This window comes from Culex pipiens, chromosome 2 (genome assembly GCF_016801865.2).
Source record: "Culex pipiens pallens isolate TS chromosome 2, TS_CPP_V2, whole genome shotgun sequence".
In the NCBI taxonomy this organism is placed as follows: domain Eukaryota; kingdom Metazoa; phylum Arthropoda; class Insecta; order Diptera; family Culicidae; genus Culex; species Culex pipiens.
The window spans coordinates 47922052-48163674 of NC_068938.1; the positions used below are offsets into that span (position 1 = coordinate 47922052).

The following is a 241623-nucleotide window of genomic DNA, read 5'->3' on the forward strand; positions in this document are numbered from 1 at the left end:
TACCCTCTAAACAACAAAATAAAAGTTACACCGAATGGCAAAGAGCGAGGACAGAACAATAGCAAAATATCGTCGTTTCAGCAACTGCCATAAAGCGCGAACATAAAAAAAAACAAAAACAAGTAAGCACTAGTAGTGGATTGTGAAAAACCTGAAAAATGATACCAAAAACAGTATAAAAAAAAACTCCGTGTAAAAATCTACAAAAAATACTCATTGTTAAGTTATTTTTTAAGCATTCAGCTGTGTAAGAATACAGAGAGAAACTAAAAAAAAGATAAAACAATTATATTTTCTTATTTATTATTTAGAACAAGCTGTAAATATCTGAACCAACTTATTTTATGCCTTTCCAATGCTTCCCTTTTCCCCCTTCAGCAAAATAAAAAAAACAGTGGCAACCTTTTATTTCCATTACTGACACACACACCAGCAAATGCAACCACGCGCTAATCAGAAAGCACAAGTTTAATCTTATATATCTGTGAGAAAACGGAAAAAAGTTGAGAAAAAAATTATAAAAAATATTTCGAAAACGTACCTAAAAAATTTAATTATTACGAAACGAAACTGAACAAAGGGCGAAACCCCCTTTCATAAGTGGTAAACCATCCCGTCGTGTTAAGAAACTGAAAACAGGAAGCAAAGCAAGAGTAATGGAAACAATGTGTGTTTGAATGTGCACTAATGGTATCGAAAGAATAAAATAAACGCAAAAAAAAACAATACAAAAAAAAGAAATTATTTATCAACACACACACACAACCACAACTGAGAGAGACAAAAAACAAAAGAAGGTCATCACATCAATAAGTAGCAAAAATTCTTTTAACCCAAAATAGTAGCGAGACAAAAACGCAAGCAGGCGAAGACGTGAAAAAAAACATAAAATAAAATAAAAAAAAATAGGTCCAATCATTGTTCTTCTTCTGCCATACGCAAATATATTTCTGCTAAAAACAACAAAACAAATCGAACACAGACTCGCGCGCATAATCACACAAATGAACGAGAACAACACAATTTTAGCAAACGGAAAGTAAAACGCGATAAAGGAAATCTCTTGAAGAACATAAAAATCTGTGACAAATGTGAAAAGCGAGGGCGACAAGCGACAAGCAAGCAGCAACATCGTGAAGAAGAAAAATAAAGAAAACGTTTCAACTTGTAGTAGAGATAAATAAAGGAAAAAAGCAAAACAAAACAAAAAAAACTATGTATTTTTCAGAGTTGTTTCCAATGAGAAAAAAATATTGATTAAAAAAGAAAACAAGGTAAAACAGTAAAATAAAATTCGTATACCTGATGACCAGCAAAAAACGTAATGAATTGTGTTTTTAATGTTTCATGGAATTCTTCGAAATTCTCAATGTTTTTATCATCAATTGGGTCCTAAAGCCCTATGTCAACGTTTATGTACATCGGTAAAAATCACGATTAAAAACCATTTATGATCACTTTTTTTCATTTTAATGCAAAAAAAAATTTACAAGATAATATTTTTTCGCTGGATTAAACCCTTTGGAACGAGCAGTCATGTAGGACCTTTTCTGACAAGAAGGGCCGTGAAGTTATTTTTTTTAAATTCAATTAAAAATACATTTTAAATCCTTTGCGGCCGTTGTACTTAGAAAAATAAGCTTTATTGTTGTGAAAAATAATATCACAAATTTAAGCTTAATTTAAGGACCCAATTGCAGAAAAAAGGGTTGTTACCAGCCCGGGAACATGTTGACAGCTGCCATACAAACTGAGTGTACCCCTTTTTGTGGGCCCAGTGGGCCTAAGATGGCGGCCTTATATATTATCTAGCCAAACTTTTGGCAATGGCGAATAGTTTAAATAAAAATAGTTTTGGCCTTGTTTCGGTTAAAAACGACAAAATAAGCAGACTGGAATCATTTTCTTAAAAATCTTGTTTAGAGATACGCCACGTTCAAATATTAGTCTAGAACAGTTGAAATGAGCGTGCCGCGAAAGCCGTCACGAAATAAAAGTTTCCCATGCAAATTTTGAGTTGCGTATTTAATGGGCGGACTCCGACGAGGCTCATCGGCCATCTGGCGGTGAATACGCGCAACTCACGAAAACTGTTATCTTAGGACCCGGCTGGTTGTTACGGAAAAGTCGAAAAAAATCCGCGTCAAATCCGCGCCGACTTAAAACCTAATCGCGAAAATCGCGACTGACATACAAAATAGTTTAAAAGCACAATTTTTGCATAGTGAAAATATCAATACAGAAGTAATTGACTAAAAAAATTAAATCGTTTATGTTTAATGGCTCCGTCGAAAGGAACGCAAACACCCCTATTGAAAAAAAACGCTCAAAGAAAAACAAAATCTCAATTTAAAACGTGTTCAACATGTTCAAATCATAAGATTAAAAAAATCGAATACCTATATAAAAAATCATAAATCTGGGGATTTTAATACAATTCGTTTTTTTATAATCCTCACCAAAGTAACTGGGTGCTGAATAGTGGTTCGCAAAACGGCCTCAATTTTGAACTGTCGAAGTGGAACCAATTTACTATTCGCCAAAAGTAGAGAGTATTGTGATCGATCATTAAAAATTGTTTATTTTTTTTATTTTTTTGCAAGAATGAAAAATTTGTGGCTTTTGAAAATCTGGGGTTGAAGTCAAGAAACCTTAAGAAAGTTGAAGGTGAGATCGTATTCTTTTATCTTTATGAATGGAAGTTGTTTATAGAGTCGATGCGGTTGTATCCAGCTGTCTCTATTGTTTGATTCCGTTTGAAAACCTGGTTAAGTGAAAATCCTTTTTGTTTGTTGGATCAGCTTCGCTAGAATTAGCGATGTTTTTTCGCTGGATCAGGAAGAGCTGCAGGATTCCAAAATCAGCCAGGGAATTTATCTGCGACATCGCAGAATTACACTCTCGCCGCAGTTCTTCGTCACCCGTAGAAAAGAAAAATCTCTTCTAACCTATCGAAACGCGACAATTTTCCAGCAAAAAATGTCAAAATTTAGACAAAATAAAACTTCAGGGTGGCCACTCAAGTCGGGAAATCGGGAAAGTCGGGAAAAAGTCGGGAATTTGCCAAAATCCGCCAAAAATCGGGAAAAAGTCGGGAATTTAAGAATTTTTTTTTCTAAAATTGGGAATTCTGAGCATATTTGCTTGAAAATTATTTTTAACTCTTGAATAATTTTGTGATATTTTGTACAATTTTCAAATTGAATTCACTCATTTCTGCTTTAGTAACTTACTTTAAATTTAAGGTTCTATTCACTATTTTAATATATTTGAGTATAGAAAAGCTGTTAAAGGCATTCAAAATCTTAATGAATATTGGAGTCTTTGACATAGATTTTCATAACATTTTTTATGAATCAAATGATCGCTATTATTTTTTGTTCATCAAACAAGAGGTAAAGTTAATGAAAAACTAATATAAAAATAGAGCCTAATGGCCAGCTTAGAATTATGATTCAATTTAATTTTGTCACATAAATGAATATTTGAAAACAGATTCCAAAGGTTTTTTGTGAATATTTTTAATTGTTTAACTTAATTCTTTTAGTAATTTAAAATATGTTTTTTTCCCAAATGTTGCCCTTGAACTTTTTTTTTGTGAGTATGGGTAAATTACCAACCATAGATTAAGCTTGATTTTCAGTTTTCGGAAAAAAATAAATATCGAATAAAATCCAAAATTGAAAAACTTTTTTACGTTTTAAAAACATAAAGAAAATATTTAAATTGCAAAAAATAATCCAAGAAATTTTGAGTTATTGCAAAATCGTTTAAAAAAAATTGTCTCTTCAAACATTTTGCTTAAAATAAGTGGGACAACATAAAATCATATCAAACTGAATTTTCATTGAAAAAAAAAACAGTTAAATAGTGACCACTAGATAATTTAACATTGATTTGAAAATTCAATATCAAAAATTACAAAATTAAAAAGAGAACTTGGCAAAAACATTTTTTTTTATACATTCCTTGACATTTTTCTAAATCCTTTGAATGAATAATAACAGAAATTGTGTTTTAATCATTCAATTCAATTCAATTCGGTTTTATTGGTGAATTATCATTAAACAATAAGTTCTTTTGGAATACATAACAGTGTTTTGGAGTTCCTTTCAGCTGTGTGTTACATCATAATCCATTTTGGAACAATTGTTGCTTGTAGCTAAGGGGTTACCGAAAGTAAGCAAAATTTAAGAAAAAAATCTTACTATGTTTTAATCATTCTTTGATTTAAAATGATGATGAAGTTTTAAAAAAAAGTTCATTTATCTTTAACTTTTTGTCATTTCCAGTTGAAACGAAGTATCACAAACTATACGTTTGCCAATTTAAAAAATGACATGGAAGTTATAAGTATTGTTGAACTTTTGATTATTTTTTCTAAGACTTATTGTTTGTGTTTCTACTCTGAATCATAATAATGAAATTCCATTTTTGAAGTTTTTTTTTAATTTGTTGTTTAATTTCTGTATTTACAAAACATGCCTAAATTTGGATTTTTTTTTAAATTCATTGAGTTTTTTTTTTCGGTGGTGGTTATTGACTGTCTTATAGAAAGTTTTATGTTTGAAATCTTTCTTTAGATAAGAAATGCCTATTATTTGAGCATTCTGGAAAAGTCTGGAAAAAAGTCGGGAAAAAGTCGGGAATTTGAAAATAGAATTTGAGTGGTCACCCTGAATAAAACACATACTATTGATTATAAAACAGCTCATATACCAGTAAGAAAAAAGTCATGCTTGTGCTTGAACAGTCTCCTACTTTGTGGATGTAAACAAATTGGGATCATTCGAAAATCACGTTACGCATTCTCTCTATTCATCACCCAGCAAAGTAACACTCTGGAAAATCGAAACACGAAATTTATATCACTTTCTTCTAAAAATGTCTTTTACCGAAAACAATAATATTTAAGAATTTAAATAATTAAATATTTAAAAATTTAGGAATTTAAATATTTAAAAATCTAAAAATTAAAGAGTTTATGAATTAATGAATTAAAGAATTGAGGAATTAAATAATTAAAGAATTTATGAATTTAAGAAAACAAAAATAATTAAGAATTTAAATAATTAAAAATTTAAGAATTTATAAATTTTAGAACTTAAGAATTAAGAATTTAAGAATTTAAAATTTAATAATTTAAGAATTTAAGAATTTAAGAATTTAAAATTAAAGAATTTAAGAACTTAAGAATTTAAGAACTTAAGAATTTAAGGATTTAAGAATTTAAGAATTTAAGAATGTAAGAATTTAAGAATTTAAGAGTTTAAGAATTTAAGAATGTAAGAATTTAAGAATTCTAGATTAAATTTTCAAAACAACCTATCCCTCATGGGTTTCCTATGCAGATAGGACCTTTTGAAAATTTAATCGAGAATTTAAGAATTTAAGGATTTAAGAATTTAAGAAATTAAGAATTTAAGAATTTAAGAATTTAAGAATTTAAGAATTTAAGAATTTAAGAATTTAAGAATTTAAGAATTTAGGAATTTAAGAATTTAAGAATTTAAGAGTTTAAGAATTTAAGAATGTAAGAATTTAAGAAAAGTTTATGAATTTTTAAAATTCCAGGACTCATAAAAAACAAACTAAATATTATAGGCATCGATTTTCATATTTTTTATTTTTTTTATTTTTCAATTCATAAAAAATTAAAAACTTTAAAATGTAAAAAGCTTCACAAACAATAAAAGATGTGAAGCTCTAAATGTTTGAAATTTCTTAAATTTTATGAATTTTTCTGACATCCATTTTTTTTTAATTTCTAATGTGTTAATCTTAAAAAAAATTCCTCCAAGAACCTCAAGTGTACCCGATAACACGCGATCAAACCGCAATAGAGTTATCTACGTGCACATGTATTGCGTGTACGTACACGAAAAAGATTGAGGTTAAATTTTGTACCCGCCAGCAAAACAAATGGTGTGCTAGTGTGCGTGAGAGCAGGCTTAGATAGCACTATTCAACTTTTCTTGAGAGTTTTCGCCTGCCGTGATGAGTCTCCTTTTTCGCGTTGTGAATTTTCGCCTTTCGAGATCTAACCTATTGAGTTATCGCCTTTTGTGGCTATGGCTATCCCAAATTTGTATGACCCAATATCACCCCTTCAATTCAATTTTAGCTTGGATTTTGTTTTGTTTTTCACATAGTGTGATCATGGACGGGGAATCTAAAACTTATGAAAGAAGAATATTTTGTTGAACTAAATAAAAATTTTCAAGGATATGTGATACACCACCGGAATTGAGACACAAAAGGTTGACACAACTCTCCATTCTAAATTAATAATATTGTTTATTAGAAACATGCACAGGTGCGTCATCGTTAAATCCGGACTCACATTCGTTCGGGATCTTTCCTTTCTTTGCTAATTTTTCCCTATAATTCGCACCTTGTTCACTTTCGGTTAGTCCTAGGCGATATTTGCGATTTAAGAGATTCCAGTCCGAGAGAAAAACACATCATTTGTGCTTGGTTAGTTTATTCGAGAGTTCCCCTGCTACCTTCAAGGTAGAGAGAGCAAGACAGGCTGATTTTTAAGCGTATAACTGGGGTTTGTGACGGGTGGCGACGACATTTTTGTGCGCAACAATTGAACATAGGAAAACATGCTGTAACATCATCTGGCACAACGATTCACAAATGGGGGAAGACTCTCTCGGGCGCTTACTCACCGGTCGCTTTTTTAGCGTGCCAGCTGAGATAGTTGGCCTGGGTGGCCGCTTCGTACTCCTGCACGAGCGCGTCCACGACGTCGCGGCTTTCGTCAAACTCGCTCAGATCGTCCTTGAATTTGTCCTCGCGCTTGAACTGATCGAGGAAGGCACCTCGTTTGCACAGTTTGTCGTACTGGTTGAGGGCGCGCTCGAAGAGAGAGCAGATGCTGGTGTGGTTCGCGAGCATGAGGCCGGACACGCGGTGGGTGCTTTGGACGTACGGGCTGCTCCGAGACAGGGCGACCTGGATGCTGGCCGGTCCCCAGTTGATGAACTGAGCGAGTTTGCGCTCGCGGATGCGCTGGATCGATTTGTGCACCTGGGTCGGGTTGACCTCGCCCTGGATGATGTTCAGGATGGAGATGTAGCGGTGGTGGTTGGTCTTGTCCGGGCCGGTGGAGACCATCATGTTCTTTGGCTGCAGCAGACGCCGCATCACGTCCAGCACGGTGGTCTTTTGTACGCTGACGGTGTCCGTATCGGTTGAGAGTGGAGTGTAACCGGTCATGAGGAAATGCAGCTGGGAAGTTGGAATTAGCGGGGCGATGAGTTCGATCAGGTTGTTGTTCATGTACGAAGGATATCGCAGGGTTGTTGTGCTGACGGACATGATCGTCGACACGAGCGTGTTGATCTGGGTGAAGCTGGGATTCTCCAGGTGTAACCTGTCCGTTGCGATCCGGTTCAGCGCGGTGTTGTCCAGCACGACCACGCAATCGGCGCAGCTCGTCAACCGCTTCAGCGTCAACAGACTGTTGTACGGCTGCACGACGACGTCGCTGATTTCGTCCTGATTCGGAAACACACTGTACGTCTGGACAAGCTTCTTCGGGAAGTGATCCGACAGGCGCTCCATGATGTACGATCCCATTCCGGACCCAGTTCCTCCAGCTATCGAGTGACACAGCACGAACCCCTCCAAACTGTCGCTGCCGTCCGCCTCGCGATCTATGATATCAAACACCTCCTCGTGCAGCTTCTCCCCCTGACTGAACCCAGAAGCCCAGTTGTTTCCCGCTCCACCACCGTCCTTCGAGAGATACACATTCTCCGGATTGTACAACTGCAAGAAGAGCAAATTCCAAATTAATCCAAAACCCCAATCAAACAACCAACCACCCTACCTTCGCATACGGCGAGGTCATGATCGTGTGGATCACCCGCGGCTCCAGATCCAGCAGCACCGCCCGCGGAATGTAGTGATCGTCGTCCGCCTGGTAGAAGAACACATCCTTCCGGTCGATCCCGTCCGTGGCAAAGTCCTGCAGCACGCCGGACGGCGAAATGCCGTGCTCCAAACAAAGCCGCTTCCAAAACTCAAACCCAACTGCAAAACAAAGAAAAAGTACATTAAGATTCCGTCCAAAACTCACAAAAACAAGAACCTCACTCTGGTTGCCGCACTGGCCCAGCTGGAGGGTGATGATTTCGCTCGGCATGCTGGCGGTCCTACTTCGCAGGAGGAAAAGGTCACTTTACACAACTAGGCGCGGCCACGAAAGCGGCGATTTTGCGTGCGGAATTTTGCGACGAATCTGCGGAAAACATAAAATTCACGATTTGCAGAAAAAGTTGCGCGGAAAATGCTTGACTTTTTGCGTTTGAATAAGTCGTTACGAATGGGTGGCCCTGTGTTGACGTTACGCGCGATTCGGCGGTGACAGCTCGCGGGCAAGAGGGGTTGGGATGTTTACTGGGCCTTTTCAAAAATTGGTAACGCCTTGTACGATAATTAAAAATAAATGAAAATTAGGTTAAATGATTTTTTATTTGTATGTACATATCAAATTTCAACAAAATAAATACACCCTTACCTAAAATCATGATTTTTTGAGTTCCAAATCCCACTTTTCATACGAATTTTTCAGTTCAACCCATATAACCATTTTTATGGTTGTAGTACCTGAACTCGAAAAATCGTATGAAAAGTGGGATTTGGAACTCAAAAAATCATGATTTTTGGTAAGGGTGTAAATACTAAAAAAATTAGAAAACACAACAAAAAAAAATGTTCCTTTTGAATAATAGTGTTAAATTTAAGATGTAACGATAGAAGTGTGACAGAGAACCATTAAAATAGTGACAATAAATCACATATTTTTAAGCAACAAACTATGCAAAAAATAAAAAAAAATAAAAAAAGAAATATGCAAACAAAACGAAAAAAAAAAACAACAAAACATTATTAAATACAAAAATGTATTTAATATTAAAGCTAAAATAAAAAAACGACTTGTACCTAAAAAAAATCGATTTACAAAAAAAAAAACAAAAAATTAATTATTAAAAAATGAAAATAAAAAAATCTTAAAATACAAAAAAAAATACAAAAATACAAAAAGACAAAAATACAAAAATACAAAAATACAAAAATACAAAAATACAAAAATACAAAGATACAAAGATACAAAAATACAAAAATACAAAAATACAAAAATACAAAAATACAAAAATACAAAAATACAAAAATACAAAAATACAAAAATACAAAAATACAAAAATACAAAAATACAAAAATACAAAAATACAAAAATACAAAAATACAAAAATACAAAAATACAAAAATACAAAAATACAAAAATACAAAAATACAAAAATACAAAAATACAAAAATACAAAAATACAAAAATACAAAAATACAAAAATACAAAAATACAAAAATAAAAAAATACAAAAATACAAAAATACAAAAATACAAAAATACAAAAATACAAAAATACAAAAATACAAAAATACAAAAATACAAAAATACAAAAATACAAAAATACAAAAATACAAAAATACAAAAATACAAAAATACAAAAATACAAAAATACAAAAATACAAAAATACAAAAATACAAAAATACAAAAATACAAAAATACAAAAATACAAAAATACAAAAATACAAAAATACAAAAATACAAAAATACAAAAATACAAAAATACAAAGATACAAAGATACAAAAATACAAAAATACAAAAATACAAAAATACAAAAATACAAAAATACAAAAATACAAAAATACAAAAATACAAAAATACAAAAATACAAAAATACAAAAATACAAAAATACAAAAATACAAAAATACAAAAATACAAAAATACAAAAATACAAAAATACAAAAATACAAAAATACAAAAATACAAAAATACAGAAATACAAAAATACTAAAATACTGGGGGTGACATTGGATCATACAAAAATGCTGAAATTTGTCCTACAAAAATGCAGAAGTTTTTATGACCCAATAAGGCTTTCTCGTCAGAAATTTACCAACATCAACACAAAGTATGTTTACATGACAGCTGGACGTTTGTTTGCATCAGATTTCCTATCTCGTTCTAGCAATTATTTTTTGTCAGACGAATTCTAGCTGGTTTTCTTGACTGAACGCGCGATATGTCTGCCAACCAACCGGACCCTAAGATGACAGTTTTCGTGAGTTGCGCGTAATCACCGACAGATGGCAAGTGGGCCTCGTCGGAGTCCGCCCATCAAATACGCAACTCAAAATTTGCATAGGAAACTTTTTTTTCGTGGCGGCTTTTGCGGCACGCTCACTTCAACTGTTCTAGACTAATATTTGAACGTGGCGTATCTCTAAACAATTTTTTAAAGAAAATGATTCCAGAATACTTATTTTGTCGTTTTAAACCAAAACAAGGCAAAAACTATATTTATTTAAACTATTCGCCATTTTCAAAAGTTTTGCTAGATAATATCGAAGGCCGCCATTTTAGGCCCACTGGGCCCACAAAACGGGGTACGCTCAGTTTGTATGGGAGCTGTCAACTTGCTCCCGGGCTGCCAACAGCTCGAGCTTTCGAGATCGTTTGCATCAGGACACTGTGACGAGAAATTCGTAATTTTTGGGTTAAATTATATTTTTTTCACTGGGCCTAGAAAGCCTTATTTTAAATAGGACGTAGGCTATATAGGGCCTATAGGGCCTTCTGTAAGGTAACCTTAGAAATTTTAAAAGAACAAACATATAAATATACAGAATAATAGAGGTTTTGCAGCAAAGCAAAGCAAAAAGACACATGTCGCCACCTATGAACAAGTAGCGTAAATTGTTTTTACCTTCAAAATTTACATTTTCATGATACATTACCATATTTCCAACATTTTGGTGTACAAATTTCCAATATTTGTTTTACTCTTATATGAAAAAACTGTAGAATTAGACAAAAAAGATAGGAATTTGAACTATTTTTTACAAGAAACTATTCCATAAATCAATTGAAATTGTCGAAAATACTTAAATAATTTCGAAACGCGGACACATAATCCTGTTTTATCAATTATTTGGATATAAGTTCGTATAATAATTGTGAAAACTGTGTTGTTTGATGTTTGATGAACTTTAATTTCAAATTTATCTGAACGCTGTAGTTATTGCCAAAACAATAAAATAAAATAAATATTTGAGTTACCAAAAATCTAAAATATTCACTGAAACATTTTATGGGCTTCTTAATTTTTAAGTATTTCAAATCATGTTTTTGCGCACCCAAAATTTACTCTTCAGTGTTTAAGGCCAATATGCTCTTCGGAAGGAACCGGTCAAGAAAAATTTCAAATGGGCAACAGCGGCAGAGTAAGCAAGCCAGAGAGGGTGAAGAAAAGCCCCAAGAAATCGCTCCCTCTCCTTTGTTCTGCTGTTCGTAAAGCTGTTTCTTGACCCCTTTCCTTCCGATCAGCGTACTAGCCTTTAGCAGCAAAACAATAATTTGTGTTCTTGCCATAATTTTTTGTTTCTAAATTAAAAGAAAAAAAACTTTTACAGATAAAACGATTTGCTTCCTTAAATACATGGTAGTATCAAAAACTTTTCTACTTTTATATAGAAAATTTTGAGCTTTCTACGAATATTCACTATCGCGAACTTTTAATCCAACGAACATTTTTTTTTAACAAAACAGTTTTTTTTTTCGTTGTGTTGGCGTGAGATCGGGCCTTTATAACACTTCTGTGGTTTTTTTAAATCTAGAGTTTTTTTTATTAGGTCCTATAAACATATGAAAGACAATGGTTTATTGGTCCTTTTCAAAAAAAACTCTGGAAATGACCTTTAAGCTATTGTCTTTCATATGTTTATATGACTTTTTCAAAAAAAAAAAAAACACTAGACCATAGACTAATAAAAGACTACACAGTGGGCTCTGAACCATGACTCAACCTTTTTATGACCCCTCGGCACGACCGGTTCACTGTCAAAAATGATAGATCGAAATGTCATCAACTGGCAGCTCTGACTTTGACATGACATTTCGCGCAATGTAATTGTTTATGTTATTGTTTTGATTCAAACGGAACAAGTTCCGGATGAGGACGGTGATTACTAGAGTGAACCATCGTCCGGGGGAATCTTGAGGGTGGTCGAATTTCTAGCGATTCACATTCCGCGTGTCTGCTGAGAGATGGACGCGCCTACGCTAGAAGGTCATTCCGCGATTCGAATGGCAACTGGGCCTCACCATCGAGGGCAACAAGCAGCTTTCGATCGATTTCAGACTTTTAATCGTCATCCTCCCAGAAAACGATCATGTGAACACCGTCGGGTTTGCCAAGCACAGCCGGCGTATCTAGACGCGGGCCGCCTCCGGTTAGTACCGCTAGGGCAAAACCGACTTCCTCCAACCCGTAATCTTCACCCTGAGAGGCTAGAAAGTCATTAGAGACGCTATCTAGACCACGACGTACTGCACCTACTTTAAAAACCTCAACACGGCCAAGATCTTTGCCAATAACTGCCAACTTGGCATTCCCAACCCCAGAGTTAACGTCGTCAAACAAAAATTCGTCCTCGAACCAGCTTCACCGACAAAGAGTACGACCTCCCCGGGCACCGATATGGGCGAGCTGTACGCGGGGGCAACAACTGGAACTGGCAACCAGGAAGTGAAACAACCCTCCGCTCAGATTGTCAGCAAGCAGGGGCAGGGCATTCCATCCTTGAAGTTACCAGCGGAGTTCAGCACAGTTTGTTCCAAAGGAAGTCCGGAACCGAAACCCGAAACAAAAACGCGGTTACTTTATATCATATAGGTACTTGAGGGTTTATTTATGAAAGCTGTTTAAAAAAAAATCACAGTTCTTCTTGACAACTCCTCGTTCCTCTGGATGGTTTTCCTCAGCTCCAGAATGGCCTTCTTCAGCAGCTCCTTCTCGTAGGCGTTCACCTTGAGCTGACCAATTTTCTTCTCGAGATTGTGTTACCCAGGAGCAGCGGCGTGGAGAAGTAAGTGGCCGTTCATGGCACGGTACAGGGCGAGGGCAAAACTGGTCCGGAGTAGGCCATCGAGAGCGTGGCGGAACTGGCATCGGCCTCCTGAATATGTTCCGTCAGGGCGGCAATCTTATCCTGGGGAAGCTCTGGGATTCACTGAGATGATATTCTCGCCGGAGTGACCTCTAGTAAATCCCGCTCTTTCACCAAACAAATATTACTGCACAGCTGATTGACTTTTTCGCAGCCTGCTGCCTTGATTGCAAAGCAAAACAAAAACAAACAAGATGCACGCGTAAATCAGCACAAAACGAAATCGAAAAAGTCAGCGCTGCCAGGTCGATCTGTCATACGAGGGGCTAGCCGATGCGGTTCACCGTGGTACCCGCGGTTCACATCTTATGAGTCATACCTTAGATTATTAATTACCTAGATGTCTCACTTCGGGATTTTTCCATACATCCAGTTGGCGACACCCCTTTAGCGCTCCGAGCGCCACCACAGTCAAGTTACAGGTACTAAATTGGTAAACAAGATCGTAGTACTCATGACACTTTCCTGTTTCAAATTGGTTTTTCTTCTTGACAACAAAGTGTCACCAAATGTTTAGTTCCGAATTTCTTCAATTGTTACATTTTTGAATGTGGAATGGAAATTCGTACAGTGCCACAAAAAGGACCGACCTACCTTACGGCGGATCGAATTGGACGGGATTGACGTCACGTCCTCGATTCGGCCAATTTTCATCGACGAACAGGCCATGGCACGGAGTGCCATTTCCTCCTTAGGCAAATTAATGCGCAGCGCGGTGATCCCCAGCAAATAAAACTTCTCGGCGGCATCCTAAGCACCGTAGGGCTGCTCGTCGTGATTGACCTTGACTTAAATGCCGCCGTAGATCGGTTTTCTTGCCAGACAGATCTGTGACGTTGACAAAGGTGTCGTTGAAGCTGGCGTAGATGTGGGCCAGTCCGGAAACGATCCAGCCCTCGCGATCCTTCTGTCCGAGTGACACCTGGACCTCCTCCTTGAAGGTTTTTTTTTTCTTGTGGGGAGCCATGCGCGTGTTTATTGGGCTAGCACGGCCGCCCGGGTGGTCATCCGAAGCCTCAAAGTGACCTGGAGTTCAAAAATAACCCCGAGCCGTGAGAGGAGGAGATGAGCAAACAGCATAAGCATAAGTCAATGAATTTGTCAATGTATTGTGAAAATTAAGGATTATTTAGCCTGCAAACAATCTTCTAGCTTTGCCTTCGAGTTTAACCATTTATTTGAAATTGTTTACAAAAAATGTCTTCCTATTGCACTATTTCTTGCCATCTCAGCGACAGTTGGTTGGCACTGCCGTTTGAGAAGCGAGTTGTGGATGGCTTCGTGGGTCGCTGCGACATGTGCTGCGATTCTTGGGCCAGTTCATTTTGCAGGCTTCGCCACAGTTGATTCCACCAGAAGTGGTTCTCTCGGAGCTTTTGCTGTTGGAATTCTGCAGCACCCAGGTCAGTCATGGCCACTGGATCGTCTTAAGTTGCGATGGTCGAAGTTGAACTGGAGAATTCGGCTTCTTGTACGCGATCGAACATCAAGTTGGACGGAACACAACCCGCGGGGTCTGTGAAAGTTGGACCTTTGTGATGACAATTTGTATAAAACTTGTAAATTACCTCACCTGCATTTGCTGACAAAATTTAACTACAAACATCAAGATTTAATTTTCGTCCATTTCGTTTGCTTCATTTCCATCCAATACTCCATCGATTCTGCTTTCATCGCCGACCGCTTCACTGAGGTTGTTTGGAGTATCGATGCTACTGCTGATGGCGAGATCGACAGATCCAAATTTTGGTTAACTTCCGGACATAAGATTTGCTCAATCGACAATCCACGGAGTTGGCGATTCTACGACAGGTGAAAAAGGCACGAGAATTGACAGATACAATGTCAACAAAGTTAGTGGTTCTTAGGTTGCTATGATATCGAACTAAACCCACACAACACTGAACTAAAATTCGAGGGAGCAACTTTTTCAAAAATTCCCGAAGGGGAAATTAGTACCTGTGAATTGCCACCAGGTGTAAACGTGGCGTGGCGGTAGTGTCGCCAGCCCCAACAGGGGAGTGGCATATCTATATATTATTAGTCTATGGTCATACTTTTTGGAAAATTTTGTTCGGAGTGTTTAGTCTTTAATTAGTCTATGACTAGACTTTTATCTTTACCCAATTGAGTAAGCTAAAATCAAAAAGTTCTCCCCAAATGACCCAGTTAACACCAACTCCACCCGCTTTGTTTACATTACCATTTTTCGTCCGCCATGTTGAAAACGACGCACCCCTGTAAAAAGTTTGACAGTTCTCAATCTGAGCAATCAGCCAACGAAATCGGGTGTCTTCTAAAACGACCGACCAGTAAACCTACTAAGTTGGCATGCGTCGATGCCAACGTTTCAGTCGATCTATTAATCGGCAAATTAGATTGGCTTTAGTCGGGCATGCACGGAAACACACTAAGTTGGTCGAAGAATCGATCAATGAAATACGTTTTAGTGTTGTTTACTAAATGGACTTAGGTAAATTATTTCCGCGTTAATTTGAACCGAAATTCTTGCAATTTTCAATGTTGTAGCAGAAAGTAGCTTATACAAAGTTTGGTAAGTATTTTCTAAGTGTTTCAGTAATCATTTTTAAGAAAAATAGGCAAGTTTATTGTTTCAAGTGTTTGTTTGTTTTTAATTTTTTTCAAGGTGATGAACCAAAACATAGTTTTGAGGTAGCGGTTCCAGCAGAAGGCCCGGCGCTTCAATTGACCATCGGTGTATTTACTTAAATCTTTTGGGGTAAGTTTTTATTATGAAATATCTAATAAATTTTAATCACAGAACATTTGGAACTTTGTCCGGAAGTTCTAAAAAAAAAGACAATGATTTCTAATTCGTAAATTTATTTTTAGGTGATTGAACTAGCAGCCGAAACGTTGTAGGTATGTAATCTATTACTTTTTGGCAACTTATTCATCCGCCGGCTCCATTAAGTCACAGTTTCCCGGATTTCTCCGGGGACAGTGATTTTAATCAACCCACTAATCGGCCAACTTCGTATGGTCGAGTTGGCTGATTGCGAATAACGGTTAGTCGGCTTACGTCTGGGTTAAATTTCCATAAGCGTATGTTGCAACATTGACCGATTAGTCGGCTATTTCGTCAGTCGATTCATCCGACTAAACCCGATTATATTTTAGGAACAGTAGGGTGTTTTTTCTACAGGGACCCCTGTAGAAAAATCACCCTACTGTTTCTAAAATATAATCGGGTTTAGTCGGATGAATCGACTGACGAAATAGCCGACTAATCGGTCAATGTTGCAACATACGCTTATGGAAATTTAACCCAGACGTAAGCCGACTAATCGGTATTCGCAATCAGCCTACTCGACCATACGAAGTTGGCCGATTAGTAGGTTGATTAAAATTACTGTCCCCGGAGAAATCCGGGAAACTGTGACTTAATGGAGCCGGCGGATGAATAAGTTGCCAAAAAGTAATAGATTACATACCTACAACGTTTCGGCTGCTAGTTCAATCACCTAAAAATAAATTTACGAATTAGAAATCATTGTCTTTTTTTTTAGAACTTCCGGACAAAGTTCCAAATGTTCTGTGATTAAAATTTATTAGATATTTCATAATAAAAACTTACCCCAAAAGATTTAAGTAAATACACCGATGGTCAATTGAAGCGCCGGGCCTTCTCCTGGGACCGCTACCTCAAAACTATGTTTTGGTTCATCACCTTGAAAAAAATTAAAAACAAACAAACACTTGAAACAATAAACTTGCCTATTTTTCTTAAAAATGATTACTGAAACACTTAGAAAATACTTACCAAACTTTGTATAAGCTACTTTCTGCTACAACATTGAAAATTGCAAGAATTTCGGTTCAAATTAACGCGGAAATAATTTACCTAAGTCCATTTAGTAAACAACACTAAAACGTATTTCATTGATCGATTCTTCGACCAACTTAGTGTGTTTCCGTGCATGCCCGACTAAAGCCAATCTAATTTGCCGATTAATAGATCGACTGAAACGTTGGCATCGACGCATGCCAACTTAGTAGGTTTACTGGTCGGTCGTTTTAGAAGACACCCGATTTCGTTGGCTGATTGCTCAGATTGAGAACTGTCAAACTTTTTACAGGGACTGTCAGTTCTGACAGTCCCCCTTTTCTCGTCGCAGTGTGCGTGCCATCCAAGGCCAGCCATCAGCAGCAGAAAATCATTTTTCTAATCGTGTGTTTGTTGCAGGAAGAAACTTCCGAAGATTTTCGATTCCGCAATTTGGGCCCGATTCTGGCCGCTTCCGGACCGGTAGTGCACGGGACGTTTTCGGCGGAGTGCTTTTACGGTTGTGGTCGGTGGAATTTCGCGATTTGCGTGAAGGGGGGAAAGTGTAGAAATTTTCATCATCCTTCCGAGTTTTGTTTGCCGCAGCGGCTGTCATGAGCTCACTGCAGAAAAGCACGTCGCCCTTTTCTGCTTGGATCTAAGCAGGCAGGCGACGACGGATTTGTTTTGGTTTTGCAAGGGTTGATTTGGGGAGAGTGCGATGTTTTCCCCGGTGCAAGGGTCGATTTGGGACCGCATTAAGATTAAGAACTCACAGTTGAACAATTCGAGGGCGCAGAGCTCGATGACGGTTCCCGGGACGGTGTCGGAGTGGGATTTGAGTCAGGTGGATTTGCGTGGTGGGGAGGAAGAGGATGGGTCGCGGAAGCCGATTCCGACGATTGAATTGGAGGACGATGATGATGAAGATGATTTGGAGAGTGCCAGTGTGAGGGGGGAGGAACCGTTGCGGGGGTTCCCGTCTGCCCATCGGATTCATGTGGTGCCGGTTCAGATGGAGGCATCGAGTCCGGTGATGGTCGGAGATGCCCACAGTCGGAGTCTGGTGCGGCGGTCGATTCATGAGTACCGTCCGCTGGATGAGTCGCTGCCGGGGGAGAGTTTCCAGATGCACAGCAGTTCGGCGACGGCTGGGATAATCGTGAACCGATCGTACAATAAGAAGCCGGGCAATCCGTTGAGGGACAACTACTTCAGCAGCAGTGTGCTGGACACGCCACCCTCGCCGGGAATGCTGCCCGTGGCGAGTATCTTTGGCGAGAGTCGGCCGACCAGTACGGAACCGAGGATTGGTGAGTTTGACTTGGCGTAATTGTATTTCATCAGATATTGACGCTCTCTTTCCTTCCAGTGATGACCGCCAACCACTACGAAAAGCGCATCATTCGTCGTTCCGTGGAGAAACCTTCGTCCACGACGACGGCAACGACGGCCAGTAGCGGCAGCTCGAGTCGGGAGCGTCGCCGGGAAAAGAACAACGCCCCGTACAAGCTGCTCGGCGTGATCGATCTGGAGCCGGATTCGGAAACGGAATCTGCGGACACGTACCCTGACGGACCGAGCTGTCTGGACAATACCACAACGACCACGGTCATGGAGAGCTTCGTGAGTCGGAAGGTGTTGAACTCGCCGGAGGTGGCCGCAACTCCGCGCGTTACCAGCAGCAGTGACTTAGTTCCGGCGACGACAACGAATGGTGAGGGCAAAGTGCTGACGATTGAAATCGACGAGGATGAAGAGGCGTTCGATGAGGAAGATACGCGGATGGAGCTGTCCGAGGCGGAGGACGAACCGGCGTTGATTCCGGAAGGTTGTGAAGCAGATAAGGAGGTCGAAGTCGATGAGCAGTGTACACTGAGCGATTCGGACAGCTCGACGGCGCAGGTCAATCCTTCGTCACTGGCCAACTCGTTTTGGGACGTTTCAAGCTCGGGCTGCAACAAGCAACCCGGTTGCGAACGAAGTGGATCTTCGAGGGCGAACAAAGAGACGGAGTTTGACCTGCTGCTGGACCGGATCAACCAGCAAGTCCCCGCCATGTCCCAGCACGATCGCATCGAGCACTGGCGGGTAACGAAGGAAGATCTGCTGTACTCGATACCAACGGTGGCGGAAATTGACTCCGGCAAACCGGCCAAACGACCCATGGACGGTCCAATCCACATCTCCAGCAGCGAAAGCAGCACCGACTCGGAAACGAGCGCCAGCCCAAGTTTGCTTGCGGCCAAGCAGCAACGTGCCAGCATCAAGAAACGACGCACCGGCGAAGAACTGGCCACCGGAGAACGTTCCTCACCCTCGCTGCACCTGAGCGAAGAGTTGGATTTTCGGAGGAGCCAAATTAATCCCGAAATTGACAAAATAAGCATGATCCAGTGCCGCAAGAACTACCACAAATTCCCCACTCGATTCCATCGTGCAACCAACGAAAACGAAGAAGCGAACCGCCCCCAAGACCCGTACGTAGAACTCATGAGCCGGAAGGACTCGGAAAGTGACAAATTCGCCACGTACCTGCGCCGCAACAACCCAGCCTACCGGCCGGATCTCAAAGCTCTGCAGCAACGCGGTCTCACCGACAACAAAGTAGCCGTCGTCGTGCTGTCACCGCTCAGTTTGCAAACAGCCGAAACGTCACCACAACCTCAACCCGAACGACGCCGCTCGGACGATCGCGTCTCGCAGCGGTACGGCAAAGAGCGCAAACTTCGCTACAAAGTGCGCAAACCGCGCAACAAAAAGAAGATCGTCGTCGTGGCGTCCAACCTGCGCAGCAGCTACCGCCGGCTCATCATGAAGCAAAGCTCGCTCCGCAACGGTAAGATCCGCAAGAAGGCGTCCTTCGTCAGTCTGCTTAGCGCGAAAAAGAAGAAATCGCGAACGCCGGAACTGAAGCCGGAGCTGGTAGTCGCCCGGACGCGGGCCCGCGTCTCCGTGGACAGTGCCGTGAGTAGCAGCACCTCGGCGGAGCACAAGAAGCGCGTCGAGACGGCGGTCGTGCCGAACGAGTTGCGGACGATGAAGAATCCGCTGGTTCGGGCGAACGGGGAAGTGCTGGCGGTGTACTACTTTGTGGACAAGCTGGTCGTGGTGCAGCAGGAGCTGGTCAGTTTTTGGGGCTGCTCGAAGCTGGCCGCGTTGCTCGGGTTGAGCCAGGAGTTGCGGCTGCTGGGGCAGTGCAAGAGGGCGCAAACGGGTGAGTGACCTTGGGATCGGGGAAGAACAATAGGCGGTTGGAGGTTTCTTTGTTTGATAGCCGGATACGGATAACAATAAGGACTTGATCTGAAACATGGCTTTTTTGGTTAGATTTTTTCGAGCTCGGTTTAGCAACGCGTGAAACCGAAACATAACCTTTATCAAATTCATCTAGGGCAGATGTCCTTATTTTAGGCCTACTAGACAGAACGCACTTTTAATTTGAGGTATTCTGAAAGGTAGCTATTTTAATGGGAATGCAATACTCCAATTTTTCATATTTTTGTTTAGCTATTTTCAAAGTAAACTTTTTTCGTCAATTCTTAATGTCCAAATAAGCCATTTTTCATAAATTGGTTTTCCACACAAATTGTTGGGAAAATCTATACAAAGATGCTTTGAAAATATTTGCAAAGGAGTATTAAATACATTAAACAAATTTTGTTTTGATAAGAGATCTTCTGATCGATTTAGTGTATTTGGTAAAGTTGTAGGTAATGATTAGGGCTTCTAGGTAAAAGGGCTCATCTACAAAAAATAATTTCCTGTGTTTGTTTTTCACTTTAACAATTTTTTTTTTCATTTTTGATGCGTTCCATAAACAGTGATTCTTCATTTAAAAAAAAAAACATATATTTTTAAAATTTCAAAATCACGACCGGTATTTTAAAATGGCATAGCGCTTATGAATTAAATCTTTTAAATATTTCCAGGAGATGAGACAATTTTCCAATCTTTCATTTTTGACAGTTAAAATCGCATCTTTAGATTTCAAGTGTCGCCAATTGAAAAATGGCTAATTGCATATCAATTAGAATCAAGGTTTTTTTTTCGCTTCTCTTACTTTTAAAAGCTATACTTAGAGAATTTTCTCAGCTGTTTTTTTTTTCAAGAGATGGACGAGGAATGACACTCTTTTTGCAATTTGACAAGTAATTTTTTTTTCGAAAAATTTCAATAAAAATTGTTTCAACTCGAAAACTATGCATTTCATTAAAATTTTACTCAACTATTTCATTCAGATTGCAAAATAATTTAACATCTGACCGATTCTTCGGCTTCTTTTCAACCTTAATCAGTCAACATTTTTGGCGTTTGAGTTAAGAAAACGCATTTAAAGAACATTATACTTTTTAAATTATAATAAAAATGAAATTTTTCATTTAAAAAACCTAGAAAAAAACACATATTGAAAATTGTAAAACGTGACTTTTTGGTGTAGCTTCGCTAAAAATCGGTCGTCTGATTTTTGTTTACGGTCGATTTTGTACATTTTTATTTCTTTTATTTTTCCATCCATATGGCCAAAAAAGCCATTTTTCGTCATTGGTTCACCCATACAAGTATCCATACAATTTTGGTAGCTACAAAAATGATACGCAAATATTCAATAGTCTGTAAATTTTTTGATCTGTTTGGTGTCTTCGGCAGATAAAAAAAACACGGAAAATTATTTTTGCCGATTTTTTTAAATATTTTTTTAACAAAAATTAAATTTTTCGAAATCCTTATTTTTTATTTTTTTATTTTTTCTATGTGTTTTAAAATTTTGTTTTGAAAAAAATATATCCTACCCAATTTTTTAATTACTACAGTTATTAATGTAAAATCGATTTTTAATCGAAAAGTATTGACATTTTGATAATGTTCACCGTTTTAAAGTTATGGCCACTTAAAGTTTTACTTAACTAAAAAAAAAATGAAATAACAAGCCATAATCTCAACATTTGAATGAAAAAAGTGTTTTAAAATGCATTTTACACTAGTTCAGTTGTTTTGCAATCATTAGTTTTCAAAAAATTAAGATATGAGGAAAACAAAAATTATAACGAAAAAAAAACTTTTTGCTGTACTGTACAATGTACATCGAAAAATCCAACAGATTTTTGAATGAACCCAAACATGTTGAAAATTATTCTAAACGCAGGGGAATGCATTTTAAATTGATTTCAGCTGATTGCACTTGTTTTCCATTGAAATTTCGTAGTTAAAAAAATAAAGTTCAGAAGTCAATGACAAAAATAGTTTTTTTTTAATTTTTGTAGTTTTCGATTTTTTTAAGTTGTGGAATCAAGACTATCATTGCAAAAGATTTGGGGATTTGGTTACCCAAAAAAAGTAAATTTATATTTTTTATTTTTATATCGCGGCGAAATTTTTGCCAGTACTTCTCTATATTGGACTTTTAGAGCAAAGGCAAATCACGTCCGGCTCGGGAGAGAGAATGCACACGAAAAAATAGCGCGCGGTACTGTCAACAACATAGCAGGGTTGCCAGTTTAATCCTCTATGCCTCAAAAATGTGGGGCTTCCTTAAAAAAAAAAAAACAAAAAAAGCAGATTTTGGGAAATTGATTTTAGTGAAAAATGCTAATTAAAAAAACTGAATAGTGCTCATCAATACAACATACAACATTGCCGAAGACACCAAATCGATCATTAAATTCCAGTCTTCCCGAAACGCGCGCACGCCGTACATGCCGTACAAGTTTTCAGTGCAGATGAACCTCAAACACACCAGGCTACCATGTTCGAGTTCTCCCTGCACGGCGCACTCAAGTTTACACGCGGTGTAAACACGGGGTGCACACCTCGGGTACAACGCCGTGCGGCCGAAGAGCGTATAAAGAGACGAAAAAAATGACTGCTTCTCACTCTCTCTGTGGCAAACACTGTAGTGTGACTGCAGCGGAGAATGAAACACCACTTTACAGCAGAGGGAGCGTAAGGGAAATATTTTTGTCTCTTTTCTGCGTCGTCGGCCTGCACGGGGTTTGTACCCGAGGTGCAAGGTTCGGTTTAAACTTGAGGTTCGTGTACGGGTACAGCCTGTACACGGCAGAGTTTAAGTTTGCTTGTACGCGTGCACACGCGGTGCTGGTGTTTGATCGAGTACAGAAAACAGAGAACGCGGTTGAACGCGGTGCACGGGGATCACTGTTAAATTCCTTCGAGAGATACAGATTTTTGAAAATTTACGTAACATTTTTGTGGTGAAACGCAAGATGGCTTCTTTGGCCATACGAAAGGTCATTTCATTTCCGAAATTCGAAGAAAATTGTTCGTCTAATAATTATTTAACTTTCGAAAATATTTTTTTTAGAAGAATATAACTTGGTTTGCGTATCATAAACAAAAAAAAAACGAAAAAGGTAAAGTCTGTCAAAAATTAATTGGTGTGATAAAAAATGCGGGACTTTTTTCTTTGTGCTTATTTTTAACTTAGGCCGTTGCAAATATTTTTTGAAGTTTATGTCCCTCGGCTCTGACCAAAGCCGACATAAACTTTGAAAAATATTTGCAACGGCCTTAGGCTGATTTTTTTTGATCTTTGAAAAGCATTAGGTTTTACAGCGTGACGTCACGAGCGCACACGCACACACATTTTTACTGAGACACAGGTGCAAAAAATGTAAACAGTGCAGCCAAGCTGTCAAATTTCTAACCTAAAAACCGAGTCGGCGTAAAACCTAATTGGAAGGACGAACTTTTAAAATGTTAGAAAATTTATGGGTTGGAAGTTTGACTAGTTTTATGTGACATTGCCAATGTTTTTTTTAAAAAAGGATTTTTTTAGCGGTCAACTTTGCCTGTGTTTTTTTACTAACATTTCCTATATTTTAAGTAAAAAGAAGTATGCAGTAATTTTTCTAGTGTCCCAGACTATGCCTCTACGCATTTTTTTACAATTAAAATGATAATGGTGCATTTTATAGCAGAAAATGTGAAAAACAAGCAAAAAATTTAAAAAGTTACTGTACAATCATGAAAAAATTATATAGGCAAAATGTAATTATATTAGGTGGTAGAATAGTCCGAATACTACCAAAACCAAATATAAACTAAACAAGATAAATGCAAATTAAAACACTAAAAATGAAAATAAACAAAAAAAAAAGCATAAAACAAGAGAAGTAATGTTTTTCGTAGAACAAAAGTTGCTCAAAATGACCTCCTGAACACGGGAAATTCTCGAAGAAAAAAATTGAAAAAAAAACTACAATAAAAAGTCGATTTAAGTAAACGTTGAGAGTTGTTCTGAATTAAATTTGATTTTTTTTTTATTAAATTATAAGTGCAGTGAAATGAAAACAATTTATAATACTTATATTTTTACTGTATTGTTTTTAATTTTAAAGCATTTTGGGCTAGTTCATTTACTTAAATAAAATTATTAGTTTATGCAACAAGTTGCAAAAAGAGGATTTTTTCAGCACGAGTCGTACATTTATCCAACGAGGTTCACCAAGTTGGATAAATACGACGAGTGCTGAAAAAATCAAGTTTTGCAACGAGTTCCATACAACATTATTTGCAATTCCGAAAAACACCCATTGAGTGAAATTTTAAGTCAAATTTTCATATATTTGTCAATAAATCGTTTAAATCAAAACAATGTTGAAAAGTGTTACTTTTCGAAACAAGTGCTGAAAAGTTCAACTTTTCAGCACCCATTTCAGTGCTGAAAAGTAGAACTTTTCAGCATTTATTTTGAAAAGTGTTGCTATTCGATTCTGTTATTTTTGGTACAGAAAAGTAGGCTATTTCGTCGTTCAAGAATGACAGGAAAAGTAAGTAGTTTCACGACGGAATTGCAAAAAAAATGTTTCATGTCTATCCTTGAAAATATCTGTTTCGAAAAAAATCACTACGTATTTTTGACATCAAACTTACATACTAAGAGGCAGTATTTGTAGATTCTGCTCGGTTTGTTCTAGAGGTCGTATCGAGGTGCTCCGATTTGGATGAAACTTTCAGCGTTTGTTTGTCTATACATGAGAGATGAACTCATGCCAAATATGAGCCCTCTACGACAAAGGGAAGTGGGGTAAAACGGGCATTGAAGTTTGAGGTCCAAAAAACATGAAAAATCTTAAAATTGCTCGTATTTCCGTAAAACTTCATCAATTCCAACTCTCTGAGATGCATTCGAATGGTCTTTTGAAGCCCTTCAAAATGTGCTATAGACATCCAGGATTGGTTTGACTTTTTCTCATAGCTTTTGCAAATTACTGTTAAAAATGGATATTTTTAAAACCTTAATAACTTTTGGCAACAGCCTCCAACACCCAGACTCCCATAGGTCAAAAGTTAGGGAATTTCATGGACTATAAGCCTACGGTATTAACTTTTTGGCCAATCGCAGTTTTTCTCATAGTTTTACGATTTTTCTAGAACAAACATTTCACAACGTTAGTTTTTGCCCTGTAGGCCAAGAAGACGGCACTTTTTGGTCTCAATTTTGTCATATTCGGAATCCTCGGGCAGTTTCATGTAAGTTAGAAGTATTGGAGTTGTTATTTTGATTTAAAAAATAATTAAATAAAACATTTTTGAAAAAAGAAATAGATCTTATTTACCCTATGATCAATACGTCAAAAGCTGTATCAAGTAGGCGAAAACTTGTTTTACCCCTAAGGGGCCATCCACAAACCACGTGGACACCTTAGGGGGGGGGGGGGGGTTTGGCGATTGTCCATGCTCCATACAAAAAAGATTTTATTTGTATGGAAATTGTCCACGATAGGGGGGGGGTTGAGATTTCCAGAAAAGTGTCCACGTGGTTTGTGGATGGTCCCTAATCCGACAAAATGCTAAATAATATTTTAATTAATTCTAAATGGCATTTTTTCCAATCAAATTCCAAATTTCAACACCTCAATCTAATGTAAAATTTTCTGAGGATTCCGAATATGTCAAAATTGAGACCAAAAAGTGCCGCTATGGAGGCCTACAGGGCAAAAACTAACGTTGTGAAATGTTTGTTCTAGAAAAATCGTAAAACTATGAGAAAAACTGCGATTGGCCAAAAAGTTAATACCGTAGGCTTATAGTCCATGAAATTCCCTAACTTTTGACCTATGGGAGTATGAGTGTTGGAGGCTGTTGCCAAAAGTTATTAAGGTTTAAAAAAAATCAATTTTTAACAGTAATTTGCAAAAGCTATGGGAAAAAATCAAACCAATCCTGAATGTCTATAGCACATTTTGAAGGGCTTCAAAATACCTTTCGAATGCATCTCAGAGAGTTGGAATTGATGAAGTTTTACGGAAATGCGAACAATTTTAAGATTTTTCATGTGTTTTGGACCTCAAAAATCAATGCCCGTTTTAACCCACTTCCCTTTGTCGTAGAGGGCTCATATTTGACATGAGTTCATCTCATGTATAGACAAACAAACCCTGAAAGTTTCATCGGAGCACCTCAATACGACCTGTTTCACATCGGTGAAAAACTCACTCCTAAGCTTGTGCACCAAATCAAATATCTCACCATTTTCAGATTCCGACGTCGATCCGACCAACTCCCAGCGGCTGGGCTTCAACGAGAACGAACCGTTCTATCTGGAACCACGCGCTCGCAACCTGGACGAGGACGACGCGCGAACCTGTCCCCTAGCTTCGATGTACGTCAACTGCTACTATCTTGCCGACGATGATGAGGGCGAGGACGGCGACAAGGCCGACGAGGAAGACGGTTCCGGGTTGGTGCTGCGGATGAAGTCCCTCCAGCTGGACAGCGTGCGGAGGTGGGTTTGACAGGTTGTGTCTTGTGATTGAGTGGTGTTGATTTTGGATTTTTGTTGTTGCAGTGAAATTTCGGACATTCTGTTTATGCCGCTGCCCCGCTCGCGCTACTTTATGCTGTGTTGGCACGAGCAACTGTCGGAGAGTGACTACCGGACGGGACTGTGCAAGTACAGTCTGACGCCGGACCTGGAAACGCTGGCCAGCATCCGGGAGTTTCCGAGCGTGACGCAGAAGGTGACGGGGTTGCGGTGCACCGACGACAAGCTGATCGGGCTGGGCGCGACCACGATCGCCATCTGGAACACGGTGAACGGCTGTTTGGTCTTTACGGTGGACCTGAAGATGGACATTCAGGTGCCGCTGGCCACGTACGTGCATACGGAGAATGTGAGTTGCTGGGATTATGGGTGTTGAAGTGGAAGGGTGATTTGTAATGAGATTTGCTTTGCATTTTAGGACGAGAGTGCCCTCTTCGTGGTACATTTGTGTCCCTCGCCCAGCGGAAACAGCCATCGTAAACTGGTCAAAGTACTCGGTATTAACATGGGCAAACGTTCCTGGCATCTGGTCCACAGCTACGAGGTTGCACTGGAGTCACAAAGGTGAGAAATCGCACAATTTTTAAAAGAAAAAATCTCCCATTCTAACCCTTTTTCCAGCATCCTGTGCGAATCGTCAACGCTGAACGCGGCCAGCCTGCACTGCGCCACCTTTGCCAGCGGCGAACTGCTGGCGCTCAGCCTGGATGATCTCACGACGTGCGTCACGAACCACCAGCGGCTGCAGGGTCCGGACGGGCGGCGCGTGACGCGGGACTGCGTGGCCGCGCGGGAGAAGATCTTCCTGCACCCGGCGGAACCGCGCCAGCTCGTGCTCGTCAGCGAAAAGTTCATCAAGCTCAAAACCGTCGACGAGTACCTGCTCGCATGTAGATAGAGGAGCCGAATCACACGTTTCGAGTCAAATTACGTTAGTTTTATAATTTTGCGAGTTTCAGTTCAGTTCCTCAGCGGCGGTGGTTTGCGTCCTAGGCAATAATAACGTTAGAGGCCGTATTACCTATTGTTAGTGAGTGTTTTAGCTCCTACAACACACCATTTTCCTCGACGACAAAGGACACGTTTTCAATTATTGTGTAGTTTTTCGTGCCCCTCCCTTATTTTATATTTCTCACAATTTGTTACAATGTATTCACACACTCACTCCTACAAAGTTTACATTGTGATTGTGGCGCGCGCTTGGTTTGGATTTGGACGGAATCACCCCTACGTAGTCGTTAGAATCTTTTTTTTTGTTTATAATTTGTGATAGGGCAGGACGAGAAATAATGAAGAGGACATCTAAAAAATACAGAGATATATTATATTGTAAAAAAAAAGAACAATTAAATTTGCCGCAAAATATGTGTGTCGAGTTTCAGGCGCAATGAAACGCTTATTGTTCACAGTGTATAGATTTGAAAACCGTGCGGTTGGTTTAATAAAATAAAAAAAACTTTACTGTTTGTATCGAGATGTGAGAAGATGAGAAATAAACATGCAATGATTTATTTTCAAAAGCTAAACAATGTCTCTTTTTTTGTTTTGGTTCAAGCAAGTCCACAAAAAGAGCATATCAAGCTTGCGTCGTCAGTAGAAGGTTGGGTAAAACGACTGCTTGAAGCAGGCGCTTGTCGTACAATGCGGAAGACTCCAGAACTTTAACTTTCATCCAGGTTTGATTAAAGTCAAAGTGCACCGTTTCGGAAGCCTGCTTCTCATATCGCACCAAGCTGGTTCCAACTGGTTTACAAAATTTAGAAACGTGATACCTCAAAATGTGGAACTTGGAGCTATTGGGGCGAGCATTGCCTTTAGGCAGCTATCCGAAAATACCTCAACGACCTGACAAACCTTCCGTTACGTGTGCAAAGTTATCGAGGACCTGAAATAACATTAGAAGTTTGATGTTTTTGCGGTAAGTCTATATCATTGTTTTTTTAAGTGCGGTATAATCCAGCAGTCAGTCTTCAAAAGGAATCTCTTCTCCAGCAACTGTGACAATTTCTTGCAGCGAACCCGTATTTACTGTGCCGCTGGCAGGAACTGATCAGCAGTTTCAACAGCCTTGTAAACAGTGTTCACAAGTCCGCGAAAATGTTATTCCAAACAGCAGGTTTACAACTTTCAGGTCACCTGCTACACACTGAGGAATAAGTTCGTCCAACTGTAGAAGCGCGGATGAGCAGGATGTTCCGGAAAGTATATATTGAATTTTGAATTTATTTACTTTTTTTAAGGCAGGAAAAGCCACCAAAGCAGTGGCACCAAAAACCTATTTCTTTTTGTAAACACATAATACAAAACATAAATACATGAGTAACAAAATACAAATAACACGGCTGGACCCAGAGCTCCATCTTGTATGTATGTATTTGTTATGTTGTATGTATTTTTCTGGGATACCTGGTGCAGCTGCCAACAAGAACAGTTTCTTCACACCGGTTCAATTCGCGACCTTCGACTTTGTTGCTGATCAATCCTCTAATATTATAGCAGTCAACTGTCGGCGTTGTGAACGGGACACATCATTTATTTTAAACGATTTCTAGACCAAGTTTCGGATATAAATAAAAGACGTCTTTTCGTGCCGAAACAAACTTCAAGACTGACTTATTTTTCTCTCCTACCACGAGTATCAACTCTCTCCCTCTCTCACTACACGCTATCCGTATTTTAGCACAAATCGTCGCTAACATTTCAATAAGCGCTATGTCTCACGCAAAGCCTATGTTTATGACGCTTTTTGAAATGTTACCCTTTTTAACATTTAGGCCTCTACTGTTACCAGCTCTCAGTGTTGGTATTCTCGTGCTCTCGCGAGAAACATTCCTCTTTTTCGAGCTCGTTCCGCGAGTCCCGAGCTGCTGGGAGTAACTCGCCGATTGCACATGCTCTACCCCGCTCGCGAACGGGCAGCTAGTCTTGATTAAAAAAAAATTAAATTATTGTTTTCGATAAGATCGGAAAATTTCACGAATGTTTATTTTTTTAACATTGAAAATCGGACCATTAGTTGCTGAGATATCGACATTAGCAAATAGAGGGTTTTTTGGGTAAGACATATAGGCAACTAAAATTTTCCTGTTTCTTATTCTTTAATCATCTGTATCTCAGCAACCAAAGGTCCAATCTTCAATGTCTCTTAGACAATGTTATAGCAAATTTTCTGAAACTTGAAAAAAAATCGGAGATGGTCACTCATGGCCGCTATTTTCAAAAATCGAAAAACTGCAAATATTTCGTAAAAATCAAACTTTCGGTGGCAATATCTTGAAAACGGGGCACTTTACCCAAAAATCTGTAAAGGACTTTTCGATTGCAAATTCAATTTTACATAAAAAATACGGTCAATGTAGCATAATTTTTTTTGCAAAAATCATAACTAGGCGGCAGAATTTTTTACCATACTTCTCTATAGCTCAAAAGTTGCGGGTTTTAGTCCCCAAAAACATGTAAAAAATCTCAAAAATCGAAAAATACGGATTTGGGAAATTGAGTGTATAGTCCTTAACAATGCCTACAACTTTGCCGAAGACAGATAAGTCATTCAAAAGATATAGATTTTTGGGGTCTCCTACGAATGGCCGAATCTTAAAAGGCCGAATCCCGAAAGGCCGAAATTCAAAAGGCCGAATTAATCGTAAAGCAGAATTCGAAGTTTGGAATGCGTTTTCTGCCTTTTCGGGCGCGTTTTTCTTTTATTATTTTTATAAGCCATAGTTATGTAGTAATAGTAATTTTATTTGGCAACGATATCCTGTTAGTTAGACTTTTTATCAGGGCAAGGATGGAAATATAACAAAAATAGCTTTCGAAATAAAAGGACATAACTTTTTAGCATTGCTGCTAACTATATCTTTAAAGTTTTATTTTATTTGCCACAAAAAAACAATTGTAATTATTTGAATTCATTTAAATACTTGGTGACGAATGATAAAATTTCGATTATCGTCACCATAAATCAATAAACAAGACTGAAACACTTTTGAAATGCTTTAATTCAATTTACTCTACTGCTCTACTCTACTACTCATCCACAAACCACGTGGACACTTTTTTTAAATCTCAATCCCCCCCTCTCGTGGACAATTTCCATACAAATAAATTCTTTTTTGTATGGAGCGTGGCCAATCCCCAACCCCAAATTTCAATATTTTAATGGAAATTTAAGTGTAATCAGCTTAAATCAAAATGCATTTCTCTGCGTTTATAATAATTTTAAGCAGGTTTGGTTTTATTCAAAAATCTTAAGAATTTTTGAAAATTGTCGATGTACAGTAGGGGAACTATACCCTTTTTCATCCTATTTCTATTATCGGCCTATCAGCACTTTGATCATGAATACCAGCTCTCATAAAGTGTTTTTGACTGTTCCAAAGTAATAAATAGCGCAAATAAAAGTGAGCAAGCAACTCTCCATTGTTGATACATCTGAAATTGTTGATTTAATAGCGGAAACTGCAAAAGTGATGAGAATTGGTCGAACGGCTTAGAGTGATTAAAATGAGTATATTTCCCCTACCTCATTTTTTTTTTCAATGAGATTTATGTTTCCGTCAAATCTTACATTTTGTGAAAACTAATGATTGCAGAAAAACTGAATTAGTGTATTTTTTTTTTCATTCATTTGTTTAGAATATTAATTGTTATTAAAATTTTTCTATTTTTTAACATTTTTTTAATTATTTAAAAAATGATCAAATTAAACCAGAACAAAGTTTTTTTGATGTCTCAAACGTGTTTTTGCTCGGAAATCACGTTCTGCTCGATCACGCTGTATCTTTTGATATGAGCAATATTGCACAATACTTTCTTCGGGAAATTAAAAAAAAACTCAATTTTAACGCTTTTGTGTTGGTTTGAAAAGTTTTGTGGAAAACGAACATGAAAAATATCAAAATGTAGAATAGAAGGTTTTTCCATACTAATATCCATTCAAAATTTAAATGCAATGCGCAAATTGTGGACGCAAACAAAAAAAAATCACGGACGCAAACAATCGATCCCAAATTTCGAGGACCTTACTCATACTGTAGTAAAAATTACTACAGTATGAGCAAGGTAGATTCTATTTAAAAAAAAAATACAGATATGACAAGTTTTACATACAAATTTTCATCATACCTTTTCTCTTTTTTTTCTTCAAATAAAACTCCAACTGCTTTTGTGTTTTTATCTTTATTTGAAATCAATTTGTATTTTTGATATTCCACTTGTTATTTCATTTTACTTTACACTAAGTTGTTGCTGTTTTCGATTTTAATTTTTAAATGTTTCACCTCTTTGTATTGTTTTCTTTTTCTGCAATTCATTTTCATTTTATTCATTTAGTTTTCAGCTATCATTTTTCTCATTTGCTTTTTGCTTGCTTGATTTTTTTAATCATTAACGCAGGTGCGATGTTTTTTTTCCATTGTTCAATCTTGCTTTAGTTGTTGTTGTTATGATTTGTGTTTCACCTAAGTGATCGACGCCGCCTAGGTTGCTTTGTTGTTCTTTTTTTCTTTTGCTAGTTTTTGTGATGTTGGTTTCGCGCGTCGATTTTACGCATAATTTTGATCTTGCTTGCTTGCTCGCATGTTTTTTGTTGTTTTGTTTTGCTTGATTGTTTTAAAAATATGAATGAAACCCATCACAGAAGCTTGCTTGTGCTATATATTGTAGTATATATTTTTTAATCATGATAGTTGTATATTCGCTTTTTTTTTGTTTTTTTCAATAGATAAGTTTTGATACACTTTTGTTTTTACTTGTTTGTTTGTATTTAAAGAGATTCTTTTTGCATGTTTTTTTTCCTTTCTTTTTGTTACTATCAAGTGGATATATAGAGCGTTCGGAATCGATCGTCCTCTCCGCAGGAGGATCGCAGGATCAATTCTTACGCCGTGTTTTTTTGTTAGTTTAATTAATGTTCCGACAAGAAGCGTCCAACTAAAGAGTAAAGCGATACGAAAATAAATTGTCCTTTAAGCACTCTTTTAATTTGTCCTTATTTTTTTCCATTTACTTTTTTTGTTTCTGTAAACCAGTCTCCAGTTCCGTTCCGATTTTTTTTTCTCTCTTGTTCAAGTCAATTTGCGCGGGCGCGCTCGCGTGCACATTGATCGCTACACCACTTTGTTACCTTTGAGCTAATGTATTAAATACCTTCTTATTTTTGTTGGTTGATTTTGTTTTGCAATTTTAATCTCTCAAGCACAACGCAAAACGTTCCGTTCATGGGATCGCTTCCTGCTTTTCTTTTCTTTCGGTTGATTTCAAATAAAGCATATTATTGTCCGGAGTGGGACTAACTACTGGTACGGTTCTGCGCTCACAAAAGTGTGTGTTATTTATTTATTCCAACTTTTTAATTCTTCTCTGGCAAACTCGGCGAAGCGCGACGCAAACCAACGTTACAAAACATATTTGGGAAAGATAAAATAGAAAGGCAAAAACAAAAATATTTTTTCAAGTTGTGAAATACTGACAAAGCGATAATGGCGATTTTTGTTCGATTAATTTATTATATATGTTACACAAGGCGGGCGGTTTGCTCACAAAATTTAGCACTTATTTTAATTCCTAGCCTCACTTTTCCGCTTTTCACTTCCCGCTTCATTCCTATATTCACACATGGTTACGATCGCAAATTTATGGCGCGCGCACATTCATCAATTCGCTCGCTGCTGGCAAACAGACATTTCGTATCAATTTTTGTTCCGTTTTCTCGACTCGACTCAAGCACAACTTATATGCGGCATAATTAAGGGGGGTTTGCGTGCTGCTCTGTAAAACTCTCGCGGGGGGGTTGGGACTGAAAACAGAAATTGGGCGACCACGATCGTGGGCAATAATGTGTTCTTACCAGGTATAAATATAATTATCGTTAATTGATATTAGAATTAAAGAATGCATAAAAGGCGGCACAGAGGCGATGTAATATGAATGTAAGTATATAATAATATTTTGTTTGTTTGTCTTGTGTGTGTGTTTTCTTTTTAATGGTGTTTTATCGGTAAGTTTTTTTTTGTTTGCATTTTCCCATTTTTTGTTGCTGTGTTATTTTGTTTAATAATAATCAATAGTGTGTGTGTTAGCTTACAATTAAGAGTTAGGTTTTAAAATTAATTTCAACACAAACTCGCTTCCTCACTTTATGGCTTCGGCTCCTTCTTTCCACGCTGGCAATCTCCTAATCTTTCACAGTTCAATCGATCAATTCATTCGGCAATTTACTTTCCTTCCAAGATAGACCAAGTTATTTTTGAAACAAACAGCCAGACTCAAAAGATGGCACTAGAAATCAAACCAAATCATCGATATACTCAAATTTGCAGTTTAATTTTAATGATTTTTACTGGTTGCTAGAATTTTTTACTTTTTATTTCTCTCTTTCTATGGACTGTATTTTATTTCAATCTTTTTGTTGGAGGTTCTTTTTTCTATTCTGGTTGGGCAGTTTTCAAGTTTGTTCTCCCCTTCTTTTGGTGCGTCATTTAAGTGTGAAAAATAAAAGCATAACTAAACAGTTCAAAACCACTCAGAATCGCTTCATTTTACAAACGATCAGGCTATTGGAGTTACAAAGGTTTTAACATTTATTTAAGTTTTTTTTATTACCACTTTTAAGTTCGGGGCTTCCTCCCCTAAACAGAAAACTAAACTTGTTCTTTATGCCATCTTGCTTTTATTAGTATGCCGTGATAGTGGAAAAAAACTGTGTTGTTTAGTGTGTTTGTGTGTGTGTCTATGTGTTTGTGTAACTGTGTAAATGTATTCATAATTTTTTAGTAACTTCTTTCAATGTCCTTCGCGTAGCCTAGATTTTCGTGTTTTGTGTGTGTTCTGTTTAGCTTGTTTAAAAAAGTAGCAATATTTCACGTTTGGTTTGTTCATTTAGTATTTAGCAACCCTTTCTTTGCAAGAAACGTTGTTGGTTTGGTTCTATCTACCTATTGTTGTGTGATTTATTTTCTCTCTCTGTGCAAGTTCAAGTTTTCAACTCCTTTTTTAAAACTGCTGCGCGCGCTGCTGGTGTCAATGCCTTCTTCTTTTGCTGTTCTGCGATTTTGGTTATATTGTTTCTTTAATTTGTATATTTGTTAATTTAAATTCTCTCTGCGTTATTGAACTTCCGCTTTCGCCCTAGCATGTTTGTTTCAACTTCCGTTTTACATTAGTTTTCCGGACTCACTTCCGTTTGCTGCGATATCTATCAGGTGAGTGACAAAGGGGTGTATGAGAGAAAGAGAGATAGAGAGAGCAGGAGGAGCAGAATTGCATTTTTGTGTGCGGATTTTTCCTTTTCTTCTTCTTCTTCTTCTTCTCCAGTGGTGAACGAACAGGTAATGTGAAAGGTTACATCAGTTGTTGAGATTTTGGTGTGTCTTGATCGATTGGAGAAAAAACAGTACGTGTGTATGGGTGTGTGGGTGTTGCTAATAAAGAGAAGGAAGCTCGTTCGATGGTACCCGGGTGCGAATCTAACCGGATGATGCGGTGACGTTGACGTTGTCCTCGTCCTTTTGGGAGGCGAGGGCGGCCTTGTTCTGGCGCACAATCTCCGCGCGTCGTTCCTGTAAAGTGAAAAAATAACAATCATTGTAGGAGGATAGGATCTTTCTGGGATAACACATCAAAACGAGCACACAAACATTATGATGCGTGGTATTTTTTAGCAATAATTTAGTAGCACAACACACAATCCAACAAACCTTGCTTAAAAATAAACATTACTTTTCTATTGCGGATTTTATATAATGGTTTATGCAAGAAGTTGCAAAAGGATTTTTTTTTCTGCACTGGTTGTACATTTATGCAACGAGGTTTAACGAGTTGGATAAATACAAAGCGTGTCTAGAATAAATTTTTGCAGAGAGATTTTTTTTTGCAAATTCCAAAAATCCTTTATTCATAAATTGAATATTATTTGCCGTCAAGATTGTGTAAAAAATTATAATGTATCAAAAGTTTAAATTTTCTATACAGGTACTGTAATGTATACCTTCCACACTCAAATGTAAGCTGTAAAAATTCTTCCGAAAAAAAATAATTTTTCATGAAAAAACACACACAAAATTTGTTTTCAAACCTATTTTAAGTTACTCAACTTAAAAAAAAGAGACTCGTTGTTTTATGAGAAATTGAATGTTCTTCGAATCTTCAAGTGCTAGGCTTTCATTCAGAACAAAAATTTTCCTTATACATTTTTATAACTTTTTATGGTTATTTTTCAAATTGTATCATAATGATATACAGTCGACTCTCTGGCTGTCGATCTTCTCGATATCAATATTGCTCCATATTTCGATGAATTCTTCAGTCCCTTCAATCTGCATACTTCAATTCTCTTCATTCCTCGATATTTTCTCTTGCTTGAAGGATCTTTTCCTCGACGGTCCCTTGGATTCTTTTTGCTTTAAAAATCTCTTCCAGTTGTCAATAATTTCACTTTCTCATGGCTTGCATAGACATTTTTCTTTGCGAAACAAAGCTTTGAAGGGTGTTTGACATTAGTTTGTTTTTGTTTGTTGGACATTGCCATGATTCTCTCCCATAGCTGGGTATCAAGAAAACAATATTTTCAATCGAGTCTTCATTTTGCATCGTTCTGTAAACTGATGATTCTCTTCCTCGACGGTCCCTTGGATATTGACAACCAGAGAGTCGACTGTACATAGTTGTAGAGCGATTATTAACCCTCACGTTAATTGTTGTCAATCAAGGCATGGCTGTTCAAGGTCACCTAAGCAATTCTTCGCCAAAACCGAAATAGTAGTTTATGCAACAAGTTGCGAAAACAAGATTTTTTTCAGCACGAGTCGTACATTTATCTAACGAGGTTTACAGAATTAGATAAATACGACGAGTGCTGAAAAAATCAAGCTTTGCAACTTGTTGCTTACAACATTTTTTGCAATTCCGAACAATGCTTTTTTAATGGAATTTTATGTCAAACATTCATGTGTTAAGTAAATTCACCGTTCAAAACAAAACAATATTGAAAAATGTTGCTTTTCGATACATGTCTTGAAAAGTTAAACTTTTTGGCACTGGTATTAATTCAAAACTTACCATAAATTTCACATTAACAGGTCTCATTTTATTTGTTGTCGCTTCTTTTTTTCAGAAATTTTCAAAGAAATTTTTGAAGGTTTTTTAGTCATGTCATTAAACAAACAAAAAATATATTTTTAAAAGATTTATTTCATTTTAATCACTTTGGAATTAGAAATTGTCGTACATTTAAAATCCAAAGCACAACAAAGAATAAAAACACCGTGTTTAATTTCTTCTAAGCAATTTTAAAACTGTCTTTCTTGTTCAGATTGATGTGTAGATTATCAGAAATGAATATTATTGGGCTAATTCTATGATGTTAAGCTTGAAAACATCAAATATAATGAAAACATTTATTTTATTACTGTCTCAAAAATTTTCCGGGATCCCGGGAATTTCCGGGATTTAAAAAATATTTTTCCCGTTTCCCGGGAAAAACAAAACCCGGGAAAATTGGACGCCCTATTAAAAACGGTGCACTTTACCAAAAAAAAAATTTAAAGTACTTTTCGATTGCAAATATGATTTTACAATAATTCAATTCAATTCAATTCAATTCGGTTTTATTTGTGAATAATCAAGATACAATGAGTTATTTTGAAGTGCATAACAGAGTTTTGGAGTTCCTTACAGCTGTGTGTTGCATCATAATCCATTTAGGAACAATTATTTCTTTAACTAAGGCACTAGCAAGAGTAAGAAAAAACTATTAAAAAACTTACAGAAATGATTTTACAATAAAAAACTGAATTTCATAGAATTTTTTCGAGTTAAATTTCAATTTTTCAAAAAATATCGCTATTTGGTGGTACATTTTTTGTCCATGCTATTCTGTGGCTCAAAAGTTGTGGCTGTATATGATTGCATATAAAAAATCAAAAATAATTAAAACATGGATTTTGGGAAATAGTTTTTTTTTTGTGAAAAAAATATTTTTTCAAAATCGGCATTTTTCCGTGTACCAATTTTGCCGAAGACACCAAACCGATCAGAAAATCCCATATCAAAGCTGCCAAAACTGTATGGAGCCTTGATTGGGTAAACAAAGACACAAAATGGCTTCTTTGGTCATACGGAAAGCCGAAAAGTTTGAGCCAATTCAAAAAATATTAACAACTGACAACTTTTTCTGTCCTTCTGGAGAAACGAAACAGCCTACTTATAACTACCAAAAATAACAGATTTGAAAATCAAATCAAATAAAATGATACCTGTTAATGTGAAATTTATGGTAAGATTTGAATTCCGACCATGTTTTATATAAATCATATTTTACAATTTATCTTTAAGTTACGCAACTGGGGAGAATCAGGACTACAGTCTGAATAGATACAAGAAATTTTGGAGTTATACATTTGGAAATCGGTATACTAATTGTTTTGTTCTGCTCCTGTTTTAACCGAAGTCATTAAAAAATATAAGTGACGAATGACCTCTCTAGGTTAAAGTCACTTAAATGAAATAAACAACAACAACATTAAGAAATATGCATTTTTTTTTGCTTAAATAGCTGTCCTAATTCGTTACATTTATCCTGATTTGCCCCAGTTGCCGATGTTTAATTAAAAATAATTTAATATGATATTTTTTTTCCAAATTTTAAATCATAAATATACGTAAATGTAGTATCCAGTCTTATAAAAATATATAAAATAAAATTGAAAATATTTAAAGCGCTAGGTATTTTGCGCATCTGTTCCCTAAAATTTTAACAATTTTCCTCTATGCGTCAAATTAAAGCCAAATGTGCCGAATACAATTTTTTTATTCTTGAAAATTCTTATTGATTTCTAAGTTTTCAAATGTTCATCTATTTCCACAACTAAATCTTAATTTCCAGACCAGAGTTTGTTTTTTTTTTATTTCGGGAATTCCCGGGACAAATTATGAAAAATCCCGGGATTCGGGAATTCCCGGTTTTTGGAAAATCCCGGGAATTTTGTCCCGGGAATTCCCGGGATGGACGGCACTAGTTTTTATGATAGAACTGCTTAAAGTTTGAATTTTACTGAAAAATTTCAGTTTGTCGATTTTTTTTAATACCTAGTATCTTAAAATATATTTTTTTTCCGAAAAGTTGTAAAATTTACAATAAAATTGCCTAAGAGACATTGAAGATTGGTCGTCTGGTTGATAAGGCTGGTACACATATTTTTAAATGTATTTGCCCCCCCCCCTCCCCCCCCCCTTCAAAATTGCCCCGAAAAATCAGGGGGCAAAAAAAATATTTTTACAATAAACTTCAAAATTTCAATGAAAATTCAAGTGCAACCAGCTGAAATCAAATTAAAATACATTCTCCTGTGTTTAAAATCATTTTTAGCATGTTTGGGTTTATTAAAAAATCTTAAGATTTTTTGAAAATTTTCGATGCAAAATCTTAGATTTTTTGAAAACTAATGATTGCAAAACAACTGAACTAGTGTAAAATGCATTTTAAAACACATTTTTTCATTTAAATGTGAAGACTATGGCTTGTTATTTAAATTTTTATATTTTTTATTTTTTTGCCCCCCCCCCCCCCCCCTTGACCTCGGCCAGGGCCGAGGGACAAAAACTTTTTTAAATATTTACATCGGCCTAAGTAAGTACAATGAATAAAAGAAAAAAAACAAGAAAATTGAAGTATAAGACACTTTTTGACAGTTTGCCTACTTTGTTTGTTTGACTGCAGTTGTTTGCAGAAACGACAGACTACATACATTTTGCTTTATTTGCGAGTTTGCCACAAACAGGTTTGCGAGTTTAACAAAGTGTCAAACAAAATTTTGGAATGAAGACTAATATTTCAAAAAGGTCAAGTGTTCAATATTATATTTTTTTCGAAGAGATCAAAAATGCAGTTTTATTGTAAGTTTTCTCAACCATTCGAAATTATTATTTTTGCAATTCCATCGTGAAACTACTCACTTTTCCTGTCATTCTTGAACGACGAAATAGCCTACTTTTCTGTACCAAAAATAACAGAATCGAATAGCAACACTTTTCAAAATAAATGCTGAAAAGTTCTACTTTTCAGCACTCAAATGGGTGCTGAAAAGTTGAACTTTTCAGCACTTGTTTCGAAAAGTAACACTTTTCAAAAAAAATTGATTTAAACGATTTATTGACAAAATACATGAAAATTTGACTTAAAATTTCACTCAGTGTGTGTTTTTTGGAATTGCAAAATAGTAGTTTATGCAACAAGTTGCAAAAAGAGGATTTTTTCAGCACGAGTCGTACATTTATCCAACGAGGTTCACCGAGTTGGATAAATACGAAGAGTGCTGAAAAAATTCTCTTTTTGCAACGAGTTCCATACAACATTTTTTGCAATTCCAAAAAACACCCAATGAGTGAAATTTAAAGTCAAATTTTCATGTATTTTGTCAATAAATCGTTTAAATCAAAAAAATGTTGAAAAGTGTTACTTTTCGAAACAAGTGCTGAAAAGTTGAACTTTTCAGCACCCATTTGAGTGCTGAAAAGTAGAACTTTTCAGCATTTATTTTGAAAAGTGTTGCTATTCGATTCTGTTATTTTTGGTACAGAAAAGTAGGCTATTTCGTCGTTCAAGAATGACAGGAAAAGTAAATAGTTTCACGACGGAATTGCAAAAAAATGTTGTATGGAACTCATTGCAAAACTTGATTTTTCAGCACTCTTCGTATTTATCCAACTCGGTGAACCTCGTTGGATAAATGTACGACTCGTGCTGAAAAAATCCTCTTTTTGCAACTTGTTGCATAAACTACTATTTTCGGGAATGGACTTTTCGATTGCAAATTTGATTTTACATTATTTTAAAATTTTCAAGTCGAATTTCTATGATTGAAAAAAAAAACCTTTATTCAAAACATCATAACTTGGCGGCAAAATTATTGTTTATACTTTGCGGTTTTATTGTCCCCAAAAGTTTATGAAAAAGAAATCCGTGTACAATTTTTTCCAAACAGGTAGTCCCTAAAAGTAAAACAATAAAATACAGGCCACGGTTTCCCAATTTAAATGAAAAAAGTGTTTTAAAATGCATTGTCCAGTCTAGTTGTATTGCAACCATAAGTTTCCAAAATTTCTAAGCATTGACGAAAATTTCATTTTTTGCTAGAAACAAAAGTGATTGCGTAATCCCAACATTCAAAAACTGTTAAAAGATTATTTGATTACAAATGCATTAAAAAGTGTAAGGCAATTTTTTTTTAATAGTTTACAATCAATTTAAAAAGTTTTTTTTTATTCATAACTTCATCGCTTCCGTAAACGTAAGAATGAATCGCACTGGAATAAATGATGATTGAAATTTAGGCGCATGGATCTTTTCTTTCCACAGCCGACTGTCTAAGATTGGATCTCAAACAAATGTTCGCGTCGGGATTAAAATATAAAATACACTGAAATAATAATAACACTTTCTCAGCAGCAGCATCCAACTGCTTGCTTTGAGAATAAATTTTCAATCCTGTTAAAATAATAAACTTTATTTAATCTAAACGGGAATGGTCTCAACAGCAGCATCCGATTGCTTGCCTTGAGAATAAAAATCTAACAGTTAACTTCATTTATGCCAATGGTCGTATCGCTTGCTTAGTGCGAATCCCAGACCTTTACCCATCACAACTACCAACTCCACGCGACATTTACGCATCCTTGTTGTTTAAATTCAATTAAATTTGATCAAATGGTCAGTTTGATCGAGTTCCACAATAAGGTTGGGAAAAAGAGCCTGCGGTTTCGCTACCTTTTTCTAAGTAAATTCAGCATCAACACTTCCCGTGCTCCTAATCCTTATTCCTCTCCCGGTGAATGGTGGAGATGGGAGCGGCCGGCAATGGATGGCTCTCATGGTGCTACCTGTCCTGTTCTGGTAGAATTGGTTTTAATTCCCTCTAATCAATTTCTAAGCAACCTGAGCTGGACGATTATCACACATACATGACGAAATCCAGTCTGCAACCCGCTAAGATCACCATCTCCATGCGAATGCGAATGCGAATGCGAATTTAAAAAGTTTTATTTTATATATTCATTCATTTTTTTCAAAATAGCGTAAAAAAAATAGAACATATTCGGTTTTTGCAGTATCTGTCATTTTTAGATCGGGTATCGTCAATTTACTAATACATAGTGAATTTGGTACTACTCAAAAAACAAAAGTCGTTTAGTATTAAAACAACAAAAAATACTAGAAATAAGTGACCCTAATGGACCAGTGATGTAGGGGTAAGCATAGTTGCCATCTCCCTGGGTCCAGCCTCGGTGGAGTCGCTGGTACGCAGTTGGACTAACAATCCCAAGGTCGTCAGTTCGAATCCCAGAGTGGATGGAAGCTTAGGTGTAAAAAAAGGTTTGCAATTGCCTCAATAATCAAGCCTTCGGACACCTAGTTTCGAGTAGGAATCTCGCAATCGAGAACGCCAAGGCAATGCTGTAGAGCGAACAATTTGTTTATTTATTAGGTTGTGATTGCTGATAGGACCTTCATTAAGCTTTTTCCATTAATATTGAGAATTGAAAAAAAAACATCGATTTTTGTGTGTTACTTTGAATAATGTTTTTAGCATAAAAGTGCGTCAAATAAATTTCAAACACACAACGAAAAGCTCAAACTCAGAAAAAAACACACGCAACAGAAATGTATTTGGTGGCGTCACACACAATGAAAAAGCCTGCAGTTTTGAGGGAGCTGGTCTCAACATAAATTAAACGAGAAACAAATAAAATAAACCGGAAAAAACCCTACGTGTTTGCGGAGCGTTTCCAGCTTCTTCTGGAGCTCCTTCTCGCGGTTCTGCTCGGCGGTGGACAGTTTGTTCTCGATAATGCGGGTCTTCTCCTCGGACTTTTGCGACTCGAGCAGATCGACGGTGGCTCGCACCTCGTTCAGCTTGTCCGTGTTCTGGATGGGATGATGATGGTGATGTGCACAGATGAGGATGGGCATGAGATTTTCGGTTTTTGGTCAACGGCAGCGGCAAAAGGCCAAACCCAATGCAATCGATATCCCGACCGACCGCAGCATTATTGGGTGGCATTGGCGTCAATTAGTGTAATGGACGCAGCCAGTTTGCCAATTCGATATGATACAGGCCAGTGAGTACGTGTGTTTGTGTGTTTTATGTGATCAGCAGTGGATGATGATGGCGGTTGTTGATGACGATGATTATGGTCCAAATCCCACCAGGACACGATGGTAGGCACGACGGAGTGACAATGTGATGATGGATGTTGTGGCGATACAGAATTAATGCACGTGTCGTGTAGGATGTCATTTTCGTGGTGGTGTTGATGATGGAACGAGGTGTGATTTTTCGTGACGAAGGAACAAACATGGAAAGAAAAAAGAAAAACGGAAATCGATAAGAAAACGAAGGTGCACGGTAAAATTAACCAAATAAACACAGACGACGACAACGACGACGCACAACTAATAAACCGAAATAATCCTACACTAAACGAACGAACCAAGTAGCAGCATTTATATGGCGCAACATCAAAATGTGCTTTCCTAAGCTTTGACTTTGGCATGTGGGGAGGCGGCGAGCGTGAGTGCCGTCACGAAACGAGCCCCAAAATGAGCAAACAATCGCTTCCTAATGTACTCCCCCCGTAATACATAGGAGCAGGTTAGATGGCAGAATAATAATAATGACACACGTTTCCCGGTGAAGGAATGACCATTTCGTGATGACTAAACCGCGCTGTTTTGCTCTCCCCTGCCGGTGGTGGAGGTACTCAGAGTGAAAGAAAGAAAATTCGAATTTTTTTTTTTTGCTTGCGAAGGTCTCTCTTTAGTCGTAACTTACATGCTCCTTTAATCGGTCCAGAATCTTCTTGATCTTGTCGTCCCGCAACGTGGCCGCGGTTCGCAGCTTCTCCTCCAGCTGCTTCTGCAGTTCCTCCGACTTGGTGTGCTCGAGGCTGTGCCGCGTCTTTTCGATTTCGGCCGCGTGCATCTGGAAAGAGGGTGAGGGGAGGTGAGCCAGTTAGTGTCATGATGAAATTGATAATGTTGAAAATTTGAAAGTGAAAAATTAAATTACAGGAAAAGTAGTTCTTTTAAAATAATTAATTATGATAGATTTTTTATTTTCGAGTAAAACTACAAGAACTTGAACATGATGTAGGAATTTCTCTAATATCTATTTCTTTTATAAATATTTCAATCAGGTTATATTCAATATACAGGATGACCACTCAAATCCCATTTTCAAAATCCCGACTTTTCTCGACTTTTGTAAATTCCTAAATATTAGATATTTCTTATCTAATGAATAATAACAATATTCGAACCAAAAACTCTTTATAAAAATCAAATGAAAAATCAAACAACAAGATTAAACATTTTAGTAAAAATAGAAACATTTTGGGTGACTCACCACACGTAACCTTCGGACGCCTAGATATGAGCAGAAACTTACAACAGAGCCCACAAAAGACCCGGGGGTCGTTAAAGTGGATTGCTTTGCTAGAAACTTAACAATAAATTCCTTAAACAAATACTTCTAAAATTGAAGCACATATTATTTTGATAGAGAGTAAAAACAAAAATAATCGGTCTGAAAAATAACCTTTGCAATGTTTATTTTTAAAATTGCCAAATTGCCAAGATTTTGATACCTGATTTTAACTGGAAATGAAAAAAAAAGGATGGCAAAAATGTAAGGAAAATTGAATTTCAAAATTTATATTTAATTTAATATGTTTTCATCAAAGTGCTTTTCGAAGACGATTACAGTTGTTTTTTTTTTTTCAAAAATAAAATATCTAGGAATTCTTTTGTAAAAATGGTTTGACAAGTTTGTAAATTTTTATATTTAATATTTCAAATACAGCCCAGACTCGATTATCCGAAGACCTTGGCAAAATTTCACTTCGGATAATCGAATCACAAAACAAAGATTTGTTTCGTTGTCTTAGTTTTGATTGTCGAGCTTAATTATGACCCCTAAGCTACTCTAAAGTGATTTTGAATTTTTAAATCCAAAATGGTGGCCAAAATGGCGGTGACGAAATAAAAAAATGCACTTTTTAATTTAATAGGCAATCCACCATCCAAATTTTATTAAAAAAAAAAAAAAAAAAAAAAAAAACAGGAAATAAATGTTTTGTTCATGGTTCGATTATCCGAGTCCCATACAAACCTTCGGATTATCGAAACATCGGATAATCATAGCTTCGGATAATCGAGTCTGGATTGTATTGATTTATCGAGTTGTCAGTATTTAAATGTTTAATTTTTTTTGAAGGAAAAAATACTTTGATTATTTTTTTTGCAATTCCAATATTTTTCGTATTATCGATATGCTTTTTTTATTAAGAACTTTTTTTTTTAATTTTAATCGATATTTAAGTTTTCATCTGGGGTGAATCGGGACTACAGTCTGAGTAGGGACAGCAGTAATTAGATCACTTAAAGGTTTTAAATTTGGATATGGATGTAAACATTTTGTTGGACTGAGTCTGTTCTATCCGAAACCAGCAAGAAAAATCAAAATAGAGCACAATCTAACATGGTTAAAATTGTTGTCCCAATTCGCCCCAGTTGACGGTAGTAATTTACCCATACTCCAAAAATGTTTAATGGAATCAAATGTTTGGAAAAATTACTCAATAAATTTAGCTCAATGTTTAAATAACACAAAAAATATTTCCAAATATTGCTTTCAAAATATTTATGCAATGTGATAAAATCAAACACAATCATTAGCACCTTTGAAAATAAGCTTTATTTTCGTTTATATTTTTCATTAGCTTTGTTTTTGGATAAAGTAAGATGGTACCATTTGTTTGATAAATAAAATCTTTTGATACATAAAAAATACTTTGAAAATGCCATCATAATCATCTAATATTTATTAGAAATTATTCAAAAGTTGGAAAATATTTTTTAAATAAGTATGCTTTTTAATTCCCGACAGTTTCCGACATTTTGACAAAAAAATCACAAATTCTTGACTTTTTCCCGATATTTCGCGGATTTTGGCAAATTCCCGACTTTTTCCCGACCATTCCGATTTCCGACTTGAGTGGCCACTCTGAATTATGTAATTTTATTTGAACACAGCTCTTATTTAGAAAACGATGATGTTTGGGTATCAAAAGTTGCGTCTTTCAATTACGAAAATTTTGATTAATTTTGAAGTTATCACGATTTTAGTGAAAGAAGTTGACTTTTTCTCATTTTCGTAATTTTCCTGTTTTTGCGCGTGGCGCGTTGAAAAACTCAGTTTTCATTTTCGAAAAAATCATATCTCGGAAATCTACGGGTCGACATCGCCAATTTTTTGATATGTTACGTAGAATCCGATAAACATATTTTCACACGTAGGCTTTTTGGTCCCGACCCGGTCAAAACGTCATTTTAAATTTTGCTTTGCTCGAATTTTCGTCGAACTTCATCAATTCCAACTCTCTTAGATGCATTCGAAAGGTCTTCTGAAGAACTTCAAAATATTCCATAGACATCCAAGATTGGTTTGACTTTTTCTCATAGCTTTTGCAAATTACTGTTAAAAATGGATTTTTTATAACCTTAATATCTTTTTGAAACAGCCTCCAACATCCATACTCCTATAGGTTAAAAGCTAGGAAATTTCATGGACAAAAAGCCTACGGTATTAACTTTTAGGCCAAGTTTTCTCATAGTTTTTGATATTTCTATAACAAACTTTTTACAACATTAGTTTTTGCCCTGTAGGCCGCCATAGCGGCACTTTTTGGTCTCAATTTTGTAGGATTCGGAATCCTCCGAAAATTTCACGTAAGTTAGAAATATTATAGTTGGCTATATATATCGTAAAATTATTTTTTTATAGTATCACTTATGTCCCAAATAATGTAGAATATCCATATTGCTTAAAAATATTCCATCCAATTTAAATTTATGTTTTATAATATTTTTTTATTCAATCGCTATCTGTATAGCTGCATAACACATGACAAATCCACCATTTTTAAAGTCATAAAAAATAAAAAGTCAACATTAAACATAAGCCTTCAGGAATTCTTACATATTTTGATTTTTTTTTGTTTGAAAAAATGTGACAAAAAATACTTTATTTGGAATAAAATCTGGGAAACTGAGAACAAATGTCACAATATTTTATCAAAGCTGAACAAAATAAGTAAAAAATATCCCAAACTGTTGGTAAAAATACAAACTTTTACCGTAACCAGAAAAAAATTGCCCAGACAATTTCAAAAGTCTCCCACCAACCTTACCTTTAGCTTCTCCTTGATCTCGCTAATTTGCGCTTCCCGCTTCTCCTCGTACTGTTCCATCTTCTGCTCGAGCACCACCTTCGAGTGCGTCTTGAACTCCTTGTCCAGCTCGTCCTTCTTGCGCGTGGCTTCCTCGATCTTGGCCATCTTGGCGGACCAGTCGGCCATCTTTTTGGCCTCGAGCGAGAGGCGCCGCTCCTCGGCCGCCTTCAGCTTCTCCTCGATCTCCTCGGCGGACATCGGCTTGCCGGGCGTCGGCGGCAGCTTCGGCAGCGTCACGTTGATGGTCGGCTCGGCCAGGATCACCTCGTAGCAGAGGCCACCCTTGGACTTTTCCTGGCACCGGATTTCGGTCGCTAAAGAGGGGAGAGAGATGGAAGCAAAGAAAGGGTATATTAGAGGGGTTGACCTTGGGAGGGGTAATGCTTCGATTTGCGTTATTCACGAACTGGTGGGGTCTTGTTCATGCGACTTGACAAATATTTGAACCGAACCCCAAGCCAAGCGAAAAAGGGACGAAATTTGATACGCATAGAAAGTGTACCCCCGTGTACACGAAAAGAACCAATTTAGTTTGCTAAAAATAAACGTTATGATATGATGGCCTATCCGTAGTTCGAAAAAGTTTGCCGATTGAGTGAGCTAATCTGTTATTTATGTTTGCGTAAACGGACGATAATCTGCAAACAATTTTCCTTCGGTTGTTTTTATTGAGGTTCTAAAAATAATACCGAGCCCTTTTTTAGTAATTAGTCTTGAAGAAGACAAGGTTGGTATGCCCATAAAATACTTCTAAATGACAATTGTCATAATTCATTAATCCGTATATTTTTTTGAGATTGACAAAAAAGAATAAAATCGATGCCCCTGTGCTCTCCTGAAATATTTGTTATGTTAATATAAATTCAGTTGAGACATTCTTTTGTGAACTTTTCTTTCCATTATTTTTTTAAATGAAAGTAACATTCTCAAAGAAGTCAAAATTATTTTACTTGTTTTCCTGAACTATAGCAAAAAGTTAAAAAATAATGTAAACGAAACTTATCATAGGTGAACTTCCAACAAATCTGAGCAGCTAACACAACAATGTATCTTCCCTACAGTTGAAAAAAGCAAAGCAAAAGCTGAAGATTGAACTTTTACGTATAGTTTCCTAAATCATCATTTGTATGCAAAAACCCCAAGTCCGACCCAAGAGCTTTAGTTCAGCAGTCCTGAGCTCTCGTGCCAGATCAGACTTTAATTTAGCGCCATGAATAATTTCGGCTCGGTACACTATACATAGGGCTAGTGATTTTTCACGGCTCAAAAATTGAAATTTCGCGGCATGCCAATTACAAAACATTGGAATTTCACGGCAATTTCACGGTACTCGAAAATCTGCTTGAAATAAATGCAAAAATATGTTATTATTGTGTAGAGGAAAAATACTTTGAGAATTAACAATATTTAAAAAAAGATCTAAATATTAATCCCTGACACAAAATATTCCTGGCAATTTTGTTTTATGAGTTGTCCAGTTTTTCATCTGAAAGATTATAAAATTTTATCATCAAAATAATTAGCTAAAGTGTCTCCAAACAAAAACCATTCTTAATTCACCAAAGTAGAATTATAATATTTGATTATTTCGAATAAGTTTAGGCAAAGCTCCATTTATAACAGTTTTGCAGCATTTGTTAATAACAAAAAAAATATAAATTTAAATTTAAAAACTTTAAAAATGCAATTTTTATCAACGTGTATTATATTTTAAAATTTTATTAAAAACTTTATTTCTACCTAAAATATTGAAAACATTTGGAATTCTTACTTACGTTATACAATGAAACTTATTTATCATTATTTTACTAAATTTAACAGAGATTTAAAAATAAAATAGCTTAAACTATTTAGTGGTAATTTTCATGAGAAAATCAGCATTTCGATAGAGATATTTGATCAATGATCAATATCTTCAAAAAAATGAGATCTAAATTGAACATGCAATATTTTTTTATTTATCTTAACAACTGCTGCCAAAATGCTCTACTTGTGGTTTGTTTCAATTTAAAAATCAAATTTTTAAACACTGAGGAGCAATTTTTCAAGAGATTTTACCAATTTTGTGGCATTTCACGGTGTTGATCAGATTTCACGGCCAAGGGCAAATTTCACGGATTACGCGGCTTCCGTGAAATCGCGAAAAATCACTAGCCCTAACTATACAACGTCGTGCCTTGGCTGTCTGGCTCCGCTCCTTTGGAATAAATCACACAAAAGAAGATGCTCCGTCCCTTAATGAAGTCCAAACGAAGAGAATCGCACCGAGAAAGAAATAAGCCCACCTTCTTACCGTTTTGGGGCCAGCCGTGTCCCGGGGACCGTTGCCAAAGGAACTGTAGTCCGTGTTATGGCATTACGGCGAGCTCGGCGGACGCATACGGATGCTGTCAAATAATTTTTACGACCGGATTTTGTCTGGTCCCCACCCAAGCCCGGGTTCGGAGGCCGTAAAATTTTCGCTTAGCTCACCTGGAACCGTCCCAAAAAATAAAAACCCCCAACTTTCCACGTTCCGGCCACTTGGGAGCTACTCCCCGCCCCTCCCCCTCTATTAAAGGTTGCGTTTATCGGATCAAGGATAAATTACATTTTATAAAATATTAAGCCACAAACGTGCGGAAAACGGACGTCGGGTACAAATCGGTAAATTGCTTTATGGCCATCCTTGCCGGCCGATTGTTGTGTATGTCCTGTGGCCACTATTTAAAGTGATAGGATAAAACGCCCGTCCGGAGGATTGTGGTCGTTTATTGCCTTAGTCTTACTGGCTGATGGCGAAAGTGTTACTCGGACTCGGAGGAAACTAACCCAACTATATGTGGAACAAAAGTGGACTACCAGAGCCATCAGTGACAATACAAGCTCTATCCGGTTCATACGGTGGTAAATTGTTATAAACGTCCCCGCGGGAGCAATAATGGACTTCTGGCACATACTGGCAGGTCAAGAGTCGTTGTGTGCTAGAAGCTGAGAAAATGGTACAGGCAAGTTTGATTTGGACCATAAGCAAGGATGAGGTTGCTGGAATTTCATCGCAACAAACTGAATGATCTTGTGGTTATGCATGTTTTTACTCCCCAATATTTCTCGAATATTTAAATTAATATATTCTAATCCAACACTTACGCAGCAAGTCCCATGTACTTTTCTTGTCAATATTAATGATTGTATGTAGTACTCAAGCAGGGCTGACGAGACTGAAAACAAGTCACGGAAAAGTGCGTGAATTGTGGTGGAAGCCACAATGCGAATTTGCGAAGCTGTGCCATTCTGAAGTAATATTTTGGGTAGGAAAAAAAAGCATTATAGATTTTCGTAAGTTTTTTTTCGAGATTTTTAATTTTGTATTTTTGATATGGATGAAACTTGTTCCATGCATTCCCTATTTCAAAATCAGTCATGCGATCATTAGTTTTCCATACGAGGATCATATAAATATTCCAAAGAGCAAATTACTTCTGCCATCGCACCACATATCTAGAGTTTTTTTTTAGAATAGGTCCTTTAAATTATTGTCTTTCATATGTTTATAAGAGCTATTAAAAAAACTGTAGATATGAAGCCAGTATTGGAGTTCATTAGGTATCTAGCCACCAGCCATACTACTTGAATTTTATGCACATATCTAGAGTATTTTTTATAGGAAAGGTACAATCATATTTTTTTATGCATTTTGCGTGTTTTTGAAAACCTCCGACTCAAAACGGATTTTATTCCCGATTAACATTTTGGATTGAATTCCCGGAATACGTATTTTTTATTTTCGTTTTTTTTGCCGTATTTTAGGGAACTGTGAAAGGCATTTTTGGAGTTTAGGATGGTGAAAAATCTGGTGCCAAAGAACAGATTATTTTTTAAAAGAAATTTATTGTAAAAATCAAAGATATTGTGAAACAAAATTTCAAAAATCATTTTCAAATGCAAAATAAAATTTGCAATCAAAAGTAGTTTTAAACATGTTGAATTTCTAGCATTTATGAAATACCAACTCAAGCAGGAAAAGCATCCCTGTTTAAAATATTGTTGAAAAGGTGAGAAAATTTCCAAAACGGCCATCATGGTTCGGTGACTAAGTGGCGGTCATTTGTCCATATAAGCCACTCAATAGGATGAACTGTTCCAATGAACGAATGAACACGCTAGAGGACTATACTCTCGCAAAATAGCACTTTCCTCACGTTTCTTTTCGTGAGGATTATCCCCTCGTTCTTTACATGTACATCTTATTATTTTGTTGATCGAACTGCTGGTTGCTGAGGTACAGTTCTCTAAACTATTGGATCGATCTCTAATGTAAAAAAAATGGTGAAGGTTTCTTTCCAATACAAAAGATTTGAAATTTTAAAAATTACAGCATTTTGAAAAGTCCAAAGATTTTTTTGAGTTCTTTAAAAAATAATGCTGATTTTATAATTACGAAATTTTATTAATTGATAAGAGTAGAAAATTTCACAAAAGTTAATTTTTTAACATTGAAAATCGAATCAATCGCGAGTTAATAGGGCTTACTTCGTCAACCTGACTTTGATAACGTCATGATTCAAATTCCCGGACGCTTCGAAACCCGGACACTTCATCTTGTTTTATCAATTATTTGGATATAAGTTCGCATTATGAATGTTAAAACTGTGTTATTTGATGAATTCCAACATCAACTTTCATTTTAAGTTTGATTGAACGCTGTAGTTAATGCCAAAACAATCAAATACAGTAAAATTATAAGTTGCGAAATGCGAAACTAGAGGGTGACGAGCGGGAATTCCCGGGAAATCGACCATTTTTGGACCTCTCGATTCCCGGGAAATTTGGTCGAGACTCCCGGGAAATTTTAAGCTTATGAATATCGAAGCAAAATTATATAAACTAATAAGCTAATCAACTAATTCGAAATTGTTTTTGTCATTGGATGTTAAATTTAATATTCGGTGTTCAAGTTTGAATAAACCAATGCATCTCTAATCTTCTTATTCAGAAAGTTTAAATTTTAACTTAAGCATACCCAAGTAACCACAAGCACTAGATCAAAACTCTAAATTCACTCTAAATAAACATGTTCGATGCTATGTCACTTTATATAGTCTTTGAAAATGTTTCGAAACATTTATAGCATGAAGCATTATTGCTAACTGTATAATTACATTTAGAACTTCCTATTAGAGCTTCAAAACATTAAGCACAATAATGCTTCAAAGCATTAATGGTATGATTTAATGTCTCTATAGAGTAAGCCTTTAATGTGCCATAACACTAAATCAACTTCTGAAAATGCTTTGAAACTTTGACATTTCTTTTAATGTTTCAAACCACTAAATCCACTTTAGTAGTAGCAATTAATGTCGTAAAGCATTCGATCATAAAATGTAAACATTACGGAAAATTGTTCCGTGCGGCTTTTCGGTAGGTAAATTTGGATTATTTGGGACTATTTCGAAAGTTATCAGTTATGTTTATCATTCTGCAGGATCTGGGTGTTCATTTGAAGGAATTTAAATGGAAGATTGCGTTCGCGAGCACCAACCGTACCGGAAGAATCGGTTCAAACTGTGGCGGCTGTGGACCCGGAACAACCATCGTTGCTGACCAGTGCCGCAAATAGTACACTAAACTCACCCGTCGTAGGCCGGAGCAAGAGTTTGTTTTCCTCCGGGACGGGTAATTTGCTTGCGCGGCAGCTCAGTCAGCGGAAGAACCTCGCCGGCAGCGGAGGACACTTTAAAGACTTGAAGGAAAAGTTAGTGGCCAGCAAAAAGGGCATCTAAATTTTGCAGTTCATATAATCGTGAGTGAGGAAAAATAAACGAAGATTTTGTTGTTAACTATTTAGTGTTTTATATATCGCGAAAAAGATAAAGATGCACAGAAAGCCACACATTGTGCATGATGGTATCAGAAGATCAGCTAAACAAGACTACACAAAAACTACAAATTGAACTACTTTTGTTGTACGTGAGAAACATATCGATTAAAATCTTCTCCTGAAGCATACTCCTCGACAGGAGAGATGATCGGCGCGTGAAATCAGCAGGGAACATTCAACAATAACATCTAGGTTCGATTCTTTAAAGTGGGGCATTGCATCAAAAAATTATCCAAACAAGCTGAGAAAGCTCCTTCAAGTAAAAGAGAAAGAGAATAAAAAAAAAGAGAGCGACGTTGAAAAGCTTTTTGATTCCACGGCCAAAGTGTCGGTAAAGTAGTATTTGTTGTTTTTCTTTAGTGTAGTGTTACTCTATATCAACATTTTCCAGGGTTACTGTATATCACCTCTGAAAGTCGCCACTTTTAGCTTTTATCCCACTTTAAAAGGGAATATAGAGTTATGTTACCGTAAATGGCTTATTTTATATACCGATATAGAGTTGATATAATGTTACTTTTTAGTGTCCCGTGGTTACTTGGGTACTTAGCAGTTATTGTTTCTAATTATTATTTCAAAGAGGAAAAGCCTTTTCAAGATAAGTATAATTTACATATCCTCTCTCGAGCATAGCAATCCTCTTAATCTAGTTTTTTTTTGGTAATGCTAAGGTTTTTTTTTCTTTTTCGATGTCAATAAGTTGTTTTGTGTTTCGCATCAACCTCATTTTTAATTAAACAAAAAAACTCTGGCAATCTTTATAAAGATTTGAACATATGGATTTTCCTAATAACTATTTCGTCAATTAATATTTACAGTTGGCATTAAAAAGGAAAAAAAAAAAATTTTAAATTGTTGTTTTGAGTCGTTATTTATCATATTGCAAAAATCCCGATACTGGGAAATTATATATTAGCTTTTTTTTACATCACAAAAATCTATAAACAAGTTTGTGCAACTTTTGAAAAATCACTTAGTACGAATTAAGATTCGTAAACATTTTAAACTACAATTATGAGTCCAAAAAAAAATCAAGAAGCGATCTTGTATTTGCAGATTCAGAAAAAAATTAAAGGTAGACAGTTCCCGATAATAACGAGGCTAGTAATTAACGTTTTATTGAAAAAGTATAAATTAATTGTATCTAAATTCATTGAAAAGAAACACATTAATTACTTTTCTTTATAAATGATTGGCACTATTGGCATAGTTTAAAAAAAACTCCCGGGTCCCGGGAATTCCCGGGAAATTACAAAATTCAACTCTCGATTCCCGGGAAATTGAAAATCTCGAGAATCGTCACCCTCTATGCGAAACATTTCACTTGAAATATTTCATAGGCGTTCGAAGCACCGGCAAGACAAAGCAGAGATTTATGGTTTCGATTTTCTTAAATTCTAGCAAATTTTTATATAAACTATCGATTGTTTTGATGTTAACAGCTTATTTCAGACCTAAAGAATGCCTTTCACTAACATTTCAGTCCAAATTTGTGCGATTCATAAGCAAAATCGAGTGTCCGGAATTCGAATCAGCTTTTATCAGTGTCCGGGATTTGAAGCACAACAAGTCATTTTAATTTTAAAATTCTGATGAAAAATTGTTAGTAAAGACATATTTTGCATGCATTTTCTTTAAACTGACTGTTTATACTACACAGAAAAAAAAATCATGGTAATATTACATCTGGGAAGGGGTACACAGCAAAAAATCCGATGGTAAAATCGCATGCAAAAGCATGCACATCACCTTTGTGAGCAAAAGCATGTAATATTGTATGCGAAAACGTGTACATAATAAGCATGTACAAAAGAAAAATAAATTAATGTTGCACACCCCAAAAATAACATCAATCTGTTGAGAGTCATATCCCGATTACCAAGTCCGCGCCCCAACCGTCTCGGCTATCTCACCGTCTTGTAAATGATGTGTCCAATGCCGATGTAGCAGTAGGTTTTCCGTACGTCGTATACTGAATTAGCTGCATACGATGTATGGGGAACATACAGCTACATCGGTGTTGATCCAGCTAACTTCACAGCGGCGAGATAGCCGAGATGGTTGGGGCGCGGACTTGGTAATCTGGATATAACTCTCAACAGATTGATGTTATTTTTGTGGGGTACAAAATTTATTTATTTTTCTTTTGTACATGCTTTTTATGTACACTTTTTCGCATACAATATTACATGCTTTTGCTCACAAAGGTGATGTGCATGCTTTTGCATGCGATTTTACACAGATTTTTTTTACTGTGTACATCTTTTATGTTAGAAAAAGTTGTAATTTTACCTCTGGAAATGTGTAATTTTACCACTTTTCTGGTGTAATGTCACATTTTCAGTCTAAATTGAGGTAAAATTACATCATAAAATAGGTAATATTCAACCTTCCAAAATTACAGCTTCCAAATTTACATTATTTTTTTTCTGTGTACATCCTGATGAAATTTCTACATTTCCAACTTATTACATGATTTTTTGCCAGCTATAACAAAAATGTTATGCTACTAAGTGTCCGGATTTCAAATCATGACGTTATTCTGCTTTAGTTTCATAAGTGCGACGCGAAGTCAAGCTCATTTTACTTTCGCCAGCTCTCCTATACGCGCAGAGCTCGTTCGCTTGAGTTCTATCGAAATTCTGTACACCTTCCCCATGACTGCATTCAAATGATTGCTGTCACCAGGCAGCACCGTACAGGCAAGAACAGAAGAAATAAGAAAGAAAAAGAAAAAGAATGCGGCAAGGTATGTGCCTTCGTGTTGCGCGGCTGCTTGAGTGTCGGGGTCGGCTTTCGTTCGTTTTAACTTCGTGTGCGTTCACCGACGGCCTCTTCGTCATGAAGGTCATGACAGAAGGCGCTTAGTCAGCATTCAACGATCGAGGTAACTGACTAGCTTTGACTTTTTTTTGGCTTTTCTTTGAACTGTTCTCTTTGAGTTACTCTTTGCTTGAACCCTTCAGGCTGTTTATAAACTTGTGTGTATTTTGCACAAAATTCGGCCATTATCCTATTTTTGCCTGTACAACCTCTACATTTTCTGGTCGATTCATTTTATGTTTTATGCAAAAGAAAATATGGCCTACTATTCTTTAATCAATCATAGCATAGTGTCAACCCCCACATTTACCCATGTGAAATAGCACACCAGTTTCAAAACATACAGTACAAGTTACCCTCCCAGAACATTTCGCAACATTCAGCGTGTGACAAACATGACGTCTGTTTCCAAAGTTCGAAACGGGAACACACCAAACAGGCTTCATTGCAAATGGGGGAAAACTTGAAACAAGGAGGCAGGTCGAAAACATGCGTTCTACATGCACTTCCCCTTTCGCAAAATCCACCATATCATAATCAACCCAACTTTCCCTCCCCCTTGTATTTTCAATTCAATCAGCCCCCAGACACACGATTGAGAATCAGTGAATTTACGGAGCCAGGCCGCCCCGCCAGTTTACGGTATCGGGAAGTGTACTTTTTCTAAGGGTAAAGTGATGATTTTTGGCATTCCTTGGAAGAACCTCAACAACTGACGCACAACCCCAAATATTCGCCCCACCGATAAAAGAAGAAGTTTTGAAAGTGTTTTCGGTTGTCGCCGTTGAAGGCTGGCAAATTTCTTTTTTTTTTTTTTTTTTGAATTAAATATACTTTATTGAATCTTTCTTATAATAATTACATTTGGTTTACATAATAAGTGGTCAGCTGTGGCTCTTCAGCTTTAGTTTGCTTTTCGTGATTTAAACACTGTTCATATTCATAACTTTAAAAGTATATGATTTATCATTTTTGTAACACTAGGTACAATGAAGAAAAAAAAAATTAAGAAAACATAACCTAACCTAAAACTAACTTAATCTTACCATAAACTAAACCAATCCTTGAATCAAGGGGTATTCAGATATAGCACATTTTTCCCTGAATTTCAAACATTTTTCTTGAATCTTCTGATCCAACATTTTTACTTCTGCTAATTCATGAACCTCACTTGATCTAGTCCAGCCAGGAACATTCAAAACCATTTTGAGTACCTTGTTTTGGACACGCTGGAGCTTCAATTTATGAGTTCTAGCGCAACACTCCCAAACAGGTACTGCATACTCAATAACGGGGTAAATTATTTGTTTGTAAACTGCTAGCTTATTTTTCAAAGATAACTTTGATTTTCTGTTAATTAAAGGATACAAACACCTGATGAGAATGCTGCACTTGTTCAATATTTTATCTACATGCTGTCGAAACAATAGTTTCGAGTCAAGTATGAGACCTAAATATACAACTTCCTTTGACCAGGGTATTGAAACATCATTCATTTTAATCAAAACATCATCCTTTGGGACAAATCGGGCCGATTTGGAAAGTGGAAAAATGATGGTTTGAGTTTTGGCTGCATTTATGCGAATTTTCCAGTCGCCAAAGTATTCGGAAAGAACGTCAAGACCCTTCTGAAGACGGCCGACTAAATATCTGGTTATTTTACCCTTATAAATAACGGCAGTGTCATCAGCAAAAAGTGACAACACACCATTACCAGGAAGAGTAGGCAAATCAGATGTAAAAATATTGTACAGAAGTGGGCCAAGAATACTTCCTTGGGGAACCCCAGCATCAATGTTGAATAATCCAGAAGCAATCCCATTCAGAAAAACCCTGAACGATCTCTCCGAAAGATAGTGCTGGATAATTTTGATAAGATACATTGGAAAACCGTATAAATACAGTTTATGTATCAAACCATCATGCCAAACATTGTCAAAAGCCTTCTCAACATCCAACAAAGCCATAGCAGTTGATTTAGACTCAAGCTTGTTCTGCTTGATGATTTTAGTTACTCTCGTAAGCTGATGAGCAGTATTATGCCCCTTTCGGAAGCCAAACTGCTCATTCAAAATTATATTATTATCGTTGGTAAAATCCAAAAGCCTTGAATAGATGACCTTCTCAAAGAGTTTGGACAGACTACTCAAAAGACTAATGGGACGATAACTTGTTGGCGATGTTGGATCTTTTTGAGGCTTCAAAATTGGTATGACTTTGCCCAGCTTCCAATTGGTGGGGAAGTAACCAAGTTGCAAACATTTATTGAAAATATTGGCTAGATGTTGAAAGAACTGATCACTCTGTTTTTTTAACACTAGATTAAAAATGTTATCAAAGCCAGGAGCTTTCATATTTTTCATTTGTTTAACTGCAACTTTGACTTCCTCACCAGAAACATGGGAATCTGCAGGAAATTCAAAGGTAGAGTCATTGATTGTTGAAATACTATTGGCAACTGATGTTTCTTTACGGCTGGTCATGGAAGCGCCAAGATTATGTGAACTAACAAAATGAAGCCCAAGTGCATTTGCCTTTTCCTCGGATGTAATCAAAGGAGAATCCTCAACAATAAGAGGAGGAATAGGCTTTGGTTTGTTTTTAAGAACTTTTGAAAGTTTCCAAAATGGTTTTGAATAATTCCCAAGCTGGCTTACATGTTTTGAAAATTCTTGATTTCTAATATTGTCAAGTCGGTCTTGTATGATTTTGTTCAAATTGTTAACTGAAATCTTTTTGTCATAGTCCCCAGTCCGTTGATATTGTCTCCTATAAACATTCCTAAGTCTAATCAAGTGTTTAGTATCTACGTCAATATCAGTTACCTTAAAATTAACAGGAACCTCCCGAACGTTGGCAGCCTCTGCTTGGTTGATAGCCTGCTGGATCACCTCCAGCGAACGATCAATATCAGCAGAAGTTTCCGGCTGTTGATCATAGTCGATGTTGCTGTCGACCACTTGCTGAAACTGCTGCCAGTCAACGTTGTGGTAATCTTTCCGGGTTGGTTGCCGCTGCGGAGTAACGGAAGCTCCAACCTCCACAACCACCGGATAGTGATCAGAACTCAACTCTTCAAACACCTCAGGATGAGCCACGTTCTCAGCCATATTGGTAATGAAGAAGTCGATGATTGAGTGATTCCCAGACCGAGCCACCCTCGTTGGACGATCCGGACTCACAACGTTGTAGTATCCGTTTTGCAGATCGTTGTGCAGAATCACTCCGTTCCGATTCCTCCTGCTGTTGCCCCAAACTTCATGCTTCGCGTTGAGGTCACCAGCGATGATGTACTTTGCGCTCCGCCGTGTCAGCTTCTGGATATCGCCCTTCAGTTTTGCTGCTGAACCATCTCTGGCATTCACCTGACGTGGGCAGTATGCAGCAATGAAGAGTACTGGGCCAACCGAAGTGGGAATTTCCACTCCAACGGCCTCGATGATGTCCAGCTTAAAGTGTGGCAGCCGGCGTGGCTTGAGATCACGATGAACAGCGACAAGCACACCTCCTCCTCCAGACGTGGTCCTGTCGAGCTGCGTCGCAATCTTGTAGTTTTGCAGATAAACTTTTTCACCGGGCTTCAGATGAGTTTCCGTGATGGCAGCTACGTCGATCTCCTTCTCGCGAAGAAAATCCACCAGCTCTAAGTTCTTCCTCCTAATGGAGCAAGCGTTCCAATTCAGCAGCTTGAGGGACCTACGATCCATACTGGATGACGAACGAGGTCAGCACTTCAATCTGCTGGGTCTTGGTTTTGCATCCACGCAGTGCAGCGGACATCTGTTTGAAAATATTGAGGAGTTCGGTTGAGGTGTAAAGATCATTACCATTTTCCTCAACTGCTGGTTCTTGTGTTGGTCTTGGCTCCTGGCTGAAGCCCGGTGGTGGCGGTCTCGGCTCCTGGCTGGAACCCGGCCGTGGATGATTCATCTCAGCTCTCTTCCTGGGATCCAACGGTAACGGTGCCAAGTTCGGGACCTGGCGTCGCGGTTGAAGAGGTGGAAAATTTTGCTCCACCAGGGCTGGAGGAGTTCTACGACGCTGAGGCTGATTCTTCGTCGATGCTTGCTGCCGAATTTTCACGAACTCAGCTCTCTTGGGGCACTTTCGGTCGGTTGACGAATGCTCACCGTTGCAGTTGAGGCACTTCACCAGCGAATCTTGGATGCACTGGGACGTGATGTGCGCATCAGTACCACATTTGGCGCAACGACGCTTCAGGTGGCAGTTCTTACCTCCGTGCCCGAAGCCCAGGCAGTTGAAGCATTGTGTGACGTCACGATGCACTGGTCGGTATCGCTCCCACGACACGATAATGTTGAAAACCGCTCGGATTGCCTTCAGCTCAGGAAGCGTCGTCGATCCCTTAGCCAAATGCAGCAGGTAGAGCTGGTCACGGTACTTGATGTCTTTGTTGCGTCGGCTCATTTTGTGCACGGCCAACACATCCAGTTTCAAAACTTTTAGCTCGGCAGCTAATTCCTCCACTGGCATGTCGTACAGACCTCTGACGACGATTTTGTACGGCTTATCCATGACGACATCATGGGTAAAGTACTCCGCCTCGTTTTCGGTCAAGTAATCCTTGACCAGTTGATAGTGCTGCCTGGATTGCACCAGCACCTTAAATCCGTCCTGACACAGACGAATGTTGCCTTGGACTTTCCCAGACTTGATGAGTTCAACAAGCCCCGCACGAAAGTCGATCGTTGCTGCTGATTGCCTCACATAAAAAGGAGGCAGTTTCTCCTTTCGCTGTTTCACTTCATTCTCCTTTGCTTCCGCTACCTGGTCCTCGTCAGGCAGTCCAGCGAACTTGTTGTTCTTCAAAAGCTGCTCCTCGTGCGATGAAGAGTTCTCCTCCTCCTCATCCATCGGTACAGTACCGTCGCTCTTTTTCGTCTTTTTGCTGTTCGATGTCACTTCCAAAAGCACCTTCCTTTTGGAAATTCCCGGTTTTTGGCCATCAGTTGAGGCCTCAACCTTCCTTTTGGAAATTCCCACTTTTTTGCCTGCTTGAGCCGCAGGTAGGGCAATATTGCCGGCGTTTTGCGCCGGGACGCGACGAGTCATGTTGATTCAGACAACCTTCACCAACGAATGCTCGGATAACAATGGCAAATTTCTTAGAAAATCAACGCAAAAGAAAGGAGTAGGCTGGCACGCGCTCTAGGTTTGTAATATCGGATGACACGTGGCAGACAGCTGTCACTGGCGCGCGCTTTAACCTCAAATTGCCGGTGAACCATTATTATTGCTGCCGGAGTTGCGGTTGGGGTTTTCGGTTTTGCGGTTTTGGGAGCCAGCCCCATAGAACTTTCAAAGTGTTTTTGGTCGTCTGGTGCGATAGTCATGAAAATTCGATGAACTGAAGCGTGGTATTGGTTTGTGTTTTGGAGGTTAGGTATTAGACATAACTGCATTTTGGCTAAGCAGGACATCTAAATGCATTGGAATTTTAGTACTGTGTGTCTAGTATTGAACGAATGCTTCACAAAACAACTAAGTGACTACAAAATTAATAGAGTGCTCGGACAATGTAGCCAATTTGTAGAACCAAAAACAATCTTGTTAACCCGACGTTAAATCGATCGATGCTTACACAAACGTAGAGAATTATTTCTTGGCACGGCTCCAAAACATTACCAGCAAGTGTTTTGTACTGCACTAAGCAACCAACGTGCCTTCAAACCAGACCCAGAATTCTACAGCAAACGACCATCCTTGGGCTGGGCATTGCGGAGTGCATTTTGGCGAATGTAAATAATTGTTTGCGTTGATTTTGGCAGTGAACTCGCACACACCCCTATCATATTCTCCTCCAGAATGTTTTTTTTTCGCCGCTGCACTATGCTGGAATTCGACCAGCAAGGATCGGATGTCCTTAGCCCCGCAAAAAATGGTGGTAAAAACCCACCCCAAAAACGTCACGCGCGCGTGTAGAGGTCGTTATTGCAAGGTTCATTTCCGGGCTTTCCATGTTCTCGGGCAAATTGCCGTTGACAGTTATATGGCAATTTATTTGCTCCTGGTAATTGTTTTATTAACGACTCTCCACAACCTCCGGACCGGCCAAACAATGTACCGTATCTGGACGAGTCGTACCGGTTGACCCAAATTGTCGAGGAGGGCAGGCCGCGCGGGAAGTAAAAGGCTTGAACACCCTGGAGATGACGCCCCACCACTCTAATAAGCTGAGGGGATTGCGTTTGCCACGGCTTGGGCGAGTTTGTCCTGGGCAGACGCTCATTGGATTGCCCTACTAATTAGGATTGGGATAATTTTTGTTAATTATAGCAATAACGTTCAATTGCTTATCGGTTGAGGGCAGAAATGTGGGATGGTTTCAAGAGGGTTGATACCAATTGAAATGTCTATAACATGGTTTAGACTATCCTTAAATCATGATAGTATTTTTCATGTTGGTGAATATTGATAGTTTGATACATTTACAGTAGCTTGCCCTATTTTGAGGTCATGTCGAGGAAATCTAGGAACTCAATTCTTGATTGATAGATTTAATGAATGAACAAATCTTGAAAAATGATTAATGAATGAACAAATCTTGAAAAAGAATAAAAAAAATCAAAGTGCAATCTCCTAAATTATCTGAAGAGTCACTTTTTTAACAAATTTTCAAAAGTTGCTTGAAATCAATTCATATTTTTTAAAATATTTTTTAGTTCTTTTTTTAATGATAGGTTACTGTCCAGGATCAAGATGCACTATCAATATTTTGACCAACATTTAAGGTTCTCCCAGGTGGATTTTGTTTATTTATGATTTATGCTTTTTTCTTAATTGCTCATTTAATTATAAGTAGACGATTTCTTCAAGTATCTACTATAACCAAATTTCATCACGAACATTTTTCTTCAGGGGATAATGCAATTTAACCCTCCGTTGCCATTTTTTTTTCGTTTTTTATTTTTCCCGTGATTAGGAGGTAATTTTGAGCAGCTTTTGTTCTACAAAAAACTTTACTTCTCTTGTTTTATGTTTTTCTTGTTTCAGTATTATATTTATCATGTTTAGTTTATGTTTGTGTTTGGTAAGATTTGGTCTATTCTACCACCTCCTATCATTACATTTTGCCTTTCTATTTTTTTTTACATGTTTTTACAGTCACTTTAACAATTTTTTGCTTGTGTTTCACATTTTTTTACTATAGAATGGCAACATCATCATTTAAATGGTAAAAAATGCTTAGAGGGGGACTGGGACACTACAAAAATTACTGCAAACTAATTTTTACTTAAACTATAGGAAATGCTTGTAAAAAACACAGCCAAAAAACACTAAAAAAAAATCATTTTTAAAACATTGGCAAAGTCAAATAAAACAAGTCAAACTTCCAAACGTTAAATTTACTATGATTTTAAGAGTTCTTCTTTCCAACGCTTTTTAAAGACCAAAAAATTGTTGAAAATTGATTTTTGACGATTTTTTAGATCGAAGCCCGTCTAAAGGCTGGGTTGGATTGTGGAAGGTTAACACTTCAGAGCCGGAATTTTTTTTATGATTTTGGTCAGAAAAATGTGCCAATTTCTGATCTTCTAATTACATGATGTGGCAAGCCAAACTTTTAGAGGCCACATTATATGGTTAAAAACGTTTTCCTTAAATATTAGACAACAAACGAAAAAATTGCTTAGCTTTGCATTTATCTTGCTTAATAATAAAACATTTAGGCCAATTCTACAACCTCCAATCATTATTTTTTGCCTTTTTGCTGAGTTTAATTATTTTCCAGTCACTTTTTTTATTGTTTCGAGTATTTTTTACACTTTTCTATTAGCTTTAAGTCGCAAAACATCAAAGTTTGTCAAACAAAATCTGGTACAAGACAAAATATACTGCATACTTGTTTTGACATAAAAAGTGAGGTATATTAGTCAGAAACACGGCCAAAATGGACTCCAGAATAATACTATTTTTAGAAATATTTGTTGAGCCACTTGAAAAAGGTAAGCTATAGATTTTCCAAAAAAATAGAGGGCTGCTTTCCAAAGCTTTTTGAAGATCAAAAAGAATTTTATTAAAAAAATATTCCTGATATATGTTTAGATCGAAGGTTTTAGACTCGTAGAGGGTTAAATAAGACATTGGCTCTGATATCATAATCTATTATTAAGAAATGAGCATTTTTAGCAATTTCAATATTCATTATTTTTGATAACCAAAGATTCACATTGTTATTCTTCTATTATTCTCGACCTGCTGTTTTGAGACATTTATGCACCTGCACATTTATGCAAACTTGAGTAGTTCGAAATTCTCTTAGAAGGCTTTATAATTATTTTAGTTAAAATTGTACACTATTTTATTAGTTTTGCCACATTGTTTGATTGATTGCTGGATACGTTAACGTTTTCAGATATTGTAATTGGAATTTGTGATGTATTGAAAACAGAAGCACTTTTGTTCGATGTGATCAACCTATATTTATACCTAAGGCTATCAACTCTTGCTGAGCAAAAATCCGTACACTTTGCCGATATGACACCATGGTATAACAAAAACTGTCAATGAATTATTTAGATAAATTAAATTTAATAAATTTGAGAATTAAAAATGTATAACTGTGTCGTTTTTACAGCTAACAAATTTAACAAAATGCTATCAGAGTGCTTATGACTTGCACGTTTAAAAGTATTCATAAAATTAACCGTGATTTGAATCAAATCAGTATGTTCTTCAATTTTTTTTTTTTGTTAAACGTTTAAAAGTTTACGAAATGTCAAGTTTGCTTTTACGAATAATATCGTTCTTAGTGTTATCACGAACACTTTTCCAGAGTTTTTTTTATCGAAAAGGTCCTATACCATGTGAAACACAACAGTTTATAGGACCTTTAAAACATTTGTTAATTCAAATGTTCAAATGTTTTCACAAGTTTTAGAAAGCCTTTGGAAAGGGATAAATATATTTAGTAAGGAATTTCTAAATGAACAATTCTAGAGTTTTTTTTTAAGTCCTTTCAACATATGAAAGACAATAGTTCAAAAACTCTAGAATTATTGATAATCAAGTTTGAATTGAGGAAACCCCGGAAAACTCACCCTTTTTAAATCAAACTCACAGAAAAATAAAAATTTCTAGTTAACAAAAGCTTCAATCAAATCAAAAAAGTAATTCAATGATTAAAAAGTTGTTAAAATTCCGTACAAATCCGTATTATGCGTAAAATTCCCTACAAAAATTCCGGCCTGTTAAAAATCCGCGAAGAGGTTCGAAAATCAGTATGGTAAGGAAAAAATCCGTACAGTTGGTAGCCTTAATTATACCAAACAGAAAATAAATCGCCACACGCAAACTCTGAAGAAAAGTTTGTTAGGCAATTTTTCATGATATCTCTAATATCAAGTTAAACTGTAACCAAAACGCACGACCGTCTCCAGCCGAAGCGACAAAAAGAAGACAAAATTATATTACCATATTTCAACCGGCTTTTCTAAACGAAGACATGTTTGGAATAATTTTGGGCTCGTTCTGCGAAGCTGTCATCGCGCGCGCTTGTCACCCACGGGTTCAGGCTCAAAGATTAGAAAAGTTCACACTTCCATTAGCCTCTGAGGCCGTCGCCGAATCAGCGGCGTTGAACTTTGTCTGTGAGAGGGATCCCCACACCCTTTTCACGACCCACTTAACCTCTAATGTCCCCCAATCAAGGAGGGGAGGCGGATGGGGTCAACTTCCGAAAACCAATTGTCTGTGCGTCGCGCGGGTTCGAACCGGGTGTGTCATTTCTTTAAGCTGTCGAATTCCCACGCGCCGAAAGTTTTCCTAGATATGATTTCGGCACATGTTGGGGGGAGGGGGTTTTCGTCCTTTTTCGCCGAACCTTGGGCTTCTTCTTTGTGCCATCGATATAGTCAATATAAATGAGGGAAATATATATTTCACACGCCACCATGTTTTTTGCCTTTTTTTTTCCTCAGAAGTCTTCTTAAACTGTTTGGCTCCCCGGCATACCAAATAGGCCGTAAAACGTGGGAGGATCGATATTTTTTTCCTCGAGTGGTCTGGAATGTGCGAGCTTTTTTTTTCTTACTCTCCCAAGACCAGTAACGTTCGGTGGGGAAACTCTTCTAGGAAAAGCCCAGGTTGATTATAAGTGCCACCACCCACCACCGTGGGGTTTCGCCCCGAAGAGTCTGTGCTAGACAGGTTAAAGTGTGATGGGGGTTGACTGCGTTGTAATTTTGTGATCTTCGAACCCGAGAGTGTGATGTTATCTTTTAATGGGCCTACAAGGTGTCAATCAGAAGGGTTCTGGTTATTTCCTCCCATCCTGTTTGCAGAGTAGATTACACTGGTTTAGTATGTTTTGTTGTGAATCGAGAGTGGTCCACTCGAAACTTAATCAAAAATTTATTCTTGACAATGTATGAGGGGAAAATTGGCTGTCAGAGGTTCTTGTCTTGAGTAACATAGTTCTAGCTTATCTTACAAGTACAAATGGCAGCAAATATCTGAAGTGGATTCAGTTTGAATAGTTTTTGAAGGTAAATTACTACGATTTTATTTTTATTTTTTTATGTCCCAAGCAATGTATAAACGCATTTTTCAAAACGCAAGCTAATGATACAATTTATAAATGTTATATAGCAAAAAAAAAAATGTAAAAAAACTCAAACAATCGGAAAAATTACTGGAAAATTATGAAAAAACAACAAATAAGCTCAAAACAACACAACTCGTCATTTTCAAAGTTGATGTGGGTAAACGCTTTAGTTTCGTCAAGGTATGATAGATTTGGGCTCTCTGAACACGCTCTAATTGCCCCTTATTTCACTTTAAGGGGTTACATACATGTAAATCGGCCAAAATGTCAGAGGTTAGTTTGAGCACAAACTTAAACTTTTTTTAAAATCTGTTTTCAGGACATTAAAATGTACATTTTCAACTATTAACAAAATAAATTTGAAGACATGTGGTTGTATCATTGCCAAGATACAGCAATATGAAGTCAGCATTTTCAAAAAATGGGTGCCACGATATCTCAACACTGCCTTGACCAAATCGGCTCAAAATTTTGGTGGAGACTCATTAAACCGAGCCCGTAGGCATGACGAAGGCCGATTTTGAAAAAGCTTATTTTCAAAAAAAGATCAAAATATGTTTATGTTTTTCATATAAAAAAATCGAAAGTTTTTGATTTTTGTTTTTTTTTAAATGCAAAATTTTAATATCGGGCTTCGTCATGCACACGGGATACGTCTTGCGAGTCTTCACCCCAGCTCAGCTAATTTTGTCTATCCCATTTCGAGATATCGTGGCACCCGTAAATCAACTCGGTGTTCAGGGAAAAACGCTCGCAAAGTTTGACAGTTCGCTTTGCGCACGGCAACATTTTCAGCTTAAATCGTCTGTAACTTACTTTAATCATGAAATATCTTCATGAAACTTTCAGGAGTAATTGAAAATCATCTTTTAAGTTGATTTAATAAATTTTCTGTAATATGAAATTGTGTGATTTTCTACATGTATGTAACCCTTTAAATCATACTTAGGAGTCCAATAATGTTCAGAATTCATATTGATCCAGGAAGTCGTTTTTTTTCATTGACAGCATGTTAAAGTTGGAAAAATGAATTTTCTTGCTATTTTTTTTCGAATTTCTTTTCGAAATCCATCTAAAACAAAATTGGTGCCAAAGCCAACAATTTTCTGAAAAATTTTGGGTTTTAACAATTAGTTTTTCTCACTTCAATGCCAAGATACGGCCTTTTTAGTAAAATACAAAAAGCGAATTTAAGGAACTAAAAAAATCAAACCCAGTGTTTGCTTCTTCGTTTCGTATCGGTAGCCAAAACTAATGATATTTTTGGTAAGATTCTTGGTTCAGAAGATACATTGGATCTTAATTGGAATGATAATCTTGATATTGATATCATATAAATTTCAGCATTTTTGTATGACCCAATGTCACACCCAGACCCAATGTCACCCCTGATGACGGTACGAACAGTTATGCACGCAGGTCAAAAAGCATCGACAAAGAACAAAGCCATTTGTACATGGTTCTTTGCAGGTTTAAAGTTAAAGTCAATCAAAATTTTATACAAAAGAAAATAATGAAGTTATGATTCCTTTCATGCTTCGTCCCGAACTATCCTTATCAAATGTGAAAAACTCCACACACACACACTTTGTTTGCACATTTAAAATTCATAACGTTTGACGGACAAAAAGTGACCCAAACACATACTTTAGCGCACTCCACCATACATCGGTCCTTCGTCCCTTTGCCAGCGGCGCCAATGTCCTGCATGCTGGGTCCGCTCCGCGCTGCGGTTCACAGAGTGCAATGCGGCGTCAATAAAGCTCCAAAGGGACACATTGGTGAGTCCGTTACGCTTTGTACAGTCCTCATCAGGCGAAAGCAACAACGCTTCCATGGTCGTAAATTCTTTGTTTTCCGCCCGGAAAATCTAGGACCAAACCGCACCCCCTTAATAAGCATGTGGAGCCCCGGCGCCAGAACCGCTTGCGGACCTGGAGAAATAGGGTATTTTAACCATTAGTGGACCCCCTAGTAGAGCCGAAACACATTTTTTACAATTTTTTAATATTTTAAGCACTTTTTCATAACCCTCTGTACAAAACAATGAAATCTGAAGTCTTTTGAACAATTTTGACTATTTGTTTCATCAGTTATTCGTTTTTGAGCAGAAAAATAGCCATTTGAAAAAAAAAGTTTTTTTTTCCTGTTATGGACCCCCTTTTCCTATAGTGGACCCGGGTCCATAATCCGATTGTGGACCCGGGTCAACTATAGGCAAACCGTTATTTTTATACCAAATTTAAACGATTTTGGATGTTTTGATGCATGGTGTAGGTCTAATGATAGATATAACGAATAAAAGATGGATTTTGCTCACTTTTCATCATAAGAAAATATGTTTTGTTGACAAATTTGGCTTTAAACAACGGAAAAATCTAACAGACATTTAAACACATTTATTTCCGTAAAAGATCAGAGAAAACTTTTCAAAAACTACTGTAAAAATGAAAATAAATTTAAAAATGTTTTTTTGATTCAAATTTTTCCATATTTATTACATAAATAGTGGACCGAAACTAAACAATACAGTTGCTCTACACTTGCTGATAAAACCACGCACGTTTATTTAAAAAAAATGTTTTGTTATTGATTTATTATTATAAAATATCATTTCAAACTACATTTATGATGCTTCAGTTAAGTACAATTAACTATAGTTTCGATAAATTTTAAATTCTTACGGCTTCAGAATTGTTGGTACATTTAACATGAAAACAGCTATATTTATACTCATAATTGAAAAAATATTCGTTTAGGTTGATTACAACAAGCATATTTATTGTATGTTTAAGACAAACTTTTGTTTAAATACAACGTTTTCTTCATTTTTGAAGGTTAAATTTACAGGGGTCCACTTTTGGAAAAGTTTGGATTTTCGTTGTCCTATATTGGACCCCCTAATTTTTGCTCGAAAATGAGCAGTTCTTCGCTTTATTTTAGTAAAGTTCCTTAAACTTACATTATTTCGACTTACTAAAGTTAAATGATCAGTCAAAAATGATTGGATAGTTAATTCAATAATAAAATATAAATGCTGTTTTGTTGTGAAAATGCTAGTGGCCATGGCTGATTTCAGATGTCGAACTCAAAACACTTATTTTGGTGAAAAGGATGATTCAATGTCAGTCAACATTGTTTTAAATGATGCTGAACATGCCAAATAAAAGATTTGTAGACAACAACACGCTTGAAATTGTGATTTTATTGAATTTTTCATCAAAAACGCTTCAGAGGGTCCACTATAGGAAAGGGGTCCACTAATGGTTAACGTACCCTATGGTTCATGATTAAAATATAAAATAATTTTACGACTATCATGGTGGCCCGTAACCGCTTTTCACTTTTGTTCACGGTTGCTAACTCTTTGGTGTTTGGACTAGAAGGGGAAGAAGTCCTGGCTGGCAACTCGGCCGGAAGAACCTTTTTCCGTTTATTTTTCGCTCTGCAGATTAAGTGCAAACAACAAAGTTGTTGAGCGCCAATAATTTGCCAGGGGTTGGGGTTCTTGGGGCGAGAACTTTAAAACATTTTTTCCAGACCACTTTGGTGTAGCAAAAGAGGAGAAAAGAATGTCATTTCTCGCTGCTGGGATTCATCCGGCTGTAAATGCGGAAACCCCCGGAGCCCCCCCTCCGGCCAGTGGAAATGTACTTTTTCCACAGAGTTTCTTGCCCGAAAGTTCACACAAATAGCATTATTTGCAACATCAGTGCTAGGCCCAAACAGGGGAGGTTTTAAAAAAATAGAACAAATTGCAAGGATACAGCCAGCATTTGCGAGTCTGGAGCGGTTTATGTGCGTTTTTTGCTTGCAACAGTTACATAGAACAAAAATGTTGATGCCAGCAGTGCCATCACACAGCACATTTACCTCCCTCCGGTTCCACCTCTCTCTTGTGAAACCCGGATGGGAGAAGTCATCAACAGACAAGAAAAAGCGCTTCCAGCGGATTCAGTTTTATGGCCGGAGCGCACTCTTGTTATACGACAGCTTTGTTTTAATTTTGCAACCCTCCCGAAAAATGGTGGGATTTGGTTGGTTGATGAGGAAAAACTGAGCAGACAGGATTCAGTCGATACAATTTTGTGGACAGACGACGGATGTAAGGAATTCACAAATGTGTTGCAATAACTTCAAATGGGAAATTTGCAGTATACTTAATTTTCAAGGAATTATAGTTCAAAATTTAAAAAAAATGTTTCGATTTTTGTCCGTTTTTAGGCGATCCTTTTGAGTAAGTTTTGTTCTTGGAAAACTTTGAATTCTCTTTAATTTTAATAAATTTAATTAATTTTACAATATGGATTGGCGTTATTTTCCAATTCGATTTTGACCCAAATTTTCATACAATCAAACAAATTACATTACACCCCACGGCTGCTGCTGACCCCCAGGCCCTAAATCCCAAACTTTGTTGTAAAACATAATTACATTTTCCAGCCGCCGACATTCGCCCCTCCCCCTCCACCCCTTGGCAATAACATTAGCGCCGCTGCTTACACCCGTTTACGGTCTGCGAAATGTTTCAAAACGATCAGCATTTTCACTCCCAAATTGTCCGGCGGCAGCGGCGGTGGTTTGAAACTGCCAGAGTTTTAAAAACTGCCCATCCATGGCTTCGGGAAGGAAAGCATGAATATCAATTAGGCTGACATTAATTCCCGCTTTCGAATCGGGCGGCGCCCGGCATCAAACGATCCGCAAAAGTTAGAAAATGTGGCCAAAACGAGAGGTCGGGGAAATGTTTTTTTTTGCACATTGGATTGCAATCTGCGAGCTTAAAATGTGTTTGAATTGGAATTTAAACCCTTAGCTTCCTTTTTCTAAAATGTCCATTTCAAACAAAAAATTGAAGAATAGTTTTAGGTGTTTTTCAAAAACATTTCTTATGCAAATATTTCGTTATGTCTATTGTTTTTCAGTTATTTCAAAAGTGGCCAAGGGTTAGAACGCAATCGGTCCCCCGGCAAAAGGGGGAAAACGCACCCATCGAACACTGTAATTAGAGTGGAATTAAAACACAAATATTGTGGCCATGGCGGAGGCGTCATTCTGGTTTGATATTGTGCGCTGCCCTCCTCCCAACCACCCCTGTAGGGCTGAACACTGAACATCGAATTGCCAGGAAATAACAGGCCGGAGAGCTCGTGAAACATGAGTTTCAACTTTTATGTCGAGACGCTGCCGCCAAGTGTTTTCCGCATTTTCCTTTCCCGATTTTTTATGTGCTGTCGGCGAAAGCCCACCCCCCTGCTCCTTCTTACTAAACTTGTTTGCGAAAAACTTGACGGGCCGGGCGCGGATCAGCAAACTGTCCAAATTTGACGCGAGTGGAGTTTTCGTTTTGTCAAGACTGCCATAATTTTTTTTTTGTAGATGGAGGATTAATTTAAATATTGTTCAGAATTGTCTTGTTGTATTCTAATTCGTTACAAAAATCGATTTTATGCGGGTTGAACACTATTAACATGCAATTTCAATGTTCAGTGGAAGATTAATTATCTTCATTCTAGTTGCCTGTGATTTATAATTTATAAAATAAAAGAAAAACTCGGGTTTCAGTAATACTCACGAACTCCGGTAAGATTGAATGACTACCCTTAATCATTGCATAAAAATAACAAAAATTAACAAATAGTTTATTCATAAAGCTCATTGATGTGAATTTATTAATTTTCAATAAAAAGTAATAATAATTTCACTACCATTTTAAATCAAATTGGAATTCCAGAAGACAATCAAAGATTAAAACTTGATTTATTCAAGATAAAACGAATTGGGTTTTACATAAAAGTTTATGTAACAAGTTGTGAAAAGAAGATTTTTTCAGCACGAATCCTACATTTTTTCAACAACACATTTCGAAAAAACTCTTGAATGAAATTTTACAATATTAAAACGTTACTTAATCCACCTGGTTGGTGTCTTCCTCACATTCATAAGGTGAATACACGGCCTCAAAAAAAAGGAAAATCGAATTTTTGGTCATATTTTGGGTTTTTTTTGTAAAATTATCATAAAAGCTTAAATTATGACTAAAAATTTGATTTTTCGACACTTTGGCTCCGTTCTGAGGGCAAATTCAGATTCAGCGGAAAAAATTATATGGAAAAATATATATTTAAACAATTTTCGAATTTCGTTAGGGTGGTGCCATACGGTTTTCCTTTGGGTCATTCCAGCTGAAGCGGAACAGCATTTGAAAATTACCCTCTCCGATCCTGCTCAAATTTGGCAGGGCTGTTGATACTATCGAAACATGCAAGAATCCCGAATTTCATCCAAATCGGACCACCCCCTTTATTTTTGTACCTCCCCAAAAAATCGACTTTTTGGCGATTTTTGTGTGAAACCCCTATTTTCAAACGGCGATAGCTCAGGAACCACAAATCTTAGAAGGTCGGTCTTAGACTCAATTTTGAAGGAAATTGGACGTAGAATCCATTTCCGAGATCAAAATTTGGATTAATTTATTTTTTCTACCTGTATTGCGCAATTGAAAACTTTAAACGGCCGTATCTCAAAACACCCCATCTTATTTTTTTGATTTGACCTCACCATCGTGTTCCCCGGCCAATTTTACATAAGAATCACTTATCGACAGAAAGGAATATGTTTCGTTCCAGAGATATCGAATTTTAAAGTTTTGAGTATTTGAGATTACCTACATTAGCTTCATTCGCCGCATCTGCTAGAAGCACTCATAAGCGCTGTTCAATAACTGCTACCTGGTCATTTATTGGAATAAGATTTCATATTAAATAATCTTTAGCAAATTGGGCAAAATAACTGTATAACACTGTAGGCATCTGGCGTTAACGTGAAGACTTCCATCTTTGCCATGATTTTTCGTTCTGGATATAAATTGTGCGTCGCTATTAATATTTTGACAACATTTCTTTTAAAATTTGTTTAGAATAGTGCCCTAAACAAGCTGATTCCTTTTGGTAACGATTATCCCAATAATTGCAAAGTTATGGAAATCGCCATTGATCAATGATTGCCAACTAGGATGTCAATGATTGTACCTCAAAATTATGTAACTTTTGAAACACATTTGATTTAGACCAACAATTCTTTCAGTGGCTTTAAGAAGGCAACAACCGGCACATGCTGATTACATTTGGTGCAGAAATTCGTTAAATTGAATTCAGTACAGAACAATTTAGAGTGATGATCAATTTTCTTCGAAAATGATCAAAGGCTTCACCTTAAATCGCAAATGTTTTTCCGCTTAAAAAAATGAGATGAATTTCTGTGCTAACCCACAGGATAGAGCAATAACGACACACAGTACAGGGCAGAATTGGATTCCGATGCAGCGAGCAGAAAAATGCAATTGATCTTGTTACTTGCAAGATTTACTGAACAATAAGTGCACGATACATTATTGAGTAAAAAATATGAATTAAAATGAATAAAATTTGTTGATACGTTGTACTCTAGTGAAGGACGATCACAAGGAGTAGGAAAAGGATTTCTGGAAAGTATAAAACTGAAAAATGTAAGAAAATCACAAAGTTCAGCTAGTTCCCAAAATTTAGTAGCGATGATTTAGACACCGTCCGAACAATAATGTTTTTTTTCTTCTATCATTTCGGATTCTTGGAACACAATACGGCTACTAAGTGTACTTTGACCAAAACCATCCATTAATTAAATGGAGCTGGCTCACAATATAAAAATCGATTTAATATAATCCATCTTTTGAACCATAAAGCAGATTTTGGAGTTTTTGCTGAATGGCACTATTATGCTACCGCTCATGACAAAGGCCCTAGTCATGGCCTCGGGGTACTCTAAAACGGTTAGCAACTCGTAAAAAAACGGTACATTCAAAATAACCCAATAAATATTCCTTGAAAAAAAAATGATTAAGGTATTAGCTATTTGAAAATGGCGTGAAATTATAAAAATAAAAAATAAATTAATAATTTTTCACAACATCAGGTAGTAATTATTAAAAAGTGCTCCTGAGTGCTTCTAGTATATGCGGCGAATGAAGCTAATGTAGGTAATCTCAAATACTCAAAACTTTAAAATTCGATATCTCTGGAACGAAACATATTCCTTTCTGTCGATAAGTGATTCTTATGTAAAATTGGCCGGGGAACACGATGGTGAGGTCAAATCAAAAAAATAAGATGTTTTGGGGTGTTTTGAGATACGGCCGTTTAAAGTTTTCAATTGCGCAATGCAGGTAGGAAAAATAAATTAATCCAAATTTTGATCTCGGAAATGGTTTTTACGTCCAATTTCCTTCAAAATTGAGTCTAAGACCGACCTTCTAAGATTTGTGGTTCCTGAGCTATCACCGTTTGAAAATAGGGGTTTCGCACAAAAATTGCCAAAAAGTCGATTTTTGGGGGGGGGTACAAAAATGGAGGGGGTGGTCCGATTTGGATGAAATTTGGGATTCTTGCATGTTTTGATAGTATCAACAACCCTGCCAAATTTGAGCAGGATCGGAGAGGGTAATTTTCAAATTTGCACTTTTTCGTGCACAGTTGAGATGGAATGACCCCTTTGTAAATTAGACTTTTTCAAAGAAGATATCTCGAGTTCAAAGAAAAACACCCCTGAGATTTTTTCAGCGTTTGTAGTGCTAGATCTCCTCTTTCAAATGCAACCTGGTGCTTAAAATTTGGCTTGCGCCTTTTCGAGATATTTAAGTTTTAAATTTGCATCTTTTGTACCTTAACATGGCTGTAACTTTTGACCTTTGAGTCCAAATTGACATATCAAAAACTAAAAATGTTCGTTTTTTATAGCTCTAAAAGTGCTCTGAATATCACTTTTCTCTAAAGCTTAACCCTGAAATGCCACGTTCAAAAAAGTGATTTTTGAAGGTTTGCTCAGATGCTTTCTATAAATTTGGTCATAGAAGACGTAAATTACGAGATAAAATTTTGGCGTCTTCGACAAAGTAGCTTGGATTGGCAAGTCCAACAACTTTTTAGAAGACAACAAAATTCCCAAAAATATTCCTGTAAAGTTAGATTTTCAAAATCACCCTTATCGTGAACCACCCTAATTTTAATTCAAACCAAAAGTTGCCCCTTTCCATTTGCAACAACTCTTCTCAAGACACCAGAGCTCCAAAACGTCACCATTTTTCGGAATATCCATTTTCGACTTAATTTTGTGATCTGGACCACTGTGCATTGTATCCAAAAGTATTACTTTTCAATTCGGTTATTATTGGTAGAGTTTTTATCTGTCTTAGTCGTTTGAGAATTACAGGAAAAGTAAGTAGTTACAAGACGGAATTGCATAAAATGTTTTTTTTTTCAATCTAAAAAATCAGCTGGAATTTTGAAGATTTTTCTGAGTCCCGTAAAATTTAATGATTTCCGTAAAGTCATACTTTTTGATTCTATTTTAAAGTCTGACACTTATTTAGACGGAAAATACCACACAAGCAGGGATCGACTGTAGATTTTTCAGCAATCGCCGTTATTATTCAACTATTCTAATAAATGCCCCAATGGGCAATATCCAGTACTAGAAAACTGGTGGAAATCCAATTTTTATCAAGAAAACTTAACACACAGTCTTATGTGTGAGACAAACATGCCTTGCGTTTTTCTCAGCTTGCTGTTTTTGCATATGGGACATTCATGCGAACATGGGCAGTTATGTTTTCGCGAAAATAAAATAATTAAAAGGAGAACTTGAATTTTTAGAAAGTATCAATGAATTTACATTTTTTCCCTAGCTTTTTACGTTTTAATCCAAGTCTTTATTTAATTTAAAATGCATAAATAAGCACACAATGTACAATGTTTTCGAAATACAGTCAGTGGACTCTCTCTCTCTGTCGATATTGAAGGGACCGTCGAGAGAGGGAGGTATCCAATTATAGAACAAAAAATGTAAGCATGCTTTGAAGGGACTGAAAAATGTATTGACAAATGGAGCAATATTGATATCGAGAAGATAGAAAGCCAGAGAATCCACTGTAATTTACAATCAATTTTTCAATTTCTTAAAATAAAAAAAATAAATTTTAATGGCCTAAGAAATATAAAAAAAAACAAATTCAGTTAATTATAGTACGAATCTGGAACTTTTGTTAAAACCTTCCAAAAAAAAAAACAAAGACCATTGTGCTTCCACTTTCCAAAGCCTCCCACTTTCACGTACAACTCCCAAATTCCGTTCTATCTGGCTGAGCTCACCCGCTTTCCCTGCACGAGGCCGATCAAAAAGTGCACAAATAAATCTCCATTCAAATTGAAGCCCGTCTTACGCCTCCAGCTTACTAAACATGGTGCCAAAGAACATAAATTATCCAGCCCCCGCGTACACGAGGTACGCGTGCCAACGACGAGCTGCTTCCGAAGCCCGGAGGACGACATCAAGTTTTAATGCCTTCTCGAATTATTGTCTCCAGATATTCCAAGTTTCGAGACGGTGTCGCCGACGACGGCGCTCTTTACGCTCTATTAATTTCCGGCTTTATTTCCCGGGAGACACAAAGAGACACGGGTTGGTTTGCGGGGGGACGGGCTTTGGAGTTGCCTCTGACCAGGTCAACTGGAGTGGAGCCCAACCCAACGGAGCAGAAGAAGTTGCTTTTAGGGTGTGGAGTAGCGTAATTCACGGTAGGGCTTGGGAGTGTTTGCTTTAGGCTGAAGAAGTTATTGTTTGAGCAAGTTTGGGTACTACATGAGTCTTAAAACTATACCTGGGACCATGCATCATGCTCCATTGAACATCAATTTATTTTAAAACTTTCTCCACCAGTCCGATCACCACGAGTAGCCACCCACATTTTCGTGTTGTCATACCTTACGTGGAGTTCATGGGGATCTCGATGGTCAAGCTGATCCACAAGTACCAAGACGTAGCCCGCGTTACCTGAAGTTCCAAATAAGGAGCGCATCGTTTGCAAATATATCACTGCTTCAACTTTGCAAAACTGGCGAAAGGGAGGTTTACTTCCTGATGTATTGCGGGATTCCTCCCTTCAAGTGTGGGACACATATGTTTGCACAGGGAATTGAACTCTTTGCGTGAATATATGCAAGAAGACCCAACGAAGCTCTGTAACTTTTCCCCATCAGGCGTTATAGGGATACACAGACCATTACGGGCTGTGGAACAAATGTACATCATGATTGGCAGAAAACGAAGGAGGGAGGTTGGGATCCGAGGTGAAGAGCCGCAATTTGAAATCACGAGTCTCTTCTGCACGAACTACTGTGTGCACGCTGGCGCTGAGACACAGCTTCCAAGTAGTGCTTCATTCGATTGTCTGCCGTCTACGCGTCCCTCCGTATTTGGAGCAGCAGCCTGGTATGACTTGTTTCACAGCGCTCCACTCTGCACGGGTGGTACTCCTTGGGGGTGTACTACTTCAACCTCCGCCTCCTCCTCCTCCCGCTACAAGATCCAGACGGGCAATCTCTTAGCGAACTTCAAGGGGTAAGCTACCAGAAGCTGCGTGTGCTTGTGGAGACCCTTGCCCTGGAATTGAGATTATACCGGCCGGGGGAAAGCTCAGATGTAATTTAATTTAATATCCGTACATCTCACTTCACCTTTGTTTTGTTTGAGGCATGCTGGAGGAGGAAAGCCGGGACCTGCCAGACTCCTTCGTACATACATAGACATAGAGGTAGACACACGCGCGTGCAAACCCGCCGTGAGCCCGAAATTGAATGAAACACTGCACTTCCCTTTCGCTAACAACGCACACACCATCCTAAGGGGGGTGGTCCCACGATACACATTCCTAATGCGAGGAGGCGTACTTACAGACACGTGAAAGCGCTCGACATGGAGTCCCCCAGCTGCCGGGGAAAAACTCACAGCCAACAAGTCATTAAACTTTAACACACAATCTTCTTACGCGGTTTCGCGCGGTAATTCGATGCTTGCGTAACACACAATACTGAAGAATTGGTGCTGCTAAGAGTGGATGCGGTGCAGCGAAAGGTGTCAAAAGTTAAACGAGTCAACGCGTGGATTTTAAATGGTTTACACTCATGCGAACGGTAAGGTTTATTCAACTTTAATTAATCGATAGAAAATAATGTTGGAAGAAATCAGTTTAAGAAAATAGAAAAAAAAATCCTGCATTTTTAGGAATTAAATAGACGATCAAGATTGTGTAAAACATGGTAACACTATACAAGGGGGGAGGGAGGTTCCAACACGTTTCATACAAAAGAAGTTTTTTTTTCAGATTTCCAATAAAGTGCCCCCTTGGTTTAGGGATGGTCTCTAGAGCATTAATGTCTGTTTTAATTTTGGAAGACAAGCGTAACACGGCAACACTCTTTAACTTGAATTAGAGAGTTTTACGCTTCACAATTTTTTTTTTTCATTGATTTTTTATTATTTAATTATTATTTTATACAGCATTTTTCCATCCATTTCGTATATCCAACGAAACCATTTTGTCTCATTTGGCTCTTCCATTTATGTTTTCCGAACAATGAAGGAGCTTTTCAAAAACTCAGCTCGAAATTTTTGAAGTTGATGCCAGTGAACGCTTCAGTTTTGTTACGGTGCGATAGCTTTGGACTCCTTGAACACGCTCCAGACGACAAAATTGATTTTTAGTGAATGTTCTGCTAAGGCCGATGCAAATATTTAAAAAAGTTTTTGTCCCTCGGCCCTGGCCGAGGTCAATGGGGAGGGGGGGGGGGCAAAAAAATTAAAAAAATATAAAAATTTAAATAACAAGCCATAATCTTCACATTTAAATGAAAAAAGTGTTTTAAAATGCATTTTACACTAGTTCAGTTGTTTTGCAATCATTAGTTTTCAAAAAATCTAAGATCTGACAAAAACAAAAATTGTATCGAAAAAAAAGATTTTGCATCGAAAATTTTCAAAAAATCTTAAGATTTTTTAATAAATCCAAACATGCTAAAAATGATTTTAAACGCAGGAGAATGTATTTTAATTTGATTTCAGCTGGTTGCTGGGGAGGGGGGTGACAAAAACTTTTAAAAATATTTGTACCAGCCTAATGAATAGAAACAAAAATCAATGGTGGCGCTTGGTTTCTTTGAATGATTTCATAGAATTCGACCGAAATTTACAACTTTATTATTTCGCACTAAAATTGAACTCTGTTGTTTGGAGCGTGTTAGGCAGTCAAAATCTATCATACCTTAACGAAACTAAAGCGTTTACTGACATCAACTTCAGAAGTATCAAGTTTTGTAATCGAATTCCAAACTGTTTATTTTTTTATCCTAATAAAAGTAAGGATAGACTCGATTATCCGAAAGCCTCCGAAAAAAATCACTTTGGATAATCGAGATACGAAAATAGTAGTTTATGCAACAAGTTGCAAAAAGAGGATTTTTTCAGCACGAGTCGTACATTTATGTCAAATTTTCATGTATTTTGTCAATAAATCGTTTAAATCAAAAAAATGTTGAAAAGTGTTACTTTTCGAAACAAGTGCTGAAAAATTCAACTTTTCAGCACCCATTTGAGTGCTGAAAAGTAGTACTTTTCAGCATTTATTTTGAAAAGTGTTGCTATTCAATTCTGTTATTTTTGGTACAAAAAAGTAGGCTATTTCGTCGTTCAAGAATGACAGGAAAAGTACAAAGTTTCACGACGGAATTGCAAAAAAATATTTTCGATGTCCTATTTCGACGGTCAAGCTTAAATATGACCCATAAACTACTCTAAAATGATTAAGAATATTTCAATCCAAAATGGCGGCTAAAATGACGGTGATAAAATATTGAAAAACTGCATTTTTTTAATTTAAAAGGCAATCAAATATTCAAATTTGGCTAAAATTGAGTCGCAGAACTCGAATTTGGTGTCGAAAATAAAAAATAAAATAAAAAAATAAACGAATTTTTTTTTTGATCGTGGTTCGATTATTCAAAGTCCCATACAAACTTAAAATTTCACTCAATGGGTGTTTTTCGAAATTGCAAAAAATGTTGTATGGAACTCGTTGCAAAACTTGATTTTTTCAGCATTCTTCGTATTTATCCAACCTCGTTGGATAAATGTACGACTCGTGCTGAAAAAATCCTCTTTTTGCAACTTGTTGCATAAACTACTATTTTTCTACCTCTATTAGGAAAAATGTGATTGTCAAAGATGGATAGAAACTTTTTTTGCTTAATAAATATTGAAACATTAACATTCATGAATGATTTTTTGAAAATCATCGAATCCATATTTTAAAATCACTTTTTAATTTTATAAAAATTCTAGCTTTGTTTAAACGTGTCATCAAAATGAGTGATAAAAAAACGAAAGGGATAAATATGGTTCAAATTGATTCTTTAAGATTAAAAGAAATTAGAAAAAATAATGAGATCGAGAATACATTCGCTTAACAACTTCCATAAAAGCTGTGATTTTTCGATAGACGACATAAATTTTGGCTCTTTTAAAATATTTTCACAAAACTCCTTCTACAAGTTGCTTAAAATAGTACCCTACACGTGTTGATACATTTTGGTAACGATTTTCCTTGCAAAGATATGAAAATCATCACTCATCAATGATTGACAACCATTAAGTAAATGATTGCTTCACAAAATTATAAAACTTCTAAGACACTCACTTGAATCTAGGGGATCCATACATATAGTCATGGCAGGTTGAAAAGATTTTGAAATGCAAATAATTCAAGAGGTTCGAGAAATAAATTGTATAAACTATTCATCTGGATTGAGAACAATGTCTTTATTACATTAATTTATTTTCATACCCCTCCGAGCCTTCCGATCTCATTTCAACACATTCATGGATTGAACAATAGCTTGTTTTCAACATTTTGTATCGCAACCATTAAATAACCCGTTATCCCTCCCTCCCCCGACGCATCTCCAACGGATCAATTTTAATAAATTTCTCTGCTCCCCGACCCCAATTCATGCAAACCCGTTTCAATCTGTGAACTCCGTCCAATTTCCGAAGCCAACGGACTAAAAGTAGACCAAAACTGTTTCCTTTTTCCCCATTTTCACTCTCCTCAACGCCAGGATATCACTGACTGCCTCGACTGGTCGCTTTAAAAATGAAAGCAAAATCTTGCAAACCGGAGGGGGGTGGGAAAAGCTGGGTTGGGGAAAAACAAACAATCTCAACCACGTACCGAGTTGATCACCTTTTGCCGGTCGAAGGTTCTGGCTTCTTTTTTTTCGCTTTGTCCACAGGGGGACTTCCTGGGAGCTCACGACTGTGTCGTACGTTACAGTGCCTTTCCGGGGGGAGAGAGAGATATCCAGGATGCTCGTCCGCAGTCTGATTGCGGATTTTCCCCGTTTTTTTTTTGCTAGAAGCCTTCGCCTTTCAAGTTGTTGATTGTTTCTGGAAGTGATGCCAGTTAGGCTTTTAGAAAAATTGTTGGTGATTTCCGAGGAGGCAAAGATAAGTTCAATCGATTTGTCAAGATTGATTGTTTCAAGAACATATGGTTTCACTGTAAAAGAAAATTCCACGGACACTTAAGGGTTACCAACTTCCTGCCTTTTGTGCTGATAACACTGCAGATCACATCTCGATAAGCTGAACTCTTTCAAACGACCACACAGCAAGACAGCAACCGAATCACTTTTCCATTACGCAGATTCGAGTCGCAAGACCATCAGCATCGTGTATCTGATGGCTTTTCCGACGGATTTTTTTTCTTCTTGCATGTGTGCAGATTTTCCTTCCTTATCCAGATGGCTTTTCCAACCCAAACCACACCGATTTCGGTGCTTCGATTTGTGATTTCACGTTTATGGCTCCGTGCGCCACAATGTAGCATGGTAGAACATGGAGTCCGGGGGATCATCGAGGAGAGGCAGCAGCATGAAAAGGTCGCCTCATAAAAAACGTATTCCAGACAGCTGGACCCGCAAGGATTATGAATTTGTGATTTTGTGGTTTGTCGGAGAGCAAGCTACTCACGGCCAATCTCGTTCGCCGCGTTCGTTTTGGGTTGGAAAGTATATGTTCTGTGATTAGCATACTTTTTTGCGTAATATTGTAATTAATATTTATGAGTTGTACGCGCCAGGTCGTTTCTTTTTTGTCTCCACTTTCAAGAAGAGATCCTTGAGATAACAACCTTTTGCGGTATTTGGCATGAATTTTAAGTTTCCTGGTGGGATTACTTTTAAGAAATTCTCTTTCACCATAAAATTCAACAAACAAGGTGTCAAAAGCCAGTTTAAAATTAACTCAATTAAAATGTTCCGTAGACCTGCAAAGCGAAATGATGATCCTTAACCCACATACCTTCACACACACACTCGCTAATCCAACACAGAAAGCATTACTCAACGACCTGAGCCCGCCTAATAATCATTATTTTGAAATTTTACGCTTTTTTACGACTGGTGTGTGACACATAAAAGGACTAAAATTTATTAATTTCACCCCCTCGAAAAGTCAACCGAGACAAGGCCGGCCCGTTTTCGGCACGTCGTCTCCTCCACCTTCCCCACCTACTCCCAGCAGCTAATCGCAAAGGACGTGCCGAAGAACATCGCATAATCTTACTGTCGCAACCTTAATGAAGAAATTGAAATTTCTCCCCCGACCCACGTGGCTGCGCCATCGGGGGATATCTTCAAACAAACCGTTGATCCCACCCCACCCGCCAGTGGCCTTCGATGTGACACGGCGGGAAAACTGCCATTAAAAGTGACTATATTGGGGAGGACGAGCATGGAAAGGTCGCCTTATGGCGCGCCGAGGGGATGAGTGCAAATTAAAACATGCCACTTTAGAGTTGGGTGAGAGTGAAAAAGTTGCGGGTACGACAATGTAAATAACGTCTACCTTAACGGTACCCCGACTCCGACGGGGGTGGTTCCGGAATGTCGGAGCAAACACTTCCTGGGGTAGAACGTCTTCTTTCGGTTGAGCGGTGGGATCCTTTCGGGATCGGAGAGAAAGTCTCCGGTGAATTTCGCCGGAATTGTGTTGTGGTGTGGATCGTGCAATAATGGCGTTCTGATTTAATTCTCGGAATGGATAGTGTTATGTTTACTTTGAATTGCTGCTAGTCTAAATTTCCCAAGACAGCACGTCGACGTCGTCTGAACGGAAACGTGACTCTCGATTGAGCTAATTTATCCCGGAAGAAGGTTCATCTTCCGCATCCTTGGCAGGAGAAACAATACATTGTGTTTGCTTAGGATCCGAGTCAGGTTCCAGGGAGTAGAAATGGAAACATTGTAGAGTACAGATACAATCTCGGTGAATCTGTTCTCTGAAGTGAACACTACGTAGTAGGGTGGCCCAACATGGTAAAATTCTCAGACCAAGGTTTCTGCTATAGTATGTTGGCGTCTGATGATGTGTTTAAATGTGTGCTCACCGTCATCTGGGGTGAATCGGAACTACATCCTGAATGGAGACAGCAGTTTTTAGGGAGCAGTTCTCTCAGATTTCGGTCATTCGTTTTTTTTTGTATTTTTTAATCCGATTGAAACTTTTTTGGTGCCTTCGGTATGCCCAAAGAAGCCATTTTGTATCATTAGTTTGTCCATATAATTTTCCATACAAATTTGGCAGCTGTCCATACAAAAACGATGTAAGAATAATCAAAAATCTGTATCATTTGAAGGGTTTTTTTGATCGATTTGGTGTCTTCGAAAAAGTTGTAGGTATGGATATGGACTACACTGAAAAAAATGATACACTGTAAAAAAAAGGTGATTTTCTATTTTACTTTTTGTCACTAAAACTTGATTTGCAAAAAAACACTATTTTTTATTTTTTGATATGTTTTAGAGGACATAAAATTCCAACTTTTCAGAAATTTCCAGGTTGTGCAAAAAATCTTTGACCGAGTTATGAATTTTTTAATCAATACTGATTTTTTCAAAAAATCGAAATATTAGTCGCAAAAATTTTTCAACTTCATTTTTCGATGTAAAATCGAATTTGCAATCAAAAAGTACTGTAGTGACATTTTGATTAAGTGCACCATTTTCAAGTTAATGCCATTTTTAAGTAACTTTATTGAAAATAGTCAGTTTTATTTTATTTTTATTTTTTAAATTAGTGCACATGTTTGCCCACTTTTGAAAGAAATATTTTTGAAAAGCTGACAATTCTCTATATTTTGCTTTTCTGAACTTTGTTGATACGACCCTTAGTTGCTGACATATTGCCATGCAAGTGTTTAAAAAGCAGTAAAATTGATGTTTTCTAAGTCTCATCCAAACAACCCACCGTTTTCTAATGTCGATATCTCAGCAACTAATGGTCCGATTTACAATGTTAAAATCTGGAGTTTTTTTTGAAAAGGACCAATAAACCAAATTTTCAGTTTTTGCTTTTTGGGTGGTTTTCAATACCCCTGACTCAAGGCAGTTCTAAAAACATCCAAAAAGCAAAAACTGGAAATTTGGTTTATTGGACCTTTTCAAAAAAAACTCCAGAAATATGAAACATTGGTGAAATTTTTCGATCTTTTCGAAAAAAATATTTTCAAAAATTTTAAACCAAGACTAACATTTTAAAAGGGCGTAATATTGAATATTTGGCACTTTTGAAATGTTAATCTTGATTTAAAAGTTTTGAAAATATTGTTTTCCAAGAGGTCGAAAAATTTCACGAATGTTTCATATTTTAACATTGAAAATCGGACCATTAGATGCTGAGATATCGATGTTAGAAAAGGGTGGGTTGTTTGGGTGAGACTTAGAAAACATCAATTTTACTGCTTTTAAAACCTTTGCATTGCAATATCTCAGCAAATAAGGGTCGTATCAACAATGTTAAAAAAAGCAAAATATAGAAAATTTTCAGCTTTTCAAAAATATTTTTTTTTAAATTGGGCAAACATGTGCACTAATTTAAAAAAATGAAAAACTGCGACTATTTTCAAAAAAGTTATCAAAAACTGGCCATAACTTGAAAACGGTGCACTTAATCAAAATTTCACTGTATTACTTTTTGATTGCATCGAAAAATGAAGTTGAAAAATTTTTGCGACTAATATTTCGATTTTTTGAAAAAATCAGTATAGATTGAAAAATTCATAACTCGGTCAAAGATGTTTTGCACAACCTGGAAATTTCTGAAAAGTTGGCATTTGATGTCCTCTAAAATATATCAAAAAATGAAAATAAAAAAATAGTTTTTTTGCAAATCAAGTTTTAGTGACAAAAAGTTAAATAAAAAATCACCAATTTTTTTTTACCGTGTATCATTTTTTTTTCAGTGTAGTCTATATCCATATCTATAACTTTGCCGATGACACCAAATCGATAAAAAAAATCTTCAAAAGATACAGATTTTTGAATTTGCATACATCGTTTTTGTATGGACAGCTGCCAAATTTGTATGGAAAATTATATGGACAAACTAATGATGCAAAATGGCTGCTTTGGGCATATCGAAGGCAACAAAAAAGTTTCATTCGGATTAAAAAATACAAAAATTAAAATTCTAAAAAAAATACCGATTTCGTAGAGAATTGCTCTAGAGCAATTAAATTCTTCTTCTTTTTGCAACTTGTTGCATAAACTACTAATTTACAATTCTGTAGTGAAACTACTCACTTTCCCTGTCGATGCCGTTGCTTCGTATTGAAAAGTGGTCCAAGACAAACTTGTAGGAAATTTGACGGGCTTTCCGAAAAAAATATACACTGAAAAAAAACACGCCACCTTTTTGAGATTTTCTGATTACAAAATATTTAAAACACTTCGCCATTCTCAAATGTCATTATCCAGTGAAAATGGCTCCATATACACAAAAATGGCTTACATAAGCGTAGGATAACATGTCTACAAAGTTTCATTGAAATCGGAGAGGGTCCAGAAAAAAATACCAAGAAAATTCCTGTTTTGTGCTGGAATTGCTCGTGTCTCATTTTGATTACTACAACGGTAAATCTGATGACTTTGGAAATATTCTAGTAAAAAGCTTAAAGGTCATAATCAAGTTGAAACGAAATGATGGCAATCTGACATTCAATGTATATTTTTGTTTTTGATACCATTTATCAGATTTGGGCTAAAAATAGGCGATTTCCGAGATCAATCGTTCCCGATAGCGAACGTCCCATAACATTGTGAAAATCACCGCCAATTCAAGCTGGCACCTCATGATAGCCTGGTTACGCGATTAGCCCCTTTAATGTCGTCATCCTCGGGGTGCTACTAATGTTTTTTTCCGGACTCCTAAGTGGACCACACGACCCTTCATTCTTCACCCTCAGAGCTGTTTCCGAAGAAAACCCCCTCTCCGATCAATCCAGCAAAAAAAAGAAACAAAAACCGAAAAACCCATTTTCCTTCCTTATTGATGTTTCCGTGGATGTCACTTCTTTGTTTCAAACTAATTTAGCCTAATCAGATGGCGCCCCTGCTGTTGGGGCCACTGACGACAATACAGACACACACACACACACTTCAATATCTGACGAGGGCAGGGTGGAAAAGTGGTCGAAAGAAAAGCAAGACACAGCCGTTTCGGGTTTCTTTCTGTCCCCGTCTGTGTGCGGTATGATCGAGCTTTGACAAGAGTGCGACGGCGGCAGACGATGGCAAAAGTTCAAATTACATTTTTCTTCCCCGAAACCCATCAGGCCACTTGCCCCCAGCCCCTTCGTCTTCGTCACCACCAGAAATCAACCTTGTTGCCAAATTGTTGCTGCGTGTGTATACCAAAGGATGTGGTCGTTGTCGGTTCGGTGCCGTATTCTTATCTTGTTTTCTATAGAGAGGCTTTGATACAGGGCCTCGAAAACAACCGCATCTTTTCCGAACAATTTTCTCGTTGGCTGGAACTCGTGCCAGGAAAAGAGGAGAGTGCTTTTTGGGCTTTTTTTTTCTTCACTCTGCTGGAACTCGAAAGAACTGCTGCTGTGTGTACATTTCCAGAGATCGTTTATTGATGTGTACAAAGTGTAATTGAGTTTGTGTGTTTTGACATTATAGCTCTATATTCTACAACAAACTATACTATTGGATCACTCAATGTTGAGGAGAAAAAAAGAGAAATAACGTATTTTTTTCCGAAATATGGAGAATTTTTATGTTTCTAAGCAAATTTAGAAAATGTTTGATACATGCTCCAAAATTAGTTTTTGTCGTTTGAAAAATGTTATTGTCATAATTAATTTCTAATGAATTTAGATCAATCATGCAAATTTTATACAAATAATCTAAAATTTATATATATTTTTTTAATGTTAAAAAAACTTAGCTAAACAAACTCTTAATCGTTACTTTAAAAGTAACGTTACTCATGGTCAATTTAATATAATAAAATCAGTTTGCGCAACTCTGGGCTATAATTTGTAAGAAAAAAGTGACAAAGTCAAAGTCAACTCAGTTTTTTTTAAAATAACGCAGTTGTGGGCATATATATTAGGATGTAACAAAAATGACTTTTTGGCGGGCATTCAGGGGTTTGTTCCGGTGGGCATACTGAGCCTAAATCCCAAATATGAACTTGATTGGGCGTAACAGAAGCTGGCGCTCCGCCCTTCAATTTTAAATGGGATTTAACCCGTAAAAAAAGATTTTTTCAAAAATGTCACTTTTTGAGGCGTTTTGGCCACCGATGCGTTTACCAAAAACATCACTGACGTGTAGGCCAGATCCTTGCGCATCTTTTGGTATATATAACATTGAAGTTTGGAGCATCCTGGAGCTCGGTACAGACCTTCAAAGTTTGGCATTTTTTCGAAAAATCGGCCCGAAAGTTTGATTTTAGCGAAATATTTGCAGTTTTTCAATTTTTAAAAATAGTGGGCACTCATTTCTAAAAATATTTTTTTGAGAAGTTCAGAAAATTTGCTATAAAATTGTCTAAGAAACATTGAAGATTGGACCTCGGGTTGCTGAGATAGAGCCGCTTTAAGAAAAAGAAACACGAAAATTGAAGTTTTCTTAATGTCACCAAAATAACCCAACATTTTCTAATGACGATATCTCAGCAACTAATGGTCCGATTATCAATGTCAATACATGAAACATTCGTGAAATTTTCCGATCTTTTCGAAAAAAATATTTTTAAATCAAGACTAACATTTTATATGGGCCAAACATTGAATAATACGCCCATTTAAAATGCTAGCAATTTTTTTTCCGTGTACCTTTTTTTACCTACTTTGCCGAAGACACCAAATTGATCAGAAAATTCACTCAAAAGTTACAGCTGTTTGAATATTTACATACCATTTTTGTATGGACAGCAGCTAAAATTGTATGGAGACTTGTATGGATGAACCAATCAAACAAAATAGTTTATTTGGTCATAGGGAAGGCCCCCACAAAATTTGAGCCAAATCAAAAAATACAAATAAAATCCATTTCCGGTTTTGGTAGAGAATTGCTCTTGTTCTATTACAATGCCTGCCTATGAATCTGATTCGAGCTCACTTTTGTTGAGAAAACAATGACATTTTGAGAGTGTTCAAATAATCCTAGTTACTGATGTTTTATAATTACAGTTAATTTATTATTAACACTTTTCAAAATTTGTTGAAACCAACTTCTGAGCTACTATCCTAACATTCCTCATCCGTTCGTATTTTTCACATTGAAAAAAAAGTCTCAAAGGAGGTCATGAATCGTTTCAAGGTTTTATAAAGTTTTTGAGAGAACACTGCATATTTTGAATTCATTTGTAAATGATTTGTTTTTTCTCAGAAGATCTACCTAATGACTCTTAAAAACTGATCTTAATTATTTGTGAGAAAAAAAAAGTATTTTTTAGATAGTTTCTTATTTTCTATCAATTTGAGAAAATTCGTTCCCCAGGATACAGATATTTTTTTATATTTCAGGAAATTACTCTCAGTCATCCTGACGACTGCCATGTCCTGACGTTGGACGCCAGATATTTAAAATGAGCACTTCATAGCATAGTCTACTGGCAGCCGATTTGGCAATCTACATAACTATTGCAGCCTAAACAATAAATCTCGCGGGTAAAGTTTCAATTTCCTTCTCCTGCTTCTAACATTAATTGATCTGTCAAAGGGCTACCTCCCTTCAACGCACGCCCTCTGGCACATAAACTGATAGAACCCGATTAATATTCATGAACGGGGGGAGTGAAAAATTCAAATCCTAAATGAAGCTCCCATTACGGAAATTGAGAGGGATTTCCTCACGCCGCGCACCCAATACCAGCTATAGGGCAAGCAATTAAACCAAATTGTACCGAGAGAGCGTTGGATTAGAGGGCATTTTCACGCAAAATCCTGGCAACCCTTCTTCCTGCCGGTGCGTGTGTCACTCGCAAGTGATGAGCTCCCTTTGCTCACTCTCCCGATTGTTTCGCTGAATTTAACATGAGGATAAATTAGTTAGTCACTCTGGCCGAGACCCGGTGATGAGCGGATTAATTATTGCGCGGACTCGTGCGTTTGTAGACGAGGTGTGAAAATTTCAGTTTTTCCTACACCTTTGATTGGATGGACATCGTTTGGGTGGGATGGTAGAGAGGGGGGCGATTGAATCAGGCTGATTTGAATTCGACTTCTGCTAAATTAGCTTCATTATGAGGTTGAATAATGTAATTGTGAACGCCCGGTTGGGTTGGGTAATCGAGTGAAAACTATGGTCACTTGTTTTGAAGAGATGTGTTTTGCTTGCGCAGCATTTGAATATTGATTTCTTTCGTTTGTGCTAGCGTTTATGGACTTTGCCAACTGATGATAGCTCAGTTGGTGCATAATGTCTATTGACCCAGAAAGAACTTTCCTCTACAAACATCCTGGATGACCAAGTTATAGTTAGATAGTTGGTTGGAAACTTGGACATTTAAATTGATTTAAAGTTGGCAGAAACTTCAAGGAGATTCATACGAATAGCTCAGATCAATAAAGCCTTTTTTTTCCTTCAAGTTTTATTTGCAAACTCCACGGCAGGATGGGAAGCAATGTTTGGCAAGTGGGCAGAAATTAAATTGTTTATTTTATTTCCAGCCGGAGGTCACGTAGAAGAACGCAAGTGGCAAAAAACTCCAAAAGCAGTATTTCGAATAGTTTTTTGTTTCGGTTATGCGAACAGGACACGCAGCAGCAGCAGCAGCGCTAATATTCATGAGGAAAAGCAGCAGTAGCTGGGCTAGGGCAGGTTTTCTGCGACCCCCTACCCCGGTGTATATAGGCGCTGGCAACTGGTTATGTGGGAACCGGGAAAATCGTTTGCGTGACTAGACACACTGACTAGACTGGTGTCTATGGTGGGGAACTCTGCTACCAACAGCGTGCAGGCATACCGATCGACCGGCCGGAGGGGATCATACAAAATTAAAGCACTCCGGGAAATGTGCAACCGTGTCGGGAATCGATATTGGCAAGTTAGGGTATCGAAAGAAGGGAAATCATTAGGACTGATCGATCGATAAACCAACTCTTTAGATTGATTCTGAAAAAAATCTTCGTGAAAATCCAAAATTTGAAGCTAAAATGCTTCAAATTCTCAAAGTTGGGGTAGCAAGATGAGTATGAAACATTCTAGATAAAAGTCAAGTGTCAACCCAAGTAACAATAAGCAAAAATAATAATTATTTTTTATAGTCATTTTTAGATAAATTTTCTCGCGTTAGTTGACATTTGAGCAATATGTTTGCATAAGTGATCAGCACTAGGGAAAAATGTCGTTCTCTTTCTGATAAAGCTTGAAATGGCATTTATGTTAACATTTAAGGGCACAAAGGCGAAGCAATTTTTGTGAAGGAGGGTTTTTGTTAATAACTTCAGAAGTTTTAGCTAAACTAGCTTTTTAAAGCAGATGAGTCATAATACAAAATTGGTCCTAAACATCCTTACCACGTCATCTGTGCTAGCCAGCCGTCGTGCGCAGCACATTTTATAAAGCATTTTATTTTTATATTCTTTCGGGAAAACGTGGAATCGGCGATAATGGCCCCAGCAGCACCGGCGCCGGTGGTGCCACTGGCAGCAAGAGAAAAATACATTTTCCTCCTAGTTACCGGTTCCATTATCGTTACGAGAGGACCACGGGCGGCAAAAAGGTGAGACAATATCCATAATAAGACAGGAGCAGTCATCCGGAAAAACGCTGATGAGCCTAGAAAATAGTTCTTCTGCTTGATATTTAATATACAAAACAACAGAACAGTCTGGGTTGGGTTGACGAGCCTGCGGCCACAAAGCTAGCGCAGGTTAGCAACCTCAACATTTTCCTCGGTGTTCCCTCTCACTATCGCGCCCGCCACGTTCGCCATTAGTAGTTTCCTAAAGTTGCCATGATCTAGCATTGCTTCTCGGACTCGGTTGAATAACAATCAGCCTCCCGGGCATGGTTCTCCCCCTTAACGTGTGTGTGAGTGTATTTGCTAGCCTCCCCCCCCAAAGGAATCGATTTTCCATTTTACCTTTTTATGGGGTCCCTCCACACCGGCAGCGGTTCTGTGAGAGTTTTTCTTCATCAGCAAAGGATACACGTTTAAAAATATCACCCACATAACGCAACCTCCCCGCGCGTACTTGGGGAGGCCAAAACTTTGAAGGCCCCACGCCACGTGTGCGTGTTGGTAAGTGTGTGTGTGATACCCAATTTATTAGGCTTGTTTTTCCTGCACAGAGAGAGTGAGACCAAAACGGAACAAACAAGGGGAAATCACGGAAAACTTTCGAGACTGTGACGCCGCCAACACCAGCAAGTCCATTGTTGCCAGTTGAAAAATGCGACAACAGTGTGGCTAATAGAGTGGCGCCTCACAGCTGTCTCGGTGGACTAGCGGCAAAAGTCCGAGAGTCCTGAAGGGGTTTCTCCAATGCTCGGGGAGGGGTTCGAGCGCCACCGAGGAGACATATAATTTTTGCCTGTGCCAGGAAACGCAGCTTTATCAGCTGGATGGCATCGGACGGCCAGAGTGCGATACTAATTGCATCAGTGACACATATCGGGACTGTCATAAGTTAGGGGGTGGTTTTCGGGTTGATGTTGAGTCATTTTTAAAGCTGAGAATGTTTTTAGAGATATGCGGAGAAAAATTAGTTCATAACTCGTGAACAAAAAACGCGTTAGGTGGTCTAACTTTGTACGTTCAAAAAATCGTAGACAATCGCAAAAAAACTTTATAGTTGAAAATAGAAATATCACTCAAAATGTTTACCATTTTTTACGCATAACAACAGCTTCCCATAGTGTGTTGAATTATCCAGTCAATATTTACTAATAACTCACCGCTACTTTGCTTTTTTGGTACACTTACCTGGAAAGAGAGAAAAACATGATTAAAAATAGTTCTATAGATAGTAAAGTCAATAATAGAATACATTTTATCCTGCAAATAATAATACAATTCAAATGGTTGTTCGCTGGTATTAAACAAACATTTTAAAGTGATGTTCAACATCAGTTTTGCGGCCCAGACAAATATCAATCAAGCGGGGGCCTGTATTAAATCAAAAGAACAAACACCCGATGAACTCCGGCCGCTTCAAGCGGTCGCCGATGGATCGAGTAATTGGAAATGTTTTCCAATTAATCATCATTTTTTTGCCCAATTCTCTTCCTCTTTTCACCCTCCATTGCCAACATTTGCCATCAGTCCACATAATGGTCCATTTCCCGGCCCCGCTCCTCCGGCTCAGCGATCAGCCTCGGATAACTCATTTCAGTCGAAAATTGGGAAACATAAATCACCGCCTGACCCCCGGTGCCGTCCGTGGGAGATGTGATTCGAGGAAACCCAGAAACGTGTCCCAACATGGGCAAACATTTTGGAAAATTGTCTCCCAGTTCGATGATTAAACAGATCCACCCACCCTCGAAACTCCACTCTCCGTGTGGGCTTGAAATACGAGAGGCTTCACACATTTCGGTGTCGGTCAGGTTCCAGCATGTGCCAATATTTGTTTTAGAATTATTCCAACATAAATCATCCGGACGACACCGGGGGATGTCAGAACGGCACGTCCGTCGCGACTGGATGATCCGCGTTTCACCACTACTTCATCGCACGAGAGGCAGCCAAATTGAATCACAGCGGGAAATTTAATTTTCATGGCGTCAAATCCAAATTGATCCCTGGGCGGGGTGGACGAGGTAGGCTGGTTCAGCTAGTTTCACGATATCCTAATACAGAGTGTTGTACTAGACGTGTTCTCTGACGTACAAAGTTAGACCACCAAACGCCTAAACAGGCTGACCTATAGGAAACGGACATCCTCGGCGAAGGACGGAATGTTCCGGGGTTGAACACAAAGGTCCCCGGGCTCCATTTGAATTCAATAGAGTTCAAATCAGAGTGGTTAGATTCTGAACGTCTGCAGCAGGAGTTCATGCGGACGATACATCTCCACATCATTCGGAATTGAAACGGACTGTATTGTTGGCGTAACCAGCGGAAATATCAATGCACTAAGAGGTCAATCAATGCATGTGATGCAGTTCGTTGCACTGAAGTGTTACAGAGAGGGATTTTATCAACATTGGTAAAGCAAAAAAAATCGATTTAATGCCTTATTTACTTTTTTTTCAAACAAAATATATCACAAATGATTATTTTTATAAATGATTACAATAATTCTTACGTATTTTTTTAATAATGTTTATTAAAAATATAATATTTTAAGCTAAATGCATTCATAAAAATATTAAATTTGTTCACCAATTTTGATCAAATGTTTAAAAAATAAAAATTCCCAATAAGTCTTCAAGTGAGCAATTATCTACCAAAACCGGAAATCGATTTTATTTGTATTTTTTTTTATTTGGCTCAAACTTTGTGGGGGCCTTCCATACAATTTTGGCTACTTTCCATACAAAAATGGTACGTAAATATTCAAACAGCTGTAACTTTTGAGTGAATTTTCTGATCAATTTGGTGTCTTCGGCAAAGTTGTAGGTATTATTGAAGACTATTGAGAAAAAATAGGTACATGGAAAAAAATTGCAGATTTGTTAATCAAGTTTTTTCTCACAAAAACTCAATTTCCCAAAATAAGTATTTTTTGATTTTCGAGATTTTTCATATGTTTTAGGGGACAAAAATCCGCAACTTAAAAAAATGTGCCGCCGAGTTAGATTTTTTGTAAAAAAGTGATTTTTGGAAAAAATCGAAATTTCATGCAAAAAAAAATTGACGAAATTTTTAAATGTAAAATTGAATTTCCAATCGAAAAGTACTTTACAGATTTTTTGATAAAAGGCTCTGTTTTCAAGATATAGCCAGCGAAAGTTTGATTTCAGCGATATATTTGCAGTTTTTTTTATAAAAAGTTCAGAAAATTTACTTTAAAATTGTCTAAGAGACATTGAAGATTGGAGCTCTGGTTGCTGAGATACAGCGGCTTTAAGAAATAGAAACACGAAAATTGAAGTTTTCGGACTCTCACCCAAACAGCCCACCATTTTCTAATGTAGATATCTCAGCAATTAATGGTCCGATTTTCAAAGTTAAAACATGAAACATTCGTGAAATTTTCCGATCTCTTTGAAAACAGTCAATATTACGCCCATTTTAAAAGCTAGTCTTGATTTAAAATTTTTCAAAAGTACTTGGTAGCTACCTGACATATGGCGTCGCGGTGTGCATCAAGCTTGCATAGCATGCTAAGGAAAATTTGATGCTTTTTCAGGGAAACCCGTTGATTCAGGAGACATCGGATTGTTTGCCGATGCGCCAGGTCTAGGGACAACGAATCCATATGCTCTCTTCGGGCCTGACCCCTTAGGCCTGACTATACCAGAAGTTGGCGCGTGATTTTCCCTGACCTGTAGAAGCGTTTGAACAAAAAGTTCCAATTTCCCATAGTAATTACCATGTAAACTTTAACCCTGATGCGCGCAGCCATTTTACAACCAATGAGCTGATATTTGGCATGAAAGTCCCTATGGGCATGCCCTACAAGGGGAACCATACTAAAACTTGATCCGAGAACTTTTTGAAAAACGTACCCACCCTAATATATATTATTAAAGAGTAAAACCCACCCAAACTTACGGTTGTTTTAAATTGAAACAAATGAAAATTGGTGAAAGTAGATGATGCACATATGTAATCATCATAAATCGCATACTTACTGATAAATTTCACCTTCTTGGACGCTTTTGGCTGCTTTGTTCGGGCTTTGGTCGGTTTCTTCATGGGCGCAGATCGTCGATTGACTGCAGCGTCCACAAGGAAGTAAGAATTAAGTACAACATTCAGTTATTAAGATTCCATAAGTCATCCAAAATAATCCTTGACAGTTCCATTCAATTGGTGCTTATTCTCTTGGCATGGTACCACAACAATTTTACAAACAAAAAAACAGGACGGGATTTGCGGGAAACTTGTGGGGTTGCCAAAAGCAGAAATGATATACGGGCAAATAAATCCACCGAAAAGTTAGTTTGTATCTGCTAATCTGTCACCGCCGGGGCCGAGCCGCGGCAGGAGGTCGAACGAAACCCCGTCAAATGAATGAAAAATGGCAAAATAATGAATAATGCAAATCCGCTAAAGAGCGCAGCAGAGTGAGTAATATGTATCAGCAGCAGCTACACGGAGAAAAAAGAGTTCCCAAAATCGTGAACAAGCGTTCATGAAAATGGGAACCTCGAACAAAGTGTTCAAATCCCATGGTACGATTTTGAAAAACGTACCATGAAATTTGAACACTTTGTTCGTGGTTCCCATTTTCATGAACGCTTGTTCACGATTTTGGGAACTCTTTTTTCTCCGTGTAACGGGAGGCACGTTACGGAGGGACACTTAGGGTAAACGGTTCGATTGTTGGATTAGTTGCCTTTTGAAAATTATGTTTTGTTCAAAATTACCACCTCTCCAATAAAGTCATGGTGTCAATATTAAGGACTAAACCATAACTCGCAGCAGGGTTCTAAAGGCAACAAAGTGAAACTCCATATGCCGGTATACACTTCACCGTGGCAGGAAAACTCGTTGATGGGTGAATCAAAAAGGATTAAGTACGAGCATTATATTGAGTGTGTGTGTTCAGAAGGTGGTGGGGTGTGTCCTATTCAACTAGGTGCATACATGCAAAAAGTCCTGGGAAAGAGGTATGTTTACAGAGGGAGTGGGTGACGCCTGACAGACGGCAGCATAATAAAGATGGGGTGAAAAATCACTGCAGGAAGAAGGTCGTACTGTTCCGCCTCTACTGTGTGACTCCATATGGGCCACGGAAGCTCTTAAGCCGACTTTGCACTTGATTGGTTCTGTCTTTGTGCAAGCGTGTGCATATTGTTGTGGAATCGATAAAGGGATCAAATGACTCGGTAATCAATCGCTGCCATACAATATCGGCCACTCAGCTCGATAATTATTGTTATTTTTCCTATTAGGGGGATTATCCGAGCGCTCGTCGACTACGATTTGCAAACAAAAATTCTATTGTATTTCTGAACAATAGTTTTAGTTCTATTCAGAAATACCCTTGATACACCAAATTAATTTAGAACGTTGTTTCAATTTACAATTTTCCGATAACGTAAATAAAAAAAGCAAAGCTTAAACTACTTGAAAGTTAATATTAAATTCATTTAACTTCAAAAATAGTTTGAATCGAAGTCCCTTCCCATAATCTACGAGGTCCTGAATCCACCGCAACGTTATCGATGCCTTGCAGGCCGGCGACGGTATTGTGTGCGAATCCCAGTTGCCGGCAGCGGCATAAGCTCTTTGACAGCCTTTCATGACTGGTTGCGCTGGTGGAGGTTGGTGCAAGTGGCGAATGCAATCTGTCCTTTCAAAGGATCGCATATTTTTTTATATGAAAGGATTTTCACACACACACACACACAGTGACCAGCGCGCGCTGTAAAGCTGTAAAGCTCACTTTTGCAGTGGCACTCGTGGTCGTATAACTTTGCTCTTTTATGTGAATGGCGCAAGTTGCAGCTTTTATGATATTTTTTTACGTTTATTTGTGGGCATTGAAAATCCTGTCATTTTGCGTGGGTGACAGACTGAAAAAGTTGCTTAAATTTAAGACCAAGAATTTTTTGATTTTTTTTACATTTATTTTGCAATTCCGTTGAGGAAAAATCTTACTTTTTCTGTCATTTGTATCATACTTGAACAACTCGAGAAAATGAGGTTAGCAAGCCATTAGCTGGTGAAAAGAAAATTTTCTGCGAATTTTCCATTCTCAAAACCAGTTTTCTCATTAACCATACTTCACTCAGAATATGGCACAAACAAAGCCGCGTTGTTTGTTTGTAATGGGTTTTCAGAAACAAAACCAGGACGGAAAAATCTGTTTTTCCCGCAAATAGGGTGCACACTTGTACTTGCTGCTGCACTAGTTGCACTAATTGTGGGGGAGCTTTTTTAATTAAGACCCTTTATGCGTACGAGTGCGGAAGCTTGCCTTCCGAGAGCTATACGGTAAGCATCATTACAGTTGGTAGCTATGCAGAGCTTCTTTCAGTGTGTAGATCTTTTCAAAACTTCTGCAAACTGTAATTCTCTACACGTGCTGATGTAACGTGCAATGTGAAACACTCTATGTGGTGAATGCACCACGAGTTATATCATTTCCAACCGAGTGCAATCAAATTCAGACCGATGAGAGCCATCAGAGAGTTGAAAGTTTATAACCGCATCTGCAGAAGCTAAAATCTTGCTCGGCAACAGATTTCCTTCTTCCGTCGGTGCTATCCTCGGGGGAAACATTGAAGGGAATGGCATGTCTGGGGATAAAAGTGCATCAAATTGAGTTTTGTTGCACTTGGCTGAACCTGAGTGGGGTTTTTGCACTTTGCGATTGCATTGAATAAACGGGAAAACCATTTCTTTGGAAGGAAATCAAACGGGATTAAAAGTTTTGGTTTTTAAGAAATCAAGACTGTTCATTGAATTTTTTTAAACCAAAATTTAAAAAAAAAACGCGGTTGGGATCCGTCGATCGGGCAGACGGAAATAACTTGGGAATAACATTTTTCGATATTTGAAAATAATATGCCAATAACATTTTTTGTTATTTATAACAGGATTTGTTATTCGTCGTTATGACTTCTTTGTTATTGGATTGTTATAGTAATAACAGACTAATAATATTTTTTGATATTTTAACAATTAATCCAATCATCCCAAAAATAGTTGTAGGTTCCGTTACAAGTTCCATAACAATAAATGTCATTTCAAAGTTGTTTTGGCTTTCAACCAATATCAGACCAATAACAATATGTGTTGTGATAACATAAACTGTTATTAAAGCCTTATGCAAAAAAAAGATTTTTTCAAGAAGATTCCATAACGCTCTCTGTAATTTTAACAATATTTGTTATTGAAATGGGATGAATTTTGTTAAAACCGTTTGCCCGGGATTACAAATCATACAAAAATAAAATTAATTTGATGTACACCAAGGACATTACTAACAACATGTAAATAGTAAAAGAACGAGGGAAGTAAATATCTTGCATGGTAAAATTCCCATATGAACTTCAGGTTGAGTTCACACCAATTCAACCTTATCCTACCAGCAGTCGCGTATTTTAATCGTTTCTTACAGGACAATCCATGTACCATGTGGACACTATCTTGTAAATCTCAAACCTGCCTCCCCCTCCCCACTTCCTTGGAAGTGTTCACGTGGTTTAAGGATGGCCCCGACAAAGTGCACAACTGCTGGTGGGATAAACTATTTAGAGGTGTTTTTTCCAACATTAGTGGGTTTATCGAATATTTTTTTTTTATTCTTTTGAAGCAATTGTTTATTTAGAATAACAATTTGTTATTTTAGAGTAATTGTAAATGCAAAGATTTATTGACATATAAAAAAATACACAATTATCATCTGCAGAACTTATTTTATTAAAAAATTTAGAAATTTAATTTGACGAAATATCTCTGTAATACTGCATATTCTTAACAACAGATTCAAAAAAAGTACAATCAATTAAATAAATTTATTGTTGTCATGGATTTCAGCAAAAGAAATATCAAATAATCGATAAAAGTTAGGCATAACTTTAGCATTTATTTATAGCAGTATTTTAACATTTATTATCAATAATTCAAGATTATTTTTTTACAAATGCCTTGAAAATGTTGGATTAAAATCTTGTGGAGTGTTTGAATTCAAAAATCACAGTTTAAATACACTGAGTAGCAATGTTTACAACAAATGATTTCGAATTTCGAGCAAGATTTACCAAATTTAACGGCTAAGATTAGATTTCGCGTATTACGCGGCTTCTGTGAAATCGTAAAAATCACTATCCCTGGATATTTTTAAAGAAAAAAAAATATTGAAGCTTAAAGATGCTCTAAGCTACAGACACAGGAAAAACGTTACTTAATCCACCTTTAGGTAGTTGGTGCCTTCCTCTCATTTATAGAGTGATTTCAACCCCCCTTAAGTGTCCACATGGTTTATGGATTTTCCTTAACGGGATCGCAGCACCTAAGGAGTCCTAATAAAAAAAAGTGATGAGTAAAAAAACAGACTACCTACAGACTTTTTGTCAAGATTATACAGACACCGCCTTTGAGGAAAATGGCATCCCTCTACACGGCTTTTTCGTGGCGATCAGACCCGACCATTTGAGGTTATGTAAATTCAGACCATTTTTTAAACTGCTTGTAATTTTAGATAGGTAAGTCAGATCTTGAAAATTCTGAATCCACAAGAAAGGTCATTTCAGAACCTTTCTAAAAATATATAATATGGCAGGTTTTCATGCAAAACCACCCTTTTTTGCAACTTGTGAAATTTATATGCAGCAGTAGGGACTTGTGGGACCCCAAGACGAATCGAACGAGCCAAAACGGTCCAAATCGGTTCAGTCAGTGACGAGATATTCCAGTGACGTTGATTCGGTACACATGTCTACATACAACCAAACACACAGACATTTGCTCAACTGGTGATTCTGACTCGATATGTATAAATGACGGTTGGTCTAGGAGGTCTAATTAAAAAGTTCATTTTTCTAGTGATGTATAGCTTTTCCTTAGTAAGCTGAAGAAGGTAAAAATACAATTATATTACAGCTTAAAATAAAAAATATGTAAGAAGAAATGTATAATTTTACCTCTAAAAATGTGTAAATTTAAAACGTTTTCGGTGTATAATGCCACTACTTCAACCTATTTTAAGGAAAAGGAGAAAATAAAAGAGGTAATGTAACAAAACCCAATTTTACACCTTCAAAATTGGTTCAAAATTTGTTCAAAATATTTTCAAATAAAGGCTCTTTGGTCTGGAGACCTTCAAAACACTGTTTTAAGTTATCATACGACCTTTTCAACTGTAAGACTAGACTCCAAGCTATTTTTCTCTGAAAGTCCAACTAATCACCTTATATTTGCGTCGAAATCGGTTGAAATGGCGCGGAGTTACGAGTCGAAAATGAGTTTCAAAACATTCAATAAAATGTGTATTGATCTTATTGGGATGTAAATAAGAAACATCTGCTTACAGATTTCGTTTTTTTATAAGTTGAATACAAGAGACGAGTAGTTCCTTTTATTATTGGTATATATTTTAATATTTTGAAAGATATGTATTTCGTCTTCTTCTTCAGTGTTCTACTCTCGACTAGTCAACAGAGGATTCACGGCCATCACGAACAACGAATTGAATACAACTTTTTAGCAATTCCAAAAAACACCCATTGGGTTAGATTTTTTCAGTGAAACCCTTGTTTCTCCGATTGATTTGTTAAAGGTTATTGCCAAACTCCTGAACAATATCGAAAAATTAAAAAAAAATATTAAAAAAAGTTGTAAAGACAAGAGCCAAAAAACACATTCCAACTTTCCAACCAACACTCGAATGAGTCACCTCGCCGCCAGAAAGGCTTTCCACTGTGGCTGGGTGGTGGCCAGCAAGAAAACAGACTGACCGGCTCCACACACTCTGCCCGACGAACCCCCTCAGCTGGTTGCTGGTTCTGCTGACTGTCGCCAGCCAGTCAGCCCCAGCAACAGTCGACGGCGTCGCAGCGACGTTCTCGAGGTAAAATCGATGCATTTTATGAGGCTCCTCCGTGGCTGCTGCTGCTGCCTGCTGTCCCACCAATCAACCCACAAATTCTGGCTTCGTAAGGCTGAGAGGGGGGCCAATTCAGGTTAGTTTTTCCTTTTTTTTGCGTTCGTTAGGGGGGTGGTAAATAAAATGCATAATTTATTTACCATTTTATGCCTGGGGGGTAAATATAAGCGGACGAACTCTCGACGGATGCGTGGGCTGAAGCGCGTAAAAGTGCCACCCTTTTTTCTGTAGAACCTAACTCCATCAACCTTCTTAAACAGGTTTTGGCAGTTGGCAGTTGAAAGAGGGGAGCTACCATCATCTATATTTAACCTGATCGAAACGAATGTCAATCCAAGTTGATTCGTGACCCTCCCAGGGTGGGGGGTTGAAATTATGAGACTGAAACAAGAGGGAGGAAAACTTTTCCAATAGGATGAAGTGTTTGCTCCTTGCTTTGCTCATCCCGATGGATACTGTAATTGGGGACGCTCTGGAAGGAGGTAACATCTTCCGCAGCTTAGTGGCTGATGGCTCGAAAGAATCCAACTCGTTTCATATTTCGAATGCCACAAAAGAAAATTGGATACATAACCGGTCTTCACGGCGAGCATCAGATGGAACTGCAAAGAGCAACTCTCATGACAGATGCTACCGGAAACTCTCAACAGTCTCAACAGCTCTGATCCAAAAGTTTCCTGATACATAACACGGCCAAAGGTACATACATGCGATTGCTAGCGTTCATTGGCACATATCCTGAGAAGCACACACAAACGTACAAACACACATTCGCTCACTTCTATGTACTTGTGATGTGAGTGAGTGTGTTTTACTGCGAAAAAAAGGTAATAACTGGAGGGATTCCTTGTCGCCTTTAGGTGTCCTGTCCGCTGGCGACTGACTGCCTCACCCCCTCTTTATCCTGATCCACCACAAACGGCGAGGCGAAAATGGGGGGATGTGCATGAGTCATTATCCTTTTTTCCTACAATGCATGGGTAGTCGGTGCTGGTGAATGTGTGTGCATAGAATGGGGACCGTCATCAAGGAAAAAGTTAAATAATGGAAAGAATGCACCACCACTGCGACCGGGAGGGCCAAATGAACTTCAAACATGCCAGCTTGGTATGCTGCAGCTGAGGGAAATATATTGGCAAAAAATAACGCGCAGAGTGCAGTGTTCGAGGGAATTATGTGATTATAAAGGAACTGAAAATTCTTTCGAATGTGGTGAGGCAATCCATAAATCAAGTGGACAGTTTTTTTTTAAATTAATATTTCATTGCGTAAAATAAAAACTTTATGTTGTAATTTACAGTTAAGTTTCATTATCACAATCTAGAAAATATAATCAACGCAATGCATTTTAAAATGTTTCCAGTTGACTTCACTTCCAATTCTGTTGAAGTTTGAAGTTTTCTGTATAATATTTTTGAGAAAGGAGATTTTTTTTTCAAATTTTCAAACATTTTAACGCCGTTGAAAGTTGATTGCTATACTGTAATTAAACTTTACCTTTAACAATCCTGGATTTAACTAGAAATTGTAATAATAATCAGATTAAGAGGACATACAAATTCAAATAAAAATTAGACCGATGAAAATGTTAAAAAAACGGGGCCCTTAGTCGAGGGCAAGGGGGGGGGGGGAGGAGGAATAGGCAGCAGAACAGTCTCGCTGATTCTCGGGCATGACTCAACCAATCAAGACGATTCTTTTTCCAGTGATTTATTTGGATATCTAGATGATCCTAGAACTTTGCACAACTCAATTTGATCAAATCTGTTATTTTTGTAATTGTTTTTATTGCTTGATTTGGAAGTATTTCGTTTAACATATTTTTTTTTTAATAGCGCATGCCACAAAAGATACGAAATCTTAAAAAAATAGTAAAATAAAAAAAAACGAAAACAATCCTGAATGTATTTTGGAATGTCATCAAATTAGAGCGTCCAATTTCCCGTCCCAGGAAAAAATATAATTCCCGTTTCCCGGCCGGGAATTCCCAAATTCAAGCGGAAGTGTTATTTGTTTTACTCTTCGGCATATTTTTTTTTAAATTCCCAAAAAAAAAATAATGATGGAACTAAATTAAATTAACTAAATAATAAACTAAATTAACAGTTCTTATTGAATTAATCATTTCGTCTAAAAATTTCATGTCAAGGTTAATTTCATGGTGCAGAGGTGTCCTTTATACAACATATTTCAAAAATTCGTTCCAAATATTTGAAAACTTTGAGTTGTGATTGCATAAAAATTGTATTTTTTTTAAAGTAAATGCAATTTTTTAAAGGAAAAAAAGTTAAATGCAATGCTTATCTATTTATTTATGTTACCAGTAAGATTTATTCCGGAAAAAATATTTGCAATGAAAAAAAAAGATTTTTGAACTTTTCAGCACTTGTTTCGAAAAGTAACACTTTTCAACATTTTTTTGATTTAAACGATTTATTGACAAAATACATGAAAATTTGACATAAAATTTCACTCAGTGTGTGTTTTTTGGAATTGCAAAAAATGTTGTATGGAACTCGTTGCAAAACTTGATTTTTTCAGCACTCTTCGTATTTATCCAACTCGGTGAACCTCGTTGGATAAATGTACGACTCGTGCTGAAAAAAATCCTCTTTTTGCAACTTGTTGCATAAACTACTATTCCTGCATTATTTTTTTTTTATTTCAACTTAAGCTATCATCAATATTATTTTCTATCATATTCTCTTGAACATTGACAATCAAGACAAACATTGTCAGATGAATGTAAATAAACAATTAATCAATTAAGCTGGTCACTGAGACAAATTTATAAACAATTTCATGGTTTTTTAGCATGGATTTATTTTACTCACTGTCCAAACACTGTTGATTAAACAAATAAAACCTACTTTCTAACAAAAAATATTCATCATTATTTTTGGATATTCTGTACGAATTCAAAGAAATATTTTCTTAACGTTGAACTTTTTTCAGTTATTTCAGGAGTTTTTTTCATTTTTGGGAATGGTCGAATAAACAAAATTTCCAGTTCTTGTTTTTTTTTTATGTTTTTGAAACCGCCTTGAGTCAGGGGTATTAAAAACATCCAAAAAGCAAAAACTGAAAATTTGTTTTATAGGACCTTCAAAAAAAAAAAACTCCAGATTTGATCCTCACACTTATTTTGCCCATTGAGTGGCTATTCTATACACTTTTGTTGCCAAATATTAATCTGAACAAGGATCAGAAAAAAATTCGAAGTTTTTTAATTTCCTCGAAATTCCCGGGATTTTCCGGAAAATTTGTTGAAAATTTCCTGTTTCCCGGGAATTTTGTAATCCCGAGAAATTGGAGGCTCTACAACAAATTTAAAATATCAATTAGCATACCCATGAATTTGTGCGATACGTTTTAATGCAGCATTTTTGATAAACAGTTTCAAATGCGAATTATTATTTTTTTATTCTCCGGAAAACCGTCTGCAATGGATTTTCTTAGGGTACATAAATTTTTAGTGAATAATGGAGATTTAAAAAAAAAGAACAGAGGTTTTTAATTTGACAAAATAAATACTTTAATTAAATTTCATACATATCTGCAAGCTTTTTTTAATTGGATTTTGAATTTTAACAGTAACAACATAATCTTGGAATGATTGAAAAAATATTGTTGAATATAACTTTTGTTAAGATAGCACTTAACCTCAATTTATGTGCACACTTAAGAACATTAAAAAAATTGAAAGTTATTATTTCAGATGTTCAGGCCGTTGCAAGTATTTTTCAATGTTTATGTTCAAAGTAGAGGTGGGCAAAAAAAGCGAACCACTCAAAGAGCCGGTTCACTGAAAAGAGCGAACAAACCATGGCTCAAAAAAAAAGAACCGCGGTTCTTTTTCAAATTCCTGTCTTTTGAAAGAACCGACTCAAGAAGGAATGATTTTTGTTAAAAATATAAGTTATCGAATTTCCAAAAAATGTAGTATTAAATTTGTTTTGGAAACTTGAAAATGCAATTTCAAAAATTTCAATGCTTATAAAAATGAATCCCAAAAGTAAATGATTTTCTAAACAAAATGAAGTAAACTTTTCATTGTACAACTGATTGTAATTAAAGTAATACCGGAATACAAATTTAAGCATTTCAAATAGCTTAATTTGTCAAATATTACCAAAAATCTACTGAATATTTGAGAAATTTCGGAAAAAAATATCATTTTGTCCGAGTAAACTTTAGCGTTTATAGACCTTATCTATTAAATCAGAATGTAGAGAAGAGTTCACATAATATTTTCTCCAAATAAAATATCAGCATTAGTCTTTCACAAATAAACGCAATTTTAAAATCAATATCAATTTTTCCAGCATCCTAGATTTCAGTTTGGATGCCATTCAATTACTCGAATGTTTAGTTTTGAGTAGAAATCTTGACATAGAGACCACCAAAACCTATGGTTTTCAAGGGCATTTTCTCGTTTTCAGATTTATTTATTTTATTCATCAAATATGGCCGTTACAAACATTTTTCAATGTCACATCAGGGGGCAAAACAATATTTTTTTTTCAAAACACTTCCAAATTTTAATGGAAATAGAAGTCTTATCAACTGAAAAAATTAAAAAGTATTTTGGGATCGATCAAAAATATTTTGAATTTTTGTGAAATTCCGTTTGCACAGTAATGCAAAAAGTTTTTTTTTCGGCTTAAAAAACGGTTCATCAATACTTCGATATTTTGAAATCTAATGATTGCAATGCAACTGGGGATGTGTAAAATGCATTTTAAAACTCTTTTTTCATTGAAATGTTTATACCATGGCTTGTTATTTTTTTGCTACTTTGGCCAGAGTTGAGGGACATAATAAACTTCAAAAAATGTTTGGTGCGGCCTAATTTATAAAAGCCCAATGTGAAATAACTTATAAAATCACACGATTCTTGAAAAAACCCATTTAATCCAAATTTTAAAAAAGAGCGAAAGAACCGTTCAAAAGAGCGGCTCTTTTTAAAGAGCGAACGAAAATGAGCGGCTCCTAAAAAAGAACGGTTTTGCCCACCTCTAGTTCAAAGTTAAGTTCAAAACCTATGATTGCAAAACAACTGGATGTGTGTAAATTGCGACATGCAAAAAGCATCAGCTGATACGCACGCAGCATATCTTATGTGGCCTGGGCTGAGGCTTCACGTCGACGGTCGCGGCGATGAAAAACCTGTCACTTTGTCCGTCTAGCAGCACCACCACCCGTCAGGACTCCCCAACTCCGGATGACATAATTCGTGAATGCTTTATGAATGCCAAGAAGGCTTCCCAAAAATTTCAGGCTCCACACCAAAGTCGTGACTACCTTTTTAGACTTTTCTTTTTGAATAAGACGCGAAGAAAATAAGAAAGAAAGAGCCTTTTTCCTCACGGCGGCGCCGGCCAAGACGTTGCATGTCCTGGCCCGCAGCAGCAACTGGAACGGATGAGTCATCCACTTTTCCGGTGGATGGTCTTCTTTTTCGTGTACACCGGTTGGGTGGGATGATGACTTTGAATCGTATTAAAATTTCACGTAACACAATTCGGTTCGAAGCAGCAGCGTTTGATGTGAGACACGAGCTTTTTTTTGGAAATCTCAAGTCACGTACGGACCCCTAATTGGATTGTCAACTTGGCTTAACAATATGCTTGCAACAGAGACGAACCGTGAGTGATTGTTTCTTCGAGGGAGGAAAACTAAAGATTTGGGATTTGGGATGATTATTTTTTGGACGGGTACCATTCCTCCGAGAAGCACCATGGAACTGACAGCGGATTGGCCAACGGGACGTCTTACCTGCCGGCAGGATCGGGGCTCGGCACGTGTGGCAGAAGCACTGCATCACCGAATCTCGGACTAATCCAATCAACATTTTGTCTTCGAGTTTTGTGTGTAAACTAACTGTGTGAAAGGGGATAAATCCACTCGGCGGTGACTCAACTGCGCTGGCTGGCTATTTTTCACCTCAGACTGTCCAGGCTGTGGGGCACCGTATGTGACTTTAGAGGGTTCTTCACGGACACACACGTTTTCTTCTCGGCACACGGGCTTCACGTTACTGTTCTTCAACGACTGCGGCACAACTGAACACGCTACTCTCCAGGATATCGTGGGGAGATCCTTGCGTCGCACGTACACACAAATACACAATGAAGAATTCTCTCTTCTCCCGATGTGTACCAAACACAGATACAACTATTTGACTGCAGTTTTCCACAAAAAATGACTACTAATTTAAATTTGAATCCAATTAAAATTCAAATCTAATACAGATGGTATCTTTTGGCTTTCAACGCTGAAGATCCAATTTTCTTGCCGAATAATGAACAAAATTTAGAAAATCCTTTGCCGTCAATGCTCGTTCCAACACCACTCTGGGCGGGGCACATACATCCGATGCGGAAAGAAAACTTTATCCTTCTTGCGGCTACAGCAGAAACTCTGCGCTCCAGGCTCTCTCTACTCCGTTCCGTACTCTGCGCTCACTCTCCACTCGCGTGCAGTGCTTTTTTCGTCCTCTAGAGGGGGGTTTTCCACGCCACGCCACGTGTCTGTATCCTTGCTATCCTGCTCCTAGCTGTCAGCGAGAGACTTTCGTCGTTCGTCGTTCCGTACACGGCTGCTTCTGAACAGGGACTGCGCCGAACTCGCGTGCCGGCATGTCGATTAGGGGTCGTCCTTTTTCCCTGTGCTTGTTGTGGTGTTAGTTGTGCACGAGAGAGTGTTACGCTCTCCCACTCTCGTGCACGCATTTTCCCTCCCAACTTTCCTTCGGCATTCCTTCGTCCTCTGCTTCCACCGCCGTAGTCCTTGTTCTTGCAGTTTCCCGGCTCTTGACAGCGGGAGGAAAAAAGGGAAAAATCAATATTCTCGCCTCAATATCCTTGAGAGACACTGACGTTACTCATACACACCAGCAACTAACGCGGCGCAGTCTAATGGTTGAGAGAGAAAACGAGAAAATGAGCGAGCTTTTACCGAATTTTCCGACATGCTCACATCTAAAATTTTCTCATTTAGGATTTAGTCCTAACTCCGATAAACCACAAATACACACTCACTGAAATTGTATGAAATTTGTTGCTGCACATTGGATAAAGGAGCAAGGAGCAAGTGGCTGCACGAGAAAGTGAGGCACCGCTGTCATTGTCGGCGCCGCCGGTTCATAGAGTATTCGCCCCATCGTGATGCCATGTGGTGCTTTCGGGCAGGACAGGACACAGGTTACAAAGCGACATGGAAAATGGTTAGTGTGACTCGAGGGTGGTATGCAGTTTTTGCTTACATAGGACTATTTAAGGATTCTAGTGTGTGTGAAATTTTTATCTGGAGTTTTTTAAAAGGTTCAATAAACTTTTTTTTTCCTGTTTGAATATTTTATAAATAAATTAATAGGGGAAATCTACCCATTTTAATCCTAATAAGCGGTCGTGTTTGAATGATGCTGGATAATCTAGAGTCTCCCTTGAATTTTACTAAAACCAAGTACACCAACGAGTAGAGCAAGTTTTTGTGAACATTTCTGTTTATTTTCACTTTCACTAAAAGTTATTCTATTTCTTTACCAAGCATTTAACAAAAAAAATCCCAAGGGTATTCTAATCGAGGCGAATGCATTGGGCCACGCCCATTTTTCTAATATCGGCTTAGTTCTTTTTTCTTCCAACACTCTGTCGAGTGTTGCCATTTGCGCTGACAGTTCAAACGAACACTCACGAAAAGTGGCATTTATAGGGAAAGTTTCCTGGCATCGCTGGCTGTGCTACTGGTGGTGTTGACGGCCAGCCTTTATTCTTTTTTGCCTTCGTCTCTCGCTCGGTTTTCTTCAGCCTTCGATTGGAATGCAAAGTGAAAATTGAAACGTCAAACGACTTGGCGCGTTTGTTTTTTTGATGGCGCTTGCTAATTTATTACATTTTTCGGGATTATTCTTCAAGTGAGTGCCTTACTAATGATCAAAAGAACATGTTGCCGGTAGTTGGAAGCAATTTCATATCTTAAGCGCCGTGAAAAAGTAAGCGAAAGTGAAAAGTTAATTTTGGCGATATTCATTAAGCGTTTGAGGGATTCTCGTGTGTGTCACTGTGTGTGCCAACAAAATGATGAGAAGTGGTCTCGCAAAATACAAATTATGATCAAAAGTGCATTAAATGTGATCTTTTTGGCCAGTAAGTGGCATACATTTGCGTGCTTACTCGAGGCGGTGCTGTTGCTGGTAAGTTTATAGCCCAAATAGTATTTTTGGAGCTTTAATCGAGCATCAAACTCTCCATATGACGAAGATAGGTGTTTGATTGGAAAGGGTAGATTTCCCCTACTTAAGGCAATTTCAGATTTGTCTCAAGCAATTCTCCACAACTTTGGCCAATATGTTGTATTCTTTGGTTTGTCTAAAGAGCAAAGCATACCCATCTCGCATCGACCTCACCAATCTGCCTGAAATTTTCAGGGGTTGTTTGAACATATATAACTAGTATCTGGCCAAAATATGAGCACTCTAGGTCAACGGGAAGTGGGGCAAATCGGGACACAAAGTTTGGTGGTTCAAAAACGTCAAAAATCTTTAAAAGGCTATAACTTAGGCAAAATTCAATTTAATTTCAAAATTCAAAGTGCATCTGAGGAATCTGAGGAAAAAGCATCCCAATTGGATGAACCTGAAGGGAGTTATTGGCATTTTAGTGGAAAAATAGCATAATTTTCAAACTCAAATGAAAAAATGTTCCATCCAGATATCAACTCGCTTCGACCTGCAGCTTGTAGGGGACATCTGGGACTACTATCTGAGACAGAGAACGCTTTGGGTTAGGTAGTTAGCATATTAAATAAACACTTTTACTTTAAGTGAATTTTTGGGTTGTAAATTTAAGTTCGGAGCACCCCTTAGATCCCATTTTCTGGTGATTATTTTATCATATTCGTGTCCCTGTGACAATTTCACATAAGAAACATGTATAAAAATTGTTATTTTCATCAATTTTAACCATTTAAAAAATGAAAGTAAAAAAAATCTTCGATTCACATTTATTGAAAATCAAGTTCGTTTCCAAGGATACTAAATGACACAAGAAAAAAGGCAGATTCCTAATTTTTTAACTTTTATTTTTTTGAAAATAAACATTTTTGTGCATGTTTCTATCGTGAAATTGTCTCAGGAACACGAATATCATGAAATTATCACCGGAAAATTTGATCTAAGGGTTCCCCCAAGCAAAAATTTACAACCAAAAAAATCACTTAAAGAAAAAGTGTTTATTTAATACGTTAAACTGCCTTACCCAAAGCGTTCTTAGTCTCAGATGTGCCCTGCAAGCTGCAGGTCGAACCGAGTTGATATCTGGATGGAACACTTTTTTATTTCAGTTTGGAAATTATGCTATTTTTCCACTAAAATGCCAATAACGCCCTTTCAGATGCACTTTGAATTTTGAAATTAAATTGAATTTTACCTAAGTTATAGCCTTTTTAAGATTTTTGACGTTTTTGAACCATCAAACTTTGTGTCCCGATTTGCCCCACTTCCCGTTGACCTAGAGTGCTCATATTTTGGCCAGATGCTAGTTTTATATGTACAAACAACCCCTGAAAATTTCAGGCAGATTGGTGAGGTCCAAACGACGTCCCATACAACAGGGTATGCCCTGTTCGTGGACTCGCTCTTAAACTTTGTAGGTCTATACAAGTTTCTATACAAATTTGACAGTTGCCCTTGCAAAAATGCATTAAAATTAAAAATTTAGACAATATTTATAACAAAAGGTCAGCAAGTTCTCCGTTAGTTTCATTTTTTGACATTTAAATTGGAACAAAAGGCCCATTTCTTTTATCAGCTTATCAGAACTTTGAACACGAGTTACAGCTTTCACAAAGTGTTTTTGACTATTTCAAAGTAATAAATAACTCAAATAAAATTGAGCAAGCAACTCTCTATTGTTGATTTATCTGAAATAGTTTGAATAGCAGACAACTGCAAAAGTGACGAGAATATGACGAAAATCAGAAAGGTGTGACGAAAATGGATATTTTCCCCCTAGTCACTGAGATATCGGCATTCAAAAGCTGAATGCTATTTGGGCGATTGCCAAAAATCCTTACTTTTCACGTTTCTTTCTCTTTTCTTTTACAGTTTTTTTTGTCTGAACTTAACAAAAACATTATTTTAAGGCTTAAGCATGAGAAACATTTAAAAAAAACGAAAAATTCAAAATGCAACAATCTAACTTCAGGTAAATTTATCTCAAAAAAGTTATTTTTTTTTCAAAATGATTTCATGTTCTATATATAAAAAAACGACCGTGTTTTAGAAGTTTTTTGAAAAATCGTGATTTTTTTACAAGATTGAATAAATATTCATTTTTTTCATTTCTGTCGTGAAACTACTTACTTTTCCTGTCATTCTCGAGCGACGACCCAGCCTACTTTTCTCTACCAAAAAAAAAAAAACAGAATCAAATAGTAACCCTTTTCAAAACAAATGCTGAAAAGTTTTACTTTTCAGCACTGAAACGGATGCTGAAAAGTTGAACTTTTCAGCACTTGTTTGGAAAAGTAATACTTTTCAACATTTTTTTGATTTAAACGATTCATTGACTAAATATATGGACATTTGACTTATAATTCTGTTCAAAGGGTGTTTTTCGGAATTGCAAAAAATGTTGTATGGAACTCGTTGCAAAACTTGATTTTTTCATAACTCGGTGAACCGGTTAATTTTTTCCAATAAAGTTTTTAGTTTAAATCAAATGGGTTTTAACACAAGATTTCGTTCAAAAAAATCAATATTGCCTGAGTTTAAATTTTCCAGATATAAAAATTAATTTCAATCAAACTTATTCTATTTTACAAAATGATTCATCCCACAAATCATTGGATTTGCAAACCTCTCATTTGTGTACTACATAAACCTCTATAGATACAATTTACTTCACATCAGCTGGCCGACACTATTGTAAATAGCAAATACAATGCATATATGCATGCGTTTTTACACTCGTTGAATCATGTGCACACAAGACGATGAATTCACACAAGCAAATTTGCACACTCACAAGGAACAAACACAATCGCGCATGCACGAAAACCTCCACCCGATCCTCTCCAGTTCAAATCGCCTTTACACCGGTGTGATGCCGGCGCCTGTGTTTGCGTGACGTGACCTTCCGTACTGGCCACCTTTATTTCCCTCAATTCTTGACTAGTTCTTGAAACTAAATTTCGTGGAATTTGTCAAGCTCGTCATGCAACCCCAAAAATAGTTAAGAAGAACAATTCGAGTAAGTACATTTTTTTAATAATTAATGACACAAAGTACTTTCCCAAGTCGTTCGGATCGATGCAGAGACGGTCCTGCGTCTTCACCTTTCGGCAATCAACTTTGAGGAGCTGCCCCAGGTGTGCTGCACCTTTGATGAGAGCCGCTCAACGGAACCGGCAAAAGCTCTAAAACTTTTTTCGTCTTCTCATGGCCCCCGTCACCAACCCTCTCTCAGCCAGGGGCAGACTTGCGGAATCGATCGATTGGCCGGCGCGGCGCCCTGCCAAGTCAGAGGGGCTCCAGCTGAACTGTCCTCGTCGTCGTCGACGGAACACGTCACCACGTCATTATCCTTCCCTCCCAGTGTCAACCTCCTCTCCGCTTAAATTAAGGAAGCACCGTATAATAATCATCGTCATCAAGTTAGACATCATCATCAGTGTTCGCCGCCACCGTCTTCGTCATTGTCCTTTGCGGGTCCCAACGACGTCTAGGATTCTAGACTAGCGGGGAGGGTTTGGATGGGGTGTGGTGGAGACGCTTCGTACTTCATGCATGGCATGATGTTCTGCAAACGGCAGCCAACAGCCAGCGTTGCCAGTGTTGAGTTTCTGCTGCGCTGCTGATATTGCAAGAGCTAGAAGGCTCAAGAATCGTACAGAGAGACTGGTGGTGATTCGAATGCTTGCTGTGGCACAATTCTTGATTGGATGGAAAATGGGAAATTAGGTAGGATACAAGCTATTAGAAACGGAACGAAGTCGGTCATCGATTACGATGGTAGTTGCGGGCTTGCATATCGTTTAATCAATACAAAATAGTTGACAGTTTTCTTCTTGGTTTTTAAATTATGCATTTTTATTTTCTTTTCATAAATTTATTATTTGTACCGTCATCTGGGCGAATCGGAACAAAGGGAGTGAATTCGGGCAGCCGTTTTAGCCATGTTTTTGCACAAAATTTTGAAATTTTTGAGTGATTTCGGCAAGAAACCACATCATTACGAACAATCAAGAAGGAATAAGGATCCGGAACAAACGGCATAGACCTAGGCACGAAAAGGACACCGATTGGAAACTCGGAACATGGAACTGCAGATCGCTACGTTTCGATGGGTATGAGTACGCTCTGTTGAACGAGCTCAAACCCCGCAACTTCGATGTTGTAGCACTGCAGGAGATGTGCTGGAAGGGAGCGAAGATGTGGGAGGATGATGCTTTGGAGCTCACCATGTACCAGAGCGGCGGAGCCGAAAACAAGCTGGGAACCGGCTTCATAGTGTTGGGCAAGATGCGGAGTCGTGTGATAGATTGGGAGCCGATCGACGACCGGATGTGTAGATTGAGGATTAAAGGCCGTTTCTTCAACTATCACATCTTCAACGTACATTGCCCACACGAGGAATCATCCGATGCCGAGAAGGAAGCGTTCTACGCGAAGCTGGAGCAGAAGTTCGACAGCTGCCCGCAGAGGGACGTCAAGATCGTCATCGGAGATATGAACGCCCGCATAGGAAGGGAGGAGATGTACAAGCCGGTGATCGGGCCGAACAGCCTGCACACCGTCACGAACGACAACGGCCAGCGGTGCATCAACTTCGCAGCCTCCCGCGGTATGGTGGTACGGAGCACATTCTTCCCCCGGAAAGACATCCACAAAGTCACCTGGACATCGCCTAATCAACGAACAAAAACACAAATCGACCACGTCCTCATCGACGGCCGATTCTTCTCGGACATACGGAACATCCGCACGTACCGCGGTGCGGATATCCACTCGGACCACTACCTGGTGGGTGCAAGCATGCACTCAAAACTGTCGACGACGTACCACCGACGACGGAGCCGGCTCCCACCGCCGTTCAACACCGAGCGGCTGCAGGACACGGCTGCGGCTCAGCACTACGTGCAGCAGCTGGAAGCGAGCCTGCCAACGGAGGAGGAACTCGGCGCTGCCTCGCTCAACGATGGATGGAGCAGAATATGCTCGGCCATCGGCAGTGCCGCTGAAGCCGCGCTAGGTAGTACGGTCCGAGTTGGAAAGCAGCGCTGGTTCGACGAGGAGTGCCAGCGGCTACTTGACGAGAAGAAAGCAGCTTATGCGGTGAAGTTGAGAGCTGCAACTGATGAGAACGTGGCCAGATACAAACAAGCGCTGAAACAGCAAAGAACGGTTTTCAAGCTCAAGAAGCGCCAGCTGGAAGATCGCGATCGCGCCGAAATGGAGCAGCTGTTCCGGCAGAACGAGACGCGAAAGTTCTACGAGAAGGTTAATCGGTCCCGCAAAGGCTTTGCGCCGCAAGCCAACACTTGCCGGGACGCCGAGGGAAACCTTCTTATGGACAAAGGCGAGGTGTTGAACAGGTGGCAGCAGTTCTTCAACGAGCACCTCAACGGCGATGTAACGCATGGAGACGGCTTTGAAGCCCAACTTGGACCGCCCGCTGCTGACGAACAGTTCCCGGCACCTGATCTGGAGACGGTGAAGAAGGAGATCAGGCAGCTGAAGAACAACAGGGCCGCCGGTAAAGATCGGTTACCCGGTGAGCTCTTCAAATATGGAGGAGAGCAGTTGGCGAGGGCGATCCACTTGGTGATTTCTAAGATCTGGAGGGAGGAGAAACTACCAGAAGAATGGATGGATGGTGTCGTGTGTCCCATCTACAAAAAGGGCGATAAGCTGGACTGCGGCAACTACCGCGGCATCACGCTTATCAACGCGGCCTATAAAATCCTCTCCCAGATCCTCTGCCGTCTGCTGACACCGTACGCACGGAGGTTCGTGGGCCCCTATCAAGCGGGGTTTACTGGCGCTCGGGCCACCACGGACCAAATTTTCTCGCTCCGGCAGATCCTCGAGAAATGCCGTGAGTACAACGTGCCCACACATCACATCTTCATCGATTTCAAGGCAGCGTACGATACAGTCGACCGCGAACAGCTATGGCAGATCATGCACGAGAACGGATTTCCGGACAAACTGACTCGGCTGATCAAGGCTACCTTGGATCGTGTGATGTGTCACGTGCGAGTGGCAGGGGAGCTAGCGGACCCCTTCCAATCGCACCAAGGGTTACGACAAGGTGACGGCTTATCCAATGCGCTGTTTAACATCGGACTTGAGGGAGTTGTGCGAAGAGCGGGTATAGACACGAGAGGCACGATTTGCAACAGGACAGTTCAACTTCTTGCTTATGCGGACGACATTGACATTATAGCGAAAGACCTAGAGACGGTGAAAAGGGTTTACACCGCCTTAAAGACGCAAGCAGGACGAATTGGATTGGCCATGAATACGATGAAAACAAAGTACATGAAAGGGAGGGGCTCAAAGGACGTTGACCCCCCAAGACTCACCCCTTTAGCTGTGGATGGCGATGTGCTGGAGGAGGTGAGCGAATTCGTGTACTTGGGATCGCTGGTAACGGCCGACAACGACACCAGCTTAGAGATCCGGACTCGTATCCACTCCGCGAATCGCGCCTACTTTGGATTACGGAAAACCTTGACATCTGATCGAGTGCAACGCGCCACGAAGCTGACCCTGTACAAGACACTGATTAGACCGGTTGCCCTCTATGGCCACGAGACCTGGACGCTGCGGCAAGAGGACGAACGAGCCCTTGGAGTTTTCGAACGGAAGGTGCTGCGAACGATCTACGGTGGAGTACGTACAGCTCAGAACGAGTGGCGAAGGCGCATGAACCACGAACTGCACGCGCTGCTGGGAGAACCGACAATCGTTACCCTGGCGAGAATCGGGAGGCTCAGGTGGGCCGGCCATGTCGCGAGGATGGACGAAGACCATCCTGTCAGGATGCTCTTTGACCGCGCGCGACCCGATGGCGGCACAGGCCGAAGAGCAGGAGCACAGCGTGCACGATGGGGAAATCAGATCGAGGCGGACCTAAGAAAGATCTGCAACCTAGGAGACTGGCGAGCTGCAGCCCAGAACCGAGCAACATGGAACAACCTTCTTGATACAGCACGGGCACCGCGTATGGTGTTCTAAGCTGATTGGTATGGTATATCGGCAAGAAGAGATACAGAACAAAAAATATTGCATCAATTTCCAAATTTAAAGGATTCAAATTATCTAAAAAAGACTGTCAGACTGTTGTCCCAAATTCATTTGACGGTACTTTTGTTGTCTCGGTTTGTTTTATTATTGTAAAAAAATCTATTAGCTCAATCTCAAAAAGCAATTTTTCAAACGATGAGCACAATCAAATTTTGGAAAATTATTTTTGCCTACTTACTTTTCCTGTCATTTTCGTACGACGAAACAGCCTACTTTTATGTTCCTAAAATAACAGAATCGAATAGTAACCCTTTTTAAAACAAATGCTGAAAAAATCTACTTTTCAGCACTCACATGGGTGCTGAAAAGTTGAACCAGGCGGCATATTTTTTGACGATACTTCTCTATGGCTCAAAAGATGCGGGTTTTTGTCCCCTAAAACATATCAAAAAACCTCGAAAATAAAAAAAACGGGAAATTGAGTTTTAGTGAAAAAAAATTGACTAAAAACTCTGCATTTTTTTTTCGTGTATCTATTTTTTCTCAATAGTCCTCAACAATACCTACAACTTTGCCCAAGACACCAAATTGATCAGAAAATTTAATCAAAAGATACAGCTGAGCAGTTCTCCCAGATTTCGGTCATTCGATTTTTTTTTTTGTATTTTTTAATCCGACTGAAACTTTTTTGGTGCCTTCAGTTGCCCAAAGGAGCCATTTTGCATCATTAGTTTGTCCATATAATTTTCCATACAAATGGTAGCTGGCCACACAAAAATGATGTATGAAAATTCAAAAATCTGTATCTTTTGAAGGAATTTTTTGATCGATTTGGTGTCTTCGGCAAAGTTGTAGGTATGGATACGGACTACACTGGAAAAAATGATACACGGTAAAAAAAAATGGTGATTTTTGATTTAACTTTTTGTCACTAAAGCTTGATTTGTAAAAAAACACAATTTTTTTTTATATGTTTTAGAGGACATCAACTGCCAACTTTTCAGAAATCTTTGAGCGAGTTATGAATTTTTGAATCAATACTGATTTTTTTTTAAATCGAAAAATTGGTCGCAAACATTTTTCAACTTTATTTTTCGATGTTAAGAGACCACCGGAGCGGGGAACTTGATGATTTTCACTCTTTTGGGAACCACTGCTAGGGAGCGGAAATTCCATTGCTACTCTGATGACTTTGAAAATATTCCAGTACGCAACAGCAGGACGCTCATTTAGCAAGACACATTTTTTCCTAAATCATAGCCTACCTGAAAACAACTTGCGCGCACATGGCACATCACACGTGGTGATTACAGATTGTCAAGGGAAACAGTTTGGCCAATGTTTGACCGATCCAAATGCGCTGGACACCAACCACCCTTTGCGCCCAGCAGAACTGGCAGTATTGCAAGGGCGAATCATACGTTGCCAGTGCCGATTTATTATGCATCGACCAATCTGTTTCCTTTGACAATCTGTTGTTGTGGTGGTTTGAGTGAAGGCTATATTTGTGTTTCCAAATGATTTCTTTTTTGAATCTAAAACTGAATTATGACAAAATAAGTAAAATATATATGAATGATAAGCGGAGCTCGCATGATTGGGAGACAGAAAAGGTTATGCATTCTTGTAACGTACCGTCATTAGGGGTGACATTGGGTCTGGGGGGTGACATTGGGTCATACAAATTTCAGCATTTCTGTTTGACCCAATCTCACCCCCCATACCCAATGTCACCCCTGATGACGGTATCTCAGTTTTTCAATATGTTGGTCGATCGACAAGGGAATATCGTAACAAATATGAAATCCAACATCTTTTCTAGAGTACTTTGTCAAAACAATGCTCCATGGGTTTCCTATGTACGTAGGACATTTTGAAAAATAAAATAAAATAAAAATAGCGTGATATAATGGTGAAACCAAAAGTATATTTTCCATGTAAATTTGCAGGTACATAGATTTTTTCTGACGAATTATAAGTGAATTGAAGGCATTCGTAAACCAATTTGACTACTCAACCAAATTTGACTCCGAATGTGGTATCCAAAATTCCGTGTGTTAGAGGCCGTAATACTTTTCCAACATGCAAAAAAGAAATGAAAGGAACCATGCGACGGTAGTATTTACGTTGCTTTTCTGAGAGACCAATAATTTCAAATATTATTTCAAACAACATGAAATTTCTATAATACGCTTTGAAATTTAGAATACTTTCAAAAATCTTTGATAACTAAATTTCATCAATATTTTTTGTAGCATTGTGTATGTAGTAAGGAAAATGTGGAACTCGATGGAGCTGAAACGAGAAAAAAAAAACACTTAGACCCTCTTTTTTAATAAAACAGAAGCCCAGGAATGCGACACTTTTTTTTCAAGCAAAAGTGAAAAATACAGTTAGTACTATGCATGAAAAACAGCTCTGTAACAATTATAGTTTCCTGCTCACTCGGAAAAAAATGTATCAAAATCTGTCAAAGTGGATTTGCTACAACAAATGTTACCTTTTATAACAGATTTTGCTCGTATAACAAGTACACCCAAATGGCGGTGACATGAAAGTATATCAGAATCTGCATGAAATCTGTCCTCATGCATTTTTTGCAGTTATCGACATTATCGACTGCAGTTCTCCTGCAGTTCTCACCATACGGTCAACTGTTCATAGAGAAGAATATATTTGTGATCAGTCCTTTTCATTTTATCAAGCACTTCATGGTTCTGTAGTAACGTATTGTATTACCAATCAAGAAATTGTTGGTTCGATCCTCGTTTCAAGAAGTTTTTTGTTCAATACAATCAGACAGCCGTCGGTAATGTCGATAATTTTCGGTAACAGACAAAATTGTCATACCCCTAAATCGCAAAAGATGGTTGAAGACAGATTTCAAGCAAATTTTCTTTTCCTTTCTTGCATATTTGCCGCCTATTGCTGCGACCACCGTTTCAGTGCATCAAAAAATGTGTCGATTTCGAGAATCAAACCCAAGACTTTTGACACATCGAACAGCGCCTTTGCCGTATCGGCCACTTCAGTTTGATGAGTATGAAATGGTCATTAGATATAAGCCGCTCAATGGAATGAACTGTTTCAATCAACTAATAAACACTTTTTTTTCTCAATTATTTTAGAACTAGTTTTCTCAAATTGTCAAAGTATGTATGAAAAAACAAAAACAAAAACAAAAACAAAAACAAACACAAAAACAAAAACAAAAACAAAAACAAAAACAAAAACAAAAACAAAAACAAAAACAAAAACAAAAACAAAAACAAAAACAAAAACAAAAACAAAAACAAAAACAAAAACAAAAACAAAAACAAAAACAAAAACAAAAACAAAAACAAAAACAAAAACAAAAACAAAAACAAAAACAAAAACAAAAACAAAAACAAAAACAAAAACAAAAACAAAAACAAAAACAAAAACAAAAACAAAAACAAAAACAAAAACAAAAACAAAAACAAAAACAAAAACAAAAACAAAAACAAAAACAAAAACAAAAACAAAAACAAAAACAAAAACAAAAACAAAAACAAAAACAAAAACAAAAACAAAAACAAAAACAAAAACAAAAACAAAAACAAAAACAAAAACAAAAACAAAAACAAAAACAAAAACAAAAAAAAAAACAAAAACAAAAACAAAAACAAAAACAAAAACAAAACAAAAACAAAAACAAAAACAAAAACAAAAACAAAAACAAAAACAAAAACAAAAACAAAAACAAAAACAAAAACAAAAACAAAAACAAAAACAAAAACAAAAACAAAAACAAAAACAAAAACAAAAACAAAAACAAAAACAAAAACAAAAACAAAAACAAAAACAAAAACAAAAACAAAAACAAAAACAAAAACAAAAACAAAAACAAAAACAAAAACAAAAACAAAAACAAAAACAAAAACAAAAACAAAAACAAAAACAAAAACAAAAACAAAAACAAAAACAAAAACAAAAACAAAAACAAAAACAAAAACAAAAACAAAAACAAAAACAAAAACAAAAACAAAAACAAAAACAAAAACAAAAACAAAAACAAAAACAAAAACAAAAACAAAAACAAAAACAAAAACAAAAACAAAAACAAAAACAAAAACAAAAACAAAAACAAAAACAAAAACAAAAACAAAAACAAAAACAAAAACAAAAACAAAAACAAAAACAAAAACAAAAACAAAAACAAAAACAAAAACAAAAACAAAAACAAAAACAAAAACAAAAACAAAAACAAAAACAAAAACAAAAACAAAAACAAAAACAAAAACAAAAACAAAAACAAAAACAAAAACAAAAACAAAAACAAAAACAAAAACAAAAACAAAAACAAAAACAAAAACAAAAACAAAAACAAAAACAAAAACAAAAACAAAAACAAAAACAAAAACAACGACTCCAGGCTTGGTTTGGTGTTGTTTGTACGCATCCTGATGGTGTGGTGGTAAGATTGCTTGCCTCTCACCCTAGTTGGACTTGGTTTGATCCCAGACGGTCCCGGTGGCATTTTTCGAGACGAGATTTGTCTGATCGCGCCTTCCGGTGGACGGAGAAGTAAATGTTGACCCCGGTCTAACCTAGAGGTTAGGTCGATCGTTCAATCCAGGCGTACACAGAAAAAAATATGTAAATTTACACAGCACGTAATTACTGTTTCTTATGTAAACTCACTCAATGTAATGTTGAAATATGATGTAAAGAGTAAAAAGTCATGGAAATTACTCCAATGTAAATCTAAATCTAATGTAAATCATGAATCTAATGGAAACGTTGAGCAAGGAAACTCAAATCTGTTGAATTTCTACCCGTGTTCGGCTTCCTGTAAATTCTTATTTAATGTAAATCATATATCCAATGTATTTCTGCCAAACGTTGACTTCAAAACTACCCATACTAAAAATAGTTATATTTGGTTCTCTTTCTATCGCTCTCATATTTCGCTTGCCCACTGCCTAAGCCTCGACCTGAACAAGTTGATGATTTAGCCGCTCGTTTATAAAATGCGAAGATGGCTCAGTCGGCAGCGGGTAGCAGCAGTAACACCGAACATTCTACCCGTCGTCCGTTCGATTCCAGTCCAGCGTTATTCCACTTGGCCGTCGACAAGAAAGCGTCCCCTACCTGTGGAACAACTTTTTAAAATCCGAATTTCCTTTTGCTGCCCGCTTCAATCATTTTAAAATAGAACATAGGCCACACCCTTTTCCTACTGCAATCCAAGTCGAGCTTCTCATTCCCATTGGCCAATCAGAATTAGTTGATTTGAACTAATGTAAATTCCAAAAGTAATGTAAATTCCAAAACTGATGTAAATTTTCAAAACTAATGTAAATTTCCAATGAACCTAATGTAAATTTCCAATGAACCTTATGTAAATATACATAATTTATCATGATACCTTTTGGTACATGATAAATAATGTAAATTTACAGGAATATTTTTTTCTGTGTAGGAGTCGTCTCCCTGGGTCCTGTCTTGGTAGAGTCGCTGGTCGGCAGTTGGAATAATTTCATATTTCGTAATATTCCGGGTTTCACCTGGAAACCTGGATTCGGCTCCGGAATTGCCAGATCGGTCCAAAAATGATCGCAAGTAAAATGTATTCTTATTGAAAGATAAAACGTGTTCCACGAATAACATCATCTGTGGCCGTATTCCGAGTTCTACCGGGAACCCAATGTGGCCGGATCTACCCAAAATTTGTCTTGAATAGAATGTATAAATTTGAACATTCATTTAGATATGAAAATGGCAATAATTATCAAAAAAATGTTTCGATGTTCTGTCAAGTCAAATCGTAAAACGTAATAAAATTGCTTCTTGATTCTGTTACAATTCTGCAGCGTCCGCAAGTAGCCCAATTACCCAAGATTTGATTCTGTACACGATCCCAAGACTAGACCTTAGAGGTAGTCTCTAATCCTCAGTTCTCTGTACACGGCACCAACAATCGCTCTTTTGTTGCTTCACACGGCCTCTATTGTTCTAGATTTAGAGTTCGCCTATAAAAAGACAGAATTCTAATCCCCATCTTGTATCGCCCAGCCTCCTGGCAGTAGATGATCTCTCACCGACTTGGAATGGAACGTGGAGTGCTGGTTTGAGGTTCAAGTACTCACTCGGCACTTGGTCACCCGATCGACAGAGGTGCACTCCTCGTTGGTGGCAAGCGTGGCCAATCAACAACCGTCCGTAAGCAAAAAATGTATCTCCTGGCAAAACGTTCCCCCCGTATGCTGATACTGGCCTCGGCACAGAGTCCCCTGCTGGACGCAACCCCTCGCTAGGTTGTGATCCAGGATGAGGTTGAAGTCAGCGCGCTTGAAGCGCCAACCCAGCTTCGGTCACGTGTTGGTGATGGATTTGCGAGTCCCAAGCTCGTTGGTGACTTTCGTTGATCTGCTCGCTTGCTGGGTGTTGTCGTGCTCCGGGTAGCAGTGAGGCGCGACCTGTTACGGGAAGGAATGAGTTTTCCTGAGGTTTCGCGGTTGAGATCTGGTGGGTTCTACGGTTCATGTCAAACTTCTTCCGTGCCAAGTTACGGAGTTTGATTCCAAGCGGTGGCCTGCGTGCAGCAGGGGACTGTGTGCTAAGGCCAAACTTACGGCGTATTGACCAGCGTTTTCGAAGGTCGCGGACAAAATCCGTTACAATACCTAAAAACAATTCAAACCACTTTGGAAAAAAAATAATCTGAACGTAAACACACGAGAAGTAAAACAAATGTGATGCATCCATGGTTACTGCGTCGCGACGCCACCCGTTGACAGAGGGGAAATCAACAACAAACAGTGGTTCTCAAATGGTGGAGTCAATGTATGAAAATATGAAATCGTCCTTCGTTTGAACAGCTTTTTCTGCAACGCGGTTGAATGAATCCGAATTTTTATTTCGTCTGTTCCTCCGTAAGATTTTGACGATTCTAAAAAGCCTATACATGCCTAAGAAAAAATGAACCGATTTGCAGACACCTGCATTTTACTCCAATTCAACCAAAAAATAGCGCAATTTTCCCAATTTCAACAACAGGTTTCAAAAAGAAAGAATGCTCAAATCTCTAGATGGAACCTTTCTACATGTTCAAAATTGATCAATTTAGGAGACCCGAAGATTTCAAAGCATTTCATTCAGCCATTTTTGAGTTCTGGGGTCAAACGTGGAAGAAAAGCTCGCAGAAGATTTTCCGCCTCCGGTGGTCTCTTAAATCAAATTTGCAATCAAAAAGTACTTTAGTGAAATTTTGATAAAGTGCTCCATTTTCAAGTTAAATCCATTTTTATGTGACTTTTTTGAAAATAGTCTCAGTTTTTCGATTTTTAAAATGAGTGCACATGTTTGCCCACTTTTGAAAAATATATTTTTGAAAAGCTGAGAAAATTCTCTATATTTTGATTTTTTTAACATTGTTGATACGACCCTTAGTTGCTGAGATATTGCCATGCAAAGGTTTAAAAACAGGAAAATTGATGTTTTCTAAGTCTCACCCAAACAACACACCATTTTCTAATGTTGATATCTCAGCAACTAATGGTCCGATTTTCAATGTTAAAGTATGAAACATTCGAAAAAAAAATTTTCGATCTTTTCGAAAAAAATATTTTCAAAAATTCTAAACCATGACTAACATTTTAAAAGGGATTGAATGTTTAGTCCTTTTGAAATGTTAGTCTTGGTTTGAAAAATTTGAAAATATTTTTTTCTAGTGTTTTGCAAATCAAGTTTTAGTAACAAAATGTTAAATAAAAAATCACCAAAAAAATTTTTTACCGTGTATCATTTTATTCCAGTGTAGTCCGTATCCATACCTACAACTTTGCCGAAGACACCAAATCGATCAATTTTTTTTTAATTTTCATACATCATTTTTGTATGGACAGCTGCCAAATTTGTATGGAAAATTATATGGACAAACTAATGATGCAAAATGGCTTCTTTGGGCATACCGAAGGCACCAATAAAGTTTCAGTCCGAATAAAAAATACAAAAAATAAAATTTAAGAAAAAAGACTGATTTCGTAGAGAATTTCTCCTTTTCAAATATTCACGTACCATTTTTGTATGAACAGCCAAAATTGTATGGAGACTTTTATTAGTGAACCAATGACACAAAATAGCTTCTTTGGTCATAGGGAAGGCCCCCACAAAGTTTGAGCCAAATCAAAAAATACAAATAAAATCCATTTCCGGTTTTGGTAGAGAGTTGCTCTTGTGTCATATATGGCCAGAACTATGGAAAAATTTTGACCAATTTTATCAAGGACAATATTTTGACAATGCAATTTGGTATCAACACTTTTTTTTAAAGTGAAAAATTCGAAAGTTGATTTTTTTAATCATTTATATTGAAATATACTTTTAATTAGGACGATGCAAATATTTTTCAAAGATTATGTCGCCCCCTTCCCCCCTTAAACATTTTAAAGAAAATTAAAGTTTAAGCAACTAAAACCCAGTTAAAATGCATTTTCCTGCGTTTATAATCATATTTAGCATATTTGAACTCCTGTGAAAACAATTTAAATTGTTATGAAATCCCACGAAAAACTAGTGATTGGAAAGCAACTGGACGCGTGTAAAATTAATTTAAAAACTTTTTTTTTTATCCAAATGGCTTGTAATTTCATTTTTTATATGTTATCGTCATATTTAATTTTGGCTCCTTTTTGAAAATTTGAGAGGGTCTGACAACACATTAAATGTAATTTGTCTTAATTTCGGTAATGAAAAAAAAAAGGAGTTGTTGAAAATATAAAAAATATAAAAGCTCAGCATATATTGGCCCCATCCCCCCCCCCCCCCCCATCTTTTGGTATATATAACATTGAATTTTGGAGCATCCTGGAGCTCGGTACAGACCTTCAAAGTTTGGCATATTTTCGAAAAATCGGTCCCAGCAAAATCAAATGGCGTCTCGGGCGTCGCGAGGTGCGACGCATATCTTTTTTGCCGGGGCCGATTTTTCGAAAAAAATGCCAAACTTTGAAGGTCTGTACCGAGCTCCAGGATGCTCCAAAATTCAATGTAATATATACCAAAAGATGCGCAAGGATCTGGCCTAAACGCCAGTGATGTTTTTGGTAAACGCATTGGTGGCCAAAATGCCTCAAAAAGTGACATTTCTGAAAAAATCTTTTTTTACGGGTTAAATCCCATTTAAAATTGAAGGGCGGAGCGCCAGCTCCTGTTACGTCCAATCAAGCTCATATTTGGGATTTAGGCTCAGTATGCCCATCTGAACAAACCCCTGAATGCCCGCCAAAAAGTCATTTTTGTTACACTCTAATATTGGGCCTTACCATTAAAAAAATCATAACATGATTTTTTTTTACAAGCATACATGAAATTGAAAATTTAAAGTCCTTCATAAATTGCCTGAACAACATTAAAATTCCACACACGATTGAGCATCCTTCGAAAGCGAATGCGACAGCCAAGGAAAATCCTCCTCGCACACACTTCCATTCCCAACCTCCTTCAACTCCATATGCCACACTTGCTTTGTGGGCCGGGCCTAACAACAAAACCACCAACACACGGGCATAAACGATTTATGGGTTTGGATGTCGAATGTAACAGCAACAGCAGATATCTCATTTTGCTGCAACAGCCGTCCGTGGCCCGCTTTCCAGAGCGACTCGAGACGCTTTTTGCGAGCTTTCGCTAAATAGAGGAGTCGAAGCGTCCTCGTCCCACCACGCCCGGGTCCCTAAATTTACCTATCTTTGTTATTACCATTCGCAAACAGCCCACCCCAACAACGAAAAATCCTCTAAATGCCACCACATCGAGCTCCAAAAACGTGGGGAGGATCCCCCTCGGAAAAAAAGTTGCTCCGTCGGCACGAAAAACCATGACTCATCCGGATTCTCGAACCGGCGGCCTTGTGCGCTTGTGTGCTTGTACGTGGCCAGGACCTCTGTTCTTGCTGCACGACAACCACGGCGTCGAAAAACACACACAAATACAGCCAACGCGAATTTAAGCTTTTTGGGAGAACCGGGGGTTCACGTGCCGCGGTGATACTGTGCGGCGGCGGCGGTCTACTGCCTTTGGCCTCTTGAGATAAAGAGAAGGCTTTTACCCAAAAACGAAACGCAAGGATGCAGGCTGGCAGGACTGGTCGCGGCACCGGATTGCGACTGATGGTTATCTACTGGATTTTATCTGTGCGGTTGTGAATATGGTGTATAGTGGAGATCATTTTTCTCGTGTTTCCGAAATGATTTGGAGTTTTTCATATGAATTTATAATGTCTCATTTTTCTGACAGTTTTAGGCCTGCAATTTCTAAATGCAATTCAAAAAACTGGGAATTTCTCTGCTCATATTGAACCAAAACTGATGCATTTTTTAGGGAACTTGTTCTGCAAACTTTTATCTATACTATTTTTTCAAATAAAAAAATATCAAGTATTGCAAAAAGTTGCTTACAACATATTTTGCAATTCCGAAAAGCGCTTTTTGAAAGAAAGTTTTAGTCTCACCCTAACTGCCCACTATTTTCTAATGTCGATATCTCAGCAACTAATGGTCCGATTTTCAATATTAAAATATGAAACATTCGTGAAATTTTCCGATCTCTTCGAAAAATATATTTGAAAATTTTTAAACCAAGACAAACATTTCAAAAGGGCGTTATATTGAATTTTTGACCCTTTTAAAATGTTAGTCTAGATTGAAAATTTTGAAAAAGTATTTTTTTCGAAGAGATCGGAAAATTTCACGAATGTTTCATATTTTAACATTGTAAATCGGACTATTAGTTGCTGAGATATCGACATTAGAAAATGGTGGGTTGTTTGGGTGAGACTTAGAAAACATCAATTTTCCTGTTTTTAAACACTTGCATGGCAATATTTCAGCAACTAAGGGTCGTATCAACAAAGTTCAAAAAAGCAAAATATAGAGAATTTTCTCAGCTTTTCAAAAATATTTTTTTCAAAAGTGAGCAAACATGTGCACTAATTAAAAAAAATGAAAAACTGCGATTATTTTCAAAAAAGTTACCTAAATATGGATTTAACTTGAAAACGGTGCACTTTATCAAAATTTCACTGAAGTACTTTTTGATTGCAAATTTGATTTTACGACCAATATTTCGATTTTTTGAAAAAATCAGTATTGATTAAAAAATTCATAATTCGGTCAAAGATTTTTTGCACAACTTGGAAATTTCTGAAAAGTTGGCATTTGATGTCCTCTAAAACATATCAAAAAATAAAAAAAAATAGAAATAGTGTTTTTCTGCAAATCAAGTTTTAGTGACAAAAAGTTAAATAAAAAATCACCAAAAAATTTTAACCGTCTATCATTTTTTTCCAGCGTAGTCCGTATCCATACCTACAACTTTGCCGAAGACACCAAATCGATCAAAAAATTCCTCCAAAAGATACAGATTTTTGAATTTCATACATCATTTGATGATGCTATGAGACGCGGGTTCGATTCCCGCCTTATCCACTGAGCTTCTATCGGATGGTGAAGTAAAACGTCGGTCCCGGTTTCTCCTGTCTCGTCAGAGGCGCTGGAGCAGAAATCCCACGTTAGAGGAAGGCCATGCCCCGGGGGGTGTAGTGCCAATAGTTTCGTTTTACATCATTTTTGTATGGACAGCTGCCAAGTTTGTATGGAAAATTATATGGAGAATCTAATGATGCAAAATGGCTTTTTTGGGCATATCGAAGCACCAAAGAAGTTTCAGTCGGATTAAAAAATACAAAAAATAAAATTCCAAAAAAAGAGCGATTTCGTATTTGTCATGAAAAACATAATTTCTGTATTTTTTTTTTCATTTTTATTTAAGCAAACCACAATCTGTCAAGTTGTTCACGGAGGAAAATTTGAATAAAATTTTATGATTGAGGAGTATGGATTCATTTTACTCACTGTCAAAACACTTTGATAAAAAAAATACTTCTCATCAAAAAATACCAGAGATATTTTTTTGATTTATTTTACAATTAGAAAATAAAAAACATTTTCTTGCAGTTTCATGATTTTTTATATATAGTCATGCTGTAAATTGATCTTCACACTTATTTGAACCATTAAAGCCGCTGTTCTATACAATTTTGTTGCAAAATATTAATCAGACCCAAGATCAGAACAATTTTCAATAAATTTAAAATTTCCCTGGAATTCCCGGGATTTCCCAGGAAATTGATTACAAATTTCCCGTTTCCCGGGAAATCTATAACCCCGGAAAATTGGACGCTCTAATAGAGATGTACAAATTACACATTTAACGAATAATTTAAACAGCTAATATACAAAACAATAATATAAATAAAAATAAAAAGCAGATAGAAAACAAAACAAATAAACTATCTAACTATAGAGCAGTTCTCTAGGATTTCGGTCATTCGATTTTTTTGTATTTTTTAATCCGACTGAATCTTTTTTGGTGCCTTCGGTATGCCAAAAGAAGCCATTTTGCATCATTAGTTTGTCCATATAATTTTCCATGCAAATTTCGCAGCTGTCCATATAAAAATGATGTAAGAAAATTCAAAAATCTGTATCTATTGAAGGAATTTTTTATCGATTTGGTGTCTTCGGCAAAGTTGTAGGTATGGATACGGACTACACTGGAAAAAAATGATACACGGTAAAAAAAATTGGTGATTTTTTAATTTAACTTTTTATCACTAAAACTTGATTTGCAAAAAAACACTATTTTTATTTTTTTTAATTTTTTGATATGTTTTAGAGGACATAAAATGCCAACTTTTCAGAAATTTTCAGGTTGTGCAAAAAATCATTTACCAAGTTATGAGTTTTTTAATCAATACTTATTTTTTCAAAAAATCGAAATATTGGTCGCAAATTTTTTTCAACTGCATTTTTCGATGTAAAATCAAATTTGCAATCAAAAAGTACTTTAGTAAAATTTTGATAAAGTGCACCGTTTTCAAGTTAAATCCATATTTAGGTGACTTTTTTGAAAATAGTCACAGTTTTTCATTTTTTTAAATTAGTGCATATGTTTGCACACTTTTGGAAAAAATATTTTTGAAAAGCTGAGAAAATTCTCTATATTTTGACTACATTGAACCAGGGCAGCGAATGACCAAGAAGGTTAGAACAGCCGTAAATAAATAAATTAACAACAACGATATATTAAATTCATTTTTGCCTGTGTGCACCTTTTCGTTCATTATAAGTTATGAAATTATGAAAAAAAAAAAAATCAAATATATATGAAAAGTTTACAAGTGTCATTTTTTGACGATGAAAACTACTTCGTTAAATTTTTTTGTCGAATATTGCGCAATTCTCACTAACTTGGACTTCGCACTAAATGATTGCTATCGATCGCACTATTGCGACTTGTCAAACTGGCTTGGGAAATTTTAATTTTCTCAAAAAATGATCTAAGCGAGCCGATGTTGCTCACCTGTCAATCGCAATTTTAAAGTGCGAATGTCCAGTTTGGTGGAAACTGCGACTGGAAATGTAAATAAACAACTGCTGGTTGCCTAATTTTTGGAAATTTTGTTATCAAAAGTGCGAGAGAAAAGTGCGGGCCAAATCCAAGTTACAGTGCAAGGACCTGGAATTTGGTATTTCTTGAATACGGTGCACTTTAAAAAATGACACAGTAGTTCTTTTAGATTGCAATTCAATTTTACATTAACAAATGAAAAACTTCGACAACAAAATAAAAGGAGTTATTTTTAAATAAAATTATACGCCGTTTCGAATGTTCAAAATCGGCCGGAAGAATCAGGGAGCAGGCCTGCAAAATGTTTCCGACCCAGCGTACACATGAAGCAAACCAAAATGTCAGTTCACTGCTAGCATGTGACTGTAAGCCTACTGTGTCCGTTCAACCACTGCCGCCTGACTCGTGCCGGTCGGCTGCTGGAGAATGAGAGACGTGAAAAAATGAGCTACACTCACTCAATTCGTGTCGTATGACCGACTCGTAAAATCCTCTCTAAACACTATTTTGACTATTTTTAAACAATTGAATGGTTCTAGACTGTGCAAAACACTTAAGACAACCATAACTTATATTCAAAATTACATTTCGACGCATAAATACCAACATTTTGTGTAAAAACTTGTTTCTTTACGTGTGTGCGTGCAACGTCGAATGAGCGTTGGTCGACTACTGCCTCGCCTTGCAGCTGCTCAGTGAGCTAGGGCACTCACGACTGAGTCGGGTTTGTTTATGTCACGGTTTTGCGGTTCAGTGAATGGATCTGAAAAAATCGTGTATGCGTCGCCGATTTTCGCGTCAGGACCCCTGACATTTTCAGCTCTGTCAGGGAGCTTGTAATGGAAATAGAAATTTAATCAACTGAAAACAATTTTAAATGCTTTTTTTTAACATTTTTGGGCAAGTTTAAAAATATTTTCACTTTTTGTGAAATTTATATGTACAGAACAGCAAAACTTTTTTCTTTTTTTTTAAATTGGTCGAAACATAGTTTTTTTGAAAACAGGTCTGGTTAAAAATGCATTTAAAACGTTGTTTAACATTGATTACCTGTGTGGAGTTACTATCCTAAGCTGAGTTGTAGACTACCTTTCAACAGCTGATTAATTCATAGTTGGGAACAGAGTTTACGGCTGCTTAATGAATCGAGTAAATCTACTGAAGGAAACAAGTTACAAAATAACCTTCGAAATTTGCTTGAACATATTTAAAACGCCCCTAAAAGAGGATATTTTCCGTGTTTTTTTCTGAAAGTCCTACTCACAACCTACAAACATCCAGTTAAGGGTTTTGAAACGTTTTCATAGCACTTTAACCCTTTCAAGCCTGAAGTTTCAAAAAAAAAATAGTTACTGTTGGGAAAATGATTATTATGACCATACGAAAATTATAGGCTTCTTTTGGAATTTTTGATATCTGCGTCATATATGTTTGAACCATCAGACCTGAAAGGGTTAAGTGGACAGCTCCCAAGTTTGTATAAATTTTTGAATGCAAATGGCTCCATACGACAAAAGAGATCGATGGAAAAAGTTCCATTCAATTTAATAAAATAAAATTGAAAAACGCGAAAAAATTCAAGAAGCTAGAGAATGATAAAATAAAAATAACTTATTAAGGGGTTACATACATGTAGAAAATCACAAAATTTCATAATACAGAAAATTTATTAAATCAAATTAAAAGATGACTTTAAAACACTCCTGAAAGTTTCATGAAAGTATTTCATGATTTAACTGAGTTAGAGACAATTTAAGCTCAGAGTTTTGCCATGCGCAAAGCAAACTGTCTAACTTTCTGAGCGTTTTTCTCTGAACACCAAGTTAATTTACGGGTGCCACGATATCTCGAGATGGGACGGATCAAATTGGATGTAATTTTGGGTGAAGACTCCCAAGACATATTCCGTGTGCATGACGAAGCCCGATTTTGACATTTTGAATTTTCAAAAAATACAAAAATCAAAAACTGGCGATTTTTTATATGAAAAATATAAAAATATTTTTATATTTTTTCAAAATAAACTTTTTGAAAATCGGCTTTCGTCATGCACACGAGACTGTTTAAACGAGTCTTCACCAAAATTTTGAGCCGATTTGGTCGAAGCAATGTTGAAATATCGTGGCACCTGTTTTTTGAAACTGCCCACTTCAAATAGCTATATCTCGGCAAAGCTACAACCAAATGTCTTCAAATTTGTTTTGTTAATAGATGAAAAGTAATATTTTAATGCCCTGAAAACAGATTTAAAAAAAGTTTAAGTGTGTGCTCAAACCCACCTCTGACATTTTTGCCGATTTACATGTATGTAACCCTTAAACCAAAATAAAAAATGCTAAAGTTAACTCAAAACAGTCAAGATCCTGTGGGAGAACAATGTCTCTATTACACTTGATTTTATATTTTTGGCTTGTTTTTGGCCCTTATAAACGGCTGTACCCCTTGGTAGCTGGTATAGTAAAAGGGATCTTGTGATGGAACGCACCAAAAACCAAAAAAATAAATAAATGAGATGACAGATTTTTCATGTTCTTGCTCTCGATCTCCAAGAACCCAAGAAGCTGTTGCTTGGTTGCGGCGAAAAAAGAAGAATGTCTCTCCACCGTCGTCGTCGTCATTTCATGTGCCATGTTTTATGTTTCACTTTCCAATAGCTGATAAGCTTTCGTCCTGTGTGTTGTATGTTGTATTCTTTTATCGCACGGTCGTTTCGTCTCCAGTGCCGGTGTGTCGTAGAGTGTGTACTAAAGGACTGCCGCCGTCAGCACACCAGTTTTGTGCTTGATTATGGGGGGGGAGTGATGTGCCCCCCTTCTTCCGTCCATGAATGCGTGATTCGTGACACTTGACTTGGTGCTAATTTTTGTTTTGGGGGAGAACTTTTTATGCTTTGATGAATTTTATCAGCGTCAAGAATTTATTTCATCATTTGTGTGCAGTTAAATTTAGTTGACGAAATTTAGGTGAGCAAATTGTAGAAAATTTACTTGATATAATTAAACTAATAACTAGTGTTCTTTTGATGTGAGCTAAAAAACAGTTGAGACTCAAATTCTTCAAACTTGTGAATATAAAAAAAAATAATAGAACAGAATAAAGTACGTTACTACAGTCCCATGATGGGATAGATAGAAAATTTCTGGAAATAAATCCATATGAATCATTCATTTAGGTTGCATTTTAGAGTTCATTCACTCTGCTTCAATTAACTTAAACTTGAAACAGTCGACCTTTCATTACTATAATTCATCAAATGCCAAGAATACACTCCACAAACAGCCATAAAGTTCCGCATGGTTATCTATCAATAAAACGAGTTAGTGAAGCAAAACATCGGCTCCGGACCATCGCAAGCAGCCAAGTGATGAGAGCGGTTCTGCCCCGCTCAAGCACACAAACTTAATTAAGGCTTTCCACGAAATGTTCCCACTTACTCATCATGACTAAAGTTCTTCAGCTCATCCCACACCGCACCACCCTCTTCTACAAAAGCTCGCTCGTCCCCTCGAGTCTATCATCCTTAAGTTTTCTGCTCTGCTGCTGAACCCCATAAATTTCTCACATGAAAAATGTGAAAGTCTTTCACCCAACCCCACCCAGCTCGACGACCCATAAACCATTAGACAATCAGCCCTTTAATTCATTTATTTCTTTCATTATCACTTCATCGGCTTGGCTTCCTTCAGAGCGCTCTAGGACTCGGAGAGAGAAGGACTATAAATGGATGATGATAAAGCTACCACCGTCGTCGGAATAAACTCTCCGAACCTGCCGGGGACATAGACTCCGTGGTGTTGTTGGGTGATGGCATTTGCAAATAAACGGTACAAGGACGACGACACCGACGCCGAAGACAACACAGAATAAGAGGGCAAGTCAGATAAGGTTATGTTCGGTTTAGAGATTTTAATTGATTTGATAAAATCTTATTATGAGCCACTTTCACACTGGATTATCGTTGGCGCACCCCCGCCAGGAAGGAAGGAGGAAGGAGAGGTGGTCGTACGTCACCCGAAGTTGGTTTTATTAATTGCTGTTTGGAAACAATAATTTTCTCTGGCGAGGTTCGAAGACCATGACATTTTCAACCACATCAACATGCGATAATGGTGAACTTGGGTTCGAATTTTGTTCTAGGGAAACTTTTCCTGTTTCACACAACAATCGTTTATCAATGAAGTGAAAAAAAGCTTTTTGCTCACTCTCGAGGGGTGTGTGTTCGGGGTGGATTTAAAATGTATCAATGAGAAATTTCTTCTATTTTATGGAGTGAAGTTACGTAGCACGTTTTTTATATATTTACTTATAACTTATAACTAAATAACTTTCAACTCTTTCAATTATTTTTAATCAATTAACATCATTTTGAAAATCACAAATTTTGTGAAACTGTTGTTTATAACCATTTTATTGTTTACTAAAGTTTCACAAAATTTGTAATTTTCAAAATGATGTTCGGGCCGAAAAATATCGAAATAACAAGCCATAGTCTCAACATTTGCATGAAAAAAATGTTTCAAAATGTATTTTAGACTAGTTCAGTTGTTTTGCATTCATTACAAGAATTCAAAATTCAAAAGGTGAAAGATTTGACAAAAACAAAAAAAAATGCTATAAAAATCCTTTGCGCATGCACATCACCTTTGTGAGCAAAAGTATGTAATATTGTATGAGAAAATGTGCACACAAAAAGCATGTACAAAAGAAAAATAAATAAATTTTGCACACCCCAAAAACAACATCAATCTGTTGAGAGTCATATCCAGATAACCAATTCCGCGCCCCAACCGTCTCGGCTATCTCATCATCAGTAAAAGATGTGTCCAACGCCGATGTAGAAGTAGGTTTCCCGTACGTCGTATACTGAATTAACTGTATACGATGTATAGGGACGTGGCGTTACATCGTGCTGCCACCTGGTTTTTTTAAGTGCAAAAGTGGAAAAGTGCTGAGTCATCGTCTAAAAATAGACGGCGTCCTATCTCGCCCAGCTAAATGAAGTCGATAAAGTAGTCGGTTTCGACGAGAAAAAGTGGAAAACGTGGTCTAAAAATAGCGACGCCATCCCCCTACAGGGACGTGGCGTTACATCGTGCTGCCACCTGGTTTTTTTAAGCGCAAGAGTGGAAAAGTGCTGAATCATCGTCTAAAAATAGACGGCGTCCTATCTCGCCCAGCAAAATGAAGTCGATAAAGTAGTCGGTTTCGATGAGAAAAAGTGGAAAATGTGGTCTAAAAATAGCGACGCCATCCCCCTATGGGGAACGTACAGCTACATCAGTGTTGATCAAGCTACCCAAGTAGCAAGTAAAACATCGCTTTTTGTTGTTTTTGTTGATCAATTGCTCCACTAGCGTTTTTATACGTTAATTATTGAAAAAGTGTCATACAATTTGGTCAATTGTTCACATTTTAATCAAAAAACTAAACATGATAACATAGTAGATTTAACCTTTGGTTTCAACTAGGATTTCCCGTAAATAAGTTGTATATGTGTAGTTCGCGTTCGTGTTTTAAAAACCGAGCAAGAACATGTTGACGAAACAAACACAGATAGTTCTAAAAATAGAAACAGCTTATGTTCAAAGGAAGTTTTGACAAACTGTTAGTGAACTTGGTAAAACCTAGATGACCGCAGACTTCTTATTGACGTTTAGACTTGCTTATCCAACATAACCCCTCGTGGAAAGATGCAGACGTGCGCCCAGACTTACATTTGGAGTTATCTTGGGTTCGATACTTGACCTAAGGATTCTTCATCAGAAAGGAAAACTTGAAAATGCAGCACAGGGAATCAGCAGCAGCAGCAGATTTTAGCAAGCGATGATGATTAGCACTCAAACATGATTGAAAAAAAATGATCTCCAAAAGCAAAATAATGAAATTGAATGATTTTTTGTGATTGTTATTTTTATTATTCATGACTAGTATTAAAAGTATCGTAAAGTGACATTTTACTCACAAATAAAGAATTAAATGAGAACAAAATCTATTAAGCAAACACCTGGGAAGTATATTATGAAAAGCCACTGTTGTTAAACGGTTGTCCACGGCCCATACAAAAAAGTTTTTTTTTGTATGAACAATTGTCCACGAAGGGGGGGGGGGGGGGTTTGAGATTTCCCAAAAAAGTGTCCACGTGGTTTGGATGGATGGTCCCATTACCAAAATACAAATTTGAGCACTTAAAATTGCTTAACTTGTCAAATATTACCAAACATCTACATTAAGAAAAAAATTAAATTCTCTTGACCGATTAAACATTGACGTTTATAGACTTAATCGATTAAATAAGCATGTAAAAAATATTTTCTCAAATTTTCTTGAATTTTGGCAAAAATAAACGCAATTTCAAATTGATAGCGATTTTTTCAATATCCTAGATTTAAGTTTGGATGCCTTTCAATTATTTCAAAGGTTCGAGAATAAATCTTGACATAGAGATCAAATTATTTATAACAGTCCAATGTGAAATAACTTAAAAAACCATATCATTCTAGAAAGTAACATTTTTATCAAAATTTTGAAAAAGAGCGAAAGGCTCGTTCAAAAGAGCGGCTCTTTTCAATGAGCGAATGAAAATGAGCGGCTCCTAAAAAAGAGCGGTTTTGCCCACCTGTAGTCTTATTACATTTTTTATATAACATTATATTTTAGGACGAAAAGTTTGTTTTTTATTTTATATTCGAATTGACCCAGATCAGCGCTAAGATTCCTGAACTATTTGAAATTCAACATTTAACAAACAGTCTCCAACCATTATCCACCCTGCACGTGAAGCGTGCGCCGACCAAGATGATGGTGATCCTTCCAAATGGAAATTTATTGAGATTTACAGGCAAACTTTGTTCCTGAATGGAATACCGAATCACACGCCATCGATGACAGCAGGGGAGAAAAATAAAGTTGATGTGGACGTTCTTTTTGGTGAAAGGTTGTGCAAATTCCCCCAACATGCTTCAAAATCGCTCACAGAAATAATGTATTCCCCCACGACAGTCGTGTGATCTGCGTAGGATTTCAAAAAAGGCGCCAATTATCCATCAAAACGAGAAAGTTCCCTGATGTTGACGCCGCAAGTTCCGTTTTCGGTTGACACTTCGTTCCACCGCGTTAGAAAGTAATCCATCTCTCTCGACTTAATTGCTTTAGCAAATCCAGTTTCCATATTTGCACTGCGACAGCACAGCTCGTTTCTTCAAGTTGAACCGACTAATTGTCGCCTCGCAGAGTACATCTCTTTGTCGAGTGGCGACTCATCATAATTACCATGGGCTGACCATCTTAGTCTGCGGATAGTAAAATATTGACTTACCTTCGTTGGACTGAACTTCCTTAACAGAGTCGGCCATCGTGGTTAATGTCTGGACAACGTTCTGCTCAATGCCCACGCACAGCAGCTCACTTCTTCGGCTTGTGGAGTTGGGCTCTTTTGTCTGAAAGTAGGAAGATACAACAAGGAAACAGAGAAATATCAATTACAATTTTGCTGCTTGCAACAAAGACGTTAAACGAGAGCGAAATTGACCAAGAGGTAGATCAAGATACTGCAGCAATTGAAAGACGTGCGCGACGACTCTCGCGAATAAGGTTTGAAGACACCCATTACGACGACGCAGAACTAGTCAAACCAGCTGCACTGCATCAACCACGCTGCGCTATAGGTTTGAGTCTTCATTGTCGCGCGCTTTTGCGAGACTCACGGTTGGTCGTGGGTTGAAGTTGGAGTTGCTCCACGAAAGGAAAAGTGGTCCAAATATGACTCACTGCAGCAATCTCTCCTATTTGGAAAATGAAGGTATCCACCAAATCCCCATTGAAAAAAAGGTACCCTCTCTTGTTTGAAGTGCAGTCACTCTCCGGGCTGCAAACAACAGGAAGAAATTGCAGTTTGTTGACTCTTGGCTTTATATGGGCAAGACCACGACGAGTTGCTAGCGCGCCGCGACGCCATCCGCGCGAGGCTTGACAGCGTGGAGCAACGCTGAGCAAGCCAGCCAGCCAGAGGCCGGATGAGTGATTGAAAGTGTTTAACGTTTACTCTGGATTTGGACTTGCTTGGGTTCAGGGCGAGAGCGAGGAAAGGAAGTGGTGTCTTTCTCCAGTCAGTGTTTGGATGCAGTTTGCAAAACCGGTAAAACGGATTTATTTAGCAAGATTTCTTAGGGTGGCTTGATAATGAATTATTCAAATAATGCTGTTATTCAAAAAAATGAAAGTATTTTAATTTATTTTACGATTCCATTACATTATATTTTCGATTGAGCAGATCAATCAATTCCAATCAGCGATGGAATAATCATCATCAAAAGAAAATCATTGGATGTTCATCAAGAAAAAAAAATCCGAAGGGAGCATGCTCTCCTCTCTCGCGCACGAAAGATATTTTTCACTACTACACTTGCAAGTGTAACGTCACAGGTCGAAAAATGACCTGTCACATTTTGTAGATGGGTAATGTGTGTAAATAAAGTGAAATAAATAATATTAAGTGGTGCTGACAAGGAAATTCACAAAATATCATCAGCAGATTGATTTTTTTTAGGAGAATTTCGAGAGCGATTTTCTTTTGCGTGATTCGCCTCCTCTCCAGTGATGTCAACCATCGCGGCGCTCATTTTTGGTTCGCGGCACATTTTTCGTTTGTGGTGCTTTTCAGTTACGGAATTCGACAAAATGGTGTTCGAAGCATTTGTAGAACTCATCAACAGCAACATTTCTTCAGAACATTGTATTGCTGTAAAATTCTTACGCAAAAAGTTACAAGAAGATTTCAGACCTCAGGACCAATGGTTCGCGATGCTTTTGTTTGCCTAACGCATTTTTGGTTGTAACTTTTTTTGTATTCATCAAAAATTAACACTATGTTCAGCAAAGTTGTACGATTTGGTGTGTTCTACAAGTCCTTCATACACAACTTTGTCAAATTCCGTAACTGAAAAGCACTACAAACAAAAAATTTGCCGCGAATCAAAAATGAGCGTCGCGATGGTTGACATCACTGCTCCTCTCTATTTCGCGACTGAAGAAAGTTCGCAAGCAAGATTGTTTTGCGATTATTCCATCCCTGATTTCAATAAAACTAAAAAAACGCCATTCAAAAATTAACTATGTACCATCAATCCTTGTTTTTTTAATGGGTCCCATAAAAAAATGAAAGACAATACTAGGTTATAGTACCTTTTCAAAAAGAACTCTAGATATTATAAATCGTTTGGTAGGTTATCGAAAGACCTTCTAAACAATTCGCAATTCGCAATTTTCAGTGTAAGAACGGGCCTTGACCGATCTTATACACTAGGTTCCCGACGAACACGCACTGCCCTTACACCTACATCTCACCCTTGCTCTGAGTCAGTACGAGCAGCACGCTAGAACACGCTTTGAGTGTTCGTGCCAGGCATGCACACCTTCTTTTCCGGTTACGCATTTTAACTCGGCCGGGGGTGGTACATTACGTAGGGTTTGATGCAAGTATAAGCGCCTAACCATTTAAAGTGTGCCTATTAACTTTCATTAAAGCAAAAACTGTTTTATTTTTTGTTTGAATTCAAAAACTAATTGTTATTTTACTGTGTATTATTTTCTCCTGAAATCTTCCCTAGTGTTGAGTCTGTTTATCTGTTGCTATTTCTTTTGTCGCGGTGTTTTGTTACAATTTTTGGTCCTAAGCATGTTATAAAAGTTTACCAAAAATACAATAGTAATATTTGTGTTAATCCTTTAACCATTCCATAAATTGAGTAAGGGCTCAAACCTCACTTGTTTGAAAAAAGGGTGAAGATTGAAAACAATTGACAGTAAAAGAGAATTTATTTTAGAAAAATCAAGTATCAATAGTAAGAAAATGATGAGCGTATTTTGAAGAATAAATATGAGAAGCTAGATGTATTAGATGTAAAATTAGACAATAGTTAATAAATAGAGATACAAAACAAGCTTAGATTATAGTAATGATAATTAATAGGACAGATAAAGAATTATTCAAATAAATAAATTCGCAATAAAATCAAAAAAGATTAGGCGAATGATAAATAGACTTGATATTAATAGTACATTAAGGAAAAGTATATTTTTAAGGAAAAAAAAACAAAACAAAGTTTGTTACAGCAGTATCAATTGATAGAAAACAGTGGAAAAGCTTTGAGAGATAAGAGAATCAAAAGTTAGTAAAATCAAAATCAAATGATGGATATTAAATAGAAGAATTAGTGAAGAAGAGAGAATCAGTAGAGCAAATTAAAAACAGGACATAGGTGGTAGCTGAGAATGAAGAGAAGAGAAACCCCGTTGTGGGATGTTTCAGGTACATTCACAGCAGTTGACTCAACATACTGCGAATCAAAACAATACCGTCTACAATCACAAATTACTTCCCTTTCCCACATTGTCGCGCCCCTTTCTTTTAGCCGTGAAAAAAAAGACCTTCTAAACAAGTAACAAAAAATAAATCTAGCTGTACGCTATCGGAGTAATGAGTAGGGTTAGTGATTTTTCACGCTCAACAAATGCAATTTTCACGGGGACTAAATTAAAAAAACACATAATTTCACGGACAGTGACATTTTTTAAAACAGCCATAAAATTCTTTTGTAAAAATTACAGAAAGTACTGGTTATATTTCATTTTTGATAATTCTTCAAACTACTATAAATTTTAAGCATCAATTTATAACATAAACATTTTCTGAAAATTTAATGTTTGTTATTTGCAGATGGGACCCAAAAAATAAAACAGAATGTGATGTTTGTAGTACGTACTCTCCTCACAATTCTTCAAGCGTCCATGGCGCGGTGGTAGCGCGCGGATCAGTAACCTAGAAGTTGATGATTCAATTCTCGTTCTGTAAAAAAAATGCAATTCAATCAATCAGCGGTCGGTAATGTCGATAATTGTCGGTAACGGGCAAAAATGTCATACCCCTATATCGCAAAAAATGCATGAGGACAGATTTCATGCACATTCTGATATACTTTCATGCCGCTATGTATTACAATCATGCGACCGCCGGTTGGGTATACTTTTAGAAGAAGTTTTCATTAAAATTTTGAAAAGTTGAAGGCATTTTCAGTAGAACAATTTTTTTACAAAATGTAAAAAAAAAAGATTCGTGCTTCGAATTCAGTTTAAAATGCAATATGAATTGATAATTTTACAAACAAAACTATTTTTAACAAATTTTAGGCAAAATTCTGACTTTTTAACAATTTTACCTAAAATTTATATGTATTTTGTTAAAAAGCTTATAAACTTAGTTAACTAAATATAAACATTGATTTTTTTTGTCAAAAACTATATCAGCAACCTTAGCGATGGTACATTCGACGCAAAAATAAAATTTGAACACCTTTAACCTGATTTTAACAACAAACACTATGACTATCAAAGTCACCCCGGAATTCAAAATAAGAATTTTCAACGCAACTATTTTTTTAAACACCGGTCCCGGTGGCAAATTTTGAGACGAAATTTGTCTGATCACACCTTCCATCAGACAGAGAAGTACATGTTGACCCCGGTCTAACCTAGAGGTTAGGTCGTTAGCTCAGTCCGGGTGTAGGAGTCATCTACCTGGGTCCTGCCTCGGTGGAGTCGCTGGTAGGCAGTTGGACTCACAATCCAAAGGTCGTCAGTTCGAATCCCGGGGTGGATGGAAGCTTAGGTGTAAAAAGTGGTTTGCAATTGTCTCAACAACCAAGCCTTCGGACACCTAGTTTCGAGTAGAAATCTCGTAATCGAGAACGCCAAGGCAATGCTGTAGAGCGAATAATTTGATTTGATTTTGATTTTTTTTAGAAATAGTGCATGGACCTTGTGTGGAATACCCTAGTACATGTTTTAAACTATTATCTTTAAAACATGTACTAGGGTCTTGAGAAAACCCTTACCAGTTGGAAAATATTCCAAAAATAAATTAAAATCCTATCAATGTCACCCCGGTTTACTGCCCATGTTCGCATAAATGTCCCATATGCATAAACAGCAAGCTGAGAAAAACGCATTTGAAGTTTGTCCCACACATAAGGCTACGTGTTAAGTTTTCGTGAAAAAACTGGATTTCCTCCTGATTTCTAGATCAAAGTACTGGATGTTATAGGCTTTTCTGAAAGAGCACACGATTTTGAATCAAACTGCATCATTAACTCAAAAACGATGAAAATGCATATGGGAAATTTATGCGATCATGGGCAGTTTAGCGGTACATTTTTTCTTTGTACAAATCTGGAGTTTAAAAAAACGTCCTATAAACTATTGGCCTTAATTTTTTTATGTTTACAGGACCTATTTAAAAAAGCTCTTGAATTTGACATGATTATATAACAGTGCAAAACATAACTAATTTTTCTAATCTTCTGCCATAATACATCATTACAGTTTAAAACATTTTCAATCAATTATATCAATTACATCGACCAGTTTTTTGAGAAAGTTCTTTAGAAAAAGTAACAGTTTTAGTTTAATATAGACTAAGATTAAAAGTGACTTTCTCTAAAAAATTTAGATATTTATATGATAAGCATTCCCATCTGCTCCAACCTTCCATCGGATGAGGAAGTAAAATGTCTGTCCCGGCCTTGGTTGTTAAGCACCGTTTTTACGCAAAAAAATAAATAAAATAAAACTTAGTCAGACAGCCAGATCCAACATGGACTCTGCGCTTCCCATTCCCCATTGTTCTGATGGTCGAAAAAATAAAACGCAAAAAGTGGCCTCAACTTACTCGCTCGATCGTGGGCTAAACTTCCTGCGGCAGCAGCGAATTACCAGCGAAAATGTGTCTTGTTAAAACGAAGTAAAAAATGAATAATTAAACAGGCACACCGTAAAAAACAAAACTCGTCAGCGAGCGACTGCACAACACTTTTATTTTGCACTGCAAAAAACAACGACACTTCACTTGGAACAAATGCTTTGAAAACTGGCTAATTGCGCTCGCACACACTACTTTTGCTTGCTTGCTGGATCGCGCGTTCAACACGGCCAAAGCACCAAAGAACAGCGCAGGAAAGAACTAAAATTCACAACCGAATGTCACACGCTCTGGAGTCAAACTGATCGTCGCGGGTCGATCCCGGGAAAGAAAAACGAAACAGTTTGACACACACACACAACGACCACAAACACAAAGGTTGCTTTGCTGTGGCTGAAGTTGCGATCGCGATCGTCGGTGGGGGGAAATTATGGGGAGGGAGGATTCTCTCCCTGGCTCTCTTTTGGTAGCAAGCCAAGCAAGCCCTTTCTTCTCTGTTGTTCAGTGTTGCGCGATTCGGCGACGCCGAATCGCCGGTGCATCGCTTAAGCTAGAAAGAGAATTGAGAGAATGGACAGAAAGGTATATTCTAAAGACAGATTGCATTCTCTCTTTAGTTTAATAATTTTCATGGAAAATATTTCACTTATATCATTTTATTTTCTTCTTACTTTACATTAAATTAAATTGTAAATTTTACAATATTATTATTTACAATGAACAAAACAATATCTTAAGAGGCAGTATTTGTAAATATTGCTCGGTTTGTTCTAGAGGTCGTATCGAGGTGCTCCGATTTTGATGAAACTTTCAGCGTTTGTTTGTCTATACATGAGATGAACTCATGCCAAATATGAGCCCTCTACGACTAAGGGAAGTGGGGTAAAACGGGCTTTGAAGTTTGAGGTCGAAAAAAACATTAAAAATCTTAAAATTGCTCGCATTTCCGTAAAACTTCATCAATTCCAACTCTCTTAGATGCATTCGAAAGGTCTTTTGAAGCACTTCAAAATGTGCCATAGACATCCAGGATTGGTTAGACTTTTTCTCATAGCTTTTGCAAATTACTGTTAAAAATGGATTTTTTTAAACCTTAATATCTTTTTGCAACAGCCTCCAACACCCATACTCCCATAGGTCAAAAGATAGGTAATTTCATGGACTATAAGCCTTCAGAAATAACTTTTTGGCCAATCGCAGTTTTTCTCATAGTTTTTCGAATTTTCTATAACAAACATTTTACAACGTTAGTTTTTGCCCTGTAGGCCGTCATAGCGGCACATATTGGTCTCAATTTTGTCATATTCGGATTCCTCGGACAATTTCACGTAAATTAGAAGTATTGGAGTTGTAAATTTGAATGGAAAAAATGCCATTTAAAATCAATTAAAATATTTTTTAACATTTAGTCGGATTAGGGGAAAAACAGATATTCGCCTACTTGATACAGCATTTGACGTTTTGATCACAAGGTAAATAAGATCTATTTTTTTTCGAAAATGCTTTATTTAATTATTTTTGAAATCAAATTTACAACTTCAATACTTCTAAATTACGTGAAATTGTCCGAGGAATCCGAATATGACTAAATTGAGACCAATATGTGACGCTATGACGGCCTACAGGGCAAAAACTAACGTTGTAAAATGTTTGTTATAGAAAAATCGAAAAACTATGAGAAAAACTGCGATTGGCCAAAAAGTTATTTCTGAAGGCTTATAGTCCATAAAATTACCTATCTTTTGACCTATGGGAGTATGGGTGTTGGAGGCTGTTGCAAAAAGATATTAAGGTTTAAAAAAAATCCATTTTTAACAGTAATTTACAAAAGCTATGAGAAAAAGTCTAACCAATCCTGGATGTCTATGGCACATTTTGAAGTGCTTCAAAAGACCTTTCGAATGCATCTAAGAGAGTTTGAATTGATGAAGTTTTACGGAAATGCGAGCAATTTTAAGATTTTTACCCACTTTCCTTAGTCGTAGAGGGCTCATATTTGGCATGAGTTCATCTCGTGTATAGACAAACAAACGCTGAAAGTTTCATCCAAATCGGAGCACCTCGATACGACCTGTTACACATTGGAGAAAAACTCGCTCTTAATAAAAAAATTATGAAGCAAAAAAACTCAAACATTCAATATTACGCCCTTTTGAAATGTTAGTCTTGATTCAAAATTTGTAAAAATATTGTTTTCGAAAAGATCAGAAAAATTTAAGAATGTTTATGTTTTAATATAAAAAATTGGACCATTAGCTGCTGAGATATCGACATTAGAAAATGGTGGGTTGTTTGGCTTTTCTTTAAGGTGAAGCCGTTGATCATTTTCGAAGAAAATTGATCATCACTATAAAATATTCTGTATTAAATTCAATTTAACGAATTTCAGCACCAAAAGGTATCAGCATGTGCCGGCCGGTTGTTGCCTTCTTGAAGCCACTGAAAGAATTTTTGATCGAAATCAAATGTGCTTCAAAATTTATATAATTTTGTGGCACAGTCATTGACGTCCTAGTTGGCAATCATTGATTAATGACGATTTCAATAACTTTACAAGGAATGGGATAATCGTTACCAAAAGGAATCAGCATGTGTAGGGCACTATTCTAAACAACTTGTTGAAAAAATTTCATCAAAATATTGAAAGCGAGGCAAAATTTATATCTTTGAACGAAAAATCATGACAATGATGGAAGTCTTCACGTATACGCACTTCGGAAGGAATCGGTCATGAAAAATTTCAAATGGGCAACAGCGGCAGAGTAAGCAAGCCAGAGAGAGGTAAAGAAAAGCCCCAAGAAATCGCTCCCTCTCCTTTGTTCTGCTGTTCGTAAAGCTGTTTCTTGACCCCTTTCCTTCCGATCAGCGTACTAGCCTTAAGCCGTTGTATCTCAGCAACCAGAGGTTTAATCTTCAGTGTCTCTTAGAAAATTTTATTGCAAATTTTCTGAACTTCTCAAAACTCATGGTCAATATTTTAAAAAATGTGGCTATATGTATCTCGAAAACGGAGCCCTTCATCAATAAATGTCAATTTTACATAAAAAAATAAGGTCAAAACTTGTTTATGCATAAAATTTCGATTTTTTTGTAAAAATCACCATTTAAAAAAAAAACGTATAACTCGGCGGCAGATTTTTTGACCATACTTCTCTGTGACTCAAAAGTTGCGGGTTTTGTCCCCTAAAACAAATCAAAAAATCTCGATAATCAATAAATAGTTATTTTGGGAAATTGAGTTTTTGTAAAAAAAAAATTAATAGAAAAACAGGCAAAACTTTTTTCAGTGTTCCAAATAATCAAACCATCCACATTAACGACCCCCCGGGTCTTTTGTGGTCTCTATTGCTAGTTTCTGCTCGAACCTAGGAGTCCGAAGGCTTGAATGGGGAGAGCACCCAAACCTCTTTCTACTCCAAGGAACCTTCCACCCCAGTGTTTGAACTGACGACCTTTGGATTGCGAGTCCAACCGCCGCCAGCGATTCCACGGGTGTAGGCTTATGGTACGTTCGTTTGAAGAGCCGGTGCGGCACTGAGTGCCGCACTCGTCGGTGCCAGTTTTGGTTCAATCGAACGTCATTTGTCAGTGCGCGTGGAACTCGCATGAAACTGAAAAAATATCGAGTGCGGCACTAGAGTTTCAGTTCCAAGATGGCGGCGAAACTCGTGCGGAACTAGCGCGAGTTTCTTCAAACAAACACTTTGACAGCTCTAAGTGCGGCACTCAGTGTGGAACTAGCCATCAAACGAACGTACCATTAGTTTGGTGTGTTGTTTGTACTTATGGCATGGAGACAACTCCTACACCTGGAATGACTTAACGGCCTAACAACCAAGGCCGGGACCGACATTTTACTTCCTCATCCGATGGAAGGTTGCAGCAGATGGGAATCGAACCCAGAATCATCCGCTTACAAAGCGGACAGCGTAATCATTCGGCCACGCACTGCCAGTGTTCCTATTTTTTCTAAATAGTCCTCAACAATGCCTACAACCGAGCCTACAACTTTGCCGAAGACACCAAATTGATCAGAAAAGTTACTCAAAAGTTACAGCTTATTTGAATGTTTACGTACCATTTTTGTATGGACAGTTGTCAAATAGAGTTATCTACGTGCGCATGTATTGCGTATCCAGGTTTTTAAGCGAAAATGGCGTTCGAAAGGTGAACGCCCGAAATGTCAAAATCACGCAGTGCTACCAACATTACGATAAAAGTGTGCCATGGCATGACAGCCACATTTTTTTTTCTAATGTTGGTGTTGCTGCGCGATTTTGACATTTCGGACGTTCACCATTCGAACGCCATCTTCGCTTCAAAACCTCGATACGTACACGTAAAAGATTGAGGTTAAATTTTGTACCACCAGCAAAACAAATGGTGCCCTAGTGTGTGTGAGATCGGGCTTAGATAACTCTATTGTAATTGTAAGGAGACTTGTATGGGTTAACTAATGATCCAAAATAGCTTCTTTGGTCAAAGGAAAGGCCCCCACAAAATTTGAGCCAAAAAAATAAAATAAAAAAATGGTTGAAATCGGCCGATTTCGTAGAGAATTGCTCACGTTTAAAATTGGACCAATAGTTTCCGAAATATTGTCATTTAAAAATTACAGGCTAATTAGGTGACACTTAGAAGAAATATTTTTTATCAATTTTCTTTGTGAGACTGTAACTCTGAAACTAATAATTGTTCCCCGACTTTCAAAGTCCCAGATAAAAATTTATTGGGATATAAAAATCGGCTATTTTTTGCAATATTATTTATTGTATATTTTATTCGGTTGAAACTTTTTGGGGGCCATTTTGAGTCATTGGTTCACCAATACAAGTCTCCAAACAATATTGGCAGATCAAAATATTCAAAAATCCATAGGGCTTTTGTTAATTTGATTTGGTTAACCGCGGTGGATTTTCTTGAAATAATTCGAACTGTCAAAAATCCACCAAAACATCTACCACATTGATCACACAAAAAACTGTGGTAGAAAAGTATCCACCGGTAGATCCTTTGGTGGATTTTTGACAGTTCGAATTATTTCAAGAAAATCCACCGCGGTTAACCGAATCAAATTAACAAAAGCCCTCATATGTTTTGAAAGAATTTTCTGATCGATTTAGTGTCTACGGCAAATTTGTATGTATCGATGAGGACTATTCAGGAAGTAAAGAAAAATATTGCAATGAGAAAAATATTGCAAATTCTTAAATTAAATTCTTTTTTTCACTAAACAAAATCTTAAAATCGATATTTTTTATTTTTGAAAATTTTAAGGAAAAATATAAAGAACTTTTGAACTATAGAGAGGCACAAATTTGTTAGCCGGGCAAAATGTGACTTTTAAAAATATTTGTACTAGCCTTACAGACAATTCTAAAGGGCAATAATAAGTTTATTTTATCTAAAAGAATGCATTTTGTCGTTTTTTTTTTTTGAAGTACTCTTCAGTGACTTTTTCTGAAAATATTTTTTGCGAAAAGTTAAGAAAAAATCCAAAAATATCGTCTCAGAAATATTACAGATTGGACCTCTTGTTGCTAAAGTGAAGAAAAGAAAAGAAAAACCAACAGGAAAATTGATTTTCAAATCCCCATTCAAGCAACTCCCATTTAATCAGCAACTTACTAATAGTAGGTAGTACAACTTTTGATGTTGAAAAATGCAACATTTGGTAATTTTCTGATCTCTCCGAAAAAATAATTGAACCTTTTTGAATCAAGATTAACATTTTAAAAAGGCATGATATTTAATATTTGGCCGAATATTTTGCTTAAAAATATTTAATGTGTTGCTTGAAACGGATTTTGGATAACCTAATAAGCGGAGTTATGACGAAGTGCACAAATTTCGACTTTTATTTACGGATTTTGACTCAGGATTTTTCTAATGGATTAAAAAGGGAGGCGTAAGAAACAAAAACAGACAGTTTACTTAATCGTTCTACAATTTATTAGAATATAACAAACTAAGGCGAATAAATTAACACATCTTGCACCTTAAAAAGCTATTTCGCTATGTGTGTGGGTCACGTAGTTTAAACTTAAGACAAAAAGGTAATAATATAGGCATATTGTTTTGTTTCGTGTTTTCCTATCGGCATACATTCACCAAGTTTTTACGCATCATAAGTTGTATTCTCTGTACAAAAAAAACAACAACATTTAGATAACACAAGTAGTACACGTCTTTTCCTGATCGCCACTCGCGTTTTCACAGGCCAATGTACGAGCAGAAGCAAAAGGTGATGAACAGTATCAGCACGATTGCGAATATTGCCACCCAGGCCGGCAGCGAGTCTGTAAAAAATGAGAGAATAAAATTGATTATTACATTTTTTTTTTCGATTGCATTGGGGGCGCCTTACGTCTGTACTGCAAGCTGTGTACGCACACTCGATTGTCGACGGAGATGGACAGGACGGCTGCTTCGGTGTCTCCGGTAACGGCCGGTCCGTCAAAGTTGGTCACGGGCAGAAATTGCAGCCCGGTCACGAACATGGCATGCGCGTGCGGAACATGCAACACCCGCTGCAAGCTAAATGCAATGTAGATCGAAACGGACCCGCTGAACATGGTTCCGACGGCGACGAAGCGTCCATCGTCACGGACGGCCAGCGCTGCCAGCGACTCGTCAATTTCCACCACCCTGGACAGGCGTCCACTCTCCGGGTCCCACTGCTGCAGCAGACCCTTGGCTTTGCCGGATTTTGCGAACGGATTCGCCAGCGTGAACAGCCGATGCTTGTCCTTTTGTCCTTCGATAACGCCGTACCGACAGCGCTTCAGCAAGTATCGCGTGCCCTCTGGCGGGTTCCAAGTAAGTTTGCGAGACTCCTTTTCCGGATTGATGGACCATATCACACCGAGGCCATCCTTGGCGATCGAAACCACGTTCTTGCTGTCCGGACTAAAGTCCAAATCGTCAATCTCCTTTGTGTGAGCGGAAATGTCCGCCCGGAGCGTCATTTTGGGAAAGTTCCACAACCGCAAGTGGCCGTCCATTCCTCCCGTGGCCATAATCCTCCCGTCGGGGCTAATTCTCACAACTCGCTGCAGCGGTTCCAGCTCGGTAAAATCCGTCTGAATCGAATCGCCCGTTTTAATCTCGAATCGAATTTGCTTCCTAACCGGCGCCGACTGCTGCTGCTTGTCCTTTCCCTGTCCCTTGGTCTGCTCCGGAGTCTGGCCACCGGCGGCCTGTCCGTTCGACTGCTGGTAGGACACATTCTTGCGCTTTCGCATTCCGTCCACGGAACCCTCCGACTTGCCCCCTCCGATGACTTCGCCGTCGGTTGAGGTGATGATCGGATTCACCAGGTACATCTGGCAGTGACTCTCCTGGCCGGCCATCAGCAGCGTGCGCTTTTCGTCGTTTTTGACCGCCAAGTTCATCACCACCGTCGGGCCGGTTTCGTGCCGGATGACCTCGTCTGCGACGTATTTTTCACCGTTGTGGTGGACTTCGTAAATTTCCTGAAAAAATGAATTTGCGTATAAAGAATAAAATTAAATCCCTTTTAAACTTTTTTTTAAAGCAAAATATTTGAAAAAAAAAAAAAAATCTGGTCAATTTACTAAGTTTACTAGGTTAAAGATAAGAGTTTTTTGTCGTTCATCGCAAGCTTAATACTGAAGATTTGGTAAAAAAATGGAAATAATGATTCTTTGAATTGCGATTTTGTTTTTTTATTAGAGGCCGATGTAAATATATTTATTATTAAGTTAAAAAACCTCTTTAAAAAAACCTCTTTAAAAATCAAGGCCTTATTTTCAAAATAAGTTGGCGACCAAAACATTTTTAGAAGTTTTAGTGATACGTTTTGCTCATAAATAATTAAGTTTTCATATTTCTAATTCAAACTTATCGATTATTTTGCTAATTGGATTCTACGCCAGACAGCTCCATAGTTTTTATTGTCAAATTACAAGGCAAACAGTATATTTAAGTCACTATTTCCACCAAGAATCTACTCACAAATCCATTGGCCACTCCGGTCTTGGAGGCTCCGCCACCGCCCGCTACAAGGACGTGTCGACTGGTCAGCATCTCGATCGCGTACAGCGGAAAATTAACCCTCGCCAGCAGCCCATCGTTGGGTTTCCTTGTCGGGGCCATCACAACCCAGCTTCACTCCTTTCCCGACTGTGTCCTTCAAAATCACCGAGTCCCGATTCGCGAGTCCTGTCACCAATTAAACGGAATCTGCTACAACAGTTTCGAGTTCCGTTCGTCCGTGGACAGTGAAAACATTTGCCTTGGACACTACTTTCGCCTGCTGCCTGACAACTTCCACGTACTTTCTGTCAGTGTTGGGGTCTGCTGATTTGCTGTGGTAACGGAGCGAAACAGAGAGGGAGAAACGTCAAATGGGGGAAAACGTAACGCAGCTGTTTTAGTGCGCGCGCCGGTTTTCTGTAACGGTACGTAACGGGCAGTGGTGCATGTAAAAATAAATAAATATCGAAATAATATTTATTTAAAAAAAATTAATATATAATACAGAAGAGGTTTACATCGCAGTCGGGAGCTGGTTGGATGATCCTGGAACTGAATTTGGTGAGAGCGTTCTAATTTATATCATATTATATTACTGCATTTTAATGTTCATAATATTTATCAACCAATGCCCACTACTTCATTCGTCGGTGAAGTATCCCATCAAACCCTTTCCCCTTCCAAATCCGGATATCTTGAAGGTCGTCTAAGTTCTTAGGCATCTCTATAGGGTATCCAATCATCAAATCCCTCCCCACCTCCCCCGTTGATCGTGAGGAGTCGACCAAAAGGACAAATCTGGAGTTTTTTTTTGAAAAGGTCCAATAAACCAAATTTTCCAGTTTTTGCTTTTTGGGTGTTTTTGAAACCGCCTTGAGTCAGGGATATTAAAAAACACCCAAAAAGCAAAAACTGAAAATTTGGTTTATTGGACCTTTTCAAAAAAAAAAACTCCAGAAATGAGTGGTGATGTGTCATTCGGCACACTCCTGACGCATTCATTTTCCTTATCGGCGCCAACCTAGCTATTGCGAGCTTTATGCTCGGCTAGAGTACGGTCAACCAAACTAAGCTAAGCTAAGCTAAAATATATATATATATATATATATATATATATATATATATATTATATATATATATATATATATATATATATATATATATATATATATATATATATATATATATATATATATATATATATATATATATATATGACGAGTTGGTGTTTATTCGGGGAAAGAGAAGGAATTCACAGTGGGTGGTGTTTAAATAATATCTTGCGCGTGGCATGGCCTGCTGCGCCTAAAGCTACTTAAAACTAAAACCAGGGTCGCACTTAGGGTTGACTCACAACACCCCCTCTCAAACCTAACGTGCTTCGATGCTTCTTGAATGAAACAGCTGGGAGACCCTTGGTGAAGACATCTGCGAGCTGGTCCTTTGTCGGGATGTACTGCACCTTGATGAGCTCGTCCTGGATACACTCACGGATGTAGTTGTAGCGTATGTCCAGGTGTTTCATCCGCTTCTGGTCTCGTGGCTCCTCCGCGATGTGAATGCACGACTGGTTGTCCTCGTGAATTACAGCCGGCGCGTCCAGCGCGATCCCGAAATCGCTCAGCAGGTTCATCAGCCAAATCGATTCGCAGGCAGCTTGGCTGAGGGACACGTATTCGGCTTCGGTCGACGAAAGTGACACAGTGGCCTGCTTCCTGCTTGTCCACGAGACTGTGTTGCCGAACACCTTGAACACGAACCCAGATGTTGAGCGGCGATCGTCGATGTCGCTTCCCCAGTCCGCGTCCGCGAATCCCACCAGCGGGTCGGCGGTCTCGGACCGTTTGTACTCCAGGCTGAACTCCTTCGTTCCTTGCAGGTACCGCAGGACACGCTTCAAGTGGATCCAATGCGTGTCAGTGGCGGCGCTCTGGAAACGGCTCAGGAAGTTCACCGCGATGCTGATGTCGGGCCGCGACGACAGCATCAGATACGTGAGGCATCCGATTAGCTCACGGTAAGGATGCTCCGTGACTGCTTCTTCGTCCTTCTTGCGAGCCAGCTTCACGTTCGCTTCCAGCGGGGTTCCGAGGGGCTTGCATTGGTCCATCCCAAATCGCTTCAGTAACCCGGAAACGTACTGAGACTGGTTGATGGTCAACGTACCTTTCTCGACGTCGCGCTCGATCTTCAGTCCTAGGAAGTTCCGAAGCTCCTCCAAGTCTTCCATCTCGAACTCTTTGGCCAGCTGCACCTTCACGTTCTTCAGCTCCTCCAGAGAGTTGGACGCCAGCACAATGTCGTCCACGTAGAGCACCAGGTACAGTTTAACGTCCTTCGTGACCTTCGTGTACAGACAGCAATCGTACGGCGACCGCTTGAACCCCAGCTTGAGGATGAACTGGTTGAACCTCTCGTTCCAGCTCCTTGGCGCCTGCTTCAAGCCGTACAGGGATTTGTTTAGCTTGCATACCTTACTCCCCCTCTCAAATCCTGGAGGCTGTCGCATGTACACGGTTTCGTTCAGGTGCCCGTTCAGAAATGCTGTGCGGACATCCATCTGGTGCAGGTGAAGATTTTGCTGAACCGCTACAGCCAGCAGCGTGCGAACGGTGCTCATCCGGACGACAGGGGCGTACGTTTCCTGGTAGTCGTACCCCGCACGTTGCGAGCACCCCTTCGCGACGAGCCGTGCTTTGTACCTGGCAGCGGTACCGTCTTCCTTCTTTTTGATTCTGAACACCCACTTACAGGACACAACTCGGCGACCAGCGGGAGCCTCGACGAGGTCCCACGTGCGGTTCTTCTCTAGCGACCGCAACTCGTCGTCAATAGCACGCTTCCACAGCGGCCAGTCGTCGCGTTTCTGCAGCGCTTCAATGGTGTCGGGAATCTCGTCCACGTAGGCCTCGGCGTTCAACGCAAAGGCGACGCAGACGTCGTGGTCGTGCCTCGCAGGCCGCTTTTGCTCCAACTCGTAGTCGGAGAATCGGGCCGGACGCTTCCTGGCACGTCCGCTTCTTCTTTCAGCCGCAGCTTCCTCCTGTTCCGGTGCTGCGTTCTCTTCTGGCACTTGGTCTTCTTCTTCGGGCACTTCTTGGTCAAAGACTTCGTCATCTGACTCGGATTCGGCCTCGGAGTCCACTAGCACTTCCACAACTTCTTCTTCTTCTTGCTCCGGATCAGGATCATCGTCACTGTCCAGATCTTCGTGTTCTTGTTGGCGCACGATAGAATCTGAGACCATATGATCGTCCGTGTAAACTTGATTGTGCATCACTTTTTCTTCCACTTTTACGTCTCTGGCGACGATCACTTGCTTCTTCACAGGATCCCACAGACGATAGCCATTCATCCCGTAGCCGACCAGGACACACACATGGCTCTTCGCGCTCAGCTTCGACCGCTTCTCCTTCGGAATGTGGGTGTACGCCTTGCTGCCGAAGACACGCAGTTTCGACACGTTTGGCTTGCGTCCGAACCACATCTCGTACGGCGTTTTCGCGTCCCGAAGCGCAGCCGTGGGACTCCTGTTGATCACGTGCACCGCAGCCAGCACCGCTTCACTCCACATGTTCCAGTCGATTTCCGCGTCCTCCATCATGGCACGTGCACGCTCCATCACCGTCCGGTTGAACCGCTCCGATTTCCCGTTCTGTTCCGGAGTGTACGGTACGGTCGGTTCCATGACAATACCAGCATCGTCGCAGTACTTCTTGAACTCGGTGTTGATGTACTCACGGCCGTTGTCACTTCTCAGTCGGGCAATTTTGGTTCCGAAGTGAGCAGTGGCCATCGCCGCGTACTTCCGGAACGCATCCAACACCTCACTCTTCGCCTCAAGGATGTAAACAGCAGCGAAGTGAGTGTAGTCGTCGATGAAGCTCACGAACATCTTCTTGCCGTTCCAGGATGCCGGGTTGAACGGGCCACACACGTCGGAGTGGATGAGCTCCAAGGGACGCGAAGAACGAGGCTTGGTCGCTTCTTCAAACGGCAACCTCGCTTGCTTCCCCTTCATGCAGCACTCGCAAATCTCCTTCTCTGGCTTCGCGTTCTTTCCAACATCCAGTCCCTCGACCATCTCGTTCCGGATCAGCTTCATCAGACCAGTATTCCCGATGTGTCCGTACCGGCGATGCCACAGCGACAACTTGCTCTCCGACTCACCAACCATGGCCGATCCACGCACGACTTTCACATCCAGCTCGTACAAACGCCCGTTCTGTTTCGCCGTACACTTGACCTCTCCGTCCTTCGTGATTCGCGCACCTTTCTGGCCAAAAATCACCTCCATGCCGCGCTCGGCAACCTTCTTCACGGAGAACAGGTTCGTCAGCAATCCAGGCACGTACAGAACGTCGCGAACCGTGCAGTTCAACGTCCGCGTTCCGATGTCGGCCTTCATTTTGACGTCACCAACGTAGCGACCCTCGAGCGTCACTCCAGCCTTGGCCACGTTGATCACCGTGGGGGATTCCATCCGTCGTATGTTCACCAGTAGACCCTTCTCGCCAACCATGTGCTCGGACGCACCACTGTCCAGCACCCACCGGAACTTTCCGTGTGTCTCCACGCTGTTGGCTTCTTGCGCTACTGACACAAACGACACGTCATCGTTCGCACCGTCCTTCGTTTCCGCCGCGTGTGCCTTCCCCTTCTTCCGGCGATGCGAGCTTCCGGCGGCCTGTTCCGCTTTCTCCTTCTCCGGGCAGTCCGCCTTCTTGTGTCCAGGTTTGCCGCAGGCGTGGCACTTGAACGTAAATTTGCCGCCTTTTCCCGCAAACGCTGAACTCGGCTCCGCCTTGGGCTCAACCTTCACTGCAAGATGGTGCCGTTCCACGTCCTCGTTCAAAAGCCGTGACTTGATGAATTCCATCGAGCATTGCTCGACCGGCAACGTCTTCAGCACGGTAATCAGCTGGGCGTAGGACTTCGGCATCGATTGCAGCAGGAAAAACACTTGCACCGGCTCGACGAACTTGATGTTGGCCGCTTCCAGCTCCCGGACCACCCTCTCGAACTCCAGAATGTGCTCCTCCATGTCCTGCTCTTCGTCATACCGCAAGGTGGTAAACTGGTTCAACAGCAGAAACACGCCGGAAACTCCCTTCTTGTCGAACGCCTTCTGGAGGGTGTCCCAAATGGCCTTCGGAGACCGCTTTCCACGGATTCTTTCCAGCTGCGAGTCGGCAATCTTGTGGAGCAGAACCGACACACACTTCGCGTCCTCTTCTCTTCGGACGTTCCGAAGCGCTTCCTTCCGCGCCTGTTCCGCCGCATCATCCGCCTCCACCGCCGGGAAAAACGGTTCCTGTTCCAGCGTCCGCTGAACACAGTGAAAAATCTTCAGTTCCCGGAGGTAGGCCTCCATCCGAAGACTCCAATTCGGCCAATTCTTCCCGTTGTACAGGTACACTCGCGGATTTTGTTCGTATTCCATCGCGAGCACGTTTCTTTCCGCGTCTTACTTCCCGAAAAACTTAACTCAAAATCGAATCGCGAAAAATGGCGTCACCTTCCCGAACTCTGCGCACGTGGAAAAAAAAAAAAATTTTCCTTCCGGTCGCGGTTACTATGGCAACGCGCCACGCGATGTGCTGGGCCACACAACCTGACGAGTTGGTGTTTATTCGGGGAAAGAGAAGGAATTCACAGTGGGTGGTGTTTAAATAATATCTTGCGCGTGGCATGGCCTGCTGCGCCTAAAGCTACTTAAAACTAAAACCAGGGTCGCACTTAGGGTTGACTCACAACAATATATATATATATATATATATATAATACAGTCATGCCCCGGTTTTGCACGCCTCGGTTTTGCACTGCCCCGGTTTTGATTCGTACAGCTGCCTCGGTTAAGCACGGCCCAGTGCTTAACTGAAGCACAGAGCTTATGGGATTTTGGCTATGTGAGAGACATTGGCTAAGCGCATGAAAAATCATGTAAACATAAAAAAATTATAGTGTTTTGGAATCGGGATGATGTCAGCTATTCATTGAAATTATGATTTCATGAAAATTTTCACAAAAATACGTATTTTTCCTGTATTTGAAAATGCAATGTTTCTCGAAAAAATACTCAAAATTATTCTTGATTTTATTGGTAAGTTTTAAAACGAGCACTTACAAAGAACTCACTTTCATGATTGATGAACTCCAATGCATATAAAAAGTCACAAACAGGAATAAGGGAGCAAAAAATGGGACGCGAATGTCAAGAAAATGAAGGAATTCGACGGAAATGGACATTTTTGTCTCAATTCTCTCTTGTTTTGCACAAACGATGAACGTTTTGACCGAACGATGATCATTTTGCTTTGTGCGTGTTTGAAAAGATCTCAGTGAAATCGAGAATATTGTTATTGCAATATGGGTATCAAATGATTGGAATTTTTTCATACATTTCGAATGAAAATACGTATTTTTGAAAAAAAAATACTGAAAATTTCACAATATTTTTTTACAATATGGGTATTTCGGCACACAGTTTTTACAATATGGGTATCAAACGATCAGGAATTTTTCATTCATTTCGAATGTAATAACAACATTTTTTGAAAATACTCAAAATTTTCACAAAACTACGAATTTTCGAAAAAATACTCAACATTTCTATTTTTACAATATGGGTATCAAACTTGGTATCAAACGATTTGGAGTTTTTCATACACACATTCGAAATGTATGAAAAACTCCAAATCGTTTGATACCAAGTTTGATACCCATATTGTAAAAATAGAAATGTTGAGTATTTTTTCGAAAATTCGTAGTTTTGTGAAAATTTTGAGTATTTTCAAAAAATGTTTTTATTACATTCTAAATGTATGAAATTCCCGATCGTTTGATACCCATATTGTAAAAACGGAAATTTTGTGTATTTTTTCGAAAATACGTAGCTTTGTGAAAATTTTAAGTATTTTCAAAAAATTTTTATTACATTCGAAATGTATAAAAAATCCTGATCGTTTGATAACCAAATTGTAAAACTGAAATTTTGAGTATTTTTTTTTTGAGAATACGTAGTTTTGTGAAAGTTGTGAGTGTTTTCAAAAAATGTTTTTATTACATTCGAAATGTATGAAATAATCCCGATCGTTTGATACCCATCAATATGGCGACGAACTGTCACTTTTTACACGGCGCTCACGCACACTATCAAAACAAACGTTTGCTGGTGTGTGTAGACGGTGTAGACTCCGTTTAAAAGGGTGTCAAACTAAATAGTGACCCCGTTCGTTTGACAACAGTTGGTGTCAAACCATGGGGGTTTGAGCGTACAGTACATGTTCGATAATTGGGCTGAGAACGTAGCCCAGTTACCCAATGCTGCTCGCTAATTGGGCTGAACGAAAAATGTCCCCTCGCCACCGATTTATAACATTTTCTCTACAAAATGAAAAAAATTAAGGTTGCTTAAATTTTTTTTCCAGGGCTCACCCTTAAATTTTCCTTTTCATACAAACTTGAAATATGTTTTTTTTTTGTGCAAACTCGTGACCTCCTTTATTTTAAATGCAGACGTGTCACAATACCTTAAAACATAATAAAATAAAGTAGTCCCCGTGAAAAAAAAAAAAAAACTTTTAACATTATTGTTTAAAAATAGGTTTTCAGGACAAATAAAATAAGCTGGCGGGCCTTACCTGAAACGTGAGAAAAAAGCTTGCTCGTTGAAAAATCCTTTTAAAAAAAATAATCTTAATCCGTAGCACTTGTTAGTTTTTTTTATTCGATTAGAAACGATCAATCCATTTTACACAGAGCATCTTCACACTCCCGTTTTGAAACAGTTGGCCACATCGTCGGGCAGCATCCGGGCGGCGGTGATGGCCTGCTCGGCCACCGAGTTGATTCCGGAGATGGCACGGCCGATCGAGTTGCCCGCCTCTGTCGCTGCCAGTTGGACGACAATGTCCTGCTGGTAGGCCAGATCCTCATTCAACTGCGGGATCGCGTATTCCAGGAGCTGAAGAGAAAGGCGAGAGGAGGTGTAATTTGAGTTAGTTGTTAGTGAGGAAGGGGGTCTTTTCGAAGGGTACCGATTGAAGGCAGGCGATGGTTCTGTTCTTAAGATCTGGACGGGTCAGTCCAAGACTGTTGCAATAATCAGCGGTTGTGCCCATGCTGCGGAAATTGTTGCCCGCCAGTTGGGCGTAATCGGATACGGCCGTCAGGGTACGGGAAAACGCATTCTTTTCGTCGGTTAAAAACTTTTGAAAACCCGAACTAGCGGTTGTGACGAGGGTGGCTGGTGATCCGATGTATTTCCACCAACACGTGAGCAGTTTCGACGAGCTTGAGAGACTAAACTGGATGGTGATGTTGGTATCGGCCGCAGAGATCGCATCCATCGTGGCCGAAAGATTGGCGGTCATCGTTGGTGAGATTGCTTTGGTAACTGCATCGAAAGTTGCGCTTATGTTGTCTGCCACAGGGGCCATGCTGTCCAGCAGTGCCTGACCGGTGGCGGTTAGTTCTTTGGAAATCTTATTGGCCATCGGCCCCGTCACCGGATCCGCCAGGACATATCCCATCCAAAATTTGGTCCAATCCTGGTTGTAGACGACGCCACCGATCAGAGTCTTGAACATGCTTCTTATATCCGAGGCTCGGTCCTTAATGGCACCGGACAGTGCGGTGACCGCAGCATCGACGACGGACTTTTGATAGCTTACGGTGGTAGCAATATCAGCCGTCGAGTACTGGAAAAGGATAAGTATTCGTTGAAAAACCTGACGCTCAATCTTGTGACCTGTTCAGAAATGGCTTACGTGTACCCCAACGACGACCAGTAGCAGCAAAGTGGCTAATCGCGATCGATTCATGTCTTCTCGTGATACGCACGTCAGCGATTCTTAAAAATATATCCGTGGCTGGGGACAGGACGACAGATTTATATAGATTTAAAATGAATATTCGGTTTGCGGTGCAAAAAGCCCAACTGAACAAACAGCCCAACCTGGGTTGACACTGGGGAGTGGAAAAACACGCGAATGCGAATGCAACTGGCCTTCACGCGAGTGACTTGAATTTTGTTGGTTAAATTAGGACAGTTTTGATAAAATAGATGTGAGATCAGAAGCAAAATGTGATTAATAAATTGTCTGATCACAATGTTGCCTCTGATTTTATTTTTATTTTATCAAAACGGCTCGAATTTGACACAATTAAAATAATTAATGCAATAATGCTTCTCATCTGTAGTTGGTTGGTAGTAGAAAAATCTTCAAAAGAATAAAATGTTTTGAGCATTTTCAAATCAGGCATTTACATGAATCATGGTGTCAATTTCTGGGAAAGTAAGGTAAAAACTGGATTTATATTTGCCAAGGAAAGGTCTTAGATGTCATGAAATGTTGTGCGAGGTCAGACAATTTTATAATATTGATTTTATTTTTTTCTTCCAACTTGTATGAAAATGAAAATACATTCCAGACTCGATTATCCGAAGCATCGATTATCCGAAGTTTCGATTATCCGAAGGTTTGTATAGGACTTCGGATAATCGAATCACGATCAATTTTTTTCTCTTTTTCTTGTTTTAAACATCAAATCCGAGTTCTGCGACCACATTTTAGTCAAATTTGAATAGTTGATTGCCTATTAAATAATAAAATACATTTTTTCAATATTTCGTCACCGCCATATTGGTCGCCATGTTGGATTTAAAGACTACGAAAAAAATGTTTCTCCTGATTCGATTATCCGAAGTGAAATTTTTCCGAGGACTTTGAATAATCGAGTCTGGACTGTATTTCATCTAAATTTTGAAAATCTTACGAATTTTAAAGTTTATTGTTCTCGTTTTAAAAATGCCAGTAAATTTTAAGCGTTTTGTAAATTTATTAAATAATATGAATAAACAGTCCAGACACGATTATCCGAAGGCCTCGGAAAAAATTCACTTCGGATAATCGAATCACGAAAAAAAATATTGTTTTCGCTGCCTAATTTTTTATTGTTGAGCTTAAGTATGACCCCTAAACTACGTTAATGTGATTTAAAACTTTTAAATCCAAGATGGCGGCCAATATGGCGGTGTTGAAATATTGAAAAAATGCATTTTATTATTTAATAGGCAATCAACTATTCAAATTTGACTAAAATGGGGTTGCAGAACACGAATTTGATGTTTAAAACAAGAAAAAGGAAAAAAATTGTTCGTGATTCGATTATCCGAAGTCCCATACAAACCTTCGGATAATCGAGTTTGGGCTGTAACTGTATTTGTTGGTTCTTTTGTTTTCTAATACTTTAAGTCATATCCAGAGCTTGAAAAAAGGTCACTGACAAAAATGGCTGATATGGCTCATCCATAAAGTACGTCACGCTAAAATCAGGCAAAATTTAATTTTTTGAATTATATTTTTTGATTTTCTTAGAACAATGCAATACTTCTCCGAAAACCAACGTTTTTTCATTCGAAAGTTTTGCAACTGTATCCCGCGAAGGTCATTTTCGGTTGACGCGTCTTCTGGTTAAATATTGAACCACCGAATCTCAAACAATTAGTGTGCAAAATGTGCCCGATTTAGTATAACAAGATATAAAACGTATTGTCTACCGCTCTGCCACGGTTATTACGGTGTACGGCTCACACGAGAAATGAGAAAATTAGCAATATATTGGACATTGGTGTTGGGCTTATGCGTAAGTTGGTCTGTTTGAAAAAAAAAGTAAGATTTAACGGTTTTTTTCCCACTGCAGCTAACGGTGGCCGATCCGAGTCCCGATTTTGGCATTCCCACGTGGATCAGATTTGTGTCCTATTCGAGCCCAAACATAGCTTCGTCGGCGGGGGGTGGTGCAACGGGCAAATACAACATTGACGTGGCTCTCGGGAGTTTCACCCCATCGGCCTACAACGGGACGACCAACCTAACGGATGCCGGAACGGCGCTGCTGCAGTTCACCAAGAATGTGACCGGTACGGTCAACGGGTTGCTGGCGCAGATCGCTACCTATGCTGCCGATTGGTATACTCCGCCGTCCTGCATCTTTTCGAACTTGAACAGCTCGTTGGATGCGGCGTTTGATTTCTTGAATCAAAGCTCGTCGCTGATCAGCCGGATTAACGCCACCGCTGGCAATACGACGGCCAACACGCTGAATGCTATCATTACCGTTATGGGCAGCACGTTGCAGACTATTCAAAAAAATTTGGACAAAATTTCAACCGGGGTTTTCAACATCAAGGCGTCCGGTAGTCTGTCAGCCTCTTACATTTCGTCTCAGATTCCGACCTCAGCGGCGGTTGAGTTAAGCTTGGCCTTGCAGCAACTGGCGACGACCAGCAATGCGTTCGGATCCATGCTGACCGGAGTACGGGCAGGCTTCCAACGGTCCGGGGAGGCTCTCAAGCAATTCTACACTGATATAGCGGCCACCAAAACTGCAATCAATACAACGCAGTCGTCGTTCAGCGATACGCTCAAAACAGTCACCAAACAAATTAACACCCGTATCAGTACGGGATTGACCACCATCAACACGGCCCTAACCGGAACTTTGTCCGCAATCGGTGACCTCTTGATTGATCCCATCATTAGTGAAAACGCCACGCAGGCTGCCATGTCGATCATTTCGTTCGTGGACGACGTCGCCAGCAAGTCGAAAGATGCCCAGCAGAACGTTACCGACATTCTGAACTCCCTCTTCACCGGTGCCGAAAACGTCACCCAGAACGCAACCGCCCAGATATCGCAAACCATCGAGAACGCTGTCCTCAACTTTTCCACCTCGGTCGTCGCCAACTCGGCCAACGCGGCCACTTGCAACACCCTGTACGGGCCAGCACTGTTCGAAATGGACGCCAAAACGACGACCATCATCCAGGCTTGCATGACCCGCGAGACGGCACCCGCGTACCAGCTCATCACGATCCTCGGCGACTACATGTCCATGCTGGAGGCCCAGTTCACTGCGTACGCGGCACGTGTCGCCCAGTGCACCAGCTACGGTTCGGCCTCTTCGCCAAAGAGCACCAAGGCCGCCATGAACGCATGCTTCGGAAATGTAAGGAAAAATTCTTGAAAAACTCCCCAATGAAATGAATTCTAATCTCTTCCCCGTTACAGTTTGTCAACACAAAGAACCAAACAATCGCGGACCAAACGGCCCAAGTGCTGGCGGTCAACCTGATTATGGAGTTCGAGACCGTGTCGCAGATTCATCGCATCGAGAACTGCGTCAACGGAGGACTTAACGAAACGATCGTGCAGGCCCAGGCGCTGACCAACTCGATCACCACGTGTTTGACCACGGGAAGCAAGTGAGAAATGTTATACATACTTAGCGGAGCAATAAAGTGTCGATTAATTATTGTGGTTTTCTTTGGGATACATTCAGCGGGTTTAGGTAACCTAAAAAGGTATTCCAGTGGACTCTCTCGATGTCGACTGAAAATTTTATTGACAGATCGAGAAGATCGACAGCCAGAGAGTCGACTGAAGAAAATTTCAAAATGGCGTCCTTTTTGCAAACTAAATGGTGATTTCATAATTGACTAGCACTTGTTACTAAGCAAGTTTTATTTAAGCAGACCACATCATGCAAAGCACTCGTTCCAGAAGTTGTCCATGGTGTGGTACAGGTGCCGTTGAACACCCACAAGGCCATGGGCTTCGTCTGGATAGCTCTAAAAAATAAAAGACAAATATCATGCAATTTGTGCAAAAAACAACTCAAACAAATCCGCTCACCATCTGTTCAAACTGCACATCCTTCTCAACGAGCGCCCGCACGTACACCATCGAGTTCTGGTAGTGCACGTTGTCATCCCCGTTGCCGTGAATTAGCAGAAACAGATGCCCCTCCATTCCGTCCACGAACCGAGACACGTCACCGGCCTCGTACCCCCTCGCATTGTCATCCTCCCTCGGCAAACCCATGAACCGTTCCGTATAGATCGAGTCGTAGAACATCCACGAGGTGACCGGAGCTACCGCGATCCCGCACCGGAACACCCGCGCGCTGTCCTTCTCCAGGGTCATCGAAGTCACGTACCCACCGTAACTCCATCCCCAAACGCCGGTCCGCTCGCTATCAATGAACGCGTACTGGTCTTGGAGAGACTTGGTCACCGCGATCAGATCCTGGATCTCCACCGATCCCAACTGGTTGTTCACCGTAAACAGGAACTCGTAGCCCTGGTTACCGGTTCCGCGACCATCGATCTGACAGTAGATAATCTGCTTGGTAGTGGTCAGATAGTCCCCGAAACCGACCGTGAATGTGTCAATGACGCGAGCCGAGTTGGGTCCACCATAGACCTGTACGATCATTGGATATTTACGCTGGTTGTTCTCCGGAACTTCAAAGTCAATCTCCGGCGGAAGATACAGCCGCACGGAAGCCTCCATACCGTTGGCGACCGGTACTCGTAGGAAGCGCACTTGAGTCTTCTTGTAGCCGGACAACCGTTCGCGCAGCTGTTCGTTCAGCTCCCAGTCCATGACCAGCTGAAGATCGGCCGTGCGGAAAATCTGCGAGTACGATGGCGTCGGTCCGGAGCAGGTCGCGGCAAAGTACGCAAAATCGGGACTAAACGATACGCTGGCATAGTTACAGGGCGTTTCGTTGCTAAGTTTGTCCTTGAGAAGGTTACAGGTTAGACAACCGCCATCGCGATACACGTGGCGATGGTTCGGCTTGTGGGCTGGAATGGCCGTGTAGTACAGATCGTTGTTAGCTTCGTCGTATCCGTTGATGCCCGCAACGGTGAATTCCTCGGGGGATTTGAACGTGATTTGATCCCCCCGAATTTCCCAGATCCGTCTCCAACCGTGCTGATCACCCAGGAAGAAGCAGCGATCACCGGAAGCGGTGCAACGCGGGGTGTACACATCGTACCAGCCCTTAGGTTCACTCAGTCCGGCGAGCTCCGTGCAAACTTGGGACTGCACGTTGCACTTCTGGAAGGTGGCCACGTTTTGTCTACGATTCAGCCAGATTGCTCCCACGTCATTTCCAATCCAGTTGACCGTGCCCAGAATATGATCTTCACCGATCACGTCAACCGGAGCAGGGAGCTCGATCCACGTTTCCGCAAGGTTGTTCAGAGCACGAACTCGCAAATGAACCGTCGGATTCGTCGTGTTGACCTTGGGGTAGCGAATTTTGAACTCTTCTGGATACTGGTAAGCGGGATCCTCCGGCTCCCCGTAGATGTGATACGAGAACTCCTTCACTTCGGTATCATCGAAACTTGCCATAGCAAGGTGTGATCCATCGTTCGAGAACCACAAAGTGGCGTCCGTGCCGAAGACTTCCTCTACAAGAGATATCTTGTAAGATAACAGCTAGATTATCTCAAAAAAGCAAATACCTTCATAAACCCAATCGGGAACTCCGTTGTAGATCACCCCCGGTACTCCATCTTCAGTCAAGTGAACTTCTTCATCTACCACAAGATTTGGACGGTAGAACACGTTGTTGGCCTTCACATAAGCTAGTGATCCACCGGTAGGCGATAGAATACAAATCGATACCTCCTCTCCACCAGCTACATCGTACGAATTTCTGAAAACAACCCAGAAGATCACAATCATACGCTCGAATCATCACCAACCAAAGCCCTACCTCGTGACAAGATCCAAAACCGCATACTTGGACAGCGTCGAGTGGCGGAACACCGTCCGAACAGCGTACCGGATCAACACCTTGTCAAAGTTCGGCTTTACAAACTGCACGGACGCCCCCGGCCACTTGGCCTCCAGGTCCTTCGGATCCAACAGCACACTTTCGGTCCTATCAGCCACGTTCAGCCGCGCGTAATTACCATCCGCGTTGCGGTACAGCAGCTCGTTGCCCGTCAACCAGGTTCCGCTGAAGCCACGCTGTCCAAACTGGTTCGGAACCACCTCCTCGAGCGAAAAGCCCTTCAACGCATCCGCCTTAGGTTCGGTTGGGGCGGCCGCAACGGTACCCAGGATGACCCCGAGGGTCAGTAAAGTCAACTTCATAGCTGGTTTAAAAAAAATAAAAAAATCTCACGTGACCCAATTCGGACGAAATTTCAAATCAATTACCTGCTCACTTCCAGCGATGACTTTCGACTGAGGCTCGGACAGGTTGTCGAAAGGTATCGAAGGCTTTGGGTTGATCAACGGGACCGTTCATATATTGTTTCCCATTATCTTTACAGTTAATTGCGTATACAGAGATAACGTCGCCGAAATCCGAGCTGTCTCCGCGGGACATGACAATAATTGTGTGAATTGGATTGGGGGACGAGGCTTACGCTGAATGAACTTGAAACAGGTGGCAGGAGAGCCCTTGAGGAGGCGACACTCGAACGCAGGGGCATTTCCCTCCCCGATTGGGATTGGGGTATTTTTGTAACTTATGTTCTTATCAACTACTACTGCAGTAGTGGGTATATTGAGGATCTCTTTTGCAAAATATGTTGCTTTTGTAGAGTTGAAGTTGAGTTTAAGGAATTCCATAGGCTCAATCTAGTAATCGAAATAAATTTAAAAATGTTTGTTCTAATTCAACAAAATTTAAATAAACTAAATTAAATGAAGAAAGAAAGCTTAAACATCAAATCAACCATAGAATCAGAATAATAATTTCAATTATTCTATAAAACTTTAAATAAAATTTGTACCAGCCTTATAAAAAAATAAATCATTAAAATGTGTCGTTTTTAAATTGGATATCACACTTTTTTTTGATGACACGCATTTTGCAGTGACAAAAAATTCAAAAAATGGAAACATATTGAAATGTTAAAATTGATTTTCCAGTTTTGTAATCGGTTCTCAAAATAAGATATTTAAAGTATTTTTATTCGATAGTGTGTTTCATATTTAACATTCAACGTGGGCTCAATACTTCCTGAGATAGCGGAGTATTGCGCTATTTTCTAAACACATTTTTCCTGATTGTTTTTTTTTCTCAGTGGCTGCGTCTCCATAGCCAAAACTAGAGCGTAAAATTTTCCGTCCCAGGAAAAATTTTCCGGGATTTCCCGGAAAAAAATATTTCCCGTTTCCCGGGAAATTTGTAAATTTCCCGGGAATTCCCGAAATACAAGCAGAAGTATACATTTTCCTACCTTTTTGGCACCAATGTTTTGAAATTCTATTAAAAAATGGATTTCCATCTGCTGTTCATATTGAACTAATCAGCTTGTCTGTAAATTTCATGTCAAGGTTTAATTCAGATAATATTTATTTCTGAAGCATTCACCACTAGGAATATTGTTTGCTTATATGTTGGACAACAAAACTTACGCTGTTATGGAATGAATATAAACTATTTTATTTTTGACAACCATTTTTAATGGTTTTTTTTAAATATCATTTGAAAATAAGATATTTACATATTCCGGCTAAGATGAACATTGAGACTTTTTTTACCTTGAATTTTTTAAAAAGGTTTGTGTGAGTAGAATTTGTTTCTAAGTATTCGAGAAATTACAGATTGAAGTTATAAATTTATGCAGCACGTGAGCTACAAAGGGCGTAAGAGGGTTATATATGAAAAAATGTCGTTAAATTTCAACCAACTTTAAATACTCAAAAATATTTTTATCTAATTAATTTATTAGGCTGAATACCATATAACTAAAATCATATCATAAAACCATGAAAAACCATTAAAAAACAACTTCGTATCATATGAAATTTACCCAAAGAATGCAACTATATTTCAAAAACTCGCTCCAAATATTTGAAAACTTTGAGTTGTGATTTCATGAAATAGTGTTTCAAGTTAAAAAGCGCTAGAAATCAGATTTTTAAGGTAAACTCAAAAAAAGCAAAGCAATCCACTTTAACGACCCCGGGTCTTTTTTGGGCTTTGTTGAAAGTTTCTGCTCAGGTAAATTCAATGATTATTTATTTATTCACTGGTTGATTTTTTTGATTTTTTTTAAATTTTAACATTATGGTCACTGAGATTAATTTAAAAGCAATTTTATGGTTGTGAAGCATAGATTTTCACTGTCCAAACACTTTGTTTTAAAAAAATCGTTCTCAACAAAAATACTAATAATATTTTCTTTCATTTGGGACGATTTGAAAGACGGCATAACAATTAGAAAGTTTATATATTTTCTCAAAGTTTGATTTTTTATAAGCAGTCAAGCCATTAATTGATCCTCACACTCATTTCGACCATTAAAGTTGCTATACAATTTCGTTGCAAAAGATTAATCAGAAACAGGATTAGAATAATTTTCGTTAAATTTAAAATTTCCCGGGAATTCCCGGGAAATTTGTTGAAAATTTCCCGTTTTCCGGGAATTTAATAACCCCGGGAAATTGGACGCTCTGGCCGTAACCGTAAGTCTTCCGATATTATTGGATATTATTTTTTCAGGACTTTTTATAAATATATATATTTTTGTAAAATCGAATTTGAAATCAAAATCTGGAGTTTTTTTTAAAAGGTCCAATAAACCAAATTTTCAGTTTTTGCTTTTTGGGTGTTAATACCCCTGACTCAAGGCGGTTTCAAAAACACCCAAAAAGCAAAAACTGGAGATTTGGTTTATTGGACCTTTAAAAAAAAAACTCCCGAAATTTATTTTAGTGAAATTTTGATAAAAAGCAACGTTTTCAAGTTATAGCCATTTTAGGTAACTTAAAAAAAAGTCTCAGATATTCATGTTTTAAAAATTAGTGCCCATGTTTGCCCATTTTGAAAAAAAAAAATATTTTTAATAAGCTGAGAAAATTCTCTATATTTTGCTTTTTTGAACTTTTTGATATGACCCTTAGTTGTTTAGTTAGTCTTGAAATATTTTTTTGAAAATATTGTTTTTGGAAAGATCGGAAAATTTCACGAATTTTTCATATTTTAACATTGAAAATCCGACCATTAGTTGGTGAGATATCGACATTAGTGACTGTTTGGTTAAGACATAGAAAACGTCAATTGTACTGTTTTTAAACCTTTGCATGGCAATATCTCAGCATCTAAGGGTCGTATCAGCAAAGTTCAAACAGTAAAATATAGAGAATTTTTTCAGCTATTGATTTTTTTTTTCAAAGGTGGGCAAACATGGGCACTAATTTAAAAAAATGAATAACTGAGACTATTTTGAAAAAAGTTACCCAAAAATGGCTATAACTTGCAAACGGTGCACTTTATCAAAATTTCACCAAAGTACTTTTTATTGCAAATTCGTTTTTACATCGCAAAATGAAGTTGAACATTTTTTGCGACAAGTACTTCGATTTTTAGGAAAAAATCAGTATTGATTCAAAAAATCATAACTCGGTCGAAGATTTTTTGCCCATTCTGGAAATTTCTGATAAGTTGGCATTTGATTTCCTCTAAAACATATCAGAAAAAAAATAAAAATAGTATTTTTTTGCAAATCATGTTTTAGTGACAAAAAGTGAAATTAAAAATCACCAACAATTTTTTACCGTGTAACATTTTTTTTCAGTGTAGTCCTTATCCATACCTACAACTTTACCGAAGACACCAAATCGATCAAATAATTCCTTCAAAAGATACAGATTTTTGAATATTCATACATCGTCTTTGTATGGAAAGCTGCCAAATTTGTATAGAAAATTATATGGACAAACTAATGATGCAAAATGGTTTCTTTGGGCATACCGAAGGCACCAAAAAAGTTTCAGCTAGATTAAAAAGTACAAAAATTTAAATTCAAAAAAAAAGACCGATATCGTAGAGAACTGCTTTTATAAGATAAAATAAATACAATAAATACAAATAAAACTTGTAGATTTGAGGTAGAGTTTTCTTTATTTGCAAAGGACTGTTCGGATAAGTGAAGTGAACGCGCAAGGTTATTTTTCTTTTCTTTTTATTTCGGCATGGAAGTACAATATTTGCTCAGACAAATAAATATTTCCTTAGAAAATTAAGAAAATAACCACGGATTAATAGGCTTTCGCACAGTAATTGTAAGAGGATTCAAAACAAAACAACTTCAAAAAAATGCTTCGAGAAAAAAAAAACTAAAAAAGGACGCGCATCTCCCTTCTTCCGAAGGTCGACCCCCGCCCGTGAAATCTACAACAATATTAGGTTTTTGCGGCTTTTAATTTCCATTTCTTCCTTCGAAAAGTTAGCATGCTAGCTCGCGCGCACGTCTTCGCTCCCTTCGCTCTCTCGCTGGTCAATCCTGCTAAACGGTGTTTAATCACAAATCGCTTGGCCCTACCCTATTACCTTTTTTTGCTTGTGTTACTTTTCTGCACCCTAAAACTCTGCCACCAGAGCAGGTTAAGTCTCTCTCTCGGTTTCAATTCCCACGTTGATATTTAGAAAGCGCGTGTGCTCCATTCGGCGCAATAACATCTAATCTTTGGCTTTTTGTTTGAAAATATAGCATTTTTTCAGTACTAACATCGATTCCGTTTTTTACGTCCTTTCCAAAAAGCGGTGGTGTAAATGATAGCGCGCGTGCGGTTTGATTTGAGTTTATTTTTTTTTGTATAAATTTAGAAAATACAAGTTTTTTAGCGTTTTTTAAATTTTTTTTCTTGGCTAGGATTAATATGATTTTGGTTCCCTCCGGGGTTCGCTCGCAAGAACGGAAGGGTGTAAAGTAAGCAAGACATTTACTCGGTGACTTGAAAAGAGCGTTTTAAATGCGCAGGGGTTTGGAAATAAGAGTTGTTATCAAAATTCGTTAGCGACGACGTCTCAATATAAATATTTGTTTGTTCGTTTTGCATTATATCTTTTGCTTTTAATATTATAAGATTTTTTCTTGTTCACTTTTTGTTTGTATATAATAATTTTTCAGCGTGCAAAATAGATACCGTGTACGGGTTTTGTGTGTGTGTGTATTTTGTTCTGTGTAAAGGGTACTAGGTTTTGCTCAAATTCTAAGCTAATAAACTACGACGACTTTCAAATTTCCTCTCTGCGGAGCGACAAAATATCTGGCTTGCTTTGTGGACTTGTTCTCAAATCCTTCCGGTCGCATAATTGAACTGTGATTAAACTTACCTCACTTAGCGATGATTATGCCGATGATGATTATGATGATGTGTGTTGTCCTTCTGTGGCGTGGGATGATATGGTAATTTACGGGTTGAGGAATTGAGGTTCGGGGCACGTTCCTCACGTGCGGCTACTTCCCGCCGCCGGAAGCCGATGTCCTTGTCCTTGACGGTGCACACAACAAACGTGACAATTGCGAACCGAGAAAGACAATAGATTTGTTCTGTGTTTTGTACAACCTCGGAGCAGCCGTGTGGCGTCTGTGTGCGCGCCAAACATTTGAAACGGGCGAAATGTGTGTGTGTAACTTGATGAAAGGGCGAACGCTTCCGGAGCTGCTGCTGCTTCTTCTTCATCTTCTCCTCCTTCTACTTGTATGGCATTTTGGTGACGCGGTGGTGATGGTTTCCCTTTCTCATGGTAATGACTCTCCCTTGCTCCAGAGTGTCTTCATTGTTCTTGTACATGCATTATCATTGTTGAGTATTTGCTTTCATGCTTTCAATTTTTTTTCACATCTACTCATATCTTGACTTTTGTTGGCTGGCTGGACATGGCGATGATGATTCGGGAGGGTTGGAGGGATGTGGCGCTTGCGGAGTGAGGGAGGGAGCTTACAGTTCTGCTAGTTCCTTACTGTCTAGTTCAAGGCGTTGTTTTCTCTTGTTCCTGTAGCGCATAATGACCGCGAACACGATGCCGTTCACGATAAATAGGGCGGCGATTACAAGCGACGGAATAAGGATGTCTGAAAATAAAAGGTAAAAAAAAAGTGAGAAGCGCTCGTCGAAAGAAATTTCTATCATGGCGGTGTGGCGCACTCTGGACGCAAAAGCCGTTCTGAAATGGTATAAGACGCAATTTTTAGAACATTTCTTAAATATTTAAAGATTTAAAGATTATGATTTTAAGATTTAAAGATTAAAGATTTGAAGATTTAAAGATTTAATGATTTAAAGATTTGAAGATTTGAAGATTTGAAGATTTAAAGATTTAAAGATTTAATGATTTAAAGATTTGAAGATTTGAAGATTTGAAGATTTGAAGATTTGAAAATTTGAAAATTTGAAGATTTGAAGATTTGAAGATTTGAAGATTTGAAGATTTGAAGATTTGAAGATTTGAAGATTTGAAGATTTGAAGATTTGAAGATTTGAAGATTTGAAGATTTGAAGATTTGAAGATTTGAAGATTTGAAGATTTGAAGATTTGAAGATTTGAAGATTTGAAGATTTGAAGATTTTAAGATTTTAAGATTTTAAGATTTTAAGATTTTAAGATTTTAAGATTTTAAGATTTTAAGATTTTAAGATTTTAAGATTTTAAGATTTTAAGATTTTAAGATTTTAAGATTTTAAGATTTTAAGATTTTAAGATTTTAAGATTTTAAGATTTTAAGATTTTAAGATTTTAAGATTTTAAGATTTTAAGATTTTAAGATTTTAAGATTTTAAGATTTTAAGATTTTAAGATTTTAGGATTTTAGGATTTTATGATTTTAAGATTTTAGGATTTTAAGATTTTAAGGTTTTAAGGTTTTAAGGTTTTAAGGTTTTAAGATTTTAAGATTTTAGGATTTTAAGATTTTAAGATTTTGAGATTTTAAGATTTTAAGATTTTGAGATTTTGAGATTTTAAAATTTTAGGTTTTTGAGTTCAAAAATTAGAATTAAAAAATCAGAAACCTAACAATGACCAAATTTACCACACTTTATCGTTGCACAGATATCCGTTTTTAAGTGTGAAAGGCAAAAACAAGTTTTTTGTAATTGATAAAATAAAATTTGAATGCATAACAAATAGTTTGTAGGGAGAATGTCCCCGAAAAACTTTCACAATAAACATAAATTTTCATATGGCAATTTTCCATAATTAAGGAAATTTCTAAGCAATTTTTTTGTTTAAATTTTTGGACTACAAGTGCTAATAAGCTGAAAATTTACATGTAATCATGTTCTTCTAATTAGGTTGCTATCAAGTTGTTAAAATATAACAAAATATGATAGAAACATGTTAAATTCCAAACTGTGTTGATATATTAAGAAATTGCTCAATGTAGTTCACAAATGCAGTTTAATTTGATCGAAAAAAATATTTTAGGCCAATTTGATGTAGCGATAGTTTAATTTGGTAAATTTTATAATAGAATTACTAATAATCCGGACAAATTCCAAGTGCCTATTGAAAAACCATACAGAGAAAAGAAACGCTATGGATTTGCTTAAAGTGTTGTCCAAATCCTTACAGGGAAAGTGGCGCATAGAAAAATTAAAATAAAATTCTTATAACACAGTTCATCCTTTTGGATTTCTAATGCTAATTTATTTTTTTATCATTAACTGCAAGAATTGGGCTCTTCGAAGCCGTTTCAACTGACAGAATTAAATTGTATATCAGTAACAAGAGCTTCACGGTTTGAACTAAATTATTGCTTATTCTTTCCCTTAATAATAAATATTGAATTGTGTACCATCTCTAGAATTTTTTTTTTGAATGGGTCCTATAAACGTATGAAAGGCAATAGTGGACTGGACTGTGGATCTCTATATTATTATGTAAGATAAAAAAATAATAAAAAGTTATAATTACATAAAAAATGCAAAGAACTTAAAATAATTCAAATGTGTCCAGAGAGCACCCCACCGACCATCATTATCCGGTTGAGAGGGCACCGCACGAAGGGAGAGTACTTACCGTAAACGGTATCTGCCTGTTTGTCAGACATGCTGTCGGAATCACTGATCTTTCGCTTCTGCTCGTAATGAGACACTAGTCCACTTCCTTCGGTGGCGCGTTTTTCTGCAAATGGGAACACAGACAAAAAAAGAGGGTGCACCGATTACTAAAAGGTCTATGGATGTACTAAACCTATTTCCAGCTCGATCTTGAACTTGCACTCAAACGGGCTTAGAGCGGGCGATAATGTGCCCACACACGATTACATAAACCCACACACACACACATACCCATAGAATGATCCGTTGGATCCTGTACTTGAAAATAACATGCAAACAGTGCTGCACTCGACCCGATAGTCTATCGACTTGTGATGCCGTCAACGGTGGCTTGGAAAAAAGATTTTTGCTGGAAGTTTTCTTTTGAATTGGTAAGCACCATGTAACTCCACCCCGAAGCTTCAAGAGTATACACAATAGGTGGATACAGATTCACAAATATTTTTTTAAGAACATCAAACTTTTATCCCACCGTATCAATCCACAAGCTGTCGTCGCGGCTTAAATTGATATTGTACACTGCGCTGATGGTCGTTACGGGCCGCGGCTCAACTCGAGTACAAAAGTGGACGCTCTCTGTTATCAAACAGTTCTCACGTTACTAATACACTCTCTTGCTCGTTGTCGATGGCGCCATTCATTGGAACTCTTTTGTGAACGTGTGTGTTTGTTTATTTGTTCACGGGACACTACTAGTAGTAACAATGGCCAGGGAATTATGTGGCAGAGAGTGGTCGTTGGACGCTGATGGTGTATTGAAAACTTTGTTATCATTTGTGCAATTGGAGCTTATCGGGGCGTTGAGTTGTTTGAGGATTATGGCTGGATTTGAATGACAAAGCCGAACACCGTTGAATTGTTTGGCCCGGACATCGAGTTTGTATTGAGGGAATATAGATTAATGATAATGTTTGATAAGATTGATGTTTTTATACAACTTTACGATTGCATTCCTTTCAAACACTTCAAAAAACAGCATTTAAAAAGGGATAATTTTAGCAATTGTTTAATAAATACATCAGCGGAAGTGTTTAATTTCATTTTCCTTTGTCCATTAACAATAACTTTTTTTTGTTGTGATTTCTTAAAAACAGTTGATTTTAAGCCCGATTTATTTTTAAGAACTGTTTTAAACAGAAGCCGGAAACATGTTTTTAGCCATCTTGCTTTCCATTTCATTATTGGAGTTGAATGTTCTGTCGAGATAAACAATCTTTTTTTTAAATAGACTTAAATTAAGATCTACCTTGGAAAATCATGCTTCATAAGATACAATTATTGAAATTTGTGTAGATAGCAGAAAACTTCCAAAGTGCTGAACAAAGAACCCTTGAAAAAGCATACCGAACTTCATTTATAAATGTTAATGCAGTTAAAAATTGATCCACCAAAAGCGGTAGCTCAAACCAGTTAGCCCATCAGCCTTGTCCTGTCATAAACTTTGATTGACACATTAATGCCCGTACCGCTGACCCCATAAGTGACATCCAATTAATCACTTTAGGTTAACATCTACCCCGGCAGCACACAACCTCACAGAACTAGCATTGCGTTGATTCTAGTCAATTCAAAAAAAATTATTCCAGCTAGAGTGTTCAGTTAACCGGAGCAAGCAATATTTACAGAAAATTAAAATTTTCAATAATATTCCGAACAATCTCAGGATTTTTCGGAAAATGTCAAATTTCGGAAAACTTTTTTATTTTTCAAGCAAAAATCATACCTCGGAATCCTGTAAATGAACTCCTTCCATTTTTTATTATGTTACGTAAAAATGTCCGGGGAATCCAATTAAAATATTTCCAGACATAGGCTCTTTGGTCCAGACACCGTCGAAACGGTATTTTAAAGTTTCATACGCCCTTTTCATATGTTGGGCTAGATTTTTGAAACTTCCTACACGCGAGGAGTTATAATTTTTCGAAAAAAGTGGTTTTTGCGAAAAACGACGAAAATGCCATTTTTCAGACCACCCTAACACGGTGTAGGTCACCCTAATGACCTAACAAAAAAAAAATACGGGTCTAATTATTTCGGCCAGGGAACCCTCACAAAAATGTTGTGCCCGATCCGAGCACTTTTGTTTACTTCCGTGCTGTTTTCGTGGGGAATTGCTGAATACTCGAAAATGTACTACAAAAATTAAAGCGGTCAGCCCTACTGCGTTGTGTTTACCGCAGAGTTGATTCTGAGAACGGATCACATTGGATCACATGGTTCGAATCCGGGTTTTTTTCGGGGCTACCCACTGAAACCAAAGATTGACCCATTAGGGTGTAATATCAAAATCGATTTTCCTGTACAGCACTTTTTCAGTTTCTTTTGGGGCCCTAAACAACTCCCCAAAGTTAGGGACCGATTGGTTTCGTCCTCACTTTGCGCAAAACGATTCAATTGTCCATATAAATTTGTATGGGGAAAATTTTTTTTTTGGAATATAATATTTATCAAATCCACATTTCATGCTATATCAAAACCGGACTCATATTCGGATGCTCTGGAATGGCCTCTACAACTTTCCCCAAGAGAGTATGGTGCTAACTTGCTCCTGATAGAAGATATAGCGACCTCAAAACTCGTCTAAAACGTGATTTTCGAGCACGACGTCATTTTCAGAAAGGTATTTGAAAGACCTTTCGAACACATCCAAGAAATTGTAGATCTGACAACCCTTTCAAAAGTTATAAGCAGAGCAATTCTTCACGAAATTGGTCTTTTTTTTGGAATTTTATTTTTTGTATTTTTTAATCCGACTGAAACTTTTTTGATGCCTTCGAAAAAAATACTTTCAAAAATTTTAAATCAAGACTAACATTTTAAAAGGTCAAAAAATTCAATATTACGCCCTTTTGAAATGTTTCTCTTGGTTTAAAATATTTCAAAATATTTTTTTCGAAGAGATCGGAAAATTTCACGAATGTTTCATATTTTAACATTGTAAATCGGACCATTAGTTTCTGAGATATCGACATTAGAAAATAGTGGGCTGTTAGGGTGAGACTTAAAAAACATCAATTTTCCTGTTTTTAAACACTTGCATGGCAATATCTCAGCAACTAAGGGTCGTATCAACAAAGTTCAAAAAAGCAAAATATAGAGAATTTTCTCAGCTTTTCAAAAATATTTTTTTTATAGTGGGCAAACATGTGCACTAATTTAAAAAAATGAAAAACTCCGACTATTTTCAAAAAAGTGACCTAAAAATGGATTTAACTTGAAAACGGTGCACTTTATCAAAATTTCACTAAAGTACTTTTTGATTGCAAATTTGATTTTACATCGAAAAATGAAGTTGAAAAATTTTTACGACCGATATTTCGATTTTTTGAAAAAATCAGTATTGATTAAAAAAATCATAATTCGGTCAAAGATTTTTTGCACAACTTGGAAATTTCTGAAAAGTTGGCATTTGATGTCCTCTAAAGAAATAAAAATAAATAAAAATAGTGTTTGCTGCGCTTTATTTTGCAAATCGAGTTTTAGTGACAAAAAGTTCAATAAAAAATCACCAAAAATTTTTTTACCGTGCATTATTTTTTTCAATGTAGTCCATATCCATACCTACAACTTTGCCGAAGACACCAAATCGATCAAAAAATTACTATAAAAGATACAGATTTTTCAATTTTCATACATCATTTTTGTATGGACAGCTGCCAAATTTGTATGGAAAATTATATGGAGAATCTAATGATGCAAAATGGCTTCTTTGGGCATACCGAAGGCACCAAAAAAGTTTCAGTCGGATTAAGAATACAAAAAAATGGAATGACCGAAATCTGAGAGAACTGCTCAGCACTTAAGTGTTATTTATGCACTTTTTGGAGGCCGGATCTCAGATATTTTGATGAAAACGTTGTCCAGATCTCTCATGCGGCCTATCGTTGGATAGTTAATCAAAAGACCTTTTCAACGAGCACGAATTGGATTGGAGATCTGACTATCCTGTCATAAGTTGTAAGCAAAAAGTGTCCTGCAATATGAAGATTTTACTACCCAATCTAGTGGTATGAATAATGAGTCAAATTGTTAAAACAATGAAAAACACCGCCATTTTGCGTCTATTTTGGATAGCACCCTTTAAATGTGAGGAAGGCACCAACCACCTGGATGGTGGATTAAGTATCTTTTTTTCGTGAAATTGCGATAACTCGTTATATTTATAAGCAAACCCCTTATGTTTTTATATTAAAATATTTTATATTGCCTGCTATAAAACTTTGTAGAACATTGTTTCACTCTAAAAATAAACCCTGCAAAGTTAGAAAAAAAAACGAAATTTTAAAATGAAAAATTTTGTTCTAAATGAAAAAAATTACCCTTATGTATCAATGTAGATTAGAAAAGTACATTAAATTTCTCTTAAAATTACCCTTAAAGTTAAAGTTGAAATAAAGTCAATCTCAGACATGAATTAAAGTTTAACCCAGTAGCACGTGAACCGAGCACACAATTGTAATGCAAAACCCTGTCAAACAGGGCAGAATGTGGTTTGCCCCCATGATTCAATTATCTGCAATCGAAAGAATTAATTAATTGATTCGATCAATGTGTCGGTTCGGCCCTATTCGTTGCTTGACATTTATTAACCTGTTACCCCATATCGGGTGCACCCGGCTAAGCCGGATTGTGCCATCTGTGCGGGTTCCCGAGTTTGCGGCTTCAATACGCAGCGGGACATTCCTAGCTCAATTATTATAATTTATGCTCCCTTCATCCTTTAATTTCATTTTTCATCAACCAACATCGTTATAATTTTCCACTTGCTGCGTGAATAAGTGGTTTATTTTTAAAACGCTGTGCGTCGTTTCTACTTGACGTTTTCATCCCAAAGAATCCATCGATGCCCATTGAACGCATTAAGTCAATACCTTGCTTGTTATTGTCGCTTTATTTTCACTTTCTACTGTTTGTAACGCCAACGACGACAAAATGTTAAAAATAAAGCTGAAGAAAAAATACTCTGAGAAAACCACCCGTTCGAAAAGAAAATATTTACGCCAAAAATTACCCCACCCCAACATCAAAGGATTGTGTTTCATTTCGATCCAAGGTTTTGTTTCTGCTAACGATCTCATCGAATTGCTTCTTGGAAACGCGATTCAAATTAATGGAAATGTTCGCGATACGACTACGACGACGACGCGTTACCATTATCAGTAGGAACATCTGACTGTTGGGTATAGGACTATTGGGAGATTGGGGAAACCGAAGGAAATCAATTTCCACTCCACCCAACACACTGACTGACTGACACAAGTCACACAAACGAGGGCAAATGCATTAATGGTGTAAACTGGTTGATTGAAATTAACTTTGACGATAAACAGATGTGCAGGCGGGAGAAATACAGCACCACAGCACGATTGAAAAGAAATAAAATATTAATGGCGGTGACTTGGAGTCAGATATAATGTCGGTTTGCATTACTGATTTATGAAGTACGAAATGTCATGTCATTGACTGGTAAGTTGAATAGTTCAAAAATACTGATTTCTTCTAAATATGTCTGTGTAATTCACTCCAGAATGAGCATATTTTATTGTTGTTTTAAGGTTCAAAATGAAATTTAAATTGATTCTGAATAATATAGTAAAAGCACGGCGTGTTTTCTGGGCAACCTTAACGAGAAAAAATAGTCATCGCTACTTTCAAATGTGTCTTATAGGAAATTTTCTCAGCTTTCCAATGCTTCTAAGAGCGAAATGTTTCATCGGAAAATTTCTGAGATATCTTAATTTTAAGGTTTTTTGTTTTAAATCCCTTCATCATTTATTGGAAACTTTTTAAAAACAGTTCAGGAAGCTTGTCAAGTGATGTGTTTTATGTGTCATTTACTAATCAAAATGTGCAAAATAAAACAAGAAACAACTTTGTAAAAGGTTGCAAATCGCTTAACACTTAAAACAAATTTCTTAAGGAGTTTTTGAATATGCGGGATTTATTCAGAAATTTAATTCAGAAAACCGTATTAAAATATATGTTTACAAGAATTAATAGATTATTGCATAACTTTTGTGAACAAATATCAGCCGTCTGCTTTGATCTTTGATTAATCTGATACAACCGAAATTTTTGCTGGTTTGAGATTGATAGGGCATTACTAGATTTTTTATGAATAAATATCATTTTTCCTAAACCAAATATTAACCAGTTGCATGGATACCAAAACATGTTATTTACTTGAAATTGAAATACAAATTGGGTGGGTCTCGTGGCGCAGGGGTAGCGGCTTCGGCTGCCGATCCCGATGATGCTATGAGACGCGGGTTCGATTCCCGCCTTATCCACTGAGCTTCTATCGGATGGTGAAGTAAAACGTCGGTCCCGGTTTCTCCTGTCTCGTCAGAGGCGCTGGAGCAGAAATCCCACGTTAGAGGAAGGCCATGCCCCGGGGGGCGTAGTGCCAATAGTTTCGATTTCGTGAAATACAAATTACTGTGTAGAGTTTCAGGGGGAATACTTTTCATGAGTTTGAAAGATTTTTTTTAGTTTTTTGTATGAAATGATCAAGGAATCAGAAATATTATAGAAGTCTTATCTGTTTAAAAAAACGTTTTACAAGTATCATGAGTTTTGTTCAAATAGCTTGTAATGCAGGGTTCTGTCTGATTTTTTTTTTGTTAAAATTAATATTTTATTTTTATTTCAACATAAAAAAATTGTGAAGGTGTTTTCAACATTCTCAGTTGAAACACACGAATTTTATTGCTACTTTCAATGCATTGTAAACAGTAAAACATTTAAAAAAATATATTTTTGCAATTCCGTCGTGAAACTACTTACTTTTCCTGTCATTCTTGAACGACGAAATAGCCTACTTTTCTGCACCAAAAATAACAGAATCGAATAGCAACACTTTTCAAAATAAATGCTGAAAAGTTCTACTTTTCAGCACTCAAATGGGTGCTGAAAAGTTGAACTTTTCAGCACTTGTTTCGAAAAGTAACACTTTTCAACATTTTTTTTATTTAAACGATTTATTGATAAAATACATGAAAATTTGACATAAAATTTCACTCAGTGTGTGTTTTTTGGAATTGCAAAAAATGTTGTATGGAACTCGTTGCAAAACTTGATTTTTTCAGCACTCTTCGTATTTATCCAACTCGGTGAACCTCGTTGGATAAATTTACGACTCGTGCTGAAAAAATCCTCTTTTTGCAACTTGTTGCATAAACTACTATTACTATATACTCATGAAAATATGACATTTGATGCATGCAACAGTAATTTGTAGTACATTTTCAATTTTAAATCATATTTTGTACCGTAAAACGGGGTGACTTTGATAGCCGGGGTGACTTTGATAGGTTTGCGATTTTTCCGCAAAATGAAGAGTACAATTAAAATACGTAAGGAATGGTTCAGAAACATACTGACCGTGGTAGAGAAGTGTTCAAAGTACCTCATGAAGAACTTTTCATAAATTTTTGAAAAGTTTATAAAGTTAGTTAACTATAGTTAAGAAAAAGTGGATGAAAGTCATTATTTTAAACTTCTCAAAGTGTCATGATTTTCTCAATGAACATGATTTTTAATCGGAAAACGGAATGCATTTTCGGATTCTTTGGACAATTTTCCACTAGGAGAAGGTTAAATAAGTTTGTAAATAATAAATAATATGTGTTTTTGAAGCACAATTTAAAAAAAAATCTCCAAATTTATAGGCAAATTCAGTTGAACAAATTTCATGTAAAATGTGAAAACTTGTGATTCGTGCTTCGAATTCAGTTTAAAATGCAATATAAATCGATAATTTTATAAACAAAACTATTTTTAACAAATTCCAGGCAAAATTCCGACTTTTTAACAATTTTACCTAAAATTTATATGTATTTTGTTAAAAAGCTTATAAACTTAGTTGACTTAATATAAACATTGATTTTTTTTCTTACAAACTTTATCAGCTACTTTAGTGATGGTAAATTTAACGTACAAATAAATTTTGAACATCTTAAATATGATTTTAACAAGAAAAACTATGACTATCAAAGTCACCCCGGAATTAAAACCAAGAATTTTTAACGTAACTATTTGTCTAAACACTATTGAAAAAACTTTTTTTCCAAAATAGTGCATGGACTTTGTGTGGACTACCCAAGTACATGTTTTAAAAATAATAATCTTGAGAAAAACCTTACCTGTTGGAAAATATTCTAAAAACAAATTGAAATCCTATCAAAGTCACCCCGGTTTACGGTATCTATATATGTTCCTGGTTCATGTTTGATTAAGGAAATATCATATATATTCCTAAAAATACAATAATATTTTTAACAATCTCACACCTGCAAAAATTTTGGTTGTATCAGCCAAATCAGAGCAGACACGTGATACATGTTCACAACAATTAAGTAATAATCTATTAATTCTGATAACATTTTCATGGTTTTATGATAATAATTACTGAATAAATCCCACAAATTAAAAAAAATAATTAAAATATAATTTTCAAAATGTTTAGCGATTTGCAACCTTCCAAAAATTTGTTTCTTATCTTGTTTTGCACGTTTTGATGAATAAATTACTCATAAAACACATAATTTGATAAGTTTCCTGAACTGTTTTTAAAAAGTTTCAATAAATGATGAAGGATTTTAAAACAAAAAAAAACTTATATAATTTCTCGATGAAACATTTAACTAATTTCTCGATGAAACATTTCACTCTTAGAACCATTGGAAAGCTGAGAAAATTTCCTATAAGACACATTTGAAAGTAGCGATGACTATTTTTTCCTGATAAGGTTGTTCTAGAAAACACGCCGTGAAAAGGAATAAGGTAACAGAAAATATGATATCCGACCCAAATTTGTTCCCTAAATTTTGCGGATATCCTTACTGATTTATGGAGTAAAAATTTACTAGTAAGTTAGTTGAAAAAATCATTTATTTCAAATAGTTCTGTGCAATTCACCCAAGAATAAGCTTTTTGGATTTTTTTAGGTTCAACATTAAATTTAATATTTTTTTAAAAATATGGTAAAAAGAATAAGGTCACAAAAATTTGTATTTCCGATCCAAATTTGTTCTCGAAATTTAACGGATATCCTCAAAGCAAAAGCTTACATGGTGTTTAACGCGTATGACGTCAGCTCAACACACAAAGTACCCCTGGCGAAAGGCTCATCACATAAAATCAGTCAACGAAAGTACCCAACATATTCACGCGCACGCAACTCCCCGAGGAGTGAAGCCAAGCTGGGAGTGGCATATGCCCAACACCATGACAGGTGCACAGCTCAACTGCTGCTGCTGCTGGGGGGGAGGTTGGGCAAATTTGACGCTGCAAAACAAAAGGACCCCCGGAGGAGACATTTCCGTCAGCGCTCGGGTGTAATAGCTTGCACGCAGCAGGGAACGACTTCCAATTATTTTGCCTAGCACAAGCAGATCTGGCTCCCTTCTTGCGACGCCTTAGCTCAAAGTAACCACCCACAAGAATCTACACTTTCCTAACCGATGTTGTAAACAGTATAACTTATCCATTTGAAATTTTATGTATACGATCAAAAACATAAGCCCCCCCGCCCCAACCAATCCCCCAGCAAAGATGGTTTGTTAATAATTAATCCAAAACTTGCCGGAATTGTGATGAATTCGTCTCCGAATTGCAGAAAAGGTTGAAGGTGTTTGTGTTTATGTTTCACTTGGAGGAAACTTTGTTTGGTCAGTGGGACAGCCAATGTTGGATCGATTTTTCGATGGTTGCGAGAGACAAACCGTTGGGAAACGAAGCTTGGAACTCGTTTTTTTTTCGGGGATGGTAAATATTTGAACATCTTTTAAAAGTTTTGGAACCGAAAAGTTTCCAGCGTTTCAGGGACTGAAAGGAGGAAAAAAGTATTTGAACGCTTGTATCAACAGCTTGTCAAAAGGGTTAATTCGTTAGGAAACCCTTTGATTTTTAATCTTGAAGAATAATGATTCTTCTTGAAAAATCATTCAACAGAATTTCCCCAACTAACCTGAAAATATGATAAAACAGTGTAAAAATGGTATTCTTTCTATTTAATTAGATGTAAACAGAAAATAATAAGAGAAATGATATGCAAACAATAAAAATTGAATCATGATTCCAGAAAATTAGTTAAACAGCCATCCCACGTCAAACCAGCAGGACCCTCATTAATGGTGCCTCGATTCCAAAATCCAAAATAATTAGACTGTATTTTTTTTTGCCAAAAAATGAGTTTTTAAAAAAAAGGTTTTCGCAAAAAACAACATTTAAAAAAACATATCTCCAAAACGGCAGAACCAATTTTAGATCGTCACGTTTCAAACGAAAAGTTATTAGCTGGGTTTACAATGAAAAGTACTTAGACAATTTATATTACAAACATAGCTAAATGCACTTAAGGGGAATTGGGGCAAGTGGAACAAGCTAAGGAAATGCTCGTTATAACTCATTGAAAAAGTAAAAAAAATCTGTCGGATTTTTTTATAATCATCTTATTGCAGGTCTTGACTAAGAATTCGATAGAACAAGTTTAAAAAAAAACTGTTTTTAATGTAAAAAATTGATTTTAATTTTTTTGATTTTCCGTACGTTCTACTCAACTTGTGGGACAAGACGAACAACCCGTTGAGCCAAGAGGAACAATGCATGAAACAATCTGTTAATTTGTTAACAATTGAACTTTTATCACTTAGATACATTAGATTAGAATGTATTTGAAACGTTTCTTTTATTTTTAAATTTAAAAAAATATTTTACCAAAAAAATATTTTACCAAAAAAATATTACTTGAATAATAAATAGTAAATTTTCATGATTTCACTGTATTTTTTATGCTCTCAACAAAAATAACCAAAAGTTAAATCATACTTTATAATAGGTGCAAGCACGGGTATGAATCTTCAAGCAATTTCAATATGGCGACTTGTATCAGAAGAAGGTGAGGCTTTTTCGCTAGTTCTCACTGTTCTGTGTTCTGCGTGCACGTCCAAAAACATCGACCACACACATACTAACACAAAGCGCCACCAAGAGACAAAAGGTGATTACGAATATTTTTGGCACTTTCGTTAAAAAATATGCGGTTTTGCAAAAACAAATAACAAAACCACATTTTAAGTATAGTTCGACTATCAAACTTGTAATTCGTTACTGATTTGTTTGAAAATTTATTAAAATTAATAAGTTTTTTTGCAGCACCCCTTTTGGACGGACATTTCTGTTGTCACCTTTTGGTTCCTTGGATTAGCCATGGATAATTTCACAGTGTAATAAACAGGGCAGCTACCACCACCCGGCGCCACCGTTTTGAAGGAAAAAATGATACAGGTTTCTCAGACGAGTTTCAATCCCGTGGTGCAAGTCATTGATAGGACACACTGATCTAGGAAAAATAGCATTTTGATAAAATGAGCCTTAAAAGGAACCCAAAGCCTTAATTTGTACTTTCCAAAAATTATAAGAAAGCTAAGATTTTGACAAAAACCTCATTCAATCTTATGCCCCGTGGCGTTTACGTCGTTTTGGCGGTTATGTGGTAGTAGAATTAGCTAATTGCATTGCTAGCAACAATTCCTCATACTGGAAATAATCAAAAGTGTAAAAATTACTGCCGTACGAGCGATTGTTCCTCTTGCCAAATATGGTCGTCTTGCCCCACCTTCCCCTACAGATCAAATGAAAAGTTTAAGATCTCGTGACCAAATAGCTCACAGCTGAATATATTTTCCTTTATTTTTTCAGGATATTTCAGGATGATAACAGGATTCTGAGATATAATCGTTTGAAAAAAATCGAAGTTTGGAATATAAATCGAACTTAAAGTACTATGCATTTCCATCAAAATGAATTCCCAGTACATTTTTATGGCGACGCATGGTGCTTTATGTAATGTTCTAAATTCCGATAATTTTATTTCATAAAAATCATATCTCATCATTCTGGTAATGGATTTTAACCATTGTTTTTTATGTGTTACGTAAAACATTCTGAAAATCATAGAACAAAATTTTCAGCTGTGATTCTTTGGTTCCAAGACTTTCAAATCAGCAAACATTGTGTTCATTTGATCAGATCAGATCAGAATTTTGGTAATTTTTATGAAACATATTATTATTAAATGCATTGTATTATACAAATATCACTTTTCTTAAAAAAAATAGAATATAAGCGAATAAACCAGAGCTTTAGAAATTAAAAAAATAAAGCATTTTTTTTTTTGTTTTTGCAAGTTTAGTTTTTAACTAATCATAAATTTGAAATTTCAATCAAAATAAATCATATTGTTTAATTTTTTGCAACTTTTTGGAATAATCAACTTGGTTATCATATTTCAGAACATTAAAAAGGAATCCAATTTATTTATTTTAAACAACTCAAACGCATTTTTTTTTTAAAGATTTTTACGTTACGTTTCTAGACTAATAAGCAATAGAGTGTAATAAAAATGAGTTTTTGGCGGGCACTCAGGGGCTTGTTCCGGTGGGCATACTGAGCCCAAATCCTAAATATGAGCCTGATTGGACGTCATTTGCGTGTAGGCCAGATCCTTACGCATATTTTGGTATATATAACATTGGAGTTCTGAGAAACCTGGAGCTCGGTGCAAGCCTTCAAAGTTTGGCAATTTTTCGAAAAATTGACCTTGGCAAAAAAGGTAGTCACACCATGCGACGCCCGAGACACCATTCGGGTTTCCTCGGGCCGATTTTCCGAAAAAAATGTCAAACTTTGAAGGCTTGTACTGAGCTTGAAAATAAACGCTTTAGTGGCCAAAGTGCCTCAAAAATTTTCATTATTGAAAAAATGTCCTTTCAAGGATAAATTCTATTTGAAAATCAAATGCAAAATATGATTATTTATTATTATACAGTCGACTCTCTGGCTGTCGATCTTCTCGATATCAATATTGCTCCATGTACCGATGAATTCTTCAGTCCCTTCGAACTGCATACTTCGATTGTCTTTATACCTCGATATTTTCTCTTGCTTGAAGGATCTCTTCCTCGACGGTCCCTTGGATTTTTTTTGCTTCAAATATCTATTCCGGTTGTCAATAATTTCAGTTTCTCATGGCTTGCATAGACATTTTTCTTTGAGAAACGAAGCTTTGAAGGGTGTTTGATATATCTTTGTTTTTGTTTGCTGGGCGTTTCCATGATTCTCTCCCATAACTGGTTATAAAGAAAAAAAATAATTTCAATCGAGTCTTCATTTTGCATCGTTCTGTAAACTGATACTTCTCTTCCTCGACGGTCCCTTGGATATTGACAACCAGAGAGTCGACTGTATTATAAAAGTCAAAATAGGTCGCAAGTATTTTAAAAATGGCTTTAATAATATACTTGAAACAATTTATCATCGTTTTTTCGAAAAATAATCGAAGTTGTGATAACAAAGTTTTGCACAACCATGTAGCTTAGAAAATGGCCAAACCAATTAAAAAAAATTCACAGATTAAATAAGTAACAGAACTCAGAAAATATACAGGATAAAACAGAGTTAAAACCAAACAGAGATCATGCAATTAATAAGTAATAAGATAGTAATTTATGCATCATATTGCAAAAACAGAATTTTTTCAGCACGAGTCGTACATTTATCCAACGAGGTTCACCGAGTTGGATAACTACGACGAGAGATGAAAAAAACAAGTTTTACAACGAGTTCCATACAACATTTTTTGCAACTCCGTAAAACACCCTGTGAACAGAATTTTAGGTCAAATGTCCATGCATTTAGTCAATAAATCGATTAAATCAAAAAAATGTTGAAAAGTATTACTTTTCCAAACAGTGCTGACTTTCAACTTTTCAGCATCCATTTCAGTGCTGAAAAGTAGAACATTTCAGCATTATTTTGAAAAGGTTTACTATTCGATTCTGTTATTATGGGTAGAGAAAAGTTGGCTGTTTCTTCGTTCGAGAATGACAGGAAAAGTAAGGAGTTTTACGACGGAACTGCAAAAATTAAGTTTTTCTAACCATTTATAACTTCAGAAAATTAAATCTTCGGATCTTTTTTTTAAAGCCGTTTAAAATGTTAATGTGCTCTGAAAGTATTCAGACCATTTTTTTTTAAATATTACATTCACTGAAATCAACACCGAAACAAGTGATTCCATTAGCATACCCTCGACAAAGCAAGCCCGGCTCAGTTATCATGAAACGAACACACATTTTTTCCCTCGCAACTGTAATCATTCATCCGTTGCCAAGCATCGTATCAGCTGACCAGCGTCATTCATTTCGCTATACTCCTGCCTGACTGATGTGTTTATCATTTCATCTTCTCGCGCGGGGCAAAATTTGTGCGCAATAAAAACGAAATCAGAACTGAGTTAATCCCCTTTTTTACACATTTCCCATTCAAAATCTTGTAAAACAACGCAAGTGACAATCGATTTCGTATAATTTGACGCATACGCCACTTTTTCCGAAACCGATCCCAGATCATCCTTGATCGGAGTCGTTGTCGTCGTCCGGAATGAATCAAGCACACATCCTCATGCAATAAAGCGCTTCCTTGCACACACTAACACAAAAACATTAATTCATCACCAGCGTCGCGGTTAGGGGCCATCATGGACGCATGTTGCATAAAAGGAGCATAAGACGAACAGTGTTGGGGGAGCAACATTGTATAAGGATGAAACTTGAGTGCTTTAGAGTGGACGTTTCAAAATTTTGATTTCTTCACTCATTCAACTACTGTTTTGATCTATGTTAGTTCACCAAAAACGCCACGCTTTCCCCCTAATTGTGTTTTTCCTGTTGTGATGTTTGTGTCACTTTCGGGTGAGACCAGTCTAAATTTAAAGTTCTTCATTCTACCCGACTGCAACACGTTTTACTCGCTTCTACTACACGAAGTTGTGTTTCCTCCCCTCCGACGTGGTTAGCCAAAACAGTCCACAAACACCACCACGACGGTCCTTGTTTTCGTTATTTTGGAAACCATCTGCCACTTTGTCACAAACATTGTGCAACTGTACAAAAGGTCACACACGGTCGTTTTTGTTTTCATTAAGTTTATCAACACTATCTTCACAGAGCTTCAGGCCCGTGGCCTACTGGCTTTTAGATTCTTGAACCCGTATCAGGTCAAGCCAACTCCCAATCCCCAAATCTCACGCAATCACACAAGCAGGCCAGGCGTTGAAAAGCAAACAAAAGAAGGACGCAAGGAGCGCGTTCGGGTACTCACCTACACAGGCCGGCAACGGTCGGTTCCACGTGTGTCTCGCGGTGCAGACCAACTCACGACTGGGCTCAGCTGTGTCGGGGAAAACATACAGGGGATCACAGACGTACCGGACTCTTCGCTCGCTCCGACGGACCAGCGTCATGTGCGGCGGAATCGGCGACGGCGGCTCGCAGCCGAGTGCTACCAGCGAGCGAGCGAGAGTGAGAGAGCAATCGAAGGAAAGAAAGAGAAACAAAAAATCGTATATAAGCATAGGTGGTGGAAGAAGCGAGACAGCTATTACTGCCAAAGTTGTTCAACTCTGTGTTGGGTGTGTGTGAGAGAATGTGGACGCAGTGGATAAGCACGGTTTTTTGATCAAATTTAAAAACATCCAAAAAAGTTACACTACCTAAAGTCTAACTATGAACTGTTTATTTAAATCTTTGAATGCTAAAAACTAATGTCACAATTTGTTCACAAATCGACAATGGCCCCTTTTGACATTGTTCCCCCTTGAACCAGAATGACTCAATCAAACTACCCATGACGCAACGAAACAAAAACACGTGTTTCTTCACTGCGAACGCGTGGTGCTTCACTTTGCGCACGTGCGAAAAAGGGACAACTGAAAGAAAGGTGACGTGGTGGTGCGATGCTGTACTCGGCCCTACACTGTGCATGGTGCTTAGAATCCGGTGTTTGTGTGGGTGGGAAAGCGAGAATCATTCAGTAATTTAAGGATTTCGGTTGCAGCTTCACACAAGCTTTCACTAGTTAATGGGACTGTGATATTACGAAAGAGTGACGCGACGAAGCACGTGGCTTTCTGTGGTTTATAAATATTGTTGGAACTTGTTTCACATTTATGAACCAATAAGACTTTTTTGGATTGAAATCGATGCCCTGTAACCTTTCAGGCTTGCATTTTCTGTTTTTTTATTGGAATATTATTCTTATGAAGATTTGTAATCACGTTATTTCAAACACACAAAAGTATAAAAAAAAACTGTTTAAGAAAATTAAAAGCAAATCAAAATTTCCAATTGCAATTTTTTTTTTCAAAACCATTAGAACATTGGGTTTATATTTAAAAACCAGAATAACCAAAAGCTTAACAATTTTATAATTTCAATGTTTGAGTTTAAAATTGGAAAACGTATAGTTATTGCAATTTCGTTTCAACTGGAGATGCCATAATGTTATAGATAACTGAATTTAATCCATGATTTTATTTTATTTTAAACCGAATGATTAAAACATGATCAATGTTATTATTCCTTTGAAACAAAAAAAAATCGAGAATTTTATTTTGACATATTTTTTTACCTGTTCCCTGTTCTGTTGTTATTAAATATTTTAATCAATGTTGATTTATCTAGTTGTTAGTATTCAACTGATTTTTTTTTCAATGAAAAATTCTGTTTGATAAGATTCCATGTCACATATTTATCACATATTTTATGCGGAATGTTTGAAGATATAAATTCTTAAAACATATTTTACGTTATTAATCAAAATTTCCTGGACTTTGTTTTCTGCAATTTCAGTATTTTTTTCAACGTAAAAAAGTGTTTTCATTCAGAACTAATTACGATTAGATTTAATTCAATATTTAAGTTTTCCGATAAATGAAAATCAAGCTTTATCTTTTAGGGGTTACATACATGTAAATCGTCAAAAATGTCAGAGGTTGGTATGAACACACATTTAAAATTTTTGATAATCTTTTTTTCAGGGCATTAATATATACATTTTCATCTATTAACAAAATAAATATAAAGACATTTGGACGCATCATTGCCGTGATATAGCTATTTTAAGTTAGCAGTTTCAAAAAACGGGTGCCCTGGTCAAAATGTTGGTAAAGACTCGTTAAACCGTTCCTGTGTGCATGACGAAGGCCGATTTTCAAAAACTTACTTTTTTTTAAAGATAAAAATATTTTTATGTTTTACATATAAAAAAACCGTTAGTTTATGATTTTTGTAATTTTTAAAAAAGCAAAATTTCAAAATCGGGCTTCGTCATGCACACAGGATATGTCTTGGGAGTCTTCACCTCAAATTTCAGCCAATTTGGTCCATAACATCTCGAGATATCGTGGAACCCGTAAATCAACTCGATGTTTAAAGAAAAACGTTCACAATTTTTGACAGTTCGCTTTGCTCATAGCAAAATTGTGAAATTAAATCGTCTCTTACTCAGTTCAGTCATGAAATATCTTCATGAAACTTTCAGGAGTGATTAAAAATCACCTTTTTAGTGAATTTTAAGAATTTTCTGAAATATAAAATTTTGTGATTTTCTACATGTATGTAACCCCTTAACCCGTATAGGCCTGGGTGAAATTGGAATCACTAAAATGGCCATAACTCAGCGAAAACTCAACCAATTTGCATACTTCTTTATTAGTTGGACTCGTTAGAATGTCTATTTTCCGAAAATGACCCGCAGAACCCGGAAATGTTCCGGTGGCCGGAGATATTCCGGTGGGTCACTGGGTCAAACAGGGTCAAAAATGGCCATTTTTGGGTCCCGCACTATTTTGTTGATAGAAATCTTGGAAAAAAAACACATTTTTTTCATGTTACGATCTTTGTTCTACCAACAGACAATACTGACCAATGATTTTGCACCTCCGGGGATGTTCCGGATTGAACGGGCAGGTTCCCTACCCCGGGGGAACCGGTCAAGGGACGGTCAGAAATAAAACTATTTCTATCATGGCAATATGGGTGTCAAAGTTCATCATTTTCAAAATCAAGCTCATCTTTGATCCCCAAAACCACTTTTGGACCGATCTGGCCACTTTGGGACCGGTTCCCGGTACTCCAGTGAAATCCGGAATAAGGCAAATTACGGGAATATTTCTGAACAATTTTTGACTGGGCAATATGGGAGTCAAAGTTCATCATTTTCAAAACAAAGCTCATCAATGATCCCCAGAACCACTTTTGGATCGATCTGGCCACTTTGGGACCGGTTCCCGGTACTCCGGTGGAACCCGGAATATGGCAAATTAGGGGATTATTTCTGTATAATTTTTGACTGGGCAATATGGGTGTCAAAGTTCATCATTTTCAAAACAAAGCTCATCCATGATCACCAAAACCACTTTTGGACCGATCTGGCCACTTCGTGACCGGTTCCCGGTACTCCGGTGGAACTCGGAATATGGCAAATTACGGGATTATTTCTGTATAATTTTTGGCATGGCAATATGGATGTCAAAGTTCATTATTTTCAAAATCAAGCTCATCTATGATCCCCAAAACCACTTTTGGATCGATCTGGCCACTTTGGGACCGGTTCCCGGTACTCCAGTGAAATCCGGAATATGGCAAATTACGGGATTATTTCTGAACAATTTTTGACTGGGCAATATGGGTGTCAAAGTTCATCATTTTCAAAATTTAGCTCGTCCATGATCCCCAGAACCACTTTTGGATCGATCTGGCCACTTTGGGACCGGTTCCCGGTACTCCGGTGGAACCCGGATTATGGAAAATTACGGGATTATTCCTGAATAATTTTTGACAGGGCAATATGGATGTCAATGTTCATCATTTTCATAATTTAGCTCATTTATGATCCCCAAAACCACTTTTGGACCGATCTGGCCACTTTGGGACCGGTTCCCGGTACTCCGGTGGAACCCGAAATATGGCAAATTACGGGATTATTCCTGAATAATTTTTGACAGGGCAATATGGAAGCCAAAGTTCATCATTTTCAAAACAAAGCTCATTTATGATCCCCAAAACCACTTTTAGACCGATCTGGCCACTTTGGGACCGGTTCCCGGTACCCAGTGAAATCCGGAATATGGCAAATTACGGGATTATTTCTGAATAATTTTTGACAGGGCAATATGGATGTCAAAGTTCATCATTTTCAAAATCAAGCTCATTTATGATCCCCAAAACCATTTTTGGACCGATCTGGCCACTTTGGGACCGGTTCCCGGTACTCCAGTGAAATCCGGAATATGGCAAATTACGGGATTATTCCTGAATAATTTTTGACAGGGCAATATGGATGTCAAAGTTCATCATTTTCAAAATCAAGCTCATTTATGATCCCCAAAACCACTTTTGAAACGATCTGGCCACTTTGGGACCGGTTCCCGGTACTCCGGTGGAACTCGGAATATGGCAAATTACGGGATTATTCCTGAATAATTTTTGACAGGGCAATATGGATGTCAATGTTCATCATTTTCAAAATCAAGCTCATTTATGATCCCCAAAACCACTTTTGGACCGATCTGGCCACTTTGGGACCGGTTCCCGGTACTCCGGTGGAACTCGGAATATGGCAAATTACGGGATTATTCCTGAATAATTTTTGTCAGGGCAATATGGATGTCAATGTTCATCATTTTCATAATTTAGCTCATCTATGATCCCCAAAACCACTTTTGGACCGATCTGGCCACTTTGAGGCCGGTTCCCGGTACTCCGGTGGAACCCGGAATATGGCAAATTAGGGGATTATTTCTGAATAATGATGAACTTTGACATCCATATTGCCATGCCATAAATTATACAGAAAAAATCCCGTAATTTGCCTTATTCCGGGTTCCACCGGAGTACCGGGAACCGGTCCCAAAGTGGCCAGATCGGTCCAAAAGTGGTTTTGGGGATCATGGATGAGCTTGATTTTGAAAATGATGAACTTTGACATCCATATTGCCCAGACAAAAAATATTCAGAAATCATCCCGTAATTTGCCATATTCCGGATTTCACTGGATGGAGTACCGGGAACCGGTCCCAAAGTGGCCAGATCGGTCTAAAAGTGGTTTTGGTGATCATGGATGAGCTTTGTTTTGAAAATGATGAACTTTGACTTCCATATTGCCCAGTCAAAAATTGTTCAGAAATAATCCCATAATTTGCCTTGTTCCGGGTTCCACCGGAGTACCGGGAACCGGTCCCAAAGTGGCCAGATCGGTCCAAAAGTGGTTTTGGGGATCATAGATGAGCTTGATTTCGAAAATGATGTACTTTGACATCCATATTGCCCTGTCAAAAATTATTCAGAAATAATCCCGTAATTTGCCATATTCCGAGATCCACCGGAGTACCGGGAACCGGTCCCAATGTGGCCAGATCGGTCAAAAAGTGGTTTTGGGGATCATAAATGAGCTTTGTTTTGAAAATGATGAACTTTGACATCCATATTGCCCTGTCAAAAATTATTCAGAAATAATCCCGTAATTTGCCATATTCCGAGTTCCACTGGAGTACCGGGAACCGGACCCAAAGTGGCCAGATCGGTCCAAAAGTGGTTTTGGGGATCATAGATGAGCTAAATTATGAAAATGATGAACATTGACATCCATATTGCCCTGACAAAAATTATTCAGGAATAATCCCGTAATTTGCCATATTCCGAGTTCCACCGGAGTACCGGGAACCGGTCCCAAAGTGGCCAGATCGGTCCAAAAGTGGTTTTGGGGATCATAAATGAGCTTGATTTTGAAAATGATGAACATTGACATCCATATTGCCCTGTCAAAAATTATTCAGGAATAATCCCGTAATTTGCCATATTCCGAGTTCCACCGGAGTACCGGGAACCGGTCCCAAAGTGGCCAGATCGGTCCAAAAGTGGTTTTGGGGATCATAAATGAGCTTGATTTTGAAAATGATGAACATTGACATCCATATTGCCTTGTCAAAAATTATTCAGAAATAATCCCGTAATTTGCCTTATTCCGGGTTTCACCGGAGTACCGGGAACCGGTCCCAAAGTGGCCAAATCGGTCCAAAAGTGGTTTTGGGGATCTTGGATGAGCTTGATTTTGAAAATGATGAACTTTGACATCCATATTGCCTTGTCAAAAATTATTCAGAAATAATCCCGTAATTTGCCTTATTCCGGGTTTCACCGGAGTACCGGGAACCGGTCCCAAAGTGGCCAGATCGGTCCAAAAGTGGTTTTGGGGATCTTGGATGAGATTGATTTTGAAAATGATGAACTTTGACATCCATATTGCCCTGTCAAAAATTATTCAGAAATAATCCCGTAATTTGCCTTATTCCGGGTTCCACCGGAGTACCGGGAACCGGTCCCAAAGTGGCCAGATCGGTCCAAAAGTGGTTTTGGGGATCTTGGATGAGCTTGATTTTGAAAATGATGAACTTTGACATCCATATTGCCTTGTCAAAAATTATTCAGAAATAATCCCGTAATTTGCCTTATTCCGGGTTTCACCGGAGTACCGGGAACCGGTCCCAAAGTGGCCAGATTGGTCCAAAAGTGGTTTTGGGGATCATGGATGAGCTTGATTTTGAAAATGTTGAACTTTGACATCCATATTGCCCTGTCAAAAATTGTTCAGAAATAATCCCGTAATTTGCCATATTCCGAGTTCCACCGGAGTACTTGGAACCGGTCCCAAAGTGGCCAGATCGGTCCAAAAGTGGTTTTGGGGATCACGGATGAGCTTGATTTTGGGAATGATGAACTTTGGCATCCATATTGCCTTGTCAAAAATTATTCAGAAATAATCCCGTAATTTGCCTTATTTCGGGTTCCACCGGAGTACCGGGAACCGGTCCCAAAGTGGCCAGATCGGTCCAAAAGTGGTTTTGGGGATCATAAATGAGCTTTGTTTTGAAAATGATGAACTTTGACATCCATATTGCCCTGTCAAAAATTATTCAGAAATAATCCCGTAATTTGCCTTATTCCGGGTTCCACCGGCGTACCGGGAACCGGTCCCAAAGTGGCCAGATCGGTCTAAAAGTGGTTTTGGGGATCACGGATGAGCTTGATTTTGGGAATGATGAACTTTGACATCCATATTGCCCTGTCAAAAATTATTCAGAAATAATCCCATAATTTGCCTTATTCCGGGTTCCACCGGAGTACCGGGAACCGGTCCCAAAGTGGCCAGATCGGTCCAAAAGAGGTTTTGGGGATCATAAATGAGCTTTGTTTTGAAAATGATGAACTTTGACATCCATATTGCCCTGTCAAAAATTATTCAGAAATAATCACATAATTTGCCTTATTCCGGGTTCCACCGGAGTACCGGGAACCGGTCCCAAAGTGGCCAGATCGGTCCAAAAGTGGTTTTGGGGATCACGGATGAGCTTGATTTTGGGAATGATGAACTTTGGCATCTATATTGCCTTGTCAAAAATTATTCAGAAATAATCCCGTAATTTGCCATATTCCGGGTTCCACCGGAGTACCGGGAACCGGTCCCAAAGTGGCCAGATCGGTCCAAAAGTGGTTTTGGGGATCATAAATGAGCTTTGTTTTGAAAATGATGAACTTTGACATCCATATTGCCCTGTCAAAAATTATTCAGAAATAATCCCGTAATTTGCCTTATTTCGGGTTCCACCGGAGTACCGGGAACCGGTCCCAAAGTGGCCAGATCGGTCCAAAAGTGGTTTTGGGGATCATAAATGAGCTTTGTTTTGAAAATGATGAACTTTGACATCCATATTGCCCTGTCAAAAATTATTCAGAAATAATCCCATAATTTGCCTTATTCCGGGTTCCACCGGAGTACCGGGAACCGGTCCCAAAGTGGCCAGATCGGTCCAAAAGAGGTTTTGGGGATCATAAATGAGCTTTGTTTTGAAAATGATGAACTTTGACATCCATATTGCCCTGTCAAAAATTATTCAGAAATAATCACATAATTTGCCTTATTCCGGGTTCCACCGGAGTACCGGGAACCGGTCCCAAAGTGGCCAGATCGGTCCAAAAGTGGTTTTGGGGATCACGGATGAGCTTGATTTTGGGAATGATGAACTTTGGCATCTATATTGCCTTGTCAAAAATTATTCAGAAATAATCCCGTAATTTGCCATATTCCGGGTTCCACCGGAGTACCGGGAACCGGTCCCAAAGTGGCCAGATCGGTCCAAAAGTGGTTTTGGGGATCATAGATGAGCTTGATTTTGAAAATGATGAACTTTGACATCCATATTGCCCTGTCAAAAATTATTCAGAAATAATCCCATAATTTGCCTTATTCCGGGTTCCACCGGAGTACCGGGAACCGGTCCCAAAGTGGCCAGATCGGTCCAAAAGTGGTTTTGGGGATCATAGATGAGCTTGATTTTGAAAATGATGAACTTTGACACCCATATTGCCATGATAGAAATAGTTTTATTTCTGACCGTCCCTTGACCGGTTCCCCCGGGGTAGGGAACCTGCCCGCTCAATCCGGAACATCCCCGGTGGTGCAAAATCCATGGTCAGTATTGTCTGTTGGTAGAACAAAGATCGTAACATGAAAAAATGTGTTTTTTCCAAGATTTCTATTAACAAAATAGTGTGGGACCCAAAAATGGCCATTTTTGACCCTGTTTGACCCAGTGACCCACCGGAATATCTCCGGCCACCGGAACATTTCCGGGTTCTGCGGGTCATTTTCGGAAAATAGACATTCTAACGAGTCCAACTAATAAAGAAGTATGTAAATTGGTTGAGTTTTCGCTGAGTTATGGCCATTTTAGTGATTCCAATTTCACCCAGGCCTATACGGGTTAACTCACATACTCACAAGAATCAAGAATGTTCAAGGGAAACATTTGGAAAAACATATACTTGAAATAACCTCATGAATTTAGTTACAAAATTAAACATATTTCCATATAAAATATGCCAAACTCATGTTGGATTTCTTTTTTTAAATATTCAATAAATGTTGCAAAATTAAACAGAATCATTGCTTTTATATTAGTTTTTCATTAATTATGTTGTTGTTTTGAGTTAGATATTACCTCTTTTTTGATAAACAAAAAAAAACATATAAAAATCTATTGATTCTTGAAACAATATTAAATAAGATTTTAATGTCTTAAATAGCCTTTTCAGTTTCATTAATGTAGGTTACTTAAAGAAAATTGAGTGAATTTGATTTAAAAATTGTATAAAATATTACAAAATTATTCAAGAGTTGGAAAAAATCAAACAAGTATGCTTTGGATTCCCGACTTTGTGATAACAAATCACAAATTCCCGACTTTTTCCCAACTTTTGGACGGTTTAGGCGAATCCCTCCCGATTTCCCGAATTGAGTGACCACCCTGTATTGAATCAGTTTAATTTCTGTTCCAAATCTTCAAAATTCAAAAAGCCTAAAGGTGTTTCATTTTATAAAAAAAATGCAAAAAATAAATGTTTCACAATGTATTCTAATTAGTTTGAAGTGATAATTTGTATTTTGAGTTATCAGGAAAATACAATTTTTCATTTCATATTTTTGTCTCAGAACTTTCAAAAAAAAATCAAGGGGTCATAACCATATTGTTAAATTTTTTCCAATGAAAAAAATTGTGCAATCAAATGTTAACCAATTGTATAACGTTTATTTTATATTTTGAATCAAACAGGGCACTTTTAGACCGCATATTGAAAAAAGAAAACAGACCCTGAAAATAAAATTGAGGACTTTGAAGATTTTTTTCATCAGTAGCAAAACAGTAGAAGTAATGTTGGCTTATTTTGAATTTGAAGTTTTCAAAATATTTGTATTAGTCATTTTTGTTTCTTTCACAGATTTTGTGATAATGAAATAGATAAATAATAGAACATTTATTTCAATTGATTTCACAATCATTCATTTATAGCCAACTAAGAAATTCGAAAAAAAACTAGAGTTGACAACTCACGGTAATCTTGACTTCAACAAAAATAAAATTACTTTTTTTCAATTTTAAACAAGTGTTCAACTAGTAAATTGTCCCGCCCGTATGGATCAATCGGACCGCGCACTGGACTCACAATCCAGAGGTTGCTGGTTCGAATCCTGCGGCTGGCGTTCAAAAATTCTTAGCGTAAATATATCCGGCGCCGTCGCTCCGTGCCGTAGTACTCAAACACTTAGGAGCCCAGAGCGGCGAAGTTCTATTAGATAAAAAGGAAGACACCAGTGGTTGGTACTAGCCATGGTGGCCGACAGCTATGAAGTCAACTCCGTTTTTTCAACTAAATTAAAAAGAAAGTTTTTCTTTAAAATATTGAGAAAGTTTTCTGGCAATGTTTTTAAAAACGAGTTAATGTGGTGAATAACATAATCAAAATCGATTATTTTTTAAGTTCAGTCCCTAGAGAACAGGGAATTATTATATTTTAAGATTGAGTTTTTATTTATCAGAAAAAAATATATAACTTAAACATTAATAAACATTTACAACGCTCTTATGGTTTTACTATTTGATGAAATTTGTTTGCAAGCTCCTGCATGGCAAATGCAACACTCAACGCACATGCTAAATACCAATCCCATCAACGACCTCCTCCGGTGACTCATTTCGCCATTTCCGAAGCCTAATCCAAAGTAATCATCGAACGAGAGAGAGTGCTATACCATCCAGACCAGACCAGACCGCCGTCGTCATTACTCTGGCTGTGGCGCCATCCAGTCTTTGTCTCAACAACCGGAACATGAAGATACCGACGAACTGGTCTCGAGAGCACGTGCACATACACTGCGTGCCTCCACCACACCATGTACTGGGTATCATTGGTATCAGGATTTACAACGGCATCGTCATGAAGTGGAAATGCTTTTTCGTTTGACGACTTCCTTCCTTCCAGGCAGAGAGAGAGAGAAGGGCTTAAAACGTTCCGGTGGATGGCACATTATCACCCCAGTGTGAGCCTTGAATTAATTTTATCTCTCAGAAAAATGGTCATGATTGTGCGTTTTAGCTGAGGTTGGAAATCCAATAAGGTGTGATTTCAAAAATTTAAATTAACTTGACGTGAAACAGAATACTTTTCATTTTTTATAAGGAGATTGAACCAACTAACTAACAGTGCCGATGATAAATTGCTTTCCGCTTCGTAGCCTGTGGCAATACATAACATCGCACAGCACGACACTTTCGCCAGAAACTGCAGCAGAAGGCCATCAGAAACCGCACTCCATCAATTGGTACTGAAACTTTTGATCACATAACACTACAAAGTGCAAAAATAACCAACAAGTTACATGGAAAGTTTATCTCATTAATAAATACTATTTACTAGAAAAAAAAAATTATTGCGATTTTTCACACGATTGCAAATGTGATTTTTTTTGCGAACATTCGAAGATAATATAATTTATATGTTTGAATAAATTTTGTTTGCTAATATTTTTATAATAGAAAGAAAAATAAATTTGTAGAAACAAAATTTAAACAACACCTCAATTTTATTTGACACTAATGTAACTACGGAAACTGCATTCGAATCAGCTCGATCAAAACGGAAAACAGCAATAAAAAAAAAATCGTCAGAACCATCAAACCTTGGAAACAACCATGGCAGGAAGGAAGGAAGGAAGAAAACAGTTGAGCGATTGCATGTTTCCCATACCAACAAACCACCAACCACACACAGCTGCACAGCATGGAAAAAGAAATGCAACATAATTTACCAAAGTTGCACTCTTGTGTGTGGCAGCTGTGTGCGTGCATGCAAGTTCTGGCTATTTTTAGACCTCGTTCTTGCGTGTTTCTCTTCGGAATCTTGTATTTATTGGAAGACCCCCGCGCGCGTTTTATGAATGCACACGCAAAGCTGATAACATCAAACGAGGTGGTTTGTAAATGGCATGCATGCCGGCAGGATCATATTGAACAATCGGAATGTAAATTTAGACGTTGTTTGTGCGATATGGAAACTGATTACATTGTTGATTTCCAAAACAAATGAAATCTTTGTTTGAATATTAGCATTTTTATTAAAAAGTTTTTCATTCGTTTTTAAATGTTTAGATGAACATGTGAGCTTGAGTGTTTTCAAACTTAAATTTTAATTCGTAAAATCAAAAATAATAAAACAAAAAAATCGTCAATAAACGCTTCTGCTAAAATGAAAAAAGAATGGCGATAATTAATTAAAAAAAAAATTATTGAGTAACCACAATTATTCAAAGTTTTCAACAAAGTATTACTAAAAATTACAAAACATAAAAAAATGCAACTGAAATCATGTGCACAGTAAAAAAAATCATGGTAATATCTGAGTGATGAATAGAGAGAATGCGTTACTTGATTTTCGAATGATCCCACTTTGTTTACATAAGATGTTTGAGGCAAAATTCAAATGTCTTTAAAGCTTTTAAACGGTTTGCGAATGTTCTAAAACTTGTGCTCCTAGTGTAGAAGGAAACTGTTTGGTCCGCGCCGGAAGTGAAAGTGAGAAGGAGACCATCAAACTGCCAAGGGAACCAAGAGAATGACTGAATTCGCGTTACGGACAGCTTTATACCGGACGGTGCTGGGTGGCGTTAGTCATCAAATTCTGGTCTGAAGAGGATTACTAGAATTTGGCCAACTACGTGGAGCTGAAAGTCTGAATTTTTGGATCCGTCAGGATCGCCGCCTGTGGCAGTAATTTGGATGTGTGCTTCCTCCGGCATAGAACGGCTGTTCAAGATCATGTTGTTCAAACCCGGTGAGGAATTTCCTTTTTGCATCTTATTTAATTTCAAGCGTAGAAGGAGTGGCCGTGGCTGAATGGTTACGGTGTTCGCTTTATAAGCGAATGGTCCTGGGTTCGATTCTCATCTGCTCCCAACGAGGAAGTTAAAGAAATATAAATTCGTGAAACTCCTGAACATGAACGAAAAATCAAAGTTGCTCGAGGCGGGGTTCGATTCCCCGTCCAGGTTGATAAACAAAAAGGCTAACCACTAGTCCATCGTGGCTTGATGAGCTATGACTGGAATTAGGAATACTGTTACTGCTAACTATATACGCGCTGGGTCTTTGTCCATTTGACAAAGGTTCGGAAGTTCTAAATAACGTTTGAATCTGATTGATGCAAACGTTCTTCAGGGCGGGGCTTGTCGATAAAGCTGAGGTACCTCGCGCTCGGCTAGCCAGCGTAGAAATGGGTCACCGAAGCTCGACAGAGCTAGCACCTTTCAAATGCCTATGCGAGTTATTTGCATGTATAGAATGTCAAATTCTAAAATACATGGAAACAACTCAATTTGTAAGAAGCGGCCGCGTGGTCCCGTTTGATTGGTTGCACACACACACACACACACATCCCACTTTGTTTACATATACAAAGTAGGAGGCTGTTCAAGCACAAGCATGACTTTTTTCTTACTGGTAAATGAGCTGTTTTAAAATCAGTAGTGTGTCTTATTTTGTCCAGTTTTTTTACATTTTTTGCTGGAAAATGGTCACCCTTCGACCGGTTAGAAGAGATTTTTCTTTTTTACGGGTGACAAAGAACTGCGGCGAGAGTGTCATTCTGCGATGTCTCAGATATAGAATCCTGCAGCTCTTCCTGGTCCAGCTAGCACTAGCGAAGCTGATCCAACAAACAAAGAAGATTTTCACTAAACCAGGTTTTCAAACGGAATCAAACAATAAATACAACTTCTGGAGTTTTTTTATTTTTATTTTTTGAAAAAGTCCAAGAAACCAAATTTTCAGTTTTTGATTTTTGGGTGTTTTTTAATAACCCTGTCTCAAGGTGGTTTTAAAAACACGGTGACGGTCTCACTTTCACTGCCCCTGATCGCATAAATGTCCCATATGCATTTTCATCGATTTCGAGTTAATGATGCAGTTTGGTTCAAAATTGTGTGCTCTTTCGAAAGAGCCTATAACATCCAGTACTTTGTTTTATAAATCAGGAAGAAATCCAGTTTTTTCGCGAAAACTTAACACGTAGCCTTATGTATGGGACAAACTTCAAATGCGTTTTTCTCAGCTTGCTGTTTTTGCATATGGGACATTTATGCGAACATGGGCAGTTCAGCTATCTTAAGATTTCTTGATTTCTTTCTTGAGCCAAACATTTTTCATTCTTGCAAAAAAAAATAATTTTTAATTATCGATAACAATACTCTCTACTTTTGGCGAACAGTAAATTGGTTCCACTTTGACCGTTCAAAATTGAGGCCGTTTTGCGAACCACTGTTCAGCACCCAGGATTACATTACATCTGGATTTAAAAAAAATGTAATTTTCCTCTAAAAATCTGTAATTTTACCACTTTTCTGGTGTTATGCCACTTTTTTAGTCCAAATTAAAGTAAAATAAAAGAGATAATATTCAACATTCCCAATTTACACATTTTTATACTGTGTAACAAATAGTGTAATGTGAAGTTAGCAAGGGAGTTTCTATCAAAAGTTTTGTAAATAATTTGTTAGGGCTGGTACAAATTTCATTTATAGAGCAATTCTCTGAGATATTTTAACATTGTAAATCGGAACATTAGTTGCTGAGATATCGACATTAGAAAATGGTGGGTTGTTTGGGTGAGACTAAGAAAACATCAATTTTCTTGTTTTTAACCCTCTACAAAAATGGGCACTATTTTTAAAAAATCAATAACTGCGACTATTTTGAAAAAAGTTACATAAAAATGGCTATAACATAACGGTGCACTGTGTGTGTGTGTGTGTGTTCAACCAATCCAATATCCGTAGGCCGGCTACGAAATTATGGGAAAGTATAATTTGTATCAGTCTTGATTTATGCTGATACAGCTTATCGCAGTCCCGGACATTAGGTGGTGTTAGCCCTCGCGCTGCTTCCAATGACCCGTTTCAGAATGACAGAGCTCCTTGCGGTCCAATTCCGAGGTCATTGGGCATTGTCTGGCCCCGCCCAAACATAGACCAAGAACCAGAAGAGTCCTCGACCTATCTTTAGACTTCCAATCTCATAAGGCAAACATGAGATCAGCGCGTATTTAATGGTTAATAAGTAGGCAAAATGTCACAGTTTCAGTTTGGATAGATCTCACCAAGTTTCTGGAACTTCCGGTAGCCCTCTTTATCGGTTGCTTCAAAGCATCCGAGCGTTTTTCAGTCGCAGGGGTCCGGATGTCCAGCTGCGGGTCCTCAATCACGGACAGCTTGATCTTCCTCATGCCGATCCGACACATATCCTGGCGAGCATCTTGGGAAGATTTTCCTTGGCAGCTACGAACAAGATCCTGCGGTTTCATCTTCAGCAGGAAGTCGGGATTTACGAAAACCCCCGAAAAGAGCTCACCGGAACTTATCATGGTTCACTCTTTAACACGATACAAGCTCACAAAATTTCACATAACTCTTTGATTAATATAATCAATTTTGACCGAAACATTTCACAAAACAAAACTCCACGTCAAAAAAAACAATTCATTCCGCAACACTGTCGGCTATAACATAACGGTGCACTTTATCAAAATTTCGATAAAGCCCTTTTTGTTTGCAAATTCAATTTTACATCGAAAAATGAAATTGAAAAAAATTGCGACCAATATTTCGATTTTTTGAAAAAATTGTATTGATCCAAAAAATTATAACTCGGTCAAAGAATTTTTGCCCATTCAGGAAATTTCTGAAAAGTTGGAATTTAATGTCCTCTAAAACATATAAAAAAAATTAAAACTAGTGTTTTTTTTACAAATCAAGTTTTAGTGACAAAAAATTAAATTAAAAAGCACAAAATTTCTTTTACCGTGTATCATTTTTTTTTCAATGTAGTCTATATCCATACCTACAACTTTGCCGAAGACACCAAATCGATCAGAAAATTCCTTCAAAAGATACAAATTTTTAAATTTTCACATATCATTTTTGTATGGACAGTTGCCAAATTTGTATGGAAAATTATATGGACAAACTAATGATGCAAAATGGCTTCTTTGGGCATACCGAAGGCACCAAAAAAGTTTCGGCCGGATTAAAAAATACAAAAATTAAAATTAAAGAAAAAAGACCGATTCCGTAGAGAACTGCTCTATTGTTTTTGTCATAAAATTTCATCATCGACATTTTGGTCGCCATCCTTTATTTAAAAAAAAAACAAAATCACTTGAGAGTAGTTTAAGCGTCAAACTTAAGCTCAATAAGCAGAAATAATTATTCGAAGTGAAATTTTGCCAATGCCTTCGGATAATCGAGTCTGGACTATGTTTGTTTTCGTCAAATCTTACATTTTTTTGAAAACCAATGATTGCAAAACAACTGTACTACCGTCTTCAGGAGTGACATTTGGTCTAGGGGGTGAGATTGGGTCATACAAATTTCAGCATTTGTGTATGACCCAATCTCACCCTAATGTCACCCCTGATGACGAAGGCGTAAAATGCATTTTAAAACAGTTTTTCTTTATTATTTTGCCCCCACTCTCTCGACCCTGGCCAGAGCCGAGGGACAAAAACTTTGAACAATATTTGCATCGGCCTAGGGAAGAACACCCCTGCAAAAAAATATGTTGGGCTTGATTTTTCTTCATTTTTTTTATTAATTTATATTGAAAGGAGCAAAAAACTAAGAAATATTATCGGACTTGGCACTATCCAAACTTTAGTGAAAAATATGCCTTTTTTAGTCCCCAAAAACATTTAAAAAAAATCTCAAATCAAAAATAAATCTTATTTTGAGAAATTAAACGTTTACAAATGAAAAATCGGGATTTTACCGTGTATCTATTTTTTTTAATTTCTCAATCATAACCTTCAACCAGACATGCATCGGCACTAAGAGCTCTTTTTAACAGCACTCAGCTTGTTTGTCATCATGCCTGTAAATTTCATGTCAAGGCTTAATTCAGATAACATTTATTTCTGAAGCATTCGCAACTAGGAATATAGTTCGCTTATATGATGAGCAACAAAAATTACGCAATTATGGAATGAAATTTACTATTTTATTTTCGACTATCCGTTTTAACGATTTTTTTTTTGTTATATCATTTGAAAATGAGATATTCATCATTTTTGTTTGCCTTGATCAAATTGGATGAAAATTAAATTGATATAATTAAATGTTTCAAAAAGGGTTGTTCGAGAAGAATTTGTTCAAAAGTATTCGAGAAATTTGAAAATATTAATTTAAGAAGCACCTGAGCTACCAAGGGCGTAAGAGGGTTAAATATGAAAAAATATCGCCTTATTTTTACCACTTTTACAATATGATTTTTTTCAAATCTAGTTTATTTATTAGGTTAGTTGAAACACTTATTCCGGAATAAGTTATTTGCCATGAAAAGCATTATTTCTAAATGATTTTTTTTCCATTTTAACTTTATTAGAGACTAATTTAAAAGCAATTTTATTGTTATTGTTGTGAAGCATATATTTTCACTGTCCACTGTACACTTTGATTGAAAAAATACTTGTCAACAAAAAATACTGTTAATATTAATTTTTGATTTGGTAGGATTTGTAAGACAGCATAAAAAATTAGAAAATTTATATATTTTCTCTAAGTTGCACAATTTTTTACGAGCAGTCATGCCATTAATTGATCCTCACACTCATTTTGACCATTAAAGTTGCTGTTCTATACATTGCAAAATATTAATCAGAAACAGGATCAAATTTCCCAGGAAATTTGATGACAATTTCCCGTTTCCCGGGAATTTTGTAACCCCAGGAAATTGGACGTTCTACTCAGGATTGAAATTGAATTTTGAGGATCTGTGAGCTGCACAAAATGACGTTCTTAACTCAATTTGGCCCAAAATGCACGTGCGACAAGTTAGCACGACGGCAACGTTTTGACATTGGGAATGCAAGTCATTTGCGAAAACGTTGAGAATCACTGAAGCACTGATGCGAAACCAAAAATTTTATATTTAAAAAAGTTCATAAATTTTCAAAACTTGAATAAAAATATGTTTAAAACATTTGTTGAACTCTGGTAAAAAATGTTAACCAAATGTTACCAAATGTAACCAAAAATGTTAAGAAGACAGCACAAATAGAAATGTTTCGCACACAAAAACACACACACACACACAATACACGATCGAAGTACGTCGAAAGTCCATCCTTAGTATGAAACATTTCAATGGCCAACATGAAGCTTTCATTGCACGAAAAGCTTTTCGCGAGCATGTTTTGAACTGTATTATCGACCATTTTTCGGCTCCGTGGAAATGTTTCATTGCGAAGGTTGTGTTTTGTTATGCAAGCTTTTTTTAACCTTTAAATTAATAATTAATAATTAAGAATAAATCTACAATTTTTCACTCTCGTTTAATTTTAGATTGTTGGTAACACTGCTGTTAATTATGTTATCAATTTGTTGAAGTTTTTTTTCTTAATTGTACTTGAAGGTTGGTTCACCATGCGCACCCACTAGACGATTTCAATTTGAGTTCTTTGATGGAGACGCATGGTTGAACATAAGTTAAAATGATTTAGTTCTTAAAGGTTTTATGTGATGTATTCAGCAATCAATACATTTTAAATTCTCACCTGAGTAGTGTATCAGCACGCCTCGCTTTGGATATGCAACCTGCGTTGCAGTTCGCAGACTGACCTGTGTTGGGCAGAACGGAGAAAAATCAAAAAGCCATTTAACTCTCTACAAACTTGCGTGGTCAACTCCGCGCAAAGCCTTACCTCGACGCGATCCTGAAGGCTAACCACTTCGATGGGTCGCGTGCTCTCGGTGCAGCCGCTAAACAGGGTCTGATTGGTGTTCAGATCCCTGATTTCTAGGTAATCTCTACACGGTTCATCTACTGCAATGCGAGAGAGAGAAGAAAAAAAAAACTTTGTCAAATATTTCATGCTCTGTGCGATCTTGGCCAACGAGTTTCACTTACTCCGTAACGCTAAATCTAAAATAGTTAACTTAATCTTCTGGGAACGCTTGGCGTACAGCGTCCACCGGCAGACGCTGTTCCCGATGTAGTACTTGGGGTAGCCGGGCGTCATCAGGAAGCCCTGGCGGAGGGGGTGCTTTAGAAGCGTCCGCTGAATACTGGAATAATGAAGAGAAAGAGAGAAGAAGGGAATGCAATTTTGTTAGAATTGTTTGTTCATTGAATCGATAAATAAAGAAAAAAAAAGTATTTTTTGTTAATTAATTTTATAAGTTGTAATTTGAATAATCTAATGTTTTTAAACATTTTACTTTACTCATCTTACTTTTGAACTAGTTTTTTGTTTTAATCGACAACAATACAGTCCAGAGGGGAACACCCTTGACGAGTATCGGGGCCGGCATATACAAAGCGGATTCAGAGACAGTTCTTAACTCAACTAATGTTGACATGTTAAGGTTAATGTTAACATTCCTTCCTAAGGTGTCGTTGATAAGGTCCAGCTTGTGACGATGCACTACCTTCCCTTTACTAAGCAATCGAATCCAGAAGCGTCCAGTTGTGTTGGCCCGAGTCGGGATTTGAACCCCGATCTACCGCTTACCAGGCGGAAGCGTTACCACTAAGCTACGTGGTTTTCGAAAAAAAAAATCGTTGTCTTATTTTTGTTGCTCATCCATAAACCACGTTGGCACTTTTTTGGAATTCTCAAAACAAAAAAAAATGTTTACATAATGAGATAAAAAGTTAAAAGAGAAAAAAATTAGAATAAAGATGACGTAAAGAATTGTGATTTAAAAAATCTCAGACATTTTGATTTCTTTTTTTTTTTTTTTAGATATCGCGCTTCGCGGCGAAAATTGATTGATTGATTGTTTGTTTATTTTTGATCAATTTTCCTTGGACAGGAAAAGCCACTAGAATGCTGGCATAAAAACCTGCTTCTTTTCGGTTAAAAAAATACAATAAATAAATACAATTATAGAGTAAATAATGAACTGCGGCTGAAGACAGAACTCCATCGGTGGAAACCTTTACAGGAGTTCGGAACTGGCTGTTACGGGCTGGAAAGAAAATAAAAGAAAAAAAGAACCTGAGCAATTCTCTGAGATTTCGGTCATTCGATTTTTTTTGTATTTTTTAATCCGGCTGAATTTTTTTTGGTGCCTTCGGTATGCCCAAAGAAGCCATTTTGCATCATTAGTTTGTCCATATAATTTTCCATACAAATTTGGCAGCTGTCCATACAAAAATGATATGTAAAAATTCAAAAATCTGTATCTTTTGAAGGAATTTTTTGATCGATTTGGTGTCTTCGGCAAAGTTGTAGGTATGGATATGGACTACACTGAAAAAAAATTATACACGGTAAAAAAAATTTGGTGATTTTTTTATTTAACTTTTTGTCACTAAAACTTGATTTACAAAAAAACACTATTTTTAATTTTTTTTATTTTTTGATATGTTTTAGAGGACATAAAATGCCAACTTTTCAGAAATTTCCAGAATGGGCAAAAAATCTTTGACCGAGTTATGATTTTTTGAATCAATACAGATTTTTTCAAAAAATCGAAATATTGGTCGCAAACATTTTTGAACTTCATTTTTCGATGGAAAATCGAATTTGCAATCAAAAAGTACTTTAGTGAATTTTTGATAAAGTGTACCGTTTTCAAGTTATAACCATTTTTAGGTAACTTTTTTGAAAATAGTCGCAGTTTTTCATTTTTTAAAAATAGTGCCCATGTTTGCACACCTTTGAAAAAAATATTTTTGAAAAACTGAGAAAATTCTCTATATTTTGCTTTTCCGGACTTTGTTGATACGACCCTTAGTTGCTGAGAAATTGCCATGCAAAGGTTAAAAAACAGGAAAATTGATGTTTTCTAAGTCTCACCCAAACAACTCACCATTTTCTAATGTCGATATTTCAGCAACTAATGGTCCGATTTACAATGTTAAAACATGAAACATTCGTAAAATTTTCCGATCTTTTCGAAAAAAATATTTTCAAAAATTTAAAATCAAGACTAACATTTCAAACGGGCCAAACATTCAATATTACGCCCATTTGAAATGTTAGTCTTGATTTTAAATTTTTGAAAATATTTTTTTCGAAAAGATCGGAAAATTTCACGAATGTTTCATGTTTTAACATTGTAAATCGGACCTATAGTTGCTGAAATATCGACATTAGAAAATGGTGAGTTGTTTGGGTGAGACTTAGAAAACATCAATTTTCCTGTTTTTTAACCTTTGCATGGCAATATCTCAGCAACTATGGGTCGTATCAACAAAGTCCGCAAAAGCAAAATATAGAGAATTTTCTCAGCTTTTCAAAAATATTTTTTTCAATAGTGGGCAAACATGGGCACTATTTTAAAAAAATGAAAAACTGCGACTATTTTCAAAAAAGTTACCTAAAAATGGCTATAACTTGAAAACGGTGCACTTTATCAAAAATTCACTAAAGTACTTTTTGATTGCAAATTCGATTTTACATCGAAAAATGAAGTTGAAAAATTTTTGCGACCAATATTTCGATTTTTGAAAAAATCTGTATTGATTGAAAAAATCATAACTCGGTCAAAGATTTTATGCCCATTCTGGAAATTTCTGAAAAGTTGGCATTTTATGTCCTCTAAAACATATCAAAAAATAAAAAAAAATAAAAATAGTGTTTTTTTGCAAATCAAGTTTTAGTGACAAAAAGTTAAATAAAAAAATCACCAAATTTTTTTTACCGTGTATCATTTTTTTTTCAGTGTAGTCCATATCCATACCTACAACTTTGCCGAAGACACCAAATCGATCAAAAAATTCCTTCAAAAGATACAGATTTTTGAATTTTCACATATCATTTTTGTATGGACAGCTGCCAAATTTGTATGGAAAATTATATGGACAAACTAATGATGCAAAATGGCTTCTTTGGGCATACCGAAGGCACCAAAAAAGTTTCAGCCGGATTAAAAAATACAAAAATTAAAATTAAAGAAAAAAGACCGATTCCGTAGAGAACTGCTCACCTACGAGATGAATGTGGCAAATGAAAATATAGAATGGACAACTGTATCGGAACAATAAAGGAAACATGAAGTAATAGTTATAAAATATTGTTTAACTTAAAATGTCAATGGATTTAATAAGTTTCTCAACTATTTCAGGTTGAGCTAGATACAATTTCAAACGATCTTTGAAAATGCTTAGGGATGAACATAAGCCAAATTTATTAAAAAAGAAATTGAAGTAATTAGCACCTTTGAAGGTTATACTACGTTCACCAGACAAAGTGGAAACATTTGGACGTTTAAGCAGATTATGATTTCTTGTACCATGTTGGTGAGAAGAAAGTTCGAATTTTGTATTTGTATGAGTTTGGTTAGATAAACTTTTATATATAAAAGAACAAACTTGAATAATGTAAATTCCTCTGACAGGCATAATGTTTTTCTCTTTAGTATATAGATCAACGGTATGACTTCTAAGTGGAAGGTTGAAATTTCATACACAGAGACATAACTGAAACCACGCTTTGTCTTCAATATATTGAAAATTAGGGTTGAAATTTGTAATTTATTTTTTGGCCCAAATACCTAAATAAAGTTTGTGAATTCCAAAATACTACTTCTTTTCAACGACGAAATTGTTCAGTTAAGCTGTTACAAATAATTGTCAAAGGTCAAAGTCGACCCAAAAAACTTCAAAATGGTAATGGAAATAAAAAGTAATTAACTGAAAACATTTTGATATGCATTTTCCTGCGTTGATATTCATTTCTGGACTGTTCAACAAAATATTGATTTTTTGTGAAATCACAAAAAATTTAATGTTTAAAAAACATTTGCATCGGCATGAATTTAATAATAAATAAATTGTTCGCTCTGCAGCATGGCCTTCGCGTTCTCGATTGCGAGATTCATACTAGGTGTCGGAAGGCTTGATTGTTGAGGATATTGCAAACCTCTTATTATAGGGGAAATCTACCCTTTCCAATCAAAAACCTATCTTCGTCATATGGAGAGTTTGATGCTCGATTAAAGCTCCAAAAATACTATTTGGGCTATAAACTTACCAGCAACAGCACCGCCTCGAGTAAGCACGCAAATTTATGCCACTTACTGGCCAAAAAGATCACATTTAATGCACTTTTGATCATAATTTGTATTTTGCGAGACCACTTCTCATCATTTTGTTGGCACACACAGTGACACACACGAGAATCCCTCAAACGCTTAATGAATATCGCCAAAATTAACTTTTCACTTTCGCTTACTTTTTCACGGCGCTTAAGATATGAAATTGCTTCCAACTACCGGCAACATGTTCTTTTGATCATTAGTAAGGCACTCACTTGAAGAATAATCCCGAAAAATGTAATAAATTAGCAAGCGCCATCAAAAAAACAAACGCGCCAAGTCGTTTGACGTTTCAATTTTCACTTTGCATTCCACTCGAAGGCTGAAGAAAACCGAGCGAGAGACGAAGGCAAAAAAGAACAAAGGCTGGCCGTCAACATCACCAGCAGCACAGCCAGCGATGCCAGGAAACTTTCCCTATAAATGCCACTTTTCGTGAGTGTTCGTTTGAACTGTCAGCGCAAATGGCAACACTCGACAGAGTGTTGGAAGAAAAAAGAACTAAGCCGATATTAGAAAAATGGGCGTGGCCCAATGCATTCGCCTCGATTAGAATACCCTTGGGATTTTTTTTTTGTTAAATGCTTGGTAAAGAAATAGAATAACTTTTAGTGAAAGTGAAAATAAACAGAAATATTCACAAAAACTTGCTCTACTCGTTGGTGTACTTGGTTTTAGTAAAATTCAAGGGAGACTCTAGATTATCCAGCATCATTCAAACACGACCGCTTATTAGGATTAAAATGGGTAGATTTCCCCTACCTAAGCCTCAAACAACCCCGGGATTCACACTGACGATCTTTGGGTTGTGAGTCCAACTGTCCAACCAGCGACTACACCGAGACAGGACCCAGGGAGACGGCAACCACGCTTACCCCTACACCACCAATCCCGGCATGAATTGAAATAGGGTCCTAAAGCCCTATGTTAATTTTATGCAATACACTCAATCCCCGGTGGTTAGTCATTTTTTCGTTTGACACTTTTTTAGTTTGTACCCCGGGGGAAGGGGTATCAAACTAAAAAGTGACCCCGTTCGTTTGACAACAGTTGGTGTCAAACCATCGGGGTTTGAGTGTACGCTTAAAAACTATAATAACTATTTTTTTATTTTAGTGCAAAATAAATAAACTGACAAGACAGCATTTTAAGATGGATAAACTATAGTCCCTTTGGAACGAACTGTCAAATAAGACACCTTCTGTCAAGAAATAGGGTCCTAAAGCCATATGTAAATTTTATTGTACAATGCTTAAAAACATGATTAAAAATCTTGTTAAAAATTTCTGATCATCTTTTTCATTTTAATGTAAAAGACAAGACAACATTTTACGATGGATTAACTAACGACCATTTTTAAAAATTTAATTAAAAATCCACTTTAACTCCTTTGGGGTCAGAAAAATAAGCTTTAACATTGTAAACAATAATATCACCAATTTATGCTTAGTGAAAAAAGATTTACAAAAGTTTTACACCCCATATTCAAAAAAAAACCTTGATAAAAGTGCAGTGAAGAAATACTTGCGGCGACCTAATGATTTTTGAACAGCGATTTAAATTTTTTTTTTGTTTTTTTTTTTCTGGAGTATTTCTGATATTTTTCCAGTTCATTTTTTGATGATTGTCTCTTTTCATTTGACACCTTTTCCCTGCTTTGCCTTTAAAACTCGCAACTTTAAATTTAAGAATTTAAGAATTTAAGAATTTAAGAATTTAAGAATTTAAGAATTTAAGAATTTAAGAATTTAAGAATTTAAGAATTTAAGAACTTAAGAATTTAAGAATTTAAGAATTTAAGCACTTAAGAATTTAAGAATTTAAAAATAATATTTTGTTTTGTTCTTTTGATTGTTTTTATTTTATTTTTATTTTTGAATATGGATTGGTTATTGGTTTGTTTTTTTTCAGATTTTTTAATTTTTTATTCAAAAATTCGGATCATTTAATTTCTTTTTAATATGATTTTTTTATTACCATTTTTCCTAATTTTATTTCCTAATTTCTGAATAATCCAATTTTGAATGTTAGAGCTGTAATTTTTGAATGCTTTGTTTTTTTTATTTTTCTTCAAGAATGTTCAAATTAAAAAAATATATTTCTACTGGTTGAATCCCATCTAAAATTCAATGGCGGAGAAGCTTCTGTTACGTCCAATCATGCTCATATTTGGGATTGAAGCACAGTACACATGTGGAACATGCCCAATAATAATTTTTGTTACATCCAAATGTCTGTATCTTCAGGAAAAGTTTGAAATATGTGTAAGGTTCACAAGATTAAAATTGAATGTATCCAGTATAAAAGAACAATAAGGCTGGTACAAATATTTTTAAAAGTTTTCGTCACCCCCCCCTTCAAAATTGGCCCGAAAAATCAGGGGGCAAAAAAAATTTTTTTACAATAAACTTCAAAATTTCAATGAAAATTCAAGTGCAACCAGCTGAAATCAAATTAAAATACATTCTTCTGCGTTTAAAATCATTTTTAGCGTGTTTGGGTTTATTAAAAAATCTTAAGATTTTTTGAAAATTTTCGATGCAAAATCTTTTTTTTCGATACAATTTTTGTTTTTGTCTGATCTTAGATTTTTTTAAAACTAATGATTGCAAAACAACTGAACTAGTGTAAAATGCATTTTAAAACACTTTTTTCATTTAAATGTGAAGATTATGGCTTGTTATTCAAATTTTTATATTTTTTTATTTTTTTGCCCCCCCCCCCCCCTTGACCTCGGCCAGGGCCGAGGGACAAAAACTTTTTTAAATATTTGCATCGGCCTAAATAAGGAAAAAAAAAACATTACTCAAAACTTTAAAGAAATTAAATATTCAAAGTCAGTATGTTTAAAAATGAGTTGAGTGTAGTCCGTAACAACCCTGTTTATTCCATAAATTTTTGTTTTATTTCTTTAATTCTTGAATTTAATTCTTTAATTTTTAATTCCATTTCACCATCACTATTTTGCTTACATTTTAGATTACACAAAATTAGACTACTTTGGATCATTTTTAAATCATAGTTCAGTTTAATTTTGAGAAAAAATAAAATTTAGATAACGAATACTAAAGTAAAATTTTGGAAAATTTTCTAGCCTTAAATTTTTTTAGAATTTTAGAATAAGAATTAAAAAAAAATAGAAATCAACAATTTCAAAATATCAGAATCTAAAAAAATTTAAAATTTAGGTAGAATGTTTATGCTTTAGAATTCTAGTTTTTTTTAAATTTTCAAGTGTTCGAATTTTTCAATTTTTGATTTTTTAAATCATTCAATTTTTCTGACAAACTGTATGATTTTCTCTATGCTAAGCAAACGACCAATTTTAGAACAAATCTCTGAGGATGGTGGGGCAACTGCCTCATATTGTCCCACCCTGTGTGCGCTAGTAATTTGTAATTTTCAGTTGAACGGAAATCCAAATCAAATCCAAATTATTTGATTTTTAAACCTAAACATATTGCAAACAAGCTACGCGCTTTTCATCGTGACCCTTTTCTTAAGCATTTTTATATAGAGTTCTGCGTTCCTTCCGAACTGACCGATATAAAAAATTAAATATTATCAATGTTGCAAAGTTTGGCCTGGAAGACATTCAAATATATCATCAAGGGCGAATTTTCAAAAAGAAATGAAATTTTGTAGTAATATTTTTAAGATCATCGAAATTCCCTGACCCAGCTTAAAATTCCCTGACTTTCCCTGACAATTCCGGGTTTTCCCTGACTTTTCCAGAAATCCACACTATGTATGTGAGGAAGGTACCAATCACCTAAAGGTGGATTAAGCAATGTTTTTAATTAGTATTTCGGTAATAAGTTGTCATCGGGATTTTTTTAAGTTATGCAGGTGGAACCAATAAAAGAAAATCTTAGCAAATAAATATCCTTTTTTTATTGGGGGTGGTCAGAGATTGAAATACAAAATGATTCCGATATTTGAGTTAATTCCAGAGTACTTTTTTCAACTAGAATTTTTTATGGTTGTTGGACCTTTCGGATAGTAGAAATTCATTGAATAACAGTAGAGTTATAGATATTTTGATCACTTTCATGTGGTTTGTGATATTTCCAATAAACACTGAATCCGTTGATTTTCATTCATTTATTTTACTGATTTACTGAATACAAAAACCAACACAGCAGTAATGTTTGTAGAGAAACAGAAACTCTGAGAATTTTCACAGAAAAACTAAACTTTGCGAGCTTTTTTTTTCAAAAATGTGGAAGAAAGCAAATTGTTGCTCCGCAAACAGTTTTCGAAACATAACAGGAAAAGTACGCCGTTCTGGTGTTCTGGCCAGGGAGAGAGAGAAATTGATGCTTTCCGGTTTGATTGAAGTGGTCGTATTATTCTATACAATTAACCATAATCGTTTTCTCTCAGAGGACATTTGCAATGTTATCATGATTCAAAAAAAAAAAAGTGTCGGATAGCCACGCGTTGAAAGTGTCTCCGCGCGCGCGCCACAAGTAAAACGGATCGTTTATTTTTGAGAAATAATAACAGTACACCAATCTGGAATCGGAACCGTTTCGTCGCCCACGGAGGAGACACTTTGAACGACGTACACTCTCACTATCTTAGTCTGTCGGCCTCTATCGTTTTTTTGTTTAATATATTCTGTAATTATGAGCAGTCTGTGTGTAGAGCACGAGCGCCGGTAAAAAGAAGAAGATTGTTGATATTAAAAGGAAACAAATACGAAACCTAGGATGCTAGCAGCAGCGCGCGCCGGAAGAAGAAAGTTGTGGCCGAATCTGTGGTTGTGTGTCAGTGTGATTCCGGGAGCGCCACCACCACCGTTCGTCCGTCCGTCCGCCCACTCGTCGTCTAGCTGTCGTTGCTGAGCGTGGTAAACTGGTTCCTGACGGAGAGTGGCGCCGCCGAGGGCATGTCCGACGGCCGGACGCGGCCACCGTGTTTCACTTCCTCGAAGGTTCCGTCCTTTTTGCTCTTGGTCGGATCGGGCTGTTCGGTGCCGAGCGTTGGGAAGAATTCCTCGTTCTTCAGATCGGGTGCGACTCCCTTTTTGCCCTTGACGCGGAGGTTCTTCATGGCCGGGGACACGTACAAGCTGGACGCGGCTCGAGGAGCTGCGGCCAATGCTGCCGCCGCGGTTTGTTGCTGCTGTTGGTCGCCGCCTTCGGCACCTGGTTTCTTCCATGCAGCACCCGCCTTCTGTTCCGCTCGGTCCGCTCCGGTTCGTTCGCCGTCATTTTCCCTAGGCGTAGCGCCACCATCGTCACCACCGTAATGTCCCTGCTGGTATTCCTCTTCCGTAATGTTCAGCTGCGTCAGCTTCAGGCCACTGTAGTCTTTCCGTTCCTCCTCGAACTCCTTCCACTCTTCCTCGACGACCGGTGCCGGGGCGGCCTTCTGCTCACCACTGCCTTCGGCGGCGGCGCCATCACCACCCGACGTCGACGAACCTACCACCGCTGCTGGGGTCACCTTCCGGGGCTTCACCTCGGTGGCTTTCTTCGTTGTGTCCTCGATGACTTTGGCCATCTCTTCCGGCGTGGCGAACTTTTTCACCGTGCCCTTCTTTTTGCGATCCTTTTTCGCGAAAAAATCGTCCAGATCGGCCATTGCGGAACACACGAACAACGTGGTGCACTACGCGATTATATTTCTCCCGTACTTCTGGGGCTCTTCTGTCCGAGGCGACGACGAACGACGAGTGCGATGGTGGAGCAAAATCCGGCGTTGACGTTTCGCTTTTGGCGAACGAGAGAGAGAACGAAGAGAACTGGAATGACAGAACCGCGGAGTCTGACAGTTCTCCTCTCTCGCGCACTACACGTTTACGCGAGGGGAGAGCACAAATGTGTAAAACACGCGTTACGAACGTTATGGACCGGCGCAGTGTGGCCAGATTTTCCGAGCACGAAAGTTCACCTCTCCCGCAGTCACGAAAAAGCCCAGCAGAGATGATTCTGCCGATGTAAATGGGCCTAGTTTAAACAAACAGTTTATCTTGCTGGTTCATGATGAAAACATTAACTAACGTGAGCAGGATAGACTGTTTATTTACGGTTCTATCCCATTCCCCAGAATTCCATTCCCCAGAATGCCATTCCCCAGAATGATTCATTCCTCAGAATGACCTATTCCCCAGAAAAGTTTTATTTTTATTATGAAAGTACTTTATTAAAAAAAATGATCAGTTTTAAAGTGTGAAGTATTTAGATTTCGTCTTTATTGTGATAACTGCTAACAAAAGTTAAATGTTCCCTTCTTTAAAGAACGGAAAACGCTCTTAACTTGTGATGATTGTTGACGAAAGATGAATTTTCCCTTTAAAGTTGAATTTTCCCTTTTTGAAAGAAGGGAAAACTCTCTTGCCTGTCAGTATTGCTGACAAGAGTTTAATTTTCCCTTTGAAGTTTAATTATCCCTTCTTTAAAGAAGGGAAAACTCTCGTGACTGTCATAACTGCGGACAAAAGTTGAAATTTCCATTTAAAGTTGAATTTCCCTTCTTTAAAGAAGAGATAACTCTCTTGACTGTCTGCCGAAAGTTTAATTTTCCCTTTAAAGTAGAATTTTCCCTTCTTTAAAGAAGGGAAAACACTGTTGGCTTGTGATAACTCCAGCATGCTGACAATTTTCCTTTAGCAGTTTTCCCAAGTAAAGAGAGTTTTCCCTTCTTAAAGAATAAAAAAATAGTGTCAGCAGTTATCACAAGTCGAGAAGGCTTTTTGAACCGATTCTAATATTGAATTAATGTTTTTAAAATATCATTATGCCAATTGACCATTATGCGCCATTATGCAAAATTATGGTATACCAAACGGCGCTATACTAAATGGCATTGTATCAAATGGGAAACATAACATGTTTTTCAAGGTCATAAATATTTCTGGAGAATGGGTCATTCTGGGGAATGGATCATTCTGGGGAATGGACAATTCTGGGGAATGGCAGTCTAGGGAATGGAATTCTGGGGAATGGGATTCTAGGGAATGGGATAGAACCTTATTTACACTTCTAGAGTTTTTTTAATAGTTCCTATAAACATATGAAAGACAATAGTTTATAGGACCTTTTGAAAAAAAAAAAAAAAAAAAAACTGTGGACTTCGTATTTGACTCATTTACATTGTTTTTCTTAATTTTTATATTAGAATCTATCTAGAATGGTTCCAAAATTCCTGCCTGAAAGAACTTTCAGCTCTGTTACAATTGGGTCCTAAAATTAGGGTTTAAATTTGTGATATTATTGTTCACAACGATGAAGCTTGTTTTTCTGAGTACAATGACCCTTTATACGACCGCAAAGGATTTAAAATGGATTTTCAAATCAATTTTAAAAAAATAACTTCGCGGCCCTACTTGACAGCTTATTCCAAAGGGATCATAGTTGATACATAAAAAAAAGTTGTCTTGTCAATTTATTTTGTTGCATTAAAACTAATCTTTTTTAGTTTGAACCCCGTTGGTTGGTCAAAGTCAAACTATAAAGTAACGAACTGTCACTTTTACACGGCGTTCACGCACACTATCAAAACAAACGATTGATAGTGAGTGTGATCTCTGTGTAAAAGGGTTGTCAAACTAAAAAGTGACCCCGTTCGTTTGATAACATTTCTTTGTAATTGGATGAAACTTTCTTCATACGCTCCGTAGAAGCAATTTTGCGTCAAGTCTCTATACAATTTTGCAGGCTGGTCATACAATGGTTACCTTAATATATCTTGAGTTTCGTTTTTGGATCGATTTAGTGTCTCCGGCAATGTTATAGATTATAATTAGAAATATTCAGTAAAATTAGTTACACTCTTTAAAAAAACAATTCCTTTATTTAACTTTTTTGATCAAAAGCTGGATTCCCAAATTATTTTTGCTATTTCAATGTTTGTATGTAACTCAAAATACATGTTTTGAGCCAAAGTGCATGTTGATGCAAAATCTGGTTCCAAATTGTAAATATTTGAAAAAAAATGTTTTTTTTTGAAAATATCGAATTTGCAAACGAAAAGTACTTTCCATTTTTAGGATGTAATTTCGTATTTTTTTACATTTTTTAATACTTCGTGAAGGAAAGCCACCCTTAAAAATATGTTTGAATAGCTGAGAAAATTTCCTGCAATTATCTCTCTGAGTCTTTGAAACTCGGCCAGTTAGTTTAACAGATACAGCCTAACAAAGAATGCAAATCGACGATTTTTCTTGCTGTCTGACGATATCTTGAAAACTATTGATTCGATTTTCATTGTTAAAAAATAATCTTTTGTCAAGCATTACGTTTCAAAATATTTACAAATTGACAATTTCCGTCATTAAATAGTTTTGACCAAATTTTAAAATGTTTGTTGTATGTTTGTAATTTTGTTAAAATGATCAAAACATTTCACAAAAGTTTTATTTTTTAACCCTCTACTGCCCAAATTTTTTTTCGAAAATATTTATTTTTCCCGTGTTTAGGAGGTCATTTTGAGCAACTTTTGTTCTACGAAAAACTTTACTTCTCTTGTTTTATGTTTTTCTTGTTTCATTTTTAGTATTTTAATTTGCATTTATCTTGTTTAGTTTATGTTTGTTTTTGGTGTTATTTGGCCTACTCTACCACCTAATATAATTACATTTCGCCTATCTAATTTTTTCATGTTTTACAGTCACTTATTCAAATTTTTGCATGTTTTTCACATTTTCTGCTATAGAATCGCACCATCATCATTTAAATTGCAAAAAAAATGCAGAGAGGCATAGTCTGGGACACTACAAAAATTACTGCATACTTCTTTTTACTGAAAATATTGGAAACGTTAGTGAAAAACACAGCCTAAGTTGACCCCTAAAAAAATGACATTTTTAAAAACATTGTCAAAGTCACATAAAACAAGTTAAACTTCCAACCCTGAAATTTTCTAAAATTTTAAGAGTTCTTCTTTCCAGTGCTTTTTAAAGATCAAAAATTGGTTGAAAAATGGATTTTTGGCGATTTTTCAAATCGAAGCCCGTCTAGAGGCGGGGTTAGGTTGTAAAGGGTTAACTATGGTAAAAAATAAAACTCTAACCAGTAGTGTTTGAGATATCGTCAGTTGAACTTAAAACTTAAAAATAATGTATGGACAAAGTTTCATTCAAAAAAAAAAAAAATAAATACAAATTAAAAATACTGTTGGAACAATAAACGATATGAGATTTATGAGTAAAATTACCAATAAGAAAAAAGGCAAACACCGCTCAGCCATGTTGTTCGCAAAACGAAAGTTTTACCAAATGATCCTAAAAAACTTATGTGTTGCGTCTAATTAAAAAAATTACAGTAAATAATAAACTTGAAACCGCAAACCCCCCGTCAATACACTCACCTGATATACTTTTTATGGCCTCGTTTTTCGCTCTCCTCGTAATCGTCCTCGTCGTCATCCTCCAGATCGTCGTCCTCGCTGTCATCGTCGTAACTTCCGGGGTACCGTTCCTCACTGTGACCTGCACCGATTTCTTCCAGCACCGTGTCTTGAATTTTCTTAAAAGTCCTATTGTTAAAACTAAATCCGTCCTCGCCACTACTTTTGTTGGGTTTTGAATCGCCCTCGATTTCGTTCGACTCGACGCCAGGCGTCGGCTCACCACTTGGATTGCCCAGCGTGGTCAGCGCGGGCGTGGACGCGCTGGCCGTCGATTCCGTCTGGTTCGGCTCCTGTCCGGTCACTACAGTCGGAGTTGCTAGCTCTATCACGTTGACTGTGGTTTTGCTGTCCACCGGCAGGTCAAGCTCACTTTCGTACACGTCAGCGTCCTTGGTCGTCGGAGCCGGCAGGACCACAATGTCGAGCGTTTCCGTGAACTGGTTGTTGGTGTCGTTTTTGGTGGAGGACGGTGGAACGATTTCGTTCTCTGCGTCGTCCACCACTTCGACGTCCTTCTTGAAGTAGTACTCGTTGCCGATCCGCTTGATGTCCTCGATCTGGTCCAGGTTGCTGGGGAGGATCTTGAGCACGCGAAAGTCCTGTGGATGATAAAGTAAAAATTCGTAGATGAGGATATTTTCTCGTCAATGAACTCTTATTATTCTTTGTATAAATCCTCGTATGATTATTTCTGTTTTGAACAATACGGTTACTTGTTTTGGCAAATCGACCATTAATTATGGCCTGGCACCTGTACGCGTGCACAGATCGACGAGACATTAAACACAACATTTACGCAAACTCATCGTCATACTACCAGCACAGACCAGTTCAAATTTGAAACGTAATTTGCAATGTCGAATATTTTCAAACAATTGAATCATTGAAATTGGTAGGAAGGATCGGTAAAACCTATTGAGATCAGTATAAAAACATGAACCAATAGTGCTTCGGATCATCAGTTTTCCAAGCTCCTGACACCGAGAAGTTGTTTCATTCCGCCAAAATGAAGCTAGCAGTCGCCTTCACAGTGGGACTGTGCCTTCTGGCAGTTGCTTCAGCAGTTCCAGCACCGGCGCCGGGCCCTGAACCAATCTTTTCGCTGTTAAGTGGACTCACCAGCAGCCTCTTCAGTGCCATTTCGACTACAGTGTCAACTTTGCTGCCCAAGATAAACTCCACCATCAGCCAGATTACGGGAACCCTGACAGGACTCGCGACCACGGGAACCACCGCCACCACCACCACACCAACCGCACTAACCACCTTGCTTAGTACTGCGGTTACCAACGCCCAAACCGCCCTTCAAAATGCTACCACGGTGTTGAGCACAATCCTGCAGAATGCAACAACGGCACTTACCGCTCCCGCTACCACGCTGGCAACGGCAGTTACCACACTGAACACTGCCTTGGGTACGGTTCTTTCCGTCGGAGCTAGTGCACCGCTGAATTTGATCTACGCCCTCGGAAACGCTACCGCTAACGTGACCAGCCAAACCGCACCACTTCAAACTGCTCTAAGTACAGGAATCTCAACTGGCATCAGCACTCTGTCGACAGCATTGCCGAATCTGCTCTCTACGATCACTTCGATCCTCAGCCAGATTCCGACGGCTCTTTCCGGAGTTGCATCCACGACCACTCCTCTGCTCAGTACTGCGTTGACCAATGCTCAAACCGTCCTCCAAAACGCATCAACCGTGCTGTCTACTGTCCTGACGAATGGAACAACTGCGCTCACAACGGCGCTGACCATCCCGGCAACCACACTGGCAACCGCGGTTTCCACGCTGAACACTACCCTGGCTGGTGTGCTTTCCGCAGGAACAACCGTACCGCAAACCTTGATTAGCGCACTGACCAACGCAACATCACTCGTGGCCACTCTAACCTCGCCCATCCAATCTGCCCTCAGTACTGGACTAACGACCGGTCTCAGCACCCTGTCGACTACGTTGACGAGCTTGGTACCACAGGTCACAACAACCCTGGGTCAGATTCCGACCGCATTAACTGGACTCGTATCGCCTTTGCTCAGTACCGCGTTGACCGGCGCCCAGACGGTACTCCAGAACGCTACCACGCTGCTCTCCACAGCCCTGCAGAATGGAGTCACAACGGCGCTCACAATTCCGGCTACCACGCTGGCAACGGCAACTTCCGCGCTCAACACTACCCTGGCTTCGGTCTTGTCCGCTGGAAGTACCGTTCCGCAGATCTTGATCGATGCCCTGACCAATGCAACTACCAACGTGGCCAACCTGACCTCCCCCCTCCAAACTGCCCTCAGTACGGGACTCACTACTGGACTCAGCACCCTCTCCTCTACCCTGTCCACACTGCTGCCACAGATCGCTTCCACTCTTACCCAGGTTCCGACGTTCCTCACCAGCTTAGCGTCCACGGCAGCAACGACCGCCACCACCGGCTTGTCATCCATGCTCAGTACTGTGCTGACCAACGCCCAAACCGCCCTAACGGCCGCATCCACTGTACTCTCCACGGTGCTGGCGAACGGAGCAACGGCCCTCACCTCGGCAATGTCCACCCAAGCAACCCAGCTAACGTCGGCGATCACCGCGTTGAACACCGCCCTTGCTTCGGTTCTAGCCGCCGGAACGAATCCCTCGCAGACGCTGATCTACGCCTTGGGCAATGCCACCGCAAACGTGGTCAGCCTGACGTCGGCCCTCAACGCTACGGTGGCCCCAGCAGCGACGAATGTGGCCACTGCGATCAACACAGGAATCACCGGAATAACTGGACTGTTCAACACCGGGTTGAATTTGTTCGGAAGATTGTTGGGATAGAATGGATTATGAATAAAGTTCCACTGAATACTATATTTTGTTTGTGTTTTGCAATACAGATCGCAGAGTCTGCTGTCGTCACATTTATCAACTTCGAAAAAATGGATGTTAGAAAAAAATTACGTCGTGAATTTAATTTACAATTTCATGAATTTTATCTAAACCATTTTAGGATGTTCTTAGTCATCCAAAGTGTCCTGAAGTCGAAAGCATGATCTAACATGCTGCTACCACGAATGGGTTAAGATATTAAGAGTTACGAAAGCGTTTCATGTCCAGGCATGTTCACTTCTTGTTTAATTGTTTAACTAATTTTTGAGGTGATCTGTATTCATTACTATTTGTAAACTTGGTAGAATCAAATACTTTAATTAAAAAATTATGTCAATTTCCTGAATTTTAGGTCATTGTAGTTCTTTCAACAATATTTCTCTTATTTTATTTGGCTATAATATGAATAGTACTATCTGTATGATTAAGAGAAGCTGAGAGTTGAACAATGCCGATTTGGTAACTTTGGTTAAATTACAGACTTTTAAAAGAAGAACAAATGCTCAGTACTTTGCGCAAAATAACCATTTCGGAAAAAAAAAACAAAAAACGTATATGTTATTTAAATACCAAATTTGCGTTTTTGCTAATACTTAAAAATTCCGCAGGCAGTCAAAACAAACCCGATTCAGTTTACTGTATTTTGAGATGTTAAACATAATTTAAAATCAATATTTTTTAAATTGATTAAGCGTGCTGTATCATTTGAATAAAATGTAATTGTTTTTACTTGTAGAAGTAATTGCCATTTTCAAAATCAGTTGTCTTTTCAAACTTTTAGGTTGTTTGAGTTCAAGGATTAATAAAAGTTTTTTTGTGCAAATTTTGATCGAAATTGGTTGAGATGAACCCATTGATACCCGAGCCTGAAGTTAATGAAAAAAATCTTTTCATAAATACAAAAATGACATTTTTAAATTGCTAATAACTTCTCAGGATCGAGTTTTAAAGCATAAATATGTTCTACAAAGTTGTAGAGCATTAAATTTTCAATAAGAAACTCGCTTTTGAGAATGTTTGGATGGAAAAAGCCCACCAAACAGTAAGAAAATTGTGTGTTTCAAACATTTTTTCGATTTCTCCCATACAAACTTCACCTTCGAGTATCAATGGGTAAATTTTGATTTTTTTGAATTTTGAAATTTTGAAATCAGTTTTAGATGGAGTATAAAATTAATCAGTTGTTAATCTTAACATAAAGCCAAAACAAAATTTCAGCTCTATTTTTAGCGTTTCCTAAACATTATGTTTTTTATCAGAAAATTGACAAAACTGTCAAATTACAGTATTTGTTCGGTAACTGGGCTGAGAACGTAGCCCAGTCACCGAATGCTGCTCGCTAACTGGGCTGAACGAAAAATTACGAGGGGATCACCGATGCATAATATTTTCCACATGAAATATTATAATAAAAGTTACTCAAATTATTTATAATGCTTACTTTTCATACTTCTTCAATTCTGACTTGAAATTAAATAAATGTTTGAAAAAAGTTTTTGTATTCATTGAAAATGATTTTTGCATCCATTAACCCCTCGGTCATTTCGGTTTGTTTTGGTTTTTTGACGTTTGACTGCTTTTTAACTGGGCTACGGCCCAGTTATCGAGCGCCCAGTTAAAAAGCAGCCCAGTTAAACAGCGCCCAGTTACCGAACAACTACTGTAATTAATTAATTTTGGCTGTCAGCTGCAAAGATGCCATTTTCGATCAGTAATATTTGAACAAATATATTTAAAAAAAATAGCGTCATTTTTGTAGGACAGTTTGAAATAATCATAACAATTTTGATGATTCTGAGTTTTGAGTATTTTGATGTCTTTATTGGTCGGATAGCTACCAAAACTTTTTGAGGATCTGTATGGACGAACTAGTGTTGCAAAATTACCTCTTTGATCATGAAGAAAGTACAAACAAAGTTTCAGCCAAAAAAATAAATAAATAAAGTCTCTATACGAATTGAACATTGCAAAAAGACTGTTTATTACATAAACTCAAATAAACTTAACTTTTCCATCTTATACTTATCCGAAAATGGAAAAGATGGATCCAATCAGCGTTCCAATGGAACCAAACAGACCGGTTCCAGTGGTCGCGGTGGTGCTTGCAGCCGTGGACAGAACCGACGTTACGTTCGCGATGGCCGTGTTGACCGCGCTGGTAATGTTGTTCAGCGTGGTAGCGGCATTGGTGGCCACGGTTGTTCCGTTGGCGATAATTCCGGTCAGGGTCGTGTTGAGGGTTCCGACCAGGGTGTTCAAATTGGTAACGGCCGTGCTGAGGCGAGTCTGCAGGGCAGTGGACAGGTTCGTGACGGTGGTGTTGGCCGCGCTGACCAGGGCAGTTTGGGCCGCAACCAGGGTGGCGTTGGCATTCGACAGGGCCGTCGTCAGGGTGGTGTTCAGGGTCGTTCCAATGTTCGTCACAGCCGTTCCGACATTCGTGGTAATGTTACCAAGAAGAGTGCCAATCGTCGAAATGGTACTGTTCAGAGATGTTTGCACGTTCGATACCAGAGTGCCGAAAGTCGTGGCAAACGAGCTGAACAGAGTCGAGAAGAGGCCACTGAACAGCTGGGGAGCCGGCGATGCTAGGGAAACCTGTAGAACGACGGAGAAGTTGAAAGATCCTAGCACGAAATGGGAAAAAAGCTAAATCTTACCGCAACAAGGCCGAAGCACACGGCAAGGATCAGAGCGTACTTCATGGTGAAATGTATCGTTTCGTATTCGGCTGCACACTTGAAACTGATGCTGGAAATCGAGCTTCTACGGCTTAATATATTCAGCAAAACCGATCGGCCTTTATCAATCAATTCGATTTTGCGAACTCAAATTGATGTCACAGAAACTCGTATTGGTTCAGCCGAATTTTAGTTCTTCTTACGTGTGATGTTGCAATAATTGTTGCGATTAGATCAGGAACAATCGAAATCATTCAGTTACATTGCGTGCGACGTAAAAGTGCGATGGAGGCATTGACGATCACGCCAAGGACTAGTGATCCGTTACGCATAGTATTACATCGTATACCTTCGGTACTTGACGACGATTTACTATCTGTTTATGTTTTTTCGATAACCCTCCGGAAATTGAAGGGCAGATACAATCTCTCGTTTGAAAGACGGCATTGTTCTAAAAATTTCATATTTTCACCGGTTTTCAAAAACAGAACCGAAATCGAAATTATCCACCGACACACTTTTTAAGCTTCTAGAACACACTTCTTGAAGTCTAGACGCATATACGCAACCCAAGTGTACGCAAATTGAGGACTACAAAATGTTCGATTGTTTTTGCAGAAGACTAGTGCAAATTTATCGTTACTCAAAATGTTTGTATGGGAACGGGATACTTTCACGCTTCCTATAAATACCTCATCTCAGACAGTCAGTAGGTATCAGTACTTGTTTCAAAGTCGACGCTCTGAACATCCTGCTCCAAGATGAAAGCCTTCCTGCTTGTAGCTTTCTGTGCCTGCCTCATGGCGGTAAGTTTCTTAAAAATAACTCAGTAAGTCTTACACCTGAACCCAATTCCAACCAATTTCTACAGGCCACAACTGCCGCGCCTGCCCCAGGACTGCTGTCAACTGCAGCGACGAATCTCCAGACTACGGCCACCTCGATTCAAACATCTCTGACCAGCTTGCTGACGCAGATCCAGACGGCTTTGGCGAGCAGCCCGTTAACCACTTCCGCTAAAGCGGCTCTGACCCAGCTCCAAACAACGCTCACAGGCCTTCAGTCGACTTTGACCAGCATCGTCAGCAACGGACTGACCAGTCTGCCCACAACCCTCACCACCGGATTGAACACCGTTGCCACGAGAGTGCAGACTGCCCTGACGAATGCAAACACCCAGCTCAACTCGGTCATCACGGCCGGAACCAGCGCTTCCACATCTCTGGTCAGCCAGCTGAACACCGCAACTACCAGCCTGAACACCGCTGCCTCTTCGCTTTCCACCCAGGTGAACACGCTCCTTACCTCGCTGAGCACGCTTCTGTCCGGCCTGGTGAGTGGTCTGTCGGGTACTCTGACTGGCCTTCCGACCACCCTGACCGGAACCTTGTCTGGTCTGTTTGGTTGAATGAGCCTGACACCACCATTTAACGTTGAGTATACATTTGTTCGGAAACGGAATAAAGATTAGTTCTATCGTCAGCACTTAGTTCAAATATTCGTTTGCATAACATCTTTGACTTTTTTTAGTTTCATTAATTTCCAACAAGACTGTTTAGTCGGAGCTGGAATCTGAGTCGGTGGAGTTGATAATTCAGAGGCTCAAGAATTGGAATCGGGGTTGGAAGTTGTAGTTGACGTCGGTAAACCGGGTGTTTTTGAATAGTAAAATTCGGAGTAGAAGTACCTGATTTTTCGGAAGTCGGATTCGTTGATGATACCCAACTCGGCAGCCTTGGTTTCCAAAAGTCAATATTTTTTTTAATTTTTGCTTGAACATTTAGTAAAAATTGTGACGGATTCCATATTAAGAGATAAAGGATAAAGAAAAAGTACTTCAAGCAGGTACCCAAAACGATCTCAGAAAAAAAAACATAAAGTCATCAGTCAATAATAATCAGTTGATGTCCATCTACTACTAAAACTAAAAAATTGAAATTAAATTTTATACCTCAATAGGGTGGAATCGAAAATTGTTTTTTTCAGCAACACATTTTTTGGGTCCCTTTTAGGGTCCCAAACAACCTCCCAAAATAAGGAAGCGATTAGTTAAGCCCACGATTGGCGCAAAGCGAATGAAATTTTTATAGAAATTACTATGGGGAAACTTGCATTTTCACATTTTTAAATTTACAAAATTCATGTTTTATTATTTCATGAAACTAACACTATAGAAGTATAGCCCTGAATGTCTTGAACAACTCTCCCGAAGACAGTATGGTGCCAAATTGTTACAGAGCGTTCAAGAGAGTCATTTCGAAATACTCGGTAAAAATCATACTTTTCGCCAACACTGCCAAGTCAAGCGTAATCTTTCGAAAACTATAAAATATTTGAGGATTTCACGTCGATTTTAAGTAAGGTTCATCAAAATATAAGAACAGTCATGTCTATTTTGTATTTCATGGTTCCTTAGGCAATGTTGGCAGAATATTTGAGTTTCACTGATTATTTCAATACACTACTTTTGAAAACTCTATATCTTTTTTATGACGCACTTTAGCACCATACTTTCTTGGGTAGAGTTGTTCAGGACATTCAGGGCTACAAATTTTTTATTTCCGAGTACAATTTTTTATAGCGAAATATCCTAATCATAACCTACAACTTTGTCGAAGGCTTGATGTCTTGATCAGAAAATTCATAATAAAGAATTTCATACATTTACATACCTACACCCAAAGGAAAAATATATCTCAAAATCTGCAACATTGGATTTGCTGCAGAAAATGTCATATTTTATAACATTTTTTGCAGCAAGCCCGTAGATCATTTTTGCCCGCGTGTAAAAATTTCAGCGATCTGCAGTTCTCACCAACACATATAAAGCTGGCCCGTCCCCGAGCAACACTCCAAAGAGAAGCATATGTTGGTGCTCTTTCACTCACTTTTCATCAAGCGTCCATGGCGCGGTGGTAGCGTGTCGGATCAATAACCAAGAAGTTGGTGGTTCAATCCTCGTTCTGCTAAGTGTTTTTTTTTGTGAAATACAACCAAAAAGTCGTCGGTAATGTCGATAATTGTCGGTAACGGGCAAAAATGTCATACTCCTATATCGCAAAAAATGCATGAGGACAGATTTCATGCAGATTCTGATATACTTTCATGCCGCCATGCATCACAATCATGCGACTGCCAGTTGGGTGTAATGATGCAAAATGACTTCTTTTGACAAAACAAATGCATGGAAAAACTTTCATCCAAAACCAAAAAAAAAAAAAAAAATACAAGGATATTTCGATTTGCGAAATGTGATAAAAATGACGACCATGTTTGTGATTTCTCTTATCATCAAGACAGAAAAAAATCAATTCTCGTAATCGTGAATTAAGTTCACGAATGTGAGAACCACGAAGGAATTTATTCATAAGTATTGTGCATTTGCACTGCAAACGTGAATATATTCCTTCGTGGTTCTAGCATTCGTGAATTAAATTCGCGATTTGGAGAATTGTTTTTTTTTTCCGTGAAGTTTTCCGTAGTGTGATAGTTACGTTTTGTGTGAGCATCTGGAAGGTTGTTGGATCAAACAGCTCAAAATTCCTCCCTGTACCGCAAAAAAGCATGAGGACGATTCTCTTTCAAATTATCTGCTTTGAATTTTATAACTTTGAATTTTATAACTATAGTCAATAAGTGCTCAGTGAAGACTGTGAAACTCTTATGCCGATCTTGCACTTGAAAATGGCATTTTTTTACAAAAAAAAAGCAAAACAATATTAGCTGATGAAGAATAAATATTTATTTTCGAAAATAAATTAACAATTGCATGCAAATGATTCAAACCTCAAGCGACTTATCCCAAAAGTCCAGTCAACAGGGTCGGAAGTCCGGTCAGAGTTCCAGTGACGGTTCCGAGCAGACCAGTCAGCACACCGCTCAGCTGGGTGAGCAGCGCATTCACCTGGGTCGTCAGCGAAGAAGCAACGGTGTTCAGGTTGGAAGTCGCCGCGGTCAGCTGGTTGATCAGAGTCGTCGAAGCACCGGTTCCGGCCGAGATGACCGAGTTGAGCTGGGTGTTGGCAGTGTTCAGGGCAGTCTGCACTCCGGCGGCAACGGTGCTCAGCCCGCTGGTGAGGGTCGTGGGAAGAGCGGTCAATCCGTTGCTGACGATGCTGTTCAGCGTTGACTGAAGGCCTGTAACAGTCGACTGGAGCTGGGTCAGAGCCGAAGCAGCGGCAGCGGTCAGGGCATTGCTCGCCAAAGCGGTTTGGATCTGCGTCAACAGGTTGGTGATGGTTGTTTGTAGTGACGATGTCACGCTTTGCAGAGTCGACAAGGCCGTTGACAATTGGGGAGCAGGAGATGCTGTGGTGGCCTGTAAGGGTGGAATGAATAGGATTTTAAGTAAGGATTAGCTAAATCCTTTTCTTAGGAACTTACCGCCAACAGGCAGACACAGAATGCAACAACCAGGAAGGCTTTCATCTTGGAGGAGACTGTTCAGTGACTTCGAAGCAAGAACTGATACCTTTCGAAAACCTGGATTGAGGTATTTATAGGAAGCTCGAATATCCTCAACATCGAACAAATTGCTCGAACAATCTTTATTTCATCACATTTAGCAACAGAAGAACTCATTGTTTGTCCTATTTTACGCGTGTTAGGTTCAGCTGTTTACGTCCAAATTCAACATTCTAGAATCGCGGTGAGATGAAATATACACGTGAAACAAATTGCAATTTGTAGAAAGGTCGCCATATGGTTTTCAAAAAGTTTGGTTTTGCTGATTGCAATGTGGCAGTGCGTGGCCGAATGGTTACGCTGTCCGCGATGATTCTGGGTTCGATTCCCATCTGCTTGAACCTTCCATCGGATGAGGAAGTAAAATGTCGGTCCCGGCCTTGGTTGTTAGGCCGTTAAGTCATTCCAGGTGTAGGAGTCGTCTCCATGCCATAAGTACAAACAACACACCAAACCAAGCCTACTCCGGTGGAATCGCTGGCAGCGGTTGGACTCACAATCCGAAGGTCGTCAGTTCAAACACTGGGGTGGAAGGTTCCTTGGAGTAAAAGAGGTTTGGGTGCTCTCCCCATTCAAGCCTTCGGACTCCTAGGTTCGAGCAGAAACTTTCAATAGAGACCACAAAAGACACGGGGGTCGTTAATGTGGATGGTTTGATTTGATTTTGATTGCAATAACATTTTTTCAAGGACTTCATGAAAGCTCAATGAAACAAAAATCAGCGATTTTTATTGATTCACGACCAAAACTAATTTCGCAAAAAAATGGGAAACAAAAAAAATTCTTTTAGTTTCATGGTTCATTCTTCTTGAATTTCAAATTCATGATTGCTTGATGATTGACGTTTTGGCTAATTGATTTGTGTTCGCAAAATATGGTAATTATAAATCTATCCACAATTAAAAAAAAAAACATTGTGTACAAACATATCGATTCGTAGAAAATTCTAGAATTAAATTTTTACAATATGAGTCACACAAAACATGGAAATAATACCGTTATGTTTGTTTTATCAAGTAATTTGCTATCACGTTTGAGCGTTTGCGTAAAACAAGATTTCCGTTTGTTCTAACCGTGCTTCGAGAAAAGTTTGTACGTAAACAGCTGATACTTCACTCGTGTGAAATGGAAAACAAAAAATTCTTTTGTTGCTAAATGTGATGAAATTAAGATTGTTCGAGCAAGTTGTTTGGTGTTGAGGATATTCGAGCTTCCTATAAATACCTCAATCCAGGTTTTCGAAAGGTATCAGTTCTTGCTTCGAAGTCACTGAACAGTCTCCTCCAAGATGAAAACCTTCCTGGTTGTCGCATTCTGTGTCTGCCTGTTGGCGGTAAGTTCCTAAGAAAAGGATTTAGCTAATCCTTACTTAAAATCCTATTCATTCCACCCTTACAGGCCACCACAGCATCTCCTGCTCCCCAATTGTCAACGGCCTTGTCGACTCTGCAAAGCGTGACATCGTCACTACAAACAACCATCACCAACCTGTTGACGCAGATCCAAACCGCTTTGGCGAGCAATGCCCTGACCGCTGCCGCTGCTTCAGCTCTGACCCAGCTCCAGTCGACGGTAACAGGCCTTCAGTCAACGCTGAACAGCATCGTCAGCAACGGATTGACCGCTCTTCCCACGACCCTCACCAGCGGGCTGAGCACCGTTGCCGCCGGAGTGCAGACTGCCCTGAACACTGCCAACACCCAGCTCAACTCGGTCATCTCGGCCGGAACCGGTGCTTCGACGACTCTGATCAACCAGCTGACCGCGGCGACTTCCAATCTGAACACCGTTGCTTCATCGCTGACGACCCAGGTGAATGCGCTGCTCACCCAGCTGAGCGGTGTGCTGACTGGTCTGCTCGGAACCGTCACTGGAACTCTGACCGGACTTCCGACCCTGTTGACTGGACTTTTGGGATAAGTCGCTCGAGGTTTGAATCATTTGCATGCAATTGTTAATTTATTTCCGAAAATAGGGGAAGGTGGGGCAAGACGACCATATGGGGCAAGAGGAACAATCGCTCGTACGGCCGTATTTTTTACAATTTTGATTATTTCCAGTATGAGGAATTGTTGTTAGCAATGCAATTAGCTGATTCTACTACCACATAACCGCCAAAACGACGTAAACGCCACGGGGCATGAGATTTAATGAAGTTTTTTTCAAAACCTCTGTTTTCTTATAATATTTGGAAAGTACAAAATAAGGCTTAGGGTTCGATTTAAGGCTCATTTTATCAAAATGCTATTTTTCCTAGATCAGTAGTGTCCCTACCAATGACTTGCACCTATTATAAAGTATGAATTAACTATTGGCTATTTTTGTTGAGAGCTTTTAAAAAACCTTGTCCAGGTGGGGCAAGTGTACCATATGGATTTTTATTATGGAAAAAATACGAATTGCTGCAACATCATATTTTATTGGGAAATAAATACATAAAAGTACTTAAAAACTGATAAACAATTGATAAAAAAAAATCCGTACAAAATATAGTGATATTATGGATATTTCCTTTTTTTCATCTAAGTAATAATTTGTTTTTGTATAAACGATCAATTTTTTAGTAAAATATTATTAATCAATCTAAAAATTAAAGAAACGTTTCAAATACATTCTAATCTGATGTACCTAAGTGATAACAGTTCAATTGTTAGCAAATTAACATGTTATTTCATGCATTGTTCCTCTTGCCCCAACGGGTTGTTCGTCTTGCCCCACTAGTTGAGAAGAACGTACGGAAAATCAAATTTTTTAAAATCAATTTTTTACATTAAAAAACAGGATTTTTTAAAAACTTCTTCTATCAAAGTCTTAGTCAAGACCTGGAATAAGATGATTATAAAAAAATCCGACAGATTTTAACGTTTTTGATGGGTTATAACGAGCATTTCCTTAGCTTGTTACACTTGCCCCACTTTCCCCTAAATATTTATTCTTCATCAGCAACTTATGCATTTTGATAGTGTCCAAAATCAAATCTCCAAGATCTAAGACACTGTTGGTTATGGTCAAACGGTTTTAAAAGGACCGTTACCCTAAGCATGCATGAGCATGAGCATGAGCATGAGAGACCACCCATGGTTGTCCTTCTCCGTTACAGAACAGAACCGTAATATCCTATCAACACAACCGGTTATACGCTTCAACGATCAAATAATGTTTCCCTTATAAACAGCATGCATGAATGCGCTGAAAAGATAAAACATCACGATCATCAAAACTAGAGCGGTTGCTAATAGGAAACAGTCATTGGCCACCAACGGCGCCCGCCATGTCAGTTTGTAGATCTCGAGGGAACGGGACGGGAATGTTAGTTAGCACAGGCTGCTACCAAGGGTGGGTTCTATACGATATCCACACCCCCGCGTGTGCCGGAAAACTACTTCTACTTGGGATTTTGTTAGTGGGAAAGGGTAATGGCCAGGATTCATCATAGAGGATGATGATGTGGCCCAATAATCAATGAATTTAGTTGAGTGATAGGGTGATGTATTATGTATTCTCAAGGCAAACAATCGGATGATGCGGATGAGACCATTCCCGGTTATTTGGTGTTGAGTTTAGCACAAATGATTTATTCTTAGACAGCCGGCTGTGGAAAGATAGAATCAAAATTGTGTGTAATTAAAAGGTGAAATATTATACTCATCGTAACAAATTTACGTAGAGTTGACCTGAGACTATTTATACTTTTAAGTTTTTATAAGATGAGCGACCAATTAATTACTGATGAGTTATGAGTTATCTGAAGGACTTGAACAATCGCGTTGAAACAATATTTGTCACCGTGCTTTACGAGCTATAATGCTAAAAGGTGATTTCGCGGGAAACGAAAGGTTAAATATAATTTATATTATGCTAACGCAATCAAGAACGAATCTTCCCATGAAACAATCGCGAATCATAGAACAAAGAAACCCGACAGACTAACGAGAAAGACGATCGCGATATTTGAACTTTACAATCTAACTAAGAAGAAAAAAAGCCACGTCAATAGAAAGGAATAGACAAACATAAAGGTAACCACAAAACGGACTGCCTCGACTGTCATCGTGACAACCAGAGCAAGCCGCACATTCACACACACACACGCACGCACTCACCCGACAAAATCACCGTCGACCAGGCCTGCAAAATGTTTCCAACCCAGCGTACACATGAAGCAAACCAAAATGTCAGTTCACTGCTAGCATGTGACTGTAAGCCTACTGTGTCCGTTCAACCACTGCCGCCTGACTCGTGCCGGTCGGCTGCTGGAGAATGAGAGACGTGAAAAAACAAGGGGCTGGAAACTCTAATATTTCTTTAAAATACTGAGTATATTAACGATATTCCAGTATACTTGTTAGTATACTAACCGAAAAGCAATAAACTGTTAGTATATTAAGATACTCTCAGTATATTGGTAAGTATACTGGCGATATGTAAAGGAAATAATAAGTATACTAACATATATGTATTTTGATATACTGGTTGACATAATAATTATAGCTCTAAGAGTTTCCAACCCCTTGTGAAAAAATGAGCTACACTCACTCAATTCGTGTCGTATGACTGACTCGTAAAATCCTCTCTAAACACTATTTTGACTATTTTTAAACAATTGAATGGTTCTAGACTGTGCAAAATACTTAAAACAACCATAACTTATATTCAAAATTACATTTCCACGCATAAATACCAACTTTTTGTGTGAAAACTTGTTTCTTTAAGTGTGTGCGTGCAATGTCGAATGAGCGTTGGTCGACTACTGCCTCGCATTGCAGCTGCTCAGTGAGCTAGGGCACTCACGACTGAGTCGGGTTTGTTTATGTCACGGTTTTGCGGTTCAGTGAATGGATCTGAAAAAATCGTGTATGCGTCGCCGATTTTCGCGTCAGGACCCCTGACATTTTCAGCTCTGCCGACGACGAACGACGCGAAAAAAACATGCGACCCGACGGACAGGCATCGCAAAACGGACTGGCTCAACAGAGTTATCTACGTGCGCCTGTATTGCGTGTACGTACACGAAGGATTTTTAGGTTAAAATTTGTACCCGCCAGCAAAAACAAATGGTAAGCTAGTGTGCGTGAGATCGGGCTTAGATAGCTCTACTGTCATTTTTTCAACCAGAGCCAGCCGCACCTTCACACACACACGCGCGCACTCACCCGACAAACTCACCGACGACGAACGACGCGAAAGGGAGCGTTCTTTTATTACGTAACGCAGTAGGGGGGGAGGGGGTGTCGGAGGCCGTGTTACGCTCCATACAAAATTTTTAAAATTTGTATGGAAATTTTGTTACGAGGGGGGGGGGGGGAGGGGGTCTAAAAGTCCGATTTTTCGCGTTACGTAATAAAAGAACGCTCCCAAAAAACATGCGACCCGACGGACAGGCATCGCAAAACGGACTCCATTTCTAATCGCAAATTTGTTTTTGCATATTTTTTTGAATTTTATATTTTCTTCAAAAAGTCACATTTTTTTTTTGCAACTGGGAATTCAAATATTAGTGATAAAAAGTAAAACATGTAAAAAATCGGGAATTTTGTTTTGAGTGGAATATTTTCTGAAAAGTTTCAATCATAACCTACAACTTTGTCGAAGACACCGGATCGATCAGAAATTCCAATAGTAAGATACACATTTTTAAACATTTTCAAGACCAGTTCGCGTTCGACCTTGCATGGAAAATCTGTAATGCAAATTGGCTTCTTTGCGGATATACAATGTTTTGAAATGTAAATTAAAGCTTCAATGACTCAAAGTTAATCAATTTTGTAATTTCAGCCACATCTCCGCCGTCACGATGCTGGGCGTCCCGGCCGAGATGTACCGGTACGGCATCCAGTACTGGGCCTGCTCCATCTCCGGTCTAAAAGGACCGTTACCCTAAGCATGCAACTAATTTAGTTGGACACAATGCGACGGAAAAACGAAACTATTGGCACTACGCCCCCCGGGGCATGGCCTTCCTCTAACGTGGGATTTCTGCTCCAGCGCCTCTGACGAGACAGGAGAAACCGGGACCGACGTTTTACTTCACCATCCGATAGAAGCTCAGTGGATAAGGCGGGAATCGAACCCGCGTCTCATAGCATCATCGGGATCGGCAGCCGAAGCCGCTACCCCTGCGCCACGAGACCGACGTTATAAAAAAGTAATGACATTCTTCTCACTGTATTCGATTTGATTGTGGGGAATTCCTGGGAAATTTTGCGTAATGCTTTTTATGCAAGAACTAACAGAAAAAAAAACTAGCGATTTCAATTGCGATACTGCGAAACAGCTCAACATCGTTATTTCAGCCGGAATGGGTGCTTCCCAAATGATGACCAACCGGCTGCTTCAGGTCCTCCGTGTCGGCATGGTTCCAAACATGGACGACGTCCTTGAATGGCATCTCAAATAAGTTCCGTAAAAGTCTACACAAAAAAGTTCAGTCATAGTTGTGCAACAAGATTGCTTCTTGAGAATATTTAAAATTAAAATTGATATACTTCAAATCCATTGCGAATCACGTGCTAATTAAGTAACCCTTACCTGCGAGAACACCTTCTGGCGCTGCCGTTTCCGGTTGGCCGCTTCCACCTCCAGCTGTAACCGCTCTTTTTCCGTTTCATTAAGCGTCGCTTGAACGGCGGCAACGTCGTCGGATTCCGGCCCGGGAAACGTTTTCAGGATTTTCAAATTGTGAAACGAATGCATCTGCTGCTGCTGCTGACTCGACTGTTGCACCGGCTGTGGCTGTTGCAGTGCTTCCGCCCTGGGTTCCCCCCGCGGTCCATCGTCGGCGTAGTCTTGCTCTCGCTCTTCCTGCTCCTGTTCTTCCTCCTCCTCAGTTTCCTCCTCGTCCCGGTCATCGTACTCGTACTCGGGGTACTCTTCACGGTCGTCTGTAAAGCCCGCCCGAGGCTCGTCCACGGCGACGACGAGGTTGGCCGACTTGCCCGTCTGCTGGTCGTCGTCATTACCGCCGGAAATATCGCGCTCCACTGTGGAGGACGAGGACGATGACCGCGGGTTGTTGCGGCGCCGGTCCCACCGGTTCTCGCTGCCGATAATTAAGTGCTCCTCGCAGTACTTGCTGATGCGGAAATCTACAACGGGAGAAACCGAAAACAGACACGGGAGATTAGGCGCGGTAAGGGAGTGGTGGGATTTATAGAAAAAGTATTTTGCTGAAATTAAATATTAAATTATCAATGATAAAAACCAGAAACATTTTTACTAAATGAACAAAATGTAAATTTCACGAATTTCATATTGTTCGCTAAAGCATGAAATTTAACTAACCTTAGTAGGCTCAGTGATTTATCACACCCAAATAAAAAGAAAATCTCACGGGTATCATAATTCTATGATACGTAATTTTACAGATCATGCAAAATGGTGAAAAAACCATGAAAAACTTTTGTCAAAAGTATTGCGGATTTCAGAGATTTTGTAACAATCGTGAAAGTTGCGAAAAGCTCTCCAACGAAGTGCACACCTCAAACTACAGTAGAAAAAACTATCTAAGTCACACACACACACCAAAGCTCAGTCGAGACACGCACCATTGTAGGCGAGCAGGGGGAAGGGGGAGGGGGGGGAGAAGGGGTATGATTTTCAGTGTACAAATATTTTGTGTGCAGTTATTATTTGCACAGGGGGAGAGTTTGGTGCAAAGTTTGCAATACACACTTTATGTAATATAAAACATCAATCGTATTTTCAATTGTTCTCACCATAATTGTGAAAACATCAAACTTTCGGTTTTCAGCGACTACAATAGAGTAAACTACGTGCGTATGTATTGCGTGTACGTACACGAAAATAAAGTGAGGTTAAATTTTGTCAGGCAGCAAAATCAAATGGTGCGCTAGTGTGCGTACGCGAAACGTCATAAAGCTCTATGGAGTATCCGCAGTCGAGCAGTTTTTGACAGTTCGCTCCATAAGAAATACATTGTAGAAAAAAGCAAAAACTGCTCGAATGGACCCAGTCACGAAATATTCTAGCAGAGCTGGTTCTGTCAGAATCCTGCTAGAACGGTGGAACATTTCTGCTAGAAAACTATAAGAATATCCAGCTCTGTAAGAACTCTGCTAGAATCCTGCTAGAACGTCATGACTGGGGAAGTGCTCCATTATCATGCCCAAAATTCTCATCTCCCAATTTTTACTGCCCTTCTTTCCGTCACGAAATTCTCAGCAAAAACAATTGTCTGTCTCTATCTCGTGTTTACAGAATCCCGCGTGACATTCACTTTTTCTCTCTCATTTCCGCATTCACAATTATACTCCCTCAACAGTGCGTAGTCACTAAAGCCGTCTCAAAACAAGATTTGCTAACGCATTTTAACGGGACGTTATACGTGGTCGGTTCCCAATCCCCCACTAGCGTTCTTTCATTTCGGTTTTCTGAGCAAACAAAAGAATCTTCGGCGAGTTTGCGTGAACAAGAAAAAGAGAAGGAGTGATAGAAAAAGAATGCTGGCAATCATGAGATAAAAGAAGAGAACTCACAAGTTATAGTGACGGTCGCTAGCAACTCTGATATTTTGGTGCAGGAATCATCAAAAAAATGATAGTATTTTCTATCACTCATTTACAACAATGTTGTACACCAATTTCGATCGTGGTACGAAAATCATTTTATCATTGCTGAATCAGATGATTTAAAAAATAAAGTTCTTAACAAGATCATAACAGGGATTCGTAAAACAGATTTTTATCAGGCAAACCCAGTTTGAATGAAAGAAAGTGTTTCATTATGTGTAAGAAAGTAATAAAATAATAATAACAAAATGCCATGAATTCAACCTTTCAATGAACAAATTGTTGTAAAATGCCTTATACAACATTACAATTGTATTGCAATCATTAGTTTCTAAAATGTTAGTTCCGACGAAAAATTTGTTGTGCAAAAAAAACATTTGGTGACATTTTCCAAAAAAATATAAATGTTTTTAAACAGATTCAATGATGCAAAAAATAATTACCTAGGCAGGAAAATGCATTTGAGTAGATTTCAGTTTAGTTTAGATTTTAGAAAAAAATATTGTTCTGTCCCCTGAAATTCGAGCCAACATTAAAGGAGGGGAAGGGTAAACTTTAGCAACGGCCAAATTATGTATGCAAAACAACACTTTACATTTCTTTTCGAAAGATTTTTTTAATGCAGAAGAAATAACCCTTCAAAAATGTTGTAAGGTAATAATAGTTTTCCAAAATGACATTTAAAAAAATATATGAAAAAATTATAATTTTGTTTTAATCCGTAAAGTCTTGATTTTTATTTCCAACCAAATCAAAAACTTTCTCAATCGCATGTTTTCGCCTTTCTTACAAGTGGCCTTACAAACTGTGTACAAAGTACACGTACACGACTGCCGGTGGGTTAAATATCATACCGCATTTGGTATGAAAATTATTTTTTCAACAACTGGTGATTACATGGAAAACTATTTTTAAAGTCGATCTATGAATTTTCCAAATCAATTACCTCATGAACCTCATGCAACGGAGTGAGAATTAGATTTTTTTTACTTTTTTGGTTTCATATAAATTAACAACTTAAATTTAAGGAACATTAAGCATTTGTTATTGTACATGAGTCTCGCCGTTGCTCTTTGCGAGGCAAGGCCTGCTTCGATCGTGTTTGGCCGGCGTCGTTGTTTCGCACGGGAGAAAAAGGAAGAAAAAGTGATTTTGAAAGAAGCTGGCCAGTCTCGCCGTTGCTCTTTGCGAGGCAAGGCCTGCTTCGATTGTGTTTGGCCTGCGTCGTTGTTTCGCGCGGAAGAAAAAGAAGAAAAAAGTGTATTTGAAAGAAGCTGGCCAGTCTCGCCGTTGCTCTTTGCGAGGCAAGGCCTGCTTCGATCGTGTTTGGCCTGCGTCGTTGTTTCGCGCGGAAGAAAAAGAAGAAAAAAGTGTATTTGAAAGAAGCTGGCCAGTCTCGCCGTTGCTCTTTGCGAGGCAAGGCCTGCTTCGATCGTGTTTGGCCGGCGTCGTTGTTTCGCACGGGAGAAAAAGGAAGAAAAAGTGATTTTGAAAGAAGCTGGCCAGTCTCGCCGTTGCTCTTTGCGAGGCAAGGCCTGCTTCGATCGTGTTTGGCCTGCGTCGTTGTTTCGCGCGGAAGATAAAGAAGAAAAAAGTGTATTTGAAAGAAGCTGGCCAGTCTCGCCGTTGCTCTTTGCGAGGCAAGGCCTGCTTCGATCGTGTTTGGCCGGCGTCGTTGTTTCGCACGGGAGAAAAAGGAAGAAAAAGTGATTTTGAAAGAAGCTGGCCAGTCTCGCCGTTGCTCTTTGCGAGGCAAGGCCTGCTTCGATCGTGTTTGGCCTGCGTCGTTGTTTCGCGCGGAAGAAAAAGAAGAAAAAAGTGTATTTGAAAGAAGCTGGCCAGTCTCGTCGTTGCTCTTTGCGAGGCAAGGCCTGCTTCGATCGTGTTTGGCCTGCGTCGTTGTTTCCACGGGATATTTATATTTATATTTTTCACAGCTTCCTTACATTAACTGCTAACATGTATCTATTCACTATATGATTTATTTATATTTTTCTAATCCTCTATCATACTATTTTCCCATAAAATATACATTTAAATTGCATGAACTAACGATGCTTTAAAAAACAGCAATGGATCGATCTGGAGCACTTGTTTTAAAATTATTGCTATTTTTTACAGCTTCCTGGAATTAATTTCAATTTAGCTGCTGATATGTAAATTTATTTGAATGTTCAAATTATTTTTTTTCGTATTGCTTTCCTTTATATCCTCATTTCCTCATACCATATATGATCAAATTACATAAACTAACGACACTTACTAAAACAGCAAGGGAACCATCAGGAGCATTTGTATTTTAAATGATTATTTATTTACATGTTCATATTATTCCTCATCCTATACCTTTCCTGTAACATACCATCTCCTCATACCATATATCATCAAATTGCTTAAATTAACGAATCTTTCTAAAACAGCATGGGAACCATCTGGAGCATTTAGATTTTAATTTACTGCTATTTTTTACAGCTTCCTGGAATCATCTTGATTATATTTAAATTTATTTTATTTACCATATTTATAATATTTATTATTATTATTATTATTACAAAACTATATGCTTATTAGATAATACACTACAGACTAACATTTACACTTACAAACATCCAAATCATGTAATACATTACGCATTCAACCATTTTCATCGGCCCGATGAAATTCCTCTAACCCCCATTCCAAACCTCCCAAAAATATTCCGTTCACTTTTAAAAGTCGCATGCGAGGGGGATGACACTCCCGAG

The 241623-nt window shown here is 37.9% G+C and overlaps 12 protein-coding genes, 1 long non-coding RNA gene and 1 pseudogene across 15 annotated transcripts in view; 6 read left to right on the forward strand and 8 right to left on the reverse strand.

Moving 5' to 3' along the window:
* Positions 1–6467: 6467 nt before the first annotated feature.
* Positions 6468–8347, reverse strand: LOC120428322 (tubulin gamma-1 chain). The gene is made up of 3 exons (XM_039593319.2): positions 8110–8347; positions 7844–8046; positions 6468–7782 (listed from the first exon to the last, which is right to left on the reverse strand). Exons 1-3 carry the CDS (start codon positions 8156–8158, stop codon positions 6670–6672), a joined length of 1365 nt encoding a protein of 454 aa, XP_039449253.1. The 5' UTR covers positions 8159–8347; the 3' UTR covers positions 6468–6669.
* A 5003-nt stretch (positions 8348–13350) lies between these two features.
* LOC120428318 (40S ribosomal protein S14a-like) lies at positions 13351–15071 on the reverse strand (annotated as a pseudogene).
* Positions 15072–17196: 2125 nt separating this feature from the next.
* Positions 17197–28128, forward strand: LOC120428319 (uncharacterized). The gene is made up of 6 exons (XM_039593315.2): positions 17197–18128; positions 18188–20032; positions 26317–26563; positions 26627–26951; positions 27021–27166; positions 27224–28128. The coding sequence occupies exons 1-6, from the start codon at positions 17537–17539 to the stop codon at positions 27498–27500; spliced, it is 3432 nt and encodes a 1143-aa protein (XP_039449249.1). The 5' UTR covers positions 17197–17536; the 3' UTR covers positions 27501–28128.
* Positions 28129–32213: 4085 nt separating this feature from the next.
* Positions 32214–142795, reverse strand: LOC120428320 (stathmin). Of its 3 annotated transcripts, none has more exons than XM_039593317.2 (6): positions 142453–142795; positions 137047–137167; positions 46850–47205; positions 43432–43581; positions 42369–42524; positions 32214–35163 (listed from the first exon to the last, which is right to left on the reverse strand). In XM_039593317.2, the coding sequence occupies exons 2-6, from the start codon at positions 137081–137083 to the stop codon at positions 35071–35073; spliced, it is 792 nt and encodes a 263-aa protein (XP_039449251.1). In that variant the 5' UTR covers positions 137084–137167; positions 142453–142795; the 3' UTR covers positions 32214–35070. The 3 variants fall into 3 exon arrangements, with proteins under 3 accessions (XP_039449251.1, XP_039449250.1, XP_039449252.1); XM_039593316.2 differs by lacking the exons at positions 137047–137167; positions 142453–142795 and adding exons at positions 95112–95195; positions 106817–107645; XM_039593318.2 differs by lacking the exons at positions 42369–42524; positions 137047–137167; positions 142453–142795 and adding exons at positions 95112–95195; positions 106817–107650.
* A 5616-nt stretch (positions 142796–148411) lies between these two features.
* On the reverse strand, positions 148412–150755 carry LOC120428323 (prolactin regulatory element-binding protein). The gene is made up of 3 exons (XM_039593320.2): positions 150460–150755; positions 148850–149957; positions 148412–148781 (listed from the first exon to the last, which is right to left on the reverse strand). Exons 1-3 carry the CDS (start codon positions 150598–150600, stop codon positions 148696–148698), a joined length of 1335 nt encoding a protein of 444 aa, XP_039449254.1. The 5' UTR covers positions 150601–150755; the 3' UTR covers positions 148412–148695.
* A 7435-nt stretch (positions 150756–158190) lies between these two features.
* LOC120428325 (uncharacterized) lies at positions 158191–159379 on the reverse strand. The gene is made up of 3 exons (XM_039593322.2): positions 159252–159379; positions 158520–159182; positions 158191–158446 (listed from the first exon to the last, which is right to left on the reverse strand). Exons 1-3 carry the CDS (start codon positions 159303–159305, stop codon positions 158249–158251), a joined length of 915 nt encoding a protein of 304 aa, XP_039449256.1. The 5' UTR covers positions 159306–159379; the 3' UTR covers positions 158191–158248.
* Positions 159380–160951: 1572 nt separating this feature from the next.
* LOC120428327 (uncharacterized) lies at positions 160952–162799 on the forward strand. The gene is made up of 3 exons (XM_039593324.2): positions 160952–161130; positions 161188–162495; positions 162558–162799. Exons 1-3 carry the CDS (start codon positions 161086–161088, stop codon positions 162753–162755), a joined length of 1551 nt encoding a protein of 516 aa, XP_039449258.1. The 5' UTR covers positions 160952–161085; the 3' UTR covers positions 162756–162799.
* Positions 162800–162973: 174 nt separating this feature from the next.
* The window catches only part of LOC120428324 (uncharacterized), a 229376-nt gene continuing 150726 nt past the window's right edge, over positions 162974–241623 (reverse strand). Inside the window, exons 5-16 of the mRNA XM_052706902.1 lie at positions 236880–237436; positions 220302–220942; positions 206845–207002; positions 206639–206760; positions 206492–206555; positions 188319–188498; positions 173113–173217; positions 171035–171166; positions 165061–165445; positions 164807–165000; positions 163182–164752; positions 162974–163117 (exon numbers count right to left, since the gene is read on the reverse strand). Coding sequence (XP_052562862.1) covers positions 163028–163117; positions 163182–164752; positions 164807–165000; positions 165061–165445; positions 171035–171166; positions 173113–173217; positions 188319–188498; positions 206492–206555; positions 206639–206760; positions 206845–207002; positions 220302–220942; positions 236880–237436 — 4199 coding nt within the window. The 3' untranslated portion in view covers positions 162974–163027. The remainder of the gene's footprint in view (positions 163118–163181; positions 164753–164806; positions 165001–165060; positions 165446–171034; positions 171167–173112; positions 173218–188318; positions 188499–206491; positions 206556–206638; positions 206761–206844; positions 207003–220301; positions 220943–236879; positions 237437–241623) is intronic.
* Positions 209874–210143, forward strand: LOC128092817 (uncharacterized). The gene is made up of 2 exons (XR_008212030.1): positions 209874–209943; positions 210012–210143. It is a non-coding gene; the product is annotated as an uncharacterized LOC128092817 (long non-coding RNA).
* LOC120428328 (protein CDV3 homolog) lies at positions 215073–216697 on the reverse strand. Its single transcript, XM_039593325.2, has one exon. It carries the CDS (start codon positions 216573–216575, stop codon positions 215817–215819), a length of 759 nt encoding a protein of 252 aa, XP_039449259.1. The 5' UTR covers positions 216576–216697; the 3' UTR covers positions 215073–215816.
* LOC120428326 (uncharacterized) lies at positions 221291–223190 on the forward strand. The gene has a single exon (XM_039593323.2). The coding sequence runs from the start codon at positions 221350–221352 to the stop codon at positions 223153–223155; it is 1806 nt and encodes a 601-aa protein (XP_039449257.1). The 5' UTR covers positions 221291–221349; the 3' UTR covers positions 223156–223190.
* On the forward strand, positions 226560–227369 carry LOC120428329 (mucin-17-like). The gene is made up of 2 exons (XM_039593326.2): positions 226560–226693; positions 226759–227369. The coding sequence occupies exons 1-2, from the start codon at positions 226649–226651 to the stop codon at positions 227293–227295; spliced, it is 582 nt and encodes a 193-aa protein (XP_039449260.1). The 5' UTR covers positions 226560–226648; the 3' UTR covers positions 227296–227369.
* Positions 229632–230402, reverse strand: LOC120428330 (uncharacterized). Its single transcript, XM_039593327.2, has 2 exons — positions 230271–230402; positions 229632–230205 (listed from the first exon to the last, which is right to left on the reverse strand). The coding sequence occupies exons 1-2, from the start codon at positions 230313–230315 to the stop codon at positions 229684–229686; spliced, it is 567 nt and encodes a 188-aa protein (XP_039449261.1). The 5' UTR covers positions 230316–230402; the 3' UTR covers positions 229632–229683.
* Positions 231556–232323, forward strand: LOC120428331 (uncharacterized). The gene is made up of 2 exons (XM_039593328.2): positions 231556–231684; positions 231750–232323. The coding sequence occupies exons 1-2, from the start codon at positions 231640–231642 to the stop codon at positions 232269–232271; spliced, it is 567 nt and encodes a 188-aa protein (XP_039449262.1). The 5' UTR covers positions 231556–231639; the 3' UTR covers positions 232272–232323.

Coding starts and splice junctions, on each gene's coding strand:
- LOC120428322 (XM_039593319.2), bottom strand. CDS start 8,158: ATGCCGAGCGAAATCATCACCCTCCAGCTGGGCCAGTGCGGCAACCAG. Junction 8,047..8,109: donor GGGCCAGTGCGGCAACCAGA/GTGAGGTTCTTG, acceptor TTTGTTTTGCAG/TTGGGTTTGAGTTTTGGAAG. Junction 7,783..7,843: donor TGACCTCGCCGTATGCGAAG/GTAGGGTGGTTG, acceptor CTCTTCTTGCAG/TTGTACAATCCGGAGAATGT.
- LOC120428327 (XM_039593324.2), top strand. CDS start 161,086: ATGAGAAAATTAGCAATATATTGGACATTGGTGTTGGGCTTATGC. Junction 161,131..161,187: donor CATTGGTGTTGGGCTTATGC/GTAAGTTGGTCT, acceptor TTCCCACTGCAG/CTAACGGTGGCCGATCCGAG. Junction 162,496..162,557: donor TGAACGCATGCTTCGGAAAT/GTAAGGAAAAAT, acceptor TCCCCGTTACAG/TTTGTCAACACAAAGAACCA.
- LOC120428326 (XM_039593323.2), top strand. CDS start 221,350: ATGAAGCTAGCAGTCGCCTTCACAGTGGGACTGTGCCTTCTGGCAGTT.
- LOC120428320 (XM_039593316.2), bottom strand. CDS start 106,892: ATGTTGATTGGATTAGTCCGAGATTCGGTGATGCAGTGCTTCTGCCAC. Junction 47,206..95,111: donor CAAGAAGGTGAAATTTATCA/GTAAGTATGCGA, acceptor TCCCCTCTTTAG/CGACCGAAATCCGGTGCCAG. Junction 35,164..42,368: donor TGGAAACGCTCCGCAAACAC/GTAGGGTTTTTT, acceptor TTCACTTTACAG/GAACGACGCGCGGAGATTGT.
- LOC120428325 (XM_039593322.2), bottom strand. CDS start 159,305: ATGAATCGATCGCGATTAGCCACTTTGCTGCTACTGGTCGTCGTTGGG. Junction 159,183..159,251: donor TGGTCGTCGTTGGGGTACAC/GTAAGCCATTTC, acceptor ATCCTTTTCCAG/TACTCGACGGCTGATATTGC. Junction 158,447..158,519: donor CCATCGCCTGCCTTCAATCG/GTACCCTTCGAA, acceptor CTTTCTCTTCAG/CTCCTGGAATACGCGATCCC.
- LOC120428331 (XM_039593328.2), top strand. CDS start 231,640: ATGAAAACCTTCCTGGTTGTCGCATTCTGTGTCTGCCTGTTGGCG. Junction 231,685..231,749: donor TCTGTGTCTGCCTGTTGGCG/GTAAGTTCCTAA, acceptor CCACCCTTACAG/GCCACCACAGCATCTCCTGC.
- LOC120428329 (XM_039593326.2), top strand. CDS start 226,649: ATGAAAGCCTTCCTGCTTGTAGCTTTCTGTGCCTGCCTCATGGCG. Junction 226,694..226,758: donor TCTGTGCCTGCCTCATGGCG/GTAAGTTTCTTA, acceptor CAATTTCTACAG/GCCACAACTGCCGCGCCTGC.
- LOC120428323 (XM_039593320.2), bottom strand. CDS start 150,600: ATGGCCCCGACAAGGAAACCCAACGATGGGCTGCTGGCGAGGGTTAAT. Junction 149,958..150,459: donor CCGGAGTGGCCAATGGATTT/GTGAGTAGATTC, acceptor TCATTTTTTCAG/GAAATTTACGAAGTCCACCA. Junction 148,782..148,849: donor ACACAGCTTGCAGTACAGAC/GTAAGGCGCCCC, acceptor CATTTTTTACAG/ACTCGCTGCCGGCCTGGGTG.
- LOC120428328 (XM_039593325.2), bottom strand. CDS start 216,575: ATGGCCGATCTGGACGATTTTTTCGCGAAAAAGGATCGCAAAAAGAAG.
- LOC120428330 (XM_039593327.2), bottom strand. CDS start 230,315: ATGAAAGCCTTCCTGGTTGTTGCATTCTGTGTCTGCCTGTTGGCG. Junction 230,206..230,270: donor TCTGTGTCTGCCTGTTGGCG/GTAAGTTCCTAA, acceptor CCACCCTTACAG/GCCACCACAGCATCTCCTGC.
- LOC120428319 (XM_039593315.2), top strand. CDS start 17,537: ATGTTTTCCCCGGTGCAAGGGTCGATTTGGGACCGCATTAAGATTAAG. Junction 18,129..18,187: donor CAGTACGGAACCGAGGATTG/GTGAGTTTGACT, acceptor CTTTCCTTCCAG/TGATGACCGCCAACCACTAC. Junction 20,033..26,316: donor GTGCAAGAGGGCGCAAACGG/GTGAGTGACCTT, acceptor CACCATTTTCAG/ATTCCGACGTCGATCCGACC.